Raw genomic sequence first — 287,507 nt, forward strand, 5'->3', positions numbered from 1 at the left:
ACTGCAGCTAAACTCAAATTATAATGTTGGTGCTTTAGTGGGAGTCTATATTTAGACAGAGTCTGTATTTACAGGCATTGGCTGGAAAGTGCTATAAACACAGTAACTAAGAAAATGTGCTGATTGGACATGTCCCTGTGGAAGTTTCCCCATCAGGATTTCTGCTTAGTCCAAACCACAGTCTAAAGCCCCCCACCCCTTCCCTCCTAGCAGTAATTCAGCTGTTTTATCAAAAGAAACACTTCAGTGTAAGGTTTCATCACAGCCTCCCCCGTGAAGTACATTCCTTCCTAGAATTCACAGAGCTGCAGATCGGTGAGGACAAGTATAATTTACAGTCACCTCATTATCTTGGGTGAAATTTAATTTTTAATATTATAAATCAAAGTAAATGACATCTAGATTTCATCAGAGTTCATTTTAAAATTGACAGTGAGAGAATTTTCCCAGATGTTACCACATAGTTTGATTTACTTGTGGAAAATTTTTCCTATTTATGTATTGTAAGAAGTTGATCTTTTTATTTAGCTGTCCTTTCCAAGCTATTAGTCTTAGCTGGTAGGGATTCCCCTGGAAGGCTGCTACACAGACACAATAAACTTTTTTGACATTGAAAGGCTCTTTTATCCTTAAATAGTATTTCCCATTTTCACTTAGTAACAATATGAACAAGGTCATCTCACTAGGTTTTCTGATTCAGGAAATGTTAAAGAAAATGTTATTCTATGTTATAATGCAGTCAGTGTTTCTACCTTTGTATTGAACTGCAAGAGCTGTTTCTCATTAAAAATGGCTTTTTATTAACACAATCAGCACCATCATTTGTGCTATAGAGATGAAAAATGTCTGCACTAGTTTTGTACACTGTATTTCTCATGTTAGCCCACAAAGGGATTCTACTTTCTCTTTTGTACGGAACATGGGCCAGCTCCGTAAATTAATAAGCAAACTGCAGTTGACTGCAAGTAACTAGTATCCTAGTTCAACTTAAAAGGTCATTGAATAAACCTGCATAGTATTTCAGTATTACTAATGCAAGAGAGGTTTGACTGTCTGTTAGGAAATCTCATTGTAAGGATGGTTATATAGTGGATTAGATTGCCCAAGAGGATTATGGCATCTCCATAATGGGAGGCTTCTGACAAAGAGCAGATGAGCAGCTCTCAGGATCAGGGCAGGTATCGCTGATCCTGTCTCAGATGGATAGCTGTGTCCTGCAGGGCTTCTGAGGAGCAGCTGCCTCAAGGCAGCCTGCTCAAAGCCTCAGGAAGTAGTGCGAGGGCTGCTTAACAAAACGAAAAAACAGCTGTTCAGCAGGGAACTGTGCAGCAATTTGCATGCCACATCTTTGCGTAAGCACTCATACAACCTTTCCCAACATGCTCCAGCCTTAAATTTCATTTTTCTTTTCTCATTACAGAGAAGTAACATACCAGAAGTGCGTACTGGTTGAATTTACACAAGCTTGCGCTCTGTACTTCATCTCAAGGTAATGGCACTAGCCCAGGTTTTCAAGAAGGGGAAGCACCTGAGAGAAGTGGCTGAGAAGCACTGGCCTGCAGCATTCGTCCATAGACAGTGAAGGGCTTGGCATGGTGTCCCTGGTAGGAGCCAGCATCTGGAAGGACATAAAGCCTTCCCTGCTCACTTGGAGGTATCCTAAAAGCATAAAATGTGGTCAAACTGCAAAGATATACATATATATACATATATACAAAGATACTTTCTAACTGAGAGAGGGCCATTTTGCACAAGAATTCCACATTTAAGCTATCTGAAAACTATTTTAAACTATTTTCTATTACACAGAGATATGAAAATCAATTGAGGAACTTTAAAATGGGGGTTTTTATTATTAAGAGAGGTTTGTATTTAGTATGAAATTTGGACTATAACACAAATTTCCTTTAATTAAATTAATCACTTAATTAACATTTAAATAAAGCACCCAGAAAACTTGATCTAAATAGTTCACTGAATTTCCACACTTGGATTCCTATGTAACACACTGGTTCAATGTAATATTTAAAGAACTATCAGACAGAGCTGATTGCTTTGCACACAAATGTAAAGTTATAAAGTTTGTGACCAGATGCATTTTGAAACAGTATTCCTACAAAAAGATTAATACAGATCTAAAAGTGGACCGTTTTGCCCAGCTACTACTGTCTCTTCTGTGTAAACCACTTTAATTTAATCTGGCATTAACACTGTACTAAACTGTAGATCTTAATTAATTTAGTTTTTACTTTACAAAATATGAAATAGCCTTTGTCTGGAAATGACAATGTTAAACTCTGTAACTTTAGCAAACTCAGTCGAATGCAATTCACACAATTCAAGTTTACTGTAGGCTCAGCTTTAATTAAATAAGACAAAAACAACCTGACAAACATAGATACAGGAAATTTTATTTAACATTGTGTACAAAGAAAGACTTCAAATGCCTTGGACTTCCCCCCCCCCCCCCAATACAGTTTTGGATCCCCTTTTCATACTATTTATCTCAGAAAATAATAATAATTGAAAAAACAGAATGACATTTCCCCCCTTTTTTCTTTTCCTTTTTTCCTTTCTTTATGCCTAAACCTGAGATGTTTAGCAGTACAGTTTCAACACCTTTCAATTTTGAACTATTAGAATTAAGTTTTCTTTTCCAAAAACAGAGCACTATGAGATGCTGAAGCATTAACAGCAGTATAAAATGTCAAAAAGACTCCCTAACATGATAGTGTTAAAAGATTGCCAACAATATTAAGTCCGATGAAACCCCAAATTATCCAAACAATAGCAGGTCATTTTTCTTCTATACTTGATACTTTAGCACTAATTATATAATTAATTGTATTTATATTTAAATAGTCTTATTCTTTCCTTGGAATTCTTCATGGATTATAAACAGTTCCAACACTGGAGATAAGAACAAACTACACGATTTACATGGCAAGAGAAGGCTTAGGGTTTTTGTTTTTTTTGGGGGGGGGGGGCGATGCTAGACAGATACAGAAAGGACAACATTTCACAGTGTGCTGCTGTGAGATCATATTGAAATTCACTGTGATGCTCTCAGTCACCCAGCACTACAATTCGTTACCCTCTTGCTGCCTTGGTAGTTCATGATCACTTTCAATACTGATAGACCATCTCTTGAAATACCTGTCCCTACACAGGTAAGTTTTACCTAGGATTCCAAATAGGCTGCTATTACTGAGCAAATTTCACAAGCTTTTATACATTACAAAGAAGTCCAGTACGAGATTTTTCTTAGGTTGTGAGATGTAAGCCATAAAGAAGGGATCAGAGTGCGAATGCACTAGAAGAGGCTGTTCTGAATTAATGTCCTTCTGCTATAGCAGTTTGTGCATTATGACCTACGCCTGAAATAATTTTCAGATATGGATCAGTTTTCAGTTCACAATTGTGTAATCTCTTGAGTTACTATAGCCCCAATTTCTCCCCAAATGGGACTAAAATGCAGGAAATCTGAGCTACTCTATGTAGGCTGGCATTTGATCATTCAGTTAGGCACAGTAAAGAAGGAGCTGGATGAGTCTCTTCCCAGCACTGCCTTCTGGTCTCTCCCAGTTGCCCTGGGGGAGACGTGAGCATCTAAGAACCAAAGCCATCTGCTCATTGGCAGCTCTATCCGTTTTGGGTATCTGTGGAAAGCACCTGTATTCTCTTTCCAGGCAGGAAGCTGTGTTGTACACCAACATGCTCTTCCATACATCCACTGGGATATAAAATGGCCTTGCAATATAAATCATTTTGCAGACGGGATGAATGGTTAATCTGTGGTTAATCTGTAGAATGTCTTGAATTCTCAGAACATCTTAACAATGGAGAAAGAGACTCCGCAACAGTTATACTAACAAAAGCTACAGTGGGAAGCCCAGAAAAGTCCTCCATTCTGATGAACCATTTTTGACAAGAGTATTTGAACATGACTGCAATTAAAACAAAGCAGTAGAGCGAACATTTCTGGTAGGCTTGGGCACTCTGTAGTCACATTAATTTCCAAATATGCTTGAATTGGTGTAAATAATAGAATCTTACGTAGCTCAACAAAAGTCGTACAAGCCCAGTTTAGATGTACCTGGTCTATTCTGCACCAGAAGGCTGAAAATATTTTTAGTTATCTCCAGGGGTAGCTCTGCTACAAACTGAATCTCCTAGTGGGGTAGTTTCTACAGTACAGAAGCACATGAAGCAGCTTCTATTGGAAAAGGAAGGGTCTTTCTTACTGAGGGGTCAAACATGACAGACAGTAGGAAGCAAATGACATGGAAAATATTCAGGCGGGTCACCTGTATATGTTTATACAATGGTCTCCTTCAATTCTGCTATAAGATGGTAACATAAAGGGAATCAACAGTTGAGGCAAACTAAATCATTTTTATGTTCACTAACTCTTGGCAATTACATTTACACATTTGCTTGAGCTAGAAGGCCTGAATCTAGTGACATGTCTGTGGAAGGAGATGAATTATGACAACACTTAAACTCAAGTTTGCTTTGGTCCTAATATTTTAACCACTTCATAATTATAGCATGTTGAGGCATTTTATCCTCATAGCCTAGAAGTTGGGTAGATTTTAGCTGATATGGAAAGAGCCTTCTGATTCGATTAGCTTTTTCCTTCTTTGGGGTGTTGGTACATCTACTGTAATATACAGACCCTCTACTGCTCCTTCCTATCTACTGGCAGAAAAAAAATAATTTAGAGAGCAAGTGATATACCTTGCTTTCTTATCACTAGGCTGTAGATTTTAAGTAGCAAAAAAAGAGGGATTGCAGCACATCAGAACTGTGAGGCTACAATAGCTAAATTCCTCAAGTTCCTATATTAATGTTTGTTTACTGGCAATACAGTCTAGCTCAGAGTTATCCAGGGCATAAGGCGCCTTCTGTAACCTGTAAGGAGAGCTGTTCTTCACAAGTCCAGACCACGTGATCTGAGCTATGATCTGAATTATGCTTCTCTTTTCCATTTGTGTTATTTTTCTTCCCTAAAAGCTTGCTAAGGTATAGTTATTAACCTGCATATAACTTGCATTGCTTCCTTTAGTGTTTCCATTGATTTTAAGGGCAATCAATATACTTCCTTCAATAAGAAATTTTATAAACTATATCTGAACATTTAATTAAGCCTAGCTTAGAATGGAGAATTCCTAATACTATCCCTAAGGCTCCAGTGTCTCAGTTCCACTTACCCTATGTTAAAGGAAGTGTACGGTATCAGACTTATTTTTCAGACAACAGTACTATAAGAATGTTAAATTTTACAACGAAAACATCTGGACTAGAAATCTAGGAGGGAAAAAAACAAGTGACTTACTAACTATACTCGGAGTTTCATAACAGAATTTGATGTTATCTACCAAGAAACTGCCCTTTCCAATATTTTTTTTCAAGGAACAGAAGCAAATGCCTAAAACCTAGAAAGAATGTCTTGTTCTTCTATTATTACAAATCCCTGACTTCTAGAATTAAAGTAAAAAGAGAAAGGGTAGAGGTTTTTGTTCAGGTTTTTCCAATTTCTTATTAAATTTTCCACAGTAAGAATGCCACATCTGGCAATGTTATCTTAGTAGATGAATAGGCAGTGAAATAAGAAAGGATTAACCAGTGAGGAATCAGAGAGAGCTGAGTTTTCTCCATCAAATTTTAAGCATCTTTAAAAGCCACGCTGGTAAATTTACATTTTATACATACTTCAAAGAATGGCACAGCAAGAGAAGTGATCACATTGTGATGCCTTCCAGTGTTACAAAGGTGATGAACAGATCTGGAGTTTCATGTATGCTTTACAGAACAGTACATTTGTTTAAATAAAGTCACAGCAAATTAACATAAACAACTGTAAAACAGATTTTTAAACAGGTAAAATTAATAAACTGTAAAAATACTGTATCTCCCATAAACATCATCTATGCTTCCACCACCTAGTGGCCATCAAAAACATCGCAATTTTGCTTCATACGGTGCATACTGATTGCCTGGAACTTAGCTTAGCAACTGAAGGTCAGAATTGAGGCAGGCGATGGGCATCAGCAAATACTATCGTCAATGCACTGCTGTATTCTGCCCTTAGCTGATACATTAAAAAATAGCAGCATATTAAATAGAGCCTGAATTAGCTTAGCTACTACCTCAACTTCTAACATTGTGCAAGAATGAAGAACACCAGCAGCATTTTAATGGATGTGTTTCAATTTGGTTTCAGACATTTCCTTCCCATACAAAGCACAAATAAACTCAATGCTGAAACTGATCCAGTAGCTGTTATTTCTTGTCCATCTTTGAAAAAAACGTCTCGTGGTTTGCTTTATTTAATATTTACTGATTTAAAAACCTAACAGTGTTTAAAAATCCACAAGAATGTTAAAATAGTCTCTAAATGCTAGGGAACTGATACTTCTCTCCTTAAACTGGAGATAATAGACTATCCTACAATCACCTGGAAAAGTCTGGTTAAATGTTTTTATATTTCAGATTTCTGCAGCTGAAAGCTATTTTTTAAGAAAGGTTTTTCCAATACAACTGGAAACTAGTGTCCCAGTGCACATCACAATTTATTTTAAATGGCAATTTTTGTTAGTTTGCTCTTATGTTGTTTATATTGTACCTTTTAATATAGAAAATGGAAGAGTGGAAGAGTTAGTTTTACCTCACACAACTGACAGGGGAATATTAAGAGTAGAAATCAGAAGGCCTTCTCTAAAGCCAAGTTTTGCAAGTCCCTTTTGTTTAATATGATAAGGCTTATTAAAGTTTTTTAAAAAACAGCAACAATCCTGGGGAAAGAAAATACAAGTCCTTTGGAAATTCTTAATTTTTGAAAACGTAAGTCCATTTGAAAAACTTAATTGCAAAACTAAAGGAAATCCAAGAAATCAATTCTCATATTTCAAATCATTCCACAATCTCATCAGCAGCAGTAAGATGTGCTATTTTTTCCAGCCCAAAATTACCAGCTTTGGGGAAAACATATTCATACTTAAAAGACATAATTAATGGGTTACGTTAAATTAACTTCTCTTTCCCTGATTCACATGCCTGCATGTTAGATAATGTTACATTAGAACTGAGCATCGTAATGAAAAACTAAAAGCAAAAACCTGTAACAGTAACCAAAGCAAAAGCAATTTTTTCATGGCTACATAATATAGATCAGTGATTTAATATTAAAATTAACCTCCTATATAAATAAAAATAAAAAAGTTGGGCAAAAGGAAATTGGCACAGTCATTATGGTATTGCTTTCCAGTTTCAACACTGCAAAGAGCAGCCACAGATTCTAAACACCAAAAAAAGGCTATCATCTTGGTGTACAAGCTACAAGGTGTAGCTTGTTTTTTCCTTTTAAACAAAGTCATCAGCAGTGCTACTGCCTCAAATATATCAAACAACGACTTAGAACCGGTAGGTGGGCAGAGTAAAAGGATTGTTATAGAACTGCTACTTAAAAATGAGAAAAAATGTATAAAAACAAAACCATAGAGTGTGGTTTACTGGTCTGCATGACTTTTGAGCCAAAAATTTTCAGGATTGTGACTAATTTTTACCTTCAAAAATGCAAAACAAATAAAATTCAAAATATCAAGCCTTCAAGTTTCTTTGCCTTCATTCCATCCCTCCCCACAACAAGGACCTCCTAATATAAACATTTTTTTTTTTCTGTTTTCTGGGGTTCAAAAGCTGGAATGTAGTGAAAATACATATAAGAGAGAAGGAATTTCTAGTTGTACATTATATTACAAAGAGGTTTTCTCCGAGACCTAAGGAGGGAAGGATACTAAGCAATATTAAATTCCTATAAGAATCCTTACAAAGCATGCAAAATGTTGATATACTCACAAAGTTGAAATTTATATTTGTTCCTTTTTGAATTTGCAACTTCACAGTACAATAATTTCTAATATAATGCAGCAGTCAGAATTACATTGACTACAAAATATTTTTTCTTCATGTTTTTGTTTGTTTGAAAGACACCTTTTTTTTTTTTAATTGAAAGGTTGCAGACCACTCAGCAGAACATTTAAAATTTAGCATATTAGGGTTTGTTTTCTTTGTGGTATCTCCCCTCAAATAATGTTGACAACTTATCTGCACCAATTACTGCTTTTAAAATCTGTCCCTCCCTCCTCTTCCCCACTGTTTCCCTCCCTTGTCTTCAAACTCCACTTTTCTCCTCACTAGGGTGACGATGGATGGTTGCTACTAAATGGACGCTGTATAATTGAGTAGGAAGTAAAAGGGGATGGAGTAGCTCATGAAATGGGAATCTTCCCCACGGCCCTGAAGATGTTTGGCACAACTGCTTCATGACCAGAGTAGTTTCCTCGGGTCTGGATACCAGCAATTAGTTTACATTTTCAATTCCACAGACAAATCCTGCTGCATAACCCCAGTGGCTTTAACTGATTATTAGGCAGGAAAATGCAAAGTTGGTATTTGGCTAGACCTTTTGTACTGCTGTATGTAGTTTCATAGAAATTTCTTCACTGCTCTTACTTAAAACAGGGTTGGAATTTCTGGAGAATACACATGCATGCTACTTCCTAGATTGTCCATAAAGTACATTCTGACATATCTTATCAAAGTATTTTTATCTATCAGAAAAAGACTCAGAGAAGCAATGTACAAAGCCTCCAAAAATTCAAGTATCAAAAAAGCTATTCTGATAAAAGTTTGGAGTAAGTAGCCAGCAAAACAGACAGCCATTGATTTTTTTTTTTTTTTTTGTCCTCAAATGCTTCAATTATTATGGAATGACATTTTTTCTTTGGAGCATTGGGAAAGAAAAGCCTTCTAAATTAATTTTCATTAAATTTGGCAGGATCTAAGGAATTTACCAATCCTTTCGGGATAATGTTGCCCTGCTTTTATATGCAAACAGCAACAGAATCATAAAGCACTGAGTCTAATCCTTCTTGCCTCTCTTTAATTTGCTGTATGCAAATGGTTTGTAGTATGGTTGGGCCTGGCTCCCTTAACACCAAAAACTGTCAGAGTGCAACAGAGGCAAGAGCAGGGCATTTCCCTCCCTAGAGTTTGTACTGAGATTTGAAAGGGAAGGGGTGGATAAGACAAAACCCCCCAAAGTTGTAGGTTGTAGTTGTACTCAAACTTACTTTCATTTCTTTAGAGCCCTGTTCAAATCAGACTTGAATTTCTGAGGAGGGGATCTTAGATCCCAGACTCTTCTCTTTCCCTCTCCTCTTGGCAAAGAAACACTATTTTTTTTTGTGGCCTAGAACAGTACTTTAAAAACAGCAGTTACTGAAGACACAGTTGTGATATATTCTTTAACTCCCCCTCACCCAAAAAAGGGTTATCTTATCAAGTGGTCCAGTAGAAATCTTGAAGATTTTTTTATGATAAATTAAATCCATACAATGAGGAATACCTTCTGTCACATTCCCAACAAGAATAACAGCCACACACTGTGGTGCATTTGTTCAAGTGTCTATTGCGCTTTCCAGTGGAGATCCTGCACAGCTCCATCTCCAGTTCAACTTTTTCTGATTCTACTGATCAAAGGTAGAGGGATTTTTCTCCCTTTTCTTCAGCTTGTCTCTGGTTAATGAACAGCAGAAGCACTGAGGGACATATTTTCCCAGGGTGGGAACAGGCCGGTAATGTCTGAAGAAACATCGGTCCTCTTTCTCCTCAAGAGTGGCAGATTCATGCCAATAGCAGTTTTTTAAGTCCTGTTAGTATCACAGGTACCTACACTTCTGTGGAAAAGAGGATGCTTTGCCTCTTGCTGTCTGGGGTAGGGATAGTCTCTAGCTGCAGGAAGTACAGAAGGACTTGAACCTGGAGAGAAAAAGAAGAACAAAGAGATAATAAATAATAAAGCTCCTGTTAACTCATTCTTATCCTAGTTATTTGAGAGTTGGCAGACATGTTTAACTCTCTCTCCACAGGAATAATACAGTGTATAATATAAGCACGAATATGAAAACTTGCAGCGTTTCACAGATGCTCTTTTCAGCTTCCATGATAGACAATGCTGATGGTGTTCCACCTCAGTGAAAAAGTCTCATTTATAATTTGCTATTATTAAAACAAGAAAGTATGAAACACAGCCTGAGCAGCTAACACAGTGTCCCCTTTCAAATTCTCTGTTCTACCTTCAAAAGGCAGCAGTGGCCAAAGAAGTCTGAATTTACAATGTATTTGGTTGTAAATTAGTGAAGCTGATATACATGATGAGGAACACCATGGAAAAACATTGACAGTCCCTATCTGTAAAGCTGGCAGTAGGCACTGCGAGACAGCTCTCAAAAATTCTAATTCTCCATAAGCATAAAGCATGCAGTATGCACTCACACTGACATTTTTGAATGAGCAACTGCGTTAGTACCAATGCAAACTGAACTGCCTGAGGAAACACTGTTCCACAGCCTAAGTCCCAAACATGTGCGTTGAGGGGAAAGCTGTTCATGTTTCTGACAAAACTGTCATGAAAACATAGAAGGATGGCTGAACCAGGCCTTGCTAGGGGACTCTCGTTTCCCACACATTGTCTTCAAAAGATTCAATAGCACATTTAGGATTTTACCTGGGACATGACTTCTAGTGACCAACTGTCAGTCATTGTTATAGGCTGGGTAGGGTTAGCAGGGATTTTACTGTCCTTCTCTGAAGGTCTCAGCAGCGTTGGTCCAAAGACAGTTGCAAGATTATGCAGGGACATCTTGTTAATGCTTTCCCTCTCAGCAACTCTGGGAAAAGAAACAACGGTGAAGGAGACTCTTTATAAATACCTGAGCTTTGAAATGTCTTTAAGGAAGAAGCTGTATTTGTTCCTTTTGTAAAAAGTTTTAAATACAGATATTCAATCAATCAACTATCCTATATGTGTTTCAATTTACTGCACATAAAAGCAATAGCTTGGTCTAACAGCCACAGTCTCTAAGCACTCTATAGACATAGCTTAAACTTGGGAAAGGCACTGCTGCCTTATTGTCTGAGCAGACAAATGTGGCCCAGGAATAGAGGAATGCTTTTTATCTTAGTTTTATAAATGAGAAACTGAGGCACACGTTAAGAAAATTGATGAAGGGTACAAACTTCTGCAGCAGAAACACAAGTTCAACCCAGATTTCCTGGATTTTAATACAGAACCTCAGTCACAAGATCATCTTTCATCTCTACGGTGACAGTCTCTGCACAAAATACATATGTAAATTAAAATACTGTGCATGTATTAAGTATGCTTATTGCATTAATATCAAATGCATGAAAAATATTTTTCCATGGGTACAACCATATTACAAAAACATAAACAACATCAGAAAGGCTGGTCTAAGCAAGGAACTAACAACTCCAGCTACCAGAAGTGTGAAGCTGGAATTTCTAAAGATACAGCACGTTAGATTGCAGACACTTTCTGAGACCGGGCTCACGAGTCCTTAAATGCTACTAAATCTTTAAGATTTATACTAAAACCTTTCCTAATCTTGTTTTCCAGATACATTTGTCCAGACGCAGATGCAGTTTTGCAGAACTATTGCAGCAGGAATTTGCATTTGCACTAGATAAGCTCTGAGTCTTTCGGTACCCCTTCCTTCAGTTCTAATCCTTCTGATTTTATGGGAATGGAATTCAGGATTTAGCATCTCACGAGGAGTATGAAACAACAGTTATCTGACCAGCATTCACAGTGAATCAGCAAATACTTCATCTGCTTCATTCAGCATATATTTAAGGAAAAGCTTCTCTTTCCAACTAAAGGATCCAGATATTACCTTTTTAAATGGTCCAGAAGGAAAAGGAATGTCACAAGGTTGGGTTCTGGAAGCGATAACAATAGATTCAACATACAGCTTTCCTTTGCAACAGGGTCTGAAAGTGCTACAAGACAGAAAATCAACAAAACATCAAAAAAACAAAATATCACCACAGGCAGTGAATAAGAATTTGACTAACTGCAGATTTTCCCAGACCAACAGATATGGATGTTCCTTAATGGACAGCAATTAGATCACAGGTTGCAAGGTCAGAGTTGCACCTTAATACCTCAGAGAGTATTTTCCTTTATTTTTTTAGATATGTAGGGAATTCTTTTCCCTCAAGCAGGGAAGTGCTTTCAGACTTTTAACTTGTACTTTTTTCTTCTCCCCCTCCTCTGCATCAAGATATGACAAGGTCTATCCAAAGATGACTTCTCTGGAAGATTAAATAGGGCAAATAATAGCACAGCCTTCACAAATAGGCTGTCATTCTATTTTTAACTTAATCTTCAGAAAAAGGGCATTTTCAACTTCTAAAATTGCCCAAATCAAGCAAGAGATAGGTCTCCATCTCATTTCTGAGCTGCATTTCACTTCCCTTACAGCTTCCATACAGCTTGTTCCCAGGCTTGTGTCCAACACTATAAATATGACTTTTATATTGCTTTAGGAATAGCCTCCTACAAAAGAGGTTTTTTTAATACAAGTCCACATTATCAAGGGTTATTTTTGCTAATACCTACCAATTCCCTCAGCAAAGTTGGGGTACAATTCATCTGTGAAGAGGGGTTCAGGCAGTTCTCGGAAGTAGAGTTTCAATGTGCCTGCAATGGCATTAACATCCATCTCACTCATCATCACTGACACATCTTTGTTATCTGAAAAAGAAAAAAGTAGCAGCAGGTAAAGAAGCTGCTGGCCTTTCATTCACTCGTTATTTTTTCTTGCTCTGGGTCTCTTTGTTTATCCTTCCTCTTTGGCCAAAGAGCTGAGAGTCTTCCTGTTTACATTTCTACAGATTAAATGAGCAGTTCTGACAACTGAGAAGCACCACAGAAACGTTTCCAAACGGTTTCCTGCTTTAAATCAACGAGAGGGAATTTAACGCTATCCAGGATTCATTATGCTGTGCCAGCAACCTGTGCCTGATCTGGAACAAGCCCTGCATGACTTTTTTTATATGCATTTTAACTTTCTGTTAATGACCACAGTTGTCATTCCAATTCCCTGCCTCTAACAGCTTAGAATAAGAGACTTTTAGGCTGTCTAACTTCCCACTGAGTGTAGTTGAAGTACACAGCTAGGCAATTCAGGGCTCACATTTCAGTTTTGTTACCATAAAGAACAACAAAACCAACCTCCTTTCCTGAAAACAAACAGACCAACCAGCAGAGCCAGCCATGGTTTTATGAAGACTAGCGTAAAATGTCATTTAAAGCAAATGAAAAACGTTGTTATTATAAAATACAGAAAGGAAGAGATTTTGCAAAAACGTAAATAAAAATGGAGGAAGGATGAATTCAAGCACCTGGCAGAGGCCTCATAACCACCTGCATCAAAAAAGAGCTCAAATGAGTCTTGACTGATGCCTCGTCCTTGGACCATGGTGTGGAGGCTGGAAGTAGGGCAGAATTTCACCTGTAGTACCTCTGTGATTTAGATGTGCTTCATCTGACTGATCTCATCAGAGTCTCTGACTCATCCCTCTTTTGGAACACACATGTCATTCTCTTAAATGCAGCACCACTAGGGAGCCCTTTTCCGCCCAAGATCAAAGAAGGTTTCACAAAGATTGGCCAAAATTATCTAATTTTATGATCTTCTCACACCAAATGAGCCACAGAATTTAGAAAAGAACAGAGGAGCCCTGACCACAATAACAGATGTATTGTTTAGTATAAGAATCCATCCCATTGTAAATCTCAGGTTATAGCTCTAGCTGAAGAACATTAATAAAACAGACAGTCAAAGGTAAAACAATTCTTCCATGAAAATCTCTACCTCCTAATACTTCTTGTGGTACTTATGATTAAAAGTAGCACAGCTGTCTGACAGGGAGCTCATGTAGGATCTCATAGTGTGAAGGGACATCAGACACAAATACTTACTGACATCAAACGCAGCTTTCAAAGCTTGGATATCAGTTGCAACCCCAGAGACACGATAGATGCCCACCTCCTCCATTCCACGCCGCTCTATTTCCTCCACACACTGGCGCACAATGTAAGGCACCTTTGATCTCTCTCTCCTTAAGAAGGACAGATACAAGAGTTCAGTACCGACCATGCCACCAACGCTTGTTACAGCAGCCAAATAAGCCATCATTTTGCTGCGTAGACCTCTTCTGAAGGACAAGGTGAAAGAAGGTCAGAGCAGGCAATCAAAGCAGAGCTGAGAAACTCCTTTTAAAACTGGAGAGGGTTTTCTGAGTATCTCAGCCTGGGGCTTGGCTGTTCTGCAGTTGCCCTGTGTGCTAGGGCTTCTGGCTGGGTCCTAGCATTCCCAGAGTTTGCAACTCTGGGCAGGTATTCAGAGGATTCCCAAACAGCCCTTGGATACCTAGCAACCCAGTTGCTATCAAATTAATGCAATTCCATAGGGAGGAAATACCACATTTCCCGAACTATTTACCAGAACAAACAGGTTTCTTCTGGCAAACAGTTCGTGACAAAAGATCAGGGGTTAAAATAATACAGCAAGATCCAAAGAACTTGAACATTTCTGATTATGGAAAGGAAATATCACTGCTCAGTGGTTCTGGAAATTTGTGACCTAGTCAGCTAAATACAGAGTAAAAGGGCAAGGGGCATTTCCAGAACTCAGAAGAGTTCGATATGCTGAAAGTAAACACCTTGTGTTTCCAGTCTGTGTGCGTGCTGTTTCTTTCCATGCAGAGAATGGAAAGCTGGGAAGAAGCTGGGAGAAAGTAGAGCCTCTCCCTTCTGCAGCAATGGCCATCTGCACTACTACCCAAGTGCAGGAGAATGTACTGACACATCCCTTGGTGGGGTAAAGAAAGGTGCAACCCACTGACCAACTAAGTTTTTAAAAAAGCAGTAGGGAGAAATGTGGCCCATCAGCTCACTTGGTGACGATAGCAATCTTGACCCCAAAGACCCCCGTCTGTTTTCGGGACGGCATCCTTTTCAGGCTGAATTCCCGGCTGGTAAACTTCACCGACAGTTTCACTTCAACCTGGGGGGAAAAAGAAAAAAGGAAGGGGAAAAAAAGTTGTTACATTTCAAACAACATTTTCTTCTCTTTTCTTATGCTGCAATGAAGAGCAAAGAAATAAACCATATACGAGGTGCAGAAGCAGTGCTATTTTCTGTTCTCTGTACTTACTCCATTCATTGAGATGACTGTGCGTTGCCAGTCTTTGTCCTGTAACGTTTGTGGGTCCAGCTGAAAAACAAGAAAGTTTCCCATGAGCTAGAAACAGACTTCAGAGAAAATCAACTAGCCTGGAAAAACTTTTGGAGGTGAGCAGAGCATTGCCATTTTCAACATGTTATTTCATTTCCATAGGAAAACACATTTCCCAAGGATTTGCAAGTTCCAAGTATCAGGACACTCAGATATTGTACCCTGCTCTGAGCTGGGCTGCTGATGACTCACACCCATCTACACAGAAAATCTAGCAACATATATGTAGTGCCCGCTCAACTACAAAGGAAACCTCAGTGAGCAAAACTGATGTTTGAAAGCTGGTATCACCTTTCACAGAAAGGGTGACTGCTCTCAACCGGCATGGCACAACATGCACATTAACAAACAGCAAACCCCATCCCTTTGGAAAAGGGGGGGAGAAATGTCTGAAATAGCTCTCATTTGAAATAGAGGAAAGGCACACTCTCGCTCCCTCTCGCAGAGCTCTTTTTGAGAAATAGCCACTATACGAAAGCTGTAGGTTCCAAACCCAAAAGTTAGGGAGGATCTTGTTTGTTCCCTAATTTGTTGCCTCACAAAAGCTTTGAATATTTATTTTCACAGTTCAGGAAAAACAAGATCAAGAATAGAGGAACTCCTGTGTATATATGTATGCACACATATACACCCTTGTCTGTGCTTTCATGTGTGCTTTATTTCAGTTTGGGAAGCCTTCTCATAGTTCATTTTCACAATCAAAAAAGTTAATTAAATGCAAGCACTGAAATACTCACAGCAGAAAAACAAAAGCTACAATCTGAGCTCCCATTTTCAGTTTTGCTTGATCTCTTTTGAGTGGACAGTTGGAAGGCTGGGGAGCAGCCTACTCAAGTGCCCAGGCCAACTTCACCCAGCATTTCTAACTACTATCTGGGAGAGTCCAAACACATCTGAGCCACTGAAGGCTGGTTCCAATCTCCAGCTGCACTGGTAAAAGAGAGAAAATACCTTCCTGCATGGGGACATCTATCAGTAATCAGCCAAAGGAAGCAGACTTTGGTGACTGGAAGCGGGCAATTGCACTAGACTCTGGGTTTGGAGATCGCCGTCAGCAAACAAAAAGGCATTCAGGAACTCGAGCCAGTCCTGTGGCACGGTTCCTCCCTTTCACAAAACCCCATGCAAGAGCAGCGGGTGTCCTCTGCCAGGCAGAAGTAAATGCTGAACTTACCGCCTGCTGCAGTACCTCCTGGGAGTTATTAGAGGTAATCACGCTCAGACTCCCTTTCGAATCAACAAACTGGCCCAGCGCTGCTGTCAGCTACAGAGATGACACTGTCCCTCCCCACTCCCCAGAAATACAGTCAGCAGAGAGGAAAGCTTCTCCCTGCTTGCTCACACTGCAAGGACCCAAAGAAGCATCAGACAAGATTAAGTCAAGCCAACCTTATCTCTGCGCACTTTGTTGCGGACGTGAGCCCACAGTGGGATGCTGCCAGCGCACACATACTTTCCTGTAGAATCAGACCGGTTCCTGTAGGTGCAGTTTTGGCAGAAATTCCTGAAGACTCCTTGTAAGGAATAGTCAGCAACCAAGAGTTCCCACATTTTGGGGCTGCACAAAGCTTAAGGTCTAGGAGGCCAACGGGCAGCAGCGCGTAGCTTTGGTGCTCCAGCAAACCCAAATAACAGCCTGTTTGCCAAGAGGGTTTGCTTATATCTCCGGCGGAACAGATCCGCCCCGCCTGTGAGGCTGGCCAAGGTCTCTACAAGTTGGCCAGAATTTAGGCTGTTCTCCCCTGAATTTCCGTGCTGGAAGTTTGGTTTCTTTCAACAACTGCATTCTTTTCCCAGAATACAGAGGAAACCATTTCTGAAGTGTCTGGTTTCCTACAAAGAGTAGCCGTGTTCAGTATTCCTGAAAACTCGACCTCCGTCTGCCTGCAAAGTTATCTTCTTGTTACGCTGCCAGAACGGCCCTACGGATGCACACAGTCACAGCTGCTCCTCCAGCTCGGAGGCAGTTTTCCATATGCCTTTAGAATGGAGTCACTAAGAGTATTATTTGTAGCAGAGAGACAGCACTTCAGATTGAAGGGAGAAAAGGGTTTTGAAATTTGCAGAAAAGTTAAAGGAAGACTCCAGCAGGGCCTAGTTACACGTTATTTAAGTTATCAGGTATTACCCGTTGAGTCCAGGTCCTAGGTTATGTCTAGTGAGCTCCTACCACCGTGAAAAACGAAAGCAAGTAAAGCGATGTTAAAAAATATCGAAGCAAGCGCAGTCCTACTCTGTCTCCAAAGCGAACGCCATACGGCTGCTAAGGACGAGCAGAACCTCAGGCCAGCGCGCCGGAGCCGAGGGCTCCCAGTGAGCGACTCTCCTGGGGAGGCAACGACAGGGGCTTGGCCAGGGCAGCTAGCGTACCTGCTGCTCCCTGCTGCTCCCCTGCCTCAAATCCCTGTTGCTGGGCTGGAAGGAGCCCCGTGCTCCCCACCGGCTGCTTGAGTCGGGGTGGGGAGTGGGTTGTACCGAACGGACAGATGGGGAGAAAAAGCCCAGGGGAGCGGGACAGGCTGACCTGAGCCAACCCTGGCAAATCCCCGGCAGTAACAAACAAAACAGAGCAAAACACATAAACCACGTTTCCCTCCACTCCCCCCCCCCCAAAAGCCTCCAGCTCAAAGCGCTTTTTAAATAGCAAAGTTAAATGAGGTAAACAAATAAAGAGCAGACGCTGAACACTTATGAATCTTAGCAATAGTTGGCGAGACAGGAAGATCAGGTCTAACAGCCTGGTAAGTCACAGCAGGAAACAAGAGTCAAGGGGAAACAGAGACCGTCGTTTAGAGTTCGAGCAAGCTTTCAGTCGTGGGCTCCACAGACGAGTGGCCAAGAGCCCGCGGCAGCGGCGGGGGAAAGGGCAGCCGGCGCAGGCGGGCTCCAAAGCCAACCGGAGACAAGGAGCGCGAGCGCGCGGCGCTTCGGCACGGAGAGGGCCCGGCACAAACGGGGTCCCGCTGTCTTTCGGCCTGATGTGGAGATCAGCGACCTGGAAGAGGGAACAGGCAGCAGAAGAACGCAGTCTGCAGAGAGGAGCGAGCTCGCGCAGCGCGCTCGCTGTGCCGGCCGAGGAGCGGGCAGGCGCTGCGAAATGGCTGCCGCCGCATCGATCTGACAGGGACATTTACTGCACCTCGAAACATCCCCTTCAAAGAGTCACCTGGTGTGAATGACAAAAAAAACCCCTATCCTACATCCACTGAAACTGTGAAAAACTGCGTTGTGTTTCCACGACCATACAAATAGGAAGAGACCTACCGAAACCCTCCGAGCCTGTCTTGCCTCCGCCGGCACCTCAAGTCCCCTTGGGGTCTGCTCTGTGGCGCTTACTGTGGCGAGCCGCAGCCCCAGATCCCCTACGAACCAAGCAGGCGTCTGGGCAGTCGAGCCCGGCAGCTCGGCGCCACGGGGGCGGCCGCGGGCGGCTCGCGCCCCCCAGGCCGCTCGCGGGCGGCGAGAAGGGGAAGCAACGCGCAGCAGCGACGGGGCCGCGCGTGCGGGACGTGTGGCGGCGGGGCCCCGCGGGAAGGGGACCGAGGAGAAGCCAGAGCCTAAGGAGGAGGGAGCCTGTGCTCTGCCTTAGGAAATCACCACAGCGTCTGCGAATGTTTTTCGGAAGGGGAAAGAAAGCACACAGTGAGTGAAAACGCAAAGCAGCATCAGCGGGAGCGAAAGGCCTGGGAGCGAGGAACGGGGCAGCCTTAAGGTTGCTGTGTTTTATGTTATTTATGCGCATTACTTCCTCCCTTTATTAAATCTCCATGGCAGCTTCACACTCCAGCAATTTTTAATTGTAACTGATGTGACATACATGTTGTAAGAGTCTCGCTGCTGCTGCAAACTCCCAGTCCAGCCACAACCCCGTTCTTCTTAAAGCTCCCCACTGACATGTTAATCTTCCCTGCCATCGCCCTTTAGACACGACCCATTGCCTTCTTCATTTCCACCCTGTTTTCATTGCTCAGATACTGTTCTGCATGAGCAAACTGCTTAAATGAACTTGAGTGTGTAAAAGGTTTTCTGAGTTGACACTTGGGAGGTACCGCACGTGACAATCTGTTTTACATGGAAAACAATCCAGATGTCTGAAACAGCCCCGTGCATTGCTATGAGACATCCCAGATAATTAAGCAGATGAGAGTGACTGCTCTGCACGGCAACAGAGGAACGGTGGGACACAGCTACCAGAGAACGAGGGATCCAAGGTCATATCCTCTCTGACTCTCCAGCACTGCTGTGACAGAAGGAACAGGTTTGTCTGAGCTGATCACGCAGAAAAAAATAACGAAGGAAGCGGAGTTTCTAGGCAGCATCAGCTGGAGGAGATGGATCAGAGGGTAAAGGAGTCATTTGCTCATGCGGTTTGTTCCCCCAGTGGAGGCCGCTTTTGCTGACACACGCGCCCACTTGGACGCAGACGCTCAAGACCAAACAAAAGGCTGCTGCACTCGAAACACGGGGATGTGCCTGTCCCACAACGCGCAGAAGGCGAAGGACAAAAGGGCCAACTTCCCAAGTGCCAAAGGTGGGTTGCAAAGTAACAAAGAAAAAACAATCAACAAAAACCTAAAAAGAGGGGGAAGAAGTTCAACGTGAGCGGAGCTGATACTTAGAACTTACAACTGAACTAAGCCTCACGTTCCCTTCTGTAATAAAACGTCCATTTCCTCCTCTCCCCAAAACACCAGATAACCCCAGCTTCATCTCAGGAACGGCACCTTCTCCCTGCATTTTTCAATGCCTGAGATGTAACAGATGCCACCACCCATGCGTACAAGTTAGCTAAACAGCTGCCCGGGCAGTGCTGCCATTCCCCAAGGCTCTGATGAGGATTTCCCTTCCACATACTCAAGACGTGCTCCCATATTAAACCTAACAGTTTTATTTTTCAGGAAGAAAACTCTCAGGCTGACAAGCAATGTAGCTACAAAAATAGGTAAATAAAATACTCCCTAGGAAGAGAAAAGATGAGCAATGGGAGTTATTAAAATTACTGCCCATTTCTGGAAGCGTCTGAACACAGCGACCAATTTTCAGTCTTCCTTCCTCCAGTGCCGTTAAGTAATGGAGAGATTTAATAAACATGTCACAGCAAAAACAGTCCTCGTCCCCTTGATGCATTGTCTTCATCTCTGCAGCCCAGAAAATTTGGTGAGTCAGAAATCCCAAGAGTGGGAAGTTGCAGATTTACAATAATAATACATGGCTTAACAATGTGCTGCGGTTTAGCCAACTCAGAAATTTTCCTGTGTTTATCAGCAGTAGGATGTAGGCATGACTCCTGACATTCCCACAGTTATCAAAGTAAGGGAATTTTGGAAAAAACTCACCCAACTGCATAGACTTTGCCTTTAACACAGAACAGACTCCAGCTGAATAATGATGACGACAACAACAACATACAAAGCCCTATTTACAGCCGAATCTAAAGTAAACAAAGCTTAATGTAAAAGCACCTGTGAAAATCATGAAAGAAAATTAATATAAAATGAGTGATAGGAAAAGATGCTGACAGTAAAGATAAAAATAACCTTCAGCTACAGTTTCTGATTTGATTTTGTTGCTGCATTATTATTATTTCTTAATAGAGAGAAAATCTTTGGTGGTTTGCTTTAAAAATAATAATAATAAAACAAAATAAAATTATTTAATAATTCTTAACAACCCAAGATCTTACCAGACTCTGTTATGACTTCTCTTTTCAGTTATTGAATAATGACAAAAAATTGTCTTATGGGATTGAAATCACAGAGAACTAAGAAAGCTCTCTGAAAGAGGATGCTCCGAGAGGTCAAGAAGTAAGCAAGAGAGCTTTAGGGGTTGTTTTTTGTGATACAACAGAACATGGCTTCTCTGCTTTAGCCAAAATATTTTTATTGGTATTTTTCCTTTCAAAATTGTTCAGGTTTCTCTAAAAGAATCAAGAAGTAACTAATATTCAAGTGTTACCTAAAATTATTTTTACTTATTAAATTTAAATAAAAATATTTTAACATAGGATACAACTGCCAAGTGTAAAAATGCCCATGCTCGTGAAAAAAGTTTTCTTAAAAATTGTGAAGATTTTATTCATTTTTAATCATCCTATGCAAAATATTTGAAGAATTTAGAGGTCAGTGATTCAAGGGTCCTCCAGCGAGCCCCCACAAGTATTCAGGGAATTTCAGGGCTGAAAATTTTTCTTTTGCAGTTGCTTACCTCCATGGAAAATATTTTTTTGTCAGAACAAGGGACATACAAATGTCTGGTTAGCCTGAGAGAGACCATAGGAGCCACCATGTACCAGCACATTTATTTATTTGCACATGCATTTTCTTTCAATATCTGCCAGTAGGTTTTGTGACAAAGCTTTCCCCAAAATAGCATGGCAGTCTCAGGACTGAAAGGTAGGAGAGAAAGCAACAGGCCTCACAAAACTCAATTAAGAGTTTCTACAGTAAAGCTGAGATATGATCCTGCAGGCCACCCTCAATCAGAGCCTTTTCCGAAACCCCGTAAGTGGCCCTGGCCTCTATGATTATCGCTCAAACGTTGGATGAAGCTGTCATTCAAGGAGTGAAGAGCCAAATGTAAATGAGGGAGAACTGACAGCATTTTTCAGAGAGCCAGAAAGGAAAACGTAGCTGGGCTGGATCTCTGCCTTGAACAATATCCAGTCCAGTTTGGAAAACGTGTCCTCAGAACAAGCATTCAAACACACACCTAACAGCGCAGGTGGAGAGTGGAGGAAGATGGGGAACACACGCTCTCCAAGTCATCCTGCACTGAGGGGCCTGATTCCTCCTGGAGGGAGCTTTAGCTCTTTATTGCATAGCAGTTCCCTAAAAGCAGCATCCGCTTTCAATCCTCTCATCACCTCCCCCACTGTATCACAAATTTGCCACCCAGCCAAGGTGCCCCATGCTGATTCTCAGTGGTGGAAAGTTCAGATATACCATTTATCTTTCTCAGATGCAGTCTGTTGTCATGGTCACTAAACTCTAGACACAGCCGTTACCGGGACAATAAGCCTGTTCTCCAAGGCTTCGCTATTACATCAATCAACTTCCAGCACGTACAGAAGGTAGCATTTCTTCTGCATGGTTTATGCTATATTCATTATTTCCTCTTTTCTTACAGCCACTTCACTGTGTCACAAATTGAGGGTACTCAGTACTGCCCAGAGCTCAATGACTGTGCTGTCACTATGTACTCTACTGAAAGTTTTGATGTTAAGAGACAAATTGGAGATCAAAACTCAGCTTCTTCTGAGAAAGCATCTATTCCACAAGAGTACTAAAGCATGCATGGAGAACAAAGGATGACGGAAAAGGCCACTGACTTCCCAAATGTGAATCACACATACTGTCTTCCTCCCTGTCTGGAGAAAAATTCCCAATGTTGAGACGATCAGAAGGCACAAAACAACTCCACAAGACACTCCAGGATTCAAAAGTCCTATCATGCTTTGCACTAAGAATGAATTAAGCACAGTCTTCTTACCTGGATCTGGCCTTTCCCCATTATGCGATCTGTGCTCTCTCCATCCTCTTTGGTGAGCTTGGTTTTGTTATAGCACTTTTCGTAGCACAGAATCCGCAGAGTTTGTGAGCCTTCCAGCTCAATCTCAAACTCCTGCAGTGCACCGGGGAAGGAAACAGCAATGAATACACCAGAGCTGGATACCTGCTCTCTTAATAATCTATGCAGTCTCCTTAAAATATATCAGGAGGGAGCACTCACAGACTGACCAAAACCTCCTGCCTAATGGAGTTGGTCTATAAATAAACTGAAATTGTATTTTGTATTTATACAATGTGGCTATATCAGAGACAAGAAAGACGGTTGACTCCTTAGCCAGGTTTCACTGAATTTCAGTGAAGAGTCATTTGAAGAAACAAACTTACTCACATTCCTTGTGTTTAATTTTGCTCCCCAGCAGATTTACAAATTGGCTGTTAACAGGCAGAATGTCTATAGCTAATGCTTCCCTTCAAAACAAATAAACAAAACCACCTTCAAAAAATACCTGCTTATTCAATGTATTTTCACTGACATCTTTTATAAATAATAAAAAAAAGAATCAAATATATCTGTTTAAATGATGAGATGCTGAACAGCACAAGGCTCATTTATGCTGACATTTTTCTTTAACTACAGATAATCCAAGAGAAAATCTGCAAAAGCACCAAGAGCTAGGTGAAATGACCATTCACCCATGTGAATGTCACAAATATGCTTTCTGAGAGGCAGCACATGCAGCGCAAGTCCAGAGCACACAATGCAAGCTGCAGAAAAACTGTTCTTTCATTTGCGGGTTGTCTGCTCATCATGTGCTGTTGTTTGGCACACAGAACGAGGCACACCACGAACAGTCCAACCTACCTCATTCCAGTTGGGCTCCGTGGTGTCCCTGTAGACCCTAGTTTTAGCCTTGTTCACGAAATATCCAAAAGAATCCACCTCTAATGTGCAGTACAAATCTGAGAAGAAACAGACACAGAGGCTTTGTTCAAATTTCTAAAATCTCCTATCCTATACTTAATACTTTTGAGGGGTTTCTTCATCTGTATCTTCTCCGTATTAATACCAGTAACACTGGCCAGTGCAAATCCTGCTTATCATACAGTGCATTTGGACGAACAGAGTTGCCTTTATGAAGTTGGTGTAAACGACCTTGGCATGGACAAGCCCTTCATCCGTAGCAGAAGTCTGGTGCATACTGGTATCCAGTGCTTCCTAAATCCATCCACCCTGAGCAGAAGGTGTCCATTCGTGAGAAACATACCTTCCCCAGGTAGAATTGGATCCCATGAACACATTAGAGCTGACTCACTGAAAACAGTATTGGTATCACAGTATCCCTCAGAGACAAGGTTAGGAGTCAGTCTTTACAAACCTATTATCTTCTCAAAGTGGTTAATTATAAGGTATTAAGCGTCATTGAAGCAATGGTAATGAGCTGCAGGCATTTCCCCTGTTTGTAGTGTTGTATATTACGTTGTCCAGTTACACATATCTGATATAAAATGGTTTCAAGAAGTGAAGCTCTCTATGCAGAATATGAATATTGCCCTGCCAGAGGGAAAGACACATCTGAATCACAGCAGATTAACGACTTGTTAAGAGTTAGGCCAGCACCTAGGAAGTTGGTGGTTCAGCAGTTGGAAGGATAACAGGAACCACGTATGTCCAAATCACACCTTTCCTCCTCAGACTGCACACAAGGGTTAGATGAGAACAGGATCTCCAGCCGCATGACTAGGTAAGCTTTGCAACAACTTGCCAGCTGGACAGGAGAGACTAGCAGGCTCCTGCCTCTTAACTAAGGACAGACAGATACTGCTGAAATTTTACCTTACTCCTGTTCACCTTTCTCTCTTATTTTTTAAATAGGTGCCTGTATATGGGCTTTCTGTGTACATCATTTTACATTTACTATAACCTGTGTTAAGGACAGTTTCAAGGTTAGCAGGCAAGTACCAATGCATCACATTCCTAGGAGCTGACGCTGCTTATAGTAAGTGTACTCTCCAGTTAAATGCTGTAGGATGCACCCAAACTGAGCCGCACAATCAGTTCGGGAACAGACGTTATCATTGAAAATGGTATCTTCTAGTGCACTAAACAAAGCATAAGAACATTTTTTTCCTGCATTATCCTCACTGATGACTGAGAAGCATGTGCATTTCTGCAGGGTTCTCTGCTTTTTACCTCATTTGATCCTTCTGTCAAATCTTTGCCCTACATCTTACATTTTTTCTTCTTACCACAGACACCACCAAATCTGATGTCAGAGACTGTTTCTCATCCTTCCACTGCATGAAAAATGGAGGATAAGGCCTAACTTGCACCTAAAACTTTGTGATGATTAGCAAACATGGCTTAAAAAACAAAATAATCAAAACAAAATTAAAAATCTCGGCCCAGAGAAAAAGGATGCATGCTTGATCCTGATCCTTCTGAGAGTTATTAGCAGAGTTCTGCGTTCCCCTAAATTCATACCAGTTCCCTCATTTTCACTCCCAGTTCCTCAGATCACCTCTCCTTTTTTGCCATCATCCTAGATGCTGCAATTCTAAATCAATCCACCCCCAACTGTCACCACAGCTGAACTGCCTCACTCTTGCTAGCCCATACCTATCAACTACCTCTGTGTATCATAGAACTGCAACTCACTTGAACTTTGCTTGAATCCTGTGGCAGAATGGACAATGACATTCAGGAATCCATAGAGACCTGGGGATTCATCATCTGCACAAAAGATGCAAGAAATTTTGTTGAAGTTCACAGAGGAGCCAAGAGAGAAAGACAGAGTGATGAGATTGATATTTCACAGGTTTGTGAGTTTAGGGTAAAGTTCCTTAAAATGGATGATAGGAGCACATAATCTAGCCAATTTCATAATAGGAGAGGAGAATTTGAGAGGAGAACGACATTCCAGGTTCACTGTCTGTTTTATCTGTAATACTTTCTGGAAATTTGAGGATTTTACAAAGTCACTTCTAGGATCAACAAGACAGCATGGGAGAAAACCAAATGAGAACAAGTAAAATAGAGAGACTAAGCCTATACTAACAGGTTAAATAGTAATTTAGGCACTGGAGTTATTCAGATTGTTAGGATGGTCTATGAGACGGTTTTAACTTTTGCCAACTAGCGCTCTCCCAAAGGGTTCCTGGGCATATTTTAGGACTTGCCCCAGGCCAGGGCTCTAACAGGCACTCAGCTCCCTGGCAGGAGATGCCAACATTCCTGGCAGGATTGCTGCACGTGAAGGTTGTTTAACAGTCATTGAGTATATACTGCAGGATGGTACAGGGATGCTTATTTTACTAATATAGATGCAGCCATATAGTTTGGAGCTTTTATTTTTATTGTTGTTGCAAATAACATTGGGATCACTGATTGCTATTGTCTCTGCTGCTTTCTGTTTGTATGCTATCATCTACTTCTGCTAAGCTACACAGATGAGTACATATGGTCTCAACTTTTGTTTTAAGGAACTACCAGTTTGCCACTTGTCATCAAGCTGAAGTCTGTAGCAAAAAGAACAGTGAGAGCAACTCTAGGGGAAATGCACAAAGAAAGGCAGAGGTAGGTTTTCACTACAGCTGTGCTATATGAAAGCACAAATCATAGGTCTCACCTTCCTTGTTGATTGTGAGGGGAATGTTGTGGACTGTCTGCAGCTTCACACAGGAGTTTGTCAGCATCTGGAGCTCCACTGATGTGAGTGAGAAGCTTTTAAAGCCTGCCAAGGAGGTTCAAAGGAGCAGTTAAAAGTCAAAGCAGAGACTCGATGCATGTTCCCTTGTTCTAGGCATACACTGGAGAGCAGCTCCCTGTGACAGTACCATGTTGCTTATGGCTGTACTGCTGCCGCAGCCCAGCTCTGTTCAGGACACGTTTAGTTACTCTCTGGTGTAAAAAGTCTCAGGGTGGTGCACAGGAAGCAAGAAGGACTCTTTATTTTCTTGCAAAGCTAAAAAATACCTGTTCCAAAAAGTACATGTTTCTTCAGGCTGGAGCCAAGTAAAAGGGTGCAGCTGTTCCCTCAACCCAGACCTCCAGAGAGCTCTGATCTCCAGCAGCAACAGATAATCCCTCTGCACACTCACTGAGCACTGTCCTCACGCATTCCCTGTGTGGTGCTGCAAGCAAAAGTCCTTCGGACAGGCTCAGATGAAGAAAGACAAAGGACACCCATGTTGTACTGCGGACGTTGCTGCACGTCCCTCTTTCCCTAGGGAGCCCTGCCCCACACTTCACCCTCTGGACTCCTGCTCTCTAATGAAGTAGTTCAACAGTATTTGTACCATTGCCCAGCTGAGGGACACTCACATTTTTTCTGCTGTTCCCGGATATTCTCCCTCCACTCTGCCCTTTCATAGTCCGACGAAATGAGGAACGTGTAACTCTATCCAGAAAAACAAAAGAGAAGAGGGTATGCACTACTCTGACCCATCATCGAGGGCAGGCCTACCTCCCACACCTTCTCCTAGAGGAGTTCTTCTATGCACTATCCTTCTAGTATTGCTGCCAGTTACCCTTCATCACTGCTTTCGTCAGCAACAGGCAGGGCTCCAGCAGTACACTCTTCGCAGTCACATGCCAGCAAGACCAGTACAAACGCCTGCAGTCAGAGCCTTACACTGCAAACAGCAGCTGGGTTCCTGGCAGCACAAGCTCCCATGACAGCTCCATGCTGCTCCTTCCTCGCAACAGTTGCACCAGGAGACCTAAAAGCTTTTACTACAGGCCAAGACACCGATGCAAGCTGAGGAAGCTGAGGCCAGTCTGTGCAAACGCCTGACTACTGACAGGATCTTGTGAGAATCCTCTGCCAAGTGCATGCAAAGGCAGCGGCGAGCAGTTACAGCACCCCCAGAGTAAGCGGTACTGCTGGCACACTGACTTGTCACGAAGCTAAAGGAGATTTCTCATGACCATTCAGCAGCCCTGGTGCCAGACGCAGTGTGCAGTCTGGAGGAGAGAGCCCTTAGTGCACAAAGCCTGGAACTTAAAGGTGAGACTAGAGCTGCTGCAGAGCTTTATCTTAGGTGAATAAAGCAGTTTCTATTGCTTTGCCATGGCAGCTCCAAGCACAAGACAGCTGTTGAAGCAGAGCAACAATTCCTAACTTTATTTTTTAAATGCCAATGTCACATGCAAATGAATCAAGATGTCACCATAGCCTTTGGTGTAAGCTAAGGTTTGGTGTCTACTGCCTTGGAAAGTACTTTTAGGCCAGACACTAGAGGACAATAAAGATACATGAAGATCTCACTGTGCAACAGCATATACAAACACATCCACCTACAGTTTGACTTCTGACTTGTATCCGTGGGAGATCAGAAGAACCACTCACCTTGCCATTGCGATTGTGCACCCGGAAAGCCATGTTGGGAGACATCAGCAGCAGGAGGGATTCCTGCTCTGAGAGCTTCTTTTTCAACCTCTCAATGACCTTGCTGCCCTTATTGGCCCTCTGTAGGGAAGGAGAGAAAGGAAGAGAGAGAACACACCAGTCATTCTCCAACACTTGACCCCATTTTCACTGACACAAATTTTCAGACCAGAAATCTCTTCCCTCTCTGAGTAGCCAAACGGCTGCAGGCAGGAGAAATGCTGTCAACAGGATCCACAGGGCTCTGAGCTGCTCAGAGAGATTGTACTTTGTAGCCCAGTCAATATCTGCGCAGTCAGACTTGACTCTATGCTCCAGTTCTAGCCCTCCCAGATGAAGATTGCTGCAGAGCATGCTTGCTGCCCTAGCTGTACCCCACTCTTTTGTTCCAGAGGCTGCAGCATCATGTCACCTGGCAGCCATAGCACTGTTCCCCCAGCATCCTTAGCTGAGGGAATTGCAAGCCCAGAACTCCGGAGACAGAGTGTTCTCCCATCCACCACCTGCCAGCACATTTTCAGCAGAAGTCACATAAATACAAGGTCTTTCCTTGGATAAAATCCAATCCCAAAACCAGTCACATACATTGTTTAGTACTGATGCACCACAGTCCGTATCTTAGACAACTGCACCCTGTAAGTAAGAGGCTTCTATGGTATTCCTCTTAAATCTCACTTTTCCAGGAAGCCCTCTCTGAAAGCCAGCCAGGGCAGAAAGCAAGAAACATGTTCTTTGGAACCTCGGGTGATATCTTCTCATGGAACACACGATGTTATTCATATCCTGCTCTACACACCAGCAGGTTTTCGGTTTTCAGACTCTTGTTTCTCTTTTGGGTGACATGACGGTTTGGAGTCTAACAGCCCTGAGAAAACATGTTTGCAAGCAAAGATAAACCCAGGCCAGGGACACTACATCTATGTTAGACCATCCAGTCAGAATACTTGGTGTTCTCCATATGTCTGCTGGTGTACTGACACCCATGAGGTCAGAAATGCTCAAATGGCATAACCGTTCCAGCAAAAATTCATAAGTACCTTGTTTCTGATGAAAATCACTTGCAGGATCATAGTTAGATAACAAGAAGCCAGACTCCCTAAAAGTTGGCAAGCCACACTGCTAGCGCTTTTCAAGTCCACGGCATAAGAGCCCCATCCTCCACAAGGATGTTCTGGGATAGCACTGCCACAGATGGTCTCACACAAGCAGAAGAGCTGCTGGGTACAACTACATGATTTTTTGTTGTTTCTGCCTGCCCACAGGAGAACATCATACAAGCAGTGCACCGGGACAAGTAACGATGGATTACACATTTGTCTATATGCCACTCATACCACAACTGCCTCACAGGTCTCTGCAGAACAGTCAGTCTTAGCAGGATTCTCCATATTATGCAGCTTGGGGAATGCTGTTTCTACCAGCTTCTCATCTTGGCAAAGACTGTTCAGAACTGAGTCTGTTCTGCACTTAGGATGGAGCGCTCAACTCATTTTACCTTTTCTCGTTGGATGTCATTCTTGATTTGTGATATCTTGATCTTCATGGCATCCAGCTCCTCATCAGGTACTAGTGGAATATTGGGCACTGCCTCAGACTCATCCACCATTTGGAAGCTAAGGTCAGTGAGCGGGATGTACCATTTGCAGTCGTACTGCTGGCTTTTCCTGAAAGACAAAAGGTCTGTACCATTAATATTACTGGTGCACAAAATGCTTGTTCCCCTTTCCCATTAGCTGTTCTCTGCTACAATTCATAAGGTGCAGAAATTGGGAACAGCCTCACTGTGACTCCTGGTCAAAGTCTGGTAAAGGGCTGCTTTCTAGCAAGAAAGTCTGGAAGGGACAATAGCCAGTACAGCAAACAAGAAAGCAAGTTGTTTTGTTTTCTGGCTCTTTTCATCCTAAGAAATCACAAATATCTTTTGCGATCCTTTTCAGTCCAGCCCTTTCTTTATTTGAAGCCACTGTGAAGGCCGAGTTCAGCAGTCATGCCATGCCTCTGACTGGGCTGCTACCTGTGGATCTAAATCCAGATGTCTCCTGAGCTAGGAGACTATATGGGATAGATCAGCCAATGCATAAACCTCAGTGTAATCTAACCAGAAAAGAGGGACAGTAACTAAAGCTCATGATTGCTGTTCTCCAGTGCTTTCATCAGGATAATCAGGTTCCACCTCTCCTATCAGGAACATCCACTCTTGGGAGTGTCCCAATCTTTTCAAGGTTCCTTCTCCACAAGCATGTGCTTCAAAAGGGACATGGACAACTGATTGCTTCAATAGGACAAGAGGAGTACAGGAATCTCCTAAAGCAGAATATTCACCAAAGGAAGAGAAGCTTTGTCTGTTTAGGGCAGATAGGTTGGTAAAGTTTCCTCCCTCCTCAGTTTGACAAATGTCAATGAAACTGTATAGCTGTACTTTGGGGCAGATGGGAAACACAGTCCCTTTATTGTGCTTCCTCCATTTTACTGCAGAATTTAGCTGGCTGCAGTTGCAACGCCAAAATGAATAACCTCAGTAACAAAAGGAAAGGAAAAGAAAAAGAAAATATGAATGACATTTTCCCAGAATACCAGAAGCTACAGGATATCCTTTTTTTTCCTAAGAAGATTCTTGGAAAAACAAAAAGGAAAATAAAAAACCTTTCCTGAGGGATCAGGACTTGGCCAAGGTCTCATATGATGGGCAACTCTACCTTGCTGAACATATCTTGTCTGACTACATCTGACTATGGTTACTCAGGTCTGGGGTATTCATATTCAACTATCATTGCTGTCTGAATCCAGGCCTCATCTGAAGCTGAGGTGCAAGGCATGTAGTCCAGAAGAGAAACCTCACCCTCCAATCTGCTTCTTAAGCTTGGCACAGAGGAACAGATCAGTGAAAAGAAAGACATGGCGTAGTTTGCGAGCTCCCTCAACCAGCTCCACCATGAAACTGTCCTTCAGGAGCTGCCGGTGCTGGTAAAAAACAAAAAAGATATTTTAATTAGTACAGGAACAGTCTCAGATAAGGCATTGAGCCTCCCTCAGCAACACATTCCTTAGCTGTGACTCCTGTGAGAGCCAATTCAGTAAAATAGTCCAGTTCAGAAGAACAGCTGTTAAAAGGTCATTGCTGCTAGCTCTGCTCCCTGTTGCTGTCTCCCCAGGAGTAGCTATGGTCAGGCAGTTCCTCCATCACTTGCTTCCAGGTCAGATAGACCTGAGGCCTCTCGATCACCTGTGCCTGAGCCAGTTACTAATGGGGCTTGCATCGGCTGTGACACCTCCCCGCAGTCCTACCAGATACCCCTACAAGGGAAGTGAGGGCACAGTTGTCCCAGGTGTGATGGTGGTGACCAGTAGTTGCCTCCGCCCTGTCAAAGTATCCTTTTGCTCTTCGGCAGTAAAGGACGGACCCAATTGGCTTGTAAAAGGGCATCCAAATCCCCCCCTCAAGCCATTTTCCCAATGGCAATTTTCAATGAATGGGCGTGGTGGTGACTCTGACGACCCATCACAGACATGCCTCTGGCCTGCCCAGGGAAACAGGCCACCTACATATTAACTGGACGTGACATGGCACGTCTCCTGCAAGAGTGGGGTTGGCTTTATTCATCTGCCCCGTTCGCAGTTCAAGCACTTGACAGCCAGGGGAGAACTATCCAGCGGTCCCTCCTGAGCCAACATCTGCACTCTTCTGGGCACTGTAGCAGGGTGCGGGACCTGTGAAGTCCTCTGGCCTCACGTGAGACAGCAGGGAACGAGAACTACAACAGCCTACTGCCTGACCTAGCTCAGTAAATCAGGCACGTCACAAACCTTTAGTTTAAAGCAGAGCAAAATTCTTCACATAGTGAGTCTGCTCAGTTTTCGGGAACCGCTGGTGCCCCGTCTATGCTTTGCCCTGGCTGCAAACTGGAGGTACGTGGGGTGGTTGGCGCATCTGCAGAGTGTAAGATGGGGCAGCCCAAATGCCATCGGCTGTACCAGGCCTCTAATTTTGATGCCTCCATCTTGATGCAGATGCTGCCTCCGTTCACCAAATGCAGTGCACTGGACAAGACGTGGGCTGACAGGTCGCCTCCCAAATCTAACTCGGAAAAGGTGCCCTATATGGTACAGGGTTCAGAAATAGCCATGGGCCAGCAACATCTCCCCGCAAACCAGCAGGGAGCAGCAAACACCACTTTTGGACCCAGGCTTTTCTCCACTCTGTAGTCACCCAGCTGCTGAATTGAGCGCAAGCTACCCCACCGCTGCGAAAGAGGAGCCCAGCAGCATCTCTACGCCCCCCTCCCCAACAGCAATTTGTCAACATTAACAGGTGAATTATCATTGCTGCCTCCTTATTACAAGTGCTGTTAAGGGATGATTCTTGAATAAAATGTGCATCTAGTAAACTTAGCAGCAGTCCCTCATCAGCCTGTGTTTAAACAGGACCATCTGGATATGTTCTCTCTTTCCAAATGCCTACTTAAAGCCCTTCTGTATTTCATATAAATTTTCCCCAAACCTAGAAGATGCAAAGAAGCTGCACAGCCCTGATGATTTTTTTCCTGTTTCTAGTTCCCGGTAGCTTTACAGCCTCCTAAATAAGAGGCACACACTGGAGGACAGAAGCACCTCTTTCCTAATTCCCTTAGGGTCACTCCATATTTAACAGAGGTAAAGGCTGGAGCGCTGGCACGGAGGGGAATGGCCACACGCCCTTACGAGCCAGACAGGAGTTTCAAGCCCCGGAGAGTGCTCAGGCCTCCTGCCCTGCTGTCAGGATCAATAGGAGCGGAGCGCACACCCAGATGAACAGAAACCTCCCAAACCTCCCACTGATTTTCAGAACAGATTAAGGGGTATTTATCTCCAGGCAAATTTATTTCCCCCAAGTATCTATAACTGTCAGCACTGCCTTGCTTCAGGGCTGATAAAAGCAGGTCTCCATCACCTCTCCACACAAATCTGCTACAGCCTTTCCCCTGGCCCGCACCATTTTCCTTGCTATTCCAGCTCTGAGGACGCCTCTCTCCTGACACCAGTGAGGGACACTTTACACATACGGTATGTGCCTAGATGGCACCGTGGCTGGTGACAGAGAGACCTGCTCACGCTGTCCAGCGCTTGCCAACATCTCCCCCTGCTGTTTTACCACCAGCTTGCTCCAGGCCCATGCACAGGACTTGCCAGTGACACCTACTCCTGATGCGCAGCACCTCTGCTATCCCCGCGCTGGGAAACACAGACACAAACCTCCCTTTGGGGGAGGCAGCTACGCTCAGCTCGGCAGCAGTACGCAACAGGAAAGCGGTCAACCTGGGCAAGGTCAGGATGTCCAGGCCGGAATTCGCGCCTCGCTCTCCCAAAGTTATGCCCCGTGGGTTTTACTTGCTGCATCACTGGACAAGCCCCGAACACATTTAATGCGGAGGGCGCGGGAGCGTGATCCTTCTGCCTCTCTTTCCCTCTGCCACCCCTCCCATCTCGGCTCTCCAAAATGAAAACAAACCACATCAGTCCTAAGCCCAGCAGGCATCATGGCAGGGAATATGAGGGAGAGGAACATCCTTAAGGCTAATTCCTGTTTCCACACTCCATCCTACAGCACCCTCAACTTCCTGACATGGGCCAAGAGCCAAGTTTACCTGTCTGCAGCTGCACTAGCACCAGAGCTGTCTGCACTGTAAAGCACTGACAGCAGTGTCGGCATCTTGTCTCGAGACTGCCTGCCATTACTTGGTCCTGCAAATCATGAGGAGCAGCAGCAAAAGCTGCACCTTCTCGGCAGGGCCAGGAAGTCGGGCTGCTCCCTGGCAGGCTGTCGCACAGTCTCTGTGGAGATCTGGTATCCAGCAGTGATTCAGGCCCGGGAAGGCCTGTACGTATGTTAATGTTTATTTTTAGGTGGGTGTGATCCTCTTGTGGTTTTGAGTGGTTTTGGAGAGAACGCCTGCCTGCATGAATGTCTTTGCTGCTGATGTGCACTTGTGCGTGCCTCCCCGCTTCTGCCTGGAGAGCAACTCCTGGGTAGGCAGGGAACTAGGAACATCCAGCTTGAAAATTAAATAAATAAAAAGGAGGAGGTGTCATGTCAGTAGTGAAACAATCTCCAGAGCTGCAAAAAATTTCATCTGAGAGAATAATGAAGCAGGGAAAGAGAGATTTTCTCAGCAAGCCAAAACCCTGATCTCAGGTTTCTAGATGTGATGCATATTAATTACGCTGCAAATCAGCTCAGCTCCTCCAGGGCAATGAGGATAGCTCCTTGTTGCCAGCCCAACCTCTGCTTATTGTTCTTGGGGGTGAAGATGTTCTCACAGCTTGCTCACCTCTGCTTCGCAGCTGCTATATGACATTGTCCCTTCCCCACCTGGCAGTGATGTGGCAGGTCCCGACCTGGCCCTGTGTCCCTCTGCCACAGACACCAGTAGCTGTGCGAGACTCAGCACAGAAATCAGCGCAGAGCCCAGCTCAGCACTCAGAGGAGAGTTCCTAGCTGAAAAATGTCAGAGACTAGTCCAGAACACGGACTGAGCACTCCCTCCCTCCTAGGAGGATGGCGCTGGTGGCAGGGACAAGCCTGCAACATGGCCAATCCTCGTGCTTCTTCACAGGTCAAGGAGGGCACAGGCCCATGAGCATTGCTGGAGGATTATGAGGGAGCATGGCTCAGCCCTAGATCTGCCTTGGTTCCGGCAGTAGTCCAGTATCATCATCTAAACCAGAGTACTTGGAGGACAAGTGTGTCCTTCAAGTGAAGGGAGGCCCAGGCAGAGCCCCCAGGGAAAACCCTTTCAGCCAGGCCTGTGCAGAGTGAGAAAAGGAGAGCCTGGTGGTATTCCCCTACAGCAGTAAGGCCACAAACCTCCACACACAGTCTGCCTGAGGCCACCCAGCTACCCTTTCTCCTGTCCACGAACGTCACATCTAACCTGCCACCTGCACAGTCCCTGACTGTCATCGTCCAGACAGACTTTCTCAAAGCAACCTCACTTGCTGTCCCACATCTCCCCTAAACGCAGGGAGGAAGCTCAGCCATAGGATGCCAAACAGGGCTGTGATTTAACAGCCTTCATACTCCCCATCTGGGACCGAGGTACCAGTCATTTGCACAGAGCTTATCTTGGCTGGCACTCCTGGGTACAAGTTACCCAGATCGATGAGACATAGTGCTACTGTGAGGCAGCAAAACCCCCCTTGAGGCAGAATCTCTTAGAAAGAGGTGGGAGGAAAACAAGGCTTGATTTCCTAAGCTTGCCTGGAACAGAAGTAAAGGGGTAGAAGGGCCACAGTCCAGTCAGCAGCTCAGAGGGAAATATTAAGCTTCCCAGAGCTTTCATTCTTCATTTCTTTTCACTAATGAGCTGGTCGGGATAGTCTCCCTGCAGTGAGGAGACAGGGAGACAGCCCACCAATGAACAACCAAACATCTGAGGAGGAGAGAACAGGAGAAAGGGTTTGTGGCTCAAGTAAGGAAACCTCTGCTGACATGGGTGTGGGGCTTGACAGTAGATCCAACTACCAGCTTCTCTAGGAAAACAGGACTTTCGTTAGGGCTGGGCACAACAGGCATGCTCCAGACTGCTCAGCATCAGCGGAACAGAGGAGGAGCACTTCCAGCAAAGGGTCACATCCTTTGTTGCAAATGATTCATCTTGTCGGAAGGGTTCAAGCAGGTCAGAGGGAAACAATAAAAGGATTTCCCAACTGGCTTACCAGATCCCTGCCAAGCCACACAGAGAGGGAGCGCAGGGCACCTTCCCTGACCTCCTAGCATGAGTCAGCCATCCTACCCCACCTTGGAGGGGAAGCCAGCAGCCCCCTAGACACTGCTGGTCCTTGCTAGGGCTCGCTCACGGTGCAAACAGTACCCTCAGCTCCAAAGGCCTCTTCTGGCAGTGTGGGAACCAAAGCCCACTTTGGTCTACTCCTCCCACCTACCTTAAAGGAATTCCTCTTGCTAAGAAGGGTCTTCTGAAATATGACGTCCTTTGGCTGGCTGACCTGGTGACATACAACATCCTGTGTGGGGGAGACCATCTATCCACTTTTTTCCCAAAGTTATTCTGTTAACTGAAGTTACCAAAGGTGCTAAGGGCTTCTCAAAATAGTCTGGAGTGACATATACGCTACAGAAACATCAAAGAAACACCCAGGAAAACATGGGTTTAATGTCAGAGTGTCAATAGCATGGCAAAGTGGCTCCCTCTCTTTCACAGACAGCCCCAAGACCGGCAGTTGTCCAATTCAGGAGCTTAGCTGAGCTATAAAGATGTTTAAGGAGGTCTAGGGCAAAACTTTAATTTTGTATCACAGAGGAGGGAATCAGGATCATCTGTAGCCTCTCAAACAAGGCCTGGGCAGATTGATACCTTCTAGGGGCTGTTGCTAAGCTCCTGTGTTGTTGCAGTGCAAGTCTCATGCCTCCTTTGCAGGTCCTGCTCTCCCTTTCACACTTACACCTGCCTCTTCTCCCATCCGCCTCAGTGCTCTGAACAAAAGAGCTCTTGCTCTACATTTTTCACAACTCAAGATATCCTTTTTGGATTGCCTGCTGCTCTCTTCCTCCTTTTACCTCTGCCACTGAACATCTCCCCCTCCTCTGCTACCAGCCTCATGACTACCTGCATGCTCGTCTAGTCATCCTACACTGTTTTTGTGCTGTTTGCATATGATAAATCCTGCTGCTGTCACGTTACCCTTTAACTACAGGAAGTGCGGCGCAAGACCAGTTTGTCTGAGAGATGTTGCAAGAAGTGGAATTTAAAAATCTGCTCATCCAGAATCACAGCTCTGCAAAGGACTGTCTCCTCACGTGAGTGCCAAGGAAAGAGCTCATCCGGTGTGGTGACAGCAGAGGCCTGTGGCACGCGTGGGTGAGAGCCCCAGGAAGCACTGGAACATGTGTGAGGCAGGAGGAGGAGGGTAAAAGCAAGAGATGGGTATCGGCATATGTCAGTGAGGAAGAGGTGGTTTGGCTTTCTGCAGAGTGTAGGAAGGAAATGATTCCTCATGTGTGCGGTGTGTGTGTGCACGCACATGTGTCGCAGGATTAGCGCTGCAGAATAAAGAGATGCTCTGCCTGGGGAGCTAAATGGGCTGCTATTTTAATAGTCTTTCCTTTTACTTTTTCTTTTTTTTTTTTCTAAAGCTCTTGTCACCAGGAGCTCTCTGACTCCAGCTGTGAGACAGAGTGTGAAGCATCCAAGATCATTTTTGAGCGCTCTACTGCCAACATCTGCCCAGGGCCTGTGGGAGCAGTAGGCACTAGACCTCAAGCTGTGCATGACTGCCTGTGTCTAACCTCAGCCTCCAGCTTTCCAAAGGATTTAGTTTGTACTTCTGCCCCCTTGCAAACCTCCTTTGTCCTCTCCCTTTCCTACCACAGTCTCTACAAAGTCAAACAGGACCCTAAAGCCTGGTTCCTTAGCTGCCATTACAAGCTACATTCAGCAACATGGTAGAGCAGCCTGCCAAGCAGCCTCTTCTCTGTGGGGCCAGGTGGGAGAAAGGTCCACAGTGGTATAAGCTGATGCAAAACATGATCTAAGGGCCTTGATCCCAGCAGAAATCCCCCGCCTGCCCACTTGTGTCAGTACTGGTGCTCATGAGACCAGACACTAAGCCACTCAGCCAGCTGAGTGACCCAAAATTCAAAAAACCCCAAACAAATAAAAAAACCAAACCAACCAAACAAACAAACCCTCCAACCAAACAAACCAAAAAATGCAAAGCTTGTTTTTCAGGCAGCTTCATTCCCCCCACCACTGTGCGGTCACACAAATACCAGTGCCAGCAGTTAAATGGGTGGGACTGCATGGCCAGGGACAAGGCAGAATGGCAGCCACCATCACTTGGCTTGGTTTGAGCCACCCTATAACACCACCCTGCAAAGAGCATTATTAGACAAGCAGCAAGCAAGGAAGGGATCATCTTCTCCCAGTGGAGCTCTGATTTTAGCAGTTTCATTAACTCCTGCTATACAAGAACAGGCTGAACTAGCTGGAAACATAAATGCTGATTTCTGTCAGGGAAAGACAATACAAGGTCCACAGCCATTTGCATCCAGGTTCAGTTGGGAAAAGCCATGCAGTCCACGCTGCTCACTTGTTAATAAGACTAGAAAGGGTTTTTACGCCTCCTTTCGGGAATATAACACTGGCACACACTTCACCTCATGCATTCAGCTTCCTGCTCTTCCCCACCCCACCTCAGTGGTGAAGTGAAGTGGTGAAGAAGGATCAGCAGTGAGCAAACAAGATGTCTGGTCCATGGTCCAGTGGGCAAACAATCCACCGACAACAGAGGAAGATTCTCCACCACTCATGTGTTGCAAGCCGGATGGTGCCATGCTGCTAAGACCCCCTTTGCTTCCCTCCATGCATTTGTTTGGTTATCTAGAGGGTTGATGAAGTGGATGTCTGGAGCTAATCCATCAAAAAAGTAAAATCAGAAAAGTAGGAAGATGGGAAAGAGAAAGTAGAGAATGGAGCAGATCAGAGCTGAATGGAGATCAGTCGAACAGTTTATCAAAAACCAAGATAAGCATTTCCACAAACTCTCCTAGCTACCTCTTGTTGCTGTCTACCAGAGGCTCCAACTCTCAGCACAGCATCCTTCTCCAAATGTACTAGGACTGTGTGGGGCCTGAAATTCTCAGAACAAGAGCATAAGAGCAGCAAAACAACCATCATGTTTTCACCTCTCCCCATACTGTTTCCTTTGGGCCATACTGTAAGGATAGATCCAAAGCTTTCTCCACATCGTGGAGGGAGCGGGATGCAAACATGCAGCCTCTGGGCCATGCTCGCCTTTGCATTCCCATTGTCAAGCAAACCTCTGACAAACTGAACAGGCTGGGCCCAGTTCTCTCCTCACTCCTCCAAAACATCAACAAACAACAAACCACAAAGCAGAAAGGACTACCTAGCTACAGAGAGCCTGGCAGGCAGCGAGGGCCAAACTGTTCTTACCATTCCCTCAAATCCTCAAATCACAAAAAGCCTTTAGTGAAGGGCTTTACTCCCTTCGGGCCCATCTCCTCGTCAGGTATGCCCTACCTGAAATGCTCATTCAAGCCAGCAAATCAAACCAGGTCCATATGGCACAGAAAACTTACAGTTTACATGCATAAACCTTGAATAAGAGAAGAGTTCACTGAACTAAACAGGGCTGGCAGGGCACCCGGCAGCAAGCAGGACAGACTGAGCCAGTGCCCCCTTAGCAGGGGATCACCTTCTGCAAAACAGAGGAAGACTGAGATGATGAGGCTGTGCTCTCTCCTGACCCACACTCCTCTCCTTAGCAGTCTGTCACTAGGGAGATTAACCGCTGGCTGCTTTCCCCAGTTCAAAGCGATCATGTAAAAGAGAGCTGGAGTGAGAGGCTGGCGAAGGAGATTTGACTCCTCCCTGTGCTGCACTCAAAGGAGAAAAATATTCTACATAAAAGACAAGGACTGGCAAAAAAAGATAACTGAGATCAGCACCTAAGCAATACATGAGGGGAAAGGGCTGTTTTCCCTCCTTCACTTCCACCAAGGAAATTTCAATGGGAGGAAGAAAAATAATGAAAAAAGCCATCAAAGCAAGCTGGTGATTCATTAAAATAAAAAATGCATTATGCATTGAGAACAGTCAATTACGAGATGTAAACTGCGCACTGTCCTGTCACCCCAGGGAAAGCACAGGCAAGGGGAGTGGGAGGAAAGGATAAATAGAAAAGGAAAGATTTACAGGCATAAATAAAACCCAGCTCTGACCCCAAGCTGAGTAGCTTGTAGGAAGCAGCAGCCGTTCCTAACCCAGATAGAGCAGCTGGGAGCCCACTCGTGTTCTGGATTATTACAAAGAAAATGAACATACTTCAGGCTCAACAGAGAGCTACCAACTGGGCACTGTCCCAATGAAAAAAAATGAGAGATCTTGGTGCCAAATGACCAAAGGAAGTAGCCATCACCAGATTCCCAGAGAGGAAGGCAAACAGGGGAAGCACCAGGAACAAGCCGCTTTCTCCCTGGGCTCAGCTCTAGCTGCATGTGGCACGAGTGAGGGCACAAAGTTCCCAGTTCCCTCCAGCACACTCACAGTCCTCAGCTTCAGTTTGTCCTCTTCTCACTCTCCCCACATTATAGAGTCACTGCAGCACCAGAGAAAGCATGAACAGGCTGTCTGAGCCCAATCCTGACAGGCCTCCCCTTCCTGCTCTGTAAGATCTGACAAATGCACTGCTCCAGAGAGAGATCATCAGAATTATCCTCCCGAGCCTGCCCCTCAGCCTGAGCAACGGTACTTCATTAGGATTCTGCGTGACACTTTTCAAAGCCCACATCCCTCATTGAGATGCTGACAGACAACCGGAGAACACAGTGCGTTCCCTCCCCTGCGAGGGCCATTCCAGCCTGCAGTGTCTGCTATGACTCAATCAGCAACCGCTTTAATGAGGGCTCCTACTACCTCCGAGGCTCTGGTGACTGATGTCTGAGCTGCTATCTCAGCCTCCAGTTGCTCAGCTCCTCCTCTCTTCTCCTCTCAGCTGCAGTCTTCCTCAGTTGACAAAATGAGACCATAAGCAACAGTTACAGAACAAATGGTGTGCCCAATTCCCAGCACTGTAGCTTCTAGGGAATGTTCTGCAGATGAAAATCAATTTAACAGCTAAAAGCAACTATGTTTACCTCACAGGATTTGGGAATACATCTTGAAGGTTCATTCTAAGCGAACAATCTCTTGGGCTTTGTAGGAGATGTTTCCATACAGGTCACTTTTGATCAGCCAGTGCCTCTGACACCTTACCGCAATCCCTCTTATACACACACTATCCGAGCCAACCTCCTACACACTTCTGTTTCTTAACACTTCTGTCAGTCTTGGCCCTTACTCAGAAAGGGCCGAGTTCTCTTCTAATGAATTAGGAGGCAGATGAATCAAGCACAGCAAAGCATGCAGACTTTGCTCTTGGGTAATTCTACGCTATTCTTCACAACACCATAGGCAGGTAAGGGAACTGCACATTTTAGCACTTTCTGGGCCTAGTCCAATTCCTAACAGAGCTGAGAGAAGTTGTATCACACCCTTAGCAGCCAAACTCCTCCCTTAACTTCCCCAGTCTAGTCCATTTGTTTTGCTTCCTACTTCCATTTACAACATTATTCTTTAGCACTGAGCATGCACAAAATGATTTCATGGTGAGAATGAAGATTTTGGAAAATTGCTGTGGTTGTTGTTCTTTCCTAATCTTTTGTGATTTCAGATGTATCCTTCCCCTTTTCCCCTCCTAGGCATCCTGTTTGGTTCCAGTTTGCAGGTAAAATACAAATTCTTCTACGTACATAGGAATATGAATATGCATCATAGTAATGATGTATGACAAATAATTGTAACAAAGCTAAGGACAAAATTCTAAACCTACTTTTCTTCTGGGTTTCCAAAGAGTCTTCCAAGCAGAAAACAGAGGAGACTGTACTACTTCCTTTAGAGAACAAGGACACTGCGTAAACTGTATCTTAGCAACAAACAAACGAATAGCGTATGTTCCCAGCCCGCTCCACAGAAAGGGACAACCAGTATTTAGGAACTGACAAAATAACTAATGCAGGAGGACTCACCTCCCCCTTCTTCACAGTCATGGATTGCCGACGAGGAGTGATCTCCTCATTGATGCTGGAGAGGAAGTTCTGCGAGATCCGCAGCGCATCCTGCAGGAGGGGATAGTCAGGGTGGGTCACTGGAGTGTGCTTCAGCAAATCCTGCCACCAGGAATAAAAACAAAGGACAGCATTGTAACCAACACTGGAAAGGAGAAGAGTTGGAGGTCCTCTAACCAGATCCTCAGGACAAGTTGCTCCAGCCTTTTCTTACAGATTAGAGTAAGGCTGCCTCTACAGAGGAAGAGGACCATACCCTGCACTTCTCAGTAACACCACTGCAGAGATACCCAAGGTCTTAGCCATGGGCTTCCTCTCCTCAGTGTAAAGAAAAGAGGCTCATATGCAACATGACAGCTTAATTTTTGCAGTCCTTCAGCTCCACAGAAAATTTGAAGGGAGAAGAAAATAGGGAAGGGGCTTAGATTTTGAAAATTACACTTCAGGTACTTACATGAAGGACAAGTGTGCTGCGCGTCACTCGATCCACTGGCTTGTACAACAGAGCTGGGAAAAAAGCAGCAGGAACATGAGAAAAGCAGCCACCTAAACACAGCCCCCTACAGAGTAACTTGTCCAATGCAACTGAATGTACAAGCACAGGTTTATTACTAATGAGCTACCAGGAAATTCCCTTCTCTAACATTAACATGCTACACATGCAATGAAACACACGTGAACACACAGAGGAAACAAATGTTCTCCATGGCAAACAGATGCCTCTTTGCAAGCACACCCGGTCAGACAGCGAATGAGGAGCACACAAGGTGGCAGGGAAGAACTGCACACAGCACAGCACACTTCCAACAGTTCCCTGGCACCCTGCCTGCTGCCACAGGTCAGAATTGGGCCTTGTGCTCCTGAAGTTGCCACGGAGGTTCCTGAAAGGTTGCCAGTGCATCCCTGCCTTCTGGAGTTCAGCATGACACTGTCGGGTGCCTCTAAAACCTGATAACAGGCCAAAAAAGGAACGGAGCTGGCTTTCATACTAGTCAGGGAGGAAGCTCCTTGGAACACAGGTTTTCTTTTACTATGTGCGTGTATAAAGACAAGCACAATGGAACCTGATCTCAGCCAGGCTCTCTAGATGCTACTATAAGGAAAAAAATACGTCGGAAGTACTTTTAGGCTGACATCGGCACTACCACTGGGTAGTGGATGTTCCTGTAAAATCACGTCAATCCTTTGATTAGCCTGTTAGTGCCCAAAGGGACTGATCAGGTTTTAAGCTAGGCAGCAGCTTCCCCATGCATGCATGCAGCTTACTATGCACAGCTCTGCTACTTAGCAAACGGGAGCTGCTCTCCCAGGTAGAGCCAGAAAAGATTCCATAATCTTCCAGCATTTAAAAAGACAAAGGGAACATGGAGGTTTTGGCAACAGCTCCCACACAGTCCTGACAAACCACAGACTCCTCTGCATGGATCACTCACTTTCCAAGGAATTTTTCGTCGTCTGATCTTTAGAATCCTTTGTGCTTCTAGCCTTTAGATTCTAAAAGAAAAAGAAAACCCATGTAGCAGACCGTCAATCACCTTAAAATATCATATATGAATGTAAGAGGCTCTCTGCTCCTTCAAGGGAGGGCCTAAGCCAGCAGAGAGGAAAAGTTCTATCACAGTCCAAGACAGTACAAGAAAAATGTGCTTTTCTTCTGATAAATGCACCATTGCCATGTCACAGGTACCCATGCATCTCAAATATTAAGGAAATTTCTTAGAAGTGCACATCAATAGAGATGCAGCAAAGCAGGGAACAATCTTCACGGGGATGGTGGAGTTGTTAATCACCTGCAGAGAAAGGCATGGCCATAAGGGCCCAGCCATTATCACGGTATGTGTACACTGCCAATAAATAAAGTACAGGATTGGGAGTCAGGACCCTCAGGTTATACTTCCTTATGCACCTGCCCAGAGCTGTGTGACCTTGGATAAATCAGTTCTCTGTTCACGGCAGAAAAGAAGCATTACCTGTGACTTTCTGCTTTGCTCAGGGACCATTAATGTGCTGAAAGTGCTCTGAAGTCCTCAGCAGGATACAGACACAAATGCAAGAGTGCGATCACCATCACTCCAAAAACAGTAGGTACGGTCACGATTTTAGAATTATCTTTCAGGAGAAAGCTAAAACCCAGGGATCACATTTGCATGGAGCAGCCTGGGGCCTTAATCTCCATTCTGTCTTCTAGGGGCTACTATAATACTATTGATATATTATTATTAATAAATGGAAAAGTCCATAGGATACATTTCAGTACTGAAAGAAAAGTAAGCACTGGGGAAGCTACTTTACTAATGAGCTGATACAACTGGAGGACAGAAGTTGCCAGGCAAAGGACCAGAACCTGGAGGAAACCCTCAGGACAGGAGATAATAGGAGACACTCGTGCTCTTGAGAAGCACAGCAGATGCCAACAGGCAGGCCTCATTTTGGAGCACAGAGGAAACACTTTATTTTGCCTCCCCCTCATGACAATCTGAAGGGATGTGCAATATTGTGTGTATTCAGTAGCTTTTTCAAAGCATTAAATGCCCCCAGTATTATTCAGCTCTGATAATTTATCTGCTTGTTTTTAAGGACACATATCTGAAGTTCGTGTTTTCTTGACAGCTGAATTCTTCAAGACATAATTATCGCAATGCAAAGAGACCATGCACAGCAGGCAGAGCTGGTGGTCTGGGAAGCCTGAAAAAGCCTTCAAAATGCTTTGACGCAAAGTGCTCCACTCACAGGTAGAAAATCAGAGCAGCCCAACACACAACATTAAAGATTATGCTTGATACATTTGCAGTTTTAAACAGAAGGCTTTCCAGTGCTACCCCCTCCTCCTCTCCAAGCCAATGAAGCTGGCAGTTCCACTGACAGACATAATGCCAGCCACTAAGTGTGGCCTTTTGTATCACTGTCAGCATTACCATTAGCCACAGAAATGTGCCAGAAGCTCAAATATGACTTTTCCTTCTAGGAAGGCATGAAGGTGGCATAGCACTGGGAAGTTCAAAGCAGTGCTGGTTGTTACAGTAAGATTCCCTCGGGGGGGGGGGAGGGGGAAGCATGGGGGCAGCCTACAGAATAACCTCTACAAGCCCAAAGTATAAATCATGGTATGAAGCCAGGCTGATGCAATGAGTCTACGGGAGCTCACAACTCCTCTGGAAGTCAGGGCTGCAGAGCTACTTGGAGGATGGATGGGAGCGTCATCGCCAGGTATTACTCAGATCCAGCCGGCTCGTGTGTCTGAATAGCGTGACATTACCTCCGAGATTTCAGCAAACTGAGCGTTGGCTTGGCAGCACTTCTCTGCTGTCTCCATAGCAACTTCATAGTTATCCACAAAGGCCCGGTACACCCCCAGCTGGCTGGCCTGCAGCAAGCAGAACAGAACAAAATAAACGCTACGGAAGACGACAGTTTGGGATGGCCACTCTGAATATGTACCGATCAGGCCATGTTCCTTCAACCCAAAGGACCTCAGGGAACACTGAACAGAGCCAGGAACATGTCTCGGGCCCCTCAGCTTTGCTTAACCAGAGCAGGTGCTGCTATGCATCCAGCTCCATCTATCCTGAACAAGTTCACTTATTGGCTTTGGAGGATGACACATCCTTATTACTGCCATCTATTTTTCCCTTCTGGGCTGCCAGATTAGTATCTATTAATATTTTAGCTCATGGATGTAATAGGAGCTGCTGGTTATTTGCCACAAAATATGAATCAGACAGGAATGATTCAGCCCTAACATCACAAATGTGACACTAGCAAGCTACTTGGTGGCTTCTGTGTGCATGGGGGACACGTCAAAACAAACCCAGATATTAACCTGTATCTGCATTAGCACTGAAAAAACAGAAGGGAGATTCGGAGCGCAGCCTGTCTGTTTGGAAGGCAGGGGCTGCAGCACCAGGTGACAGAAAACAGCACGGCTTTCCAAGCAGAAGCACTATGCGATTGGTCCAAATGAAGGTATAGCAGGCCTCAGAGTCCAGTAATAAGCCTTTTATATTAATCACTGGGTCTTAGCACTGATCCTGTTTGCTGACTTAGGAATTGCAGCCATATTCATGCTAGAGAACATAAGAACCAGCTTGGGAAAATCCTGGGGAGACTTCCAAGCTTCTCTGGACTGCAGAGCAGTTTTCGTGTTGCAGAGCTGCACAGGCTGTGCTGTAAACATCTCAGCACGTTAAGTGAGCTTGCAAGTGCATGCTCAATAGCGAGCCAACAGATGGAGCGCTGTAAAGGACTCCACTAAAACAAAGTTTTTTGCCAGAAGAGCTTGCACTTACCATATCATTTCTGCATCTCCCCTGCTGCTTCTGCCCAAGAGGTGCAACAGGCAGCGCTGCGAGCTTTCCTACAGACACTGCCCTTTCCCTCTCCCACTCTCTCATAACTGTGCTCTCCTTTCCTCTACGGAGCTTTGGCCACAAGACAACAGGAGAGAAAATGCCAGTCTCAGAAGAACATTTCCTGCATAATTTCTTTAGCTAACAAAGGCAAAAACGCATCGAGCTATTTCCTAGAATGTATTTTGCTGAAAGATTAGGAACAAACCTCAACCCTCACGCCAAATGGCATGGCTAGGACTGAAGTCAAAGGAAGCTGCGCTCACTTACGCCGGGGACAATCTGGCCCCAGCAGAGTGGAGAGAACGAAATCTGTAGCTGCCACGGGGCACCATTCCCTGAAGAAGCTGCTGTCAGAATTACTGCTCATTTGCAGGACTTACGACATCCGTGTTCGGATGATGCCAGCCAACATAGCAAAGCATTAGAGCTTCTCCATTCCTCTGTGGTTTTTTCATTTCCTAGTACTCCTAAACAGACAATTTAAGCTTTCTTTTTCTTCTTCTAACCATGCTGTTACAGAAACATTTTCCATTAAAAAAGAAGCTTCCAATCAAAGCAACAATGCTTCAGAAGAATTTTAGTGATGGTTTAAGTTTTTCCTTTCTCATTTAAAAAGAACACATTGAAAAGCAAAAAGACTTTGGTAAAAAAAACTGGCTTTCAGTTTAAAAATTATTTGTCGTTTCTAAAAATGGTGAGTGATAATTTTTTTGTTTTGTTAAGTATTTCTTTACTCCTAAAAGTTCTAAAGTTTTTCTTTCCTAATTATAAAAAATATGTATATTTTTTTCAAAATATTCCACAAAAATGAGAAGCATATTTCACTCCATTCCTGGTGTCTTCCATCTCCCCCACTTCCCTTAGTTTCAACTGCAAAAATGTGGACTAACTGTCACAGATATTATAAATGGATCGTACTTCATGGAAGATCACATGAAATTCTAAAACTCCTTGCATGTACTTTCTTTAACTTCAACCTACAGTGCTTTGTTTTACAAGACATTAAAGAAAATTAATGTTCCCAGGGATCTCAGGATAACAACAAAAATTCCAGTGTTTATCATCAGATTACATGACATGACCACAAGCAAACAAATCTGCTCCAAAAGATTGGATGTACATCCTGTCTAGATGTCTTCTAATGCCTAGTGTTCTCCATCTCTCACATCTAGCTGCTTCCAGCTGCCTGACAAGAATGATTAGCTCTATCTTACCTAGCAAAAGTTCACAATTCCTAGTGATACTGTACCAAACCACCAAAAATGCACCGCTAAGGCAGCTCAGAATTTTCTGCGCTAAGGCAATTTGCTTCTTTGCTTCCAATAGTAATTCAATAAATCTATCCTTTCTGTTAAGTGCAGAAGATTCAGGGAAACAGAAAAGGAGAGTGCCAGAAGAGCTTACCGCCTAGGCTGGTGATCCCCATCAGCAAGAAACAAGTCTTTTAAGTCTTAACAGGCCTAAGTAGTAGTACAGTGAGTCAAAGCTCACTTGGCAGTCAGAAGTAGTAAGGAATACATCCGCTTCTTCTTCAATTAGTAATACCTTCATTATTGCACTACCCTTTCAATATAGTTTGTCAAGCTTCCACTTCCAGCAGTCTTCTGCATCTTGGTTTCAACAATCAGCAGCAGATGGCTTTGTCTTTGTAAACCTTTTGCTCAAGTTGCATACCATGAGCTACTCACTAAGGCACCAGTTTGACTTCCTCTGGACTAAAATACGCTGGCAGTGAAAAGCAGACTCCCATAGTTTGGTCTTGAGCTGCTGGATCACATGGAAAACATCATCCTCTAGGTCCATCTCCCCCTCCATAAGGGATGAAGCTGGTGCTGGGCTACACAGCTGCTAACAATTGAGTGACCCTGATAAAATGCACTCCCCATCCAATAAACCACTCACTGGAATGTCACTCCTATCCTGAGAATCAGAGGCACCTCAGGAATGCAGAGATTCTTTTCTTTTCTAAAAGGAAAAAGCAGCTCCTTTAATCCTTTGCTTTCTGCACACACTAGGGGAGAGGCTAACTGGGCCAAAGGAATCTCCTAGAATGCAAACAATTTGTCATCTGGCTCAGAAACTCAGCAATCTGAATTCAACCTCAGGAAGATGCTTTATATGTCTTTGCCCTGTTCTGCACTCAGATGATTTTGCTGAAATGGCTTAGAGGGGTCTCAGCAGAAGGTTCACTGCATCAGCGTAGCAGCAGGAGGAACATCAAGGCCAAGATGGTGGTAGAAAAGCAAAGCCAAAGGTGATGACCATAGAATAGAGAAAAGCAGCACAAAGCAGAGCAGAGCACCACAGAGAAAAGGGAAGTGTGTGCAAGGGAGCTCAGCAACAAGGAGAAACATTTAGCTGTCAGTATTAAAAAAATACCCTTTTTAATGTGGCCATTCTCCCATCTTCCCCTCAAGCAAATGGTTTGATGACACTGTAGACACCCTGGAAGATTCAGTCTTTCTGTAAAACTGTATTTGTATTACTGGCCTAGTTTTGACAGAGTCTTTAATTAAAGGCAATGGAACAGCTGCTTTTGCCCTTCACTGCAGTGAGGTAAAGCTAGAAGCCTGCTGTCTCATCCAGCTATGGGCTTTCATCCCTTCAGTCTGCGTAAAGTTACGGAAGGGAATTGCAACAACACCTGTGAAATGAGTGAGGTAACAAAAGCTTTGGTGATGGCAGCTGACTCACCAGCTTTTGGAAGAGGTCTCCTACACGTTGCTGGTGGCTCCACTGCTGCACTCGCGGAAAGAGCCCATCATAGAACTCTTTGTGGATCTCATAGAGCTCAGGCACTTTGAAGAATATTGTCTCAATCTGCTGACTAGTCAGCACAGGCTGGGAGGTGGTGGCAGCTGCTTTCAAAGGCTTCATAGGCTAAAACAAAGATTCAAGGAAATTGTTACTATGCAAACAAAGTACATTCACCCTTGCCGCATTACAACATATCCCTCTGAAAAGTTGTTTTTCATCCTCTAATAAGCAAAATTTGGATTCATGCAACTCCTGAAAGCTAGACATTAACAAATTCTCTCATGGGGATCAGGCACTCCTGGTTCGTGGACTTTCCCAGGATATTAATGGTGTGATTAAAATCCTTTGGCACTCCATTTCCTTAATCTCTGTCCAACTGCAGAATAGTGCATCTAATAATTATCATAGGACACTGAAAGACTGGGATCCTGGATTCTGTCACACTAACAAAACCCCAGGTGCACCAGATCCAGTGCTTTCCTTAGGCCTCCCCTTCTAACAGAGAAGAGGAGTAACAAGTACCATTGCACAGGGCAGCTGAGAGATATCAGTGTATGGGAAGTTCTGGGAATCTTTGAACCAAAGCAGCAGTGGAAGTGCATGTACAGGTGTTCAGGATGGCGTCTCCCACCAGTGCTTACCAGCAGCAGAGCCTCCAGGTGGCTCAGGTAGGTTTCCTCACTGGCTAGAATTCCTGACAAGACCCATTTTCTCATCTCCAGGCCTTTCTCCAAGTCTGGCTCACTCTACAGAGAGATTGTTAAAAGTAAAACAAAACAATTCTGAATGTATGCCACAGCATACTCAGTTTACTTACAGACAAAAAAGTGCTCAGTGCCCAGTTTCTAGAAATATACTTAATGATAAAAACATTACAGCAGATTTTTATTTACCAGCAACAGATGACACTTAAAAGATTCACAGCTGTTAGCTTTAGTCATCCAATCTTGGTGCCTCAGTTAGATGCCCAGACTCCTTCACCTAACTGAAAATTCAAGACTTCAAAATTCAGAGCCTACTCCTAACCAACTCTTGGGGACCCTTGGTTAGGTGCTTCTCACTCCCTCCTTCCCCAATAATTCTCCATGATCTTACTCCAAACCTACACATTTCTCTGGGCAGAGAGCATTCCTTCCCCTGCATCTGTACAGATGTGCCTGATACAGAGCAGCTACACCCTGACGTTGCTGTATGATGGCCATTCTTTCTCCCATTCTCTACTATTCACTAAGGTATTTTTCAGTGCCAGTTTGCATGATGTCTGCTTTTAGTATGAGGATGGAAGAATCAGCACTGCCCGGAATGCACGTGCTGATTTTCTTATTGGGCTTCCAGGAAGCAATATGTCACCAAAGCAGCTGAAGAAAGAGATAGAAAAAATACATCCATGGGCAAGCGTGTACATTGGGGAAAACTAAAATTAAGTGTTAAGAGAAGCAGTAACTATTCCTTTAGAGTTTCAATTACTCTTCCTGTTTCCTGTAAAATTTATTTAACCTGACAAAGTAGAATTAATTATTTCTATAAGGTTTGAAAAAAAAGTGTCCAATCAGCCAAGGTTATAAATAATCAAAAACATCCCACTTTTACAGAGTCTTATTTCAAGTTTTATTTACTTCTTTAATTCACAGAAGGGGCTTTTTATGATACTTTTAACCTTATTAGATTGTTAAGCGTCATTGAGAGGAGAGTCAATAGTTAGATCTGAAAAAAGCAAACACATTTCAAGGGCTTTGGGTAGGCTCTCTGGGGCTCCCCTCTACTCCTGTTAATATTCAGAGGAATCTTTGGCCATTGATTTCAGCAGCAGGAGGATTAGGAAACATAACAGTATGCTCCACTCTATTGGCCGAACATAAAGCCCTTCTAGAGCTGATAAAAAAAAAAATCCCATTTAGTTTAGGTTCCTATGCTTTGAACCCTGTGGATGTATGTATGAGGCTCATTGCGGAGAGGAGATAGCTTTTCCAGAGGTAAGCTTTCAGCAACCACCGCATTCCGAGGGCGACTCTGAGCCCACGCGCCACACGAAGAAAGAAACGGAGCCTCACGCTTCCAGATATTTTTGGATTCAGTCTCATCAATAACTATTCTGATTTCTGAACGCTTTCATTAACTTGCACAAGCTATTTTCTGGGCTAAAAGACCTTGCAGCAGTTACTTTATAAAAATTGTGTAAGGTGTCAAATACCACCAATACCTCTTAAATGAAAGCAGCAGACAGAAAGTGTTCTAAGGAAACAAGTACAATTTACACCCTGGTCAGGCAGGACACGGAAAGAAGAACTTGTCTTTGCATCCCACCTTTCAGCGAGGCTCTGTAAGAACCACAGTGCCTTTTCAGTTTTTGAAAGGGCATCTCAAAGGAACTAGGGGTTTGTAATTCAGCAGTCACATTCAAAAGATAAAAATAGGAAAAAAAAAAAAAAAAAGAACAAGCAACCCACCAGCAATAAACTACCTGGTAAAACAAACGCCACAACAGATTGCGTGCCTGCAGTGCACCCACGTGACTGCCTGCTACAGCTCAGTCAGAACTGTGCAACAAGATTATGACTCTTTCTTATGATTTCTGTACCAGTTGTGACTGGATGTCCAACATATGGACCATTTGCTAGGCACAGTATAAACACGTAATCATGAAAGACAGCCCCAAGATGTTTAACAAAGATTTCTTTCAGCCGAAGAGGCACGGATGTAGCTGCCTGTGCGTGAAGCTCCCAGAAGTCCTGGTGCAAGAAAAACGTAATACTTCTTGGTTTCCAAAGACTTCTTACAACATTTACAAAAGAAAAATGCTGCTGTACAAAGAAGCACTGAAAAAAAAACTAACGATGCTCCAAAGTCCCTGCTGCTGCGTATGACGTTACCGGTCAGTAGTGACACAGCATGATAACTGTCTCTAGCAGGTTCTCTTGGAGGAGGTGAGGATTTAAAAGCCACCTGGGTACGTTTGTAACATCTGTAAAGAGCAGCACACAAAGGCAAGTCATTTAAATGATTCAAACTTCCTTATCACAACTGTGACAACAGTTTTCCCTTTTGCAAATCAAAGCTTTAATTTATAAGGCAGTTCTTGCTGGGCATCCTCAGCTGCTGGAGACAGCATTTGCTGCCTGAATGTTCATTTCCTTTCTTCAGGAGAGATTTGCTTTCAGGGAGAGACACGTCTTTTGGAAGACCCTAGGGACCTTCCTCCCTGGTCGTCATCAGCAAGGTCACTTTGGGGAGTCTACAGAATTGTTTTATCCCTTTTTATAGGAGCAGTTTCCAAGCACGATGCTTGGAGAACCTGTAGCCTCAGACCCAGCCAGCCAGAGCAGGGCCCAGTCTCTTTACACCACGCTGCAGCAGTTGCTGAAGAAACCCTCGGGGAGGTATCTAACAAGCACAGAGCACGGAGCAAGGTTTCCTGTGCAGCGCCTCAAATCTACATAGATTCCTCACATGTAAAAAGATGAGCTCGTGCTGCTCCGGCTGCGCCAGGGATCACTAAGGCACCACGATGTTGCTGTCTCCACTGTGCTGCTGCTCCGTGTTTCCTCCCGAGAGCCTGGGTCCTGACATGAGTTTCCTGCTGAGGATGGCCTTTTCTCACAGTTTCATCTGGGGCCGTGCTGAGCAGCTGCCAGATGAACTTCTGGAAACCAGCCCCTTTGCTTCTGTGGCCTCAGGATGCTTTCTAAGTCACACTTGTTAGGAAACTTACTCCAGGACTGAGAAAGTTGCTGGGAGCCAGTGCCAACAACAGGAAGCAGAGAAGTAGGTTTATTATTTAATGTTACAACACTTTTCACTTGCAGATTTGGGAACAGGTTCACCTGTGCACCAGAAAAAAGGCAGCGCAATTAGCAGGCAAAGATACCGTGCTACGGTCCTTGCACTGCCCCTTTCCAGCACCACAGCGCGCCAGAATGCGATACTGCCAATGCCAAGGGCGTCTTCTGCTTTGTCCGTAACACATCCGACAAAAAGAGGGAACGAGCAGCAATGCTGCGACGACGACAGCTTCGCCGGCTGCTCCGTTTCCACACCCTGGGCTGTGAGAGAGGGACCACCGCGGGCCCAGGTGGGGTGGGCCCCCCGCTGCCCGCTGGTTCAGGGAGAGCTGCCCAGGCCGGGCTCCGGGCCCTGCCCTGGCAGGCAGGAAGCGCCCAAAACCTCTGCAGCAAGAGGAGGAGCTGGTGCCACATCCACCAGGCCATGCTGGCTAAGGGAAAACACACCTCGTAGGCGAAGCGCAGATGGGATGTTCCCAGCAGGATGTGGGAGCAGCATCTATTGGCAAACTAACCACTTGCCAGGGAACGCAGTGAATCCCAGGCTTCCTACCTGGCTCGGTGAGCCAGTTTGCTACTTGTCCAAGTCTGGCTAGCTTTTCATGTTCTGACTCTATCCCCACCTCTTTGATACCAGTACCTATTTCTAGCCCTTCTCCACTGCCATTTCATTCTTTTGGCTACCTGTCTACCCAGACGTTTAGAAATAAATCTATCTTACAAGAGCATCTTGAGGCTGCAGACAGAGCATTCCTATTTCTCACAGGAGCCACGAGGTCCCACACAAGAAACCAGTGCTCTGCTGAAGAGAAAGGAGTGGGCGGGGGGGAAGAAAAAGATGGAGGGAAGGTGGCCCTGAGTATAAAGGAAAGGTGTCTCACACCTACAACATACGGCTGTTTTCTCCTCACCTGGGTGGTGCTTCTTGCTCTCCCCAAGGACTTAAAAACCAAAAGACTGAGTCACGGTCACAAGGGCAGTCTTGCAAGCTGAATCAAAGCCAGTCTGAGTGGTTAAAAGCACTGAAGATATTAGAAAGCGTGCATACGCTGGCCCTGAGCCAGGGCTGCTCTGAATGTGTTTACAGCTTGTCAGTCTAAGTATTTAGTTTACTAACCAGGCTGGCAGGGCCTGTTGTATTCAATTACTGTAAGCCTAGGATTCACCAGCTCCAAGGACTGGACAGATTCAGCTCTTCCTGACTCTGTTTGAAGAGCTCAGGGCTTTCTGGTTGTGGTTTAAATTAACAGCAATAATTGCTTTATTGTAAATATTAGAAGAACACAGATTAAGAATCCTGAAACTACAGCACGCAAGATTTTGCAGAGCGGCTGCTGCCGGTGCAGCTCTGTTTGTGGAATCATTGCCTCAAAGTGGGTGTATAAAAGGCACTTTAACTCTCAGATCTTCCTTTGGTACAGTGTGTTCATTTGCTGCGCACTGAGTGTTTCAAGGAGAGGCTTCCCATTAGGACAGCTCAGAATCTCATGGAGAAGCCATCAGCCTACAAAGGGGAAAAACTACTCATTTCAATTCTTAAAACGCAAATATCGTTGAAAGCTTCTGCTAAACAGGCTGGAGGTGTCTCATTGTCTAGGTGATATTAAACAGGGCATGTTCTGTAATCAAGCAAATCGTGCTCCATGCAGGGAGAGGAGGGAGTAGGGAGAGGAGCCAACTTTATTTATAACGCCAGTACTGGTGTGCCAACTCTGCTCTCAGGAAGGGCTGTACATCCAGGCAGAGCCTTTAAGCAGCAAAGAGTCGGAGAAGAAAAATTTGCATCTGTTTGGGGTGGCAAAAGGATGCCTAAGGAAAGCAACAGTAAAAACAAAAACAAAAACAAAACCCAACCCCCATACACAGAAAGGAGAAGGATTCGGAAATGCTGCAGAGGGAGGGGAGAAGAAAAGCTACGAATAGGGCTGTGACAGAGAGGTAATCCCAGCTACTAACCTGGTTTGGGATGTTAACTCCCCTGTTCCCTGCTGCCCCCCAACAAATCTGCCAGGACTCCACCTCCATAGGATAAGCCATGCACACCCCTCCTTTTCTGCAAGGGACAAAATACAGAGGGAGCAAAATTTGCCTGTTCTGCTCCAGACACATCCCAGCAGGAATGGTGTCAGCACCTGCAAGCCCAGAAGGGTGTGCTACCCCTCTAGCCTCAACCACAACGTGCTGTGACTGTCACAAGGAGCCAGCAAAGCTAGCACAGAACATCTTTGCAGTCATCTCTGCCACGTAGTTCAATTTCCAAGACAGGTTTCCAATATATGCACAAGAAGAGAAGCTCTTCACGCCCGCAAGCAGCCGGCTTACTACAAGGGAGTTCCAGTTCCTGACACTTCTGCCTTTCAGAGCTCCAGCTCTGGTTACATTGGCAGGAACAGTCAATGGAGCCCTTGTTGGTTTACGTGCAGACGCAGAGCCTTACCCAGCAACTCTGGCCGTCAGGCCAGCTTCCCTCCTGCCAAGCTCTAGGGAACCGAGGTCCTCCGACACCCCACCAGACTCAAGTGGTGAACATCAGAGCAGGAGGGCAATAAAGCCACATCCTAAGGATTTTTCTTGTTTGTTTTTAAATTAAAGGACAATTTAACATCTCAAAGCATTCACAGAGGAGAGGCATTTTAACTGCTTTGGAGCGTTTAAAATCCTGATAAGAAATCAAGGGCCAGAGTACAAATGCTTCGAGCCAAAAGTCACACAGAGCCCTAGACATGCCCAAGACAGGCGCTCAAAGCTGAGATGCTAAAAAGGCACCTTCCATGAGCAAAAGGATGGGACAAATGACATGAACAGGAGGCAACAAGATAGAGATGGTAGAGATTCCTGAGCACATAGTTAAGAAAGCCAGCAGGGCAGCATTGCCTACAAGTCTAAATGATGCTTTGAGCTCCCCCAAGGTCACAGCTTGGAAGGAGAGCTGGAAACAGCTATCTACCAGAGACCGTGATACCACTAGAAAGGCAGGCAATCAGAAGGCAAGGGGCTGAGCCAAAGACTGTAAGCAGGTTGAATTTACAACTCAGAGTGCCCTTATCCTGAAGCTAAAACAGCTTCCCCGCTTTGGGGCCAAACAAGGAGAAATGTTCTCAACCTGCTCTGCCACAGCCCTGCTCTCAGACAGTGAAGAACCAGACAGCAGAACCTGGACTGAGGACCAGCAGTGGCTGCCAAGGCTGTTAAAATGGGTTACGTTTAGCTCAGTTGGTTAGAGCTGGTGCTAATAATACCAAGGTTGTGGGTTCAATCCCTGTATGGGCCACTTGTTTGAGTGTTGGACTAGATGATCTCCAGAGCTCCCTTCCAACCTTACCAATTCTATGATTTGCCCAGGTTATGAACCAGTGGGCTGTACAGCAGCAAAAGGAAGAAGAAAAGTTCCACCTAGAAATCTTTAGGTTTTAGCAAACTTCCCCGAAGATGAAAATGTTAGGAGCTAGTAGCTCAAATTCAACACTCCCCATCTCCCAGAGGGAGATGTAACTGAGGAGATTCGTCTTGTCAAAAATCTCATCTTCTGAGCATCAGAAAAGTGACTCCTCCCATCTTCTCCCATTTCATGTGTGTGTACGTGTGCGTAAGTGTAACTTACCTTACCTTTTCATGGGCTGTCCTACTCCCATCTCCACCGACCACCATGTTCCCATGCCACACGTGTTTTAGCCCAACTTTGTTGATGAGCAGGCTGTGGAAGATCATCCCACTCCTAGTCTTCCCATTGCTGTAATCTCTCCCTACATGGTGAGTAGTACCAATAGGACCATCACAACTCAGAAGCTTCCCAAATGCTCTCAATCTCTTTAGCATCCAAGCAACAAGCTACCCACTCCAAACTCCTGGCAATAACAATTTTCCTTTTGTGGTGTGTGTCACTAACTTTGACAACTGCCTCAAAAGCTTCCTATGCCCCAGAAAACAGAAGCAAGCTCTCCTGCTATTTTCCTCTATCTCTCCAGCTATCTTCCACTTCCACTTTTCACCCTAAACACAAGAGGCGTACAAGCACGTTCTCTCTCTTCCTCCTTTAAGGGACTGAATTAATATTACTGATTACAAACATTGTCTGACTCTTTCTGAAACTATCAATTCTATTTGATACCATTTGGGTTGACATTTCCAAGCCAAGTTTCCAGAATTTTTGGAGCGTTCAAGCACAGCAATTTGCTTATTACCAAAAGCAAGGCTGAAGGAAAATTAAATCACTTCCCCAGTTAAATAAACAAACAATTTATGCACTAGTGGCCTGCAGGCTTTCTTCAGAGTAACAGTCAAAGTTTGGCAAAAACACTAGCTTTACGAAATGACATGCTTCAGCAGCTCAGCATGAGGTTCTGGAAGAGCCAGACGAGGGGGTACAACCTAGCTTGCTCAATGCAAACATTCGTTAAGGTGTCCTTATCACAGAAATGACAAGTCAGAGGATCCTGAGATACTACAAACACCCCCATACTGCTTATTTCCCTTCTGGGTCACAGACAAAGTTAAGGCTGGTGTACCTCTTGCCACCCTTCTTCGATAGTAACAGATGTTTGGGCAATGGGCACACAGCAGATGGAATATGAATACATAAAAAGCAGCTGAAGCGGTGCAGTTTGGAGGGAGACCCACCAGTGACCTTCAGTTTGCTTAGGTGGTGCAAGTGGCAGAATTGCAAAACAGCTCCCAAATGACAAAGATGTGGAAGAACAGTACAAACTTTATGGAAGTCAGTTGTGGCCCTCTTTTCCTGGGACATAGGACATGAGGGGTTGGGAGTCAGTCACCTCATACACCGAGCAAACAATATGATGCCCCTCCATGAGCAGCTTGGGAGGTATCCCTTCACCATCCTTTAGAGGAAGGCATTGCTTTCCCCACACCTTCTCAACGCTGGCTGGGTGGACCGGATGGAACCCTGACATGCTGTCCAACCAAGGGTTACAAGTGCTATCAGAAGACAGAACTTAGTCAAATACTTAGCAGAAAAACATAAAGCCCTGAGCATGCCCACAAGACAAGTCAAAGCAAAATGCCCCCGATGTCCAGATAGTGACAACCCAATCTCCAAGAGGAAGGCTGGTCTCATGGATAAGGCAGATGAACATCACCTTAGAAAACTACTGTCTCTGTCACACAGAGTCTGTTTGACGGTAAGTGAATCAATTACAATCACATTTTTAAAAAAATTCATGGTTTGCATATTTTTCATTTTCTGTATGCCTGACTGGAACACTGATAACTTTGAGTGGCAACTGAATTTAAAGGCATTGTGTTTTGAACATGAAGAGAACTACATCAGGAGTCAGAATCTAGTTTTGCAGACCATCAGGTACCTCATATTAAGCACCCAAAATTAGCAGATGCTCTAATCCTGTAATCTGTCTGCCTCGACTACATGAGGTTAGAGAACATACCATCTCCATATCTCACAGAACATCATAGGGATAATAAAGGCCTCTGTAGCATTCCAACACTATTTGGAGTTATGATCACGCCAACAGGAAATGAGTACTTTCGTACTTAGAGCAGAGTTTGAACAGCATCTTGTAAATAAGGCACATACATAGCACTGGAAAGAAAATATCTAGTGAGTACCATTCACCATATACACTGACTGACACAGCAAGCCCACGGGAAAAATAGGGCACGGTTGAGTAACTGAGAATTATCATAACGATTCAAGACAAGGTTATAGGCACAAGGCAGGGTGAGATACTGCAGTGATTTCTTAACTTCTGAATGACTTTGCACGCTTAACATTCTGTGAAAGTGATACATACAGTGCATGTGTTGTGTTAATACACACAGTAACTGTTGATTTCTAATCTACGGTCATAAAGATAATCTAAAATTTTCAGAAGTAATTGCAGCCACTCAGAAAGATGCAAGAGGGCAAGGAGGTTAACTATAAAAGCAAGCACATGTAAACAAAAATCATTTTCTTATAATTAAGTAGAGCAAAAAAGAAAATAGAAGAGATGTATGTTCTGCTGTTCCAGGCTTCTGGTCAAATATATTTTATGTGCTTGGCTCAGGACAGTGTATTTGGCACATAAATTTGTTAGTGATGTCTTTTCCACTACAGCTGAAAACATAACTACAGTAACAAGTCATTTAACAACTTGTGATGACAGGAAAGCTAACTTGTTTGGTAAACACTGTAACTATATTGAAGTCAGTCTCTTCCTCCTTGCAACGGACCCTCCTTCGCGAATGGCACTTGTCATTTGGGGACCGGTTCTGGAGAGCATCAGACAAAGCAGCTGAGGCTCAGGATCAGAAGTCTCATCTGTATTAGGACTCCTCCCTCTTATGGGAGCAATAAAATACCTCTTTTTGAAGAAAGTAGCTCCACCGACATCGCAGATGCACAAGTACCCAGACCCCAAAATACTTCCCATATCTCTGAACAGTGGGAAAGTATGAATATTTTGATAGCTTTCTAAAAATATCACTACATGGCTCTTCTATCAGACAGAAGACTTTCCTACACTCCAAGCTGACCAGAAACGGTAGTCTTGCAATGCTAAGCATGGATCACTATTCATTTTCTCTCTGCAGGACATATTAGTTCAGAGACAGTGCTGCTCTAACACAGGCTATATTACATATGGGCTTGTAGCACAGGCAAAGCATGCCTAAAGCTGCTCAAATAGGAGGCCTGGTGAGCTCCCCTCGGGTAATCATGCTGTCTCGTAAGCAAAGCAAAGCAAGAGATCTTGGATCAATTGTCTGATCCAGCACATGGCTGAGCATTTGGGTTTTAAGGAATCTACTTTATCACCTACTGGAAAAGAAGAGTTATAGAGACGAGTTCTCCCTGCCATGGAGATGAAACTCATCTGGATTTCTAGAGGATGAAATGGCTAGACTCTGCCAGAAATGCCACACACCCAGGGAAAGAAAAGAAAAGAAGAAAAAAAGAAAAAAGAAAAAAAGAGAGAGAAAATCCAGTAAGTATGAAAACTTCAGCACAAAAACTAAATAGCAAGAATGAAAATAAGTATACGGCCAAGACACAAATGAAAACAGTTTTCAACTGCCAATACTAAAAGTTTGGGTAATAAACAACAGATAGGGGAATTATTTAAAGTCATCAAGTTTTCTTGACACTACTGCATCCTTGTGGAAGATGGACATTATAAGATTATTTCAAATCAATGCTCTCCTGGAAGGATTAGATATCCAAAGAGAAGGGAGCAGCCATTTTTCAGTTAAAAAAAGAGGGGGGGGGGGCTTATGAAGCAATATTCAAACAAATCAAGAACAAGATGGGACATTAGGCAGCATCTCTTCCAGGCCATTAGTCACACAGACACTTCTTTGAAGATGATTCTCAGTCATATACAACATTTTTCTGTCATACTGAGACACACATCCTAGAAATCTCAAGCCAATATTACAATGCTCTTGAAGCTTAAAAGTTATATGACCACTTCTTCATTCAAAAAATTCTTGCATATTACAAGAATTCTCATCTTGAGAGATACAGAAGTATCTCAGAATTAAAAGGTTAAAGCACAAATAACTGACCAGATCCTGTGGATTATATTCAGTTAAAATAAGCAAACAGCAACAATCCATGTACTTGATAATGCTTTAAGAGATCCTAACAACGCATTTTTGTAAATGAGAAAGGAAGACCAAGAACACTCTCTCATGTGGGCCTTTTAATCCAACATTCATCCTGAAAAGGGTAAGGAGACATAATTTGGCACTTAACTGATAAAAAGTGGTAAGAGGATGTACAAAATGAATGCTAAATAGCATGGTTTGTGGAACTTGTCAAACTCTTGAAATCATTTTGATGCAAGATGAATAAAACTGTTTGATAAACGTAACGGTGTTGATTTATATGTACTCTGCTATCTGTAAAATATTCATCTTCTTCTCCCATGACATCTTGATTAATAAGATGGAACAATATGAAGTCCACATATACATTAAATCACTTATATGACAGATTTCCAACTGTTATTTATAATATCAAGGTTGGGTGGCTACTCTTTCTTAGAAACACAGTATGAAGGAAATGACAGTTGTCCTTGTGCTATTAAGCATTTTTATGAATGACTGAAAAAAGAGAAGTTTGCAGATGACAAAGAAAGATATGCAGGAAACAGCATTTAGGAATTAAAAGAGCTCTACAATGTAAAAAGCAAAGTGCTAAAAGTGAAACAAAGGTTGAAAGGCAAACATATACTCAAGTTAGAAACAAAGTATTTTTGACTGGGAAGGCAGCAGAATCAGTAGAGTTATTTAGCAACCGAAGTGACAGATTCTCTACCAAGACTGTAAAAATCAAAAATATAAGTTTTTCTTAAGTTCCATGCTATACCAAACTTGAAACTGATAATCCAGGGTAGCATGAAAATCCACATCAATCCACAGGTCAGGCTAGGTGGTTTCTGCTGAGCTTTTCATGTGCCACAGTTGATTATACAGATGTGGTGAACAGTTAAATTCCTTATGAGAAGTAGCCATTTCCTACACAAAGTCACCATATTTCAGAGTTGGTAGTTTTAATTCCTCTTACTCTCTCTCCAGAGGGCAGAAAACTGATCTTATATTCTATATGCTTTATCGAAGTCTCTAACTTACCTGAAAAAAACTCATTCTCCTTGTGAAAGGCAATGACGAAACACATATACAGATACACTCCCTAAGCATATTTATAATGCCGGGCTTTTTGCCTCATAGTCTGTTTTTCAAAATATTTGTATTTAGAGGCCGTTTCAACAGCAATTATTCACCAATTCTCTTCAATTAAATTCACATCAAAGAGCATGAAAACTTAGTCTTGAAAATATATACACAACACTCATCCCTGAAGCTTGGGCTTAACATCAGAGAGAAGCCTCAGCTTCCCTTTAAACATACCACATCTATTAGGCACCACTATATTTCACCAGTTAGTCCATCTACCATGCTAGTAGTGCCAGCCTTCACTTCTTGCTACAACAGCCTACCCCTCACAATACTCCAAGGACCTTCGACTCCAAAAAAGGCAGGGAAAGGACTCACTGATTTTGTGGATTCCAGAGACCCTGAAGATAGGGTGTCTCGGCTGCCCCGGCTCTTGGAACTGAGATGGGGTGAGGATGATGGTGAGTCATCAATATAGGGCATCATGTCATGATGTCGCCTCTGTTCTTCAGCTCGGTCTGCATCATATGCATAGCTAGGTGGTGTGCCGCTGAACGAAGCATCTGTAAAACACAGGAGAAATGTTTGTCTGGTTACAGTCAAGCTGGACAGCAGACAGGCTGGTCAACCAAGACCACTGCCTGCCTCCCAGCTATTATGCTTACTTCTCAGTAAATCCAGAGTCAGTGATAATTAAATATAGATCAAGTGGAGGCTTAAATTTAAACTTACATTGTCACTAAGCACGCTCACTTCACTCATTTTAAGTTCTAAAAAATAAAGTCCGTTCTAACATCTAACATCAGTGTTCATTTAATCACAGCTCTTTTGCCTAGATTTTGCCTCAAAAGTACGAGAAAAATCCTTTTGCGGGCTCCATTTAGGATTTAGGAATGCTGCCATTTAGGGTAATTGACCCTGGTTTTTGTGTGCAACCAGCTCAGGTGACGCCTCTGCCAGTTCAGCAATCGTAGATAATACATAGTTCAGGAGAAAAATACAAATCCTTTCAGATCTCTCAGGAACAAGAGGACTAGGAAAGAAAGGTCTTATATGTCAAGGAAACAGGCCTGCTGCCAAAAATAAAATCCTAAGAGGCCCTACATTGGCTGGTCTTAATCAAACACCTCCCCCCAGCCAAACAGAAAAGGGATGGTGGTGTGAAAAGTCAAATTAACCATTATTGCACTAGATGTTAAAGAATTTCTGCAGAAAAGATAAACAGTAAAATTGGTATCTCTGCTAGCTGGAAGCTGGATATAGAAGCTGTTCCTGCAAAAGCTGTGTTAAGGACACTCTGAACAGCTCCCTCCACCATGGGTTAGAGGTCTTGGACCTTTAATCCACACAACAACATATACAAACATACACATAGGACCAAACTTTGCCTTCTGCACAGTGGCACCACAACACATACATCTCGCCTGCGGGAAGCTGGAAGCAACCTTGCGCAGGCGTCACACGGGCCTGCGGCTGCTCCTTTGCTTGTGAAGCCCTTCCACCGACCTGTCAGCGCCCAGAAGCCGTCCTGCGCATTCAGTAATATCCACGCACGGTCAGCTGAGCACAAAATGGAAAGTTTTCCTCCCCTTTCAGTTACAAGCCACAAAATGTCCCTCTTCTCCCTTCAAAGATACTTCAGAAGACAATCCAAAACCAAAAAATAACCACGGGGAGGTCAGCTAGATCAGTTTGTACAGTGGCAAAGGAGCATTATGGAAAGCAAAGCCACAAAAAGGAATCAATTTTTCTTCTTAAGAGCATAGAGTTTTGCATTAAATTCACACTGGAACACAAATAGAACCAAATTTTACTTGTTTTTCACAAATACCCAGGTTCTGTGAAAGTAATAGGTAGCAGCTGCCAAGCACACTAATAATCCTGTTATACATCACTGAGGCAGGGTGGAGGAGTAACATTTTAAAGCCCACTTTCCTCCCTCACAGCAAACTCAGTTAAAGCATGACTCATTCCAGCAAAGGATGTGAACTTTGTGTGAAACAGAATAAAATTTGATCCATGTGGCTTATTCAGGAGGCAGAGCTGGTCTAGGGAATTTATGCAAACAATATACTGAAAGCCCAACAATAAAGTCACTGTAGAGCTCAGCCTCTGTCCTGCTTTGTACCAAATACCACCCAGCTAAATAACAGCTGTATACGAGGCCTTTAGGCTGCTGAAGGGCCCACGGCAATATTTTTTTAACAAGCTCAACAAGTTTTATGCCATCCACCCCCTTGTGGTGTTACCTTGGGCTCAAGCTCTCGGAGTTCCTCAAAAGACTTATTTTATTTATTAGATCGTGCAAGACGACAGGAATGGAAAATAAAAGTTGGCACGTGTTCTTTGGAAGGGACCTTCTGTCTAGATGCTGGAGGCTTTCCAGAGCTCCCCAACTGTTCAGAATACACCCCATCAAACTGATTTGGTTAACGGAGGCTTGAAAGTGAGTTGCTGAAATAAGATGCTCAGTCACAAACAAATTTCTAGATACCCTGAAGCTAGATTGTACCTACATACCTGCAAGCCAACCAAATCTCACACCGGGATTTAAGGACTCTCTGGCTAAAAGAACACTACAAAAAAGACACCATAACCCCCAACCTTCCACTATCCAAACAGGCAAAAAAATTGTGAAAATAAAAATAATCTCCTCCACACAAAAGATGTTTGGGCTTTCATTTGGTCACAGAGGAACCGTTTTGATTCCAGAAAACAGGATTAAAAAAGAACGAAGGAAGGGTGTCTCCTTCCATTTCTACAGTACTGATGCCACATGTAAAACAGACACACACAAACCATACCACACTAGCACCTTCACCGGAGGAACGTGGGTATCTGCTTTTCCATAGAACTCTCTCTTATGCAGCTTTCTAAGCCAAGAAGCTACCTGTATTATCCAGGGAAGAATACCAATACGAGGTTCTTACATCAGCTTCACGCCTTTGAGCAGGAAAAGTTCTCTTCCCTTCAGAAGTTTCTTTAAACTACTTCTCTTCAAAACAGTTTTTCCCAGTACATGTGTGGAAACAGGACCCTACTGCTGTGCAGGAATGAAGGCAGGAAATTTTCTTTCACTCCTAACATTTACCCTTGCTAATTTTATAGTTTGCTCCATTTCTGTAAACGGAAGGGTGAAATCAGCCTAAATTATATTAGCAGAAAGACTTTTAGTGAATTGCAGTATGTTTTTTCTTTCTTTACTTTCTTGTGCTAAGCAGCAGGCTTCATACTTCTAACTTCCACAACACATACCGTCCCCTACTACACAGGGAGACCTTACACTTAAACTGAAGGAGAAGAAAGATGCAGAACTTGGGCTCAGGAGAGGAGGTTTATTCCTAGCTTGCAGCAAGATCCACCCTGCCCTTGAATCCCTCACTCTGCCTCCCCATCCATAAAAACAAAGATAATGCACCTCAACAAGGAAGGAAGAGTGCCAATCTATCAGTGTCACCGTCTGCCATGAGATCTGCACATGGAACGCTCCACACAGAATTTAAAACCTTATTTCTGTATCTTCCAGGGATCCTTCACACATTAAAAAGCTTAGAAGGAGTTATAATACCTCTTCTTTCTATTATTGCTGGAAACAGCACAGAAATCTACCCATAGAGATCATCATCATCTCCAAGGCAAAAGGATCTTCTGGCTTTTATCCCATCATTTATTCCAATGGAAGCAAGATATTACTATAGCCAGACACCCTATGCAAGTCCTAACACTGATAAGAAAAGTAGATTTGCATCTCTGTAATTACAAAGACCACTGTTGCTAGGGAAACTAGGTTATTTAGATCTCCTAAAACCAGTCTAGCATAATGTTGCACAGGCAGTTCAGATCTAGAGTTCAGATCCACTTGGGAGCAAAAAAGACCAGAGCAGAGAAACTAGAGCTCAGCAGACATATACAGCTGCTCTGGGTGCTGCTATTGCAGATAGCAAATGGAGACAGCGGCTAAGCCCAAGTGACAGACCTTGGTTTCTCAGCTGTTGTCTTCTGTCGGGTGCACATTAAGAGGGCTATCATTCTCCTTTTAGAGCCAGCCAGTAACTCAACACTAACCAGAAGATGTCCATAGAGCTGGTGGAAGCCACTCTGTGGGGTCTGCTCAGAGACATGAATGGACAAGGGAACAGAAAAAAGAAAAAGGTAACAAGATCTCAGACAAGGAGCAAAGCACTCTGGCTTCAAGCACTGGGACCTGACTTAGCAATGTATCTATGGATCCTAGAGGACAAACTCTGTGAGCCAAGCCTCGATGATTTCCGGGCGCCAGTGTCCATCTTGCTCGGCTCACTACATCTATGTCACAGAAGCCAGGGAGAAGACAGGTGAGTGGAGGGGTCTGCCAGCACCCCTCCCCCTGACAAGTCCTCACCAGTTTGTAGAAGGCCAACAGATCTTGGGACTTCTCTTACCTCACCTGCAGGGCCCCCCTTGTCCTCCTCTTTGGTCAGCTTGTAGAAGATCCCATCTCGCAGAGAAGTACAGCAGCCATGACACACAGAAACAAGTCCTCTCAACATCGCACAGTAGCCTTTTCCACCACAGGCCCTTCTGACATTCCTTTACAGTGCCCCACTCCTGCACCAGCACTGTTTCCTTCTTTGCACCCATCTCCACATGGGCTAGGAGCTAGAAACTCCTAGGGTCTACAAAGGCCCTTCACATCAATTTACCGATACTGCTAAAAGCATCAAGCCTTTACTTCCACCATTTGGTTTTGATGGCTCTGGCCTCTCTTTGCACCTGGTTTTATGATTCAGTCCCACCATCCCCCTTCTTAGTTGCTGCTTCCATCCTCTTACTCCCTTTCTCATCTCTGCCCCTTTTCCCTCCAGTAAACTCACCATTCCCCCCCCTTTTTTTTCCTATCTCCCTGTATTCGCTTCTTCCAGTCTCTTCTCTCCCCACCTCAGTGCCTCAAATTCTACCTGGGCAGAGGAGAAGGAGGAATATAACAAATCTATAGGGAGCTACACTCTTGCACTCAGTAACTGCACAGCAACACTCTTCCCTTGTCCAATTTCCTATATCCCTCCTGCTATGTGCCACGTTCGTCTTTGGGAGTATGAGACCAAATCAGAGATCTACCTTGCAAGCAGGAAAGAAAAAAGAAATTAACTTCTAACAAAAAGAAAGATTAATTTTATCTAATCCAAGGTCATACAGTGGTTCAAAAGCACATGTCATACTTCCACGCCATCACAACATCCGTAGCTGTTTGAGAGACTTAACAGGAGCATGCAAAGAAGCTTCCAACCTAACTGTGCTCTGGCTAATCCAGCTAAAAGAGTTGTGAAGCCACACTAGTATAGACCTGCCTGCCTAAGTAAATACCCAGAAACCTGGAGGGAGGATTTTACACCTCATGCCAAAGCCTCACATCAATGTGGCTTCATATTAACTGGTACCAAGGCTAGCACAAGTTTGTAACGCTTATGTATGTTGCAAAATCATCTGCCAGCTGCAGAGTAGAAGACAGCTAAGGCTATGACTGCATTTCTATGTCAGGGAATCTCTGCGGCCATAGTTAGACAATACATTGTCTTGGCAGCAGCAGTGGTTTCCACCACAAAGCCATAAACTACTGCATGGCCATCTCCCCCTTATCCCTCAGTTATGCAGCCCCACAAATGGCTATGGTCCAGAAAAGGAACTCAGCCAGCTCAACAGAAAGTATTTTTGAGGTTTCCATTCTAAGCTAGATCAGCTCTGTGATCTAGTTCACAGCACAGAAATCCACACTGAAAGGATACACACACGGCAGTACGGTAGGGGTGGCTATACTCAAAGCTCGTATTGCAGCTGAGGACAATGTACCAGCAAAACACAGCTGAAGTTTCCTTTGGGTTGAACTTTAGTCAAATTCTGGGATTTAGAAATGGTTGGTTTGGGGATAAGTTACAAAAATGCTGCACTTTTCTCCCTCCCCCCACCTATTTTGGTAACTTCTATCTTCCTAGTGTGCTTTCCCAACCTTAATACAAGCTTTTACACACAATTTTCTGGTTGGTGGTAAACGATACAGAATCACATCATCTTATTTCTTAGTGCAAGACAGGCAGCTTGGAAGGGGATCTGGGATTTGGGCCCAATGCTGTGCACATGTAGAAGTACTTTAGTGTGGATGGGCTGTGAATGCAGCTGCCCAGGGAACTGAGCAGCACTTTCTAAAGAATAATAATAAAAAAAAGAAACTATGGAAACTAAGCATCCTGCTTATTTTCCTTGACACTTTCCAAGTCTTCCTCTTCAAAGCCAGGAAACAGTACACTCCGTATTTGGAAACTTTGGCCAAAACTGGGATCCATGAATGATAGTTATACTGTCTACCTATATCAGGAGCGTGTCCTAGAGCCACAATCACTCACCAAAAGGAAAAAAAAATAGATGTTTGTCATGTCAAATCTCAATGTTACTCTGCTCCGATCGATGAAGAAAAGGCTTCACTGAAATGCTAAACAGATTCAAAACAAACTTTCTTTTTCAAACACTGTATCTCTTCGCTACATAAGGCAGTATAACCTCATGTAAAGGAAACATTTTGTGAAATCTAAAGCCCCTTGCTCAAATACAGGATCATAAAAAAATAAAAATAAATAAAAAACTATTATTCTGCAAATTCATTCCTTGGATGAGTATCAAAACAGAGAGGCTGAAAGTTAAGAAAGCTAGCTGTAAGTCTGCTTGTGGCCTCAAACACTCTTTCTCTATTTTGCACAAGAGAATCCAACTTCCAGTGCTGACAGACTTCCTACAAGGCATCCTATGCATCATGTGCTATAGAAGGAAAGTGTCCAGTTAGGATGGTCTTGTTTACTATGGCTGAACAACCTGTTTGAGCGCATGGGTAGTACTGCAGTCAAATATATATCAGCACACCAACAGGAAACACCCGTCAACACGAAAATGAGGCTGAGTTAAACACGCATTTTCATAGAAAAGAGCTAGGTTGTAGTTCTCCATCTGCAGGCAGACATGAAATGGGCTCTAAAAGTGTCATATACGGAAAACATGCAGCAAAATACTCTCTAGGGAATAGGATGAAAAGGGAATAGTACCCCAGGAAGAGTTTTTTCTAGGTACATAACTGGACACCGGAATGACAACTTCAGCTGATACCACAATCAAGAGAAGAGTTCTGCATATCCAAAACTTCAGCAGATTTTCGTGAAATCACCATGTTGGTTTCAGGCTTGTGCCCCCCTCCGTTGTAACAACCCGCCTTTCTGCAGCTTGCTAAGTGGCTTGTTAAGTGCCTGCAGAAAAAAAGTATTTGTCACGTACAAAATTTTACCCTGTGTCTCAGGAGAGAGAGAGAATTTTACTTTTGAAATGGAGGAAGGAAAAAGCAAGGCATTTTACATATGGAATCAGCAAAGACAGCTGGTGGTTCTCTCCTCACTCTCCTTGTACCAAGGGATCTCAGGCCACAGACTTTAACCAGCCCCCAAGAATCTGTCTCTACCACAGATGAGCTTTATCCTTGTAGCAGACAGTGACTTTAAGTCTTTAGGAGATGAACTGTTAATTGCAGTCCATGTTTAATCTTTTAGGTGTGTCAAACCCAGATCATCAAACACCAAAAAAATGATGACCAGAGATCTTTAAACTGCCTATGTATTCTACAGAGAGTTCACGCAGAGACTAGAGGACAGGTCTGATCTGTTTGTAGCAGTCTGCTACTCAGACTTGCTGTTGCATTTTGCACTGATTAGCATTTCCTGGGAATAGAAGATTTAACATCCACACAATTTAATACTCACACAGATTGAGGAACCATAATCCAGCCAAGAGGTAAAAGCTTGGACTACTGAGACCACTCTCCACCTCAGGGTAGCCTAAAGGCATCCTCACACAGGACAGAAAGAACTGCTCACTAAGGCTACAGAGAGAGAATTTAGCATGACAGAAAAACCCAGAAAGGTAACCTGATCATCCAGGAGAGCCCCTCTTTTACTAGATGAAACCATGCCACAGCATGTAAATCCCAACAACTTCCCTTCTGCCAGGCAGCACTATTTCCATGTTGCTCATCTTCAACAACTCTTGCTCAGCAACCATAGAGTGCTATATGTTAAAGAGCGTAGATGAAGCTGTCGTCCACACATTACGTTCAGCCAGGCTTGACACCAGTGAATGCCATAGAAGTCAGCAAGGGAAGAGCAGAAGAGGTGTAAATCCTCATCTAAGACACTTGACACTTGGATCAGTCTTAGGCAAACTGAAGTGGCAGGAGAGCAGCGCACTCGTTTCATGCCACAAACGAGTCAGAGGAACCTATCTGATGATAACAGCTGTGATCAGGAGGAAACTAGGTTACATGTTTTGAAGATGTGGCCTTTCAAATACAGGGTACCTCCACAGCAATTTGTAAATTCCAGGATACACTACAAACATGCTGTAAGCAACTAACCTTGGGAAAGAAAGAGTTACCCAAAGTTACTGCAGAACACAAGACCTGAACCTCTCCGCATGAGAGCTGACAATGCCCACCCACATCCTACTGGCTGCTCCCTGCCCTCCAAAGCACTTAACAAGGTTTAATCATCACTTAAGAGTCCTTCAGGAGTAAGCACATACATGTATGAATGAGCAACATTCCCAGCACAACCAGCTGCACATATGCTGCCAAGAGGTAAAGACAGAGAAACTCTGGTCAGATCTGTATTAGGTAGGTGCCATCCATTCAATGAAAAGTGTGAGAATATTCGACTCAAAGGATGGGGCAAGGCCCAAAACAGTGAAACTCCTGTCATCTTTTTTTCTTTCCTTACCATTTCTCCTACCTATGATTGAAGACTGTCTTTCTAACATACAGGCAAAAGTTTACCATCACACGTGGCATGATGTGCCACATCTTAACATGGATGAGTATCTCTTAACATGGAGAGGGGAGAAAGCAAATCTGTCTCCCTCCAAGATCTATGCCTTTGGACTCCTCCCCTGTTCTGTTTTCGACATCCTTCCCAGGCAGGCTGGAAACATTTCCATGTTTGGTTCATGTTGGCAGTCAAGCCACTGGATGTTCTTGGCAAAGCAAGTCTCAGAGCAAACTGGAACTTCTCTCCAATTTTCTTTTCCATTCCTTGCTCAGGATTGCATACCAAGGTTTGCTGCTTTAATTCATTGCAAGTCTAATAGGCAGAAAGCAAATCTGAGGCCTAGCCATTCAGAATTAAAGTCTTTTTTTCTGTTAGAAAAATACATGGTCAGGTGGACACAGGATGTGTCCACCTGTCCCGTCCAAAGCACATTCGGCTTTGCACTAAAGGCACCAGGAGCTTCAGCACTAACTGTATCAGAGGTGCAAGCTGACTACAATGAAGAAACAAAAAGTTTCCATTAAAAACACTCCTCCCCCAACATACACAGCCACGAGGAGATCAAACAAAAAAGGCTACTTTGCTTCGGAAGTAGGGGCAGCATCAGGAGAGAAGGAGCTTTAGGGTTCCAGCAACCTCTAGTTCCTCTGTAGGCTCCTGTCTGTCTCTCCCCTGCTGTCCCATAGCAGAACTGCTTGAGGAAGTGCAGTGGACCACAAGAGAAGCTGGCCAGGCTAAAAATAACTGGGGAGGAGCACTATTTTATAAGCCATAGCAGCTCCCTCATCCAACTTGCTGATCATCACCACACAATGCACCAGCATAAGTGAGCCCAGAGATGGGATGGAGCAACTGCGCCCATTCAAGTCAGCACTACTGCTGTGCTCAGGCTATGGCTTTGGTTTCCCTTCCAAAAATAAATCTACTAGCAAAGCCTAAAGGAAACTGCACTTACTAACTGTATGGGGTGGGCTGCTTGTCTCCTACGTAGTGGGGCTTTACCATTTGTCAGGTGAACGGACAACAGACCCAACAGTAACCAGCATGCTATTTATTACTCTGTTCTTTGCAATTTTTTGAAGAGTTTTGCAGCCACTTCAAACAACATTTCGCAACAGGAAACTATAGAGAAGTAGAAGGGATTAGAAGACTTACAGAAACAAAACGGACCAATTGCCAGAGCATGAGAGGCTAACAAAAGGAGACAATGTATATATTCCACTTCCTGTGTTTAACTAGAGCAGACCAGAAACCCTGCCATGCAGGGAGGAAAGGGCTTGTTGAAAGAAAGGTTTAACTGAACTGGCAGGTTTGCGAGAAGGGAAGGGAGGACCACACCTTGGCAGCAGGGGGTATTTAAAGTCCATTCAAAAAAACAGCCAACGTCTGATAATACCGCTGTTCTGTTTCCAGATTTTCCATCTCTATCCTCTTTCAGGACAAGCTCCACAATGCTGCTTTGCCTTTTTTCATATTTTGCTTTTTCACTAGAGCAGCTAGGACACTCAGAGGCCAATAAAACTAGCCACTATTTTCCTGTATGCACTGTAACTCTACCATTGACATCTTACACTGTAAAAACACAAAACAAGACACTGATTTACCATTCTGGCCTAGAACAAGCATCCCAAGCCAAATGAGATGCCTTGCTAGGCAGATGGCTCTGCCTACACCACTAACAACCTTCTCTGAAGAGCTGCTGCCCAAGCTCAGCGTCTTCCTGTCATCTGGTTGGAGAGGAGAAAACAACAGTTTTGAGAGCTCTGTAACCATTGCAGGGTAGTTATAGAAGTTATTTTTATAACTTCTGAAGGTGGAATACAGTTTTCCACCAGGTTTAAACAATCATCATCTTCCCAGCTTCCCCTCTTTCCCTGAATGTACCATAGAAGGTGAAGCTGCTTGGGGTCACATATCAGGGTTTGTCCTGGGCCAGGGAGTTCTCCTCTGATGTAACACTTTTCTTCCCAAACCGCCTGCTTCTTTTGCGGAATCTGATTTTAGAAGTGGAGTTTTCCTCTAATTATTACGATTGTGAAAAATAGATTTGGAAGAACATGACTCAAGCACAGCCAGCACAGCTGAGCCAGCCAGGGTTTTCAGACTTGCAGAGAGGTTGAAGAGCAGACGAGAGGAAAAACACCTCAGTCTGAGTTCACGGTGTCTTCCATCAGGCACCAAGGATGCTGTTTTACACTTCAGCATCTCTGACTGATTCACTGCTGTTTAGAATGTATTAAAATATGGTAGGGTAGGAGGGAGCTTATTTTGGTAACACAGATGTGTTACACCACCATTTCATTAAGCCTTGCCATCCTCCAGCATGAATGAGCCAACAAGTACTGTGATTCTGAAGCCAAGCCAAGGAGAAGCTCTGAAATGCCAGCGACTTTCACCCAAAGAGAAACAGGATCACATGAGTCCCAACTACGATGCAACAACCCACGCAGACCACCATCTACCCCAGCAGCTCTCTTCTGCTTCCAACCTAGCATATACAAAGCAGAGCTCCCACACAGATAGCAGCTCACAAAGCAAGGGATCAAAGGTCTCCCTGCCCAGTACGCCACAAAGGAGTTTCATACCATAACCCTGCACCAAGGCCAAGTACTGAGCTGTTGCAACTCCCTCTTTACTCTGAGGATGGCTGAGGGTGTGCAGAGGGACACAGGCGCAGAAAGGATCAGAGCCGAACGACCTGTGCAGAGCCACAACTGCCATATACCCACCTCCCAAGGGTGCATGAGACGGCCATCAGCGGGGGCAGAAGGGCGCAGAGCAGGAGAGGGACCTGCCTGCAAGAACAGCTCTCCTTGCCAGAGAAACCTTTGTGCTGAGGATGAGGTAGCTGAGAATTGCTAACAGTGGGGACTCATTCCCAGGTGAGTCACAGAAGCAGCGGCTTTTCAGAGGCTTTTTTCCCCCTTCTTGCTAGCTTTCTTGCACAAGGCCCATGGTGATGGCAACGTATTAGAGAAACACTCTTAACACTTTTCCACTGGCTACTTCGAGTGTCAAGACCCACTATACATAGTAGGCCTGTATATGCAAGATTGATGAGTTATTCAGCTATTTGGGAACAGGATTTGTCTGTTCCAAAACACAGGCTGAATCTAAGGAATTCACACCAGACTTGTACTGAGCAGCCTGCACAGCAGGGTGTGATTTTGAAAGATTAACCGGTGCAGCATGGATACTCGCACGCAGAGCGGACAAAGTCAAAGACAGTTTGCTGCTGTTAATATTTTCATTTCCATAATAACCTATTTAATAAAAACAGCTAAAGAGAGAGCCTGAGCAGCTAGTCCAGAGCACAATACAAATCAGAAACAGCACTAAGGACAGAAGTTAGCGATGCCTGCACCAGAGGAATTAGTTCAAAGCAAGAAGACTTTAAAAACAATACAGCAGCAAAAGAAATACTTTCTCCATATGGTTTTAAAATTATTTTCTCCTGGTATTGCCAATGGCATCCCCCTCCCACTGGAGCCAGACAACCATTCCCCAAGATGAACAGCTGGAATTCCAGGATTGATAATCTCAGTGGTCTGACACCGGCACTTAAGGCCTGCTTCTGATTTCAAGCCTGAGCAAAATCAATTATTTACCAGAATTATGACCTACTTAGCAGACAGCAGCCTGGGATCTCCTCCCTCCCTCCCTCCTTTACCAGCAACATTTTGCTAGAGAACAAAGCATTAAAAACGCAAATAGGTGGGAGTAGGCATCAACCTCCAACAGTAGCTGCAACACAAAATGCCACCCGAAGAACCAGGGCAGCTTCGTGGGAGGCAGATCGTGAGCAGGTACCATCTCCTGTTGTGTCAGGAACCACCGAGCAGCTCATCTCTGCTAACTGCAGCATTCCAATAAGGGGCTTAAAAGCACCTTGTGCTCAGGCAAAGCAACGAGCAGGCCTGAACGCCTGTCACTGGCAGCTGAAGAACAACTGCAGACACATCAATTATTGGATACTCTGCATGAACCAACATTCAAATCTGTATTTTGACATGAAGAAGCACCTACAAATCCAAGAGCTGCTAAGCCCAAAGAAGGCTGCCAAAAGCTACAAAGAGAAAAACCTCAAAAGGGGGAGGAGAGAGAGAGAAAAAAAAATCTTCAAGCCACAGACATGGTGGCTCCAACAGCCCTTTGCCTGGCGGACCCTGCTCACATGCATAAACCTAGTCTTCTAGTATGAGGCAGGAGATGACCAAACTTTGTGCAGCTTGCAAACAGAGCATTACCAGTATACTCATATAATCTCAACATCTTGACCACACACCTGTGGAAGAACCGAGGCCTCAGCGACTCGGGCCTCAGTCCACTGAAGTTAACAGAGGTGGTAAAACATAGCTTGACATCAGTTTCTGTTGCACTGGAAGTTGGTTTCACCCTTCCTACTTCCAGACAACTGATTTAGGGATGGTGTCAGCCTAACCTCCTTATATAGTCCAAAGGAATGTCCAAAAGGGAGCAAAAATCTCAGATGGGATAAACCGCCTATACTGGAGAAACCGCTCAAATGGCAACGAAAGAAAACTCCACGGTTATGATTCCCTCTTAGAGGCAATGGATCCTGGCCATAGTTTCTAACTAGACTAGACCATTTCGGAAGGGAAAAGAAACGATGAGATACAGATACTCACCCTGAACACTCTGGGTAAATTGTACATACAGCTAATCTTTTTGCCAGTAACAGAGCACACACCCTGGAGCGTGGCTGCACTCCCCGCTCAGCACAGCTGTGGCCTGCTGGCTGCTCTAAAGGTTAGCTGCCTCACAGCTTCATTCTTTTTAGAGGAGATGTATTTATTTATTTGAATCACTTGTCTTTAATATTGTGTTTGTAGGCACTCAAATATTTTGAGTGAAAACTTCACAGAAAAACCTCTACCCTCTTTAAATGGAGCAAATGTACAATCAGAAGAAAAAAAATACACACCCACAACAGGGGAAAATAAAGGAGCGCTTGTACATCAGCACTATATTTAGATACGGCTTTACCAGGACTTTTACAGAAACTTGGAAGACACGTTGTGTTGATGCTTGGTCCAGCCTTAAAAAGCTTCAAGCAATTTGCCACAGCCCTGAAATAGAAGTTGTGACGTTTCGGGCTGCAAGCTGCACAGAGCAGATACTGTTCACCAGCCCAGTAACTGTTCTCCACACAACCTCTGCGCACAGCTACGTTTCCTGGCTTCATGCTTCATTTTTATTTGCAGAGGCATTTTTCAACAGCAACTATGCTGTCTGACAGAGTCAGGCACTTTGATAGGTTTCAGATAACCGAAGAGTTGGTGGGACGAGAAGATTCATGTAGATATTACTACAGCAGAGAGACAGAAATACGACTTGTAAGTCCCTGTGTGGGACTAGTTATCTGCTGTGCCAAGCACAGTACCCATTCACATAAAATGGAAAGCTGAGTTGGGTTCGGCCAGAATAGAAGACAGATGAAAATTTTAATCTAAAACTTATTTTACCTCCTCAGAGTGGTGCACACCACAACGCAGATTTAACACAGTTAATAACATGCACCCACTCAGCCCTGTGGGCACACAGACACCCCCCAAAGCTGCACGTGGCAAAGGAAATTCTGGTGTGACCACCACTGTCCCAAGACAGCAACAAAATCCCTGCCAGAGTCTCTCTTTCTATCCCAAATTCATATTTCTCTTCCCCCCCAAAAGTAAAAATAACTAGAAAAGGAAGGTAGGTATTATGGGAAGGTGAATTAAAATCCAACCACTGCTACCAGACACGAGGTTGAATTTCTGGCACTATACTGGTATCTTTTAAATCCAAGTAATTCCCGAAAATAAAACTTATACCTAAGCTACTTCATCAAATTTTAGCCAAGAATCCCAGTCAGGGAGCTTTTGATCAAAAGAGTGTAACTATAAAAACAGCAGGTGTCAGAGATGCTACAGTGAAGGACATCAAGTAGGAAAGGAGTAAAACCAGGCAAACATCCTCAGGCATTTATTTTCCTCTTAATAACTGCAGCCTTCTAAATTGTTTGTTTCATGCCAGTGACCACCAGTGGCTAGACACGGAGAGCGCGACAGAAAGCGGAACATTGCTCTTCTATCCTGAAGTAGAAGTGAGCTGGAGCTCAGTACCAACAGATCATTTTGTAAAGGGCAAGCTCAAGCTGTCTTTTAACAGCAGCCTGGTGGAGATGAACAAGTATGGAATAGCCTAGTTTTTGTTTATGAGTTTGTTTTTAACAGATGGGGTAGGAAGAGAAGAGAAACAAAGCAGCCATAGTGCTTTCCTTTTACATGTTACTCCAGAATGTAACAGCCAAGAAAAATCTGAAAGGCTTTATGAAAACTTGCACTGATGATCCACAAATCTTAACGTAAGGCTTTCAAGGAAAGCAGAATTTGCTGAGCAAGGTGAGAACTTCCGAGGTGAATCCAGAGGACCTCATTTCCACCAACGACCTCTCAAAGACAAAAGCACTCAGTCCTCAGTTTTGGTCAAGCAGACAGGATTCCTTGCCTTTCATTAGGTGCCTCTTTGCAACAGCAGCACGAGGAACCACACTCTGCCCAATCCTACTGCGAGGTAGTACCTGATGTTGGCAAACAGGAGAAGGAATAAAGAGGAAAAAAAAGAGTAGCTGACCCTTGTCACAGAGCAGCAGCATGACAACCACAAGCTGAATGTGACCCAAAGGACTTGGCTGCTCAGCCTCCCTGATGGAGAGTCACAACAGGACCTCACAGCCAAGTCCCTCTTCCAAAGCCGGTAGGTTTAATCTTAAGAGGGTAGTGAGCCTTAAGGCATGTGCACGGGAGCTAAGGAAGTCACAGAAGCAAAGGCTGTAGGAGTCTCCAGAGCTGAAGTGCACACATAAGGGACTCTTAAAAGACAGCCATGAAGTACTCCTGCTGTTGTTGTTTCTTAGTTATAAGGATCTAAGCACAACAGGCGAGACTCCATCGACAGCTGCCTCTCTCCCACAGGGAGGATGAGCACCGATAGGTCTGTAGAGAACCGCAGCCACTACTCCTTTTCTGTAACTGCTTCTTGGAAACCAAGTTCCCCACGGGACCTGGCAAAAGGCCAGGGGTGAAAATTTAGTAACAGGAGAATCTGCAGCACGGCAGTCTCCCCATGCACAGACTTTTCTAAAGGGATTCCTGGCTATCAGCCACTCTCAGAAGGGGCTGTTTACATGAGGTTGGCACCTCTCCTAGCAGAAGGTATCGGGGGACAACACAGACACTCCGTAACAGAGGCACAACAACCCAGCATGTGCTCTCTATGAATTAACCCCCTCTGAGGAACAGAGGAAAGCAGTTACTGCAGCAGGAGGGCTCGTCAAATGACAGTATCAACTTCACAACTACTAGCTGTGCAGTGAACAGTGCTTAAACCCAAAGCACCCCTTAAGCAACAGAGATCAGGCCTCCTCCTCCCCTCCAGGGCAGAGAGATGGCACAAATGGAACCAGTATTTGCTGGAGCCTAGCAGATATCTTGGCATCCTCACGAGCTAGTTTCACAACAGATCTCATATTGAGATGCCATTTCTCACCTGGTGCACGTAAACCACCAGCAGACACTACTGGCATGGCAGAGCACGGGGAATTGTGCGGGGCGTTACCCTGGGGAATGTGGAGAGAGACGTGCACTACAAGGCATTAAGAAAGTCTGTGCATTCAGAGGACAGGTGCTTAAATCCCACCTCTCCAGCCAAAATTTGCAATGATCAATCTATAAAATATTCATCTTCCATCAAGGCATACAATTGCTTATCCAAACCTAGACTCACCTTTCAAGAATATAAGCAGTCTAGAATCAAAATATCCCTCTCTCACAGTAAAAACATTTTCTCTCTAATCTGCCTCTGGATCAGGACAGGCTTGCCTCCGCTCATTGCTTCTCAGAGACCAGAACGTAAAGCTTCTTCTTGTCTGTTATCCTCCAAGAACCTTAGACTTTTCCTTGCCTAGCCCACAAAGCCTACCAAAGAGCCAAGATTAGAAACATTTTTGGTATCTGAACATTCCTGACTCACTGTCTGAAGTATTGTCTGAAGACAGGAAGAACGCTGCACCCTATGGCTGAACAGATGTCAAGATGCATGGCCTGCAATGCAGCAGGTTGCCCAACGCAGCTCTATAACAAACTTGGAAGAGGACACATCCAGTAAAGCTTCTCACCTTCTTGGAATCTTCTTAATGATCCTCTTTTCCTACTGAATGCTGACCATATGTCACTGGGACCCTGAGGAGGCAAGTGTGTGGGTCGTGTATACAGCTTGTCGCATCTGGAGGCCTGCAAACAACAGGAGGCCAAAGCTTCACCACGCACCAGGAGGCTTTAGGCACCATGCAATCAGCTTAGCTAGTTTTGTGGTTTACTGCTTTGCCTCAAAACACCACATTCCTATTTCAAACCTACCAAAAACAGCTCAATTAATGGGCCCAAATGCTGTGTATAAAATAGATATTTAAGGGAAGAGAACAGGGGAAAAGAAAATTTAAAAAAGCTGTGAATAGAAGTCTTTATGTCAGGAGCTGTGAATAGAAGTCTTTATGTCAGGAGCTGGTCCCCATCTGGTTGCCGGGCATCTCCCTCTGCACTGCCCATGGTCACTGAGCTCAGTAAAAAGGAAGGAGAGAATCACCTTGGACAAGCCCCTTCCGATCAGCTGCTTCTTTAAATGGTAACAGTTTCTTATATATTTTCACCATGTGTAACAGAAAACTATCATAATCCATTACCACAGCTACTTATTTTATATACTGAATTACTTAAAACAAACAACAGGCCTCAAAGCTATTTTCCTGTTCCCAGTGCTAATGTCTCCCTATTCTCATGCTGGATATGAAAAGTATTTTATATATATATATACATATATATATATATATATATATATATACACACACACACATATATATGTATGTATGTATATGTATATATGTATACATATATAAAATGGCATCCAATGACAAAATCTCTTTTTGTCTCTTAAATCTCTTAACAGGCAAGTAGCCGAGCCGATGAGAGCGATTCTGCAGAAAAAGGCTCTCAACCAGTGAGAAGAAAAACATGAAAGAAGAGGTATTTCATGGGATGCCATCACTTTTAAGAACTGGAGCACAGATACCCTGCACTCCTGTGCAGAAGAAATGGAAGAAAAGATAGGTTTGCGACAGTAGTTACCAACAGCAGTTGCTATAAACAGATACCCATGAAACAATCTTTTTCTGCACAAGACAAACAAGCCAAAGGCATTCTGAGTGCTCCTTCAGTATTCCATCCAAAGTGTCACGAATTCCTAGCTACAGAGTTTTTTACTGCATTAGAAGAATTGAAACCTTTTCGCCTACTTACATGAGGAACACTTCTAACGTCAGCTGTGTAACAGATTATACGAGTCTGTGAATTAATGCCTCTCATGGCAGTAGTTGATGCCTGGATCATCAACTGGATGATCCTGGTAACAAGAAATAACATCAAAATTCCTCCACAAAGGCTAAACTAGCATGGAAGTAACGTAGCATGGAGTAAGCTAGGACTGCAAATTAGCAAGACTGATGCTTAGCTTAAGTGAGCTTCACTCTGCAAGGGAAGGGACAAAAATTCAAACTGAGGAGAAGAAGAGTGGAGCAGCTGGCTAGAGACAGAGAATGCAATCCAAAGAGGCAGGATGGCAAAGAGGAGGCGGCTTCTTGGAAAGGGACAGCTGGCCAAGGGAAGTCCTGGCATGCGGGAAATCCAGGGCAGGAAGCATTTTCCAGGCCCCCAGGACTGCTGGAAATGAGGAGTATTCCAGTCACCTAAAGTCAACTGCCTATAACACTATAGCGCTCTGAACAGAGCCAGACTGCTTTGGAAATGGGCAAAACCTACCACTACTTCCCAGTACCACTAGGGCAGTTTGTTACCAGCCAGAATGTGGCAGAAACTTGCACTTCTCTGTATCTCGCATATGTACAAAGTCTAACACAAAAAAAGCTACCAGTCAGTGATTCACAGCAAACACTGGAATAGTCCCTAGGAAACCCCATGGTGCCACACTGGCAAAACCTGCAAAAGGGATATTTAGATAATAAATTGCAAAATCTCTGTGTGCATCTAATGCCTTGTTGTTTAACCATCTGGGACAGCAACTCCTCCCATGGAATTGAGACAGGGCCAGTATTTTGGAGAAGTGATTGTCCAAAAATCCAAGTCTTTCATTTCTTTTGATCTAACATGGATAGATAAATTTATTTTCATATTCTTTACTATCAGGACATGTGACAGAAAGAAAACAGCTAGAAAGATTAGAGTTTTTTGTTCAGCAAAGAAATAGTTCAGAGTCTACCAAGAAGCAGAATAATAGGCAGCAATGTCTTGATTTCCTCCTTTTTAAAATCGAAATAATATCTTCTTATACTCAGAACTTTAGAGTATCTGAAGTAAAGATTCCCAAGATAATTTGAGATCTTTGGGCCAAGTCACTTATTATAGCAACATTAACTCAGCATCTCTCAGGTTAGCCACTTACAGAAGGCATGCACATAATAAATCAACTTCCACAGAGGAGAGGGTTTGGTAAGTGAATTAGGGTAATTTACCTAGCTCAGAACTGCACTATTTAACTACAAAGAGGGAAAAGTCCAAAGCATCATTCATGAATAGATTTTTGAGAAAAGGAAAATCAGAAACCTTCAGATTATTAAGGAACAAGCATACACACACAACAGCAGAATTTCGGAATTACATAAATCCGAGACCCCTTCAAAATCTTACACACACTCCCATCATCACCAAGCCATAATGCAATATTTTGCACTGAAGCCCTTACCGATGCCATACTTTACCCCCTCTTACCTGTCGTACTACCATCCTTCACCCTATGTTTGTGCAAAGTGAAAACACACACACAGACAAAACCCACACATCAAAGCTCGTGCAAGGGTTTGGAGAGAAAACTGCATCAGGCAAATCCATAATGCTTATGGTTTCCCCCCTGCACACTCCACTCAGCTGTGATGTTGTAGATACCCATCACAGCAGCTAGGAAAGGCTGGGAAAGGCACAGATACTTGGCATCTCCTTGAACTCTTGCGCATCATTATTTTGAGAGATTGTAGGCAGGAAGGTCTCTGTATGAGGGTGCCCCTCTTTTTCACACATCCTCCATTTCTCTTAAAATCCTGCTGTGTCATACAACATCACCTAGCACATCCGTTGTCACGGGTACTGCAACATGAGGGAGCTTAACAGGCAGAATCAGAGCCAGCTCTGCTCCGCCGGCTGGATAAATACAATCTTCCGGAGTCTCACTGCCTCCACTGAGCTGCAACCTGCTAGGCATGCTGCTAGAGAATGACACGTAAATAAATTAAATGGGGAAGAAATAATAAAAAAAAAGCTGTAGGGTGATGCTCTTTGACCCCAGGCCATAGTGCTGGACTGCTGATTCAGCCCCAGCCGCTGCTGCCGCTCTGGGAGCCCTGCGTCCGCGGGGGGACCGTGCCTGGGTCACTGCCATTCCTCAGCAGACCACAAATATATCTTTAGCCACTTGACACCGATCCCAATTACTTGGTGTCTTTTTTATTTTCTCCAATCAATCACTCCCTTTAAGTCAAATTCTGGGTTTTCCTGTTGTTAAGAGCTGGGATTTGCTGCTGCAGCCTGGTTTCCTCTAGGACACATGGGGAGGAGAGATAAGCCCTCCCTTTCAGGCAGTGCTGACTGCAGATAAGCGCAGAGGCTTTATTATTTTCCACCTGGTCCCTACCAGCAACACAAGCATGGATAATCTGAAAACTTGATAGAAGCTGGGAGTGGAAGAAACAAAAGCTTCTTCAGCCAGTCTCAGCTCACTAGCAAGGTTTAAGCAGCAAGACTTATTTTAGGCTCAGGAAGTAACCAAATCTTGTAATTCTGCAGGAAAGAAAATCCGTTCTCCTCCCTAGGAGAGCTGAGGGCAAACAGCTGAAGTGCACGGCCATTCTTTGCAGAGGAAGAAGTACTGGCGAAGCATTTTAAGCCAGCCTGTAGCCACATTAATTCCCTTTAAGACGAAGGGCTCTGAAGATCCCAGTCAAACAGACGAGCAGGCTTTGCCATCTCATTCTTTGCTGGGAAGCACAGGTAGCAGCCCTTAAAAGTGTCAAAGAAGTGGAGAGGGGAAAGAGAGGGAAAATAGAGAGAAGTCATCAGATTTTAAAATATGCTGTAGCTCTAGCTCTTCAACGAATGCCAGGAAATTCCAGAGTCCTGCCTCTTATTTTGTCCCAAAACACAATAGTATGATTTAAGAAGGGTGTGTGAGAAGTTAGCTATTCGGTGCACCTTACTGCAGCTGCTGTTGCCTACAAGCAGATAAATTGCACTCCAAAAAGCACGGTAGCCTAAATTTTTGAATTTTTATCACCTCCAAACAGATGAAACTTCTAAATTTGATTTTGTTTTATTTTTCAGCCATGTCACCCTCTAGATCCTGCTAGAGAAAAGCTTCTTTCCTGGAATAAAAGAGTGAGCATTTTGAGAAACACACAAGCAGATTAACCAAATGCACAAACCCATGTCAGCAACTGCATGTCTCGTTTATGCTCATGTGTTACATTCTCCAATGCTTTTAAGTTTATTGTCGCATTCCTAGAGACAGCTATCAGCACGGCAATTGCCGTAACAAAACCAGAGATCCATCTTTAGACCTAAGATGAAAAAAGTCTCAGAAATGAGATACAAGAAGCCAAGCCCGCACTATCAAACATTTGGAAATTCTTAGTCAAACAGCTGAGACAACGTTTCCGCACTAGGAGAATGTGCTCTGTTCATCAAAACCCTGCCTAACATTTTAGGTGGATCCCGCGTTCCTCTGTGCTGCTGCTTCCGAGCTGGTTGCTGCTGCTAAACCAAATCCCAGGTGGATGCTCCTCAGCACTGATCTACAGCAAACAGTTTGGATTTCAGAGGCATTTCTAAACTGAACCCCTGAGCTGAACCATATGCATAACACACTGAAATACTTACAGCAGGCTTAAAAATTTACAGGTTTGGTCTCTCCCCCAGAAATAGCGTTTTTTCTTCATAAACAGGGCCAGGACAAAGAAATACCGAAAATTGCTACCAAAAAAAAAAAAAAGAAAGAAAAAAAGAAAAAGGAATTTAAAAAGGGAGAGATCAATTCTTGCAATTCATTTGAGAAAGTTCTTTTACTGAAGCCACTGAGACTCTATGTCCAAACATATGGCTAGAAGAAACCCTGAAAAGTCAGCTGCTCCAGTGATCCTTAAGAGATAAGAAGGTCATTTGCAAAAAAATCCTATTTAAAACATAACCAAAACAGTCCTGCAGAAATATGCAGGCACAAACCAAGATGCTCTCAGTATATACAAGCAGGCACAGTTAGGATCTGCAAATCATTTTACTTAATTTGATTCTTTAGAACGTTTCTATAAAATAAGGTATTTAGATAAGCAAATCTAAATATTTTGTTTAATGAATGCCCTCCAACAGTGTCATAAAAAACTGCCTGTCAATTTAGGGGGGAAAAAAAAAGAATAAAGGCTATTTTATTTAAAATAGAGTGAAGAAACAGCCATAATTAAAATAAGCAGGGAAATACCCTTCAGTGCAGAAAAGGAGTAACCCTGGGGCAAGCCATTGAAAGCTGGCTTGGATTTGACAAGCTACACAGTATGCGCAGGGGCCATACAAGCCGTATGTTGTGTGAGGCAAACACAGATAAGGAAGACCACACTGCACAAACATCAGTGGGTAACCTACACCATGCAATTAAATATTTAATGAAATTAGGCCCTGCATGAAGCTCTGCAGGAGCCCTTGCCTCTTTACACTGTGACTCTGGAAGAGAGAGTACACATTAGCCTTTGCACAGACTCTGCACTGAGTAAGGGCAGCTTTCACCTTCATGCCAGTTTCTTCATGGTTGGCAGTCACAGAGGAAGATTTTATGCTCCAGGTGACCAAAACACTCCCTAGAAGTCTTTCATACTTGGCATGCAAAAATAAATAAGTTATGCAGTCCCAAAGACTGAAAGTGTCATAGCTCTTAGGCTGACTAAACAAACAAATTCATATTAAATGCATTTGGACAACACTGGATGCCAAAACATCAGCATGCCAATGCATCAGAATGTGCATCTTTCTCTAAATGCAGGAGTTTTGAAGGAATGCACACTTCATACACTTCACAAAAGTGAGGAGGAAAGGCCTTACTGCTTAACTGTAACAAAGATTTTGCACATTGCGATGAAAAAAAAAAACCCTCCAAAAAACCTCAAACACTTTACATACCTTCCAGGGTGTGTTAATGTAAGCATAGCAAACTGCAACATTGGAACTGTATGCTTTATAGCATATGTGAAGGAGAGTGTCTGTGTTGCTTTTAGACCATTATATAAAAAAAAGATTCCCTAGAGAAGTAGCCTCTCAACATTGCTACAGTAAAGCAGCCAAGACCAGATCCCAACAGCTAACCAAAAGAATACAGATAAGGATGTTATGGACATGCACAAAAATGGTGCAAGCCATCAAAATGCATATGCATTTGTCTGCCATTATAGCTTATTACAGCTGCAGCCATACCAGTTATTCACCAAATTCGGAAGATGTTAGCCTCCTGGAGAGTACAAAGTAGCTTCTTGCCACCAGAAGAACCAGCTGCCTGAGGGCTACTGCTGTGTTAAAAACCCGTCTCCCTCCTCACTCCCTGACAGAGAGAGCATGGGCATCAAGCTGCAGGACAAGACACGGGTCTGCTCAAACAGACATTAATGGAGCAGGAGGGAGGCACACTGCCGGTTCTGAAAAACAATCCCCCCACAGGCGACGCAGAGTAGGAAGGATGGATGCCAGCTGAAATGACGGAGAATCCTGCCTGATGATAGGTCCACACGTTCACATAACATTAAGAATAAAAAGGGCAAATGCTCCATGCTCTACATGCTGCTTCTCTGACATGTGGGATTAAGAAAATATGCAAAGATTTCTGCAGCCTTAGTTCTGACCAGAGCAGAACTACGTTGCCAGAGAGAAGTGCAGACCGCACAGGGCAGGCAGGAGCAGCTCCTGGCAGAAGAGGTCACAGCTGGCCAGGCCAGGTGGCCAGCCTGGTGGGAACCACGCTCTGCAGCACCAGCACGAGGAGTCAGGCTGCTTGCTCACAGCTAAGTCATGTTGCTGAGGCCTCCCCAAAGCCAAGGCATTTAATAAATCACCCTTGTCTCATACCAGTTTTCAGCTTCAGTATGAAGATTGACCTTGATTAAGGTGTATGATCAGATTGGCGGAGAAACACTATAGCAAAGTAAAACAAAAGATGCAGTTTTCCATCAAGCTATTCCATTAATTCTCATTTATAAATCCAGCTTTGCAACTACAAGTAGACACACGCCCATGCAAAGGGGTATCCCCCCTCAACCAATATCTTACGGAAAATGTACTGATTCAATTGCAATGATTTGGCTTTAAAACTTTCTGCAATCAAACTTAGGTAAATTGTGTCAAACTGCAGATCAGCTTCTTTTGAGCAGAGAGGAGTTTATTTCTCCTTGCACTATTTGTTTGTGTTCATATGTGCAAAGCAATGCACAATACATGAACAAGATTTCAGAGCGGGTATTGCAAGGCTTCTCTAGAGCACTTAGTTTCCTCCAGGTAATGCTTCAAATAGCTTTGAAGAACCCTCTTTCTCAGGATTTGCAGTTGTACATGACAGATTTAGATTTTTTAGGTGGTATTACACTTCTAGATACCACAACTCACACAGAAAATCCAGACTCCTCAACACAAACATATTCTAGGCAATTTCTGGCCAGGATTTCAGTAGTTAAAGCATTGAGAATGGAGAATGTAAAGTGTTTTGGGGCCTGAACTCTAGGTGTGGTTATCATCAAACTGAAGGAAAGAAACAAGCCAATGCGGGAACCACCAAATGTTTTGCCAGGTAAAGAAAAACAAAACTAAATTCAAATCAGAAAGATAGTATCAGATCTTAAAAGTTGTCTTGAGTGGCACCTACTTTGGACGTGCAATGGTTTTAGAAAACACTGTGCACCAGAGGAAAGTCAGTCATCATTCTGTTCCTGTTGACTAGTAATTTCTTGGCAGATGATGCATGGAGATTATCAGCCAATAAAATAAAATAAAATAAAATAAACAAAAGAAAATTGTTTTCTTTTTTCCATCTTCAGAGCTTTCAATGAATGTCTGTCCAAGTAGTAGTTTTCAAGCTTTATAAAACCAAACCATGTTCGGATAAGCTGACTCTCCAGCCCCTTAAAACACACACTGAAAATTCCCCGTGTTGAACTTCACACCATACTGAACTCACCCCTTCATAGCCCAACATAGCATGTTCTCTGCCATGCCTATACACAAGGGCCAGAGGCAGAAGGTAGTTTTATCACCCGAGATGATTGTTTCTTTACCCCAGCCCCGACACAAAGGGCTTCTTCACAGCCCTGTCAAAGATACCACTCTGCCTTCTGTACCTCTCCTTCCTACTTACGGCCACGAGCCTCCCCTGTAAATATGGAAGAGCAAACTTTGCCCTTACACTCTGACTTACAGGAGAGTCCAAACGGATCCGAGTGGCTGTTGATCACAGAACTGAACTCACAGCCTCCAAGACATTTTCTGTCTAGGAGAAAATAGACTTTGTTGTGTAGAATAATTCACATACAGTGATGTTGTTCAGAAAATATAACTTTAAAATGTATTTCAAATGTATTTCTAGCGTTCCCTTGAGAGCTCAGCCCTAGCTTCACTCTGTCATCTTTGAAGCTGATGAAAGTTTACAAGTCAAAGTACCACCAAGACAACACACAGAAAAGCAGATCATCAGACCCCAAATCCTACCCTTCGCCAAACACCTTCCCCTTGTTCCAGGCATGCACAGAGCTACTGCTCCAAAAATCAATCTACAGTTCCTTCCCCAACAAATCTGTGTAGCTGGCAGAAGAAATGCCATCTTATCTTGGGGCTTGGGAAAGACTGAAGATACACAGGCTTCCTAGGCTGTATGGGAGGAGTTGCCCCTCCTGCTGCCCCTCACTGCAGCAGACAAAAATTTGGATATTCCCCCCAATCCCCCAGAACACAGCACCAGAGCGGTTGTTTTCCATCCCTCCCTTCCCCCCCCCCCTTTCTGCACACAGCACCTGGAGCAGCAGCTAAGTCTCCCGGCCGCTGCCGAGCACTCAGCTGTGCCGGGCGCGAGCGGCCGGGCGTCCTTTGTGCGCTCCCCGTCGCAGCTGCAGCGGGGAGGCGAGGGGCGGCAGGCGGGTGCCCTCCCGCGCGCACCCGGGGCAGAGCACCAGCGAGCCCGCAGAACGGCTCTCCAGCGAGCAGCGGAGGCGACGGGACAAGCGCCCTGGCTGATGCCCGGGTACTGACGTCCTCTCCTTCCTTTCAGCTTGCAGTTATTTATTCAAAGGGTTATTTTATTAAAATGTTGGGGGAATTCCAAGTCCACCTAAGGCTGGGGAGTTGGGGGGGGGGAGGAGGAGAAGGGGAAAAATAAAAAAAGTCAAGCATAATACACACTTGCCTGTCTGCAGCCCTTCCGGGATACGGGAAGGAGAAAAGCCCGTCTGGGAAAGCATCTTAGTTGGCTGCCGTAACCCTCACCTTCCACCCGCCAGCCTGTGGCGAGCGCAGGGGACTGAAAGGCTGGAGAAGGCCCCGGCGCGCCTCGCCGGCCCAGCTACGCTGCCAGGGGATGCCGGCCCTGCCCCGCCGACCCGCAGCCACCAGCGGATGCCGCAACGGGGCGGGCGACAGGCTCCCATACCGCAGGCGACAGGCGGACCGGCGCAAGTGGCAAGTTAAAAGGCCACAGAGAGGGAGCGGCGGCTGAACAGGTGAAGAGCGTCTCGGGCGACCCTGGCTGGGAGCGAACGCCGCAGCTTACCGGCGCGGTGGCAGCAGCAAGGCGGTCTGAGCAGCCGGGACAGTTTCCCTTTTCCCAGGGCCGAGTCCTCCGAGTTCAGGCCGCAGAACGCAAAAGGAAACGGCACCCAAGACCGGCACAAAACACGCTCAGGTAACAGTTACCAGTTTGTGCAAAGGAAACGTGTTTCGTTGAGGTTTTTCTGCACCTTCCCCCATTTTTCTGTGTTCCCCTAGCTAAACAATCCCAAGCGAGCACTGAACTCGCAACCAGAGGCGTCCCACATGCCTCTCTGGCACCAGCCCATCCTGCCGCTTTCCAGCTAAGTACAGAGTTATATCCTATAGCATAACTCAGTTAATTAACACCAGCTCGGCTTTGACAGCACCTTCTGTTTTCCAGTGCTGTCAGCTGCTCTGCCAGCTGTTTGCAGCAAGCTAAAGGAGTGGGCCAGGCAGCAGCAGCTCTGGCACGACGCTCTTGGATTAACAGGGGTTATGGGGGGCAAACACGTGAGCAGCGCTGCTCTCAAGAAGCCAGGAATGGCAGCGGCGCTGCAGATGAGAAGGTCTGCAAGAGCCACCAGGCCCCAACTTCTCAGACTCCCGTAACATTTACAAACAGGCAACTAGGGGCTGAAATACATCTCTCCCTAAAAATGTACTCAGATGAATTTCTCTACTGCTGACCTTGCTAAAGTTAAGTAAATAGTGCTATAGATCCATGCCCCACCAGCCTAAGTCATAAGAGAATAAAAAATAAGCAGGCAAGTGCCCCAGCTTCCCACCCATCCTTCTTGCATGAAAACTCAGCAGCATCCGCGTCACCGTCCGCACTCAGCACTACCAGCAGGCTTCATTGAATAGTTGATGCACACAGGCACGATACCACTTCCTCCATTAACACTGGCTCCAGTTTGGAACAAAAAGCTTGAAGTACTGATCCATGTGGCAGGTTTTCTCCCTCTAGCTGCTACAGCAGAGGAGCTATTCCACAGCTGCTGGAGCTCCCTTATTAAGAAAAGGCATGTCCCACATGATTCAGGAAAGGCATCCAAACCAAAATTAATTGGAACAAGGGAGGCAACCAGAGCTTGGTGGTGGTTTTAGCCATTCCTCATGAGAAGAGCTGCCGACAGGTGGAGTTTAGATGCTCCCATGGGCAGTGCGGGGCTTCATTTGTTCTCCCTTTACATATGTAAAACTCAAAGCCATTTACAAAGAGAAATCTTCATCTTCAACTCACACTGGAAGAAGATGAAAGCGGGATGAGAAAGTACATCCCCCTCAAGAGTCCCAGTTTCTTCCACTACACTAGGCCATACCGAAGGGATTCAGTTCAGGCTCTCATGTATCTCAGTGCAATAGGACTCCGCGGTCAGGACAGACTCCATGTTACCCACCCCTAGGAAGGTGACCAGCAGAAGCACGTTGTGAAAGGGTAGCTTGTAAAGAGCTGTGAACTTAGTTTACAACAAGTTCTTGGCAAGGAGGCTTCACCACATCAACAGCTACTTGTCTCAGCACCTGCTATTCAGAGCTGGTACGAGGGGGGGTCTAGAGTTTACTCTTTCTGGCTCTTCATTTTCATTGACCCTCAAGAATTTCCCACTGAAGACACTCCATCCAACATCCACAGAAAGCTATGGCATGAAGAGAAGTACAGCGCAAGCCACCTGTATTGGCAAAACATCTCCACCTATCTGATTTCCCTTACCCAGCTTCTGGTCACTTGGAGTCTTCAACCTTGCCAACAGGCAACTTGATGCCTCCTGAAACTCCCCCACAGGCAGAGAGGCCTTTGCTGTGCTCCTCAGAAATCTTCCTGCCCCTCCTCTCCAAACAGTAACTCCAAACAGCTGGTGGGCAGCAAAAGCAAGCCTCTTCTCCCTTTTTACACAGTTCCACTCTATGAACAAGGCCCACAGGTGGCACAAAATGAAAAAGTAGTCTGAGGCAAACCAGCTTCCGCTGACCGGCCTGCTACTGCTCTTTTTGGCTCTTTCTGTACCCAGCTGCAGCTAATGCATATATATCTCTTCTATCTCCTTCTGCTCTCTCAAGAGACTGCCTGATAACAGAGAAGCAATGCTCAGTTCTCCCAGCCAGAGAAAGAAATTGAGGGCCTCTGCAGCCTACAAACAACACGTGAATATAAATATGTACCATTCAAAACTCACACCTGTAGTTAAGGCAAGACACGTGGCCCCAAACTGCTTTCCATGCTGGGCAGAATGGCTCCCTAACTGCTAGGCCCTTCTTTCCCCACCGGATGCTCAAGATGATCCCTTGGTAGTCCCAGGGAATAACAGCTCCTTCTCCTTACCAAGCCACCAGCTCCTCTGTGGGACTGCCCCATGAAAGCAGGAGGTCCTTTATTTACAGTTTTTCCTCTCCCTTTCCCACCAGTTATTTTTGAGGGATTATGTTTCCTGTTTTCACTGCTCTGCCTCCATTTGTCATTCATCACGGTCATTAAAGCAGGAGGGAGGCACAGGGGAGCAGACTGACACAAAAGAAAACCTTTATGGTTCAGCAAGCAAGGTATTAAATGCTGCCTCTTCTCCTCCTCATCTTCAGCCTCCCTCACACACACACTCCAAGATGTTAGGGAAACATGGCTCATCCTCCAGTATATACCCAGATTCTGGCATTTTCTGCAGGTCAGAGATACAAGGATGGATCAGACAGCCAACCTACTCATCCTGGTCCGTGACAGCTACCTACCCTTCCTTCGGCTGGTCCACTTAGGATCAAGAACAACTTGTTCCTGAAAACTCCTGCCTATTTCTTGCAGGTACAAATGGTCGCCCTGGGATTTTTAGGGCTGAAAGTAGAGCAACGCAATTTAGATGCATCTTCTTGTTATGCTGCTGACAAAGAGATTTCCTCCCCAGTAACTCAGTAGTGGGTACTCAACTTTCTGACTAGTTCAGTCAGGAAATAAACAGGTTATGTACTCCAGAAAATCAAGCTGGCAACAATTTAGAAGGATGCAATACACAGAACTCTTGCCCTTTCCTTAAATCTTGCTTACACCTTCCTCAGCAGCAGTCTCACAAGCCTTCTTGATGAAAATTGTACTTATTCTGTAGTTTGATCAGCTCTTCTGCAACTACAGAAGCACAAGTAACCCATGAGGATAAACAAACACATAGGGCATCCAAGGTAAGGGCAGCAGCATAAGCAGCTTAGAGTAGATAAAGGGTAATTTTACTGTTTTAACACCCTTTCAGGTATTTCAAGCTATTTATGTCCTCCCTCCATGCCTTCTTCCTTACTATGGCCCTACTCCTGTCAGTTACCTTATACTCTGACACACATGCTATTAAGAACAAACAATGAACATTTTAGCAGAAGTCAAGCTAGAAGTGTCCCCTCCCAAGTCTGCTAGTCCTCTCCACCAGTTCACAAGCTCCTGTTCACCTGATAGCCCCTCCAGGGCTGATACTGCACGAGCAATCTTCCCACTTCCTCCCTCCCAGTCACATTTCAGGGCTGCCCCAAAGGTGGTAACACATTGTACCAGCAGCAGATGATGGCCAGGGTAAGGAGGGAAAGGAATTAAAATAGTAAAAAGAAAGATATTTAGAAAGGCTGTGCTCAGGGACACAGAGTCAGAAGGAATAAAATGTATTTGGTTTTTGAAGACAGCTGAAGGTATGGTTCAGTGATGCGGCCAGAATAGTGTCACGGGCGAGGGTGCAGTCATGATGGCTTTTTAGCAGCAAAACACACACAGAAACGGTCCTTACTCAGGCATCAGAAAACAATTTGGTGGTTTAACTACCCTTAAGATGGAGGGGACAACACTGAAGAGGAAACTATCACTTGTGAAACTGAACAGTGGATGGCATGTAAGGACAGGAGAAGGGGAGAGGCTGGAATGGTAAAGAGCGTGGAGAAAGGAGAAAAACTTCACAAACCAAAAACCTCAAGCACAAAGAGGGAAGTCCAAGCCTGAGATGACCGCAACAGGAAGACACATTTCTCTCTAACGAAGCAGCAGTCCTTCTCTGCAGTCCTCTCTAACAAATTGTGCCACTATGGAAGTCTTATCACATTGATGTCCATAACCCATGGCACTCTGACAACTGAAAGTCTATAATGAATATCAGCTGGGGCATATGCAGGAGGGCTTACCACTGCAAGGTCAGTCACAAGAAAAGCAGGAGAGCTGTATACGCAACCGTTCTACTCAGAGGGTACATTCCCCAAGGGATGGATATTTCTCTCCCCTTTACACAGTACCAGCTTGTTTCTTGCACTACTGGAATATTGACTCACCACACAGGAGGTTTGGGGAGCTGTTGATTCAGAGCATTAAGAAGCTTAAATGTTTGAAGTTTTCCTTAAGAGGTAAAGCAAGCAGAGGGAAAAAGTAACAATAGAAAAAGGCAGGTAACAGGGAGTATAAATAGACCCACCAGTCAGTGAAAACCTGAGCACAACTGTAGCCAAGAAGCTGAAAGTCTCTGGGCTTCCCTAGTATACTGCAATCACAGAACTGCTGCATTCCTTTGCCGAGTAAGCACACCGACTTCTCTCTCCATGACTTTACAAGAGAATATTACCGAGACCTACCCGGAAGGCTTTAAAGTTTAGGGGGAGTAGTGTTCTGGCAGGAGCATACTGGTTAGTAAGTCAATCTGAAACACAAGTGACCTTTGCTGTAAATGCACCTTTCCAAGCAGTGAAAAAACAACATGCAGATCTGCCTTTGGAGAAATGTAAATAAGAAAAGCCGGTTAGTCTGGAAGTCATTCCTGCAGCACAGGAAAACTAGAATTTGTTTAATTTCTATCTCTTTAATTGTTGCCAGCTAGAGGCTGTTTTGATTCCTTAAGCAAACTCGGTGGGAGAAACACATTAGACTTCCCTGAACTATCCACCTGCCAGGCAATTTTTTTGCTGGAAAGTATCATTCAATTAACAACAGTTAAGGTCAAAAAGAAGTGTTGTATGCATTGCAGGAAGCAAGCAAAAGCCCAAAACCTGGATTCTGCTGTGCTAGGTGCTGCACAGAAATACAGAGAGAAATACAAAGACCCAAGAGCGACGCAGTAAGGAATCTGGTAACGAGGCAGACTGCTTTAGAGCTTCAGTCAATTTACATTCATTAGGAATTAGAAAAAGTAGCTGTTTGGTGGGTTACATGAAGGAAGCTGTGGTCACCGGTATAGCTCTTTATCACTCAAGTAGCTGTGGAATAGGCCATCAAAAAGGCAGCAATAATGAGAGACAACACGGTTACGTGGGTTTAACTAGCTTTTCCCTTTAAGCCTTACCCACTGCAGGGCTCTAGCAAAACTCATGAAAACAACAAGAGTTTAACAATACTTGTCTAACCACCACAGACAGAGACGAGACAGGATAAAGCTTATTTGTCATCTGTGTTGCCACCTCCCTTCCCAGATGAGATGCATGTAGTACAGATTGTCTTGACGGTTAAGTCCTTGAACTGAGGAGAGAAACTCAGGATCCATATCCCAGATTTATCATCCGTAGATGATCTTGGACACTTTAATTGGAAGTATCCTTGTCTTAGTTTCCCTGTATGAACAGGACTTGTGATAGTTTTAACTCATTCATATTTCTAAAAGACCTGCAGATCCAAAGACAAAATATAACCCGTATCATTATAGTAGCACAGAAGATTTGGAAAGAAAAATCCAGTTTTAATAGTGCATATCCTTCCTTGTTTGTGCAGAAAAATCCTGAACTGAGTTTTTTCCTCCTCACACTCTAGATTGACAGAGCATGCTTATACGCATTTTTTAAGTTAATCTCTAAAATAGTACTTTGTACTGTCTGAATTACAACTTATCCTTTTAAAAGCTGGGCAAATAAATGAACCTGCTCAGATGTTTCCCATGGACTTTAACATATTTAAAGCTCTATTTCAATATATTTAAAACAAAAAACCAAAATCAAAATAAAAAGACTCCCAATGTCTTAAACACTGCTGCTTTCTACAGGCCTGCTTCTCTGAAAAACATTCACCCACCCAATTTTTGCCTTATCAGGAACCTGCTACATTCCAAAGGGCTGTGCTCAAGGTTGTAATGTTCCTTTCCAGGCATCTTGCTGACTATTTCACTGCCAAATACAGCCCTTTGCAGGATGCACTTGTTTGCAAGAACTCAAAACCCGAGACATTACAACAGGTCTGCACTGAACAGTGACGGGAAGAAGCAGACTGCTGTTTACTTCCATCAAAGGGAAAAGTGTGTCACTTTGTGTATTTTTAAAACCAAGAATTAATAATTGACATTTGCCTCTGTGAAGTCCTTTGATCCCAAAGCAAAACAAGCTAAAGGGATAGCTCCAGTAACACAGCTGCCCCGGGGTGAGCCACCACACAACCGCACGCTGCACGAGGTGGAGAAGGGAAGAACAAGCCGAAGAGCGCGGGTTTGCCCTTGTAACCAGGAAAGAGCCTCTTCCGAGTCCTTCCAGAGCAGCTAGACTTTCCGAGCATTACCTAAGCGACCCGTGTTGTAGCCAGCGCTACGGTAGGCAGCCTAAGTGGTTTGCTGCTCCTAATATCTGCCTATAAATAGCAACCCGCCCTGCTGCCTAGGGCACTGCGTGACATCTCGCAGGCACCCTTGGTATGCACGCAGAGATGTGACAGAATTTGACAGCAGCAGGTTTCATTTGGAACCATCTTCAAGGACATATTAAACAGTACAATTAAATCCACCTCACAGACTATTAGGGAAAAAATGGTGAAAAGGATCATTCTAGGTACTTGTTTCCTTCTACAACAGTTGTATTTGTTGCAAAAGCCTGTTAAATAGATGCTAGATAGGGAAATCAGCTTGCGGCAGAGGCCCTGGTAGAGCACATGGACAGGATTCACAGGCCGAAGAGAAGAAACAGCTATTTTAAAAACAGGTTTGGCAGAAGGGAACCAGACCCCTCTCTGTTGAGTTGTTCAAGCTGCCTCAGCTATTAATCCTATTTCAGGAACACAGGAGAGCTGCGGGCACACTGAGTCAGCAGGGTGCGGCGATCTTTTTCCATGTTTGTGGACTGAACAGGAATAGAAAGAGCAAAAGAATCTGGAAGCCAGAAATCTAGCACCTGGCTGCTGCACGAGGCAGGAATTCGGCAGGGCAAGCCAGAAGACCTTACAAACCTGCGCAAAGCCAGCACTCACAGGTTAAAATAGGGGTCGTACCTCTTAGTCACATAAACATCCTAAACGGAATGCAAAAGAGAAAACAAAGATATTTTCAAAGCTCGTATTTTTCCTGATGCTCCTTGATCCTTCCTCCTTCCAGACAAAGCTTTTCAAGTGAATCCTGCTGTTTATTGCAAGTCTTATTAGGCCAGTTACAATTAAATTTTGTATTTCACAATAAAGTGCGAGAAGGCCTGGCAATAAGCTCCAAACTCCCCTGTCCAAGAACACTCAATGGGGAAAAACATGCACATACTAGGTAGCTGCAAGAGACGATACTGTAGCTGACTTTTTCCAGTAATTACATCATTAAAAAAAAAGTCTTATCCCATGGCCACTGACACAGACTCCTGGAAACCGAGTGCATGTTGCCCAAGGTGATCCAGGCTCCTGTAAAGACTGTACGGATTCAACATTCACCGAGTTCTCCTTCCAGGTGATTTATAACCTGGACAGTCTTCTAGCAGAAGCTGGAGATTTTCCCATTCTCAGAGAAACTCAATAATTGTATCTTTTCCGTTTTCTCCTGAACATAAACAGTCAATACATTTTGTGATGTAATAATTAAAAATATAAAGTACTTACAAGGGCACCTGAAAAGGGAGATAGCTGAGATAGTCAAATGGACGAAGATCTCTTCTGGTCTGTCTTGCAAACAATACTGACTAAAAATACGCCTTTGCCTTTTCCCCCTCCTTTTTCAGTCCTGTCATTCTACCTAGCGTGCAGTCGGGAGAAGAAATTTATTTTAAACATGAACAACTCCTCAGGCCACTTCTCCCACCCTCTGGTTACCTGCAGAAACAAAGCATTTGACTGGGGAGCAAGGTAATCTGCTCAAAGGATCCCCCAGATCTCTGCCCGAAATCCCAAAGCAGCTGGATAACCAGAAGCAAAATTGCTCAGGCCGAACATGGCTGCTCAGCATTAACGTTCCCAGGGTTATTTGTATTACCAGCCCTGGAGTCCCAGCAGCCGGGGATCAGTTAGACCTACACTGTATTTCACGGCATGGCACTCGCTGCCCTTCATCACCAACCAGGCAGCTGCTGCTTCAGCACCATCAGTTGTGGGGAGGATGGAAAAGATTCACCTTTAGAGGGTTTGTGTGGTTTGGTTTGGTTAGGGTTTTTTTGGCTTTTCTTTTTTTTTTTTTTTTTTAAAGCCCACAAATGAATTCCCTGATTCGGTTCACAGCATGAACCTACAAATGAACAGTTGCTGGCACAACTGACAAGGCAGCATGCCACAGCATGAAGCATTATCACCAAAGTCAATTTATATCAAGACATGGCCTCAAGGGACATAATATAAAAATACTGTAAGACATATACAAAAATATGTTGTAAGACAACAGTCCTTGCTTCAAAAAAAAGAGAGAGAGAAAGAAAAAAGAAAAATAGAAAGAAAAAAGAAATGAAGAGTAGGGGAAAAAAACTAACACATAAGCAGAACCAATCACAGCCACAGGCAGGCGAATACAAAACAGATTTTGAACTTAATTATTTAGCTGGGAAACAGAATGATTTCATAGGAGCACAGAATTAAGAAGTGGAAAGAAATAAGAAAGAAGTAGTGAAAGAAAGTGTATGAATAGTAGGGATCAGAGGAATCAAAGAATGATCAAACCTCTAGCAATACAACTGAGCATTTGGGGGGGTTGCTTTGGGGGAATAGGCATTTGCATTCAAACATTCATATATAGATATAAATTCATTTCTAAACATGTATATATAGTGGAAGTTAATCCATCTTCCAGCACAAAGAAGTATGGCCCAGGAGAAGTGCACCAAATGCATCCCAGGGCACCAGGATTTACCAAAATTCAGCTAGAAGCCTGAGCTTCAGCATCTCCATAAAAACCAGTTGAGTTGCAAGCTTTCTTGTTAAAATATTTGGAAATTTATGGAGAGCAGTATGTAAGATTAGTTTGCGGGTGGTGTTTTTTTAAAAAATTACAAGTTCACTTCTCTTTTCCTTTACATGTTTTTGCAAAACATACGCAAATCTTTTTCCTTACCAGTGACAATAAAAAAAACCCCAACTATTCTTAAACATGTGTATCTGCACCATGCATCAGCCCTACATGATAAGTGTCCATTAACGCGAAAAACAGTTTTAGCATCAGAATGTTTCCTTAACAAACTATAAAAGAGCGAGCTTGCTACAAAGTTTAGGTGGAAATTTGTAAGGGTGTTTCTATTTTTGCATCAGTGAGTATTTGCACATACACTGAAACCAGTCTGAAACACCTGCATACAGAATATAAAAGATTAAAGTTCAAAAATTCTTCAGATCTTTCTTTTCCACACATATATGCAGAACTCATTTACACAACAGATAATCGAGTATACTTCCTTGCCTTAAATGGATATATTGAAGTATCAGACAGTGCCGGTCCTCAGTTTCAGCACTTAACTGTGGAAAGGTTCAGAACCCTGAATCTGCAGCCTAAATTTTATTATATTTAAATACTAAGCACAACACAAAGCAGAGCTTAGACCACATGAGTACATATTTTAGTTTCACTGAACGGTGAGACCACAACAAATTATGTATAGGTCAGTGCTCAAGCCTGAATAAATTTAGGGTATTCAAGGTCAGGGCTAGGGCATGTTTGCTGACCACAAACATGACAGGTTAGTCACGTGCACGCAGCGGAGATCTCACCGTGGTGCCACATATCTGTGATAACTCAGGTTTGCTGCAGACACTGAATGGAAGGCACCTTGTTCTGGTGCCTCAGATACTCTAAAGATAAGCAATATATGTATTTTTCTCTTCACGCAGATTAAAAAAGCATACCTAATCAAAATGTATTTTGACACTGAGCCCTATCTCAGAGGTTTTTTAGGTAAACAACATTTTATTATACTTTCTCTTCCCCTTTTGCCTCCTAAGACAGCAGAGGCAGACTGGTGCGAAAAATGTATTTAATAAAGTAAAAATGCTTTCCGAACTACACTAGGGTTTCCCTAGCAGCCATCTAGGAAGCCTGGCAGATGGGCACGTACAGCTAGCCGTTCTCCGCAGGGCCAGAGAAGCCTCTCACGGGAGCCGTGGTGTTAGACTGCCTGCCCAGCACAGCTCGCACAGAGCTCTCAAACACAGCTGCAGCTTCGCTACTGAAACGAGGCACCGTGGATCGGGTGCACGGAACAAGTTTTAAAGCATTTACAACCCAGGCCTGTGAACACCTTGTCAGCTCTTTTGAGGTCAAAGATCAAGCCCACATTAAAAAAAAAAAAAAAAAAAAAAAAAAAGGATACATTGGGAAGTTTCGGGTTATTGGTTCAAGTAGCCATGCAGAAATACATACCTAGTGTCTGGAGCTTGAACCACCGCAAAATAAAGTCACTCTAAACCTCAACTTCAACAAGTTCTAGTTCAAGCCCTTCCTGAGATATTGTTACAGCTCTTAAGAGCAGCCATCAGTGTGCCCAACTATTAAACACATCAAAAATCAACAATCCAAGAAAAAATAAAAATCCATGAAGTTCCTCCACTCCTTCCTTGCTAGCTGTTCTGAACTCTGCCTCTCTTCCATTACAATAATGCTTTTTCCTGATGCGAACCCTGACCGTTTAGCAATACAGAAAAGCTCTGATAACAGCAGACTGGTTTCAGCGCAGTGACTCCAGGACAGGAATTCACGTCCGCAGCCGGACTCTCCTGGAGGCGTCCTTCAGTCTCCCACCCCTCGGATGCATTCGGGGACCTGCTTTGAAGCAGAGTGCTTGATGCACTAATTCCTGCCTGCCCTCCACTGCACAGGTACAGGCACCTGCTTCTTCTGGGCACAGCTACATCCGTACTTACTTCAGAGAGCACGAGAGTTTCTCCTCAGCATTATCTCTCCAGCTCGCCTCCCTCATGGAGCTTTTCAGTATAGTGCAGAATATCTGAGTGCTCGAGACATTGCCCACGAATACAGTATAAAGTCATCAACGGGAGTATAAAAATAACATCAATGTTAAGTCACAAGAGTGTCAGGGAGCTCTCAAGCCAATAATGGGGGATACCAAAGGAAACATTGCAAGACGATCAACCATCGCAATATTAAGACACTTCAGTAAGAGAGCAGTAGGATTTTTCAGCGAGGGGAACTGTCCCTAAGCTCCCAGCTCCACTGAGGGGAGACCGGCCGAGACTCATCCCTCGCTCTGGAGTGGAGGCTGTAACATGTAACAGGACCTTCCCTCTCCTACATCTTCCTGGGGCACATGTTCTCTCACCTTAATACTACCTTTTTTTTTTTTTTTTTTTTTTTTTTTGCTGGTAAGGAGGACAAGTGCTGCTACTGGAGTTACATCTCCAGATCTCTTATAACATGCAATGCTACAGACTGTTGCAAGAATATAAAGGAATGTGCTAGGAGGTATTCAAGACTCTAAAAAGTAACCAAATTTGCACAACATTGCTTTTGGTTACCATGTTACAGTTTTGCTAAAGGCACTGAATAAAATAAAAACAAACAAACAAACAAAAAAACCCCAAACCCACAAGTGGGTTTTCAGCATCACAGCATCAACTTGGAGTTTCTGATAAGTTTTGATAGTAACCAGTATTCAAGCCTCACTCCCATAATTCTGAATATTTAGTCTGCTTTGGCCATCGATTTACTACTGTAAACTAAAAATAATTCATTTAGCAAACACAGAAACTGCGAGATCAATTTGAATTAGAAACAAAGTGATGTATATATCCTACGTATATATTCTCATATATACAGTGCAGTTTGCCAGTACTGCAAAGGGAAAGGCTGATGGGTATGTATAATGCTCAAGTTGGGCTTCAGAGGAGCTGCCAGGAATTAAGCAAAAAATCAAAACCTAGAGAACGAAGCAGTCCCTGTACAAAGACCACAGTGCAGGCTGCAGTGACAGTTCTGCATTCTCAAGGCTCTGTGTTCAAACATCGCGTGGGAATACAGAAAAGCAGAAAACAGCTCTCTTCAATATGCCCTGCTCCAAGTTCACCAAGCATGAGAGTTCCTGCATTTCCACGAAGCAGCACCCAGCTGTCACCCGAATCGCAAGAGTGTCAGGCCATGTAAACAAGCTCAAAATTGCACTCTCCTTCTCACTACTGTGTGATTGATTCAGGAAGGCCGCCAGGCCTGTAGCTCAGTGCTCCGCCTGGAACAGCACGGGGAGTTTCTTGGTCCCTGTCGTTAGAGAAGAGCACAGGGCATAGCATTCAGGTCTGCCGAAGACACTTGTGCTGGAAAAAGCAGAACTGTTGCATGTGGGCAAGACAGCACGTGGTCCCCAGGCTCCCTGCCGCGGTGGGCCCACACTGCCTCTTTTGAAGATACCAAGGACTAAACGTTGTCACCCACTTTCCCCCCACATCCAGACCTCTCCATCTGATCAAATACATGTGCACCATGCACTTTTGTTACGAACATTTGCATTTTGGTCTCATGACAACCAAAGGAGCACAGGTCTCCCAGGAAAGAAGAAACAGCAGACTATGGAGCACCCAAACAAGTTACATGAATTGCAGCCTACTGCACTCCTATGAAAAGGTCCCTTAGGACAGAAGAAAAGGCTGAATAAAAGGTTCACCTTTAAAATTATGCAAGTGCCTGCTATCCCCAACTAACTGCTTATGCTGAAAGTACTAGCTTTCTGACACAGTCAGAAACAGCTTTTCAAGGCTCCCTGAGCAGCGTGCTGCTGTGAGCTTAGACAGACTTGCCCCAGCAAGTCTGGAAGTCAAGGGCTCTTTTCAAGTAATATTCTGGATTTACCTAAAGCATTCTCTTCTTTGTAGCCATCCACCCTGTACCAGAGGACATGAATGATTAATATTAAACTAGAGAAGCTGTGTATATCCCAAGGCTGAAGAATGTTCTCATCAGAACTACAATGTCAGTCAGATTTTTTTTTTCTCTTTGCAATTCAAATTTCATTCATCAGTCTTTTAGTCAGACCTTAAAATAAATAAATAAATAAAGCAAGAAACACACAGTAAGATGTGTTGCTCTTCACTGCAGTCATTGTAAAGTCCTGCAGGCTGCACATCTCCTGTGCCTTTAATGACAGCCAAGCACGGGGCTCGCTAGCAGCCACAATTAGGCTCAGACGGGAGTGCTGTAATAGGGGTTAACAGTAGGATGTTCTCTGCTGACTCTAATCCACAAATTCAAGCAAGTGATTAGCATAAATGGCAAAAACACACACATTCATATACGATTATCTCAAAGACAGTGATAGGAAATTGCCAGATTGAGGCATTATTCTGTTGCCTTACAAAAGTGAAAAAGATTTCATCCCTATCAGACTCAGAGGTCCAGTGACAGACGGACTCAGGAGAAGGTGAAGCGAGAAGTATCCAAGTCACCAAGGAGGAAAGGGGAACTCTCACATTCAAGCATTTGACCTAGGAGGATTCAAGCATACAGGGCAGCCTGCAAGAGAGAGAGAGAGAGCAAGGCAGCGTGGAGCGGAAAGCAGAAGTCTTCCAACAACATTCGATTCACTTTCTCAGCATGTCACTTCTGAAACTTCACGTGGTAATGTCAGTGCTGATCATTATAAATAATCTCCAGGAACACAGCTAGGTTAGCGGGAAACAAAAGTGAAGATGGCTTAGAACTGAGACAGCTGGATGGTAACGGTCACAGAAGTGAGCTTTTCTGTGTCTTGGCTCATATTAAGCACCATAATCTAATCTCTTTTGGGAAGCTCTGAGCCCTGCCAGGCTGACAGGCCATTACTGCCTTCCTGGGCAAGATCACAGAGCGATGTGTAATTGCAGACTGCAGCAGATAGGGCTCTCTGTGTTTGCATGTTGCACCACCTTAGCGACAACAGACCAATCACATTTACTTTTTAGCAGCCTAGACACGTTGGAAGCTCAACGCTCCAGGGGATAAGTTATTTTTCTTCAGAACAGATTATTCTAGGAAGCTCTTGGCCCACTTTAAAAGAACATACAGATGCTATAGGTAATTGAGATGTATTTTTTTACAATTATTCTGACAATCAGAGGCTGGGCCAGCCCCACCTGTGCTGCGGGCTCCAAGTGGGCATTCCTTACCAGCTTTGCGGCCAAAGCAGAGTAGCATTGCTGATAACATAATAGCTGGCACATATCCCATCAGAAAAGTAACTGCATTTCAGCGTTGAGAGTAGAATATTCTCAAGTCCTTAAGAAGACGTAAACAGACACAGCGAGCCAGGGCCGTGCAAAGTGTTTCTCCACACCTCAGGGAGAGATCACGAACAGAGGAGCTGGGGAGTCCAAACATGTGAATTATTCACTGTTAAATAGTGACTGCAAAGTTGGTTTCTTAGGTTTCAGATAATGCTGTTTGAGCACAGCACTGTCCACTGCCGTTGGTACTTCCCTGCAGCCACAGGCCAATCTGCAAGTAATTTGGGGCTTTTGGATACTTCACTTTGGAGTGAGCAGTAACTTGTACAGAAGCACTGACTTCAGTATAGCTTCAAAAGAGGTTGTTTTATTTTTAAAAATAGGAAGGTTGTGGTGGATTTATTCTCCCTGGGAAAGAAGCCCTTTCTCCCCCAAAACGCACAAAGAACAACACAGGTTGGTGAAACAACCTGCAGATAAACTGCCCCTCTCTCCCCCAAAGGCAACGACTAGGCAAAGGCCCCGCAGTACCAACTGGTGCAATTCAGGAACATAAACCAACAGACTGCACGTTCCCAAGTCGCTCCTGCTCCAGGGCACACGCTCCTCGCGTTCACGCAGCCACACGCAGCTCGGCTCCAGCTGCCACATTTGGGCAGCGCTTTCTCCGAAACAGAAAGAGATTCCAATTACATTTGCAATAATCTGATTACTGCATCAGCCATAATACGGTTAAGAAAGGGTCTGAGAGATACCATTTAGGCAGCTGGGAAGACGACAAAAGGAAGATAGGCTTTCGTTATTTTAGTAAGCAGGAAAGATTTGCAAACCACATCCAGATTTTGTGACAGCAGCACAGCACGCTGGTCCTGCACAGGACAGTTTTACTGTTTAAAATGCATGCAGTACAACTCAAAACACGTTTAGGGAAGTGAGGAGTTGTAAAGCTCTGCCTCGCAGCAGGAAGACAGACAGACATTCAATACTTACAAATACTTACAATTTATGCTTACTTTCACATCATATGTAACTTAAAAATACAGTCAGAAAACCAATTCGCCTTATTCCTAGTGGGCTGGCTAAAACCTACTTTGTAACTTAAGATGCTGAAAATCGTTGTTTTGGAAGTACTTCGTTGGCAGCTCAGGAAGAGCAGGATCAGGCCCTTATTGTTCTCTCCAGCTTAGCCGACCGGGCAGGACGAGGCAAAGGGGAGAGTGGAAGGACCTGCTAGGCCAGGTTCCTCTGGGGGGAAAGCAAGCGCCAGATAAGCTGCGCCTCCAATCCACGGTCTGATTTTCGTGAACGGCAATATGCTTCCCTAATTGAAATAGAGCAATTCTCCTCAAACAGCTTGCCAAGCCTCACCTCATTAACCTTTATGGACTGACCTCCAAAATTCCTTGAAGCTGAAATACTGGTCTCGCCTACCTCCCCGCTGTAACTGTTTATTGCTAACAGGTCAGGGAGCAAGGGAGGGCGTTATGGAGACAACTGCTAAACGTCCAAGAACCTGCAGGCAGGGACTGTTTCCAGGCTATTACTGGGCCCAAAGCCCTCACTGGCTTCTTTTCTGCCTCTTTGCTAACCCATCTTTCCGAGAGCCCACAAAGCCAAACCCGGACTATGAATGATCCTCCCTTCCCCCAACACTTCTTCTGACGGCCTATATAGTGCTGCTCAGGATTCAGATAAGCACTTCCACACACACATTTGAAGGTCTACCAAATTCTAAGGTTAAACCCTATTCTTCCCCCTCCCAAGTCTGTCACTCAAGATGTCTACTTCCCGTCCCACCCAACTGATTTTATTACCTTCACTCACACCTAAGCGAAGTTTTCTAGTGGCAGTGAGACAGCAACGGCAGAAGGCAGCAGCATTTCTGTGAGCAGTGAAACGCAATGCAAGCTGTCCAAAGGAGTGACCAAATAGGATACTTAACACTTTATTCAAATACCCAAACCAGAAGCACTTGGGGAAGGTGCTAGAGCAATTGATTCCACAGATTAGCAGCCACATTGACTCCCTGAAAGCCCCCAGATTTCTTGTCTCAGCATTAGCTTCAGGGAGCGCTGCTGCAAGACTCAGAAGGAAAAGCGTTGCAGGGTTGCACCTCAGGCGGTCTGCCCATGGGGGCCATGGCAGCTGCAACAGTTACCTGCAGTCATACTAAACAGCCAAAGGCTTCAAGGTGAAAACCATACACCTGTGCAACTTCTTTGCTAGAGGCAAAAAGAACAGAGGAGACCAAAGCAGCTCCTCCCCTGAAGTAGTTCACTGTTTTAAGGTCTATCACCTGCTTGCATATATAAGTAAACCACTTTATAAGACACGATCAGTGCATACACCGATCTAAAGACAAACTATCTTCTCCCCAGGTTTGCCTATTTCTCTGCACAGCAATTAAGTTTTCTCTCACAAACCCAATCCCTACATCATTTATAAAACCTTAATATGTTCACCCCATCCTCAGCTCTTCACTCCTTTGCTCACTATTGGTGCAGCAAAGGAAAAACAGCGAGGAGCCTATAATCCAGAGAAGGAGGGCAGCACAAAAAAGTCCAGAGACAACAGGTTTTTCTACTCCCTCTTTCTCTTTTCCTTCAGCCACCTAGAAAGACGCCTCCGTCACAGAAGCAGCAGTGTGCTGGAACGGGCAGTCAGCCCACACGCGCTCACATCTCTCCCTGCCACTTTTTAAGGCAAGATCAAACCTGGTGCAGACAGCAACCTCTCTATGATTTTTATTTTTATTTTTTCTCTGAAACCCTTTGGACTGGCAACGAGGAAGCAGAATGGGTGCACAGGTGCATGCACATCTGTCAATTCAACTCCTTTGGCCGCAAACCCGTTCTTTTGTGAGACAGCTACTGCACAGTTGCTTTTTCAGTACTTTGAACAGTCAGCAAGTATCACAGGAGCAGAGCCACAGCCTCAACCTACCTACAGGTTTCCCACTCAAATTAAAGGCATTACAATCTTGCGTGGCATCCACTGCAATGTTTTCGGGCTCTGGCACCTGGCATAAAGAACAGCATTCTAGCCTGCGGTCGCCACGGTGTGGATGCTGCATGGACATCCATGTGGCTCTGTTGCAACTTGGTACCAACCTTAAGTTCATATAACACTTCCAGACTCTAAGCACACACTGACATTACGGTTCATCTGCCCAACCGCAGGTCCCGCGCGAGACACCTTGTGCAAAGTAGGCTCACCTCTGCTGCCAGACAGACCAACTGAAAGAAGTTTCAAGTGTTGGGATGACAAGCAGCTTCTGCTTAACTGACTTCTCCCAAACCTTCTGTTGCCAGAATTCATAATTCTAATAATAATAACTCATAATTCATAAGTCTAGTAAAGCTGCAGGAAAGCCAGCCCCATTTTGCCACTTCTTTGTTTTGGACCATGAAAACCAGCTTCATACAAACAGATCAGGTAGCATCAGCAACCTCCTGGGCTTTCCAGTATCAGACAACTGCTCTCTGGGTTGATTTACTGTCTCCTTTCAAAAGCAGGTGCTTTATGATTGCAGAACCCAGAGGGGTGGAATGGGAGGAATTCCATAATCTAAGGTGACCCTAAGAAAAACCTAAGCAAAAATAAAATCTATCTGCATATCATCTATCTATGTAGGGCCAGTGGTAAGGGTCAGTATCTGTTTGTGGAAGAAGAAAGGGAGGGGAAAAAAATTAAAGGACTACAAAGTCTGCAGTCATTGGAGCCATAAAGCTGAAGCTTCATAGATGTCCTTAGACCTCAGCTGGGGAGAGAAAAGTCTTCTTCACACCCCCAGTCAAAGAAGAGGGGAGTGGTAGAACAAACAGCTAGATAATCTCAAAAGCCATTCAATAATCTCTGGAAAGCATGGAGAGGTGGGAGGGGGCATTTATACTGCATCTTGCCATCAGTATTCCCAGGAAATCTACTGACCTTTATAGAAAAGAAACATTAAAAAAAAAAGTAAAATGAAGTAGACAAGTTTTAGAAACTCTAAATCTCACTCCTGATGCAGTGCAGTGTAAATCACAAAATAATGGCAGGACCCACAACCAACAGCTCCAGCAAGAGCAGCAGCTGAGCTGCACATGATGCAAGTTCTTACACTTCTGATTCTCAGAAGGAAGAATCAAAGTGGCCTGAAGTCTGCCTCAGCTGCTCAGAGCAAAATGTTTGTATCTAAAGAGCAGTGACAGCACTGGCATTGCCCCCCATGAGTCTCTTTTATACTGCTAGAGGACTGCAAGGCACCTTTCAAATTATGTCTTGTCAAATCCACATAAGACAGCGGGTAGAAGAAGTGCAGAACTAAGAAACTTGTCCAAGATCCCACAATATGCAGCTAACTCGGGACCAGAACCCCTTGAACTGCTACAGAACAGTGTCCTTCCATTGCCACACAGTCCACGCTTTCCAGGGGTTTGAAAATGAAATAGTGTCAGAGCTGACCTTAAAAGTAGGGAAATTCAGGTGTCTGACTACCAGTTAGGCATTTAAGTATACAAAACTGAAGAATCCAGAGCTTTGAGCAAGAAGGCACTTTAAAACAGTATTCTGCTCAGCTGAGATAACAGGCAATTTGAGTTCCGCAGTCCGCACGCATGGATAAATTCCAGTGTCTTTCCCTCTGTCCACATCCAATTCACTAAAAGCATAGAGAACATACTGCTCCAGAAAGCAGCACTCAGCACTCCCACACCTAGCAGAGACTAAAATAAGCACAGTTATTCCCCATGGAATTAAATAACACATATCTTTTAACTGATTGCTTTATATTCAGCAATATGGCTGGTGGTAGCTTTCTAGAGATACAGTAGAACTCTTTGAAGAACACTGTCAAGTCCTCTCAGGAGGATAGAGGTCACTATTCAGGCACAAAGATGCCCAAAAGGAAGCAGCTTTACAGGTAAATACCTATGCACATTGCAGATGGAGTTTCTATGTTCTTATGCAGATAGATACAATCATTTCATACACAGAGCTATGAGAGATCATGCCTTAGTTTTATGCAGCAAGCTGTAATGCCAAGCAACAACTTCAGTGCGCTCAATTAACAGCCTGTTACTTGCTTAAGAAAAAAAGAAAAAAGGACAGCTGAGGTCACTGGGAGGCCTCTCCACTGTGTAAAGGCACTACGCGACTCTCCCCTTGATTATGAGCAGAAAACACAATTGTCAGCTTCTCAAGTTCATATATCTGCAACAAATGATTACACAGAATTAAAAAAAATATATATATATATTTATTCTTACTCTCCCCAAACAACTGTAGTAAAAGCATTCACATTTATCATAGGCTTGATTTTCCCTAGTCCCATTACAACAAATAGGTGTTATATAATTCATCCTAACAAAAACAAACAAACAAACAAAATCTTTGCCCAGATGCCATTAAAAATATCTAACAGAAAATATGGTTGTTACCAAATCTCACCACTCAAGTTTTCATATTGTGCCTTCCTTTTGGAAAAAGCTGAGATCCTACTACCTTGGTCTGATAACTCATCTGCAGAAATGCAGATTCAAATATTGGCTCAGATCCCATTCACTTGAGAGTTAGGTGACATCCTTCTATTCCTTTTTTTATAATGCAAAGTTAACAAATGATCTCTCAACTGTGAGCTCAGGAAAGAATTTAGACAAAATACCAAGTGTTCCCTAGCCAAACTCAAGATGCGCTGGCATGGTGGATCCAGACAGGAAGTTCACATAGTGTCTGTCTACACCACGTTCAGCATTATTATAAACAAAAGTCATGGAAAGCAAAGCCAACAAGGAGACAGAAATCTGACTGTACAAAGAAGCCAAACACTGTTGAACAAATCCCACTTGATGCTAATTAACATTAAGGCTGGACAGAACCTGCTGTGATTCCGACTTGCATTCTCTATTCAAGCACAACTTCAGGGAAGACTGGCAGAACTAGTGACTGAACCACAGGTGCAGGAAAGGCTGTCTGGAGCTGTGAGCTGCTTGCATATCATGTGGTGCTGGAGAACAGTCCTCATTAGAGCATGATAGTTGGGAACGGTAGCCAGCCAGCTAATCACAAAGTGAGCTCTCACCCCCTCTGTGTTTGTTTTATGAAAGAGAAGCTCTATCAACTGGTTTCAGATCAAACTTCTTCCTAAGCAGGCAAAAAAGATTCTTATCAAATGATGCTCATTAGGAATAAACCAGAAACATACTCTTCCTGAAGACATACGCCTTTTTGGTTAAGTAAAAAGTTGCCACCAGCTAATGTGCAAGACAGAAGTGATTAGCCATCTGGCGAAGGTTCCTGCTAGGCTTGCTATGTTACCCCCTATGCTGAGGAAAGCAGAAGGGAGATCAGTCACGTTCTGTCCTTGTCTACAGTCGCGTGGTCATCCTCAGACACTAAGCTTTCGACCGGAATCAGGAATTTTAACTGTTCTGAGCTTTCAGCAGTCTATTTTATTATCACTATATCCCACAAAGCACCAACTAAATGAAATTACTTAAAATAAAATTGAACTACTGCTTGTCTGAAAGCTGAATTTATCCTAAAGCTACACCAACCTTTGTTATTTTTGCCCCTTTGTTTTCCTCTGCAAAACTGCAACTGCCAGGAGGCTTCTCAGTCATCTAAAGAGCATCAGTAAACAAGAGCAGAGACAGATGGCTGCAGCTCAGACTAAACCAGCACTAGACCCAGCCTCTCCCCTGCATTACTTCTGCTCCCCCTAAGATACACACATATGCACGAAACCAAACAAGAATGCAGCAGTCCTGGATAGAAAACAGATATGTATACAATTGGATAAGGAAGAAGTACCATGAGGAGAGGGTAATGAGGTTTCACGTATGGTGACAATTCATTACAAATGTACAGCCTTCCACTAACGCAACAATGAGAAATAAGGGGACAGGGGGGAGCAAACATTTCTTCCTCAGTTGCTGCTCACTCAAAATACTGCAGGTGGAAAAACAGCAGGGAAATGACAATAGGGAATCTCCTTCCAGCCAGGTTACTCTTCTGCAAGCTTGTGCATCAATCTGACACGACTGGGAAAGCAACACAATCTGACAGGCTTCTCTCTATGAGCCTCTCCAGGGCTCCGATTCACCTGCTACTTCAGGAACTAAATCATGTTGTCAAATATCAAGTTAATCCCTTATTAAAGCTACAGATTCAAAGAGAATAAAAAAAAAACCCCACAGATAACTCACAAACTTAGAACAACAGAAGCCTATCAAAACAATAAGTTTCTTCATTCCTGGAATTCACTGCTTCTCCTTTACTGCAAAAAAGACTACTGGTGTTAGCAGGAAAAACTGTTCACGTTTTGCATGTTGCTAAATACATTCAGATGTCCACACACATTCAGTGACTCTATTTGAATCAACGCAGGTCATGGTTCCCCTCTTCCACCAACTCCAAATCTACTAGGATCACACACAAACATCTGCATGCCTGAATAGCTTATATAAGAATTGGTTCAAACGTGCCTAGCTCTTCCTAAAACAACAATTTTGACTCTGCTAAAACTAAATTAACAGCTCTCCCTCAGGGCTGCCTAATATTCTCAGTTCTTCCCTCCCTTAGTGACAGCAGAAAGCTGCAGGAACAGGACTGCACAATCATCACCTCTAATCATCTCTAATTGAAGGATGACACGAGACAGAAATTGAAGGATGACACGAGACAGAATGAGAAACTAGCACCCCAATTAATACAGGCAGGAAAAAACAAGATTATGGGAGGAGCATCATGATAAAGCTCCAGCCAAACCCTCAGGTTTTGACATGCTGCCACCTCTGGGGTAGAGCTTAGCTACTTCTCAGTAGGAGAATAAGAAGGAAAGATCTGGCATGCACAGTAGACAGCTCTGGCCCCCTTTTACCTCATACTCATGGAAACTTTTGAGAACTGATTTATGGGGGGTTCAGTTGATCCCTTCAAAAAAAAAATATCCTGTGTCAACCACCCTGGGAATCAAATGCATGTTTCTAAGATGCAGTCTGAGATATATTTCTGCGGAAACTTCCTTGAACTGGACAACTACGAGATAAGCACAAGTTTCTCACACTAAACAGTTGCCCCCTTTGGGCAATTCACCCAGGATCACCTAGAAAGCCTCTCCTGTTAATTTCCATGATGCTATTTCCCACTCTATACATGAAAAATAAACAAAAAAAACCTGCTTAAATAAGAGGTACGCACCTGTATCCCCATGGAAACAGCTGTCCTGGTGACATCTCCCAGAAGGCAAATCACCATCGTTTGGCCAGATCTGTCCTGTTTTTCGTACGCCCACAATAGTAGCCTCAGACACAATGACTTGCTGCTGCTGCCGGTGCCGTTTTTGAGACTGGGGGGTTGGTGGACTGCTACTGTCAAAGGATTGCTGGGAGTTCTGGGAGGGAGAACGGCTTTTATCCCGATACATGCGGTAAGTGGTGGGGCTAGGGGAGACATGGCTGGACTGCCCTGAAGAGAAGTCTTCCTCACTAGAGGTAAGGTTCTCATTGGAGCTACAATCAGGAGTATATCCTCCTCCAATATCTTCAAAACTCCTAGGGGAATAAGATCTCCTAGGCCAAGTGAGATGCTTTTCCTGATCAGATGTGCTCTGATTTCGCAGGATAGGTCCTTTCCCTTCTTCCCCCATCATTCCACCAACATAGATACTTTGATAGGGTTGAAAGTCCATGGGCTGCCAAGGCGGGCGGTTGCTGCCATTGGCATTAATCAGATTATCTTTAAGAAACCTGGGGTTCAGTTCAGCATCCTCATATTCTCCATCATAGCCAAAGCTGCTCTCCGAGGATCTTCCCCTGTAAGCGGGCCTCTGGAACTCACTAAAGCTGGGTACCATGTTAGAAGGGAGGGAGTGCAAGGACTTCTTGCGTTCCATTTGCATGGCTTGGCTACCAAGGGAGCTTATTTTATCAGAAACATCTTTATCATTGACCTTCACTAGACCCTTCTCATGATGATACTCCATGTTCACATAAAAGGGCTTTTCAACAACATCCTTGTTATCTCCAGAAGAATGTGAATTAACCTTTTTAATCCTCTCAAAATTGGACCTTAGGGCTGCCACACTCGTGGTGTTTCCTCTGTCCTTAGAAAGCAGTTCAAATGATCCCTCCTTCTCAGCAGATCCCACCAGCCTGCGGGAGGAAGCTGACCTGTGTTTTGAAGGAGATCCATCTGTGTCACAGCGACTCTCCCTATCTTCTGCAACTCTTTTCAGTTTCTCCTCAGCATAGTACTTACACCTGTCCTGCTCTCCCTCTCCGTGATGGGGGCTGTCCAGGGGCGACAGGTCTGACCCATCACTCTGGGTAGAGAGCTTCCGTAAGGAGGGTATCCTGGGTTTGAACTTTTCCTCCCCATGATGTGACTTGCTTTTTTCATATTCATCTTGGTCAGCAGACTGATGATGATGCAGGTCTTGGATCTGCTGCTCTGCACCCCCTTCAGGCAATTGAGAAACACGTTTAAAACCCCATCTCTGTCTATCATAGCTTTTCTTCTCCTTTGCCAGAAGAGTCTGCAGGTAAATCATGCGGAACCTCTCCTTGTTAACCTCCATCTCCAGTCTCCGGATAGATGCTTTGCACATCTCTAGCTCCTGTTCAATGTCTCCTACAGATTTCAGCTCCATTTTGGGAGGCTCAGAGTCTGTAAATTGTGCTTTCCAAGCCTCCACAAACCCCACAGGGTCCACCATTTTGCATACGGGAGTAAGTAAGTAGGGAATAAGGGAAGCTGGAGAGAGAGAGGTGGAGAGAATAAACCAACCGGATCTCACATGTAGAAACACAAACAGCTCCGGCAGGATCAACTCAACGCGTCTCTTTCACGGTCCATGCAGGGAAACCGGGAGGTAAACGCCAGTCCTCGGCGCGCTCGCTCCTCCCCGGCTCCTCCAGCTCTTGCCGGCCCCCGATACTCGCTACTCGCCCCCCGGCATGACCGGTCCGTTGCTCGCGAACGCCCCGCTCCCTCCGCGGCGCTCGCAGGGCGCTTCGGCGGGGGCGCACAAAGGAGCGGGCAGGGCGCGGGGGAGGGAAGGTGAATGCCGCCCACCCACCTCCTGCGCCGCCGTCCTGGGCGCGCTGCTCAGCGCCCGCCGCTCCGCGCTCCCCTCGGCAGCCCCCGCGCCGTGCTTGCTTTCTCTCTCTCCTCCTTCCCCCCTGCCCCTTTCCCTGTCTCCTCCTCCCGGCTATTGTGCTGCCCTCCGGGCGCACACGCTCCCCGCAGCCGCCGCGCCCGCTACCCGTCGGTGCCCGAGCGCCGCGCGGCCCCGCGGGAGCCCCCCGGGCGCGGCGGCGGCGGCGGCGGCTGCCCGCGGCTGCCCATGGCGCGGCCCGGCTCTGGCGGCGGCGCCCCGAATCGCAGCGCTGCGGAAGGGGAGGAGAGGGAAGGAGCCCGGCGCAGCGACTGACACGGCGCGGGGGCCTCTTAAAGGGGCAGCCGGGCCGGCGGCGGCGCCCGCGCCCTCCCCGGGGCGCGCAGCGGGCCGGCTGCTGGCGGGACAGGGGCACCGAGCTGCAAGTGCCGCTGTCCCCAGCGCTGCTGCCAGGGTGCCCGCCCGCCCCGCCGCCCCCGCCCCGGTACCGGTACCTGCCGCGCTCCCCGCACCAGGCCGCCCCTGCGCTCGCCCGCGTGCGCGCAGCAGCGCTCCGAGCCGGGCGCTGCTCGCCCCGTCAGAGGCCCCCCCCGCCCCAAGCGCAGGTCGCCACGGGGGCCCGGCCTCCGCGCCACCCTTCCTGCGCTGGCAGCTATGCCCAGAAGTGACGGGCACCGCAGCGGTCACCCGGCTGTTGACACCAGTCTGCTCTGTGCAGCGGCTGGGCCCGCTTTCGGCCACAGCGCGGGGCCCCCGGCCCCAGCCCGCTGTGACCGCTTTGAAGCGAAGCCTGGGCACGGCGGCTCTGAGGTACGTGACTTCGCCTGGGCCCTCCATCCTCTCCCGGCGCTAATTCAGCCTCCGGAAAAGTGGTACTAAATACCCTGGAATCCCAGCTTGCCCATTAGGACAAGGGAAAAAGCATCAATATGTGGACCTCAAATCCCTCATAAGCCTGCTTGTTTCAGGTCGGAGGTGGGGCACACCATCAAAGCGAGGTATATGATTTCTGGTACCTGTTACTGGAAAAGATAGTAAGATATCGTCCCAGCAATAACTAATATAATCCTCTGAGTCTAAAAACAGTGAAGCTTTGAGATACTATAAATTCTAATGCTCTTCTAAATGAAAAACACAAGCCCGCAGGAGCAGTAGTTTTACCTTCCGGATACATAATGCTTCATGATCCAGTAAAGCATTCTTCTCTTCAAGCTTTTTCATATGCCAGATGAAAAATATTTTTCAAATGTTTTCGGACATATTACAAATGGCTAATCTTGCATTCAATTTTGCATAGTAGATTCTGCTTGCTGTTCATTTCCTGGTCTTAACCTCTTTTCCTGCACTTGTTTCCTCAGCTTTTAACACATACGGGACACTGACTGATCTATCTGGAAAACATATTATAATTCAAATAAAAATAAAAGCTATGTATTCATTAAATACCTCTATAACTCTTTAAAAAAAATCTCCATCTTTCACAGAGAAAAAAAATGTCTTTTCATTACTGTTTTTTTTTTTTTGCCTCTGTGCCTGTTTGAACAATGAAATTGTGACACACTTCTAGTAGTGTGGTTTTAGACTGTACAAGTGTGATTGTTAAACAGTGACAGCTGTATCACTGGGATATGTTTTGAATACATACATCACTTTTAATCAAATCTCACACAGTTTCGATTCCTTTTTATTTCTAGCAAAGGCTTTTTTTTAGGCTCACTTTTCTCACATCTCGTGCCCTTTTTGGAGGCAGCAAGAATTCTGATGAGCCAGAGGATGAATTTGTGCATGCATATTTAACTTGGATGAATAATACTATTACACAATTGTACCCTGTATCTATTGAGGTATATTACAGCATCAGAAATCCCAGTGGGCATTGGATTAATCTCTGAACTTCTGCTGATACTTTATGCATTCAGCAGAGTATTTTAACAGCATATAAAATGTCATTAAGGCTGTGGTGGTAGAAACATATCTGTGAGTTGACACTGAGAATGTCATGATGAAGGGCTAAACTACAGCCAGACCACCCACACACCCCCTCTGCCGGCCTACCAGGGACTGCAAAGCCTTTGCAGCTGCAGGACAAGTAGTATTTCAGTGTCCATGGAGCTCCCTCTTGTGGGAGAAAAGAGCCAGTCTTCCCAGCCTTAAAAGCCCTGGTTGGAGCAAACAGTTATGAACTCTTTCTTCAGCATCTCACACGAGAGAATCAGTAGGAGTTTTGTGGAAATAATTTGGAAGTACAAAAAGCAGAGTCTTTTTAAAGAGAAATAAAAGAGACTTCTGATTCATCTGCAGCTGAAACTGAGAAACCATATTTTTGCAGAACAAGGCAGCATTCTGTAGTAGAGTTGACAAAGCCAGATAACCTTCAGAGGTCCCTCCCAACCTAAACTATTTTCTGATTCTAGGAAAGTGAGAACTCCCTCTTTGAATTCAGAGAATGGACATTGCTCATTGGGAGAACAACTCTGTGGCCAAAGTACAAGAAACTAATCTGGCATCTCCAAAACCAAATGTGAAGTCTGCTACAACTTCAACTAGCCAAACACTTCATTGTAACTCACATTTTCCAAGGAGATAGAGGAGTTTACAGCATTCACTCACCAGTGGGTTATACTGTACTCCCTGGAATAAGCTTTCACTATTGGTGAAAGCCTGAAAAGATACAGAACTGGGATGGGTTTACTCAGGAAGAATGAACTCTGGTGGTGCCTCAGTGAGAAGAGTCAGTGAGAAGAGAACTTGGAACCAACAGGAAAGAGCTGATCAAGACCTATAAGTAATAAAAAAGTAATATTCCAAGTGCCAAGTGTCAACTGATCAGTCAAAAGACAGAGGCATCACTAAAAAAAAAAAAAAAAAAAAAGGCTTTTATAGTAAAAATTAATTTTACCTGCCAGTTGACTGTTTCTTAAAAGGCTTTTGATCTATTACCAGGCGTTTTGTTCCATGAGATATACATACTTATTTGAACAGGAACACATTAGCTTCTACTTAAGAAAGGAAACAGCATAACATTACTACTTCTTTTGGGAGATTATTACATTTGCCCCTTAACTTTGCTTCAGAGTATCTCTGAAGCAGCAGAACTTCTCAGTAGCAAATTCCCCAAGGAAGCTGGCAATGAAACTGTTGCCATTAGTACTGTGATGAATTCACCAACTGCCATGAAAATTGTTTTAGACTATCTATGTCTAGATTTAGTACAGTTATTCTGACATTGTTTTCCACAACATTAAGGCTTTTTCACAGCAAATGAAGTGGCTGATAGAATGGAAAAACACGCACAAATAAAACATATAGCAGATAAACATTTAAGAACTTGCAAATTAATAGCATGTTTACCTTTCTACCAAAGTTAGAGACTTTCCTTTGTGCTTTCCTAAGTAATTCATCAATTGTAACATGATCTAAGATTCGGTCTAGATGATCAATTATTAATACTGAGCTTTTTGCTGGGGAAGTCTCAGTGGAGCTTTAAAAAAAAAAAAAAAAACATAGCCTCATAGCATCCATCATGGATTAGATGGAGACAGACTATTTCCAAGTAATAGTTACTGACCAACAGGCTTTATGCCATTACTTTCATGCATGAAACTTTTGAAATTTCAAAAGATACAAACCAGTAATGACATCAAGCAATGCACTGAACTGTATTTGTTAAGAGAAAATAAAGTAACCATTTCCTTTGAAGTTAAGGATTCCCAATATACAGAAAGGGAACTGCCTTTCCTGCAACATCTGGCATCCTAGCCATTGTAAGCTTCTCTTTACTAGGAAAAAAAATCGTATTTTGTCACATTTGATTCTTTAAGCAACAGAATTGCATTGCTGAAGAGACTGCATCTCTGATTTTGTGCAGGAAAGGAGCTCAGTAACAAAAGCAATACCTTGGAAATTTTGTTTTTGAAAAAAGCATATCCTTGAATCCTGATGTCTTTTCTTAGATTTGTTGCTAACTCATTTTGCAGTTGTAGGCATTGCCACTATTTTGCATCTAGCCTAGGCAGCAATATTAGGCGTGCTTATCTTGTAAAATACACCTTTGGCAACCAGGACCCTTACCAACCCTTTCAGGAAAGAGAAAGCCTAGCTTGTCTGCTCAACAACAGCCATGAGAAATTGCAGGATGCCTTATGGGCATAGGTGGTAAAGGTTCAGCTGAGCAAGCACTGCCACAGCTGCACTGAGCCTGTCCACCCTTTAAGTAGAATATTGTGCTTGGGATGACACCAACTAGTAACATGTATATCCAAGTTTTCTCCTCTGATGTGTTCGATGTATGCCCAAAGCACATGACAAGGCATCAGCTTATGTCCAAAAAATATGCATGCAAGGAAAATTTGGGCTGAAATCCAGACTCAGGCCTATTCATCACAGGTGGTACAGGTATTGCTTTGAAGCCTGATTTAAGAATAATTTCTTATTGTAAAAAGTTGTCTTCACCCGGGAAAAGAATTGGGGAGAAGAGGTGAAAACAAGATACAAAACTTAGTTTCAAACTGCTTAAGAAAGTTTTTCTTGGGAGAAATGAAGCCCTTATTCAAAAAACAAAAACAAATAAACAAAAAAAAAGAATCAGAAATACTACCTTTATGGGCTTCCACTTAGCTAGCTATAAAGTGAGACTGGCAGTACTCATCTTCAGCACAGTAGTCAGCAGTGCTTTATGGTTCCACCATGCTTGCAAATTTACTTCTGAAAAGCATTATACAAACACAAAATGTTTTACACATGTGCATGATATGCTGCAGTAAAGTGAACCGTCTTTTTTACTCGCTCATTCAAACTCAGTAAACACAAAGACCATGGCTATGCTGCCCACTCAGTGGAAAGCATGGTACAAGGGGAATGTATGTTCGTCATTCTTGTGAAACAGATTTGAGATGAACAAACACATAGAACATCACAAGGTCAAAATGTTACACATAACTCCTTACATACCCACACACATTCATCTTCTCCACCAAATGCTACATTTGCGTCTTTGCCAACAGAATTAGCACAATTGCCAAGGACTGTCCAATAAAGACAGAGTTCCTAGATCTATTTGTTACAGTCTGAAGCTGTTCAAATTTATATCCTAAGTCATGAAAGAAAAAGTAATAAAAAGAAAGTTTAAAGCATATTTTCTCCGCTTTTTTCTGTTTCCGATTAAATAATTTGAGGGAGAACATGGCTGAGAACCTAGAATATTTTCAATTTGATATCTAGATCTATTAACAAATGTCTTTATTGGACCTTTTTATTTTCTCAGCAGCTCAAATTTGACAGGTCTTGTTATAATCAGTTCTCCAGACACTGAGGTTTCCTTAATGCTTGAATGAACATCTGAAGAAACTAGTAACTTATAACTGTACAGAGGTTTTCCTCTTTCTCTCCATTTAAAAGAGTTGCAATATGCAATTTAGGGCATTATAAAAGATGTTCCACTCTTGTTTATGCCAGCATAACAAATAATGCTAGATTTGAGTTTTAGAACTATAGAGTTATAAACTGCTGATGTAAAGATTTCTAAAGAGCTGGTCTTTATGTTGTCCCACTTTGACTCTTTTGATAATTCTTTCATTTAATTAGTGTTTATAGTAATTTTGAATAGCCATAAATTTGTATGGTTTAGTGAAGTAGAAGATTTACAGTCCCATTTACTTTTAGAGGAATGCCACCAACTAGGCACTCAGAACTGAACACTAAAAGTCAGTTAGAAACATTCATTTTATTTCCCTCCATCTGATTTTTTCCAGTATTTTCTTCCTATTTCTTCTGTAGTTTTGCAGTAGAAATTTAATTATCAAAATCAATTATACTACCATGGTCTCACAAATACTGATCATATAGTTGTTATAGTAATTTCTGGCAATCTCGCTTGCCATTCAGTCAGCAGATACAACTTTTAAAACAGCAGTGTCTTCTGTCATCGCTCACTGTTGCCTTAATAGCAGAAGAGTGATATAAAATTGAATGCCACTCAGAGCTAAACTCTCTCCACTAAACAAAGACTAATTTCTAAAGAACTATACAAGGTTATGTCAAAAGATATTTGCGTAGGTAAAACTGAAGCAGTGGTTATTTTGACCCAGCCAGCATACTAAGTTGCAGCAGTACATCCAGACAGCAGGTTCTACAACAAACATTCAGTAACACCACCTTTATATGGCAAATCCATTAGGATTTATCAAGCATTTGTGTCTGCTTTGGAGAACTTCATCTTTTCCTGTCCCTCTAAACCCACACACATTTTGAACACTTTTCACAATACTACTTCTTTAATACTCTTGTTTCCATTAAAGTGTGGAGCAAATTGCTGCCAGTATCAACTTATCAAATGCAGTATCAAGTTACCAAATCCAGTAAGAGCAGATAAAGTGACTACTACTTTAGCAACAATATTGAACCTAACCTTACCAGCTCAGAGTTCCTACCACAGGTAGGCATGACTGAGACTGTAGCATGCTTCTAGAATCATACTACAAACAAAAAAATGTAGTTAGAATAAGACATCAATAATTATTCTCTGCCACAGGCTAAAACAGCAGTGAAGACAGGCTTCATGAACATCAAATATAGAGAAGGATTCTGTATCCTCCCTGGAAGATGTAATACATGAAGTTTAATTCTTATCTACCATACACTTACATGACTATTATTTCTTATTCAAGTGACCATAAAACAACAGCATTTCTATCCAGTAGCATTTTACATACTTCTACCTAACTACATAAAAGACTAACCTTCAGAATATTAGACAAAGTTCCTGTCTGGACTTACTGCAAGCCTGAAATTATTTGAATACTGGGCTTTGATTTTGAAGGGGAAAAGGTGAAATTCCCCAGATTCTTCCTGGATGGAGGAATCACTATGAAAACTCTGCCATCCACATTTCTGTGGCTCCCATAGCTGTTCCTTATTTTAAAAAAAAAAAAAAAAGTTTCAGAACAATCCTAATAGTTGAAGAGCCTAAAAGCAATTCAGAGTAAAAGCAATTCAGAGTAACTTTACGCAATGATCTGACCCTGTTTTTAAAAAGGCAAAAACCTATGGATGGCACCATTTACTCTGACCTGCCATTTTTTTCTGCTCCCACATGAATGGGACTTCCCTATCCAAGATTTCTAGAGAATCATCCAAAACCAGCATACTACAATCACAGAACTTTTACTGCAAGTGTATCTAACAGACAGGCGAGCACAAGGCACTAGCAATGTCTTCTTGCATTAAGACAAGGATGTTGTGTTTCCACTACAAAAAGAAAGGTATATGCAACGATTGCGCTATCCAGCACAAGTGAGGCTGCAAGAGTCTCAGAAAGAAAGTTTGAATGAGTTTTTCCTCTCTCATTTCCCAAAACACAACTTTCTACTTTGGTTAAAGAGCCTTCATTGTTGCAGGTGTGCTCTGCTGCATACACAGAAGCGTGGCACTTGCCAAAGTCAGTTAGCAGCAACTCAGGCTGGCTTGAGGATTGCCTTCTGGGATTTCCATCAAGTTCTTTTCCAGTTCTGTAGAAACCAAGAAGTTATAAAATTAACTCACAAGAAAGGACACCATAAGGTATCAAAAGCAATATGCAGCCCCCATCATTCCTACATGCTAGAACTGAGGCAGACACTGAAGTAAGGTTGCAGGTGGGCAAGACAGGCTTTGGTGCTCTAGAAGCCTCCCCAGTCCTTCAAACTGTAAACAAGGAAAACAAGGAAAATGTACACAAGAAGCAAAATTTAACATACTGATGAGGTTTCCTGCCCCAATTTGGGCCATGTGCTCATTGGTCTTCTCCATCTCCTTAATCATGGACTGTTCAAATGCCAGAGCAGCAACTCGGGAAAATAATTCTTTGACATTTTCCCCTAGGAAACAGGACAGAAACTGTGTTTTTACAACTGCACACCAACATATGATCAAACAAGCACAGCTGTGGACAGACTGCTGCTCAATACTGAGAAATCTCCAACAGTCTCTCTTCCTTTCTGATCACCGCTGGGAGAATGTCTCATTTCCTTACCCTAGGATATTGTACACTGTATTTAATCTGTTATTCCTAATCAGCAACAGAAAATTCAGTTTGTGGCATAAGCTATTTTTATTCCTAATGTGAGAAGCCATGCACACACATGTATTTGTACAACTATCCATAAAATAAACATGCTTAGACATTGCTCAGCAGCTGAAGTACTTTCTGTAAACATGACATGAAAGCATATATACATATAGATGCTCAAATAAAAAAAAGAACAATCAATAAACCTAAAGCTTCAAAAGGCAACCAAAATAAACATATTTTTGGAACTGGGGAAGACGGAACTTTAGCCTTTCTCCTGCCTTAACACGAGCATCTAGGTTTACACTATTCTTGCATCCTTTGCAGTAACTTACCTGTTTTGGCTGAAACGGACCAGTATTCTGCCTGCATCTCATTGGCAAAGCGGATGGCATCTAGCTCTGTCCTTTCACATACAGCATCTGACTGAGTAAACATGGAATAACTTTAACATAAGAACTGTATCTGACCCAGAAATAATACAGAAGTGTTGTTAGCACCTATATTATGATGCTTCCAGTTTTCACAGCAGGCTTTCTGGCCTTGCCTTGCAGTTTGTGTAATAAGACATGCAGTAAGACACGACCAGTGGAAGAAAAACAACATATATTTGGGAGAGAAAGTACTTAGTATGGCTTTCAAACTGAAAGCTTCCATTTATCTTCCACTGCATTGAAACAAACAAAAACAAGGGTAATCATTGTATCTACTTATACAGTGTGGTAGAGAGCTATAAAGACATAGCCTCTTTACCCATCTTTAAGCTGTATCATTCTCAGCAGAAGAGTTACAGGATCAAGCAATCACAGTGCTTCTTTGGGCTCAGTCTTTCTTGTCTCTGTCTCAGTTCTTTTTCTAATTCATCTATTTTTGTCATGTAACAAAATAGTCTGGGTTTTGGCTTTTTGTGCGTTTTTCCTTTCTTTCTTATATCTACTTAAAGACTAAGATTTCCCCCTCCCTTAATAGATTTTGCTTTTTTACACCTTTATCTTTAGGTCTTTTCCCTCCTGTTTGTTTTCTGTGATCAGTCATCTCAGTATCTTGGTATTTGGTTTCAGATTCCAGCCCTTTTATAGTTGGTGACATCTGTCCTGTTTGTTTGCAGATTTCTGTGTACTGCTATATATTGTTTTTATTCAAATGGCAACAGCTGGGTAGCAGAGAAAGTAAAGCTGTCCATTTTATTTCTCCTGGATGCTGTAGCTTAGGTCAGAGGAACCTGCTAAAGAGAAGGGATGTTCCTCCCCAAAAGCAACTGAATACACTCAAGTATAGCCTCTGGAGTGCCATCTGGTTTAGAAGGCAGAACTGGAGACTGGCTGACTCCAGTAAAAAGCAGGGAACACAAAAGTTCCAAAGGTGACAAAGACAATTTTCCCAGAGGGGGCAGACAGAAGAGAATTAAAGTAGATGCAGCAAAAGAAGCCATCAAAAGTTACCACACTGACAGCAAATCTGAGGAAGAAGACTGATTGTTCAAGAAAAGCAGGAAGCTTTGTTTACAATTCATTTTAATCCATCTCATTCAGCTTTCTTTTTATATACAGAGTTTATTTATATATTTGTTCTAACAACAAATTCTTTGATATTTTCTAATAGCCATGAAGCATGGCTTTGAAAGCCCTCCTGATGTTCACAGTGCATTTGCTTTAAGGAAGGAATGTAAGTAATGCCTCAAAGTTCTGATGAGACCAAGGTCCTGTCATATTTTGATCAATAAAGTCCTAAGTACTTTCATTTCAGCAAATTATTTTTCAGATGCTGTAATGTCATGAAGTCATCCGCTGCAGAAAAACATATGTTGAAATTTTAAAATGCTTGGATGTCTTTCTGGATCTGGTGAATTCAATGGAAATATTTAATTCTAAATGTATAACTATTTACTCAAGTATGTGAAGAATCAAGATCTCTGTCAGATTCCCACAGCTGCAGAAACCCAATGTCGAGAGATTCTTGATACTACAAGACTGTTGGCTGGCACACTGACTCTCACACCTTCAGAGATCTCACATATTTTGCTTTTTCTCCAACTCAAAAAAAGCAATATAAGCAATAGTCAAAGTACTCAGGACAACTGGCAGACATGTAGCTTTCCGGGATGTTTTTTCCACTGAAAAATAGAAAGGCTAAGGGCCAAAGAATTTAAGTGATACCACAGGCAACAGCTGAAAAAAATATAACTAAACAATATAGGAAGCATGCTTGTTTTAGACTCCTTAAGTAGTGATAGCTAGAGAAAGAAACACAAGAAAATGTGGGGAGATTGTATTATCTATTCCTCTTCTAGTTAAAATCATGTCACATTCAATAAATAAGATCTTTTTTTAATTTATTTTAGAAAATGCTTTCTTAAATAAGTTAAGTTTACTGTATTTTTTTAAAAAAAAAATCTGTGATCATCTTTCTTTTGATTTAGATTTTTCCTCTCAAGGTCTTTGTCCTGACAACATGGTGTATAACTAAGAGAAAGAATTAGGGGAAATTTGATTTTTCTCAGTTACATTTGATCTACTTACCACCAAATCTTTCTTTGTTCCAACCAGAAAGATGAAGCAGGAATTCGGTTCATTCTCTCTCAATGCATCTTCCAGCCACTGTCTGAAATGCAGAAGAAAGATGAGAATCTGTCAAGGAGACCGAGGGGTATAGGAAAAAGAGACCGATAATAGGGTCACAAGAAAAGTGAGAGGATGAACTTAGTATATCAAAGACCTTTTCTTCTGAACAGAAAGAGACCAGAAACTATTCCAACCTCTTTGAATACCTGCCTTCCACTAATAAAAAGTTCAAACATGTCCACTGTACAGTACAAGTTCAACAACAATTTTAGACCCAAAGACGGTATTTATCAGTACAAGGGAAGGGCCAATTCAGTTTTCATAGAGATAAGGAAAAAGAAAACAAGAAGCAGAGGGAAAAATATGAATGGCACAGCAGATTAAATAAGAGAATAAAGAGTGAAATAATCTATTCAGCAAGATTATAAAACAGCTCCCTGTAAAGGCTGCCTATTTGTCTCATAAGCTTTCATATTTTTGTTGCTCTGGCAGTTAAGTTGCTCTTGAGTCATTTAGTACAAGTCAAAGATGGAAGGAAGGGTGGTAGGGGAATCAGGCTCACAGCCTTTAATTATTTTCAGCCAAGTAGAGACACTAATATATATTATTGTACAAAGACCTATGCTAATGAGCTAAGCATCACAGTGGTATTCTAAGAAAATACTCTAATACAATTCTAGATCAAAATACAAGTTGTAGAGAAACAGGCACGTACATTAGTCGTAACAATATTTTAGAAATATATCAGCTCTAAGCAACAGTCTGGAGACAACTGTGTGGAACACAGATTGGTTTTATAGCCCACACTGGAAGCCGAGCAAGCTTATTTGTACCAGTTAATGTACTACTGTAACAAAACCATTATATATATCTGGACTAGTAGGTCTAATTATGTCTATGTTAAACATATCAAGTTTTCCATCCTTGCTCCTCTTTTTTACAGCCTATGTCCCAGCAGTATCTGCAGAAGCTTGAGAAAGCCTCACCTGCACTTAGAAAATGAGAAACTCTTGAAACATTATGCATGAGATTTCTCATCAACTTATGCTGGCATCTAATGCAGATGCTATGAGTGGAGTAACGAGCAAACAGGAAAATACAAAGTGCACTCTGAAAGTATCCATTTTTCCCTACCTGTCTAGTTTTGGAATGATCCAACTCTTACGAAAGTGCCTTTTTCTCTCCACTGACTATAAATAAAGTCAAGGGTGAGTAGTTCAAATTTATGCTCTGCATTTGTTCAGAAAAATCCTGTTCTAAATAATCCAAATAATCACTTATGTCAGCCTTCATTTCTTAGCTCAAAAAACTTGCCATCTACCTAGTTCTCTACCATACAGACTCCTAAAGCAACTAAAGGGTATCTAAGGCAACTAGACCTCCCACAAAAGCCATAGTGGCTAAGCCAAAATCCAGAAACTTACTTAGTATGATCCAAAGTCTGAATATCAGCCAGATCAAACACTGTTATTATAACTGCAATAAAAGACAATACAGCAAAAGCAGTAATCAAGTTAGAAAATGCATCAGAAGTCTCTCCAATTCAACACACCCTGCTCAACAGGGAGAATGATTAAGTATGAAGTGTAACTACATATGTAAACCAGAGGAGACAGGAGAAAAACTTATCTGCTCTCTTTCCTTTCTTTTCTAGCAGACAGTCCATAGTCTTAACTTCATTTGCTCTTTACCTGTATTCCAGTCTAGAGCATTCATGCTCCTTTTATTCTGGACCACTTTAATTGCTGCAAAAAGTCTCTCTTCTCAAAGGGAATGTCAAAGGTATCCACTTCTCGTAACCACAGCAAGAAACTTACCCAAATCCAAGTTCTCCTCCCCCTAAATTCAAATACCAAATTTTCTCTGCCTTGTCAGAACATTCAAAGCTTGTAAGTGTAACTATCTACAGATAGATAGATACATCTGAGTTTTTAGTTTTCCCCTGTGATAATAGAGGATCTTTTGCACCAGACTATACCTACAGGCACCTTGCCAGAACCAAATATAGGCGTACGTATTGCATGTTTCTTTACAAAGTCACAGCCAGGATCAAATTAATATTGTTCTCACCCTCTGCTCCTCGGTAGTAAGCAGATGCAATGCACTTGAACTTTTCCTGACCTGCTGTGTCCCATCTGTGCAATGGCAAAAAGAGAAATTTCAGGTTAATGAAACCCAGTGTAACCTGAGTAAACATGCTAATGAAGCAACAGACTGGTACAAGTTGGAGAAGAATGTGATACCAGAGAAGTGTTACCATCTGGAACATGTTATTCATTAACTACTGTTGGAAATACAATAAAGCTCTACTACTTAATGAAGACTTTTTAACCCTGTTTTTAATCCTTTTTTCACACCAGTCATTTTAGAGACTGTTCTTGAAGAGTCAGTTCAAATGTATGAACTCTGCATACTAATATCCGTTTCTTAAAACATTTCAGAGCTCATCTATGTTATTTATATTTATTTCTAGGGCGATCTAATGTTGAAAATGTATTTTCTGTGCCAATACTAGCTAAATTATCTATTAGCCCCTACCAGAGTCTTGCAACTGCTGGATACAATATATGTCCATTCACTACATATTACAGACTTACAGCTTAGTCCACCAGGTACTAACGGTACCACTTGAGTTTCGAGAAATTGCTTCTTATTAATGAACATGACATACAGTTCTCTCAGCTACTGGCATTACTGTAGGGGTTTGGGATTTTTTAAACAGCATAGTATCACCAATCACTGATACCTCAAATTTATCTTGTATGAAAACCTCTCAGCAAGAGGGGGCACTAGCATTTACCATTTAGTAACATTCTACACAGCCACTGCGGATTCTGCAGATAATCCAAATCAAAGTAAGCCCCTGAACTTTACTGCATCAATCGCCAATGCTCTAGCACATCAGTCCAGATTTTTAAAGGCATTCAAGGTCCAAAAGGATGAAGATAGTGCCTAGAAGAGTTTTCAAAAACATAACAGCACTGAAATCAGTAGGAAGTGGATATCTAGGTATTTTTCAACGTCTTTAGGCAATGACATCTCAGAGAAAGTGTTCCTAAATGTAAAGGTTTTAATATTCTTGCACTAAATTACTTCACCCGATGCATCTTATCTGTGCTCTAGATCACGTGCCATAGCATAGAAGATTCAATAATGCCTTCAGCAGAATACAGCTAACCATTGGAAATAACAAACATTTTTCAGAACCACATCATGCTAGAGAAAGTTAGAACTCCCAGTAGTCTGATTTTAAAAACCCTGAAAATTGGAAGATTCTAAGTTCAAATTCTTACAAAAGCACTTGAGTCTTTCTATGACTTGGGGAAAATTTAGTCCTGATTAGGTGATGCTGATATCATTGGATATCTTGACATTGATTTCAATGATTGCTAGAGGTTGTCATCCTCTAGTAAAACCAAGTTCCATGCTCACCTATGCCTGCTAAATCCAAACAACAGAATGGTATAAGGGTAGTACTAGATAAAATTTGTTGCAAATGCTTCCACTTCTTTTTCAAGAAACTTCAGTTAAAAAAAAAAAAAAAAAAACTCCACTGAAATGGGGCAAGACATTTAAGTCAAACTTTTATTGATAAAATTATAGCATTTTCTAAGGGTGAAAGATTCAAGAGTGTGTATGTATGTGTGTACACACACATACACACACAGTTTCCCCCAAATTAGAAGCCTGGGTGACAAACTGTTTTTCAGATTGCATTATGCTTGCAGATTTTAAAATCCTCATCTCAGAGTATGCAGTGATCCACCTCTGCTCTTAGTATATTCTGCCTGATACTTAGCCACCACAGTACAACTTACATCTGGAGATTGTATGGTACTCCAACTATTTCAAAACGTTCAATTTCAAAATCCACTCCAATAGTTGCCTTGTAGTCTCGGTCAAAATTATCTTTACAAAATCTGCAATAAAAAAATGGGGTAGAATACTAGCAACACCCAGCTATAAATAACTGCAGCACTAGTACTATGTAGGGTAAATTGTAAAGAAAAGAATTAACTGTGGATTGGCTACATACTGCAGATGCACATATATGTGTGTGTGTGTGTGTGTGTGTGTGTATATATATATATATATATATATATATATATAAAATGTGTGTGTATATATAAAAACACTGAGAAAGGAAATAAGAATGATATGAGTAAGACAAACTGGAAGGCATACGTCCAGCGAGCTCTCAGGGTGAGATAAGAATCAAAATAAAATACTTTTGGACTGCCAAGGAAAGTACAGTATCTTACAGTTTTAGTCTAAGAGACTTACTAATGAGATTAAAAATTTTCCCAAAACTGCTTAATAACTTGGAAGAAATAATTGAAAATGCAAACAGACAGAAAGTTAGAGTGATCACAAGCTACAGAAATTCAATGGAGTTAGATACTAAAAACTTAAGAGCTGTTTCTAGCATCTGGGGAAGAATAAAATAACTGTTCTTTAAGGCATTCTGCCATTTAACCACCTCATTTTATAAGTTATGGAAAAATATCAGCTTTTTGTAGTCTTGTAGCTACAGAAGTGATTCCAGGTACCTGCACTGGAATGACCTAGAAAATATTTCAGTAAACAATTCTCCTAATGAGGCTAAAAACATGAAACCCCAGATCAGACATTGGAGAGATTTTTTTGCACCTTCTGATTAATTGTGTTGGCTTTAAAATGGATTTTCTTAAGGAAACACTGAATCATCTAAAATTTGACCAAATAAAATTACTTCAGATTATAACATATGCTGCCCAGAAGACCTGACCAAAGTCACTGAGCGTGACTTTCTGTGATGGTATGCAGAGTATGTTTACTGTTGACTTTGTTTTGTCTTGTATTTAATAACAAAACCATGGTTCAAAACAGAAACTATGAATTCTCATCATGAATGGAGAGGAATGAAAACATTCTAAACATTTAGCTTCACTTTAGAATACTGAAAGTTTTACTACACTACAACAACTGATACACTTTCAAACTGAGAAAGAGCAGAATCAAACCATCTGCTGACATACACTGTACCTGTTGATGAGGCTGGTTTTCCCAACATACAAGTCTCCTACCACAACCACCTTGGACAGCTTCAGCCTGTAATAAAGGTTTCAAAACATCAAATATTTTTTAGTAGCAATTTCAATATTCTAACCACAAAGATGCTGATTTAGATCCTTAAACTTAAGTGATTGTGAGCATATGTATCTGCAGCTCAAGGCTACCTAAATGCCACCGTGCTACTGGATCAGAATCTTAAATCGAAAGAAAAAAAAAGTCAAAAAAAAAAGTCTCTGGGGCAGAAACAGTCCGCTTCTTACTACGTTTTTTTCTCAAATACAAACTAGTGAGGCAGAAGCTCCCTTCTATTAAAAAGGCTTCGACTGTGAGTATACACATTTGGGAGTTTGCACATACGTCCATTCAGTATCTGCAATATTATCAGCCCTTTGAAGAGTACAAGTTTAGATCTTTCTGCCATTAATTTTAATCAAGTTTCTCATTGACATCAATGGTACAGAATCAAGTTCTATATGAATGAATCAGAAACAGCTGACAATAAAATAATCTTCAGTGAAATTTGTCTTGGAGGTGGGGGAGGACAAAAAACAAAAATGGTGTTTAGATCCGATACATTTCCCAACTATCTGGAATAGTATTAATCTGAAGCTAGCTTCATGCAAATAATCCTCTTTGCTCTGGGTCCTCCCATAGAAAGCAGCAGATGGGCTTTAGGTGACTCAGTCTGCATTCTTAAAACTGAAATACATGCATCTCTTCGGAGATATAGAAGGATAAGAGAATGTAACTGTATTTGTTGACCTAAACTTGGATTGACATCTCCTGTGCACATGTTACAATAATGGCTTAAGAGGTTTAACATTCTTTTGTATTAAGGAATAGCTTTTTAAACAATGGCATTAATCTTCTCTTGCATGTTACATCTGGTTATATCAGGCTTCTATGGCGTGCTGTTTGCAAATTATCTATTCTACATAGTCCCAGTCTTGATTGGAAAGCTTCAGAACTAATATTTCAGGAAAAAGAAAGCATGTACTGTGCTAAATAATGCAAACATGGTGGAAACAGGTCCCCATGCTGCTGACATGTCTGTGCCTGAATAACTGGTACTGATACAACACTAAACAAAATTGGCTGCCTTAAGGATAAGGCAAAAAAAGAAAGTGATGGTTTAGGGGTGTATGCTCTACTAATTCTCATTGAGTGAAAAAGCCTCCCTAGATTAGACAATTTAACACATTGATCAAGATCTCAGACTACCTTTCTAAACAAGAAAGAAATGCTCTGTTATTTGAGAGAATGGAAAAGGAAGATGATGGTTATTCCCTCTAAGTTTTACACTTATTGTACCAAACAGTTCTGTCTGTCCATCCATTCTTCCCCCTAAAATAATAATCATATCTTACTATTTATCTAGAAATTGTGTTTAGATATCTAGAGAGCAGTGACAGGAAAGGAAGTTAATTTTAATATGTGAAGCTTTTTAGCTATGGTCATTGTGATATGACCATATTAAATGAACTGGGGAGATGGTTTATTCTGTAAAGAACAAATACACTTCAGTTATGGTGGGGAAAAAAATTTTGGTTCAGTAAAAAATATTTTGCCAGTAGAATTGTCCTGACACTTGTAACAAATTTACATGAAAGACAGTGACTGTACTGCTAAATAGTAATAAATGTTGATGCTTCTCGGGGAGTCATGTTTTGGCTCAAACTTTTTAGCAAGACTCCCTATGAAATGAATAGAATTCTGTCTAAAAATTGGTATCATGACAAGTCTCAAGGTAATTAACAACTCTAGATTTAAAAGAATAGTGAGCCAACTGTCAATATTCATAGTAGCCTTATTTTATGAAGGATCTTTCACACTGGAACACAAAAGTATTTATACTAAAACATACAGCTATTTATTTTATCTGAATATGGACAATTTCTAACATAGTTTAGCTTTCTTGCCTTGCTTCAGCAATTAAATCAGTACAAGTAACAATTCCAGGAGAGGGATGACACGAAAAAACAATTTAAGAATATTAGAAAGGCAAAAACCAAAAGAATTGATTTGTATTTTTCAATGCTATATTTACTCCAGAATTTTGCTCTAGCTTTAAGGAGACACTTAAGACATTTTCTCAGCATGTATACTTCTAAAAGATAAAGCTAGATTCCCATGCACTTCAAATGACTTAGAAGTAGAACTACTATACATTTGCACCAGTGAAATCTTTTTCCTCCCTCCCCTCAGTCTGTATTAACTACTAACTTGGCATACTCAGCAGGTACCAATACCAATGGAGATTACAGCAAGGCTACCTCTACCCTAGTCCTTTTATCTGCTCATCATACTGACTTGGATTGGCAAAATTCAACACTAATTTTAAGCAGTCAGTTCATCTTTCAAACTAAGAATTTAGCTATTTGTTGCTAAACTCCTGTATTTTTTCAACACTGCTTATGCTACCAGGAAAAGTATCTTTGAAACTTGTAAGGAGGAGGAACACCTTAGCCATCTATCATCAAACAGGACAGAGAACTGTCATATGCATGGGCTTAGTTCCCTTGAAACACATGGTACTTAGGAAGATGAGTAATGAGGATAAGCCTAGGAAGGAAGTAGGCTATAAAGGAGAGTTTAGAAAATTTACTTTAATGGATACTTAAAAACCCCCAAAACAAAGAACTACTCTTACCCAGCTGTTCCATTACTCAGCTGACAGGCAGTTTTGACCTGTGCATGGAAGTGTTCTTTGAACTGCAAGCAGGCCTCAGGTGTGTACCACTGAAGATAGGAGAGAACAGCTAGATAAGGAGATTAAGAGCTTCTCAAGCACAGGGATACCTTGGCTTAAGAAAATGGATAGCCTAAATCAGAAGGCAGCCAAGTTGCCTCACAGGTACATTCAACAAATATTGCTTCAGACAGTAAATACATTCTCTATTGTTTGACTGCTTTTCAGAGTACCTCTAGCTAAAGTTCCACAGCCAAACATATTTGATTGTCATTCTTACAATAACAAATACCTTAAATTCTCTCAGTAATATAACACAAAACAAAAAACACATCTGGGAACACGCAACAAACAAGTCATTCTTACTTAGTCTTTTAGATCTTACTTGCATAAAGTACTGTTTCTATTGTTTTTTAATTAAGTGTTGGTTAAAAAAGGGAGAAATACATTTTAGCTTATATTTGCCTAAAACAACTGGGGTAATTTTCTTAAAATTAAAAAAAAATATGGAGCCGAGATCAAGCATGAAAAAAAATACTAAATTCCCTTAAAGGATACTTCTGAACAGCTGAAAAATAAAGTGATAGATCTTTGTCCTTCCCTGTCCTTTAACTCTTCTATTATACTTCCAAGTACAAAACTCTTTGGGGACAGGAATGATCGTTTCTGCCTGTATTTTTACAGTGCCTACTGCATTTGACCTAGTGTATGACTAAGGTTCCTACACACACACACACACGGAAGAAAGCTGCCTCATACTCTTTAACCAAAACACTCCACATAGATCTAATTAGTTCTTCTGCATATTTAGTATCTGCAATGGTTATCATTTCCCCTCAGTATAGTAACTGCCTAAGCATGGCACTTATCAATGTTTGGCTGAAAGAACAAGATAGGGATTAGAAGATAATGCTCATGTGGCAAAAATCTTCCTGTGGATGTTGAAGGAAGAAGTCAGGCTTATTATTAAAGCCATCAGCACTGAATGGGAAAAGGAAGTTCCATTCATCTCTGAAAGAAGTCAAACAATTCTTAATTTTAGCAACAAACAACAATTACACATTAAATTAAAATACTATTGCACATGGGAAAAAGCCCCCAGTGCAGGTACTCTGACCACAGGGATAAAGAATGCTTACCTTGGGAAACTGGGAGATTATTCTGTCCCTACTCACCAAGGGAACCAAATGCATTAGGCTGGACTTCATTCTTCAAATTCAATTCAATACTACCAAACAGGAAATGTGTAAAGAGATACATAACAAACAGGAAATGTGTAAAGAGATACATAACAATCAGGAATCATCTGAACACAGAGGAAATACTATATATATTAAAAAAATAATAATCAGCAGTCCTTATGGACTTATATTTGTTTCCCTTCCAACAGAGCTAATAGTTCTTTTATTTGACTTTGTGATAGAAAAATCTGTTTCTTATGTTAAAGGGGCCACTTCAGTATGTACAGCTGTAGTAGCGTACAGAGGCTTTCTGAAAATACAAAGCATGACATCTCATTTCATGCAAGGGCAGAGACTTCTTCACTTAATTCCATAGAATTTCTTCTAGTTTATCCCACAAAGGATTTTGCAACATTTAATTTTAAAATCTTGATCACTGCTTAAAATGCACCTGTACAAAGCATAGTAATAAATATGAGGGGATCCCACATTTGATCATAAGAGAAAAGGAGGAATGATGAAGTTGCCACATTTCTTGGCACAACATCAAATTTTCATCCCAGATCAGCTCAAACAGAATGAAGTAAATAGTCTGACTTGAAAGGAGGAGACTGTTCATATTAAAAAAATACATGAAGATATCTCACTTGAGACGCATCAGTTTGGTTACGCAATGAAACCCCATGGATTGTTGGGGGAAGGGACCCTTAATGAGGGACCAGTTTTACTGGCATTCAAAAGAATGTCTCTAATAAGAACATTCATCATGTAGCAAAGTGTAAGGAAGGACTCACCGTACAGTAGCTGATGCAGCAGGTTCCTAGCTACGCAAACAGCTCTGCCTGCTGGTGCGTGGCCATAGAAACGAGTTTGCAACACTTCCCTTCCTCCCCTTGTCTCACAGATTAGGAAGGCGGAGTTGGAATGGAGTAACTTAACTACACATAGAGCCCTAGTTTTAAAAGGACAGACTGGTTTTAGTGTTTATTCAGATTCCTTTGATCAGAAATTGCGCTCCTTAGTAAGCTCTGTGCTCCCCTAATCCTGCCCCCTAAAAATAGTTCCATTTACTTCAAGTGTAGTTGTATAAATTAATGCAGAGAGCAGGATCAGCCCAGCAGACAAGGAACTAATGGAGAAGGGAACTGTTATCATGATAGTATTAAATATCAATTTATCAATATCAAAAAAGCAATTATAAAGAAACTCGAGGGATTTTTTTTTCAGAATTTCAACTTGACTTCATCTCAACTACAGAGTCAGGAAGCACATGCCACAAATGAGCTGTTTTGAATTATAGAAGTGTCTTTCTAGTCATTAATAATCTTGCTTTCTAAAATCTCAAACACTAAAGGCAAGAAATAGCAAATCACAGAGCTCTGCTGCATTGGCAAAGTGTTGATAATCAACTCATTAATTTAGACTCCACGCTCTCATCCCTACTTCTCCTGTGTTTTAGATTAATTGTAAACACTATGAATTAAACTTCCAAATTTCAAAAGCAGGGGGGGGGGGGAAATAATAATAATTCTGAAAAGAAAAACCCTGCCAACTGGTAACAGTTTCACACTGTAACTTGCTTGGGATATGTTGATCCAGAACTAAGGAAGGATGGAGAAAGCATGTAAAAAGTCAAATTGTGTACATAGGCTGACTCACTACTTGTCTCCTAGAGCTCTTTTATAAATTAAACTGCAAAAAAATCAATTCACTAATCTCAATGAATGCAAAGTATAGTAGGGACCAAGGTAACCAAACAGAAACACTTTTAAACAGAAGGGTCATTTACAAACACCTAATGTTTCTAACCTAAAATCTGTCTTTCTCTGCCTCTCTCTCTCTCTCTCACACAAACTTATATTCCAAGTTACCGAATCAACAGATTGGCTGCATAATTAGTGGAAAGGGTCACTCATTTAAGAAATACATAGCTGCTAAAAATAGTGGGAATTATCTGTGCTGAGATCCAGATTTTCTTTTCTTATAGAGCTGAAGGGGACTCGGTCACCACAGAGGACTGGGAATACACTGTCTCCATGGCATCATGCCCCTGCTTACATCAGTGTTGCAGGAACAGTATCATCAACAGCTTCTGTGGATCGATAAAAGATTTAAGAAATACATTCAGAAGCTGCACATTAAGTAAGTTAATGTCATGGCTACTAGCCAAGAACAGTATTCAAAGCTATGGTGAAGGACAAGACAGAACAACTCCTGCCAAAAGGATGCGAGCAGAGTTACCACTGAAGGACAAGAGAAGTACCTGGTTTTCTCCTGCCACTTCTACACAGAGAAGTTCACACTCCTATTGAAAAATAGGAGGAAGCTTTACAACTACATATTTAGTGAAAGTCTATTTCATTACAATAACCTCTACTTTAAATAATGTTTAAAATGCTACAGAAAATAAGTGCTTTCCTGAAAATACTTTTTAAAGCAGCAATCTCTCCTTTATGCATTTTGATGCTCAACAAACCAGAATCCTTTCCTGTGTTTTATTTTAATCCAACTAATCTGATTGACTTTGGCTTTGTAAAATCCTGTTTAAGAACTCTGATTATTATAATTGTTACTCAAACATAATGAAAAATATCTCAGCAATTTCTACATTTGCACAGAGGAGCAAAACAACCTCTTTCACAGCAGGAGCTGCTCGAAGACGCCTTCTCCTGATGCCGGATCACACCCGAGAACCCAGAGCACCCTGAGGCCAGGCCGTCAGCACTGCAATACCACATGCTCCAGTGCACAATACTATACTTTTTAATGAGGTCACAGAGAAAAAGCCTGGCCAGATCTTTAATATAGTTCAGAGAGGCTACCCTGATGTAAATGGAAGCCATTCCTAGGCATTCTAGCTGCTTACAGCGAGATTCTGGAGAAACTAGGAAGGCAAACCAGGCCCAGAGGCGCTCAGCCCCCACCAGCCCGGCTACCTTGGGGCTAGCAGCTCGCCATCTGTGCGCAGACCGCCTCCTTGCGCGCCCGGCTGTCCCTTAGCAACCTCCTCCACGCAATTTCTTTAAAAAGGAGGACAGGAAGAGAACCTCGCTCCTTGCTTTAGCGGAGAAAAGGTCTCAGGCTGCCTGCACCCCGCAGCCCTAAGCCGGCGTTTCGCCCACCCGCTCCCCTCGCCTCGCAGGGGCTTTGCCTCAGTCCAACGCTCCGAGCCCGCCACCACAGCGCCCCGGCCGCGCGCCACCTCCCACGCCAGGAGCGGCCTCGGCTCCCATTCACCAACTACGCCGTTGACGCTACTGCTGCTCAACCGCCGCCGGCGACGGCGTTGGTTACGCTGCTGACGCAAGACGGGAGCCAGTGGAGGGAAAGGAGCACGTGGCCGCGCGGCTTTTATTCACGGAGCGGGGCGTACGCAAGGAGCTGGTTGCTGTGGCGACCAGAGCACGCGGGCGCGCCAGGCGGCGGCCGAGGTGCGGGGCGCCGTGGGGCGGGAAGCGGGGCGCGCTGAGGCGGCGGCAGCGGCGTGGGACCGGGCGCCTCTCTTTAGCCAGTTCGGGGCGTTTTCGAGAGAGAAGCGCTGCTGTTTCGTGGTTAAGTTTTAACGTTGTAGTTGTAATGTCTGTTCAGTAGTTTTGAAAGCTGCAAGGTGCGTAATTCTGTCAGCTGAGCCGTGAGGGAAGAGGGGGTCAAGCACCACCGTGTCTGTCAAACGTTAACGACCCCCGAGGGCGCGTTTGAACCAGACTGCTTTTAAACGAATGCCTTTTGAAGGCTGAATTTTGTTTGCTTTTGCTTTAAAATTGTTATTTTGAGCTCCTTCTCTGGTGTAGGACATTAACTTTTTGGTAAAGAACCTCCTTCCCTTCACCTAAGTCTCAAATTACTGCAATTTTAAGGGTTTTTTTTGTTTGTTTGTTTGGTTGGTTGGTTGGTTGTTTTTTTTTACTTTAAGTTTTCAGTAGACAATTAAACCAGACAAGACAATTCAGCTGATGGACAGGCATTAATGCCAAGGTTCATGCATCATTCCAGCCTCTTCTTTTATGGCTGTCCAGCAAGTACTGTGTCCTAAAATAGCTCTTCTGGGGCATAGAGCACTGGTCAGTTTAGGGTTGTCTCTTTGGTATGTTAACTGTCCTGTCACCAGGTACAATCTTTCCGGGGTATCCCGCTCAGGGAAGCTCGGGATGGCACACGCTCGTATCTCAGCCAGCCTGCCCCCGGATATAGATCCCACGAAAGCTCCAGTTGCGTTTGGGGAGAGGGCCCTTCCCAAGCTGAACGAGCAGCTACAGTCCCCTGAGCTGCTGACGCGGCAGCGGGCGCTGATGGCCCTCTGCGATCTGGTCCACGACCCAGAAAACGTCTACCAGGCGATAGACCTAGGTAAGTGACCTCTGATGTCAAACTCTGACACAGCAGGGGGGAAAAGCTGTACTTTTTTGCCATGTTTTCTTGTCTCCTGCATTGTATTTGATGACAAAATAGCCATATTTTTTGTTTTCATTCTCCACATGTTTTACCTTAAAAAGATGAGGAAAGTTATGTCATATACATGATTGTTATTTTAAGAGTATGCTCACTCTAGGATTATAAAACCCTAAATATAAAAGTAATGCTGAATATTTTTTCCTTGCATGTATTCTGAATTTTAGATAAATCTTAAGAGGTACTAATAAAAAAAGAGCCAATTAGTCCAAATTTATAAACCTCCAATCTTGTTTACCTGGGATGTTCTCCAATCCTATTATTAATGCATTTTTCCATAAACATGAAACTACAATGTGTATTATTGTTAGAAAGGGGAAAAAATCTTTTGGTTATTCTAGAGCAGGAAAAATGGCAAAAATGCCAGTATTTTTTTTTCTTCATTAGACATTCTTCTAATACATAAGTGACAGAAGAATCTTCCTTCGAAGCCCTGGATTTTTTGTGTGTAGGGTACTCAAAGGTGCGATAGGCCTCTGTGGAGCTTTTCATTGAAGGAAAGGTCTAAGCCAATATCTCAGACATCCAGGCACATCTCAGATTACATTACAATATTAGGTAATATACACTGATAAACCTTTTAATTAATAATGAATACAATAATATATCAATCAAGTTTACAAATTCTTCAGCAAAATCTGTGGAGGTATCTTTTGCCTTTCTTTCCTTTGGCAGTGGATAGCATGGCACATACAACTTCATTGTAGGATTCATCCCTGATTATTCATCAAGGCTGTTTATTTAAAATTGTTTCTTAAAAGTATCTTAGTGAGTGTAGAATGAGAATATCAAAGAAGTCAGTAGAACTTCAGGAGAAAAAGATAAAAGACAATATAACTGAATTTATCTTACTTGTCAGGATTATATCCAAACACTACCAATTTTCAGTGCTTCGGAAAAAATTCACACAAGCTTATCCTAACACTTTTTAGCATTCAGTTTGTTGCACATCTACATAGCTCATTATGTAACATTAAATAACTCCCCTGGTCTGCCACCACTTATGTCTCCTTTTACCCCCCCCCTCCCTTTTTTTGAGAAGAGGTAGCAATAAACCATTAAAAAGTAGAGTTATTGTTTGGTTAGCAGTAAATGCTGAAGTAATGAGAGAATAATTTTTTTTGTCAGTGCAGTCAAGGGTGCTTCCTGTTTACGTGTATAGCCCTTAATGGTTTATCAATTTTACCAAATATATTGCTGCATATGGAAATCAAGGTTATATGCTTCTACACAGCCTTTGTTACACCTAAGAAAGTTTACAGAAATGTAGGCATCAATCCTGCAAACACACACTTCTGTACTTTAAAAACAGGAATAGGTTTAGATGCCAGTGTACCTTTATTTTTTGAGTTAGGTTATTACATAATTATTTGCAACAGGATTAAGAGTTCACTTCATACAGAAATCAGCAGCTTGTTTGTGGTATGCTCCAACACAAAATTAATTCAGTGGAGTCTTTCCACTATCTTCTCTGATTGTCAGATCAGACAATTAGGGATGCTAGTTCTGTAGAAAGCTTTTATCGATAAACTTTTATTCTAATGTTAAGATATTTGAGGAATTATGGCATGTGATTTTTGGCAGTAGGTCAAGTTTCTTCCCTACTTGAGGTATGGCATTGAGGGTTTGACAATCAGGACAAGATAAAAATTCTCTCTGATTATTTGTCCTTTGTATTGTGAAATAAAAAATGATCACTGCTATTTTGAACTAATGCTGAAGGTAAGAAATGTTAAAATAAACTATTGTATTTTGTAGGATTCTTGGATAACCTGAAGGCTTTGCTGCTTGATCATGACAGTACTGTCCGACAAAAATCAACAGAAGTCCTCTACATAATGGCTATGCATAATGTTGGCAGGTAGGTATAATTCTAGCATTTACTGAATGGTATGGAAACAAATCAATTTCAGTGAGAAGAAACAACAGAGTAAGTTTTGGCAAGATAGGTACAATGTAAATAGTATTTAAGATTACGCGTCTGGCAAATATTTAGTTGTTATGCTTAGTTAAATCCCTCTTCCAATGCTGTTTGTAGGCATGGGTTTATACAAAATGGAGTAATTTCTGCCCTGGCTCAGCTGTTGGATGATCCAGTAGATATCTGTCGGAAGAACATACATCAGACTTTTGAAATGATGGCAAAATTACCTGAAGGTAGGGATTTTTTAATTACTTAAATATTCAAATAGACAAAATAGATAAATGAATTTACCTGTTTCCCTAAATATTTTTCCCCAGATTTATTTTTTCCACTTTCCTTCAAAATCTCATTTTAAAACAATGTCTTTGTATTTTTGTTCATCTTAGTTCTCTTTAGTTAGTTTTCCTTTGAGAGGCTATTCTTTGGATTTTACTGGGAGACTCTGAGAGATAAAAATCTCTTTTGTTCTTCATGGTTGGAGACAACTATGTTGTCTAGCACTGTTGCTGCACTTCTAAAACAAATTGCAAATTGTGTAATAACAGTAAGAACACTTGGCCAAAATATTTAGAGTGCCTGCGCATAGATAACAAGTGAAAGGCCCTGTATTAACATAATACATATGTGAATAGTGCTGCCTGTGTATTTCTTTTAGAGCTTGATCCTGCAAAATCTCATTCTTAAGGCTAGATCCATTAATTTTTTTTAGGTCTTACACAAGTAAGGGCTGCCCCCTGAAGATACAGATTATATGGCCTGCGCCCTTGAGTTTGTATTTCAGAATCTTACATCAAAAATTCACTTTGTCCCCTTCAATTCAAAATGATGTTTAGGTATTAATCATGGTGCACCAATTTCACAGCATGTAGAGCTTTGCAGAGGACTGAACAGGTTTGTAGAAAGCTTTTTTGATGTCAGGAAGAACAAGTCTCACGAAATACATTAGATGCTTTCCCTGCTCCTTGCAAGCACTAGAACAGGCTACAAATGATCACTTAAAGGCGCTGTCCATTGCAGTCAGTATTCCATGGATTCAGGATTAATGCTTTTTCAACATCAGATTCAGAAGCGACATTTCGGACCTTCACTGTTGCTTTCACCTGGTAAATTAAAACATTGAAAGTAATGCAAGGAACAATGAAGGAGTTTGCTTTTACATTTTTTAAATTCTTTTTTAATTTAAATATTGTTTAGGAATCAAATGCTGGATAATATTGTTAAATATACTTAAGTGGTAGTATATGAAGCTAAAAGTGGATTCATTTTGCCTGATTTCAGATGTCAAATTAAGGTAGTCATCCTACACTCACTGTGTAGAGGGAGACAAACCAGCAGAGACAAATCAGTATCTCCTGGGGCAATAAATCTGACATATCTTAGGTGCTTAGTTTAAGATGTGGTGAGCTGTGCTCTGGTGATGTCCCTTTATATCCAGTGAGATGATGCTAAGCTAGGTTGACTACATCAGAATTAGTTATCTAAATTTTAAATGCTTCAGTTTAGGTTGAGGAAAACAGGCTGAGAGTTTGTCTTTGACTTGCTAGAAGAATAGAATAAGTCATTATACCTTTTACATGCTTTCTGTAGTTTTATTACATATATTCATACTTTTTCTAAATCTTTTACTTGCTAAAAGAATTTACTATGATCTGTTGCTTTTATACTCAGACTCTAAAACTATAATTTTAATAATTTTCTAATCTGACTATTATATTACAATTCCACTGATTAACATCATAATTTTAAAATTATAGCTTCAGGAAATTGTCAATTAAAAAGCCATGTTACTAAAATTCAAGGGAAATGCCTCATTTGAGGAGTTCTGTTACATTACTGGTGCTTAAAAAGAGTTGAGTGAATGTTTAGAACCTTCCTGAGTAAGAATACATAAATTCTTAAAAATACATGTACTTTTACGTGCTTTTAACCATTTAAAGTCCTAAATAATTGAATCTATATAAAGGATATTGATATATTGGGCTAAATAACTTCACAAACATCACTAAGGAAAATTAGATTTTCTTTTAAATTATTTTCACTAGTCATCTTATAGATTTTCAGCTCTAATGAGACAGTGACTTGACTTGTTTTAGTATATTTTGACCTATCTGATTGTCTTCAGAGAACTCTGTCAGTTACCTATGCAAATATATAGATAGCCTCCTGTGAATATGTGGATCATGAAAGAAACTTACAGGAGGAAAATAAAACTTAGTAGAAATAAATGTTGCTAGATTTTTCCCAGGTCACTATTAATCATTAGCCACCCATCCATACCAGCTGTGGTAGTCTTAGTCATTTGGGAACTGCATAGTTCAGCAATAAGCCTTGCTGTTCAGTCACTGCTGTAGTGAACTTTAATTTTAATACTAACCTTCAGATGCATCTGGATGCAGAAGCTTGCCACTTGTCTCCTTTTGCTGGTAGTTTCCAGATATGTCTGTGCTGCAGACCTTAAGTTGACTAGAAAGGTTTCAGATTAAAGAGGGAAACCTCAGGGTTAAGTGGTTGCTGTACACTATATTTTTAGGTAAGAATTTGAAACATAGGAATGCAAAGTTCAACTACCATTGTTTAAACGCTTGCCTCTTTTTAGGTTCCATCTCCCCTAACTCTGAGTGTATACTAAGTAGGTTGAAAGTTTAGCTATGTAAGCGGAAAACTTGCGTAGCAGAGGACAAAACGTTTCTCCTACAAAAAGGTTGTGGGGGGGGGGGAAGGTAATTAAAGAAGCTATTCATCTGGCCCTGAGAGGAAATTAAAGTTTTTTCAGAGTGTTCAAATTTGGACACCCAGGAAACTGAGGCACAAGGAACCCCTTGCCAGTTCTGAAATTGCATGTATTAGATTTCATTTGTGCGTATGTTGCAAACTAGCATTTTTCTATGACATGCAACCTCTTGCAATTATTTTTGTATGAAACTGTTGTGCACAGGCTGCATACCAAATACATGCACATATTTAATAAACAGCCATTATTGCACATGTGATCTAGAATCTTGAATAATTAGTGATGTACTAAATTCTGTGCCTAAAAAGCTAGTGTACAACAACCACTTAACCCTGAGGTTTCCCTCTTTAATTCCCCCTTCCTTTACTGGAAGGGTTAATGGAAAAAAATACTTTAAGTAACTTTATTAAAGCTTAATAATTTTATATTGGCTTTTTAAATGGGCTGCACAGATTTGAACTGAAATTCCATGACTGTGCAGTTAGAGCTGTGGGGTGCGAGCTGGAATTTCAAAAGCTAGCAAGAAATACTTACTTTGGCAACAGCAAGGAGTGGAAGGTCATAGCAGATTATAGGAAAAATATTTAATTTATATTTCTTCTAAATCCACTATTGCTAGTGTATATTAACAACATTTATATGCTTATTATTAGATTTGTGAATTAATGTTTTCTTGAGGTGAATGTTCCAGTTTGCAATTCATACGGAATTTAATAAAATTAAGGCCAGTCAATGTGCATTCAGTCAAACATACTTTCAACGTAATTCTATTGCAGCCACTTCAGACTTCATGCTAGATCTGTAGCCAGATTTTTGTTTGTTTTCTTGTTTAAAGTCCAGTTCCTTCAGGATTTTTTGTTTGTCTACAGTTAAAATTTCAATGGAGGTTGAAGATATTTCATAGATCACTTGCCTTTTTTTAAATCTACTGCATTCATAATTGATTATATGGAACTATGTGCTAATGCTACCTTGGGGTCTGTTTTTAGAGACTAATTTGAAGTTTACTTAGGACTTGGCTGGAAGTTTTGGCAGCAACAGTAATGACTAGTTGCAGTGCAGTGTTTGAATTTTTATAAGGTAAGTCTGGTAAAGTGACACCGTACCTCAGACTGTAATACTCAGTTAAAATGAGCAGAGCCCAATTTGAAAATAATGGATTGTCTGCAGGGATTAACAGTTCAAACAATTTTTTGGCAATTTCTAAAAAGCAAGGACTAAAAAGAAAGGTAACATAGAAAGCATTTAATTAGACCTGTCATTTCTGCTCAGTGACTAACAGTAGCACTCAGCAAAAGTGGCTCTTGATGGTGCGAAAACATAAAATATTACTTCTTAAAAATTCCACCTAAACCAAAATGCATTGCCCAAACTGCAGAATATGTGATGGTACATACTGCCACTTAGGGAACAGGGACAGATACACTACCACTGTTCCTTCTAAGTCCCTGCAGGTATCTGAATATACCAGTTTGGTCAGGAGCCCCTAAGGGGAACTGCTGCCACCTTTCACAGCTGTAAGATACCAATTTAGTTAAACAAGGAAATGTGAGATTATACTATGCAAGGAGAAATCAAGTTGCCTCCTTGAGTGGAAGGATTAGCCTACACCTGCTGAACTCAGAGCTCAGCAAAAGCTGAAAGCCAGATGTATTTGTGTCCCTTCTCAAGATGTGGCCTTTGGAAGGCAAGTGATTCACAACTCTTAAGTGAGCAGGAGTCTCCGCCATACAGAGAGCTGCTTCTAACTCCTTTTACAGTCCCAGCTCGGTGAGAGCTGTGCATCTTTGCAAAAAGACAGCAGTTCTCTGAGAGTCAGCTGCTTTTGAGTGAAGCTTCTCTTGAGCTAAAATTTATTTTCCCATTTCACCTTCCCCATTTCAGGGACTATGTATCATCACATGCGATGATGAGGTGATAGATAAGAATCAGGTTCTCCAAGTAGTAACATTGTAACTTGTTTCAGGGAACAGTTCTGGAGCATTGTCTCCAGAAAGCAGGAAAGGGAACTGGTAGTAGGAAAAAAGGAGACTTACATAATTATAAAATTAGTTATGTGGAAAGATTCAGTGCATCAAGTGCCTTCATTACAATTTCTGTTTAAATGTATTCTGAGTAGAGAGAGGTATTTTACTAGGAACCTGATATTTCAGATCTTTTAAAAATACATTTATTTGCATTATATTTGTTAATTCTCAACATGTGGCTCAATCCTAAAACATTTGCAGCAATTGCACTCTGTAGTCATTCAGAGTGGTGAATGACTGTTGAAAAAGTTGAAAAAGTTCAACTTTTTCTCAGCTTCTGAGAAATAAAAGTGAAGGTAGAGGGACTATTACATGAGTGAAGCAAGCAGAATTTAACCTTCTATCATCTGATCCTACATTCACATCTGAGCGTGATGCTTCTAGTATTTTCGTTTTATAGTTTGCTCAAATTCTAGATGAAATTCTTTTCCAAAGCTTAATTTCTTCCACTGTGAAATCACTACACATTTTGACTATCACCTCTGTCTGGTCTGTTAGTTTCTGTGCTATTAAAAGCCTTCAAGACTTGTTCAGAATAAAAATCACTGACCAGATTAAGCTAGTCTTGTACAGCTTTCTATAGACCAGATTTTCATACATGCCCTTTGACAGTTTAGGGGGAAAGATAGATAGAAAAATGTCTGCAGCCTTCAGCCTGCCAGATATGTACAGTCTGGAAGATCAGTGGGGTAGACACTGAGCTAGCATGTTGCATGCAAAAGCATCTCTTCAGGCGTTTACCCTTGGATAAATGCATTGTTCTGAGCCTCTTTGCTTCTATGTTTCAGATTCTAGCATTCAGTCTGACCTGCAAAAGGCTGATGGACAAATGAATCCTTAGGCCATTTGCTTGTTATGGTTAAATCAGATGTTCCAATTTCACTTGCCAAAAATTATTTTTACTTTTAACTGGATTTTGTCTCCTACAACATCTTTGTCTATGAAGAAATTCATCCATCACTTCCATAACAACATTCAAGTGTATCATTATCTTGCCCTGACCTAGCAAAGCTCCTGTTTATGCTTTTCTTCCCTCTCTAGGTAGCTGTTTTCATTTCCATTTTGTATACCCTTTCTGAACTATTAACTTCAGCCCTGGGAGTGTCTTTCTTACCTTTAAAGAAAAAGACCACATCAACCCTTTTCTTTGTCACTTTCACAATCTGGACACTTAATGTCTTGCACCTTTCTTACCTAATAAGCATTAACACTACTGCCTGATTACTTTGTTTTCCAGTCATATTCTTACCTTTTTTTTTCTTTTTTCCCTGTTGCCTCTCTGCATTTTACATTGGTATGATTATTTTTGTTGATATGACAGCCTCCAATCTTTTTCTGAGCCATAGAAACGGTCCATTTTAGTACATTTTGGAGTGCTGTTGAGAGATCTTAACTTCTTACCAGTGAGTCACAATTCATTTTTCTGGGTATAATGTATATATTACCTCATTTTTCTGAACCTTTTCCCCTGTGGTTTACAGAGGCTAATAGTATTAGACATTTACAGTCTCTATATACTACAGATACATGATCATATAAGAAAGAATTACATTTTGTATGTTTTGCTCTTAAAGTTCATTCACTGATGCTATCTATGTATTGCTTTTATTTGGATAAAAACTCTTTCAACATATATGAAGATGTATATGCCTGTATTTAAGGAGTAGAATATAATTCCTTGAGCAGAATTGTGTTGTTATAGAGCAGAATCACATGCAGATGACCACTCAGAAGAAAAACAGAAAGGTGCTTAATTTATTTTGTTCACTATGAACAGAGACAATTTGGGGGATTAACAGAGAGAATGGCAAATGTTTTCCAGTAGCTAACAAGAGTCACGAAATATGAGGTAGTACATTTGACATATTACAGACACAGCTAGAGAAATTGTCTCTGCCTGGTAATTCAGCCTTCTTCAATCAGCAAAGAGAAAGAAAATTTCTTGGCATATTTTGCTACGCCTTGCTTCCAGATAACCAGATAGAATGCACCTTGTAGCAGTTGGAGGAAATCAACTATTACAGTATTCCTCAGTTAAACTTCTCATGTTTTCTACAGCACAGGAAAGTTTCAGGGCCTGAAAAGCGGCATGCACCACACTAGACAAAAAGGAACATAACCTGTAGATGCATTTGACATGAAGCGTGACTGGTTTTGTTAATTGAGATGTGGCTGGTGACTCCAGTTAATATTGCACTAGGCCACTTGGTCTTTCTCCAAACAGGAGTAATTTAGGAAAATGTGATTATTTTAAGTGAATTCACTTCTTGCAAACCATTTCAAATTCCTATATTTAATGCTGTACACACACTTCAGAAGATTCAGTATTATGCAATCATAAAATTATACTGTTTATGCCAGTGCAAATCATGAATGTTGATCACATTAAGTGATATCATAACTGATTTTTCTGTTTTTTTCTAAAGCATACCAGAACTTCTAAATGTATGGGCTGTAGACCTGGATCTATTGTGTAGTCTCAGAAATAGGTGCCTGGTCACATGGTTAGTTTTTTGTCTTTTAGTTGCTTTTGCAAGTCCTTTTGCAAATCCTGTATCCTTTGAAAAACAAAGCACAAACTACCTTAAAGATCTGCCACTTAAATAACATGAAACTGGAATTGTTAAACGAAGGGTAGGAACATCCACTGATACTGGGAGGACACTGAGGGATAGCTTCTCCAGAGAAAAGAAGAAGTTAGTGACCGGAAAAAATGAGCAGAAGACAGACAGAAATAAAATAGTTGTATGTATTTAATAGAAGAGGGGAGAGGGAAAAAAAAGGGGGGGGGTGGAGAAGTGAAGGGTGAAGAATATCCACCAGGAGAAATTAATGGAAAAGCTTTCATTCCTTCTGAAAATAATTAAGATGCAAGAAAATATGCAACAGTATTATTCAAGGGGTGCTATGTAATGATAAATCACATAGCCAATAACAAACAAAAAATACGTTTAGGAAAATCTTTCACTAAGATACAGTTAACATTGGCAAAGATTAACAATTCTTACCCATTTTCTTTCCTTTCTTTTAAGGTTACTTGATCCTTTTAGGCAATGATTGAGATGGATTGGGTGGGGCAGTAGGTTTTTCAGCTTGCCAGAAGCTCTGTTTGGGAAGAGTCCAAGAGATAAAATTTCTTTAACTTCACTGTGTGTAAGTGTCTCTTGCTATTCTATCTTCAGGAAATCATAACCTGTGAAATCTATGGATAAGGACTGTTTAAGGATACATTTTTTTCCCTTTGAAATATGTTTTGCTGTATGAAGTGCAAATGATGACAGGACAGATGGCATTCTTACTGCAGCAGATGAACATTTCTCCTGTGAATGTCATTGTTGCCCAGGTGAAGTGAAATCCCAGCTGCAATAGTGCAGTTCTTTCAGGTGGTAGTGCACTGCATCACTGATAAACCTGAGAACTAAGAAAATAGATGCAAATTTAATTGCATGATTTATCCAGGTGGAAGACTAAAATCAAAGGATGTAATTTTAACGCCTGTCTTTGGCAAAGACTTCCTATTTTAACCTTTCCATGGCTCAGTTTTGTTTTTTTTTTTTTTTTTAATACACTGCAAAGTGAAATTGTTTTCCCTTCTCCGTAAAACTGAATTCATTTTAACATCTTCAGTTCTTCAGATAGAAGACAGTAACTAAGTAACCCTGAGTTACTCAGAATACTAAAATGAAAAACATCCTGGGGGATTAAATGAATAGAGAGTTATTAGTAAGGAATTGCCATTAAGAGAACATGTATGTGTGAATTAATTAATTAACCTTAAAATTTACTGCTTTATTCCTCCCCATTCCTACTATTTTGTTAATTGGGAACATTTAGTGACATGCAGTACTTCAGTTTTTCTTCTCCCTATTATCTCCACTGAGTGAGAAACATGAATTTTCCTTAGAAATAGCTTTAGTTCTTTGGTAAAGTATCCAAGCTTTTCCATTTCTACTGTACGATGCTTATAATACTTCTGTTGAAAGGACCTTCAAAGTTGATTATAGCATTTTTATATAGAATGTCTATGATATGTCTCTTATCTCCTCACAAAGTTGACTGCACTTTTATTTTTACTTTTCCTGCTCAGCTTCATTACTTTGAAGCTATGGTCTAGTGAAGATCAGTGTTTTCTTGTCACTTCTCTCACCAGTCTGAAATGGCTACAATACCAAGAAATCTAGAGGTGAAGGAAGACATACCATCAAGTAGTAGCACTTCATTCAATATCAAAGGAATTATTTTTTGAACAGTTCAAGTGGGTAGCAATGTGATATTACACCATAGAAGGAAATTTAGACTGGAAATGCTCTGTAAGTCACTAAGTAAACAATAGCACTCTAAGAGTAGAGTGAGATTAGAGTATCCTGTACTAGCAATCATCAGCACATAGAGCTTTCAGCAAACTCACCAAGTTAAGCAGCCTGACTACACGTCTCACAAGCAGAAGGTGGTAGTTTCTAATTGCCAATGAGAGCACCAAATAGACCCTATGAGGCATGCCAAACCTTCTGTACTCCCGAGATGCTGCCTCATTGGCTCTTCTGCCTCTGTCCTTCAGGTGTAACAGTCAGAAGGGCATGCTTAAAGGGGCCCCACAGCTCCAGGGCAGGGATAAAGTATCACATTACAAAATAGATAGGATTTCCCCATCATTGATTAGGTCAGGAATGAAGATTATTGAAAGTCTTAACCTATGTCTTGTCCCTCTGAAAATATTTTTGGCTATGGTTGCACCCTAATAAAGTTGAAAATGATTGTCCCTCAAGTGTATTATAGTCTTCTTGGCAGTCCAAGATTTCTATTAGCTTGAGCTTCCATGTTGCTTAAAAGGGGATTGACTTGACTGACTGTAGATATCCTCAAACAGATCAAAAGAAGGTTCCTTACATATAAGGGGAAAAATATTAGGTCTTTCTGATGCATTTGGTAAAAATGTGCAGAAGCAAACAAAAGAATGAAACTTGCTCTAGGCATTGTCAGATCTCAGAAATGATAAACAGGATTCAAATGTTGTTAAGTCAAAGTCTACTTAAACTCCAAGGATTTAAATATCTAACATCCTCTAACAAATGGGGTTTTTTATGAGTGGAGAAAACGTGAAGCAAAAGCCTCCTATCAGACTGATATACTATTTCTACAAGAATTACAGTTCCTCTTCAGTTTATGATTGTGGTTTGTACATCTTGTTTGGCTGGGGATACAGAAACTGATTATATTGCTGGCTTTGCTCTAGGCTTCAGATTAAGTATTGATTGCTTTAGATCTAAATTCCTTTTTATTTTAGGAAAGACTATCCTGGATTGGACTAAGAAGTCAGAAAATGTACTCATTCCCTCTGGAATTTTCATATCCATAATTTTGAAATGGATTACCAAGGAATGCAAAGAGCTGCCCAGTAGGCTTTTTTCCTTGCAGTGTTTTGTAGAAGAAACTAGCATGCTGGAAGACAATAAATCCAGTTTGCGATTATCTACCAGTTCTTAAACAAAGAGTGACAGCAAAATCTTAATCTTGGATTTTAGAATATTAAGGGAGAAATTCTTATATGTACGTTGTAAGATGGTCAGCTATATTAGTTTCTTAACAAAATAGTGGCTGGCATTGGAGAAAAAGTTCTGCAAACATTCTGGAAACTGGTGCATACTCAGTGGAAATGGAAGTGAACATTTTATGGATTGCTAGAGTGTGGTGAAGAATCTAATAGTTGTAAAGAATCTAGGCTTTTAAAGATTTAGGTTCTGAAAAACCTTGCTATATTCTGAGTGGATAGAATTTTCAAGTGAACTTCAGTGACAAACTGTCAATAAGACTTATGCTGACAGATCACTTCTTTATATGAGCACTTTTAAACAATATTTAGATTTTTTTTTAAGCCTGATGTTTCAAAAACACTTGCTAAACAGATGTTCATAGTGAGAGTTTAGTAGTACAAAAATGTGGAGTGATTTTTCAGTTTTTTCAATTTTTAAATAGAAGTTTATGAGACCAACTTCAGGCACAATTAAGAATTTATGTATGTGCTTACATCTAGTCATGTATTTTTGAGCATAGATGTTATAAAAATCATCGTTGCAAAGTACCTTTTCTGTACGGCAATGTGCAGGTGGGCATCCTAAGTATCTTGCAGATACCATGGAAGTTTCTTTCCTGTAGATTCACCATAACATTAATTCATAATTTATAAAGGTATTGAAAAGGAAGACCTCCCTTGTAATTTACTGAGTTGCTGAAATTCAGTTGCTTAAAACTGAAATGTTGCTGCTTGGTGATTGAACTGAAGAAAAAGATCTGGAGCAAATAAACCACATTCATCAATCTGTCATAAATGAATGAAAACTTCACAAACATTTTCCAGTTAAGTAACTATTATATCATACTACTAATTAATGAACACGCTATAGACAAGTTCAGTATCATTTGAATTATTTATTTTTTCTTAAGTGGACAATTTTAATGTTGATGTTATTAACCAGTTTGTTTTAAATTTCTTAGAGCCCTTGGCTGAGATTTCTTGCACTAATCATAGTACATAGGGGGAACAAGAGTAGAAGGATATTTTCCAGTGTGCGTGTGTGTCCGTGTATCTGTGTACGTATGTGCTTTACAATTATCAAACATATATTTACACACCAACTTTACACTGAAGTCTTTAAGAAGTCTTTTCTATGGCAGGGGAAAGAATCAACTGACCAAAGACTTAGGTCTCTATGATCCATTTGAGTTTTTCCAGTACAGTCCCACAGAGCTTCTTATGCATTCAAACTTGCTTTAATTTTGCTGGAATGTTACTCCATCCAGTAGTGTTTCTTTATGAGATGAAACCTGGAGCTGAGGAATGCATCTCTTCAGTTTCCTTAACTTCACTAAACTGTAAATAATTTATTAAATTGAAATATCAAGACATTTAGTTATTGTTCAGATCGCTCACCTTTAACCTTCTAATAATACATCACATTTTTTAAATAATAAAAAACCCAACCAAAAGAAAAAGACTTTGGAGGCTATATACTACACAATCTCAATGACTCCTGCTTCTTGGGAAGTCTGTTACAATATTACAGTATTTCCCAGAACTTATTGGGAGCAGTGGAACAGAATTGTCCATTGGCAACTTTCACACTCAGCAGTGCAGACACTACAACAATAATTAAAAAACTGTCTTGTGATTTTTTTTTGTATCTATTAAAAAAGGAACACTAACCTACTTCTTAAATATAGAGTTTGTTTTTTGTGAAACACCACAAGATTTGGCAAAAAAAAAAGATGTAAAAGAAGACTGTTTTGATGTATAAAACTCCTTACCAGTAGAAGAAACACTGACCTTGATTTGGCCTATCATAGATTCATTTTGTATAGTTTTGCTGCATATTTTGAAGCCTTAAAAAGCAGAAGGGGCTGCTAGTCAGGTTGGAAATCACAGAACAGTTATGCACCAACAATTCCTTAGACAGGCAAGCTGTCCATGATAAACAGCAAAGTAAAGCAGAAGTGTGTACAAGGTATATGCTGTGAATCATGTGCATGTGTATACATTATGTGTGTGTTTATACTGTTTGGCTGTGTGTACCAGTATTGTGGATTCATGCCCATTCTTTACAACTGTAAGTAATGTTTTGCTTAAACTCTTCTGTTCTGTAGCTTCAGATTTAAACTAGCTTTTCTCCCTAACATAACCGTTCTGCTCCACCTCCTGTAAACAAGTTCATCTCTCACTGACCAGCTTTGTATCTTCATGACAGTAATGATTTTTAGGACAACTGGATGAAGAATTATTTATTACATAGACTATGATAACACTCCCACTGTAGGAAATGGAATGAAACAAATGGAATAAAAGTGCAGTGACTGTGGGGAAAACATCTCCACAGAGTTAGGCCTCAATCTCTTTTTTATTTCTGTTTGGGATTTATGTTTTTAGGGGAGGGGGCAGGAAGGAGTTGTATTTTTTGGAGAGGAGGATTTTAATCTCCAAAACATATATTTGTGAAAAATAATCTGGCAGCTTAAGGGGGCATAAGAGGATCTGTGTACATACATCAGATTTCCCCTTTTCTCTCCTTGGGCTTCTAAGCTTTGCCCCATTTATTCCACTAGAAGTGGAGGTGGTTAGCCCATTTTTTTATCACTTCAGGAAAACAGATTAAGCCCAAGGATTCCTAGCAGAGGCCAATGTATTTGAGATTGTTCTGAATAATGACATCTGTCACTGCATCAAACACAAATTGGATGTTACTGGTATCAGTGGCGCAGGTGAAGTGTGAGTAGATCTCCTTGGTCTCCTTGTTGCGATTCAAGTCCTCAAATTGGCGTTGGATGTAGACTGCTGCCTCCTCATAAGTGTTTTGGCCTTTGTATTCAGGAAAGCAGACTGTTAAGGGGATGCGCCGTATTTTTTCTGCCAGCAGATCTTTCTTATTCAAAAAGAGGATGAGGGAAGTGTTGATAAACCAATTGTTGTTGCAAATGGAATCAAAGAGACGCAAACTTTCTGCCATTCGACTCTATAGGGAAGGAAACAACAATATCAGTAATAGTATTTCAATGTAAGTGTGGAAAGTGCATAGAAGATGTTATTTTCATTAATAAGCACAATCTGGTTTTAGAAAGAATTTTTGTTTTGCTTGGTGACAGTCCCTCTTACCTGAGCATGCAATGTCAGGAACCTAGTTCACTTGTTTTTGATATACTGCATTTCACCAAAGAAGAATTCTTCCTTTAGTTTATATGTTTTTAATAATTGGCAACCATGAAGGAAAGTCTAAAGGTGAGGATTTGGAAACAATAGGTGTAACTTTGGAGAACTTAGTTGTGTTCAAAATCATATTAGCACTATAAACAAATTTTTTAAATAAAAAGGATGATTCATTACTAAAGATTTCATACTATAGAAACATTCTTCTGTTAACATTTTTTAAAAAGCCTGAAGTACTACAGCATAATCATAACATTAAAATATTCCCTTTCTGTGTTCTCTTGTTTAGCACACCATACATACTCAGACTTTTTTTTTACCTTACTTTTCCTCATAGTATAATAATAAGCTTGTAGTAATACATAGGAAAAAGGGCCACGTTTTACCTTGGTGTGTGGGAAAACTTACATGTTGTATACTTACGGGTGAAAGCTGAATTTGGCCAAAACAGTTAACATCTGCCTGTTCAGATCAGCAGGCAATTCCACTGATGACCATTTTAGGATGACAAAAAAAAAAAAAAAAAGGCAATCTAGTGGTGAAGTCAAAAAGGTCTGTTAAAAGTCAACGGCCAGCCTATGCTTTCTTCAGTGTTATTGCCCGTATCGTGCAGCTCTGAAGTATTTGATGCCACTGGAGCTGTCCGTGGTACCAATGCATTTGGCTGCAAGGCTGAGTATCAAGGGGGGTTCATAATGTTTTGAATAGAAAGGGAAAATATTCTAGTTGATTAAAATAAATATCACTTAGTTATTGCCAAAAGTAGATAAAGGAAGTGTGTTAATCATAGGCATTTATGCTAAAGGCCATTTTTTCCACCATATTCCAACTTAGATCTTTATTTCTATTAAGTTTCCTAGGCATTTCAACATCATAATGTTAGTCAGATACCTCTCTGACAGGAAAAATTTCTACTGTATACTCATATCCTCTCTTTAAAGGAGAAGATCCTTTTTAACAAGTCATTCTGTTGATATTTAGGAGAACTTTAATAAACATCACGTTACACTTAAACGCCAAGGATTCATTCCAGGTTTTTCCAATACTCAGCAATAGTTTTTCCTGATAAATCCAGGAAATTATTAAAAATATGATACAAATGAAGAAGGCATTTTTCTGTCTGTACAATGTTGTGAAAATAATAGCCACAAGAGATAAGTAATAATCATATCTTCAAAAAGCAATAGAAATATTCTCTCCTGCAATATTTTTGTTAATTATTTCATTAACTTCACCCTATCACTACAGTGTTTCTATCTTGCAGTCCTCCCAAAATATCCATTCTGAGATATCCCCTCGAATTTTTCAGTTTACTTCAAGTGAAAACAAAAATGCTTATGTTGTTAAAGAGAACTATAAGCAACATAAGAGGAGCACTCCATTTGAAACGTCAAAAACACTGAAGCATTCTCAACTATTTCGTACCTGGGAAGTGTAACTGTTGTGAAAATTTCCTGAAGATTATCAAACTATACAGCAATATTTTACTTCATTGTGAACAGTGGGAAAGGTGTTAAACATATCCATTGGAATAATTCATTGTATATTTCCACATTACCTTATAAAGTTCACTTAAATCAGTAATTTCCAATGGAAGTTACTGAATGTGGAAGTTTGTCTCAATACAAGTCTTGCACTGTTTGTGACCAAATTCTTATGACAAATTTTGGCTAAAGGGTAGAAAAAAATGATTACCTAAAGAATATAGGAACCTTGGGAACTCTATGAATAACTGCAAAGTCAAAGTAGATAAATGTATCTGTACAAAATAATACATTTTAGAATTTTAAGTTTGAAAAATGCAATACTAAAAATTTTCATTCCAGTTTGAGAGGCATTTAGGGTTTTTTTTGTTGTTTTCTCTCAGTAATGTCGATCATTTGATATCTATTAATATTGTTGGTAAGATAGCCCAGTAACAGCATATCAATATATGTTCACTTTTTCATTCAAGTTTTCATTTTTTGGCCTCAAAAAGATTTTTTCCTCTGGACTCTTTTCAGCTGATTCAATTATGTTTTGAAATGCGAGGCCTGAAAGTGCATGTAGTGCTCCATCTGTGGAAATAGATTTTGCATACTTTTATGCTGTATCCCTGCTTATAATATACTAGTACTATGTTTGTGTTTCCTGCAACAGCATTTCATTCTTAAGTTCAACTTCATGATTTTTTACTGCTCCTAGATTATTTTCTACAATGTTCTTAGGTGTGACTGTTTCATAAATGGATCCAGTTATTAAGAAACATCCATGCTAAAAGTACCACATTTATCCCAAAATAAGGCTTGAAAAATCTGAGTAATTCTGTATTTACAGATCAAACCAACAACAATGTATTCAAGAGCTTTGTCAGCTTCTGGTTATTTTAAAAGCCCCCAAAGCCCCTTGGGCACCCTTTGATGGCTGGCACTGCAAGAGTAGCAGAGTATAAGCCATATTGAAGTCCTGCTCACTAGCCTCTTAAAAGATGCTGAAGTATGAGCAAAATTATATGGTCTCTGCATTTGTTTTTTCTGCCTTTACAAAGATGAGGTCACCTGACACATGAACCTGCTTTATATATGGACAAAGATAGATTTTCTTAAACTGTGAAAATTCTGTAAATACGTGGCTTAAAAATTTGCTTGAGGATTTATTTATTACTTTTCAGAAGGCAAATCCTGACACAACAAATAATCCAGAAAACATCATAGGTGTATTACCTAATAATTATCCTTTTTCTTTCCTTCCCTGAATTTGGAACTGATCATAAAACCATGCAAGAAATCATTAGCTCAGTTGAAATGCTTTTGCTGTAAATTGTCTGGAAAAAGAACATTTTAGAGCTAATGTAGGGTTTTGGCCATCTCTCAGAACACTCATGCCAACAGGATATTGCGTTTTAAGAGGTTTGCATTTATTACTCTATTTTGTAGTGAATAATAATACCGTATATCTCTGCTGCCAAAGTCCTCAATTGGAATCTGTGGTCCAAGAACAAAAACAGAGAGTTAAACCTTTCCATAAATTATAAAATGTAATGAACACTTACTAGATGACTGATGGTTATAAATTACTGTAAACCAGATGATCTTACAGATGATGTAATAGCAACATCATTAGAGAATGGAGAAGTATTTGTAAAAATGTGTATGTGTAAGAATATGTATATGCAAAAGAAGGAAGAAGGTGAGTTTACAGAGCTTAGTTGGCTTTATCGCCTTCCAAGAGAAATTTCTTGCACAGACAGGTATAAAATTCTGTAAATAAGTGGAAAAATATATCAAGATTATCCAGAACATACCAGGAAGAGACAAGTTAAAAAGGAAGGAAAATTCTTGTTGCTGAAAAAAGCAGCAGAACCCAGAAGTGGTATATTAATTTTTAAACTGATGGATTTAACCTTAATATATGCAAGGATTTTGCAGGGCTGGACATTGTAAAGGATTAAAGGTAATAATTTTTTTCCCAACTCACATACTAGAACATGTAAATTATGAAGTGTACTTTCAGAATTTTTTTATCCTTCAGTTTTCCCCCCTCTATATAAAATATTCATCCGCTTCTCCCCAGTAGAAAAACAGTATCTCACCAGTGAGATGAACTCTTATTCTGTTCTCTCTTCTTGGATATTATTCCAAAGCATATCATCTACTCTTCTCTCTTTTTCTTTTTAAGAAAAATGCGCTTAGTAGCATCAGTGTGCACAACATTTTCCAGAAAATTAATACTAGAGTGTCTGTCCAAAGAGAATGCAATATAAATTAAACAGACCACAAAGGCAGACATAGAAGCAGATACGGAATGAGCTCAGGATACCAGATGTTTCAGGAAGAGGGAACAATGTGAGGAAATACATTAAAAAAGATTGAAAGGATAAGAAGAGAGCTATAAGGAACTGGACAAAAGATAAAGATTGATTTGAAGACTCTAAATTCATTTGCAAGAACCGCAAACTGGATTTGCAAATTTGAATACTATAAGGAAAGTAAGTGTAAGTAAAGGGATTCTAGCGACAAAGAAGGGGTCACTCATTCAGAGTGGTGGGAAAATAGGTTTTTTGCTAAAGTTTGACTTAAGCTTTTAAAAATATTAGGAAACTCCTGCGTACAGAAGAGAAACCAAAAGGAAGGAAGACATTTGAAATGCAACTGAGAAAACAATGTAGAGGATTATTCAGATTCAGAAAAATGCAGCCTACAGTGAGGAGTGGCATATAAGCTAAGGCAGGACTACAGATACATTTGTTAGCAGCAGCAGCATTTTAAATAACCCTATCCCAACAGTCTACTTTTCTGCCTATGCTGCATCCTCTGTTTTGCTGGTACAGTTCTTGGTAGGGCCACTGAGGGAGTCAGTTCATAAAACTGACTGATGTAAACCGTAGTCTGGCAGGGAAAAAAAAAAAGTAACAGCCTTGTTGTTTTGGAATAAGCACACTCCCTCCTTATTCCACAGCTTTTGCAAGAAAAGAGCTGCTAGCAGGCTACCTTGTTCCTGACAGAGTTTAGGGAAATAGTCTTGCAAAAATGTTTGTTACGCTAAGCTGGTGTCCTGTCTACATGACTAAAATGTCTCATCAAAATGGAAACTGCCCTGTGTGACAATTCGATGCCTGTAGTCAAGATCAGCTCTGACAGGGTGCAGCCGTATAACTAGGGAAAAGCTGTGAGGAGACTTGTTGGGAGACTCCCGGCACTTTGACTCGGTACCCGCTCAGACACTCGCCCTTGATCTTTGCCCACCTTACACTGCAGCTACGTTTCTGCCATCCCCTGTGTTTCTGCCGTGTTGCTCACTGATTCGACTTCCTGGCTTAATGCCAGAATTGCCTCCTTCCTCTGGACTTGTCTGGCAGTCTGGACTGTTAGTCGAAGCTGGTTTCTGCAGCGGAGCTGTTCTGCTCCTCTTGTGGTACTGCGGGACTGTGCTGCTTGTCACTGAGGTCGCTGCCACTGCCTGCCTTGCAGTTACCCTCGGCTTCCCGTTTTAAAGGAGCCCATTCTTGCTGTTCCCTCACGCTCTATAAGGTCTCGAAGTTTGATTAACAACTTAAGACAGAAGAATGCTTATTAGAGCTGGAAAATGAAGAATAAAATGTTTTTTTTTTTCTTTAAACTTACCAGCCTTTAAGGCTTATTAAACTGAAGAGCTGAGTGATCCCAAGGGAGACCAGCTGATTCACAGAACAATGGGCTTCTACAGTGTTAGCGTGGCAATTCAAGCAGTCCTTCTATTCCCCTAGAAGAAGTATATATCCCTATTTTCTCCTATTTATGGGATTGGCCTGCTAAAAACACACCCTTGGCCATTTATTAAATGTAATTATATTTCTCAAGTACAGCCATAGTAGCTGGAACAAAGCTGAGCAGTAAATAGGCAGAGGATCTTGGTAATGCCCTGCCTGAAAGTGCTTCTAGGCTAAACTGATGATAAACTGGTTTGTAAATGCTCGTATAGATTTGGGATTGCTGTTCCAGAGCCATTTTAAGACACTCTGAAGCTGTATAATTTTTCATAATCATGAGCCTTAACAGCAAAACACCAGAGAAGAAGGCAGCTATTATCAAGAAAGGCAAAAACCTGCCAGAAAGAACCTTAGTTGAAATTCTTTTTCTAATAGCCCAGGCAGGAGAAAAGTGAAAGCTAATTTGCTTAACAATTTTTTTGACAATTAGAAAAAGCAATACATTTATAAGAAATGGAATCAGCAGTAATGCAAAAAATAAGGGAAGCAGTTCAAATATACAATGCTACAAAAAAGAAAACTAGCAATAAAGAGGACAGGAGTCAGGGTTAGGATTCAGTCAGGGTAGAGCATCACAAAATCCTAGAAGATATTTCTCATTTATTTTAGGAAGAAGATAAGCACCATTCTGTGGGAGCAAAACTGAAGAGATAAATCTCAGCTACATGGTTCTGGGCAATTAAGCAATAAATTGCTGAAAGTGCAGTAGAACACTATGCATGACACTGTGAAAAGTCACTCAAACATTACAGTAATTAGGCCAGATAGAGTAAAAGTCTAGAGTATAGGGAAACCAAAAGTTAATCACCTGCCATTTGTCAGGTAAGATCTGTCGTTAGTGAATATCTATCCATTGCAAATTTGAAAACTGAATTTCTATAAATTTAAAAGTAAAACAGATTAATCAAGGCAACAGGTGAGATAATAGGATTTGGGTTTTTTAAAGATAATAACTTTAATCAATGCTAACAAACTCAGTCAAGGGAAATTGTGTTTAAAGATGTGACACTGGTAAAACACAGTTTGCAAATAATTAGCTTTCAGTAAACTAGTTGTCTTGCTTTCCTGGGCAAAACAATTAAAAAAGCTACAACTTGTCCAACAAGGAAAAGCAGAGGAGGTTGGTCTGCGGTGGCAAATACAGAATCTGTTTTGAAACTCAGGTTACTGGCAGAATCTTAGCTGTTAAAGTTATTGTGAAATCCAATATAATTCTGTAATGGATTGGAGAAGTAGATGTCTATTCACCTGCTAAATATTTCTAATAAGAGGCAGATATTTAGAAAAGGAATGGCTGTTTTGTAATAATGGATATACTAAATGGGTATACTAAATGCTGAGCTAGAGGAAAAACTTTAATCAGAAGCAGATGGAGTTGAATTACTGCTTATCATCTAAATTTTTGGTTAGAAGCAAGGTGGTGAAAGAATTAGTAACCAGTAGTATCTGACAGCTAAGAACGTTCTTCTTCAATAAAATATCATTGTTTTAATATTGGTAGATATTTCAGAATCACAAAAACTTTAATTAAACTGAATAATTTCTTTTGATTAAATTGCAAATAAGATAATTGATGAATCATTTTCAGTAAAGATGCAGGTTATACTACCTTTATAATTTTAAAACTTGTAGTGGCTTCTGGCTTGTGTAGTGCAATCAATCACATTTGAAAGGACAGCACATGACATGGCTCTCAGTTTGTTATAGCCAGATGGGATCTTGATTTATTGGAAAATCTTAAATAAGAGGTGGTATGCTTTGACAGTTCTGAGATAAGATGAAGGCTCACACTCTGAAACTGAGCCTAAAGATACATGGGACATCCACTCATATACTCTTATCCTATTACAGCAGGCTTATTTTTGGTTTTGTCAGTACTGCAGGACTACTGTATGTATTACAGGGGAAGGGAGCTTGGAAAGGTTACGGCTTATTATAACAAAAAATAAAACAGATTACTGTACAACTGCCAAAGGAGTTGTGAAGATTTTCTATTAATATGGAGGAAAAATAATGGTAGAAAAAAGCATGCTTCTTCTCTGTAGTGTCTTTTCCAGTTCAGTAATCCTGGGGGAGGGCAGCTAGCCAGGTGGTTAGAAAAAATGTGCTACTGTAATTTCATAATTACACACAAGCTGGTGTATAAGCAAGATAATGCTGAGGCATTTTCCAGACAGCCTTGTTGGGGGCTAATTGCAAACTCTTCCCTAAGCATGAGAATAAGGAATTGGTTGCTTAAGGGGAAGAACTTGCTTAGGAACAGATGGCTGCTTCCTTTTGTCCAGTAACTTGCAAACATGCAAATGTCCCTGATCATCCTCTGGAACAGGGAAGGTGCATTTTGCAGCAAAGAGTTCCAGAAAAACAAAGAGTTTCCTAAGAGAAGACCTTGTTATCAAGATAGCATGTAATTAGGAAAATCAGCTGGTAAATGGAGCCAGGTAGGAATGTAGTGTCACGCTTTTACATTAAAGTTTCTGCTCACAGTTGAGAGAGCTTTGAGCTTAAATATGAAAACAAATACGGAGAGAGAAGCTATCAGATACGAGGGAATTAACTACCATTTGTGCTAAATATGTAAGAATTTTCTCTTTCAGTAACATTATTATTATTTTAAAACTGGTAGACATGCAGGGATTTTAACAACCTTAGCTAAACTGAATAAAATTTCTCTTCAGTAAAGTGCAAGCATGATAAAGAAAATTGGTATAGGAATGGTAATGCTTGCTTTCCAGAACAGTACTTGTAGAACAAGTAGTGTGTGTGGTGGTCAATATTTGATGCATCTCTTTTAGAGAAGAAAAGGAAATAAACCTGACAAAATGGTACTGCAGCATACTGTTTCCCTTGATGATTTCCTGTGGAGTATTACTCCTGTCATTAGAGAAAACTCTGCAGATGATAACTGAATCTGGCAGTATGAAGCAGAAGTACAGGGGACCTTTAGTCTTGGCTATTGTATAGAAGAGAATTGTAATGTTACTAAGGTTTACTGAGGACTGGACTAGACAAAGCAGATTTGATTAGGAGAGGCATTTTAACAGAGTCCTGAACATTTCTCATGGAAAATCTATCTGTGCAGCTTTTTAGATTCATGTCCATAAGAGTAAATGATCAAGTTAAGCGTTGTTAATGCAGTAGTTACATTTTGGTGCCAATGACAGGCTGGGATAAACCAGTCTCGTGAGAAAATGGGGCAAGTTGCTGGAGGTCTAGCTGCCAAGCTCCAGCCTGCCATGTCTCAGAAATTCTACCAGTTCCAATTAGCGGATATCGTCCTCCAGATGCAGAGTGATCAACAGCTGGACGATTATTTCAGATGCAAAAGACCACTCCCCTAACCCTGTACTGGGAAGCAGGCCTCCATTTAGGTCCAGCAACTGGGGACTATCATCATCTCAAAGCTGGTAATATCATCTTTCTCTGGCTCTGTGGCACTGTAGTTTGACTTGGACACAACTACTGCCATCCTCATGGAGGTCTGCAAGGAGATCAGTCTGATTTAGCCCCTATGATGCCAATTTGAGAAATTCTTTATGACACTGTGGTATTCAGAAAGCAGGTCATGCTTAACTGCCAAAGTCATAAGGAAGAGACATTCCCATCCACTGCCCATGAAAGAGAGGTCAGGACTATTATAAAGGACACTATTCTATCATACTGCAGGACCTTACTAAGGAGGAGGGACATTTCATGCAACCACTATTGGCCACAGTGGCTGTGTTTATGGTGCTAATGTATATACTTCTGGGAACAAGGGCCATTGATTGCATTAGTATAGTAACCTGTGTTATTAAAGGCATCACCTTCTGTCTGTCTGTCTGTCTCTAGGAGAGTGGGCTGCTGTTATAGCACAGCACTGTGATGTGCTGGGGAAGTTCAGTGCGTGATGGTAATCACAGTCATGAGCTGGTGGTGCTAGGCCATTTAGCATTTGCCTTTGAGACCAGTTTGGTGGTAGAAAGCTGTTGGGATCACAGCAGCTTTTCACACAGTCTGTATGAAAACAGTCATCAGTACTAAAGTGTTTTATTTCAACACCACACAAGATGGGGAGTCACTAGCTAGAGTGACAGTCTCTCTCAAACTTTAGAATTGAAGAGATAACTTTGAAATAGATCAGTACACAGAAAGAAAGGGCTTTGTATATAGATAGAACAGGATCAGACTAAGGTAACTAGTGAAAATATAGAGTCAAAGTACCAAATAAATCTTAACTTTACTCTAGATTAGGTGAGATTACTACAAATGCTCAAGCAAGAAGTCTTAAACTGACATTTATATTTAATTACAGTTATTCAAATTTGATAAAATAAGCCAATTATAGAAAAGGAATAAGTTGAACAATATACAGAGTTTATCTCCTCTTTTCAAGATAGGTAGTGAACCCCACTGGATCCATTATGTGTAGGTTTATAATATAAAAATAATTAATAATGATTGAAAACATAAGACTGTAAAGATTAATAATGCCATATGCAACCAATTGTAAACATATTACCAAATGATGGAGATCATACATAGAAAATGTATCTTAGAAGAAAGTTTAAAGAACAAAGCCAAAACCAGGAAAACAAGAACTACAAGCTGAACAGGGCAGCTTGAGATTATTTCAAAGAACCAAGTAGACAGCATTTTATTGAACAGAACCCTTATGCTTTTGTTCAACACAAATGTCAAAAACATAAAGAAATAAGAGAAAAAATGATAGCCTGGACATCAACAGCAGAAGTGTTTTAAAGAAGTGGTTCTTTGATGCTATTTCCTTAAGGTAAAGTTGATCTATGTCTCCTTCACTAAGCCTGCTTGAAAAGATAGATGAAATTGTAAATGCAAACAGAAGCTATAGTGATAGACTTGGGTGTTTTCTCAGCAGATGGAAACAACTGCTTTCATTTTTCTGCTTCTGACCCTTCCTATGCAAATCTATCTCAAATTTTCCTTACTTCTTAAGCCCGAATACTTTTTATTTCTTTTTCCTTTCTATACAGCCCCTTCCATAGAATTCCTATGGAAACAGTAAAAGCATCTATCCTTAATATAGCTTTAATCTGGAAAATAAACAGAGACACTGGAAATGTGACTTAGCAGCATGTCAGTGCGGATAATAGCAAAGAACACTGTGTGACAACAGCAAGCAGGGATACACACAACAAGTACTGTAGAGAGGACCATATGCTTGCCTTCTCATGAACACAAGGATCAATTACAATGATATAAGGAATATGTTGCTATAAAAATAGTTCTAGAATAAAGCATAGTATACATTTAATAGCATCCTATCTGCATGTTCCTGTGTAGCATTATTCCTTCCCCCAAGTCAGGGAGTTGAGAAAGGAAGAAATAGCAGGGGAGAGCCAGCCTTGAAAGCCACAGAGACTATCCTGCAGGACAGATTCAAGAGCTACCCTTGATACTGTAGCTCATTGTCAAATGTTACTACGTTACTATTATTTTCTGTACTTTTCACTCAGGATGTTACATATCCTTTGTTACCTAGCTATTTCAGCATCACTGCTGCTTATTTTCTCATTGGTTTCTTCTTCTTAACTGCGCCCTATCTCCCTCCCTGCCATTCTCCACCTTTACTCTTGACCTCTCCACCTTTGTCTTTCCATTAACTAATACCTTAACAAAATGCTCCCTTCCCCAGTTCTTAAGAATACTGCAGAGGAAGATGACATAGCAAAATGTCACCTACTTTCATTGCTTTGCCCTAGATGACTTAGCAAAATGTCACATACTTGCATTGCTTTACCCTATCCATTCAGAAAGGAAGGAACTATTCTATTAGTATACGTTTGTACATTTACAGACCTACACAATATATGTTTACACATAGGTAGTCCATAATATACAGTAAAAATAAAATCAGATCTCAAGACTAATGGAGCTAAAAAGGGGCTTTTGACTATCTTGTCATCTCCAACTCAAATGTCTAAATTTTCTTTATTTGGTGATACGATCCAATCAAAAATGTGCACTTTTAACATTTTTTCCTTTTTCCTTAACAAAAAGTTATTGTTGCTTAGAGCAACTTCTGGTACTACTTCAGGTTTCCTAACATTTCTAGAAGGTTGTGAGGATTTGGGAAATCTTTGTACTACTGGCAAATTCTGGTTGATGGTACAAATTTCATATATTATTAAGTGTTTATGAGGTCAGTCACACACTATCAACATGTTCTATATTCCCAAATCAGGAACAATGTTAACCCTGGTGAGTGCAGTCTGACACTAAGCTGTGAATATGCTAAAGAAGATTTCTGAACTGAGCAACTTATAGTTGCTTATTGTACTTATGTTTGCATTGGTGGGTAAGCTTTTTAGCATTGTACAGTATTCCTGAAGAACTGCATATTTTTGGAGTTCAGAAAAAAAATCTAGTTTAGAAATATTTCTTGTTAAAATCATACTCATTTAAAATCTCACTGTTCTTGAAAATATATGCATAGTAGCATAAATACTCATACTTTAATTTGTAAATAGCTGGAATGTTCTACCCTTAGATTGGTTTATATATAGGGTATTAAAGTCCTCCTTTTTTGTTCATGATAGTGAACTTCAATTGATTTTAATGTTGATTCATTATTTTCTAATGTATTTTTTAAATTTCTCTTTCAGAGCTTTAAATTTCTTGCTTAGCTCAAGGGCAAGAGGGCATTTAAATTATACCTTCAATATACCTGAAATGTTACATAGTTTTACATGTAAGCTGGTTCAGGACTTTAGCTGTCCGCATTTGAGATCTTTAAGCTTAATATCTTAGCCTTCTGTGTTTAGACAATAAGTAACTTAAAGCTGCATTGACCTACAAGGAGAGGCTATAGGAACTGGGTTTGTTTAGGCTGGCAAAGACAAGGCTAAGAGTGATCTAATGAAAACCTACAATCACTTGAAGGGTAGATACAAAGATGATGAAGCTAAACTCTTCCCAGGAGTATCAGATGAAATAGTAAGAGGCAATGACAATAAATTGCAGTTTCTAATGTTCAAATTAGACATTAGGGGGGAAAAAAATCACCAGAAGGACACCTCAGTACTAGAACAATTTGCCTAGAGAGCTTGTGGAATCTTCATCTGCGGAGGTTTTCCTCCCTCATCTGGGCAAAGCCATAGCTGTCCTGCTTCATTGCTGTCATAGTCCATATTCAAAAGAAGTAGCTGACAGAGAATATGATGAGAGTTCATCAAATCATGAAAGGCATGGAGATGGCAAATAGTGACTGATATTGCACCATTCCTAACCATTCTAGATCTAAGGAATATCAAATTTAATTATCTGACAGTAGGTAAGTGTTTTTCCATGCAGTGCATAACTAAATATAAAACTGTCATGAGATGCTAGAGAGGAATAATAATAGTAAAAGTTATAAAAGTGTAATTGGGTTCAAAAGGCGATTAGACAAATTAAAGGGAAGTTAAACAAAAAGATGTTGATGCAATTCTTGTTTCAGATTTCTGGTGGGGTATGTGTCAGTGTGTGCTCGATCTGTTCTATTTTTTCCTAAATATCCATTATTGGCCAAAGCTGGACATGCTATTGGGCTACAGAGATATTTGCTGTGACCAGTAAATCTGTTCTGTATATTATGGCTGTTAGAGAACCTCATCTGTTTTGAGAAATAAGCCATTTCATTCCATATTAGTGCCAGCTTCTCAATTTCATATACTAATGCTCTAGTTCCTAGGCTCCATTGCCTTTCCCATTAGCCTTGTCCAGTTTAAAGAAAAACTCTGTTTTAAAAACTTCACCATCATTTGAAGCAGTGAGTATTGCTCACCAACTAGATAAGCAAAGAGGCTCAGAATGTAATGTATTGACCTTGAATTATTGGCATTGTCCAACACCACACTTTTATGAATAACAGGATAATAGGAGAAATTTTTTCTTAGATGCAGAAGAAAAGTTAAAACTGGCTCACACTATCAGTTTTCATCAGAACAAAGTTGACCAGTAGTTGCATTCTTCAGTAGTATTTGAACAATAACAAACAGTAAGAAGAGCCACTTACAACAAAAAGATCAGGGTTACTTTACACAGACACATTCACTGCAGGAAAAAAACAAAAACCCACAAAACCTGAGGCTATTTTTGAGATGGTGTCATCTTGAGAAGAACACTTTTTGCCCTCACAGCTTAAGAAGATGAAATTCTTGCTGGAGTTTTGGCTTGTCTTTGCCTTTTATTTCATCTTTGAAGATATTTTAGGCAAGCTGCTTACAGAGTTTGGTGCAGCTGGAGCTCTTGTGGGAACAATGGCTGTCTTATCTTTTTATCCCATATGTGTTGCTAAATTAATGTAGCATACTTAAGGAGCAAGCGGCAATTTCAGATCTTCTAGCAGCCTTACCTATAATTCTACCATCTGTAGTTTACCTATAGTTCTTGCCATCATGCTGATCTTGAGCTTTCCTCCTACTAACCTAGAAAAAATGTGGAGGCTGTTGGGCACATAGGTCAGTGTTCAAAGGCAGAATGAAACATGAACAAAGCAAGAAAACTAAACGGAGAGAATGCAAAGTGACATCTTAGAAGCATTTTTCTCCATCAGATAGAGGGTCCACATTCGGGTCTGATCTTTGCTCTTTTCCCGTAAGCTGAGAGGGATACCTAGGAGTGCAAAAGCAGCACATTTAGCAGGATGGAGAAAGAGAGAATTGTGTTTTCACTCTCAATAAATTCTTTAGGTCTTAAGCAGCATTATTGGAATTTATATCAAAATCACCTTCAAGAGATGATTTCCATTAAGCCATTTTTAGAGTAATTGGAGAAGAATGAAAGAGAGAAATGGTGATGGATTCTGAAAAAATGCTTCTCTCCCATATTTGTAATAGAAGTTGTAGTCTGCAGGCTACAGACAAAGAAGTAAAAGTGGCTTTGGGTTGTCCAAGACTGAATTAAAAAAAAAATGCTGTGGTCACACAATACAAATCTCTTTGTTGGCATAATTTACTATTGCTAGATTTGTTCAGAAAAAAATGGGGATTAACTTTGATGTGGAATTTATTCAGCCATTTTCAGGATCATCTCTTCTACTTTGCTTAGACATGAACTAATCCACAAGCTCTTTCATAAGACAACTTCTATCTTTTTTCTGAGTTCTGATACTTCAGTGCTATAGTCTCCAGATGTCTTTCCTCTCAAGTTAGGCAAAGGTAGAGGTCAGCAAGTCCATTATGGTTTATAATTACACTGTTGTAAACCTGGAATAATTGTAGTGATATAACTAGAGTGTCGTACAGTCGAAACCACCAGAACACGGCTCTGTATTACAGCAGCAAAATGCATTCTGACTCAAGAATCACACTATTTTCTTGAGGCCAGTGAGGCAAATTTTTTCATTCACAGTCACCATAGTGTATGCAGTAAGCATATTGGAAAGCAAATGCTCTCTCATTCACCATACAAGATGGAAATGTTATGTGACATTCAATGCTTGCCTTTATTGTCATTACTCAGTTTACAGACTTTTGCTTTACTATGAGCTTGCTGTTCATCGGCTGCCCAAAAGACAGAATTACTAGTTTTTTTCTCAAGTTCATAATTATTGTATCTGAATATTTCATTGGCTACATTTATTTTCACAGTATGTTGTAAGATCAAAGGATATTATTAACAGCAACTTATAAATAGGGAACTATACAATCAGAAATTAGAGTTTCAAGGAAGCCAGTAATTCTAGACACCTAATTTAGGCACTTAGAACCTAATTTTCAGCAGATATATTTATTTAACAAAATTTAATAGTTTTTTGCAGCTTTCATTGATACCCTGTATGGCTACGAGTAATCAGACGTATTACAAATCAAATTCCAAGGTCTCAAATCAGAGAAAAGTGAGGAACAGTATGGGACTACTTATCAAAGTTTTTATTTGAGAGACTAATTTGGAACCAAAATGGAACATGGACAAATGCAAGGATCTAGTACAGTTATGCAGAGTAGAATTCAGCTACTTTAAAGATACGAACTCCCTCTGTTTTCCTACAATCCTGCTTCATTCATTTCACATTTTCCTCCCTCTGCAACAGATGAGGGCAGTGTTCCTACAGTTGACGGTATTATTTGTCACTTAACCCTCATTAATGATAGAAAAATCACTACATTCACTAACTGAAGCAAAAATTCTATGGAAAAAAATAATGTGACTATAAAGTCTGAATCAAAATATACAGACACAAAAAGTTCAAGATAAGGTTACACCAACAATATTCTATCATTTGTTAACTCCTGATTATTTGATTTCAGAAGATTGCTTAAATCCCACTCCACCTCATCCTCTGCCTGCACTGCTTCACAATCTAAACCCATTCCCAACTTTCTCAGTCTTCCAGCTCCCAACTTCTTCCTCAGACTTGTTCATTCTAGATGAGAAACATTGTTTAGAAAATCTTGTACCATCAAAGGCTGGTCAGATTTCCTTAATGATACTCTGTAGCATTCATATTAGTATAGGAATATACACAGTTCAAGTAAGTTCAAGTTTGCTTTACACTAACCCTGGAGTTTGCTGTGCTAGAAGATAAAGCAGTTCTTTCATACATCCATCATCAAATTTTATGCTCTTAGTCAAATAATTTCTTTGGCTCCTCATTGTGATTTTTTGGGGGTTTTGGTGTGAATTTTGATGTAGTCTGATTTTTTTTCTTAACTATGGGATTCAGTGTATGTTTGAGGAAACTACATCACTTTTTTTTTTTTTTTTTTTTTTTTTTGCCATAGAAAAATTCCAACTGAAATTGATACCAGAGACTAAAGACCAAAGTCAGATGCCACCAGACTAGTTGAGTTTTACACAACCAATGCCTGCTCACAGGGCGTGGTATTTTTTTCTGCTCTCTGGAGACAATAAAACCAGCACTATTAGCTTATTTTTTAAAAATTATCCTGTTGCTTGGGTTAAGAAAGAAGCACTATAAAAACTCAAACTGGGATCGTGAGAGGAGTTATGGTCACAGAATAGGAAAGAAACTATTGAAGTACTAGGAGAGTAATGAGAGTTTGGGAAAAGAACAGAACAGAGAAATACAGGAGGAAAAAAAAAGAAGCTATTGAAACATCTGATCTTTTCTGTGATTACAGAAGTACAAATCGTACTTTTTTTGGGGGGGGGGGGGGGGTTAGGTTACCTGCTGTGCCCTTTCCAGCAAATCGGCTTTTAGTGTTGTCGCTGTGAAATAAATATTCTCTGGTAGGCAAGCTCTTAATTAATGAATCTTGGACTGAATCAGAAAAGAAACCTTCTGAGATTGAGTTATACCAGATGAAAGAAGGGAAAATACTAACCAAATTATTAGCTTTTACAGTCATGAAAGGACTCCATCTATTTGCGTAGCTGCTTATCACTTGTCCCTTTCACTGACTTCCAAGAGAACTGCAGAATGATTTTATATTCAGTCCATTTAAAATGAAGAAGTTTATATTTTTATTGCAGTTTGTGTACTACTTTTCCATTTTTAACTTTGTGTTTAAACTTCAAGCCCTAAATAGTAAACCCAATTTTGTCTCTGGTTATAAGACATTAATTTTGGTCCAGTGAGGCCTGAACTTAGCCTAAGCACTGAGTGAGAACTCAGGATGCTTTCTCCTCCAACCTCTGTATTCCAGTGCAGTCATTCTAAGTTTCTCCTCAGGTTTCCATGGAAATAGCAGAGAATTGTGCTGATATCTTAGCATTAAAATATTCAGAAAAAGAGATAAAGAGATGATTTACATGGCAGATGCTGTATTGCTGAGGCAGACAGTCAAAAACATAAGCCTCTTGTTGTATGTAAATGATCACATGCCTAAATGCACATACTCTGGGAAAAATAGGCAAAAGATATTCACAGGGAGAGAAGGAGGAGTAGGTAGAAGTTCCTGGTTTCTCTGCAAATCAGATTTTTGCTCTTTGGTATGCAAGACCTCCCAGAACAATAAGAAATAAAATTCTACTAAGATTTTCCCATTAAAAGTAAAAATCTTTCTCAAGGGAATAGATGATTTAAACTTGCAACAGAGGCACATGGTGTTCTAATGATCACATATTTCAGCCAAAATGTCTTCTGTAATAATAGAGGCTGTGTTTCTTGAAACAAATTCTTGGGATGCTATCAACAGTAGTATGTCGACATTTTAAACCTAAAGTAAAATCTACCCTCTTTAGAGTGAAAACCACCTTATAAACTTGAAGCCTGAGCAGATCCAGGAAATCACATTAACAGCATTTTAGATCTTCCAATTTAAAATGGGCAAGTAAAAATTAAATGTATTTATTTAAAAACAAACAGAAGTAGGTTTTGATTAAAAATGTGCATCTAATTGTCTTAGTAGTTATACTATATATGCTAGAAGCACAATGAATTATATATTGAATACAGGACTATGCCTCTCTAAAATCTAAACACATCAACTTCTCATATCATGGATGCAAACCCACATTTGACCAGTGACAAACTTTGGGCCCTGACAGAAGGATGTCTTTACTGTCTCTGCATGCTGAATCACATGCTCACCTTCCTTCATTACGGACGTAGTAGACCGGATGATTCATCTTATGTGCCCATACAAAGGCATCACACAAGTAACCTGGATGAAGCAGTAGCATCTGCCTTGGGCTTTCCTGGGTGGCTCCCAGCTTTGTCTGCTGGAAGGTCAGATGAGATTTAGGGCAGCAGCCTGAGCACATTCAGCTGTGCTCTGACTAAAGAGATTTCAGTCTGCTCACTTGCCAGGGGTCTTACAGACAGTACAGACTGTCATTATCATCACCTCTCAGCAGTGCTGCCTCTGTAGCCCTAACAGAAGCTCCAGAAATATTCTAAGACATCATCTGTGCTCTTAGAAGAAGAAGAAAATATACTACTGTTCTCAGCTACAACTCTTGCTGTGACGCTGTGGTGTGTGTAAATAATTGTTGAAGTCTGTAGGTATTGCAAATAGAACCATTGACACTCAGAATTATCTGAAATTTTTTAGAAACAGAATAACATACAGCACTAAATGCAGTAAAAATCTTTGATGAGTACAATATTAACAATAATGAAAGTGTAGTACATAGATCCATGGGGTATCAATCATATCAGCATATTTATTTTAGAATTTCCTGCATTCAGAATTTAAAATTAAACTGCTTCAGTATCTAGTAGGGTTTTATATATGTGCATGTGTGTATATAGTTATATATTGATATGTCTGTGTGTTCTGTTACATATTGAAATGGAACTCCAGCAGGAACTTGACAGTGAATAGAAGAAATATGGAGGGAAAAAACTTAGATAAAAAGAAAGGAATCCTTCTTTTCCATTCTCTTTGGCTTTAATATTTAGAAAACAGTACATGAAGTTTCATTCAGACATAAAAATTCTTTGAAAGATGATGATAGAGCTGATTAGAAGATGATGATACAAAAGATCAGATTTGCAGTGTAGCTAAGGGTAGTCTAGATTACTTTAAAAACCTATCTCTTTTCTGTGAGTTGTGTATTTCAGTAATTTATTTTTGACTGATTTTTTTTCAGTGATACAGTTAATTATCAAATTAAACTGAGGAGTAATAAGAGGATAGAGGTCTGCCTTTCTTTCTTATTTCCCCATTAGCTGTAAGGTTCTAATAAAATTTACGTAGATGTTTGGCTTATTTTGCAGAATGTTGAGAAATCAAATATAAAGTGAAAACTGTTTGTTTCCTAATCAACACCAATTTTTGTCATTTTTCTGCAATTTTATTTATGCCTATTTCTTAGTTTATTAGTATTAGCTAATACAGCATTCTACAGTGGGACAGATGCAACCCTGTGACTAGGGAAGGAATTGAGCAACCACAGCACTTAACTCTGTATCTAATTTCATTTACCAGTTCCTGAAGAGGTAATAAGCAAAGAATGTGTGTGTAGGTGTATATGCATATGTATGTATATACACATACATATCTATTCATCTACCCACTTTATGACAAATTTTCTTACATCACCTCACATTCAAACACAAGTCATCTGCTTAATTTCTGTCTATAGATTTCATAAATATTTATATTCTTTTCAGCTGCCACTGTCATAAATCCAGGCCTTGCAATGATTACTAAAGAAATAATTCACACACACTGGACTAGAGCTTTGGTTTTCCCAAGGCCAATATAAGTCTATTCCATTTAAAATAACAATGAGCACATTAGTGCTTTGGTAAGATTTTCCTTTTCTAAGCTGCACTACTTTAACTTCACCACCAGCCCATTTCTGCACATCTCTAAAAACTTCAAATAAAAATAATTTTTAGAACTCCCAACAAATTAGAAAGTATCAACAAGCCAGCAGCTGAGGAGAGAATGCCTCAGATATATTTTTATGGATACAGACCGATTTGGATAACAAAAATGGATAAATCTATTGAAATGAGCCCACTTTAGAATAACACAAGCAGAACATGCAAATAATCAGGTCTCTTTCTCCGTCCAAAAAAAAAGATTTTAAAAGGTCCACCCTGATAATTTGAAAAGACATTCTTTATTACATTGCCATTAGTAGACATTTGCTACTAGGAATCAATATGACAGTCGCCTGATGCAATGTATGAATGACCAAGTTTTACATGTTCCTCATGTAGTTTTTTGAAACCAGTTTGAATTTACATGCTACTTTTTCTGCCAACCCTAAGGAGGAAACAGTTAGCAGTACTAACTGCCCAATTCGGGCCCTTGTAGATTAGATTTCTGCAAACCTAAACCAGCATTTATACTGTTGCATTAAGGCAATACTGTACAGCACAAACAAAATATATTAGGAAAGCAATGATGTGTATCATTGCCTCTGGGAAATGCAGTGCTGATACAATAATAATGATCTGTTCTGTGCAACAGTGAAAAACTATTGACAAGAAAATTGTATTAAATCCTGAGTCTGTCATCATGCCTTTCTTTTAGAGTTGATTGTTCTATGACAGTTTGAAATGTAGTGTTTTTTGATATTTTTGTGTAATATGTTGTAACAATATTAGGCAACCTCAAATTGTAGCTATGGTTGACAACTCTACCTTTTATCTCTTTCTACTTATGCTTTGCAGTTGTTGTGACTGTATGCAGATATACATATATATATATATATATATATATATATATCAGTCTGAAGCAGTGTGACTTTTCTTTAGCACAGTAGCAATAATAATATAAAGCAGTATTACTTCTTTTTACCCAGGATACTTCCACCTAACTTTGACTTAATCATCATCTCAAAGAGAATTTAGTAAAGGATTACTTCAGAACAATCATGAATCAGCCTGCAGCTGAAATCTAGTCTTAGGCTGGATCACTGTTTTGTTGAATCCACGTCACTCTGGACACTGAACACCATCAAATAGCCAATGTAGTAGATAAAGTCAGGAGAGAATTACAGTAGTGTCTATGTTCTACTCTGATAATTTTATGGTGTTTGTTCTTTTAAAAATAAATACCCAACTCCTGCATTAATTGTGATGGGGGAAGGAGGCTGGTACATAGTAGCTGAGGTTTACAGCTTGTTTTGTAACTATGCAGTTTGGAAATAAGAACATTCAGTCACCTACAGTTTTTCTCCTCTGCTAGTAGACAGAAGGTATAATTACACTCAGGGTAGTAATAGCTCAAGTCTTGACTGCAGCTTGAAACAGCAAGAGCTGTTTAAACATGATAACAGGCTGAAGGTGAAAATATAATTTAAACCTCTAATATTTTTATGAAATGGAAATTTTCAACTTGATTGAGAAAAGACTGAATAATTATTTTCCACTGTGTAACACTTTTTTTTTTTTTTTTTTTTTTTTTTTTTTTTTTTGCTATTAACTTTCTGTACCATTTTTTCCTGGAATTGTGTAGAGGTATATTAACCTAATAACCTACATCTAAACATCCCTAGAAACAAACCTACCTCATGTATTTCCTTATCTCATTCAAAACCCAATATTTAAATTTGCTATTTAACCAGTTTTCGTTAGCTGTGTTCTGCATTTTCCTCTAACTTTTTTCTTTCTACTCTGTAATACTGTACAACAGTTCATATCTTCAGAGATGAAATCCATCCCCATTGGATGGATTGGATGTGGAAATATAGATACATGACAAATTCAACATCTGAATTTAGGAGACTTCTAGTGAGAATCCCATTTGCTCCTTATCATGGGCACGTGGCTTTGATTCAGCACTAACTTTGATTCGCACTAACTAGATGAACACATTCTTGAAAGATTTCTTAAGGCTATGCCCAATTTTCCAGCAAAAAGGTTTTGCAGAAGTCTCTAATGGAACTTTCACAGCAAGTTATTATTGTCCTTTCATAATCAGTTTGTCTTAGAGAAGCAAATTAATTCCTTCTTTTATTATGAGCATTATTTTAGCTAGAAGTCAAGCAAAACAGTAGAAGGTCTTAAGGGCCTACAGTAGGAAAATCTCCCAAGGCATTAGTTTACAACATTATTCTATATTATTCTTTATGAATAGGTAGGCAGCAGGACAGACTGACAGTTCACATGGTTTGAACTGATGGCATCATCCATTTTACTTAATCAGTGAACAAGCAAACCAGTATCCTGTATTAGGCTTGTTCTAAATTTCTTCAGATTACTGTATTTTCTTCTACACTTTAAAAGCACTTAAACATTTGAAAACAGCTCAATTACTATGAGACACTGCCTGTTGTCCAAAAGAAAAGCAAATTTCAATAAGAAAAGAAAAATGCAGGAAAAATAGTAATTGAAATAGGCCAAATACTTACAAAATTCAGTTTTATTTTAAGTCAAACTTTTCCAGGGTTTTCTTTTGTACCATTCAAGTACATTTGTGTACAATGAAATGTGTTTTTATTTTTATATAAGGCGTGACTTAGGATGATGACATTGTAGAAGAAATTTGTGAAATCTGGTATGATTTCCATAATTATAAAAGTGGAATATCTATTATAGATTTGTATAAGCTTTGCAAAATAACTGTGCAGAAATGGAAGTCTATAATTTTTTTTATGTACAACAGAACTATTCAGAAAGCCAGTAAGTGATGATGCATAACGAAAAAGTGCAATTGGAAAAGCATTTTGCGTGAATATTGGAAGTTAGAAAATGGGGACAGAGGAAGTAATATGCAGATCACCAAAAGTAAAGACTTTTCTACATAGATAAAATACATTTGCAGATTGTGACTGTATAGCCTCCTTACAATGTACTTTTCTGTGAAGCTATTTTCTCTGCTTTCATAGTGGAGCAATCCTGCATCTACGTTACCTGTCCTCTTTGTAGATACGTGTATAGCTGAAGTGTCCAGTGTTTCCTTCAGAATTATGCAACAGTTTAATTTCTCCTCCAATTTATTTTATACCCTAGGCTTAGATTAAACCCCTATTCTACAAGCCTTTACTCTGTTATACTGTACGAGGGCTTCCTTATCATTCCCTACATAGTCATCAGTACAACAAAATGCATATAAAACTAGTTCCTAAGTAGGAAAGTCAACTTTATGAATCAGAAAGCAAAGACTCCAAAGAAGATGTCATCCAGGATCTATCCATCAATAAAGGAAACAATTGAGAACGTGCAGGATTAATAAGGAAAATGAATACTAATAACAATTAGCAATTTCCTCACAGTAAATAATGGATACAAAGAGCACAAAAGTACAGAAGTATTAATTTCAGGAAAGCAAAGTACACAGAATTAAAATCTTGAGTCTGGTTTTGCTCATATTAAAATCAATGGAAATATTCTTACTGACTTTGTTACTTGAGCAATGACTTTTATTGGAACGAAATCAGCATCTGCAACTCAATCTGCTGAACCTCTATATAATTTTTCTTATTCACTAGTAAAACAAAGACTTCAAATATTAAACTATGTATATGATGGTATAAAATAAATATTTTCATCATCTTGTATATTTTGCATGACTTACCATACAATTCTTGCTTATACTTTTTCTAATGTGTTTGTAAAATAAAATTTAAAAATGCAGCTGATTGTTCCAGGAATTCTTGGGAACGATTTTTGTTTTGGGAAACTTGTGAAATTGAAATTTTTCCTACAACGTCTCTTACTCTTCTGTTTCTAGTACAAACTTTCATTCCCTAGCTTTGAACCCTTGTTCTGGCATCTTCTAAGACCATGAATAATTCGCTGTGATAAACGTTATAACATAAAAAAGAGCGTCAAAAAGCAGATGCTAATAAATACTGGAATGAGGCAAGACGGAGGAAGTAAGGAGTAAGAATTAAATTTAGCTAAGCCGTACCACATATCCCACCTCTGTTTCATTCCTGAGGAAATACATCATAAATTGATTAAGGACCTAATTTCTGCTTTGGCTGAAGAGTTGAAGAGAGAGGGAGAATGAGACCTTCCCTTCTTCTGAAGTCGTGAGCTGATAGGTAACTCAGCAGGCTTGAATAATTTCACCTAAAGCCAGATTACCAAATTTGTGCAATTCTGCTTTCCGCATTTTGTGCTGTTTCCAAAAAAAAGACTCTACGGAATCACTTCATCAGGATGGGAGATCTTAAAAGGGAAGGGTTTAGCAGGAATGTGTAATTTAATTTAGAAAAGAACAAAGTTATTCTTTTGATTTTTTTCTTTTCTTTCTGTACAAATAAAAAATACTAATCTGACAGTAAGAAAGTACAGTGTTAGATTTGCATAGCATAAAGCCTGAAATGATCATCAGATCTTTTGGTCTATCTTCCAGTAAGTCTCAACTATCATCATTTCATTCTGTTGGGTTATCCTATCTTAAAACCTGGTAGTTGGCTATGACTATTTTTCATTAACTCTGTCTTCCAGAAAAGTTGGTTCAGCTGGTTTAGCCTCTTTTATTGAAAAAAAGATGTGCAATTTCTAATTCAAATTTATCTGACTTAGGCAAAATAAGAAGAAATGTCTATAAACTTTCTCCAGTATATAAAGCATTTCTTTAAACAATGGGTGTTTTTTTGCTCCTTCATGTACTTAAATACTAAGCAAGTACTTAGCAATGTTTTTTTGCTAAATAAAATAAATTAACTTTTTGAGACATTTGAAGTCTCAGTCTGGATTTCAGGATAGCAAAGATATCCATTGCAGCGCACAGCCTCGAGGACATTTTAAGCAGAGCTGCACAGCATTTAGTTTTGTCAGACTGATTCTTTTCCATATCTTTAACCTCCTTCATTAACCTCTCACATTTTTAATTTCAAATTCCTTATGATTGTTTTCCCTTTTCCATTCATGTATTTTTTTTTTAATTTCTAATTACTACTTTCATTTGACCTATGAAGAACAGCAAAGGCACAGCGCAAACTGCCATGAGAACCACCCACTTCTGTATCACTGCCAGGAGAATTTGTACTATCAGACTATATGTAATAGTGAAAGGCGTTATAAAATCAGTCAGCTTCAGCAAGTCTGCTATCATCCCTGGCCACTATTATCAGGGCACTATTGCAAAAAAAAAAAATTGCTGCACTGGAATTCCAACTGATTTTGGTATAATGTTAATGGAAAGCAGCTCTCATTGCAATCTCACAGTTTCTGTGAGAAAGCACAGATCGCTAGAAACACTGCTAGCTTTGGCAGGACTCTGCGGCAGCAAAGCTCATCGTCAACTGACACGACACTCTGCCATGCCACGTTGCCAGGGAAACAGCCAGAGAAGAGAACATAAGGCTGTAAGACTGGAGGTGTTCTAAAAAAGCGCTCAGGGCCAGGCTGTCCTGAAGTAAGCAACAGCCTACTTAGGACATACCATCGTGTTATACTATAAAATGAGTTTGGTCACGTTTTCTCTGCAGAACTGAATGGACGACAGGAGGGATTCTTGCTTCTAAAGATGTTATTTCTATTACACAGACTTTGTGCTAATTTAGACTAAACTGTTATCAATCATTTCTTTCTACCAATGGTAAACTTTAGGGGCCAGTTCCTATTAGAAAATTAAAATATGACCAATCAGTAAATAGTGAGGTGAAGTACATAGATTGACTGGACTGTGTATTTTAAAAGCAAGCTGTTTCAAGCACTTTAATTATGGAAAGGAGGGACAACATTCAGATCAAATAGAATTAGTGACAGGAGTTAGAGAACTGACTTAATTGGAGTAGAGGAGTTATTCATTGTCTGCTAGTTTTGAAGTATAATCAAGGGACACTGTCATTGGTTGACAGTTCAAAATTTAACTGAGCTTATTAATAGTTTTAAAAAATGTATTTTGATCCTGAAGAATCTATCCCAAATAGTAGGCTTAAATATTTAGTCTTGGCAGCACACCATCAAAAATTCCATAGCGCATGCATGTATTGCCTTATGCATCACATAAGGAAAGAACAGCCGTCCCTTGACAAAGGTCCATCTAACTGAGAATCCCATCTCTTATACAGGCTAAGAGATAATCCAGAGGAAAAAATTTAAGATTAGAGATACACAAATATGTCCCTAGTATTTTTTCCCCAGCTTTTCAAGAGCTGAACTCGGTGACTTCTGAGTCAAAAGCGTTACCTGTTATCTTGATACATTTTTCTATTGCCTTTTACAGTAGTGCAGAGTTTTGGCACTGACAACATCCTCTGGCATAAGTGAATTCCATAATTTCATTCTATATCGTATGAAACTGCACACCTTTACTTTTCCTTGTTCTAACATCTTACCAAATAATACCGTTCAATATCCTTAGTTCTTGAAAGAGACAGTGCATAATGATAAAATACCAATTTTCCTCTATGCTAGTCATGACTTTAAGTCTATCATACTACTTTCCTTTGTACATCTTTTCTAGACACAAGAGTCCTGCTCTATTATTTGTTCCTTGTATAGAAAATGCACTGTACTTCAGGTCATGCTTGTCAGCCACTCAAATTCTAATATATTTTCTTGGCAACAGGAGAACAAGAATTTAGAAAGCATTCAGAAAACAGACACACTTTGGATTTTATACAATTTTCTATTTTATTCTCTAGTCATTTCCTCGCATTGTTTTCTTGACTACTGTAGAACATTGACTTGATATCTTCATAGATCAGGCTTTTACAACTCCAAAATCTCTTTTCAGTATGTCCACTCTTACAATTGCGAGCCAACAAGGTAGCACTGCGTCCAACTTCACTTTTACCGTCTTTCAAGAAATTAAACTTCCCATAAGACTTGTTCTACTGCCAGAGAGATGACAGTTACTTTAAGTGTTCTCAGTATTATATGCCGTTATTTTTAGTTGGTGGAATGGCTATGCTGTAATTACTTATGTATTCAAATAGAAAACACAAGGCATTAAAACAAGAACTGAAAAGTTAGAGATACCTTTAATCTCTTACTGCTTAAATAATAAAACATGAGTCTTATTACATACAAAGAACTGTGTAATTCAGCTTGAAACAAGAACCTGATACACAGCTCATTTATGTAGTGTTAACTTATTATCTTGGTTTGTGTTTAACTGCTGCTAAATGGAATTATTAGTTAATACTGATCAAGCACATTCAATTCTTGTGCATGTTATTGAGAACAAATGTAGTTTAACAGAAGAAAAATCCTTCTTGGTATTCTCAATTATTTGAAATCTCCATGACAGCTGATCTAAGAGTCTCTAAATATATTTCCATATAGGAATGCAAACATAAAATTATTTTTACTTACATATGACCTCTTCCTAGCTTCCTCTGGGTTAACTTAGTGCTGCCTGTAATGGGAGCAAGTATGCATGTGCCTTCCATATTTGTATCAACAACTGTAAGGTGATGCAGGTCTTGGTAAAACCACCTTCTGAAAATTTTTGTTGTGAAATTGTGGGTTCCTTGACTTGCAGTACTCCTTGCTTTTATTTGCCTTCAGCTGTGAAAATGTTGCACTCCTTGCCATGCATTTTTCAGGATATGTTGTATCAAAGCTTAAGAGTCTTTGAATTTCAAATTTCATTAAAGAAAAGCTTGTTTTAGTAATTTTTGTGTTATATGAAACTAAGTTTCTTAAAATGGAGATACGAGCTCATAATATCTCATTGATTTTTGATAGCTTGTATTCTTGATCATGTTCTTTTGTTATAACATCTCAGTATTCACAGATGTGATATTGCAATATTTGATAAACCAGCCATCACTTCAAAGAGTAAAAACTTTATATTTTATGTAAGAAAGATCAAATGATAAGAGGACTTGAAATCAGTTAAGAGGAAGTAATTTATTATTTCTAATATTAAACAAGATTCAGTAACTTGTTCTAAATGTTGGTGGATCTGCTTTCCAGTTTTATAAATAGCAATTTGTTTTTTGCCTTAACTCTAGTTTGCATTGAACGTAGTCTTACCGTTCCTAACAAAGGCAGTAGTAGATTATTTCTGTGGATATGATAATAAAACTGCAACAGCAAAACACTACCAATGCGCAGGATCCCCAAAACATTTCCCTATGTAACGGATGAGCTACTAAGCTGCAGAGAACTAATCAGTAGTAGAACATGATAGATAATGTAGCAGAATTTTTTTCTTATGTTCCAACTTACTGAGATTCACTCCCTAGCAGCAGCAGAACAGATGGTGCCTGAACTCTGACAGTTTGCAACAGCACCCATCATACACTGAACTGCTATTAGTCATGACTTTCTCGGAAGGGTCTACATTGTGACTCTACCCATATCACTTCTAGTCAGGTAAACTGAGGTTTTTTCCTGTCTGCACCCAGTGTTACATGATTTGGGGCAAGTCATCTGAAGTTTCAGGTATTGAATTCACCCATATGTTTCTGCCAAATTCTTCAGTATTTATGCTGTTTTTCTGCCCTTGTTATGTGAAGGCCCATTGTTTATTCTACATAAAGCAAAAATTCCTGTTCATGAACATTATTCCATCTAGTGAAAATGCCTGAAAGAGCAGTAAAACAACAGCAACAAAAGCAAATTATCAAATTTACAGAAGTGCATAGCCAGATTCTGTGGGGATCTGTTTAATGTCCAAGCTTATTCAATATCTTGGTTAGTGACAGAAAAAGGATTAAACAACATGCTAACCATATTCACAGATAACACTACATTGGAACATGCCATGAACGCCAGCCAGGACAAAGAAAACAATGTTATAGAATTAGAATTAATTACAGCTTTACGCCAAATCACAGGGATTTTTTTTAATTCATATTTGTAACTCAAGTTAGAAATTCTTCCTATAAAATTTCCATCACCTGTATTTGCCTTGTTATGAGGGTGCTCTAATTTCACTTTTATCTTTTTTGTCACAGTATATTTGGGAAAAGGATCTTGACGTTCCAATGCAATTGAGTAACGCTAAAGATCAGCTCCTTTCCTTTACAAATAGATTCCGTATCCATTAGATGCTATCCAGTTTACACAATCAACTCTGCCCATCTGTCTAACACAGATGTGGAAGAGCAGTACTTTCTGCTCCCATTAAGTAAACTGGATAATGGCAGTGGTTTTGCTGCTAAGGCAGTACCAGACGACAACACTTTGTCACCTAGGAGTAGTCAATCTTTATAAGATATTGAAGTATTTAATATTGTCTCCAAAATGTCAATTTTATCTCCATAAATCTTTATCCCTGTCTCTTCTTGCAACTGCAACACCGTGAATGGGGACACCTATAGATATCATGGGCATATACTGAAAGTTCCTTCCATTATTCACATTACTTTGAGCAAACTGATTATGCTAGCAAGCTTCATTTTATTAGATGGAAGGTGATTGTATTCCTAGGGAACTGTTTTTAGTTTGTTTAGTTCAATTATCACTGAATTTGTTCAAACTTAAATTTAACAAGTGCAGTTGATAGTTGCAAAAGCCATGGATTAAGTTTTCCATGTTTTTTCCTCAGTATGTAGTGTGATGGGCAGCACACTGGTAGAAATTTATACTGCAATTTTAAATGTACAAATTACCAAACATTTAAGTTGCTAAGTTGCATTACAAATGCTGATTTACAGTTACACAGAATCAGCAGTGTGTGCAGACTACATGGACTAATCCCTGTCCTGTCTATGCCCCCTTTTCTAATTTTTCGTATCCCATCCAGCATTGGTTTGGTCCGGTTTGCATATCTCTCTAACCCAGCTGAACTACCTTATTCTGTCCTGTTTTTAATTGCTGGCATTTTAGCTCCCAGGTTTGAATTCATTTTTGGCAAAGCAGCTTAACCAACAGTGCAGACTGCATTTGCTGTTTAGTAATCGTTCCCTATCTTTCAGTCTGATCTTTTATTCTGATCTTAAGTGAAATCATGATTATATACTTATCATACCAGATTTAAATTATACTAATTATACTAAAGTGAAAAGAATACAGACAAACCTTAAATGAATGAAAATATAATTTCCATTTCAAGTACTTTTACAATGCATTTGTGGTCGAATTGAGTTGGGTAAGTACTATTTGGCCCTTTCAGCTTCTAGACTTTATTAAAACAAAAAAATCCTTATTTAATCATACAAGTGGATCTAAAAATTAACATAATTCTATTTCCAGAGTAAGTAAAATGGTTGACTCCATGAACATGTGTCTGTGCATATACTCTGCATCTCAGTTTTCTTCAGTGAAGTTTAGCACTTTTTTTTTTCCAAAAAAAAAAAAGCTGTATCACTTTTCTGTGCCAATATGATTCGCCAATACCTTTTTGTATGTTGAGAACAGCACATACACTAGAGGACTTTTGATATATAACACAACCTACTCATTCATAAAGTTAATTCTTCCAATATTGACTGTATTGATTACATTAAGATATCAGCAATTATCCCAGCTATGCAAAAACAAATACTTTTTCCTCACTTCAGTTTTTCTTTGCTAGATCTTTTTAGTATATTGAGTCAGAGGAAGCTTTAACAGGACTAAGTCAGAAAAGTAAAAGACAAATCCCAGGAAATAGAGTAATTGTGTGGAGGGAAAAATAAAAAAAGAAAATCATTTATGCACATTCTTATCATGGCGTAACAACTTTATGATTTCCAGTAGAAAGAAACAACAGCAAAATCAAATTATTGATTATGCATCTTTCCCAAGTTTCTAACTTTGAGATAACAAAGTTTCTGGAAGCAATGCTCTACTTAAAAATTTTATTCATGCTACATTTTTCTGTTACGCTTCAGCATTTTATAACAGATCATATACTCAGTTAGGAAAGTGGTTGCTATACCCATTTATCTTCTCAGTGAACAGAATTAGTGTATAAACTGATGTATACATGTAGGCATGTTTCTTTATCAGATGATCAAAATAGCATCTTGAAATAGATATACACAGGTAAAAGGGATTAGAGTTGGTATATCTCTTTGAATTTCTTTGAATTAAGCCCACTGCTCTATAACAAAAAAAAAAGTTATTCATTTTCAGGTTTAAATACAGCTTTGCTTTTAGAATTAATCTGCCTAGATTAAACAGAAACCTCATGGCAAAACTTTAGACTTTGACAGTCACATAGGGTCTGCTTCATCTAACCAAAGCATGTCATTTTGATATATCATTATAGAAATTTAAACTTTTATAAACAAATGTATATTGCTTTCTAAAGTGAAAAAAAAGGCAAGGCTAGAATTCCATTTGCAGTGCTGAGAAATTACACACATGAATGCTGAAGTCATCTAGGCTTTGTTCCCATGCAAAGATCACAGTGAAATATCCTGAAATGGAAATGCTTTGCAAAAGTGAGAACACCTAAACAGTTTAGGTCAAGTTTTTCCTCTTATTCCCAAGAGACCAAGTTTGTAAGAAAAATGTTTCACCTGAAATAGTGTTTGCCGATATGGATTTTTACCACTGACAGTAGCAAGTACTAAAAAGGCTATGAATACTGTGTAATCACAATTTCCCCTCAGTCCTGATAGCTGTTATTAGTATTGCAGAAAGAGAACTGCATGCCTGAAAGGAGTTTTGATATACTGTACTCTCCAAAAAACTGAAGCTTCAAGAAAAGCAACAAGGTCCTGGAGTATTTAGTCTCATGGGATTACAAAGGAAAGGTTAAAATAATTCTATACTTAATTAAAAAAAAATCCTGAAAGTAATGGGCTTTCATACAACTGCCAACTTGCCTTCCAAGCAAGCTATAACTAAAAAAATACAAAGGATGCATCATGAACCAGAAAATTCACTTTCCACAAGGTCTACTACCATCTGAACTGTTTGCTGCAGTATTTTGTTGTCTTTCACATGCATCTTCCTTTCAAGAAGATGCTATACTAAAAAATGTAGCCTTGGAAAAGCCTAATATTTTGATTATCCACTCAACTGCAATGGCTTTAAAAAAATAGAACAGAAATTAATCAAACATTAAGTCACCTGCAAGGCATTTTATTTAACATTTATGTATACAAAAATCATAGAACTGTTGCCATTTATAAAAAATGGCAACCAAGTTATGCACATGCATCTCCTGCATTATATGGATCTCTTGGGACTTCTGAACTCATGAACTCTTAATCATATGCTCGTGTTCAATTCATTATTTTATTAGTGTATCTTTGAAGAATCCTTCTAACAGTCTAGAACCTGCATGGTACAAGAAAATTAGAAACTACCCATCAGAATATATAGCATGAGTGAAACAAATAGGTGCAGACAGACAGGTGGGAAGCTTGCAAAGAAACAGCAATAACATACTTTTAACAGGGAGTAATAACATGATAAAGTACGCGCTATGGAGTATGCTCTAGCTCCACTCTTATTTAACAAGAAATCTGACTAAAGACCAGACAAATAATAACAGGAGACTCCTCCTAAGTACAAGGTAAAACATGTGAGGAAGCAAAAAGATGATCACTTAAAAATTTAACAAGCAGGTGATAGAGACTAGGATCATCAAACTCCAGAAATTACTTCTGAATATAGAATGAAAGATAGAGTGGTCAACCAGCTGCAGAGGACCTTGGCAATTAAGGCAAGTAATTTGTTTGATATAACAGAGAATTAATCAGCATAAGTTATAAAAACTAAGGCAACATTCTGAGAAGGTTGGTCAGGAATAATAATCTTTTCAATAGCATTCCAAAGGTATTGTGCAAATCCAGTTTGCATCTGTATCAAAAAAGAGGCAGCTGTTACCTAGTTGAGTCATGCTAGCTGTGTGGATGGAAAGATAAAGCTATATTTATTGCATATTAGGCAAGAAGAATACGTAAAACATTATGGAATTGGAAACTCAGAAACAGGTCAGATTTGAAGATCACCCTAGATAAGTAGGACAATATTGTTATACTGAGTGATAGAAGAAAATGTACATGGTGGAAAATAAATGAAGAGTTCCATTTTCACTATCTTGCTCTTTAATAAACAGCTATATAACAGATATCTTGAACTGACAAGTCAAAATATTGGTTTGACCAGATATAAAAAGCTGGATCTACAAGCTATTAGCTCAGGTGGTTTTATATTTGCAAGTGACATTATGCAGAATAAAGGGTAGCAGGAGAAACGGGAAGACATGCAAAAGCCCCAGAAAAATTCTGTCTTCGCCTGATTTCATTTGTCTACAGAGAGTGTAAACTTAAACTCATTTTGACTTTCATATCCAATATAAAGGAAATACTGATAGCTTGGGCACTATTTTTGTTCTCCCTTCTGGACATTGGTGTCATTAAAATGCACTTATTTTTAAACAGTCTTCACAAGTTATTTTATACTCATTATCTATTAACATGCAGAAATCTTGCTTGTTTTCTCCTCAATTTTTACCATATTTTTCAATCATTATAGTAACTTATCTTCAACAAAGACAAAGCTCATGCGTGGGGTTTATCCACTTCTGTTCTATGATGAAAATATAATGATATATACTATTTATTTTGTAACCTCTAGTCTCTGGACTTTTCCTTATATCTTGCTGAGATGCAAATACCAACACCTCCATACACTTTATACAAGTTTCATGCCTTCTGATGAGGCACTTAATAGTTAGTTGTTTTCACATATCAGAATGCCTTCACTAGTTTAGCTGCAAATCTGCCCCGTTATGCTCACTAGGAAATCTTCCTTCTTACATTCCTTCTGCAGTAATAATCAAAAGAGTTTGCTGGTCACAGTCTACTAGTTATCATTACCCTGCACAAAAGATGTCTGTATTTAAATTCAGCATACTTTTTTCCAAACCTATTAGCAAAGATTAACAGTACTATTTAATAAATGTGAACTTTTAAGTCTTCAACCTGAGATTTTTCAGACAAATTGAGTCTGGCACATTTCTGCAATATGAGTGCATTTTAAGCCTACCATTCATGGATACAAAAGAATTACAGTACTGGTTAATAGAGTATGAACTTGGAGTGCTTGCAGCTGTATTTCTGCAAGGCAAAAATTACTAAGGCTTAGAAACCTGAGCAGATGCTAGCCATGCAACATCATGGGCGGTCTCCCCAAGGCAGACAGTTAGCCGTAATCTATTATATGAACTAAGATCAAGACTGTTAAAGATGGGATGATACTATCAGGCCACCACACAACTGAAACTACATTACCTACTTATTTTTAAAGTATCTTGATGTCTCTTGGCTTTTCAGACATTTCGAATAGCAGGTCTCAAAACAGAAACATTTCAAATTATTTCACGAGAGACACGTCATGTTTCTCCCTTAGAAAAGGTATTACATTACACTACACTACAAACAGGTTCTGTTCTTTCCTTGCATACTGGAGGAAAAAAGTGTTATGTAATCCTATACAATGTCTGATTTAACAGTGTTAGTACTCTTTTACTTAATATATATCCTGGAAATGCCAAGTTGTTTGAATATTCAGATGTTGATATCGAACAGACATTGAACAGTCAAAGCAGTACATATAAAACAGATTTTACCTGTAGCAACGCCAAATTGGACATACAAATGCAAGATTCGGGTTCTCAATAGGTGTAAAGTTTGAAGGCAGAAAATTGCTTATCATCATTTGTCTGGCAAGGAAGCATTGCATGAGATTTAGACCCACGTTTGCTATTACTAACTACTCTGTGCCAGATAGCTGCAGATACTAGTTCTTTTAATATCACTTGCTGAAGAGCTGAAAATTAGTCCAGAATACATTTAATTCTAAATAAAGGATTTTCACATTAGTGCCAAAATAACCCACAACTGTTCCCCCTCTCAACCCCAGTACTTTAATCTGAATAGAGATAAGTCACTTGGATTCCTTGCTTAGTGTGTTCTGGGTATGAAGTAAGATGACTTAATGCCTTTGCTAACTGCTGAATTTTGCCTGCAATTCTAAATCATGAGTTCGGGAAGCTGAGAAGATATATAGTATCTTTAGGCTTTTCTACATAGCGAAACTACTCTAGTCAATAAGAAAATAAGCTATTTTCTTACTCTTAACAATGGTCTTTCTCTGAGACCTTCTCAGAAAGGTAGGAAAGGGTTATAAACTTTTTGCTGGGTATGCAAATTTAATCCACTTCTCTTTTCCAAGGTTCTTACTATTTCTATCAAATCACTTATTCATATAAGAATGCAGAGTAAACACGCTGGAATTAAAGCGACTTCAGTTAACTATAGTTTGAACTTTGAAGGCAGTATTGTACACTTTGTTTATTATTAAAAAAAAAAATCAAGTTTTGCCCAACTTATTTTTAACGTGAAATTGCATATTTACTAAAATGTTTCTATTTTCTACTCAAACTCTATTCACAGGTAAATTTCTAAAATGTATCTTTACAAAAATTCTCTGATATCTCAGTCTATATAGTATTAATTACTAGTTTATACTGAGTATAGTATTTTCAGCAAAAAGTAAATGTTTCTGAAGTATTTGATCAAAATTCAGCTTTGGTGAATGTTCTTGACAATAAAATTCTTTTCCTTGAAGAATCAGAGAAAGTGCACTCTGAAGTGATTCAACCATATAAGGCAAACTTATAAAAGACAGTGAATATTTGTGGAAACTATTCTGCAGTCTTGGTTCAAATCTAAGTATAATTGCTCCTGAAACTTTTCACTTTGCTTCCTCTTCTTACCAAAAGAAAAACCACTGTGAGCATTTTTAAGTGCTGCAAGTATGAATAAATTGAAATAATTTAACTTTACAAATAATTAGAATAGATTTTATACAATCAAACTTAAGCAACTCCTTTTCTACCTCCACGGTATGTGAAGGAAATAGTTATCTTTATCTTCAGTGATCTTCTATTTTTACACTGGTTTTGAGGGAAGGAGTTAAAGTTTCAGTTTTGTTTTTTACTGCCATACTTTTCAGTAAGGTCTTGTCTGTTCAAGTTCTGGGTTCTGCAACCCAAGAGTAAGATTTCTGGTCAGTGCTGCTCCACAGATTGTATTTGCCTTTTTTTTTTTTTTTTTTTTTTGGTGCATTTTTCATATAGCTTGAAAAAAATATTAGCATCTTCTTCCAAATCTACCTCTATGACATCTATCAGCTTCTACTAAAAAATCTGGAAAACATGTTAAAAGTACCACCTATGAATTTTTTTTCTTTAAGCACTTCTTTCTCATCCTACAGTTCCCCCATCTTAATTACTATTAACTCGGAACCAGAATTACCTGTGTCACTTGACAGTATTGTCATGTGTACCTTGATTCTATAAGTGACTTTATATAAATAATAGACTAGATAGAAAGCACTAAAGTTGTTTCAGGTGCTGCTATTGCTCACCTTGCCTCAGGGAACTGGTGAGGAGCATGTGCTTTATATAATACACGCTATTTAGAAAGCTTTCATATTTTGTTAAACCTGTTGCAATTGTTCTAGTAATTGTCAAAACCAGGATCATATACTCTGCATCTTTAAACAGCACAGAAGCCCCTGATAAACACTTTTTAAATGAAAACGTGCAGCTCTATTGACACTATACTAGTCCAGTGTAAAATAAACAATAGTAAGGAAGGTCAAAGCTGGTCCCTTCTTTGGGACAGTAGAACAGAACTCTTCAGGGCGGAAGGAAGTTCATGAGTATGAGCTCTACACTGTGGTAGACACCTCATGTAGAGCTTCAGCTCTCCCTTCCACTGCAGGTGTTTGTGGAGGCAATTCCATTTTCACCCAACCCGTTTCCCCACTTCATGGTCAACTCAAGCAAGCAGAGTGTGAGCGCAAATACACAGTCATACATGTGAAAGTGTGCACATATATTTCCGTAGTTACTGTATCTGTGTGCTAAGCAAACCGGAGGCTATTAACAGCATTAAAGAGAATTAGAACAGGAGCAGTTATTTATTGGACAAGGCAAAGTAGCTTTGTAAGTCTTTAAACTTTCATTGGTATGGAAACTTTAATTTAAAAAACATATTTTAATTTTTTTTTAAATCATTTTCAAAATATCCCAAATTCTGCTTAAAAATAATGGGGAAAAAAATGATTTCAATCAGTATTTTCTCATTTCTCAAATGTTACTTTTTTAAATGTTTTAGATTTAAGATTTCCCACAACTTCCAAAACACAATGTCCGCATTAATCATCCCCTTACACCAGGATGTCTACTCTCAGCCACCCATCTCCCTGCCCCCTCAAGTGATGTTTGGAGCTGCACTTAACCAGATAAGCCTGAACATTCAACAAAAAACAAAAAAGCCATTTCTATTGTCATGTCATTTAAGAAACTCCTCCATTTCCCAACAATAACATGGAGGGGGAGGGAGGAAAGGAAGGAATCTATCCAGTGAGGAAAACTACACAAAGAAAGGAACCATAGCTTCTGGCTTTTTACTACGAACAAGGGCAGGAGGAGGAGGAGGAGATCACATTTGGGGCAGACATCTTTTCACATTTCCCAAGTGCCCAGAAGTGGGGATGGGTCCTCAGGCATTCCTGCCTTCGAAACAAAAGCCAAACGCTGGGGGAGGGAGGAAGGGTGAGGGGGAAAAGAAAGGAAGATGCACTCACTGTTTGGTTATCTTCGTATAGCTTCAAGTCATATCCACTCAGCTCCACGCAGAAAATTATTGCTGTAACTCCCTCGAAACAGTGGATCCATTTTTTGCGTTCAGATCTCTGCCCACCCACATCCACCATTTTGAAAGTCAGCTCTTTGAAGGTAAACTTATTTTCTACAATCCCTGTGGTCATGTCCCGAGAACGCAGAATATCTTCCACTGTAGGGATGTAGTCCAGTGCTGCAATCCTTTCTAGGTCATTTAAGTAGTATGCAGCATTATCCTCTAGGTGGTACTCATTGGAGCGACAGAAACACTCCTGCACGCCAGGGTCTGCCCAGAGCCGTTTCATGACTCCCAGAAGCTCAGGGGTAATCTCACCTTTGCTTTCTGCTGGGCCCGTCAGGGCAAAAAGCTGCACAGCATCATATGCTCTGTCAGGATTGTGAAATTCTATCTTAAGGGTGGCTAGAGCCCGAATGATACGTGTGAGGGAGTCAATTGCATTATAGATGATCAGAGGTTTGTATTCCTTGCAAGCCTCCAGGTTAAAGCCACCACTATGAATGATTTTCATCTGCTTTACAATAGTACTCTTCCCAGAATTGCTGGTACCTAGGAGAAGGAGCTTAATCTCTCTTCGCTGCCGCTGACTTTCAGAGCGCAGGTGGCGGTCAATCCTACGGGACCGCCGCGCTGCCTCTTTCTCCTCAGAGCTTTGCCTACATCCCATGGTATAGCAGGCTGTTACAGAAGGGAAAGACTGGAGATTCTCTCAGTTTCTTCGTACCTTGAAAAAGATCTGGAGCGTCTTTCAGTTCTCGTACCAGGTACACCTTGTACAGGAAAAAAAAAATCTTTATCCAATACCTGATGGTCCAAGAGGCCTGTACCACCTAATTCAGTCCCAACAGGGGAGCAAAAACATGCAGATACGCAACCACAGAAATAGTCTCTTCAGTAGATCTCATGGCACTCCCCTTTACTGTGCGTAAACAGTGGCACATGCCTGTTAATGAAAGGACACTTCCCTTTCCCACAGTTTGGCTAGATCGGTCAAATATTGTTTTCTGATCTGCATAATTATTTTGCTGCCTTCTGTCCAAAGGTAAGGAGCCGCACTTTCACCTTCTCGGCTTTAGCTCGTCTTTTAATTGTATTTTCTGGTTGCTGTGGTGATGCTGCTAGACAAAGCTGAAGATCTTTTCAATGGTGCTGTACTTGTTTTGTTTCTCTTCCCCCACTTCTTCAGCTGATCCAGTTCAGCTCTGTAGATCTGCACTTTCCTCCTGCCAAACATCAAGAAAAGAAATGAATGAAATGAGACTGTTTTTCTGCTGCACACAGCTCACTTTCTCCTCTTACAGACTTCTGAACCTTTTATTATCCCAAACAGAAAATACAGATGGAAAAATGTAAAGAAAAGCAAAAATCTAATAACCCAGCAAAAGCATAGGGACAGCTGAAGCTTGCAGACCTAAGAAAATGTGGTTTCTGAACAATAGTAAATCAAATCCCCTTTTCTTTCCAGCCTTCTGTGTTTTATTATCCAAACCTACATGAAAACAAACAGTGCTGAGCTGTGTCCCAATTACTCCCTCGGCAAGAGCTTATGGCAGTGCTTTTCCTGCACAGTCCTGTTCTGACTGGTTTTCCTGAAGTAGAAAATGAGACAGACTCAGAACTACTTTTCCCAGTCTATTTATATCAATATCTGGTACTCAGATACATGTCTTCCTGCATTTTCTTTCATCTTTTCCCAAACATTTTCTTTGCACTGAACATTTAAGCAACTAAATTATGAAGGAAAAGGAGGGGATTAAGTTTGCTTCATGTTTTCTGTGAAAGGGTTCACGTAAAGGGATATTTGCTGGTCTTGGCAGAAAAGAGCACCATACCTTTCTTCCTCTTGGAGAATATACTACTTGCTTAACAAATAAAGTGGTATTCTAGTATAACAAGCTTTAAGCTTCTTTGCATAGCAAAGCTATTGCTATTAAGCCTCCTTTCTTCCACTTTTAATACAGAAATTCTGAGGTGCAGTGATGATGAATGGTGACTACAAGGCACGCATTTTAAACAAAACACACAAGAAACGCCATTCGAAGAAAGGGTCTACAACTTTTCAGTTAGAATAATAATTCTTTCTTAGGGGTTAAACACACTAGTTGGAGCTCTACAGAAGGCAACAAGAGGAAGCATTTATCCACAGAGGGGAAAACACATTGCTATTAACTGACTGGTGATAGCTTGCCTCTCCTACCCAGGGCTTGCTACTCCCACTAAGCTCTGAGCACAGTGGGAACTAGAAGTCACTGCTTATCACAGATTTCACAGCTTCCAGTTCCTCATCATGTGATGGCCACAGTGCATGTCACTGGTTGTCTGCAGGCCTACTTCGGCACCTATTCTGCCATCTGCTTCATTGCATCTAAAGGGCCTTCAGTGAGAATTTTAGTCAGCTAAGCTATATGCCATTGACATAACCTCAGAGGCAGACTTAAGAGAAAAGAAAAGTAGTCAAAACTTACTCAAGGAATATAATTTTCATTACATTTATGTAAGACTAAGCCTCCTAATTTTCATTTTCAAACATGCCCTAGATGTATTTGGAAGATGTATTTGCATGAACTTACTAGCATTTTGTTGTAGATAGGATAAAGCGCTGAAATACACAGTGAATGGAACAATTCTGCACTAGCAGAAGGAGGACAGAATGATCCAAGCTAGACTTTGAATCTCTAGGTTTAGTAAGAAAAGAAATTGTACTACAACTGCTTGTAATCCCATGTACTTCGCTTTCTCTCTTTCTTCAGCATAGCTACAGAATAGTGGGCAAGAGTTATTTCAGCACTAAAAATTAGTCATCTCTACTTAACTTTTGGGGAAAGGAATACTAGATTTAGCAATACTTCTTTTTCCTTCTCCCCGTGTCACCTACATCATGGGGCAAGATTCACTTATATTGATATACAGCAGGACAGGGATCTCATTCCTACTCTGACCACACTAGTCTGGTTGAAAAATACAAGCTTGCATTTACATGATTTCGATATTAATATATAACATTTATATTATTAGTACGTATACATTTATTAGTACATCTTTTCTAGGATACTGTTTCATTGCTGAGAATGTCAACTCTTGTTTATCTTGCTAAAAGTCATCATCAGTGATATCCTGCTTTACCCTCCCAATAGGTGTCACTGTAGCAGAGATTAATTACAGCAAATAATAGTTTTAGCTAATATTTAAACGATTTAAACAGCAGAAAGTCTCGGGGGATTCACATATATAGGTGAGAAAAATACATCAGCTGCAGTACTGACAAAGGATTGTATGATTAAAATAAAGTTCAGCTTTTTAATTTCTTAGCATCTTAGATTTATATGAAGAACTATCTTTCTTAGAACATTTACTCCAGGGTTGTGGAAATAACTGCTATAGCTACATTTTTGTTCCTCGGTCAGGTGGTAGAACCATATGTAATGATCTCAGTGCCTGATTAGCAACAGATATTGCTATTCTTGTGCTATTTATACATTAAATCTTTGTCATAGCAGGCTATCCTCATCTTAGCTTCTGTCTTCTGCCTAGCTTTCTCTCTTAACCCATCTGAAGTAACTTACAGATTTCTAATTCATGATGGACTGACAGCTGGAAACAGAGTCTGCGTGGCTGCTTTGGTATCTGGGGTCCCTATTGGTACACATCTCTGGAGTCTACAGTTAAGTAACAGCATCTTGGCACTGGACAGGTTCTTGCAGAGTAATATAGCCCTTTTCAGCACAGTTTCCAATACATATACGTGAAGGTATCTAGGAATGTGAAGTATGGGTATACAAAAGGAGAAACAGTTATGACAATCAAGGCTGATCTTTTAACATCAGGGGAAAGATGTATTCAAGACTGGACAGAGTCAACAGATGACAGTTTTGCATTTTATTTCCTGAAGTTTCCCCTGATGTTAACCCCCGAATAGTTGAGTTTGCTATCATTCACTCTTAAACACCTTTACTGATTCTATATTTATCTGTATTTAGGAAATCCCTTCCTAAATCTAACCATACTTAAGGGAGCTATATAGTTGAACCAGTGTAGACACAGATAAAACTCATGACTACCAGCATGAGTCAATATAGATCAGGAGTGGTACTGCTATACAGAGGAGAGCATCATATTGTAATTGTTTGCAGCAATAATCTATTCATCTTCTCTGCTTACAGACTTCCGCACTTAGAACGCCAACTACAAAAAAGCTGAACATTCAGAAAAACAGTAGATGCAATGCACTGAATAAAAGGTGCTGCAGTGTCCCACTCATTCCTGTCAATCCTTTAGATTCCAAAACACTATGAACATATGCATTCCCAGAACAGCAGCTTGTACTCTGCTCTGAAAATGTCCAGTACAGTATTTCAACTTCACCTCTCTTTCTTGTTGCTATTTAAATCTGCCTTCTCGCTGCCTTTCTTTTCATCTCTGAACTCTAACACCTGCCCATAAATCCATCCAAAATCCACCTGCATGAAATTAATTCTACTAAAACAGGCCTTTTACAGTAACCCATTTCAAAAGTGAACCATGTCAATCTTACACCCAGTTGTTTTAAACTAATTTTGCAGTCAGTACATGAAAGTGGCTTCTTCATAATGGTTTACAGTGCTTACCTGTCTTCTCAGCCTGTGCAGGCTGAAATACATGGGCAGGCTTGCAATTTAAGCATTTCAGGTAGCTTAAACTTTGAGGTCTCAATCTTTTCTTCTAAATTCTCTATGTATTGCTACTACCTGGCTTAAAATTCAAAGAGTTTTAGTAATTTATCTCACCTTCCCTTTGTACTTCAGAAGGGCATTAACATATTATGAATGCATGAAAAACAGATCAATCAGCAGAAAATTAAAACAATAGCATACATATTAATAGAATGGTAAGTAATATAACCTTACTTCTTCTACTCAAAGATATAAACAGGAAAATCCTCCAACAAAGTGAGGAGCTATACTTTCTTAACATAATTAGTTTTGTCCAATGGTCATAGGAGATGAGAACTAATTGTGGAGGAAGCTATGTTTCTTAATGAGTGACTTTCTAGCCTTACAGAGAAAGTGAAATGACTGTATTAAATATTGGGCCAAATTCTTATTTTATAATACCAAGATTAGAGTTAGCTCCATTAGTCATGCTTATTCCAACATGTTCAGCATATTTTAAACCAGTTTTGCTTTCAGTTCTCATCCTCAGAGGTTTCATTTTCACATTATTGACCGGACCACTGGTCCAAGCTTCTGTGGCATTTTCTACACATCTCAGTGACCAAAAATGAAAAATTTTGCTAGAAGCACATATAGAACCATCTCTCTTCTCCCCTCCACATTTGCAAGAAGCAAGATTGGCAATTATTGAGGCCAATAACATATGACAAAGTTTGGTAGACAGTCATTTTCAAGGAGGATGATTATTTTTAGACAGTTTGTATATTCTACAGAGTATTTCTTGTTGCACATTTCTACAACATAGACATTCAAAAGAGATTCAGATGCATCACTCATACTCCACATTGTGTTACATATCAGCTATCCGGCTTGCCGTTCATTAATATGTTTACTACAGAAAAGGATGAAATAGCACCTCTGTGTTGCAGAAAGTACCACAATTACATAAACACCATGTTTTTGCAAATGAGTTTTACAGTACTAAATTTCCATTTTCTTGGCATCTAGTCATTCCTATTGCATAAATTCCTAAGATACTTAGATACCACTGTTTTGAGTAGAAATACAATGAGGTTGTTATATTATTGCTTTGTAGAGTAGTAATGATACCATGTATGAATAGTTTACTACAATAAGAAAGTTTGATTTAAATAAGTTTTCCCACATAACTGTGAAAAGTGTTTCCACATCCTTTGTTACATATGACAAAAAAGCCAAAAACCAAAATAAAATAAAAAAGCTGCAAGAGAAGTTCATTTAGAGTGTGTGAATGTGACTGATGAGCTCATCACATTAATGGATATGATTTGCTGTTCGTGGGAGATGATGTGTTTCAATTTAAGACCCAAATTGTTTATATCCAGAATGGAGTGTAGAGCAGCTTGAATAACTGCATAAACATATATACGTTCTCATTCTATATATATATTGTCTGATTTCCTTATGACATTTACACACTTCTGTGCAGAAGTCTTTCAGAGCCCTGCAAGTTCTGCTGCTGACCCTTCTTCCTCTGCATTCAGATTTTATTTGAGGATGGAGAGCTTTCCCCTAGAATTTACAAATTCAAGTTTACTGGCACCAAAGTAGCTAGGATAACATGTGTATATGCTAATCAAGCCCATTCTGAAATTCAGCTTGTCATCATCTTTTTACCATCCAATTCCTACTTCTTAGAAAAAAATAACTGTAAAGGCTTTATACTATTGTGTCACTACATTTTACTGTCTTGGCTACATAAAGATGAAATTTCTCTCACCAGTTTTATTTTTTCTCGAAACACACTCAAAATATAGGAAAATAAAACAGTCTTGATTTTCTATTTTTTAAGATCAGATTTCATATTAAAAATCAAGCATTGAATGGCCGTAAGTTTCTACTTGAAAAAAAAAAATCAGTTACTTTAATAGAAGGCCCTATCACTTCTTTCAGTATGTACTTTTCTCTCTAAACTTTGTTTAGAAATCTTAATCTGAGTGACCACATTACATCGTATGTGCACATCTAAACTAATGTATCTGCCTTCCACTGATAACTGAAGCTACTCAGAATGTTAAGATTTTTTTTTCTTTTTAAATTAAGTCTGATGATAGATGTGAGCTACCTTGTAATGACTAAAACGGCTAGTTCTTCCCAGAAAATTAACATGCCCCAAATCTTACATTAACAGGGGTCTACTTCTGTTATCAAAGAAGTAATGCCAAAAAGTTCATTTCTGGAAAGGGAAGGATACTTGAGCCAAATGCTGCACTGATGTATTTTATAAGTCTGTTGAAGCCCATTTAACTGAGCAGGCAGTTTGGTACTAGCAAACACTTCAACCCATACTTTTATAGCCAATAAAACCAGTCATTCTTGTTGCTTTCCTATCTAGCACTACTTGTTGCCCCAATCCAATCACTTCAGTCTTTTTCCAGCTGATCTGTGTCTTTGCAATAATAAACCCTTAAACCCTTGTCTAAGCACGTCCCCAGATAACTGAGGAGGAGACAAGGGAACCAACCCCACCCTGTCTGCTTCCCAAAGGGAATTCTCATGTTGCAGTTACTGCTGGCACTTTACCAGGGAAAGCAGACTTACACGATCTGCCTCGAAAGATGGTCCCTCTCCAAAGATTTTATTGAGAGGAGCTGGCTGCTAGGCTGAGGATAAGACCAGTGAGGGTTACTTTCACAGCGAATGTAGAGACGGCACCCAGAGTGCTGTGAGCAGCGGGAAGTCCAGCTGGCACTGTAGACACACCACTATATTCTGTCCCAAATGCAAGTGCTACTATTAGTCACATATTTAGCTTAACCCTCCTCAAACACTGAGCTTTAGGAGCAAAACCTTACTCGATTCTCTGTATAGAGAACCATTCCAATAAGCCAAGTCCTGCATATAATTTTTCCCAGTAGAATATAATTTAAGAAAGTGACGTGAATTTCAAAGAGTTGAGGCAAAAATATTCCCACAGAAATTTTAGATACAGTTGCCAGCAATCTCAGATACTTGGTGCAGTATCCAGTATTACAGAATACATACTGCTGGAGAAGGGGGGGGGGGGAATAATAACTTAACTAAGCTGCACTTTTCTAACTTACTGGTTCTGACTGCTTCTTTTTCCTTGCTTATCTACACTCACAGGTTGAATTGGTTTAAACAGGATGCTGCACCTTAAATTTGAAAGTAACAGAACTGCCTATTTGAGCACTTACCCATGTAGCAGCGAAGCAAATACAAGCAAATCTAGCAAAAAGTAACAGCACACACCTAACACTAGGAAGTGGTAACCTAGATCAATGTAATCAGCGTTTCCAGTGACTGTACATGTCCACAGAGGATTCCAGCAATTTAAATATGACACTTTAGCAAAATCTCATTTTCACGAGTTTTATGTTCAATCACATCTTGCACTATTAATGGAAAGAGAAAAGACATGAGGGAATATGATATGTATCAGGAAATTCCCAAGACAGTTTACTGAGGAAGTCAAGAGCTCTACTATGCAGACATGGCTTTGAGAGAAAACAAGGCTAATAAGGAATGGGGAAGTCAGTTCAGAAGAGCAACCAGAAAGAGAGGCCCAAATATTCATGCATATAAATACAAAGATGAAATAATTTTATTCTGTAGTAAGTGGACTCTAATCTACTATACAATAACTAGTATAATGACTTATGTGAAACTGTTATTAAAACACAGGCCACAGGCATCCTGCTAACATTCTCCTTAGACAATCACTTAAATCTGAAAGAAGGGGAAGAATTAAAAGCTTACAAAGGAAAAAAAAATATAAAACAAGACTATGATTTTCTCTTAATGAAACCTTTCATATGCAAAGTTGATAGTCAGCCAACTGCAACAAAAAGTAGTACTATCTTATTTATGTTGCTGTTTTCACTTGCTTAAAACCCTGGGAAACTATTTTCACCGAAAAAAGCTGCATCGCATATCTACCTCTAAAAAATGTTTGGAGAAAGTTGTCAGTCAAAAAGACAAGGGCATATCTGAACACAGCACTTGAGAAAAATGAATTGTTCTGTCCACACTGAAAGAAATCAGAAAAATCTTTCTTTACAATTATGCTAAGCATCCACACTTTGAGCCAGGACATGAAATTCAACAGATGATGAGCTTTACGGTATGGATGTGCCCCTTGCCATTTACACAAAACAGGAAGTTAAAGTCTAAGTTAGACTTTAAAATTTTAGTTATAGCTAAAGTAGAGAATGATTCAATTTCAATAAAGGACTTGATAGGTAAGGGTAGTTGGACTAGCATTTCTAGCTAAGGCGAGAAGAGAAGATATAGGAAAGAAAAGATTTTATACTAAGGAAAAACCTACAATCTACATCCACTAGAGCATCTTTTTCTCCAAAGCCAGGAGCATAATGCAAAGTTACTGAATCTGATCATTCATTTTTTGCCTGCAAGTATTTATGAACTTCAGTGGCATTTCCTCTATCTTTCCACATATAGGATAAAAACCTACTGGTTATTGGTGTTGTTCGCTCTTATCCTTGAATGTAATAGTTTCAACTTTGCAGATGAGTTGTACAGATATCAATATAATATGATAGAATTAAGTTTATTTTGTTTAAAAAATATTTTGGGAAATTTAAGAAATCTTAGAAGGACATTAGGGATGAACGTTCAAGTACGCAAAAGCCATATGTACAAGTTAGAGCAAAGATTTTAATTACATATTTATACTCTATAATCCCATCCAAAAACACTGGATGGATCTGATCTAATATTCAAACAAGAGGGCATAGCAAAGGAAGCTGTTGTCTTTTGTGGCCTGTTTGTTACAGCAGTTAAAAAAATGTGTATGTTATTAGTCAGATGACTGAAGAAAGAAGTGATGGCGTCATCATTAGAACAGCTGAATGCTGGGCCGGACTACTAACTCTTCTGTCATGGTGGTGGTTTGTGATGTTAATTAACTGGCTTAAAGCCCATCTTTCCAAAGATGATCACTGCTCCTGGTTTTCATTTCTTAGATGCCCAACTTGAGATCCTATCTGTGACCAGAAAAAATACAAAATCATATATATAAATTGGCATCAATGGTAGCTAAGTTTTACATATTCAAATACTATGTGATGCTCTGTAACCTCACAAAGAAAGAATTCTACATGATCTTGCTTGATATCTATCTAAAAGTGGGACCTCATCTCCCTTTTACCTCCGAGATGAATTAATGTTTGTGTAATATATATCATAATAAGAATAATAGCAAGGCCCATGAAAAAGTTAACATTCATAGCATAGTCTAGCTAAAATATAATACGTGTTAAGACCACACAAAGCAACAGAAGCTGTTGAATAAAGAAAGGGATTTTTAAAGGAAAAGTCAAATAAGGTAATTAAAAACAGACCTAAATGTACACACAAGCAGGTATGTGCACACACTCAATGTAATCAAGCTCACCAAGGAAGGTATTAGGACAATGATAAAATTTAATTCAGAAACCATACACCCAGAGCAGGGGATGAGGGGAAGGGCATTGACCAACACTAGTGCTGTGATGTGAGCTCCCCATTATCACCAGTATACTTTCCAGAAAGACAACTAGCAAATCTATTAAGTTCTCCTCTGCTGATTCTCACAGTGATTTTTATATAAATACTCAGATCTGTAGATTAAACCTCGGCTCAGCTATCAGAATTGCCTCTCAGGGATACATAGTAGAAGAAGGTTTTACACGGAAATACTAGAAAACACAGATAAAATAATTTGTGACTATTAGTTGTAGTCATAGACCTATCTGTAAATAATCTAGACATAACTGATAGGTTTTCTGCAGTAAGATATTGTAATCAATTATATATCCATAAGGTTAAACAGCACACCTTCCCCTATTGTATGGGAAACATCCAACAAACTTCAGGCAGTATCAAAATGCAAATTATGCTAGTCAGTAGTAACCAATAGCTAAATATATCACCCCGTCAAAATTTAGCATGCAGATTTGGTCCTAGATTTAGGGAAACATAACTCATTAAAACAAATATTGCCTATAACTCAAGTATTAAACCTCTGCTTTTATAAAGCTAAGTTGTTCTTTTTAGTTAACAGGGCTGAAGTTTGCACCAGCTCATCTAAGATCAAGACCGCATTAGAATACAAGAACCTCTTAGTTACTATTCTTTTAACTACACGCACCCCGCTTAATTCAGCGGAACAAACCTCTACAGCATTAATACCTAAACGCTATCACCACTTCGCAGGCATTTAAATCATGACCTGTTTTAGCAACTCTAGACAACCACAAGCTATTGTGAAACATTGGGGGGGCAGGAGGAGCAACCAGTACCTAATACCAACAGGTTCCTGAACAGAGAAGGGAGGGGAAAAAAACCCCACACAGTTCTATTCCGAGTTGCATTGAGGAAAATCTGGAGTAGCGTCAGTGGCTGTGTGTGGAGCTGCTTTTGCTTCATCTCATTTTAACTAAGAGTGGAATCACCTTCAGCTGTCGTTTTAGAATTGACCTTCAGACTTCCGTAAAGAATGAAATATTACAAGAATATTACCACGGATCTCCAGCAGCTGTGCAGAAAAGCCTGACTGCTAGACAAGGGAGAGAAGCGACACATAGCAGCTGCTTTAGGGATGTACACACATCAGATTAAAAATATCGGAACAAAGCAACAAATGAAAGTAGTAGCCATGCGGTGCCAGTGTCAGGTCTTTGTAAGCACCTCAGGTGATGACAGTAGTGCAGGTTATGGCTTCATAAGGGTTGCTTTCTAGTATTTACCCTGTGTTACTGTAGTTCGTAGGTGGGCCATTCATGAACTAAGACTCACATATCAAGTTTCCAATATAGCCACAGAAAAAAAAAGGACTGCTGGTCCAGGGATCTTTCAGAACTTAAAGAGGTGGCTAGTACACATTGAGTCTGGTCATGAATAGAGTGGCAAATTTGCTATTGCTCACCCAACCTATTACACACAATACCTTATGAAAACATAAGGAATTTTTTGCAGTTATCACAGCAAAATCAAGTTTAAAAGAGATTTGAAACAAGGTAACAATATAGCCTTGTAGAAGGACATTTCTGTCATAGTGCATGAAAGGCCATATACAAAAGTAAAAACATGCTTGTTTTAGACTGTTCCAGTGACAAATATGAACCAATCATAAGTCAAAATCAGAATTTCAGCAGTAGGAATGTGAGAGACTGGGTACAGACAATAGTGCCCTGAAGACAGTAAGTTTGTCTGATGTGATAGGGGAAAGGCAGCCAGTGACGATTCAAAGATAGCAGCTATAGTCCAATCAACAAGGCAAGGAAGAGGTGTCTCAGTAAGTGGGACCATAGAAACACTGCAAGTTTTATATGTGGTGGTGAATAGGACAGTATCTTTGAGATATTATACAGAAACAAGTCAGCACAGTTCTGCTTGACTATTAAGAGGGAAAAAAACAGGAGAGGCAAAGATTAAGACAAAGAATGAAAGACAATAAAGACACAAAAGCTAGGATAAGACTTCTGGGGTAAATTGAAAGGGTATATCAAGACAGAAGCTAATAAACTTCTCTATCCATGAAGAGAGCAGGGAAGGGAAGGGATGGAGATAGACAAAGGAAAGACAAGCTGAGATGAGAATATGGGCACATCATATTCTGTCACATTGAAAAAAATCAGCAAAAGCTGTGCAGAGGGGGAAGGTGGCTGGTAGGAAATGGTTGAGGAGTCATTCAGAAGCGGTAAAGTTAGGCTTGCACGTATGGAATTCAATCACTCTAGGGCAGTTGGGGAGAAAAGAGAATAAATCCATGGCGGAAGAAGTCAGCTGGCTCATCAGATTTCTGCCAAAATGGTTTTCTTGGAGAAAAGCCATTCCTGAGACTAAATCAATATTGGCAGTTGGCAAGATGGATCTTATAATGAAAGAAAGAGCAAAAAGTTTTGGGAAGAGGAAAACAAAACACAAAAATCAATTTCAGTAGTGAATACTGAAGTCAGAAAGGTTGAGTGAGTGCATGCAAGAGCATGATTGGGATGGATTTGCAATGTGATAGTTAAAGCTGGGAACTAAGCAACAGGAAACAAGTAATGTTTCACAGAGAGCAAATCCAGGAAACCATGGTGAATCGAAGAACAGAAAAACAGACATAGGCTGGATGAATTGAGTATGCTAGAGCTGCAGGTTATCAACATAAGCCAGAATCACAGAAAAGTAGCATAGGAAATTTATGCAATGACATAAAAGGAGTTCAGAGACAGTATCTCATAGGAAGGATGATAGGAGAGAGCATCATGATACAGGTAGAATATCACAGAGCCAGTCAAAATGAAAAGGAGCAGGAGAGGAAAGCAAGACTGTGAAAGAATAAAGTCAATAGTCTTTATGATGGTCTAATCATAGAAAATTTGACAAACCTCATGGGGCCTCACAGCAAGACAGAAGTGGATAAAAAATGACGTTTTTAACACAACAAGAGAAAGAAGGGAAGAAAAGATCTAGAATATCACCCTAAGAGAGCCAGGGCTATTATCAACAATGAATGTGGTAGGTAAGGTAAAGAGAGATTTCCACCCTTGGACCACATATAAAAACAATACAAATCGTATCAGAGGGAACCTTTGGATTTCCTAGGTTCCATCTTAGCAACTCAAGTTAAACATGATTTTATCTGCAGAAGGGGAGATGAGGAATGAAAGATGTATTAGACCACAGCCCAGAGCAAAAAAATCCCAAGAGGCTAAATGAGATCCACAGTGCTCTCTGAAGTGTGACTCATGGGAGAGGACGTACATGCTACCAAGCATAGACTACAGCGGCAGCCTACGCCTGGTCTCATTCTGCTTCTCTTTTGATATGCAGAAGCTTTGACAGCTTTACAATCCTGCTGCATGCAAAAGCTTCAGCAGGTGCATTTCAGACAGCTGAGCCATTACCACAATTGCTCTTTCTCTAATCTGAAGAAAATTTTTCCCCCTCCTCTAAACTGAATTTGAAGGAAGTTGTCCATGCTCCAATTTTTATATTAAATTACTCTGAATCCAGTCCAAAAAGACAGATATATACTACAAAACCCAGCACTGTAACCAGAAACATTTAACATACAAGTGTGGTTTTCTACAACGGCTAAGTAGTTCCTAGTTTCAAGGTCTAAACTGGCTCTTTTCTGTATGACATTTTGCTTTGCCCTCAAAATGCATTAGCCTAGTTGTAGCTAGCTTAGGTAACTGTATACAGCACTACTTTGCACAGGGTAGATGCATTGCTTAGTGCCTCTAACAGAGCTTAAGCAAACTTCTGTTATCGGAGTGAAGAACTGTGATTCTACCTTCTCATCCTCCCTGAGTACTTAGTAGCTCCTTAACCCTGGAAAGCCTCTTTAGATGCTTTTATCTTGCTGGTCTGAAAATTCTTAAGTAAAGGAGCATTCCACAACATGCTTTCCCCAAAACTGTCCTTGTTTAAGCTGCTAGATGCCTAACTCCTTTCTGAACAGCACAGGGAACCAAAGTGGGACTTTCAGTTCCCTGGGCAGACTCATTTCTCCCCACAGGCACAAAGCACACCCAATCACACTAATGATACAGTGGTGTGTTTAGGCTAGGGAGAGCAACCTTCATTCTTTCTGCTGAAACTAGGTCACTCTGCAAGAAGGAATGCAAGAGAAGTGGGGCCAGTGAGCACGAGTCTCCAGCTTGACAGATTAATCAATAGCTAGACAGGCATAACAAAAAAATATATTAACTTCAGCTCATTTTGCGCATGAATTAGTACTACAAATGAGTTTAGTCTTGGATGATAAAGGATTCTGTTCAGGCTTAAATTCAGTTCCAAATTTTCAACTATCATTAGATCCATTCTCTCTTGCAAATTAGGTATGCCTTGCTGGGATATTTTATTGGAGGAGATTTCTACATATTTTTTCCTGCACAAGACTTCACCAGAACTAAAGCTTGTTGCATCCTTTGGATTATGTGAATCAAGGAACAAGATACTCCTAAGCTATCTAGAAATAAATCTTCTTTCTCTCCTCCACCATTTTCCAAGCTTTGTTTTTGTACTTAAGATCAGAAATTGATGATTTACTAATACCATTATCTTTCATTCAATTTAAAAGTGAATTTACGGACTCTCAACATAGGAATTGTCCATTGGTCTTGCTAATAAATTAAGTCTTTAATAAGTAATTGTAATCAGGAAAAACTTGGAAGGTCCCATATTTTTCATAAAAAGTCTGAAAGTTCTAATACTGTACCAATAATTTGTTTTCTAGAATTCCGGTCTTGTGCTACAAAACTTTTTTTTCATAAGCAAAATTAAGCTGAATGTTTGCAGTTAATTTCACCAGATTTTTAACCTTTTGCTATGTAACTCCATATCACACACTGCACTCAAAAAATGGTTTAGTCATTCAAAAGGTAAAAATGCTACTTGGGTTTCCCTTTAGTCTGTCCTGGGTCTCTGCTTTCTAATTCCCTCTCCCTGAATGATCATCCCTTCCTTACCAGCTGCAGTCACTGAACCACACACCCACCACAAGGAGCCAGTCTCCTCTGGCTCTGTGCCGACTCTGGCAGCTCCTAACCAGTGGGATTAGGAGGACTCCTGCTAGCTTCTTACATTAAGCATGCTTTGAACATTGAAGGACACTGGAGTGGTTAAGTTCATTTCATTCAACTTTAAGAATTCCTTTTATAAGCAAATTGGATGCAGATAAAGTGAGAGAAGGTGCCGGTTTAACTATCTGAAGAGTCTGAATGCCAAATTTATCCACAGAAAGCAGTTAAAACAGCAGTGTAAGCATCTCTAGTGATACTCCCAGTGTGTTTTTGCAGCTCACTGCTTGGAGAGCACTGAGTTTCTTAAATAAAGTCAGCTTTTATTCTTGTTCAACCTTGTTTCTCTTCTGAGAGCAAGAAAATTTCTAGTTGGCACTAAATAAGATTGCAATATGAGCTTAGGAAATCCATTTAAGTAGTTTTAAAGAAAAGGCAGCTTACAATAATATAGCATGAAGCAACACTTTTGGGTGAGAAGATTCATAGTTTCTCCTCAGCAGAGTAAGTACCACTGCTGACAGTACGTCATTGTGGTTGTAATCATTCTGTTAAAGGCTTTCAGTTGACTTCAGTGGGGATAGAAGTGAGCCTGTATCCTGTTTTGAACAGGATGAAAGTAAACGTAATGATTTGTAGTCAAAAATACTGCAGCTAGAATACTTAAGTGCTAGCACTGCAAACAGTTTTTCTGATGAAAATTTAGTATGTAATACATGATTCACACTCTTCTTGTGGATGGAGATCCACACTAAAATAACACACACACTTAGAAGTCTTTAATAATGGTAGACATGAAATTGGATAGCCAAACTTTCAGCTCCCTGTTTCTCTATGATCTCATCTATGTTAGCATATTATTAGTAAATACGGAAGCATGATTGGTGTCATAGTGTGTTTTAAAGCTAACTTCTATCTATATGCAAACATTCTAAGGCTGGCCTCTGTTGGCATTCTACCGTGCAGAAGTGTTTGTTTATAGGTTTAATATATATGTCAAGTACTGAAGACAAACTTGACCATACAGATTTTGAGCTATACTATTTTAAGTCTGTATATAGTTATCTTTTCCCCAAACCTGAAACATACATGCAATAGTTGGATTCTTTTGTTGTGAGAGAGAAGGTAAAATTCAATCCAATTTTGTCTTGTTGCATCTTTTGTTATTTTTCAGCTCTGCTTTAGTAATTGAACAGCTATTACTAGTATTGGAATAGGGCAGGCAATTGTAGCTATGGATTTTGTAACATGTACTGATGATTCACTCTGTGTTCTGTAAACACTGCAACTACTCGTGAATATTTTTGAGGTAATTACTACTCCTATTCAAATTTGAGTTGCATACAAGCACATCTTAAGAATGCAAATGTTATTTCTCCCACCATTACAAGTTTTTTTTTAAAAAAAAAAATCCCTCTAGTCATCATGCGACCACTGTTTCTGCATTTTCTCTAAAACTCATGACAGTATCTTCAGTAGTTACTTATACCTAAAGTTTGTCTGCAAATAATCTGCCCTCCTTCTGTCATACAAGCTCTCCTAGATTAGAGAAAGAAAAGATTCCCTTTCCTATCACTCCTTAACTAGCATTTTCCTCTCCTCTTTGAGGTACCTAACTAATCTTTTCACCATTCTGTGATCCACCACTTTTCACTCATTTCCTTTAAAGTAGACCCTTGAGTCAAATACTGAGAACTTACAGGTTATGATGCTGCATACATGATTTGCTGCTACTGTTAACAGTAATAAAGATTGTGGTCTTGCGTTGTTGTTCTGCATGAAACACTCCTAGCAGCTTAAGTGAGAGTTTCACAAACCAAGTAAATGCACAACTACAGCCATGCAGTACAAGTCTTAACAGCAGCATTTCAAGTGGCTGTTTGTAGTATTTGTAGAAATTTGTACATTTGTAGTATTACTAGAAAAATATTTGTGGTACTACTGTATCATACTACTAACATGGCAGGCATCTGAAATTCTACCGCTGAGAAGAAGTCATAGCTTCCTAACTGCAGCTAGTGTTGTATAGTTAGTGTATGCACTTCATGCATATGAAATAAGTTAAAAGAAGCCATTAACTTAGCATTTTATTTCTTTTTGCTCATTAAACACCTGCTGCTGATGCAGTCACAAAAACAACTGTGAAAAACAGTCATATATCTGAGGTAAGAAATAATACACATGCTAGAGGTTAAACAGATGCTCACAATATATCCATACCTCAGCATAGAGGTCATGCACAAATTTCTAACAGTACAAAAGATACTGCAACTAGATGGATTCCAGCTTCCATATTAGCACCAAAAATCACCAAATAGGTTTACCATCTAGGGGTCAATAGCCATGACACATAGCAGAGCAACAGCTCATCTTGAAAACTATTTTAAGAAATTACAAAGACACCTCACAATCTGATCAGACAACACACACAGGATTCATGTCTTCAATAATCTGTTTTCAGATAGCCCTAGTTAAGTATTACACAAATTCTTTTCTGATGACTACTTGTAGCCTTCCAGGATAATAATGAACAAAAGTATGTATTTTGGTATAGTCAATTCACAGCATACCTCAAGATTTTTTTAAACTGAGGTGCCAGAGTTAATGTAACTAGGAAGAGATAACAAAAAGATCATGCCTCCTAACACCTTCTGTGACTTCTAAACCGCTTTGATCCCTTCCCTGCTGTAAGGGTGAAATTTCCTCACAAGATGCATCTTAGAAGTAACATGAGAATAACTCATTATCTAACATCAACTCAGAATTCTAGGAATACTGTAAAGTGAGGCACATAACATTCCTCCTTACCTACTGAGCTTAGGAAGACACCTCACAAGGTATCTTCTTACCTCCAGCAAAAACAGGTAAATGAAGGAAAGGCTAAATAGTTCACAGTTGCCTGTTTGGTGGGTGGTTTGTTTTTTTTTTTTTTTTTTTTTTTGGGGGGGGGGGGGCAAGCCAGGTTAAAACAATTTGAATTTTGTTTCAATTTCTGTCAGCTGGTAGCAATCCCATTAAGCCTCCATGCCACTGAAATATACACCCCAATCTCTTCCTACTAAAGTATCTTTGGCATCAGGTACTTCAGGATGAACACTAAGAGCAACTTGTGTCATTTCTTGGACTACTGAAAACTTCTCACATTTGGAAAGATAAAAGTTTTAAGTAATTTTGGTCTCTTAGGGGTACAGGAAGAGCATAGAAGTAGCAAACCAAGACAGTAAATTGTCGTCAAGAATACTGATTTTGTTCCCTTGACTTTTTTGAGATTTCTTTCGTCAATCCCTATGAAGGAGATATAATTTCAGGTTGTGTTTAAGTTTCTCAGGTCTGCCCTTAATTAGTGTAAATGAGTGCTCTGTATAAATTAAACTTTGACAGTCCCTCCCTGTCTTTTATGTTGGTTACAGGAGATAACTTGTTCACAATGGTAAAATTCCTAAAGGTTTCTGCAAAAGTTAAAAGGAAGGATGAAATCCTAGATGTGTTGCCCATCTGCATCATTTTCTGAAATCCTTTAATCTCTGCCCTCTACCATTTGTATTCTGTTGACCTCTGTTGCCATAAGGCCTATAACCAGTCCTAATAAAAGCTGGAGAAATGATTTGTAGTGAAAATAGTATTTCATATGAATTTTTAACTAGATAACTCTGAAAAAAATGCAGCCTTTTAAAGTGCATTTTAGAGAATAAGGAATCCATAATGAGTGATCATGACAAAGCAGATGCAGGTACCAAGAAAACAATGAGATTGATATGCTCTTAATGTCACTCAATCAAATATAAATCTTCTTAACAACTTAGGTAAAGATAGATAATAAAAAACACATCTAAGATTAATTCAATTTGCATATCATATCTCATTGCTGTATAAGAACCATGCTGCTATAGATTGACAGGATTCCCTCTGGCCTCATTTAAAATAATTTTTACAAGCACTTTATTTTCTCAAATTGGTTTGTTTGTGTAAGCTTTAGATGAGTTCTGTGACCAAGTCTTGACTGATAAATCATAAGAATATTAAATACTCAGAATCCACAACTGAAGTCATATAGATGAGCTCAATTAATTGCAGATTACCTATTCCAGTCCATATCTGGAAACATACAACAGCAAGAATAAGACACTCTACAAAGATATCAAAATACTGTATTTTGTCAATGCAATAACGATTTCATAATTCTCTGTTAATAGTCTCACACATTTTTCAGGTTAGTTTTGGGAACTGTATGCATTCTGTATATTGTTTAACAGATAGAAAGCAAATACAAATACAGACAAAGCAAGTTCAAATTATATTTTATTTTTTAAAATACTTTTGGAAACAATGCCCGCATAAGGTGGGAGAGTTTACTTTTTTTTTTACTTGTCTTCAGAAGACAATGTTATTCAATAATACTTTAAAGCAAGGGAAAGACAATATTTCAATTCTTTTAGTCACAATTTATTTTCGATGAGACTGACAAGTCATACTATCAGCTGCAGTTCTTGCATTCTTTCAGAATTTTAGTCTAATTTGGCCTCTCTTGATTCTGACAACCAAACATTTGTCTCTAGTCAGCTCATGCAGGTGAGGTTATTCAGAATGGTGTGGGGAGGCATATTTAGCCTAATAAAATTTTCAATTCAGATTTTCAGCCTGTGTATGGGATGGGGACTATGCTGGTTTTCATGGACAATCACCCATATGCTCACACAGATAGAAAAGAACAACTCTTTTACCTTTTTCAGTTGGCCACTGTCCTTGATAATACCAACTAAAATGACTTAAAAAAATTAAATACAGCTATTTACTTAAGCAGGTTTATTTTCCTTCCCCTTCTTTCAAAGTTAGTCCTATAGGTGATATTGAGTAATTGTTAATTGCTTGTCCATTTTATAGGTCCATTTTTGCAGAATACCATAAACTTTATTCAGATAGACTTCTCCATTTGAATCCTATGGAAAACTGCTGGGGGAATACAGAAGCAATTTAGATTATAGGATTATGAGACAGTTGCTTTTTGTCTTTGTACTCCCGTGAATGTCACTTAGTTGAAATTCTCCCAAAATAAGATAATATTGTTAGTAAAATTATTCAGAGGGTTGTGTAAGAAGGAACATGATTGTTAACTGAGAAATTCTCCCATCCTTTGTTAATTAAGTTCACAGTATAAAGGTACTTCTAGATTTCCATGTGACTCTACTAGCCAACTTTCCTTTTAAAGTCTATTTTTACTACAATAGGCATTACCTATTTCTTTCAGATCAACTCTTGCAAAAATTATCCTGCCTAAATGATTTCCAAATTTGGATGTTGCAGTATTTTCTACTTGGGGGTCATTATTTTCCAGTGTATCAGAAGACACAACTAGTAGAGCAGTATGAATTAGTCAAAAAAAAAAAAATACAGAGAATCTCAGATAGTTCTAGTCTCCTATTCTTATTTTAAGATCTGAGCAGCAGAAAATACTTTTTCATGATCCAGCCTTCATTCTAGAACCAGCTGGGAGTTGTCTGAGCTTCAGCATGAATTAGAACAGTTCCCCAGTATGATCCCAAGAGGCTTTACGGTAGCAGTGGCTATTCCTGGCTTCCCTGACTGCAGAAATGGGAAGTGTAGAGTTGCAAAGCCAACACCACAACACGGGAAGAGGCTTCTCTCATCACAGACCAGAGGAATATTCTCTGTAAGCATTTAATTTTTGTTTATAACCCACTTGCCCTAGCAGAGAATGGGACTATAACAGAATCAATAATGGAGTTCTTTCTGTATGTGGTAAGCTACTACTTCATCAGTGTTTTAACTTCTATTACACTGATTGTACTGTTCAGGGTTGCAGTGGGAAAATGGGGAATTGTAATTTGCAGTATTAAAAGACACAGATTCTTACCTCTTGTTGAGGTTGACGCCTGATATTTTCATTTGGTTATACCACTGTTTATTGAGTAAACCTGTGACATCAAAGAATACTGTACAGATGCAATTGGAACTGTGCACTTCAACCTAAAGTCTCAACACATCTGAAACAAGACAATTGTTAATCCATCAAATTTATACATTATTGAAATCAGTATCCAATAATGTGTTCCTAAAATTTTAAAATTATGCAAAGTCTTCCATGTTCTATTTCTTTTTGCAAGCACGCTTGCAGAAAGCAAATTTTGCACATCTATATAATCACAGTCATGAAGCAACATTCAGATTTGCTTTTGGGAATATTCCCAGCAAGAAACATAATCGGAAGACTTATGCTCATCTACTCAGGGAGTGGAAACAATATGATAATCAAACAATAGTTCTAATTTAAAGTAGACTAGCCTCAGAATTTTAAATATCACCATAAATGTCACTGAATTACAAATTAAGGTAAGTTTATCTGCTCATGGACATACATGGATTGAAAAAGAGGTAAAAAAAATATCTCTGAAATTACTATTTAAGGTGATATTCTGCCACTTAATGAGCAATAAAAAATGAGAGCACGATAGGTTCTTACTGGTTGTAAAAATAGATATATATACCTGCCAGTTACAAAGTGGCTTTTATTATAGGACCCTGACTGCCAAATTTAAAAGGCCAGACACATAACAGCTTCTTGAAAGAAAATCTTCCTACAGTTGCAAAAAGGCCTTTTGTGGGACACTATCAGCTTAATGGCAGTACGGAGAGATGCTCTAGAGCAGCATTGTTTATTCTGGTACATTTGAGTTTAGGATGACTTTAGTTAACATTATATGCATTATGTTACTGGTGGATTTTAGTGTTTTCAGTAATATAGTACTATTTTATATATAGTATTGGTTTGAATCTTTAGCCATAGCATAAGCACTAGGGAAGATCAACAATTACTTTACTTTACTTTCTTTCCACTTAAAATATCAAGGCAGAAAAAAAAATCACTTTAATCCAATTATACATAAAAATGGATATTATATGTTGCTATCCAAATAAAACAATATTTTGTTAATACAAGCAAAATATTTTGACTTTATGACTTGGCCTGGTAGATATCCAGAGAAGAAACTTTTTATTAAAAAAAGCCAATGTAATGACTCAAATTGCGTCATTTTCATATAGAACGGAGTATTAGATAAATACTTATATATCCTTGGGTATCATGTATATTTTTCTCTTTTAAATGAAGAAGTACAATAACCAGGTACATACCCAAAATACAAACAGCAACTTTTCTCAGAGCTGAACATACAGCCGTGGTTTTGTTACCATGCCATGACATTTTCATCTAAATTGATTACAATTCAGCTGAATTGTCTTTTTTTCACAAAACAACTGTGTGTCAACTGTATTTGTGCAGCAACACTTGTGGCGCTATCTGATTGTGCTTGTGACAACGCATTTGGGGAGGATGAAGGTAGTTATTCCACATTATCTCGATAAGGTTCCAAAACACAGAAAGGAGGCACCCAGAGAAAGGGTAGAAACACGTTAGGTATTGTAGCATACTGCCTGGAGTCCTAGGAAGCACAGGATAAGGGACCTGGACTTCCTGGACTGTTTTAATTCAAGCTGAGTCTCACCTCCACAGTAAAATAGAATTATTAAGGTACAGTTACAAGTAGAAAACAGTGTGCCAGCTGAATTACTATCAAAGGAAACAGAGTCGGCAGGTAGAAATTGCAATTATATTACTGCTTACAAATATTTATGGTGTAACATAAGAGTAGCTTCATAATTAACTGGTTAAAATTGGTTAATCATTACAATGTAGACAGAATGGGATTTGTCTGTCCAGATTTAGCATTTGCATGTAGGTAGCTTCCTCTTAGCTAGTCACTCTACGCTTCCTTTATAGTCAGAGAAATAGTCATTTCCAGAGGTCAGTTCATCTCAGTCTAAGGTGTAAGTCAAAAACCAGTCTGACTGATTGCATTGTAGGAATCTCTTTTTCTCTCCACTAATTATAAGGGAAGCCTGAACTCTGTATGGCGATGTATACATTATAGATATCAAAAAGTGCTGATAATAATCCCTCCCAAGTCCAGGGAATTAATGGTTCAAATAATTAGATTTTGAGTTCAGTTTTTCAAATTTGCCCCTCTCTTTTTTTCTATCGGCCAATGTGATAGCTAGTAATTTCACTGGCTACATCTGTAGCATGGAATTGTCTGGAATTGTTATCACTTTTGTCTTTTTGCTGTAATAACTTCAGAGCAGAAACATGCCCATGATATAAGGGGCTTAGAGAGAAAACAAAAGCAGAGGAAAACAGCATTTGTTGGGTAAAACTATATTTTCTAAATATATGTTGGATGTGCAATACTACAAAATAAAACGGGATTCTGGGGAGAGCTGAGTTTCTGCTGAAACGTGTAGTGCTCTGAGCTACACAGCTAAAGAACACATGAAAAGCTGTTGCTTCTGAAATTTTGCCAGAGGTTTTGTTAGCGATGATTTTAAAATTATTTAACAATTACAAATGTTTGAAGTCTAGGGAAAATGGAAATGGGGCCCACATGAACAATCTGTTCTTTTCATCCTACTTCACCAATGCTCTTCAGCCTTAATCAAAAGCAACAGTTGAAAGACAAGAGTACTTTCTCAACCTCTTTCATTTTAAGGGTTAAACTGTGTTCTTGATTAGACTGGCATAAAGCTAAAATAACTTAAAATAATAACTTGTGGCAATTCCAGATTTAAAACAGAATAAACAATGGCTAAATTTGATCCTTCCCTATCATGCTCTGTGTATTCCACATACCTTGAATTGCAAGAGCACTCCGAGAAGAGAATCAATTGTTTTGTTTCAGTCTACTTTTTCCTTTCATAAGTATTCTTTCATCATTATGGTAGCTGAAATTTGGACTTCTTAAGCATTATTCTTGGATTCTGGAAAGTTTAATAAAAATGTCAACTCTGAATATAGCGTGTAAAGTATATGTCAAATTCTCCTCTCAAATAGCCTAAAGTGAGTCTACCATAACTATTAATGGAAGTGGATTTATTGCAGATACTTTTGGTGTCACAAAACCATATGTATTTTAATCAAAATAGAACAATTTATTCAACAAAATATAAATAGTATTATTATACCTAAATATGCCAGCATTTTGATTTTAAAGGGCTTTAGTTTAAAAGTTCTTTGGTTTAAAATACTATTAATTTTTTGTGTAGCAAGCTGTTACTACTAGAGCTGGGCAGTGCCCACTTAACAGCATTTATGGAAGGCCAACATTTTTGCAATAACATTACATTTTTCCCAGTAAGAACAACACGATTAAAAATCACTGATAATTTAGAAATTAGAGTTTGTGATGTCAGCAGAGAGTTACTGAATTTGTCATTGAGACTGTGACCTCACTGAAATCTGCTATAAAACTGTTCAGCATTGCTGTTCCTACAGGGCACGGCAGAATCTGAGCTGTGAATCTGTGTGTGCTCCTCCTGAGCCTGGGCTCACTCCTGCTGAAATCAGTGACAAAACTTCCAGTGACATCAGTGAAAGCAGAACCAAACCTATACACAAACCGTCAGATTCAACTCTTATTTTCAGTTACAGAAATCTGGACAATCTCTTCTAAAATTAGTGGAATTAGTGTGATTTACTCCAGAGGAGTTGGGAGTATTTTTCTTTAATTAACGAGGGGGGAAAGGCATCGTTCCTCTGTATTGCCTCGTGACTACATATCAGCCAAGACTCTATCTGCTGTCAAAATCATTATCTGCTTAAGTTGGAGAGGAAGAGCTGACTTCACCATTTGAGGATTTAAGCTTTCACTGTCTACTGAATTTTCTGTTATCCCTCTGCTTATACCCTTCCCTGTATCTCAGAAGAAGGGACGAATTTCCGTTTTCTGGTTCTGTCTAGATTTCTCAAAATTTAATGCAGCTTCTTTTTCCATTAATGTGTGATCTGAACTGAGACAACCAGAGCACTTTCACTTCAGTACTTCACAACTACCTGCCTGGTAATTTTTAGATTATCATAGCTGATTTCAAACCCAAGGCCCATAGCCAAAACACTGAGCTGTACTGGAAGCTTAATAAATCTGACTTCAAGATAATACATCCAGAGGAGTCATTCAACTCTTCACCCACTGTCACTGAAGTAAGAACGTAATCCACAGCCTGAGGTGTAACGTAGCATTCTTTATGTAACACGTAGAGTTTCTTCATCTTTGTGAGGCCCACTGTCATGAAAAAATCTCCGTGGCCTTTGACAGAATTCATCTGTGAAATGTCAGTGCTTTGGTAGTGAGAGATGTCATAGGATTTTTTTTCCCTAACTATGCCATATAGCTACGATCTTTTCTTCTTGACTGCACCCGCCACTGGCTTCTTGAGGACTGGAACCTCATTCTTGCATGCACCTAGGCATAGCCTAGAATAATGTGCTTTATCCAAGGGCAGGCATTGGTGCTTTTTGGGTGAAAGCTTCCAACTAAATGGTGAGATAGAGACGGCCAAGCTAATGGCAAGAAGCTCTGTGTTCTGCCATGCTGTATCTCTGTATCTCTTCGGTTAGCAGATACGTGCACTAGTGAAGAAAAGTCGCCTATAACAGCACTTAAGCCATCAGCTCAGGCTTCCTGCAACCCCAGAGTCAGAAACAGATTCCCCTAAAGAACTATAAAACACACACCATTTTTTTCTCCTTCATGATATATATGTAGATGTTCACAATGACTGTTTTCTTTCCTACCTGACTGCTGTTATAACCTCTGTAGAAGAAATTTTGTCGGCCACCCGAAGGGTGTGACCCACAATGGCGCGAAACACGGAGCCAATATAAAAAACAATTGTGGGTGTAAGGGTGTCAACAAATGGAAGTGAAGAAATGCTGAATGGAAAACCACTGAGTTTTTCTCAGATTGTGTAGAGGAAAATGTTGTTGAGACAGGTTAGTAGCCTCCAGAACAAATACTGCAAGAACACACATGAAACAGCCAAAACCAGATCAGTACTGTTACCAGAAATTAAACTCACATATGTCTGCAGAGCTAACAGGCTAGCATTGAAGGCTTGGGTTTTTGTGTGCAAATCGCTCAAGCAAAATGCAAATGCAAACATATGAAAAAACTTATGGTTCAGACCTGCATGTGGGAACCATCCACAAGTGCAGATTAATGTAATGAAACCTCCCCATTCCTTCACATGCATGGACACACGGTAAGAGGTAGAGCATCCTGGCTTCACGGACACAAGCAGCCTTAGGATTTGCAGTTGAGACTGTTTCAGGGAGGATTTGTTATAGAAATTCAGCAGCCAGGGGTCTTTTCTAATGCAACATTAGACAGTCTGCATTTCCCTATAGGGAGGTGCTAAAGACCGTGGAGGGTCTTCTCCCAACAGGCATAATCTAATGGATTATCTTCCCGAATCATTAATAGAACATGATGGATCTTAGTCAGGCTCAGGTCTTGGATGTTAATGGATCAGAATCCAGGCTAGTGCCGGAGATGACTTATTTTTGTGAAAAAGAGAGCAAGCTGAAGCAGCAGCCGATAGAAGGCCAGTATCCCTTGAGAAGGTCATTTTCACTCGATCAGCAGCCTTTCCCCCCTCCCTTACAATTTTTTCTCTACACACTGCAAATTATTCCTAGCTCACACTGGCATTCATCTTCTCTTTCATTCAGCAAAACGGTGGCTTATTGTTTCAAAACGACATCGGTTCCTTCCTCCCTTTAGAAATGCCTTTTTATTTGGAAAATACAAGGAGAGGGTAATGTTAACGGCTAATCTGATTTAAGAGGAAAAAAAAAAAAAGAAAAAAGACATGCACAGACTCTCACTCACCTCTTGAGCAGCGAGCAGGCAGCAGGCAGCCTCCGCGCTGCGCGCACGGCCGCGGCCCCGGCTCCCTCGGCCCTGCTTCACGGCAGCATCACGCGTTGCAGCGAGCAGCCCCGCCGCGACTGCGGGCACCCGAGCGCCAGCTCACGCGGGCGGCACCAACCTGCCCCCTCTCATTTCTCCCTCCAGCCCTGCGAAATAAAACAACTCCCTCCCCCCCCCCCAAAAAAAAAGGGGGGGAAAAAAGAAAGAAAAAGAAAAACCCGCCGCAGGAATAGGAACACTTGTCCGCGGCCCCCCGGCGTGAGGCGGGGAGGTGCTCAGCGAGCGCGCAGCGGCGCCGGGGCTGCGCAGGGAGCGCGGCGCCGGCGCCCGCAGGAGGAGGCGGAGGCAGCGAGCCCGTTTCCACGCCAACGGCGGGGGGCAGCGCTGCCGCCGCGGGCGCGCAGCGGGGCCGCGGCGCTGCGCGGGGAGCGCGCCGGGCCCGCGGCCCCGCCTGCCCCTCACCCGGGCTCCGCGGCGGCCCGGGCGCTGGCTGCTGACGTTTTCGGGGGTCCCCCCCCTACCCCGTCCCTCCCTCGGCTCCTAAGCTACCTTGCGCCCGCGCCTTGTGCCAGGTGCGCGCACATCCCTGCGCGGCCGTGCGCGCTTCGCCTGGCCGCCTCCGCCGCCCGCGGGGTGCAGCAGCTGCGTGCGGCGGCGCTTCTGCCAGCGCCGAGATTGGCAGTGGGAATTTTGCAGGGTTTATCGAAGCTGCCAGGGAAGCGGGGCGACCAAGTCGCATGCAGTTTGGAATGATGCAATCAAAAACGGAGGAAAAAAAAAAAAGATTTATCTGCTTACATGGAATTTATCTACTGTTCCCATCTACTTTCTTCCATCTTTCCCTTTCTATTGGTACTGTGCCTGTATTTTCTCCATCTTTTCCCGTTCACTCTTTCCTATCTTTTGCATTTGTCTGATTTACTACAGCTTTTTTTTTTAAAAAAAAGTAGTGCAGAGAAACATTTTTTCTTGCCTCATTAAAGGATTGACTTTTTTTCTCATGTTTTTCCTAGTGTTTTCTTCCTTTTAGTCATACTACAATACTAGTTGCACTGTAGGGGCTGCAGCCTTGATCAAATAGCTATGGTTTCTGTCTGCACAGCTAATCTCATAGTCCTAATTTGTTACTGATGCATTTCTGCTGGAGGTAGCAATAGAGAAACTCAGGCACAGACAGAAAGCAGACATTTTTTCCACAATAATTCTAATACAATATGGTGCAGAAAGCATCTGATTCCTGTAAATCCTACCACTTCCAGTACCGATATTATCAGCAGAGCTGCAGCACTGACAAACTATAATGAAATATTTTAATGTATAACAGAGTGTAGCTGCAGTATTCTTCCTGCACACAAACAAGAACCAAGCATCGGTGTACCATGTGAGGGAAATTTTCATCTAAGTAAAGAACCATAAGTCTTGTTCACATTAGAAGAGTTTGCTGGTACATCTAGAGTAGTAAAGTTATTCTGGTAAACTCCTGGTGTAGATAGTCTGTGCTAGGGTAAATGTACGTTGGCTAATGCAGTTTACAACTGAAATTCCCAATTTTCTAAATAAAATTGTATTCTAGCCTATATATTTGCATCTGTACAAGGGACTTCATTGATATAATAATGTTTTTTAAAAATGTCCTTTAAATAGCTGGCATTACTCTCACAACAAAAACATAATAATCGAATCTTAAATTTGCCCTAGCCTAATAAAAAAGATAATCATCTTAAAAGTACTACAAGTTTATTCTGAAAATTTAGCTTTAGTATCTAGCAATGTAGTTGTGTCTTTTGATGGATTTATATTTTCAGACAGTGATCAATGTTTTAATTCTAATAGTTTTTTTTTGTTTGTTTTTCAAACATACTTCTTACTTGTAATTGCATAAAACCCCAGTATGCTTATGCTCATAAAGGAATAAAATAAAAAGTGTATCTGTGGTAACTGACTGACTCTAGATAGAAGGATAAGAGAACAATAACAAGGTGTACAGGTTTAATCTGCTATTCCATAAAGAACAAGAAGTTACTATAGAAACTGTCACCTTACATGTGTCTTCAGCATAGTACTTTACATGCAGGGGGAAAAAAGAAAAAGCATCTTCCACACATTGACCAACTTTGGTAGAAATAACGGCATCAGCTACCATCATCCTGTGTAGGATGATCATCATTGACATGCTCTCTCCAGATTTCATTGCTTTTTGGTACTTTTGATTGACATAACAAAATGCTTGCTTTCTTGCAGTTTTGAGGGAGGCACCTAACTGTAGATCAAATCTTGTAAGCGAAAGAATTATGAGTATGCAGCGCGTGAATAATGGAACAGGTCCTGCTCTGAGTTTAGCTGTTATTGCTTCAACACCACGGTTTGGGACCTTGCCATGGATTTATGGTGCAGCTAAAACCTGACTCATATGAAAAGTAAATCAGCACAACTGTCTATATTTTCCTCAATCTCACCTTGTCCTGTTCCCGGAAGTTTTCAATCCAGGCCTTTCGGCTGGCATTGATTGCACTACATGTAGTCAAGCTTCCATAGGAATCTAAAGAGAAATATTTGTCTCAGAATAACTTGTGCAGATAATTAATGCCAAAGTCAAATTGGGTATATTTGATAACCACGAAAATTGTAATTCTTAAGCTCAGTGCTCTGAAACTTGTTCTTTATATATGGTTAGATTGAAAATGCATAAATGCATATTAAAAGTGAATAATTTGCATTACTTTTAATACCTGAAATGCCTGGGAAAATCATCACATGCCATGTTCCATAAAAAGCACTTCATGGGATGAATGGGTTAACAAATAGTAGCTTGAGGGAATTGTGATGATCTCATTGGATTCCTGCTCTCTGCTGAATGTAAGGCAAGTCACAGGTTTTTTTCCCAAATCAGAAGAGGTTTTTATCTGAAGGGAGCTGTGTTTGACTGTTGATATGTAACATCTAATATGCAGCTTACAAGAATACACGACTGCACGTTTCACTCAACTTTCCAGTACTGTTCATTGACCAAAAGCCAAATCTCTTCAGTGTTGCTTTTTCTCTTTGGGATCAATCAAAATGCATTCATACATGTTTAGTGTGAAGATAATAGTGCTGAAACAGAAATGTGTTCTTAAGTGCAAAATCCCACGGGGATTTTTGCAAACATCCCACAGGGATTTTTCTAATCAATTAACGCTTATTATACCATGACAACATCAAAATGTTTATACACGCACATACAGGGCTCTTGGTGAACGTACATCTCCAAATGATACAGGGGAAAATTGAGAGGCCACATCTGGAATGTAATAAAAATATAATAAAAGACATTTTGTATATTTCATTCAATTTTCTACTAAACACTCTCTTTTTAACAAGCAATTGTAGATCTAGGCTAGATATTTATAGAGGGGTCTGTGATTCTCTTTGAGCATGAAGAACCGAACAGAACATTTAGAGATGAAAAAAGAGGCTATATTTTTATTTTTAATCATTTTTCTCACGTGGAAGAGTTTAAAATAGCATCAAGTGCAGATGACTGGAATCTGATGTTTATAACTATCTGGCATATTGTTGCTTTGCACCAGTGGCTGTGAAATGGTGGGAAAAAAGTCATGAATGTATCTTTCAGCAGGTGGTATCAGCCAGAATACCTCCTTTGGCTTTATGATTTAGGACAAAAAATGCATTTTCTACCAGGATTTCACTGTTGTATCTTGGTCCTGCATCATTCGTGACTGAGGGCTTGGCTTAAAATCAACTGTTCACTCTTTCTATCGGATCTAATCATGGGAGTTAATTGGGAATTTGAATCCAGACAGTGATTTACAACTAATAACACAATCAGCTAAAGAGAAGGACTTCTCTACTTTTTCAGAAGGAAAAAAAGAAGAAAAAGAAAAAGAAAAAGAAAAAGAAAAAGAAAAAGAAAAAGAAAAAGAAAAAGAAAAAGAAAAAGAAAAAGAAAAAGAAAAAACAACCTAAGTCTAAAAGTGTAAGTGCCTCCTGTACATTTCTTCGTATTTTTTATTATGTACCTACTATATCTGCAGCTCTCAGTCATTGGCTTGACTGCTGAATCAGCAGTTGCCGCTGAAGCCAAGTTTAGAAAAGCAAGCACTAGATCCAGCTGTTGGCGGGCAGCTGCTTGGAGGCTCGCGCCGAGCCCTGGGGATGCGCTGGCCCTCCCGCGCGGTTCGCTGTACGCAGCCCTCTGCGCTTACCGGGAGCTGTGTGATCGATACGTGGGCCCAAACTGCTTCAGAGCCTCCGCGGGAAGAAACCTAGAAACAGAGATTTCGTGAAGTAAGATAAAGGAGTTAGTTCCTTGTAAAGGATCCGGCCTTCAAGGCTGCATTATTGTGGAAAAAGAACAGGAGAATGAGAATAGCGTTTTCTGATTTCCCAATATTAAGGGCAAAGGAAAGGAGAAAAAAATATCAAACTTTAACTCAAAAATAAAGTGGGAATTATTTAGTACAGGAAAAATATCCTGAGTGAAAGCCATTTACAGTTCATTTGTTGTGATAAAATGCATTTTTAAACAAAAATATGTACCAAATTGTAGGTAATTAAGAAGCACACACAACATGATATTAATTCTGTAGCTGTTATAAACGCATCCACAAACAGCAATTTCTTATCTAAACCTACTAAATATTATTGAAAATAAAAAAGTATACCGCTAAAGACCAATGTGTCAACACCTGGCAAACTCACTTGAGATTTCAAAATCTGTAGATAGGCCAGGAATTATTTTAGCAAACTTTTTTTTCAACAGAAAGTGATCATTGTTTGAAACCAGAGCTTTTAAACAAAAAATATCAGTTTCAGATCACCTGTTTTCTGAGCAACAGACTATTGGTTATTCTTGGGATCCCCCCCCTCTTCCCCACTACAGTCTCCCTGTTTGAAAGTTTTTGTCTTTGCATGAATGATTAAATATTCATTGAAGCAGTGACTTGAAAGTAGGTTTCTCCCACTTGAGGACACAAGTAAGCATTTAGGTTTTGTTGTTTAACTTTTGCCTGAATAAACAACAAAAAAAGAGGGGTTGTCTTGATTTAGAATCTTTTTTTGCCATTGATGTTCTTGCCAGCTTATGGCAAACTTAGCCCTTAAAAGAATTATATATTTTTTAATAGGTGCTTGTAAAAAAAGCCAGTACAATTGGATTTCATATCTTTGCATCTTTTACACATGATAATTCTACTTCATGTTGGAACCTCGAGATACAGCTATAATTTTAGCAGGTGCTATTGTTTGTCCTTTGTGCTACTTTCCAATGCCTGATAAACAGGAATAAGAAATAAGTACTTAAAAAAAAAGAAAAAAGAAAAATTAATTTGAGGACATAAAGGTAATTCTGGAAAGCTGTGGAAAGAGAACTAGAGACATTCAGGTAGTTTTACTACTAGAACGTTAGATGCCAGAGCAGTCCTAGAAGAGTTTGGAAGACTGTGTTCAGATTTAATAACTGAGTTTAGGTAACTCTGCCTTTTGCATATTTGGCCTATGGTTCATTTTGTATCTACGTGAACAAGCAGGTTCCTGCATACGTACCTCACGGCAGACAGTTGGGCTGGGTGACTCCTGAGGTCCTTCCAACCAAAATTCCCTGTGAACCAGTGATCCTGTACGGCAGCATCCGGGCCTCGTTTCCCACAGTCCTAAACCCACTGGTGACCATTTGTGCAGTACAAAGGAGATACACAGAGTTGTAGTTTAGCCTATAATTGATCAGTACCTGTTTTGTGAAGCACTTTTAGGCAGAGGAGTGAAAAACTGTAAAGGAGCCAGTTCGATGACTATATTGGTGATAAATGGATAATTTAGTAAATGAGACTTCTGATTTTTGTGATTTACTATTCTTCTTTAAAAGAGTTTTTGCTCTGTCCCTGACATGCACAAGATCCATTCAAATGACAAATGGAAGAGGCTCAGGAAGCTATGCAGCCCCCACGTACAGGTCTCTAGGGCCATTTGCAGCGTCCGAGGGCGTCCCCTCTTGCCTCCGGCTGCAGTCTAGAAATGACCAAGTGTCCTGCAAGTCTTATGTCAAAACTGACAGTCCCAGGCAGACATCTCAGAAACCCTAGGTGGCCAGAATGGCTAAATTTTAACCCTAAGCTGAATAAACCTACATGTAGCTGTCTGAATCACTTGCTTACTAACTGACTGGCTGGTAGAATCGATAAAATGGGCAAAGTGCATTATGCTAAGCTTACTTAACAAACAAACCGATTAAATTGATAAACACTCTGTCAAATCTTTCAACTAATGTAGTTTTCAGAGTTAATTATCACAGTGGTATTTTAAAAAGCATTAGAAATTACTGCCATTTTAATCTATGTCTAACGGCATATGCGATAGATTCTGGTATCTACTATAATGGTGGCAAATATGATTCTCCATTTCTGCTTAAGGCCTCAGCGGTTTGACTATGCTGTATATAATATTCTTAAAACTAAGCACATTAACACCCCTACTGAAGTGCCTATGCTAAATCTGGTGTGCTTGTAGAAGCTAGACCTAGTATTTTAGTCCAGGTGAAGTAACAGGTTCATTTCACTGCACTTGTGGCTCAGGTCCTACTGCGCTTTTACAAAAAATAATAAGAAAAAGTCTTTTTACAAGAACATCCTCATTCATTCTCTTAAAGACCCTCGTTCAGGAATGCACCTCTGGTCAGTGAATGTGTATACTGTTAAGGTTTCTGCCCATTTGCAATAGACTCCTTCCAGCACACGTCTGTGATTTATGGCTCACTGGGGGAAGAAGGTTCTCAAGCCAAGAGCATCATTTACCAGGACACACTGCAAGTAACAAATCAAAGCGTCCACGAAACAGCCCACACCCTCACCAGCCACGTGATCAATTAAGATCTAAGAATTTTTCGCTGCTGGAAGTAAAGTATAGGCTACAAATACTGGCCGCTATCGTAGAACCACATTCAGAGCAGAACAGTGTTTTCATTGAGCAGTATAAATTTGCTTTAGAAACTTGACTCTCCATATAAACGGTTGGATCTGGAAGATGGCAGGCACGAGTGGACTGTGGGGAATTGCTCGTCCTTTCCATACAGCTCCGTTGGGCAAGCGTCCAGGGGCACGTGCGCCTTCTAGTCTCATGGTGAACAAAATTGCCAAGAATTTTGAAGCACTTGAGCAGAAGAGGATCTCACTCACCTATGCTACTATATGCTTCTTTTTCTAAATATTTTATCGGTTGCAACCATGCTACTATGCACAGCTTGGCACCCGTGTAAGCAGTGCAAACTGTAGCATAAACAAACTCAGCTAACTTAGTGCAGCTTTGCCAGGGTGCTAGGTCAGCAGATACAGCCAGTGGAGCTTTGCCAACACTTCAGTTTCTCCAGTTTCTTCTTCTTTGAATTTTTCTCCAGTCATTTTAAAAAGTAGTTAGAGGAAAATAAACCTCATGCCTCTCTAACAGTGATACAAATCTAAAAAAGAAGCATATCTACAGTGGAACCAATTTTTTTTTAACCTCCTCCTGTTCTCTTTTACCACTATTCACAGTTGTTCAGTGAGTTTTCAGTCTGTGCAATGGTTCATATAGCCAAGGTGATTCAAGTTAGTTTTCAAGCTAAAATTCACTTCAGCCTCTGTATCAGACACATGATTAAATACAGATACTATGTTCCTCTAATCCTCTCATTTTGATTTAATTTTTGACAGTAGTATAATCAAATCTATGCAGGAAACTTTCTTCTTCATATACACTTGTTTCTGATTACTTGCAATTCAGTTACACTATAGATGTTAGAGAATATTTTCTCTATATTAATTACATGTTGTTCCTAAGGAACAACATTGACAAAATGACTACTCTTTTATATCTGAGCATGCATATGTGAGGTTAATTCACTAGCTGCAAACAATTTTTTTAAATAACTAAGGTATTATTTTAGAATTGTAAATTAAGTTCCTGTAGCCATAAAATTCTGTCATTTTTGCAAGGCAATGCTGTTTTGCAACACAGAAGTCTAGTTGCACAAATATAGTCTTATGGTAAAACCCAGAAATTTAAGATAATTAACAACAAGATTTCTTAAATTTCATCCTGCACTTCTCACCATCCAGCCATAATCTATTTAGGGAAAGAGCCATGTTTCACACATCTTGACAACGAGCCTCTGCGACGGAGCAGACCTTGCTCAGAGGGAATCTCTGGAAGTTACTGCCATATAAGTGATAATCATATGCACATGATTAACTGGTAACACTCTAGTTGCCTTTCTGTATCCATGATTGAGGCTTGCTATCATAGTTGTTAACACTTTCAGCACTCTTGATCTACGTGCTTGGCATTTAAGGAAATATAAAATCCAGCATTTATGTTAGCATTTTCAGATTTGCCAGTCCACATTCTCTTTTGAACGTATTTATTTTGTTTACACTCACTAAAGTCATTATTTTCTGAGAATGCTGTAATTCGTGGCAGGTACTTGTAGCAGCAGTGATGTCATTAGCTTCTTTTATGGTAAAATGATGCACTTTTACTCTCATCTTATGGTTGCATGTCTCGATTACTCACCAGCAGGAAAAAAAGGGAATTTTTGACCTGACATATCTGAAGTTGAGTAGCAGCTCATGGCTGACGCACAGCTCTTCAGGAGTAGTTGTGTCCAGGCTTTAATTTTCTCTCCAGTAATTGATCTGAGGACTTTGGAGCAAGTACTACATATGTCAGATTATCTTCCTTCCTTAATGCATTTTGGCAAAGTCTTTTCTACAGAGGAAATTAACAAACTTCAGGATGACATTCCCTTCTTTAGCCTTCCTCCGAGTTTCTTTCAATCTTTTTTTTTTTTACAGTATTTTATAATCTTTCTCTGAATAAGGGAAAGGTTCTATGTCAGAGAAAAAAAAAAGCTGAGAAATGTCCTAATTTGTGTGTGATCAATATACATGTACGATCAACCTAATGCATATTATAGTTATGCACATGCATTCTCACACAGAGAGATATATTGGGTGATCATGAATATATCTACGTATTAAGTTTGAAATTTAGAAAGCTTAGGGGAGATTATTTATACAGGAGATGCAAGCAGCTGGAGTTCTCGTAGGCAAAATAAAAACACTGCAAAGGATATCGGTGCTTATACTCAAGATGCAAAAAAACCATCATGTTTATTCTTGTTAAAATATTAATTAAAAACAGACACAGAAATGTTGCTGCAAAGAAGAAGAAAATATTCTGACTTTCAAAGATGTCAACAGAATTTTTCTATTCAGTTAGCAGCTTGGTAAAGCAGAAGGGGTTTAGGCAGGTGAGTTCCTTTTCATCTGTTGTGGCCTAGCTCCTGCTCCAAACCTGCTGGAAAGACATTTTAGCCCAGATTTACAATATTGTTACATTTAATCTGCTCCATGACACAGCCTTAATGCTGGAAACACTTGAGTCTCTACGTGCTGAGTCTTAACACTAAATTAGCTACTACAGGATTCTCAAACTATGCTCTTGTGACTGATGACTCAGAAGTCTTCTCAGGGAGTCAAAAGATTAAAATACTTTTTTCAATCTAAACAGCGGTGAGCAAGGAGCGATGAGGGAAGGTGAGCTGGGGAAGGAGCTGCTGCTGCATCTCAGCTCTCAGGAAGAAATCACGCCGGCCGCACAGCGTTGCGAATGTGCGTAACATACGCTAGCACTCGCTCGTTTGGTGGACACCGATACCTCGCAAATGGTGGTGCTAAACCAGCGCAGTGCTAACGAGAGAGCTGCTGGGCCGAGGGAGCTCGTCAGCATCGCTTGGCTCCTGCTCACGGCTCGGGAGCTCCCACGCTGGACTCGCAGCTGCCGCGCGCTGGATGTGTCACCGCGCAGCACGATGCCACGCTCGGATATGTGCTCCCGCTGCGGCTGGCGCTGCTGCTTTTCATCTGCTCCCTCCCAGGCTGAAATGCCGTTACTGTGCGTTTCTGATAGTTGTCTGAACATCCCAAAGGGACGTCTGCAGTAGCAACGAAACATTCGTGTGATACAGAATCTGTGTTTACGTATTATATTCTATATTATACTATGCTGTGCACCACTTTGCAGCAACACATGAAGCACATGCTTCTTATTAAAACAAACGTTCAAATGGCTTTGAGTTGAAAATTGACATTTGTAAGGAAAGGGGCTTGTAATGCTATTTAATTGCTTTATGTAATTAGGAAAAAAAAAAACCAAAAACAACAGACAAAACACTACTGTTATGTGCCATAAATGACTCCTTTGTCTCCTACAAAATTTAATTTGTTTACATGCCCTGGGGCTATACTGAGAGAACAGAATAAATGCGACTTCTCTTTGGGTCTATTTGAAGAAAGAGGCAGGAGGGGGAGAATACGAGTAGCCAGAGGGCTATGAGGAGGAAGGGATGAGTGCTGAGATAAAAAGCAGCCCAAGGGAGATTACAAGTTCTCAGAAAAACAGATCAATAATAATTTTAACTATGCAACTGCAAATACAACTACTTGCATTTTGAAAACATGTTTTTTTCCCCAGTACTTCACTTTTCCCAGTAGATCTGGAATATGCTCAACAATACATAAATCACCCTCAGTTTTCAGTGTTTCAATATATTGAATACTGACAGGCAGTATTTCAATGAAAAGTCAAGATCCTCAGTATGCCGCTGCATTTTTTGGTATAGGACTACTAGAACCACCAGCTTACCTTCCCCTCCTGTTGCTTGGACAGTAAGATGCAAGGATCTAAGAATGCTCAAATTTACATGCAACTCTCAAGCAGATGATGTCTCCACTCTTTTCACCTCCCTAGACATTTTCCCTTTTAGTTCCCTTGGGAAAACCGTGATGAATTTCCACCTGGAAATTTCAGTCTCCCTATTAGGTATTGTCTCTGTCTGTCTGTCTGTCTGTCTCTCCTTTGTTTTTCCTTTTTTTTTTTTTTTTTCTTTTTTTGGCTGATGGTCTTTCCACCCTCGTTTCTTTTCACCACATCGAGACTCTTGACAAGGTCAAACAATCCATCTTTATTTCTATGTTTGTACCTGGGAAGCTCCCTCTAGTAGCATCACGGCATTTCAGACAGTGCAGCTTAAAAAAAAAACAAAAAAACAAAAAAACAAAAAAAAACACAGTAGATGAGAAAGTTCTTGGTACAGAGACCTGGCCTGATAAAATAAAACATATTAACAAAATGAAAACAGCCAGAGTGCTCATACAAGAGAAGCATCAGCTAGCTACATGAGGATCTCTGACCACAAAATAAATGCTATTTGTTGTCATTCCAGAACAAAAGCTGTCCTAGACAATGCTCTGTGCATAGTCTTGCCAGCTTATTGAAACGGAAAGACATAGAGGCTTTGATGTATATTTTGTACTCAGAATCACAGTGCCATAGCAAAGGGTAGCACCAAAGACAAGACATAAAGGGCAAATACAATGAATGAGAGATGACTGAGTCGAGGAAGGTCAGTAAACATTAACTGGAAGAAACAAACTCAAGGGCCAGTGAAAGTGGCCCTGTCTAGCTGAATACTTCAGTAAAACGTGTAGAGAAGAGAAGCAAAAGGTAGAGATATAGAAATATGAACAATGGATGCTGATACTAGATATAGGGAATATGGTGATCAGGAGTTATCAAAAGAAAGTCAACAAGGAAGGCCTGAAAAAGAAGGAAGTACAGGAAAGGAAAAATGAAAGTGAAGATGATGCGTTAAAAAATGCCTATTAAATATTTGAAGGCAAGTGCAAAAAATAGTAATGGCAACCTGTCTGGAAAAAAAGTATGTGCAGCAGTGTGAGAAAGGGAGCCAGAATGGTATAGCAACAGTAGTGACAGAAAGATGAAAAATTAAAGCAAGCAACGGCTTTCCAGACGCAAGCCAGAACGCTGACCACTCTGCGCCAGAACCAGTGTTTGCTTAGGAAACGATAACGCTTACGGTGTGACCCTAATCCAAGGAAGATTGGCACTGGTGTGAATTAGAGCTACGCAAAGGCTCTAGAGGAGTGTGGAGCTTTAAACTTCAGTCCTTTTTACTCTCAGTTACATTTGCATTCAGCATGTTATTTTATCTGGAAAGAAAGAAATTACTTTAAGGTCAAATATCCGGTTATGGTTTTGGTTTGAAAATATCACAGATCGTCTGGGAAAGCAACCACACAAGAACTAGGCACTGGTTACAGGAACGTTAGCTTATGAGTCCATCACCTCTAATCCACTACTCTTTCTCTGGAACTATATCCTCTTCACCCACAAATTTTGAGTTTGTACTTATTTCTAAGGCATCCCAGAGTTTGTAAGTGTGAGTGGTGACGGTGTGAGCAGTCTGAGAATCCCAGTCTCATGCAGAAAGGTCATATAGTTTCTTTTCATGACAAACTCCGGTAGGAGTTTTACAAGCTGGTTTTGAAAAATCTTGTCTTTCCTGGGTTATTTCAGAAGACCGTTGGGATACATGGCTAAATCAGTTCTGGATGGAACTTGTAGTCATCTGGGGCTGCTTTAAGCTGTGTCCATGACAGCAGTTCTCTTGTGGCTTCCTTGCCACCTTGGACTCCATAAGGCAGGGAGTCTTCCCAGCCGTATCTTTACTGTTGTCTAACCCACCTCTAATCTGTCTGTATCTGTAATCTATAACCTATAATCTTAAAACCTATAACCCATCTGTCAAGGGATTTAATGCTGAATGACGGAGACAGCTGTGCAAGCTTTGCTTCTTTTTCAGAGACCTTTCTGAGACCTTCCTTTTTTTTTCCTGCTATTGCAATGCCACCCTCATCTAGTGATACACAGCACCATAGGATCAAAGATAACATTTAGTCACTTTATTTCCCCATGGTGCCTTTCTGGCACAAGGAAAAGGGTTTTATTTTAAAACATTATGTTTTAAAATGAATCTGTTTTTCGTAATTACTTATCTGAATTTTCACAGCAACTGACCTCCAGATGTAGCACGGGTAGGAAAAATCTGTAATAATATCACCCTGGGGCATTTCATTGCATCTGCATTAGTAAAATGGATCCTAATAAATTAACAAAATAATAAATTATTCAATGTCAGTAAAACCTCAGGAATATATGTACAACAAAATAACCTCTAGATTAGATTAAGAGTCATGTTTCTCAGCCTGGCTGGCAAGTTGAGGACTTCTCCCATGTGCTATCAAAGACCATTAAAATCCCTTTCCTATTTGCCTTTTCCTTGACTGGGGAGATTTTTTTTGGAAATACCTTAATGACTCTTAGCCACAAAATGTCCTTTTCTAACCATATATGAATCACTTCAGATGAAGCCACATTTCTCTTAGCAACTGAAGAACTGGTCTTAGCAACAAGACAGCTGGAGAATTTTGTTTTCATACAGTTATTTGTGGACAGTACGTTCTGCTTTTTGCTTTCCCATGGCACTGCTGTTTCCACGTTGACTTAGTATTGTGTAAGAAATAGAATAAGTCAGTCCCTTGCTCATAGCAAAGCCATCACTTGCCAGGCAGATCACAATCACTCTACCTTTGATACTACTACCTTTACAAAATAGTGCAAGAGGACTGACTGCTGGAAAGGTCAAAATTCAGATTGCTTCCAGGATAGAATTACTGCAAAGAAACATGTGAGGAAGCTGTTGGCTTACAAAACCTTGGCTTCCCCAGGATAAACCATAAGAGAGAATGATCTCAAAGCACTGACTCTAAAGGATTACATCTCAGCCCCTCTTAGCACCTGTTCCTGTAGAGAAAAGTTTGGAAGGTTGGACAGAAGATACCTTGCAGCTATTTCTGTTATAAATTTGCGTAGCAAGAGGAACTGTAGGGAGAAATATTATAGTGGAGGAAACTGGAAACATTAGAGCAATTGTCATTGTGAGCATTACCTGGGCTGATGTCTTTCCAAGACTGCTAGAAAAATGCTCAGTCTGGAAGACGTCACTCATCCTTGCATATGATCATGTACAAAATAATGAAGAAAATGTTGAGAAAATTCCAGCAGATGGAGAACACTAAAAGATTTGAAATTTTCTAAGTAAAGCCTGAGGAAGCAATGCCAGCATGGCACCTGTGAGCAGCCTAGTGTTAAACTAGTTTCTGTGTCTCAATTCCACATTTGTGTAAGGAAGACTTACCATGTGTATTTTTATCCTACTCAAAAATTTAAAGTGCAGGTAGAAGTAGTAAATGCACTCACACTTTAACCCATGGTCCTTCTCTGTCTGCTTCTGCAGGGGCTGTAGGCATACTGCAAGCCGGCTTGATTCCCTCACTTGTATTTAAATTGAAGACTGAATTGGATGAAATCCAGGAGCTAATCCTAGACACACTCGCCAACTGTCTGTGCGTGGAGGCTTTTGAAGCTCTAGCAAGTGGTGCCATTACCATCCTGAAGCAAAAGCTCACACATTCATCAGCAGCCATCAGAAGCAAAGCAGCTTGGGTCCTGTTAGGCATCAGGTAAAGAAATCTGTGTATAATACATATCCTCAAGAAAATACCCATCTCATAACTTATCAAGTTCATTAGTTCATGGTTGTATTCCACTATGACATTGAACCTGTCACCTTTTGTATGTAAAGCAATGTCAGCCTAGCTGCACACATAGAGAGAAACTTCTAAAATCCTAACTGCTTTAAATCATTCAGGGAAGCAGATGCTGATGAGGAGTAGTATTCCTTCTCCTCCAATATGTCTTCTATATTCTAGTGAAATCAGGATTTTCCTGGCATACTACTGCTGGAAAAAAAAAGTTCTGGTGTAAAACCAGGATTCTGATCACTTAAAGGTAGAGAGAAGCTTTCCCCCCCCCCCATTTTTTTTCACAACAGTTCTCTCTCAAAAAATTATTAAGGGTCAGGGTAAATTATCAATGTAATTGAAAAAAGAAATAGTTTTCTGACACCAGCTGCTACATGTATCAGTGATGGATTAGAAAGAGCAGTCTCTGTATTTAGTCTGTGTATCAAGCACTGGATGAAAGGTACCACTTGAGTCCACTGCATCCCACAATCACAGATCAAATTGCTCAACAGTTGTCCTGCATAAAAAGATCTGCAGATCATCCATCTGGCTTATATACCAGCTGTCACAAAACACTTCTTACTGTCCTATAACAATACAAGGTCTTATAGCAGAAGAAACTATTGATATAATAAGTCATAGAAAGAAAGTAGGAATGGACCAGGAATATGAGGAATAGGTCTCTGCAGTACTTGGACCATGTTAAATATTCCTCACATTACAGAGGGCAGAAAGAAAGTGTTAAAACTTACCCAGGGAAAGAATTCCCTGCAGACCCCAAATTTAGCAGTTGGTTTAAATCTGTACAGGGTTCAACAGTCAGACGTCTAGCATCATGGCCATTAGGACTATCAGCACACTTCCAGCTGCATCCTGGCCCTTGTCCATCTTCAGTGCATGAAAGAAAGTAAAAAAGATGCAAAAACTACCTAAAAATAATTTCCTAAAAAAAAAAAATGTTAAACACACACACAGATTAGTAGAGCAGCATCAATGCTGTATCTGCAAGCAGATTTAACACATACTAGTGAAAAACAAACATCCTTTCTCTTGTGTTTGTGACTGGGCAATGGTACTTACCATCTCTCTAACATTCAGGGCATTTTGACTCAAAAGAGAACAGAGAGGAGGCCCGTGTCAGCACTCTTATCATGAAATGAAGGATGGCTGCAGGAGGTGGGCAAGGGGAGAGGCTGTAGGTAATAGCAAGTCTGGAAGCAAAGTTCAAGAAAGCAACTTAACCATCTCTTCTGCACAGTATCCATCCAGAGGGAAAAAACATGGTATGTGAAGAAGACGTTATTCCTGTGCTGGTGAGCCTGTTAGAAGATGCAGAGCCTGAAGTCCAAGCCAGTGCAACAGGAGCACTGATGTTTGCTACCGTTACACCTCAGGGTGAGAGAAAGAGGCAGTTCTGCTAAGGATGCTTTCTGGAATCCCATTCTAAGGCAACCTAATAACAAAATAGCCTTCAGTTTCCAGTAGTGTTAAAGTTGTTGAAGAAGTTGTAAGAGTAGGACATATCTTTAAATCTGTCTTCAGCAACTTCGTTCACCTGATAGTATCTAGGGACTACAATGCATCTGGCATTTCATTCACTTCAAGTAGGTCAAGAGGAGAAACCTCTACGACATGTATGCCATTTGCCTTCATAGTGCTGCTCCAGAGGGGAAAAAAGTAGAAGGCAAATTAAGTTAATTAAGAATTTTTTTTTTTCCTAGAAAATATAGAGCTGGCAGTTAGCTCTGGTCTTCAGTGGAAAAGCACACCCAACCACTTTGCACTCCACACTCTGGGGTGTTCAGAGGTGTAGCTGGCAGGGAGTCAAAAGTGACAATTCAAAAGTTTGTTTGATTACAGGCAATAATGCACATTGTATTGTATGTACCATAACACATTGTAAAGCCAGTTTATTTTTCCACAGGGAAATACTTAGCTCTAGGTGCTGAAGCCATTCCACTTTTACTGAAGTTGGTTGCTGGGGAAACCAGCAAAGCCCGCCTGAGCGCGATCAAAACCCTCACCATGCTGGCTGAGTTACCCGAGGGCCGCAAGACACTCCTAGATCACGTAGACACGTTTCAGCAGTGTCTGAATGACCCCTCTGAGGCGGTGAAAAACGCAGCCAACATTGCCATCCGAGTCATCAAGTGGAAACCTTTCTGAAGACATGATATTTCATAGAGATCTATTGCCCTCTGTTGTTATCTTGTTGTAAGAGTTGCACTAGTATATGAGACCTTCAAAAACAAAACTCTCTTCCTCAGTTACTCTGGACCAGTTCCTCCTGAAATGCCACTTGTCAACAGTTTCATATCTATGACAGGCCATAAATAGAACAATGAGGGGAAAAAAAGCGAGGAAGTCTAGAATTCTTCCCTAGAAGTTATTTCTGGAGATATCAAGATCTTCCTGTGATACAAGATAGGGGTCCTTTTTGTTTTCTTCATAATATTCTCTTCCCCCTTTTTTTTTTTTTCATTATTTCATCCTATCAAACATTAATCAGTGACTAATTATTTGAAACAAGACAGGGTCATAATTAACTTCTCCAGCAGTCTTGTCTATGCTAGGAAATTGTCCTAACTACCGATAGCAATTTATAGGAGTTTCGCTGAAAAAGGGTGTTGAACATGGGATTAAAACCATTTTCAGCATCCTCGTAGGAAGAGCAATGTCAGTGTTATAGAAGGGCTTTCTCTAGGGAAGCATAAGACCTTCCCAGGCAAAACTATAACTAAATACTTTTCAGGACGGGTCTACCAAAATCTGTTGCTGACAACACTTCCAGCAGCAACTCGTTTTCCTAGCAGGAAGTCCCTTTAGAGATGAAATATTATGGTTTGCCCTGAGGAAAATTCTGAGGAAAATAGCTGTTGTCTAGTCTTTGGCCATCAGTGGTAAGCACTTGCTTTAAAGGTGAGAGTTTATTTTCCCCCTGCACCTTGAATTTAGTTTGTGTGCAGTTTGTCTAAAAATGGCTACTTGAATGTTAATAAATGCTTTTCTTTAATGTCTTCTGGAGGCAAATGCTACAGGTTAGTTTTGCTGCCCTTTTTTTTTTTTTTTTTGGTATCTTTTTAGTAGCTAAAATCAGCGGTAGATGTAATGGTTTTACCTGCGGGGAACGCCCCTGCTGAAGACGATGGCAGAGGTGCAGTGCGCTTCCTATTGCGGGGTGCGATTCCCGCGCTCACATCCAGGCCTGCTGCGCTGTGGTGCCAGGCTTGCGGCTGACACCTGCACCCTCCGCGTTTAACGCTGGACGGAAAGATGACTCAGAAAGATCATAAAATTAGTGTGCAGATGGACCCATCTGCCCCAGGGTAAGACTGCGCCAGCGTGCCTCCATCCCTGTGCAGGACAGCAGGGAGCAGGGAAGGCCGACCCCAGTTCTCGCGCCCAGCACAGACTGGAGTACACGATCTCCAGAGGTCTCGTCCAGCCTCAGCTGTTCTGTGATCAATGGTTGTCTAAACAGCGAGATGAGGAGGTAACCACAGCACAGAACTGGAAATGTCAGTTCTCTACTTTGGAAAAATGTGTTTCATTATTTTTTAATCATTTTTTCTACCCCAACAGTATTACTTTTTTTTAATCTTTCACTTAACAGAATCAAGAATAACATAAACCGTTCAGGCTGTTTGAGGAGGCCAGCCTACCCAACGAGACGTAAACTGTCTGAAGGCAATCAGGGAGCTGCTGCTGCCGGAGCCAAGGGCGGCTGAGCTGGCCAGGGGCACTCTATCATTCCACTGTAGCCCGGGGAAGTCACCCCGGCAGGCTGCAGAGCTCCCTGTCTGTAGCTGCTGGTGCGTAATTTAGGAGGCGGGAGACAGGAGAAGGCTGGGGAGAAGAAACGAAGCAGCAGGACGAGTCCCGAGCATTGCGCGTGCCCGAGCAGGGGTCGTACCGCAGCGGGCGCCGCTTGACGGGCATCCCCGTTTGTTTGCACTCGGGTGAACTTCAGGGGGTGTCGCTATTAGTTACGCAGTTGTAGCTAAACGAAGCTTTGTCACATGTGCGAAAGGGCCGTTTGTCCAGGCTGCTTTTGCACCGCGGAAAGCCAGCGCTGCTCCGCAAATTGCAGTACCTTGCCGCAGAGGATGACTCTATCCTAGGCAAGGTGGGTGTGATGAAGGTTGGAAGGTTTCGCTTCCATAACTGAACAAAAGGGAGAATTTCCTCTTCTATAAAGTTGTGATTTAAAAATATTGAGTCAGCTGGATTCATTCCCTGTGGGCAGGATCCTGGAAGGATCTCTGCCTTTTATATACACTCTACATCCTTAAGGCACTCATATGTAATAAATATTGATACCTGAGTGCATCCAGTTCGATAAGAGAGAGCCAGGCAGCTTAATAACATGGTAAATGTGCAGTAAAGGAGAACAGAGAATGGTGGTTTAATCTACTCTTATAAAAGTGCTGCAAGAAGATGCAGTAACAACAATCATTTTAGCTCAGTTCCAGACATATGTCTCAGCCTTCCCCCCGATAATTCAGGAAGCACACATCAAGAGTTAGCAAAAGAATTAGCTTGTTTGGGTACAGGCTAAAACCCTCTAGACTGAACTGCTCTGATGAGGAGCTTTAGCTGACTCAGACCTTAAATATTGCATTCTGGGCATCTAATCACCGGTTTAAAGACAATATAATCTTCCTCCAAACAAGACTCCATCACGTTATCAATATTCTTGTTGTATGTACATGCACAATACAAACCTGGAACCATGCCTTAACTGAACGCTACCCTTCCACATCCCAGCCTTCATCTCTGCAATTATTTTGGCACTATTGCATCTAACAGTATAAAACATAGTACAACAGTAATTTTGTATTAAGTATACTTACTGCCTATATAAACACTCATTGAAACTCAAAGTTTGCAGATAAAACAGCCCTAAATCATCATTAGATTTTTCTTTTTTTTTACTTGTAAGGTAATGTTTGCTGGAAAAAAAGGCTACAAATAATATAATTTCATTTCATTTCTTCAGGCATAGTGCAGCTTGCTGCAATCTGTAGGAAGGACTGCAAGTAGCAGCCTACATGGTGCAAAAGATACTATAGGAAAACATAGGCTATGGCAGAAGTAATCGCATTTATTGCAGAGCACTACACACCTGTTTTCTAGCTGGTAGGGTTAGGAGAGCTCTGTTATCTTGGTGCCCAAGGCTTGGGTGTCTCATGCTGCGTTATGCTGCAGGAGCCGGTGCAGGACAGCGGCCAGCACTGGCACAACGCAGCAAGCTCAGGAACGCGACAGAAGACGAAGGACAGCACACGAGTTTACCTGATACTGCAGAGAAACGTCACACTGCCCACTTCATATTCCTGACTGTGTGGAACCTGCATTAAGAGGTAAGTTTTTATTTTGCCGGTTCAGTCCAGAATAAAACATGACGCGCAATTGCTTCAAAAAGACCATGGTGGTTCCTATATCTCCTTCCTAAAAATCAATTCATCAGCCACAATTTGGTATCTTAAGTGTCCCTTCAGAGTTTTGATGAAGACCTCCAAGATCTCAGATTTCTGAAATAGTAATTGAGGAATCAAAGCAAATCCGGAATAAATCCTTGGAAAAGTTTTCACAAATAGGGAAACTAATGGTGAAAAGGGGATGACGACACAGGTGTGACATGATTCTTAATGGGCAGCCTGAAATAGTTTTCTGTGAGCATAGCTTTCACTCCTTCTTTCTCAAATTGGGCCGTGTTTTCTGACACAAGTCACACAGTTAGTCCTAGACATGTACTTGCTGTTTTGGCAGTTGTCTCGATGTTGAATGTTCACCGAGCGCACGGCCAAGGGCTGCGGGGTTTGGGACGTGCTGCAGGACGACGGCGCGGCTGCCTAGAGCTAACTGCCCACTTTGGAGGCAGAGTCCGCAAAACCGTAGCTGGACCAAAGAACCACGGCTGAGTCAAGCCTGGTGAATGCTTCCCCTGGGACTGACCGTGTTTTCGGTTGCATATACTCAATAATAAAGCTGCAACAGACTTAGTCACTTAAGAAAAGCTAATGATCCCTTTGAATTGCTCCATACACGTTATAAATGCGTCAGTTAGCACGTCAGGACCTAGCACTCCCGCACACTGTAATTAAACTTGTTTCAGAAGAAACGTGTTGCACGCAGCGAACCCTTGTTTCCAGCACGCCAAGTTCTGCAAACAGCCCGCTGCGGTGCGCGGCCGTCGGCACTAGGCACAGCCCAGCATCCGCCACAAGCAGTTTTTCTTTTCAACTTGAAGTCAACAGTGATGAAGGCCCAGGTATAATTAATAAAGTCGTGGGTCAGTAATGGAATTAACCCGCTTGGCACACCACGAAGCAAGCGCTCAGTTCGGCCGCCTCGCGCGGCCCAACGGAGGGAGGACGGCCGCGTTCGTGGGACGTGGGACCTGGCACAAGCCTCGGGTGCCACGTCCCTGCCAGGCAGAGCTCACTTTGAAAGCGCAAAGGTTTACCTTATCTCTAATATTAACATTGTGTTTTGGGGCTTTGTGCTTTCAGCTGCAGCACTCACTTCCCTGTCCCATTTGCTTTCAAAATTCCAAGATTTGGAAACTGTTCTCCTATAAATCTTGCACCGAGAAATGGCGATTTTTACTTCTATTTCTTCATGTTCCAAAGAAACTTTTTGTTTGCTCTCCTCCCCTATCTGCTCTATGAAAAAAATGTTGAATCAAAATCACATTAGAAATGCACAGAAGTGAGAGTTTTGTCTAAAGACAGAGTAGAAGGGGCTGGTAAGCCAGATTTGGCTGGTCGTTTGTTATACTAACTCTGAAAGGGGAGTGCGGTATTTATGGCTACATGCAAAACCAGCACATTGAAAAATTCAAGTCCAGCATGTCATTTTAAGACGACTACGCTCTTTGACAAAATCTGCCAACTTGGAAGAGTGAAAACCATTGTCATGACTTGTTTAAGGAGTATTTTGAATATAAGCTAAGCGTTTAAAGTCATAGGCTCCAATACTGTAAATGAAAACATTGCAGAGAACGAGGCCGAGCTCTCACTTACCTGAGCTTGACGTTCCTCTGGTCGCCTTAGGAAACGCAGGGGAGCTGCTCTCGCCTCGGCCCCGCGCAGGGCTGCACCGGCTGCGGACAAGACCTTCAGGTAACCGCTCCTTTTTCCCGGGTAGATGACAAGAGGTGGCAGTGTTCTTCGGGAAGGAAAAAAAAATACCAACCTACTTTATTGATAACAAGAGTAATGACCTCGAGGCAGGTATGTTCACCTATCGCTCAGCAGAGCCGCGGGTCGGCGCCGCAGCGAGCGCTCTGGCCACGCTGCTGAAAGACGCCCCGAATCACTGAGTCCTGCTTTCCGTGTGTCGTCCTTCTTGGCCACGTGCCGCTCCCCCTTGTTAAATCTCTGCTAGTGATGCCGCATTTTAAGTCAAGTAGAAAAGCTACATAACTGCGTCTCTCTCTCTCTCTTCCCTTACGGTTTTGTTGCCACACAGCGACGTTAGATGGGCCATGAGCACAACGCGGGGAACTACAGCTAGGAAGCAAGAACATCGCTAAATTGAGAAAAGCAGCCCTCCTCCGGAAGAGCTTGCTGCCACCCCCGAGCCTCCATCCGGCCTGCTCCCCGCAGCGCGACTCCTGCCCCAGGAGGAGCCGTCTCAACTCTCCTCCCGTCCAGCGCTTCTCTCTAACTAATTCAAGCTCTCGCCGAAGACGACGAGCGTTCCCCCCCCGCGCCAGTCACCCCGGCGCTGCCTGTGCTCGCAGTCCCCCTTGCACCTCGTCCTTCCGTCAGCTCTTACTCTGCGCAAGGGCCCCCAACTTCGCCGCTCAGCCGCGATCCCGGCAAGAGCCGAGCCGGCCCCGGCCCCGGCCCCGGCCCCGGCCCCGGCGGCACCCCCTCCACGGCACTCGCGCGTGCCTAAAAACTCAGCCTTCGTTTTACGCCCTTAGTTCATTGTACACGTTTTGGTTAGCTTGAACCAACCTAAGACGCAGACCTTCCCTCACCCTGCTGCTTTTCAGTGCACGAGTAGAAATTCAACACGGGGTAAAAATTCTGTAAAAAAAATCGGTAAAGTTGGAGTAAAACCAAATTCTAAGAACAAGCATTCACATGCCTGAAGTAACCAACCATTGTAAGGTACTTGGATGCTTTTGTTATGAGGAATACAGAAAAACAAAAGCCTCAGCGAACTGTGGTTACCCTTTCTCAGGATTTGGCCTGAAAAACATGTAGTAATTCTCATATGAAAGATCCGATTTGCTTGGCCACCTGTGTTCTTCATAGATCAGTGTTGCAACTGGCTTACAGTGCTACTAGGTGAACTGTGAGTTTATAGTTTTTATTTGGTGCTCAGTTCAATCTAAATATTTCTATAAATCTAAACTAAAATCCAGTAAAATAAGCTGTAACCGTACCTCTAAAGTCACAGTCTAAACCAAGATGACTGAAAACCTCCTAAAACAGAATTGTATTGTGCCATGAGTCGCTCACTTGTACAAGCTGCTCTTCGGGTTTTGTCTGCGACCGTCCCACAGCAACAACCACAACACGGACAGCATCCCCTAGGAGCTGAAGAAGAATCATTAATCTTTCTTCCTTAAAATCATGAAATTGGCTTTGAATGCAATGACCTACCTACTGGAGGTGGCATTCAACTACTAATCCAAAGGAAAAAGCCTTTACGTCCTTTCCTCTATCCTCAATCACAGGCAATTTTCATCTGAAATTCTACAAAATTAGAGGAGTCTAAGGAGCAGCCAAACTTTATGCAAACGTTTGAATCTGGGCCTCAGCTAGGTCCAGTTTTCAGATCTGAACGTCTCCGTGAAACTGCCAGTTAGTGCTTTAAAATTCCCTTACCTTGGAAAGGAAAATACGACAGTACCCAACTAACCAGCAGGGCATTTAAAGGCTTTTCAATCTGCCAAGAATTCGTTTATATTATTTGCATTCATCCAAATGGTTGTATCATTTCACCATATTTTTCTCTGTGTAATGAAGCACAACCAGCTCCCTTGAGCTGGGCAATCCCTGAGAAAGGTTTTCTTACCTATTTATCATCCAGCATTGTTACCTACAGCCAAAATTTAGACACCAAATAAAAGGGTAACCTTATCCCAGTGTTGGCAGGTGACAATGTCTCAAGAGGTTTGACTTTGATCTAGTATTAACTAAAGCCCAAACTAAGTTTCTGTGTATTCCATTATATTATATTAAAAAAACTATCATTTTGTGACACAAAATACTTTAAAATATACAAATAGTTTAATACATACAAGTCTTCATAGTCCATTAAATATAATTAATTCCATGGTCTTTAAAATACTCTATCACTTTATTAATTGTAAGAAAATAGTTTGCACTGGTATTTATAACATATTGATTTGATCGATCTGTCCTACGCAAACCATTTCAGTATACTGCAGGGGTTTTACTGAAGATCTGAGATTTTGTTTGGTATTCAAGAGAAGAAAATATACTGTGAGAAGACTGCAAAGCGACAGCGATCAAAGCTGCAGGGCTTAGCAGCTTCGTGGTGGAGCACGCACAGAGACACTGTATTAGCTTCCCGGTGAGACTTGGTGCAACCCAGCGCATCCTGCGGGGCAACACGCCGCACTGAAATGGTTTGAGGCCTGCGGCGTGCACTGAGACGCGTACAAGAGTAACGTGGAATTATGTAGCTCGACTGCAGCAGCTGATGCCTTCTTTTTATAGCTGATTCCCCAAAACGTTGAGTTAGATGGTAAAGTCTATTGTTTTTTTGTGTGTTTTGAAGTATCACATCTGTCTTTTCCTGTGTCTTCAGTTGGTTTCAAGCATCCTAATCAAGTGAAGACAATCAGACTAGTTTAGCTGCTATCCCACAGCTGGGCCTATTCTCCTTCAGGAACTGTTAATTCATGCTGTCATTCTCAACTCTCAAACAGCATGAATTGGATTTCTCAATGCAGCCTTCAGACGAAAGATCTGTAGTTTTGCAGAAAATCAGTATATAAAGCCCTAAAATGTACTTGAAAGAAAAATGCAAATCCAGCATCCCGACGATTTGAACTTTTAACTATGTGCATGGATCGTTATACAGTATAGTCCATAGAAAGAGGCAATTAAATAATAATCTACACTATCCCCACAAAAAGCAGGTCCTAGTAACTGTGGGTGGAGATTCGTTTAGGCACTCTAAGTTGGAAATGACTCCACAATTTTTTATATATATAAATATATATATATATGTGTTTATATATATATTTACACATGTGTATATATATTTGTATATATATATATACAAAATGTATGTATGTATATAATGTGCATGTTTTATATAAATATACATTCAAGTATAGATACTCATTAAAATATAGAGGGGGGCACCTTCTGAAGTTAACCTTAAACAGAGAGTCTATCATAATCAGAATTCTTTTTAGGATTATTGAGACTTGCTTTGCCTAATTTCAAAATCCAATCAATTCATATGTTTAGTGTTTCACTAAATACTGAGAAACACAACACAATGAAATATGTCAGAGAAAGCGAGAGTACAGGGAAAAGTGATAAGAGAAAAATAGACATAGTGTCAAATACACAAATAAGGTATCCTGCGCTTGGAGGGAACAAAAGTGATTTTTTTTTTTTTAATCTTGACTCCGTAGAACAGCCCCTCAGTTGATTTTTTTTGTTGTTGTTGTTATCAAATTATTTTAAGGAAAAAGAAATCTGAATGTTTAGAAAAGGAGTGAAAAATCAAACTAGTATCATCAACCTTTTAAGATTCATATGGCTCACGCAGCCTTTCTCTGCACCTCACATATGAAATGTATCATGAGAAGAGAGAACATTGGATGGAAATTCTGAACCAGGACTGATCCTGGACTGATTCAATGTCTAAACAGAATTTTTCTCTCAAAATCCCGGTAGCCTTGCTCTTTAGGCTGTTGAAATTATGATCACAAACCACAGAATGAATCATTCTAATTTTTACAAACTTAAACAAGGAAAATATTAAGTGTATCTCACACTGTAAATTTACAAGTTGTTATTTTTGCTGAACAATACAGGACATTTTTAGAATTGTAATCAGAGGTCTATGCAAAAAAGGCATGGCAAAATACAGCCACGGTCAATAGGATGATGCCATTGATATTCACGACATTTCTCCAAAGTGGCACTTCTGAAGTGTCAGTCAGTTTCCTCTTCATTGCTTCCTCCTCCTCTTTGCTCAGCTTGGATCCTTTTTGCTGATCTAAGCCACAGAACCAGTTGTAGGCTTTCTTTAAGCATCCTGGCTCTTCTTCATTTCCCTCTGTAACTGGAAGGAATAATACAGTGGTCATGAAATGTAAATATGGATCACCACACGTGTTAGAAGATTTCAGTGACTGAGGACAATCCTATATTTCGTATAGCAGCTCTGACTTATGGTCTTAGCTATATGGAAACAGTTTGAATATGAATAATCAGATGAATAATGTGATTTCACAGCTCACTTGGGAAAAAAAAGAGTGATTTATTATATGTTGCAGGAGGCCTTTTGCAGCCTGGAGACTTGATCTAGTGTTTGAGAAGCAGGCCACACTGCAAAGCTTAACCTGTTATCTCCATTTTTCAATACTTTAATACTTTTAATCAAAATCCAAATAGATGAGTTTGAGGATACTTACAAAAAAGAACCTGGCAGCGGAGCCAGAAGCCTGGCAAGGCGAGCAGGGGTTCCCGCCTGGACAGAGGCCTGGCAGTTCACTTTCATGCTGCCCAGCACTACGTCTTTGCTCTTTCAATCCTGCCTTCTACACACTGTTTCCAAGTGAATTCTCATTGTACCGTTCTGAGTGCAAGAGTCACGCATAGCTCTGGCAACACACATCACCTCGACCTGCAACTTCTCCACTGTTTTAGGCCTAGAATTGCCCCATCACTAGATAGAGAATGAAATGTTTCCCTTTGAATCAGCTTAATTTCTGATCTATGCTAAGCTTGGTAGATTGGCAGAAGGTACCCTACCAGCCCCTCAAACTTGTGAGGCTTGAAGTTCGGTTATTTTGGTGGAGTTTGGTTGTTTGGGGGGATTTTTTCTTTGAATATCAAGCATGTTATTGTTCCTTCAGGAATGAAATAAGGATTCTCAAATATATTTGATGGCATCTGTAGATATTAGAACAGAAGTTATTCAGCAGTCACCTGATTCCACATCTTTTTCATCAGGTTTCTCCTGCTCATCTGCGTCAAGATCAATACGTTCCTCTTTGCTGTTCCGCAAAGTCCAGCACAAACGGTAAAGCTGCCATGAAACAAAACGAGTTGGTAACAGTATAGTCTTAATACACAGAAGCAGGCAAGCCTGGGCAGCACACGAACAAGCTATAAGACCATAGCATCCCAAATGCCTGTTAAGCCGACATCTAAGATTGCTATTAGGAACTGGGAATGGTTAGGGTTATTAGGAATCACTGAAGACTTGTGACAGATAAACGAGGACTATTATTTCCTTTGTTTTCTTAGAGGGACTATATGATATTTATAGCTGAAATGCCAGGAATAATAGTGTTGAACACCAATGATTTCACCGAGTTCCTTTCCCTGTGGAGCAGGAGTGCAAATGATACTCACGTGTACATCAGGAATTGGCTTGGTCATTAGGGAGACTGCCAGGATGATGACGAAGCTAATCCCAAAGAGAATTATTGCAAAGTAAAGGTAATGAATCCCACAGATGATGAATGGGCATTTGGAAGGGTTCACACAGCTGCCAGATCCATAGGCAAACTCTGCACACATTCTAGCAAGTCCAATTAGCAGCCCAATGATGAGGCCCCAGAAGGCACCCTATAGAAAAGTGGCAGAAGTTACCAAAATGAGAGATTTCAGGCATAGAAATAATTATTCCTGAGCTCTGAACAGTTGCTAGAGGAAATAAGGAGGTACTTATATGCTACACTGGCATTTGCACATTATTTATGGTTTTTAACCCAGATAATTTCAGTGATTGTACTTACAGCTTAGCATATTAGCACAAGTGAAGGGGGAGGTGACTAGCAGCTCAGAGAAAAAATAAGGAGAGCACCTTATCCAGCTTTTATTAGCAGTTTGCATAGTGCATCTGAATAGCAGTGGTAATGCTGATTTTTGGTAAACCTCAATTATCTGCTAACACATTCATAAATTGATTTAGACATGCAAGTAAATGATACTCTGGCTATTTAAGACAGGACTGAACCATCAGGCTACTATGTGATACCTATGCAATACAGTTATATAATTACCAAACAACATCCACAACACCAAAATCATTGCTGGGGAAAAAAAAAAAAGAAGAAGAAGAAAAGTAACTGAAATTACATTCACTTGGCTGTGAATTTAGCCCAAAGTACAGAGGACACATACAAATGTGCCTCAGCACAAACAGAAATACAGGAAATTCTGTTTAAATGTAAGAACAAACTTTTTTACTTTAGGGGTGATTGAACACTGGAACAGGTTGCCCAGAGAGGTTGTAGAGTCTCCATCCTTGGAGATATTCAAAACCCAAGTGGAAAAGGCTCTGAGCAACCTGCTCCAGGTGCCCCTGCTTTGAGCAGGGGAATTGGACAAACTCCAGGGATGCCTTCCAGTCTCAATCATTCTATGATTCTCTGAAGTCAAACAACTGATGATAGTAGCACAAAATTATAAATCCTGATAAAAATGTTGTAGTTTTAATGCTGAGTTTGAGAATAATACAATTTTAATTATTCTGTTGTCAAAGTTACAGAAAGGTTTCAAAGTAAGACAAGATGGTTAATTCCATTTCTAGCTGAAAATAAGAATGATTCTGAGCAAGAAATACTGAGAAATTTCATAAGAAGTTACAGTATGGGAATTTATCTTATGCAAGGTCTTATTTCTCTAAAGCTCTGATGCTTGTCTCCCTTACATACTCAAATTCAAAGTGTGCAGTGTACACACAGCTCCGAGGATTTTACTAAATTCTTCCAAAATTCCAGGTAAAGCCAATGACAGATTGCCATGGCATAAAGATTTACTTCTGTTTGTGAAATTTAGCTATACTGGGACAGGAAATGGAAAGTCCTCTGTGTGTAAAATGTGCTTTTGGTGGGGAGGGGGGATATATACACAAATAGTCGCGCGACTGGTCCCTAGGGAAAACAGTGAGAAAAATGTTCCAGCCACATTCAAAAGCAGAGAAGTTATTTCTCTCTCCAGGCTTTCCAAATATTCCATATGAGCACCTCTGACGAACTTATCCTCTTGGGAACATATCTGAGAGATAGGAAGCATTATTCATCCCAGTATTAGAATAGAAACTGAATTTTCGAGTATTGAGTTTTCAGCATCTCTGAGACCCCAGTTATGACGACTGGCTATTGGTTCCATCCAAGCACACGACAGAGTTGAGAGCAGACCTCTTGCTTTCCGATTTCCTTATAAAGGCTTAATACAGCATTTCTCCTTGTTTGCTGTACTAAGAATCAATGATCTCAAATTGAGTCTTACAAGCAATTGGAAACAATGCATAAAATTTTGTTTAAAAGTTTGTTGACAAAGGTATGTAGTGATCTAGTTTAACACGACAGGCGATGTGTTTGTTAAAGCAGTTCGGTGACCACTATCCTGAAAGATTACTTCCAAATATTAGATCCCTGTAACTTATCCAGTAGTGAAGCTATAGATAACCTAAGTTTCAGAGCCATCGAGAAGTCTAGCAACACAGATTTACCCACAGAGGGTAGGAAGGGTGAATCATTATTTATCAAACTGTCACAGAACTTTTTCAAACAGTTCATCTCTAAAACTTCAGACCCCGGGCCATGGAAACACAAGGTAACCTGTGTTGGCTAGTAAAAGCCATCAGAGCATAAGAACAGTCACCCAACAGGTCACCTAAAGGAACACACAGCATACCTGCTCCCTAATTTGTACTTACCTGCTCATTGACTCGCTTGCAGTAGACAGCGAGCAGGAAGACCGCAGCAATTGGTGGTCCCAGGTAGCTAGTGACTGACTGAATATAATCAAAGAGCTGCCCACTTTGCGCTGACTGTACCATAGGAACCCAGGCAATGCTGATAGCAATTAAAAGTACCATAAATGCCCTGTAAACATAGCCAGATATTCAATTAGCCACCCGCTTGTAAGCATCTCTCAGAAATGAAAGAATCAGCAATTAATCAATAATTTAAATGTTCATTTTGTATTTCAACCAACAAAGTCAATGATAATGGCCAGTTGCCGTTGAATGAAGAAACGAACAAAATCCATCTTGGATATTGTGTCCATTAAATATCAGTCAGTTTATAGCTAAATATGCAATCAAAACATGGAGGAATAATCTTTTCCTTTGTTCATTATGTCTAGAGACAAATTACTAGCAGATCAACTAGAAGAATAGCTACTATACTGATGCTGCAGTATGGTGTTCTGCAAAACCTGCAAAGATATTTAAAACAGTTCTCTCTGAGTAGCAGTAGGAAATAAATACTGAGAATCAGTTTGGCTATTTCATGCATCACTTGCAAATTGGAAACAGGGCTTACAATTTAGATCATACAATATTTATAAAGAAGGTGTACATGGGACAACGTGTCTGGCCACAGGAGGCCACTGCTGCACTGCATGCGGACTGCAAACACGGGTTTTCACCCAGGCACTTTGCAAGGCGCTGCATCGCCGTCTGTAACCCACTGGTGTTTGCTACGGTTCTTCAGCGGGGGAAGACTTGGTAACACTCACCTTCCTGCTAACATGAGCTCTCTCTCGGATGCTCGTGGTCGAATCTTGGTGTAAATGTCCATAGTGAACAGAGTGCTAGCGCTGTTAAAAATGGATGTCAAAGAGCTCATAAGGGAGGCCAACATGACTGCCAACATCAGACCCCGCAGACCTGAAATACAAAGAGACTCCGTGCATGAGCTGGGACGGGCATTCAGGCCCAGAAGAGGCTCAGTAAGTGGCACCAGCCACGGTGCTTTCGCTGACCCCTTCAACCCCGTCTGGCGTACTTATGTGCTGATGCCTGCCTGACATTTTCCTGCAAAGCCAGCAGAGCGATGTCTGCAGAGCTTTGGGAAAACAGTGCCCACAGCAGTGGTGGGCACCTCTCGAGCTTTTAGAACTTAGCTACTTCTTTTGTGAATGCTGCCTGATTAGACAGTGATTAGAAAATAGACCAAGCAGACTTCCCCCAACAATTAAAAAATTCATTTATCTTGGTTGCAGTCCAGTGCTCACTTGCTTGTGGCATATTTGTAAACCAGTTGCTTGACATAAGTTTCTTTTACTGTTTGAAAATCCGAGTAAACCATTTTTCTAAGTGGTATGAGGTAGTCAACAACATAGTAAGGCAAGTATATGTTGTATTATTATAGAACTATGGGGAAGTGTTATGTATCAGGGAAGTACTAAATATTAATCATAATCTGTTCACAGGTTTTCTGCAGAAGTTTCTCTTCCTTACACGTATACCTAGTTCTCTGTAGAGCAGGTAATACTTGTTTGTTATTGAACAGGCTTTAAATGGAACAATGTGCGTCTGGGCCAGTATTTTTTCCTCTCACCTCGGGGCGTTTAACAGAACTGCAGCTGTGGGCCTCCAGCTCAGAAATCCTGACAGAGACGGTCTTTTATAAATCACTGGCAAAGCAGGTTACTTTTGACCTTCTCAGAGAGGGAGCACAGCTACCATTTCATCAGCTCCTATCTGCCAGCTGAGAGCTGGCACTGCCAGCATACAGCTACCCACCACCTCCAGCCACAACAGCCGACGCAGCCTGCCTCCTTGATTAACAGTGCGTAGTGAGGACTATCCTCTGCGTACCAGAACGGGCCCAGGTTTTTCAATACACAAGTCAGCACAGAGCTTCTGTGATAATTTACAGATTAAATTAATCATATTAAATGACAGTTTAGGACCCTAGTTCTAGCAAGAATTTGTGAATCTAAATCTGTGACTTGGGCTCCCTCTATCATCTGTTTTTACAGTCTGGCAGCCTCATCTTTCCTGAAACAAAAAACTAATACAGACAGTGTCTTACCATTTGGCATAAGCTCTACTACCATCTTGGGATAAGCAATATTTGTACAGCCAACTGAGGTGCCACAGTACTGCTGACAGATTTCAGGCACGACACAAGCCACCACATCTGAGGAGAGGATAACAAGGCAGAGTTAGACAAGGTTGTGCTATCAACACATTGCTTCCAAATTAGTCAGGCTTCTGAAGTTTATCTCTGTGATGACCCACTGGACTGACATGCTCGATATCACCCTCAGGCTGCTAACAGGGAAGGGGGTTAGTCTTGGCCTCTTTCCTCTCTGAAAGAATACTATAAAATGCTGCAGGTCAAAAAAAAAAAAAAAAAAGAAAGAAAAAGAAAAAAAGAAAAAGAAAAGAATTAATTTGTCAGACCAGGACTGAACAATATACGGAAAGTAAGTCAAAAAACAAGTGAGGATCACAGCACAAATGCCCCTCCAGTCTGAACAGCCCTCCTCTGCCTGCCTTTAACCACAGTGATGGTTCAGGGAGAGGGGAGATCAGCACTGCCCCAGGTCGCCCAGCAGCCTCCATGCACAGTATGCCTCTCTCTGTGGCTGAGGACTCTCTTTTCCCCACTGCCAGCAGGAGCTGGGCAGCATTTCTCATTCCTTTAGCTAGACTGAGGCTGTAGCAAACAGGCTGCTGGGGAGGGAGACTGAATTCCTACCTCCTGAGACGGACAGTGACAGCGTTAGCAGAAACCGGGCATCTGGGAAATGGGAAAGCCCTCTGGCTTCTTACCACGCAGGAACTACTCGTGCATGCATGTGCCTGTACTGCCTAGGTGACAAGGCGACGACCTAACGGGTATTTAGTGAATGACAGAGAGGGGGAAACGGAGAGGCTGGCAGAGATTTGCATGGCAGGATATACCTGGGTACAAAATTCGGCTGATCATTCCCGGCATCACGATGAGAAACATAGGCAAGAGCTTCAGGTATCCGCACAGGATGCAGCCAGCCTTCACGTGGGACATGTTCTTGCCAGAGAGACATCTTTGGACGATAACCTGTCAGCGAGAGACAGTAAGCACGCGTGACTCCAGCTGAGGACAGCATTGCATATACACCCTGCCAGCTTCCAGGTACAAGGTGGTATTTAGCCTGTGTCACTGTGATAGAGCTTATTTACTTTCCTACCACTAGAAAAAATAAAAACTACACGAAAAATCAAAGGATATACTTAAAACAAGGAAGATATCCTTTATCCAGTCTATGTTGAAAAGGCAGCACTCTTTTTCAGAAGGTGTACACAAAGCAGATAGGCTAAAAAGCCAAAAAGGAGTAAAATATTTACACAAACAACAGATTTTCCAAATTTTCAAGGCTTTCAAGACGTATCGCTTTCACATTACCTGATCTGTGCACCAGTACCACAGAGCAAGGATGCTCAAACCGAAGACAAGCCCTGGCCACGGCAGGTCTCCATTGATGGGATCTCGGAAGATGTGAAAGGAATCTTTCCGAGGAGAATAGCATTGTGCATCAATTGTGGTATTTCCATAGGAGATATTGGATGGAATTGCAGCCATGTACTTGTTCACAAAAGCTTCATACCCTCCGACTTTGGAAAACGCTGCAAAATTGAAAGTAAAGAGAGCAATGAAGTATTTAATGCTGGGAAAGTGTCTAACAGACCTAGTGCACTCAAGGAGAAAATTCCAGAATATGGATGTAAAATAGCCTAGCCAGTATATATCAACATTTCCAGAAGACAGTATAGAGTGTTTTACAAGCATTCACACTAGTGACCTATTTTTTAGGTCTCTATGCAGCTCTAAAAGATCGGTTCAGGCTCCTCTGTTTCGGTATCTTTTACACTTGCTGTGCTGAGAAGCGAAATGAAGATAAAGGATTTCCAGACTATGTCAGCCTAGGGCGAACCAAAAGCAGAGTCTTACCAGATTAGGTCAGTCTGAAGCTATTTCTGTGGTAACAATGGTGGGATAATTAATTTCAGTGAAAGACTTAGCTAGAGGAAAACCAAGCACTGAGTAGCTAGAAGGAAAAGGAAAGGACACTACAAAAAAATCACAGAATTTCTTATTACTACTTCTTCTTACTTTCCTATGACCCATTCCCATTACTTCTGTTTCACAGCATGATTTCTCTTTTAAAATGTATACGGTCTTCTGGACACGTATCATCCTATTCATAAACACGCAATTCATATCTCTCTGACTGGCAAAATAATGGCATCCATACAAGCAATAGGGCCTAAAATGTTAATATGTTTGGGGTGTTTTGGCACAAGATAACAGCTAGAAACAGGGAAAAGCCATGCCATGTGACCAACAGTTCTTCTCATGAATCAGAAATTTCATGCACTAGCATCTAGATATCATTCAAACGATAAATCCTCTTGTAACAAGCTACTCTTCTGAATTTCCTAAGAGTATCACCATCGCCTGCAAACAAGTCTGCTTTTATCTCATAAGCCGTTATAAATCCTGTTCTCACACAGGATACTACACATTACCTTACACAATCCCTTCTACTTGGGAGACGGAATGATCTCAGTGACTAAACGGCTTGGCAACATGACAGCTTTCTTCCATGGCAAACGGGTGTACGAACTGAAATCTGTGGGTTGTTGACTTAAGAGGTCTCCACACTGAAGGATCCTCTTCTGTGGGCACTACAGGATTTGTGATTGGACATTCTAGCTTAATTCACCTCCTTTACTTACCAAATCCCATGAGAATAAAGGATCCCACTACCATGATAAATGTTTGTAGGGTATCTGTGTAAATCACAGCTGCCAGGCCACCTAATGGCAAAGAAAAGTTAAGACAAATAGGTTAGCCCCTGCACAAATGCCTCTTTTTGCTTTTCTCACCTTATCTCTCTTTCAAATAAAGACCATAATAAATCACTCCCCTTTCAGGTTACCTCCCTGCCATCTTTTCATTTTCTGGCTCCCCTAATTTCTTCAAGTTATCAGACTGTTCTGCAAACCCACCTGTGATGGTGTAAAGAGCAGTAATAGCAAGCAGGATAATTATGGCCAAATAAAGATTCAGTCCCATAGCCAGCTGTATAAATACAGCTCCAGAGAATATGTCTGCCTATAAAAGGAAAAATGTCACATTAGGAGATGGTCAAGTCTATGTTGACTGTATATCACACATTCCTGATGAGGGTACTGTACCGACATAAACAACTCCCACTGTAGAGCTTTGCAAAGAAGAATAAAAATAAATGTGCAAAATGCAAATAGAGGCTGTCTTACCACAATGACCAGTCTCCTCTCAGTGCCATGGAGAAACTCTTTGCTTTTACTGCAAGAGCTACAACACTTCTCGGAGTATTTCCAGGTATTTTTCAATGGTTCTTTTAAGCCAGACCCAGAGGGTCATTTCCTTACCACTATGTGCTTACACACTGAGGAAAAGTTTAATAGCAAAATACGCAAAGCCCAAATCACACTTACAGCCATATCCATGGATGGACTTTGTGATATCTCCAAAACATGTTATGGTTCTCTTCATTTAATGCTACTCTAAGTCTCATTTTTCCTTTACTACTTACTCACATGTGGTATAGCCGGTCTTCCTTGTTCGGGACAAATGGGGATTAAATGCAAACATCTTATTTTACCACTATTTTTAAATTCCCATCAGAAACATTGCCATGCATTTGACTAACAACATATCTACCAAGATACATGACATTACTTGCACCCGGGGGCAAAGCCTGCACACGGGCAATTACTGCAGGGCGACTGCCAGACAGCAACTGCATGGAGGAGCGAGAAGTCCCACGGGCCAAGCAGTGAGAGCCCAGAGCCTCGGACCACAGCAAAGCCTCTAGGGCTGTTTGTGTCCGTGGCTGGGCAGAAGGCACAGCAGAAATATTAGAAAGCAGTCGTGCAGTTCAGCTGGCAGGGAGGGCCTGGAGGAGGAAGCTCTTTTTGCAGCACCATTCATCTTATGCCCTAGGTGTTTCCTTCATTGCTCTTGACTTTAGTTTAGCCTACATAGCAATAAATATTAATGGTTCTAAAATTACACCCACAAAGAATTATACAGTTAATTATTTAGCATCCTAAGCAATACATCAGCTCCTTGGAACTGCTGAGTTACCTCCCAGCTTCACTGCTCCTCTCTCTCAATTAGATTATTCATTTCCAGCATTTCCTTGTTTCTCCATTAATATTCTTTTATGGATACAATTAAAAGCTTATCTTATCTTTAAATGGAGTAAATCCTTCCTTTACATCACAGGCTGCCTCTCCAAAGCCACGCACAGATCACTCAGGATCAACTGGCAGATAAATATAAGTAACTTGGAGTGAACATAATGTGAACATCATGGTGGATCCTGCTGCAATGTTAACGGGGGAGTCAGGATACTGGCACATTCTCTTTCTCTTTACATGATGTGGCAAACCTTCGACACTACATAGTTTTAAAAGAAAATTATCCTTCTTCCCCTCCTCCTCTCCTGGTAAACCTGTGCCAACACATTTACTACTAAAATCATGCACAGTGGTTCTAAAGAAAAGGCTGTAATACAAATTTGAAATTCTGGTTTTAAATTTCTGTTTTTCCTAAAGCATTCAGATTCCTTGACATAATTGTCAAGTTTTTTTTTCACTAGATCATTTTCTTTGGCATAATTATCAGGTGCAGCAATGCTGGTTGTTAGCAAGCCCCTGAAATCTCACCATCATGGGCATTGCTCACAAGGCACTGTATGCTCAGGAAGCATGTCCATGTCCAGGCAGCCGGGCAACAGAAATCACCTGGGCTAAAAGATCATGTGAGTACTGATCCCAAAAAGACCCTTGTGGGGCGGCTCTTTCTGGAAGGTGATTGGTTAGCCCCAAAACAAGGTAAGAAAGCAACAAAAATACACAGAAAACATGCAGGAAAAGAGAAAAATAGTAACAACCATGTATATATGTGTGCAAATTGGATCTGCTTGTCTCAAGGTCCTAGGCACCGTCAGACTGTGCCAAAAAAGGGCACAGTCAGGAGTTACATACCCTCGCATATTATATTGTTCATTGGAAAGCACCCTAGTAATTATACTATTAAGAGTATTACTTTGTATTATAATAGATCAAGGAAGCACCATACAAAATAACTACCCTGGAAACAAGACACTACTCCTCTACAAAAATAAATAGCAGTATCTATCACTGCCAGTCACACTGAAAGGTGTGACTGCCTGCCCAGGGCAGGGCAGGGAGCCTTCCTTCTAGAGCAATTCTTCATTAAGTCCACAAGATGACAATGACATTTATGCAAACGCAGCAGTCAAGGAAGTAAAATGCAAATCTCCAAGCTACGTCACAAATTGTTGATACGTGGGTATGTCTGGAGATACAAAGTGCCTCTGGGAAGACAGATAGATACTAGCTCCACTTAGCATGCCAACGTCTACACAGCACAGGAAAGTGAGCTATGGTCTGGGACAGGACTGTCCTTCCCTTTCCACTTCTGGAGCTGGTTCGTCTGGAGACAATTTAGGCATCTCTGCATGGTGCTGTGTGGCAGGGTACAGAAAAACCTGCTGTGATTTCCTCTGACAGTACCTGAAGTCTCCAAGAAATCTGACTGTTCTGTACAATCTGAATAAAATATGGCAAGTAAATCAGATACGGACAAATTCTGCCGCACTGAATACAGTGGCATAAGGCAACAGCGCAGGAGACGTGCTTGTCTACTACAGAAATCAGAGCCGTGTTTGTATACGTAGCAGGTACTATCGGAGCTGTTCTGGGCAGGTGGAAAACAAGCAAAACGGCTGGAGGAACTTTACGTCTGCATGGCAGAGAGACCCAGTTCTGTGGCCACCCCAAACACTCATCTGGAATAATGGGGTTCGGGGAAGCCAGGATGAATCAACGGTAGAGTGGGGAATCTGCTGCTGTACAGATCTCTTGGCTGCTTCTTTGCTCCGTGGACTACAAGAGCAGAAGGCTTCAGTCTCATGACCACGCTGGAAGCTTAAATGGAGATCCTGTCTTGCCTGGAAGACATCCCCACTGAAAAATGCTATCCCATGACTAGATCCTGATATCTGCGTGATACAGACTGGAAAGAAAATACAATAAATTCAGAACCTATATGACGCCTTGATGGGCTCGTTAAAAATACACATTGCAGAACAGGACTCAATCATTATTTGAATGGATGTGTTTCTCAGCTGCTAGAGCTGTCAGAACACTGTCACCTGCGGCAGACACGGGATTTCTGATTATAGTGATTAAGCAAAACAACAGCTAAAGTCACTGATCCTCTCAAAACATATGCAAATCCAATTCTGGGGCCAGACCCGCAGTCTCAGCCTGTTTAATTTATAACCTTTGTAAGGATTGGTTATCGTGAAGATGTGAGAATGAGAGCAAAAGGCCAATCTTTTAGCTTAAATTGCACTATTATCGCTCAGCTCCCACTCAGAGGGCAAAGAGTAATCTGCCATGGCAACTTCTGAAAAACAACAGATCGAGGTATGCCTGAACTGTGGACTTCTTTAGAATCTCGTTAATTTTAAAATGTATGGAAAGTACCAGGTCCCTTCACTACCTCACAGCAACACTTCCCCTTACTTAATAAACATTAACTTCATAGCTTTATAGGAACCACTTCTTCATTGAAGCAATCTCTCCTCTTCCCTCGTTTCACCAAAACTGCTATCATTTCCTTTCCCTGTATTTTCCCACTCCCTTATTTTCTAACCTCTCTTCTATTACTCTCTTTTCTCCGTAGTCCTTTTTATTCTTTTCCTCCATCAATATTACTGTTGGCATGTTCAGAGGATGATACTAAAAAGGGGAAAAGATTAAGTTTAGGGAGAAAAAATCCTGCTCCTTGAAAACCAAAGAGCCATCTCTTCCTTCCCAAACCACGGAGCTTTGCTCGCTCCTCTTAGCAGGAGACAGGGCCAGAGAGCTGGAGCAGGATGTTGTGTGCCCAGAACAACGCCAGAAGGTCTCTGAGACTCTACGGTTAAATACGTAGTAACCGTTGTTTCTCAGGGGATTAAAGCAGAGAAAAGGGGCAAACTGACAAGCTGTGACCTTTTCTTTTGCCTGCATCACAGACCCTGAAGACAACAGGATGTAATAAGGTTCCCTCCATTCTAACCTGTTTTAGAGGAAAGCAGAAGCTAAACCTTAAAAAAAGAAAAAGAAAGCACAACAAGCGCCTAGAGAAAGGTTTCCTTGAGACAATGTAGAGAGGAAAAAAGCTCCTAGGGCTGTGGGACAGATCTGTATACACAACGTCTCTCACTGGAAGAAAGAAAATCCCAAATCATGTTTTTACCACCCTTAGTTCAGCCAAGGGCTCTGAATTAGAAACAATCGAGCCATATATGTACAACATAATGTAATGGGAGCTTCTTTTCTTTAGATCAGTGCAGAACGGAAGAAATGCTTGAAAAACCTTAACTTACTGAGATCTTTGTGAAAATATACAGTAACAGAGAAAGGATTGACAGGTAAATCTGAATTCGTTTGCCACCAAAACGCTTCTTCAGATACTCTGGCATTGTCACCACCTGCAGAGGGAGAGGAAATAAGGATTCAGACAATGGGAAACGGACACAGAGCAAGTTAGAGAAGTTCTTTGCTGCTCAGCAAGCTGTAAGACTGGAGGGCACGGGGAGGGCAGCTGGAAATGCAGTTGCAAGGAGCAACAGCTCCAGGAGTCAAAGGAGAACAAGGAGAGAGCACCAAACACTCGTCAGAACCGAGAGCCCTCACTGTTCAAACACATACAGATACGGTACAGTACAGATCTCTCTTCTTTGCAGTATTCAAGACCTGACCCACAAACAAGAGGCAAGAGAAAGATTAAAACAGGCAGAATAGAAAATCATAACATAGTGTTTCTACTTACCTCAGCCTTGATATAGACGGGTACGAACAGCCATCCTAGGACAACCACAAATATCAGAGCCTGCAGCCAAGAAAATCACAGCTGAATTAGCCTCCTCTCTCCAGACAGCACTCCCTAAGACCATTTTTCAGACTTGATAGCAGCTAGAGACCACTGAAACCATGCAAATCTGGCTACTGCAGGGGTGCCCTCCCTGCTCTGCCCTTCATTTTACAGATTAAAATCTGGGACTGAAATCCTGGCCAAAATGTTTTTTAGGTATTACAGAGCCTGGATTTCATGCTAAGTGTCCCAGAGTAGCACATGTGATAATACACTTTATTAAAAAACTGCTGTTTCCTCCTTGCAGGACTTCCCTCTGTCATCAAGGTAGAACTAGCAGCATCAGACTGCCCTAGTCCTCCTCGGAGGCTCAGGGAGCATGATGGTTAAAATGAGACAAGCCCAGAAGACTGCTGCTTCCAGGAAATATTAAGGAAAGTGAAGGCAGCTACCTGAAACCTATTTGTTAGCTCCTTGATCCCAGAGCCACCAGTGCAGGATATGTTCCCTCTCCCAAATCAGGTACGCTGCGATTATATGTTATGATCTCTGCTAACTTAGGTATTGGGGAGAGTAGGAATTTTTATACCTCCTTAAATGCCTTCTACAGTGGTTTTTTTGTGATGTCCTGATATTTTACAAGACAAAATATGTTACAAAACCATATACTGTATAGGATGTATGACATATGTTTTGTAAAGTATTTTATATTTACCACATTATAATTTTGTAATATATTTTGTATTGCATGTATTCTGTGCACTATAGATTCTACTGTATTACACCTTTTTCTGACTTAAAAGGCTAGCAAATGTGGTCTCATACAGAGCTGTACTTATTTAAACAGATAATATAATTCTGTGTTTTATCTGTTTTAAACAGACACTAATTCTGTGTTTTAATTAAATCTTTTAAATTCTGTCCCTAGACCAAAAATACAAAAGGGACAAAAAATACTGGATCAGCTTCTACTGACATACTAATATAAATCAGAAATAATTCCAGTGGAATAAAACTGATACATAACCATCACAACAGTCATACAATATTTCTTTCAAGAGGAGAACCAGGTTATAGAGTCAAAAGCAGTATTTCTGCCACATCTATTAACCTGGATATCAATTCCCTTCTGCCGTAAGTATTTAATGAACTGTTTGTGTAGTGTACCTGCTCAAATACACGCATGCATCATTGCTTCTTCCTAAACAACCATTATTATACACTGTGCATTGATATAAATCCATGGAGAATCTCCCAGGAGATGCAGTGTTAGAGATGAGTGTGTTTGGAGAAGGATCTGGGTCCTAGAGCTTTGAATGCCATGAAGCTTCAAGCAATGTTTGTTGTGTTTTGTTTTGGTGCAAAGAGAAGGGGAATCAAGTTTGTTTCAGCATTAGTGTAAGCAAATAGTGACAGATGACAGGTTAATTTTGCAGGTCTCACAGAGTTTGCTTTTTACTCTTATCCTTCTCCTTAAGTAGTAATAACATGAGTAGTTGAATAGTTGACTATTGAATAGTTGACTATTAACATCTACTGGTTTAAGGAAAAAAGGCAGTCCCTCAGGAAGGTACACTTCTTTCTCTGCACGGAATTAAATCCAAGGGAAGTATCAACCTATCTACACTGTTAGAATCCTTGGTCTCCTGGCACAATCCCTTCCATGAAGGCAGAGTAAGCAGCACGAAGGCATCACTATCCACACGCGTAGAGGGTGAGAATACAAGGAAATGGGCTGAATCAGCTCACAGGAATCACTGCACTGCTGCAGTTAAAACGGCTCCTGGTGCCACAGGTAGTTCATTTAAAGCCAGCTTGGATATCTCTGTCCCATACTGCAACCATAAGCAGAACACAAACCCCCTAAGAATAAGGGGAAGGAGAAAGCGTTTTTGGAACGCAGGTCGGTGTGAAGGAAGTGCCAGATTTCTTATAGCTTGTCAAGAAATCAAAGCCTCTTCGGCAATTCCTGTGCAGCAAACTCCTGTCTAAAAGGCTATGGATTACAAAACTGATGCATTCCTTCAGACATCCTGCAGTCTGAAAGTGCTCTTTGTAAGTACCTGCAAAGTAATCAAAAGGCACATACAGAGAACAGAATCCACCAATTTCTTTGGTTTAAATGTTCTCTAAAAACCTTATTCAATAGAAATGGGTCATCTTCTCCCAGTGACAAAGAACAAGGAAGAAAACAAGCAAAATAACAGAGGCCATTGGCAATTACAGGTCTGTACAGAAGCAAGCATTGCCAAGACTCTGAGAGGCCTGAATTTTTAGACAACGTTATCTTGATTAACCTCTGCAGAAATCCTGATGTCACAACATGTTCGCTCAAAAGCACACCACTTACATTCCACTCATATCCTCCCGTGGCGATTCCTCCAGCTGCTCCTGTTCCTGCTAGGCCCACAAAATGTCCACTTCCAATGTTACTAGCAAACAGAGAAGCACCAATCTGGAAACAAAAAGGACAAGAAATGTAGGTTTTAGGTGTTTTTCTGGTGTTGGGGACTCATGCCTGTCTATCAGAAGAAAGTCATCAGAATAACTGACAACCATAATCGTCTGGACCACTTTCAAGATTCCCTCTTACTTTCCCCTCTCAAATCTGAGACTCCAGCCATCATCTTGACAACAGTGAGGAATGAACAGGACATTGCGTAGAAGATCGCCTTCCACTTCAGGCAAACGGCTTGTGGCACCAATGAAGACGTTCAGACCTGACCAGCCGACATTTGGGTGGCATCTAATTGATTAGGGGAGATGACTGACTCGCCTTGCTCACAGCAGAAACATCCATGCATACCCGTCTGTCCTGCTGGCACTCCTCAGTTTCTGTTATCGTTCCACAGACTGTAGGACTAAGCGTAAGCCTATCATCAGTAGGAGATGTACAAACTTTGTCCTTGGTTCACTTCTAGTCAAAAGATATTGAAATAACTGAATTAAATTCTGGAAGCTGAGAAGTGTTTTACCAGAAGATACAAAAACACCTAACCAAGGACCTGCATTTAAGGAATGCTGATATTTCTAAAATCCTCAAATCTTGCACTGATCCTGCACACAGAACGGTGGGGAGAACATAGGAATTGTTGATCAGAGAAAGTCCAAAAAAAAAAAAAGAAAAAAAAAAAAAGAAAGAAAGGTTAGTGCTGTATTACAGACAGGCAGGCAAGAGAGGTTCACAAAAGGGGAACTGTCCCCAAAAGATCTAATTCTTCATCAAAAAACTCAGAGAATGGGAAAAGATGAAGAGAAACAAAAACATTTAAGGCAGTAGAAATGCTAAACCACAATCTATAAGGTCAGAAAATGAAGTACGCAGGGTGAGAACTTGAGGGAGGAAAAGCGATTGGCTTGGATATTACAGGCAGAAGACGTGAGCTAAAGTAGTTCCGAGAAGTGAGTGAACTGCCTTCTCCTAAAAAAGAGAGAGAGAGAGAGAGAGAGAGAGAAGAAAAAAAGGAAACTGAGTTAAATAGAAAAGAAAACCACACAGAATGTAGATGAAAGAAGCTCTGCTGACCAGTTTATAATGCTTTTGTTTAATGTAGACTTCTCATGTTGAAAGAACCCAAAATGCCTTTAAAAGCTCATTTAGAAGCATAAATCCAGGAACCTGCATTTGGCACACACTCCTTACACAGTCGCTGCAGGCAGGCAGCTAGGAAATGTTTACAGCTGCCTTATGAAAGGTAGGGTAGTCCTTGTCTGCAGTCACTAGGAGAAGTTTCGGGTCCTAAAATGTGTGCAAAGGGAATAGCTACTAATTTCCAGGTCTGCAATCACTGCGCTGAGTTCCTTGGTGTAGCAGTAAAACTAAAGGCAATCTTTCCAGGAGCGCAGGGATGCTTGTCTGAGATTCAGAGGAAGAGGCATTTCACGACAGAAATGCACCTCTGAAGACCAGACTTACTCTACAGAGCTATCCCACAGCCGGGAACAGCACCTGCACTCCCCTGCTCACAAACCCCGTCTCCGGGGTGCAAGCTATGCTGCACGATAAAAGCTCAGCAGAGGATTCTATGATTTCTTTTCCAAGCTTATTTTCTCCTCCTTTCCATAGTCTAATCTCCTGATTTCTTCCAGTCTTTGTGCAGACAAACAGCTCTCTTGCTGCGACAGAGAATTTCTCTCTCCGAGTTCACCCAGGTCTGGATTTCTTTGCACATTTCAAGTCAGTTGTGCCCTACAGAAATGTAACCTGTTTGTCATATCACAGATGTTTCTACAGGAGTGATAAGCATTGCAACATTAGTGAATAAACCAGAAAGACCACTGGTATTAACAAAAACTTCTGTTTCTGCCTTCTTTGGGACATCAGCTGTGTTTTCCCTGTAACGACCGTGAAGCAGCAAAGACTGGGCATCAGTCATGTCATCCAGTGTTTTCCTTGGAAATGAATAATTAAACTTAAATCTAAGTTATTAGAAATGCAGTCACCAGAAAAGATTAACCACTTTAATCTCTGATTTTATCTAATGTGTCCCCACTCCTGTTTCAAAAGCTTAAAACGTACTGTAAGCAGATTCAAGTAATAAAAGCAGCTAATGACGAACTCTGAGAACTGACAGCTACAGCAAGCATTGGCTCACTGCCGGAAAACACAACCCCGGACGCATCATCGCGTTCTCCGGCACTACTGGGTTCCCAGCTTCACCCAAAGTACATTTGTATTTTGAGAAAAATACAAAACCAGACCAAATCGATGCAAGAGATCACCAAGATGTCTGGGGCTGGCACAAGGACAAAGCAATGCAAATGTACATACCTATCCCCTTCAGTTTCTAAATTTTCTTTTCCAAATTAGGGTATATCCAGTGCAGTAAAAGTGTTAGCAAAACACATAGTGATAACAGATGCAATTAAAAATGTTTTCTGTCATTATGTGTACATGGAAGAGTAGAACTCAGCTTCAGAACTGGAAAAATGTATATAACTCTGAAAACCGGAGCGTAGTTAAAGCAAGGGGAGTATTTACCAACTGCACTTGTGCCCTGCCGGCTGCTGCTGCCAGCCTGCCACGGCAGCTCGAAGGAGGAGGGAAGAAGGCAGATGTGCTGATGTATCTTGCTGAAGAACTGACTGCTGCAGTATTTTTATAAAGAAAAAGCCAATTACTGAAATTGCCTAATTTGCTATGGGTAGGTGCTGCAGTGCACCAAGGCATGACCTGAAGAATGTGGTTTCTCCAAAGATTGCAGATAAACATTAACGCTGCTCCCTCATCCCCGGGCCGGCACTAAGGGCCTCAGCGTTCCCAGAAGCAGCATCGCTCCTCCGCGACGCGGGTGGCGGGCGGCGAGCCGTAAGATGGGCTCTCGCTCTGCCGGGGCGAAGGCAGCGCGTGCGAGGGGGAGCGCGGCAGCCCGGGTGCCTGTGCTCGGGCTGCTGCTCCCCAGCCCGGGCCGCCGGCGAGAGGGCAGCTCTCTCTGCACGGGGTCTCTTGCAGGCGTGTGGCCGTATGTCAGAGGAAACAGGCAGACGGGGCTGGCTGAAAGGAACAAAAGCTGGCAAGAGGGCAAAAAGCTGAACCAGCCGGAGGCAAACGTGGAACATTAACTCCCTTAAAACCCTTTAAGGGGTCAGGTTTTAACAGGAGCTCTCTGTTCAGGGAAGTACCATCACACCATGGGCAGATAATGATCACTGTTTTCTCCGTGTTATTCATTAATCGATTCACCTTGCTCTTTTCATGAACTTGGGATGCACAGACATCCTGGCACTCGCTGTTCCGAATCGGATACGATGCACTTTGTAAAGCAGTGGTCACTGCAGCAGCAGTCTGCGGGCTCTGCGGCTTACGCCTTTCCGGAGCTTTACACCCTCCTGTGTCAGAGAGGCGCCTGCATTTAGCCCCTCTACAGAGAGCAGTGTAACGGCTCCCTCGCAGCGGGGTGCCATCCCTAGCCTTGCTCTGCCGTGTCCCTTCTCCTATGGACCACCTGCAGGAGCTGCTGCTCATACCACTCTTCCCTGGACAGATTTCACAATCCCCTGTACGACGATTAATCCTTTACAGTGTTCATGCTTTTCTTTAACTCACATCTGTTCCCTGTAACATGTGGTTTCTCCTAGATTGAAGGACATCGTTTTTCCTGAGTCTTTTGGGACCACCCTTGGCCACTACAGAAAAAACAGCGCACTGCTCAGTACCTCTCCAAAATCTTACCGCCACTCCTCTGAGGCTCTGAGACCCCAAGAAACAAGTGTAGGTTTTTATTCTGCTCTCCTAATTACTCTACAAGTTCCATATGATGCATCATTGCTCGATTAAACAACGTTCCTACACTTCCAAGTTCACTAAGCAACGGCGGTGGATACACGGTACAGACAGAGGAAGGGGTGCTCTGCCCTCCGACACGCCTGACCACTGCCGGACCAGCACAGCTGCCGCCAGGCTAGGCCGACACCTCGGCCATCGTCATCTTCCAAGACACAGGCGACATTTCCAGGCACCCTGGGAGGTTTTGAAGCATTCTGTAGATATCTGTTTCACTGAATTCTTCCTTTCCTGCCACAGCTTCACTTTGACTATTTTATCAGTCTTTTTGCTCTGAAAACTACTGATTTCACACTATTTTGGGGGTGGGACATGACAAAATAGGTTAATTTCTTAGCCTACTTCACCTAAGGAAAGGAAGTACAACTCTTATTTGTACCTGAGTTGCTTTTACTGGCTACTCACAGTAGTGTCAAATTCAGCAAGTGGAGACAGTTCTGCGAACGTTTAGAATTGAACTGGACACAGACAGCAGATGAATTGTGCCAGTAGCCAGTTCCAATGGTCATGAGAACATGGCCATGCAGAATTGAAGGAAAAAAAAAAACAAAAAAAACCAACTTTTTTTCCTTAATTCTTGCCCCTCTCACAAAGATGAATGCATCAGTGATAACAAATGGCTGAGCTACACTCCCATTTAAAGTGAAACATGCACTTGACTCTGCATACTATTCGGCAAATCACTTACTATTCAGGAAATCCTTCTAGCTACAGCTGAACTTCAGATGCCCAACAGATACTTTTGTGCTCCACTAGCAATTATGCCTCAGGAGCAGTAAAACGTAACTATCATAACCTTGTGCAGACAGTTATTGTGAAGAGCTACAGAACCTGTAGAACAAAATTCAAAAGCAATAAAGCTTCACAACTGAAGTTTTTAATACTGTGCACAAAGTCTTGTTAATCCTGAAAGATTGGCTATTATTGAAGGTGACTGTTAAATATAAAAGATATTTAATTTCATAGAATAGTAGAAAGTATCTGGCTGAACTCAACTCCTCCATCTAATAAAAGAAGTTAAAATTGAGTTTGCAAGGCCCATGTTATAAAGCTGGCATTGCTCCTGAACTTCTCCATTTTTTTTTTTTTTTGCAAAAAGCACTGTTGATTATGAGTATTTAGAGAGCCATACACGTCTTTCCTAAAGGGAAAAGGTTCCCTCAAACCCCAGGAGACTGTAAGTAGTTTCTTGAAGATTCTTTCCTCATTTTTTGTAAAAAGCCTGTGGAAAGGACAGAATTTCTCACTAGTAGGATTAATTCGTGGTAGAATTAAAGTTCTGGTAATACTGAGAATGTAATTATATACATCCATAGAATCATAAGGTTGGAAAGGACCTCTGGAGATCATCTGGTCCAAGCCTCAGCATAGCCCATACAGAGATTGAACCCGCGACCTTGGCATTAGCAGCACCACGTGCTAACCAGCTGAGCTAAACCTGACCCCGATATCTTGATCTTTAATTAACTACTAGAGCTACTGAGTCAATTCATCCATTGCACAACAGCAGTGATTCCAGTGAAATATCACAGAAGTGGCCTGCTCCCTCAGCAGAACAGCCAGAGACCTGCAGTGCACTGGATTCTGCGAAATACTGAGCAACCTTCATGGCCACTGCTGGAACCAACCAAAGTTGGACAGATTCAGACCAGCGTAACCAAGTTGCTCCTACTTTATACAATGAGAAGTTCAAGCACAGTCAGGCAAAGTGACTTACTCATCATCAAAAGCAGGACTAACGTTCAGTCCTTGACCGCCAGTCTCCTTCAGCCTACTAAACCACAGCTATTATATCATTTAAGTGATCAGATTTGTCAGTAAGAGATCCTAAATACACCGCTAACAAGCCTCTTTCCATTTGGAATCAGCAAAGCTGCCTGTGGCTGCTTTGCAGAGCAGAGCATGGCACAACCGTTGAAGAATATAGTCAGTATAAGCCAATTCAGTTTGTAGCATGTTTGTGGAAGTGTTTTTTTCCTTTCCCTCTGTTCCGGAAAGCAGCCAATTCAGTGGCAAGAGTCGTTACCCTGAAAGCACAGGGAAGAAATCTGATGCACGAGTCCACTTACAAAACAACTTCCCCCACCCTGTTTCTCATCTAAAGACTGTGGAAATACATCTGCATTTTCCAGAACTACTTCAGGTTACAGCCTCACCTGGCTAAGTCAAAGCACATAAGTAGTAAAAACATACACATAACATCAGGTGTGGCAGAACTGAGATGACATCTTTGACTGAACTTTCTATACTTTCATTGTCTTCCTAGGGACATTCCAGCCCAGTTTGCACTGGGATGGATGGATGTCCTATCTACCTGCTAAACAGTGGGAACAGGTGTTTTGAAATCTCATTTTATCCCAGGCAAACTCTGACTTGGTATTTACCTTGTGGTTTGAGTGTTTGCCATTTGTTTATCTTAGGCGATACCAGGAATAACAACAAAAAGGTTTTATTTTTACGGTCCAGAAAGACGTTCCTGTCATTCCAAAGGGGAGGACTGACGCGGTGCCGTTAGGGCGGCACGAACGCCCAAGGCTTCATCCCTGCTGAGCTCCCCACAGCTGGGGCAGGAGGCAGAGATGGTCCCAGAGGCACCTGCTGCACTGTAGCTCATCCTTTCTCGCCTATTATAGGAGGGGGAGAGCTTGTTGTAGTGGTTGTTTTTGTGCTGCCAGAAAACTGAGTGTTAGGTTACAATCCCTGGGTCTTCAGGGAACCGTTGGGGACACAAGGATTTTCCTGGTGAGCCTTCCCGGCCTTGCCTCTTTCACCTTCATGTACGTCTGCACAGAAGGGCAGCAATTCATTTTCACCCTTGACCGCGGTATAGAATAGCACAAGGGTAAAAGCAGCCCATTTGTTACACTGAGAGCTAAGCAAAGTAATGTGTTTTTTATTCTAAAATTATGGAAGTTACTTTAAAATATTTTGGAAACTTTTCTTTCCTCAAGCTTCTTACAGAACCTGAATTTTCTTAGATCTAACTCTACCAAACAAGGACATCTTCCACTGTCTTTAGCCCTTTGATCTTTTTATGCCATTAAAACAGCAGCCCTGATCCCTTCTAAAGGCAGACAGTGGCTTTCTGAAGTACAAGAAAACTGAAAGAGGCGTTAGGCATTTCTGCAACCTACTTTGAGAAAATCCCTAAATTTTTAGGGAACAAATATTTACTCAATTCTTTTTCTCTCTCCCCTGATCCTGTAACTGAATCCACGTGGGTGGAATTTTCAATCAAAAATCTTGCTGAAGTGCAGAAATTGGGAACCGACTGCAAGGTCAGGAATATTCAGGATTGCCATCCAAGCATATGGAAAAAATGGCTTTAAAAGTGCCATACTGGTGACAGAAAATGCAGGTTTGTCTGTTTTCTGCTTTTCCAGGAAGTCACACTGAACAGACTCTCTGTGGTCTAGAAGAAGCAGATGAAGGTTTCTAATAGCAGTTCTGCCAGAGGCCTGCTGGGTGACTATGAACACATTGTTGCTCGGTTTCTCCATCTCTGAAGAGACTACAGCTCGACAGAAGACAAATTCAACTTAAAACACAGAATCTTTAAATTTACATTTAAATAATTTACATTTAATTTTATATTTCATCAGTAAGTTATCATAATCTTTCCAGGATTTCATCCTTGTACAGACCAGAACTTTCTGCCAAAAGTAAAAATAAAAAAGCAACACCAGGAATAATTTCAGTAAATTAATTTTTCCCTGTGATAATCTCGCAATGAGACAGCTACTTTGAGTGCCGTGAATGTAATAAATTCAAGACATTAAAAACGTTTTAAGTGGGCTAATTTGCAAAGCACTGGATTTGCCTACACCAGCATCACCAATTCATCTAGGCTCAAACAAGTTAGCCATGCAAGCAAAGCAACTCAGGGCTCAGCACGGGCAACTTCCCCAACACTTTTTCCTACTTATCAGGTGGCTTTTGTAGTGCAGTTAGCACTACATCATCATGCCTAGAGAGCGAGTATAAAGTTGGGTTAGGTGCATCTACACTACATAGTCATCACAGTCTTGACAGTATTGTAGACATATTTAATATTTACGGACTAGGCATATTTATATGCAAGTGGCTGCATATCACATGCATAAATCTATTTTATATATATACAGAGCAGATGCTAACACTCACCGGCCACCACACCATGTTCCGTCCAGCCAGGAAGAACCCACCTACTGTCCCTCGGTTGGTTGAGTACATAGCCTGGAAAGGAAAAGAAAGAACCATTGAATCATGTTCTCAAGTCTAATAGGCAAGTCATACAAAGACTAATGATAAACAGGTAGGATAGAGGAGTAAAACACGAGCATGTGTTGTGGGGTAAACTGGAAGACATCAACACAACTGATATGAAAAAGCAGCTTCTGATGAAAAAAAAAGAGAGGGAGAGAATACCACTGAACAATTCTTTTCTCTTTCTCTATGTTAACCATTCGAGCCTCTTTGCTTCAGCTTTCACTATCATAAAACCAAAACATTAAAATGAAATTAAAAGAAACAAAATGATTGGTCATCCAACCAAGAACTCAGTGGATAACTTCAAACTCAGGTAAACGCTTCACCAGGTGAGCAATCCCTTTGGTATCAGGCCCACAAAAAAAATGATTTATAAGTTGTAAGTTCATGCAAGAGAAAAAAGAGTGCACACAGCTTTTTTATTCAGTATTATCCAACCCAGCAGATCTCTACAAAAATCTGTTTTCTTCCTGTGGTAACAGCAATACACCTGATCCTCTCTGAAGTTCAAAAAAGCAGCCAACAAAAATTTCCTTTTCACACACTCATGTTGCATTTGTTGGGGATGAGCTTTAGAGAGAAGCTTCCTCCAATTTTTGTTAATGACCCTGAACCAAATACTGGATTCTCATTGTCTCCTCCAATAGGCTTTGGATAGGCAAATAAAGGGGAAAGACTTGAGAAAGGTAGCTGGATTTTTTATTCAGCTATAGAAGAAGCGAAGTAAATGCAACAGACATATTTCACTACAGACAACAACTGAATAAGTAATTCTCTCATAAAAGAGAATATTGTTGCTGGACAGAAGCAGTTCCAGGAACCGCTAGGACACCCTCGCCTGACATGCCACCCATCAGCCCTGTTCTGACACAGAACTTTAACACAACGCTCAAATACAAGCAATACAAGTCAGATTTCTATGGGAAAGACCCGGTTCCCTCCCATATGCTACCAAGGTGTTCTGGCATCCTGAAGCTTCAGGTTTTTTGCAATGCTTTTAGCACAAATTACCATAGCTGTGGTCATTTTGCATCCCCAAAGCACTGAAATATCATATGCATGAAAAAATGTGGTGCTTCCCAAAACATTGCCAGGCTGCTAGAAAGGGAAGCTTGTTTTGCAGCTGACTTCTCCGTCCTGTGAGGAGGACTCAGGGGTTGCTTCTGGCAAGCATAGGATGTCTCCTCTCAAGTCTCTCTCTGCTTGCCAGTGGTGAGTGCTTCATGAGATGGCCAGCAGAGCTTGCCCCAAGGGGAAAGGGTGCTCCTCAGAAAGAGCAGCTGCTTCTAAATGTAGTGACATTTCACTGTTTGCACCCTTGTAAATCACAGTATTGGTCTATTATCTTCAAACACTTCAGCACTGCAGTTAGGGCAACGGGAGAGTATCTGCACCGTGCTTTGTTTTAAGATCAGGCACTGAGCTTTCCCTTGCGTATTCTGCATCGCCTGCATGGGGGCAGGTGGCAGGCCTGCTTAGCTTACAAACAGAAAATCACTGCCATCACTTGCCACCCGTGAAACTACTGCTCCCTGAAATAAGGGCCGTGCTGGCAAAAAAGCTGTAATAATCCTGCACTCAAATGCCACCTATAATCTTGACCCATTAGACTCCTCCGCTGAGAGGGGTCTGCAGTCCCCGGTTCACCATGCAGTCACCATCCCAGCCTTACACTTACACCAGGGCCCTCTTTGCTCCTCAACTCCACGTTCATTCTTCTCCCCATGGCTCCCACTGCTCACTATTTCCTTCTGCATCACCCCACACCATTAATTCCCACTGCAGTCCCCTGTTCTCCACTGCCAAGCTCCATCTATTTGCTTCTAGCCTGCTTTCCAGTAAGGGCTCTGGGGGGCTTGGTCTTCATTCCTCAGCTCTCCTTTCCCACAAAGACTCCAATCACTCTTCCACCTTCCCCACTAGCTCCATTCACCCACCTGAATGATCATCTCCCCAAGCCACCCTCCCTTCTCCAGTAAATACTCACATTTTCCCCATCAGCTACCTGTTAACTATCTCAGTTAACCACCAAGCTCTTGATATAACTACACATTTTAATTTACTGAACTATTTTCCTAGAACCCTATAAACTACATGCTCATAAACCAGAAATAAAAAAATAAAACAAAATAGAAAAGAACAAAATAAAATAAAATCCAAACCTACCCATAGTCCCACTGCCAGGACTACCAAAAAATAGATGACAATAACAGAGATGTCAGCAGGATTGTTGATCTTTTGGGTGGAGTCCATCTTGGCTGCTTTTCTGGCTTTCTTCTTCTTTCTCTCCTTATATGCCTCTTGCAGAGTCCAGGTTAATGATAAACTGTTGTCATCCCCCTACGTCTTATATAATATATAACTTCAGATTCACTTGTCTCCCATGGGACACAAGTTGAAACCGCTGCTTTTCCTTGGACAACAATTCCGTGCCAAATATTGCTCCCGTTACAGGTGCTGCAGATTTCAGAGGTCACTCTTCCTGCCAAAGGTGCTCAGGGTTTTAACATCTAAGAGCAGATGTCTGAGAAGGAATGAGCACGGAAAGGAGTGGCTTGGCTGCAATAAACCCGCATATCTACCCTACGGTGCGCGAATGCTTTTTTGAAGCGGTTGTACCTGTAAATCTAGTCCTGGAAGATATAATTCTTTCAGATGATGATGTTAAGCAATTACCAGTGAGGAGTGACCTGACACTTGGGGAAAACCCAGGGGTCCAGGAGCTGGGACACACTGTCATCTCTTGATGCAGCAGGATTGCACAATGGAAAAACAGCCCCATATTTCTGGGAAGAAGACCACTCAAAGCTGCTTTCATCTCTCTCGCGGATACAGATAAGGATGCATGTGAATCACAAAATTCAGATCCAGGAATTTACCGTGCTGAATTTCAGGATGTTTACAGACTGTGGTGTTGGTTCCCTCTCCTGTGGCTAATCAGCTTCACATTCAAATAAGTTCAAAGTTCAGCAGCGCTTGGGTCTGTTCTTGTCTCCCTTTATTTGTTTCTCGGACTTCAAAATCAAGCTAAGCGAAATGAATGGCCACAAGGATGTGGAACACACTGATTATACACAGATCTTCCCAGCCCATAACAGTGAAGCTTCCCTAAAAGATGCCTGTTATTTTCTCCATTTGACTGAGCTCGAAGAAGTCAGAAAAATGCAGGATATTTAGAAGGAGAAGCGCAGGTGCCCAGAACATTTCTGGGCTCTGATGGTACTTGAAAGTCCTATTTTCTGTTTGATACCAGGAACTTGTCATTCATTTACAGGCGATTAGACCGCCTTCTGTGTGTAATGTGTTACCCTGAATTTACACTGAGTGGGACAAGCAGTACAGTACACAGAAAGCACAATAGGTTTGATTGATCCTGCGGCTGGCGTACATGACTGACTGTATTTTCTCAAAAGCTGAAATTGAGGTGTGGCATTCTATTCATGGCTAATAATATTTCCGAGGTAAAAATACTCTTACGTAATTGTGGTTAATAAAGAGTGTGAATATCTAAGAAACCATAGTAAAGCGTCCTTGCCTATAAGAATAAAATAATTTATTATAGTTCTAGAACCTATACTTCTGTAAAACAATCCTTTCTTCTGATTTTTTAGGCCTCCTTCCTAAAACACAGTCTTCAGTTCATCCTGTAGGCTTGTGAAATGTCAACTATAAACCTAACAGTGAAAAACATAACCCTGAAAGGTGCTGAGCATCCACAATTCCCATTAGCTGCAACCTTCCCTGCTGTGTACTTCAGGGAAAAGAAAAGACTTATTTACTAACCTTAATTATCAGGAAAGAGTTTGCCCAAGATAGGCTGGAGCTGGCCTTTCTTACAAAGATTGACATAGCTTCCTATGTGTCCTTGCAAATAACAGAATGTTTAGTTTTCATGAATTTCATTTTGGTTTCAGTCTGCAGAGGTAAACCAAAGAAAACACTAGACAAGAGCATATCTACTGTACACATCTGCGTTCTCATGCAAACCTCTGCAAAAAGAGTTTACAGAGGCAAATAAACACCATAGCCTTCTGTCCACAGCCCCTAATGCAGCCACACCTAAAAGACTTCAAAGCATGAACCACTAACTGAGAATTCAAGCCCCAAAGAAATAAAAAATCATTCAATTCCCATCTTTATGTACAATGCAAGCATTGACTTAATTCTGCTCTATTTCTGAAAGCCACAAATCTAAATCAAATATTCTTCACGGGGCACCAAAAAAGGGGGTGGCAGCTTTGTTGAGGCTGTTTATACCTCTCCACATCCTCATATCTACAGCCCAGGGAGAACCCTCGATGTGTTATACTCAGCAGATTGTTCATGTACTAAACGAATCCCTTCATGGACAGACTGAATGCATACAAATGGTCTTCAAAAGGTCACCCAAGTTTCCAGTTTCAAAGAAGGCCCAACCTACTTTTGTATTATATTGAAACAAAGATAAGCAGGAAGAAGTCACCTGACTTGAAGCATGAACTTCACACCAGGACACAGTGATAATCTCTTTCTCATACTCAACTAGCAACATGCTTCAGTCAGTATTTTCATTCTCCTGAAGCAAGTGGTCAAGTACAGGGCTCCAATATGCAGAATACTAGACAAAATGACAAATAATTTGCTATATAATGGAAATTTCTATATTCTTCCCTGTGAGTCAGACCACTCCATTGAAGTAAGAGAGATTAATGAGAATGAGACCACTGGGTCTAAGTAGCATGACATGGCGACTGTGTGACCCAAGTCTACATTAACTGCTCCCCCCGAGATCAAGTTTGAAGTTTAGCATATAACAAAAATTAAGGAAATGCACATCTCTGCACAAATTAGTCCTCCTGTACCATGTACAAGGACTTGCAGAAAATAGCGTTATCAGCTGTGCAACTTTCAAGAAAATGGCAACTATTACAAACTAACCTGCAGAACTAGGTGATGCTGACAGCAGCGTGCTCTTTTGAACATCACAATAGGAGCACCCCCAGCGCTCCCAGGAGCATGACAAATAACTCATTCCTACTAAGATTACTGACGATTTAGTTCACAAAAGTGTGAGCACACATCTATCAAGATCAGAACTCTCATTAACTGCTATACACAACGTATGAAACAAAAGAGACCCTGGCTCCAAAAAGTTCACAGCCTGAATAGACAAAAGCAGACAACGGATGTGAGAGCAAACGGGTACAGAACAGGGCAGTAACTTGCTCAAAATCACCGAGCAGATCGCTGGCAGAGCCTGAACAGAATCAAGCGATGGATTTGCAAATATAAGTTTATAATCACAAGGGCTGCCAGAGGCACCACTGGCTGATGGGGCAGAGGGCAGGTACACGAACTATGAAGGAGCAGCAACTGCCCTGCTGCTGTCGTTATGAGGTTGTAAATTTGAGAATTATAGCAAAACCTTGCTGCCACCTAGCCTCACCTCTTATAAGCTTCTGTGGAATGCTTCATTCTTCTCTACCTACTTAATGTTTATGAGCTGTAGTATTCCTGAAAAAAATCACAGAAGTCTGAGGTCGCCTACATCCAAACAATCTTATCATCTGCCCTGAAAACAACCCACTTTCATAACTAATATTTTTCTGATCAGTGCTGTATTAGCAACAAATGTTATGCTTACGCGTTGCTGAGGGAAAATGGAAAATGCAAAGGCTTGTAACAGCTGACCACCCTCTGATCACGACATCAGACTCCCTCCTCGCACCCAAGTCTTTCTCCTGAAGATGGAAAATGATAAAGCAAATAGTAGATAGATAGACAGACAGATAAAAGGATGTATTAGCATGCAAACTATATCCTCTCTTTCCCTGACATTCCTGCAAGCAGACTAATTTGGGGGACACTCATCAAAGGTATTGCCTTATATACAGTAACTCTTATACAATTGGAAAAGGGATTTAAAAAGATAAACATTTGCAGTTATTTCACTTGTAGAAGGTCATATACTGGATTATGGAAGTCTCTCCTCTTTTGCTGGTTTCTTAGCCAGATACTGTTGAACGCAGTGTGTTATGGTGACAATATTTGCAAGCCGACAAGTTAGGAATTCAAAGACTTGCAGCAAAGTTTTCCTGAGGTGATCCTAGTAACATTGCAGTTAGAGTAGGTGCAAGAAGGATTTTTTTTTTTTAACACATTCTTTGATGGCACAAGACCTTTTCTTCTTTCTGAAATCTTGCTTAAGGTGAGCAGAACTTGGACCTGACTAATTAAAATTAGGTGCAGAAGGATGACAAAAATGATAGAAGATAAAAAGTGGAATCCATAAAGAAGGGATTACAAAAAGGAAAAAAGGCCCCAATTCCAGTAGGTATAATGGAAGGAGAAGGAAAAAAATCAGTAAGAAAGCAGCTCCCTTCCTAAAAGGATATCAGAATGAAGGCAAGGTCATTCTATTCTTGTTCACTTCGAGGATCATATCAAGAAATACGAAAAACTATTTATCAACAGACGAAGAAAAAATAAAATGAAAACTGCATTTCTAGACTAATTTTCTAATGAGGATCTCTACTGAGAAAAAATATCAGAGGACGTGAAAATAAAGCAGTTTTTATGCAGATAGTCCAATAGAATTGAAGAGGGTAGATATTTTCAATTCTTCAGCAAAAGACTTAATTATCTCTGTATGAAGGCTAAATATGCCCAGCCCTGTTGTATCTGAGCATTGCCAAGGCTATAAAAACAACAGTCCAAGGACTGTGTTACTTCTATAACATAGGCTAAGAGAGCAAATAAAGTAATTTGATTGCACTTTTGTTTTATTAATGCTTCATTCATTTTTATAATTCAAGAGATTAATGAGGGAAGATTAATGGCAAGGGATGGTATCAAATTTTCACCAGGACTAACTAAATTGAATAAAACCCTTAACAGACTAAAAAAGCTGCTCAAACCAATCCAGATTGTCACGAGATTTAGCCATCTGACAGCTGGGCAGTTTATTTCCCGTAAGCAACTTCTCAATTCAGTAACACTCTCATTAAAACAGAAGCGTGAGTATTATTTCATAGGCCATATCACGATGTATTTATTATCCTCATGATCCAATCTAGCATATTTGGTATGTTAAAAGATTGTTCAACCCTTTGGAGAGTTCCTTACCTTTCCCCCAAAACAATGTTTCCAGAAAAATATTTTTCAGAGATAGATACATGCTGATTTGTCATGTCTGCTGTTGCTAAAATTAAATAATGGAACAAATTGTCCAGAGCAGCTGCATAACCATCACCACAACATTCACAAATATATTCACCACACTCATTTTAGAGATGCTTTACGGATGAAAATATTTCTGCTTCATAAAATACAGAAAATAAATGAACAGGAGATGTGCTGCTAAGACCTTTTGCATTGAAATCATTCTCCAGTTATCCAGGTGACCTACTGAAAACCCTAGTTGTTCAAACTTCATTTTGTTTAAAATACATGTAAACATTCTACAACAAGGGGATAGCTTCAGGACTTGTGGAGCTGTTTTAATTGTTCTATAGAGTTAAGACACAGCAAATGTATTATTATTATTTGCTGTATTTGATGGGCTAATTTGATTAAAGTAATCTGAATGGAAGAGGGCTCCTACTCATGTAGGAGTCTAACACATACATCCTATCCTGGTGCTCTTCAGGTAAGCCTCTGTTTGCACAGTATTTAGTCTGTAAATTAAATGAAGAAAAAGTCTGAACAACACTGCCATTTTCCCACTGTACAAAATACAACATGAAGCTCCTGGAAAAACTGTAAGAACAGAAAATATTGTTGGAGAGAATTCAGATTTTTTTTTTTTTTTAAGTAACATGGGCTGAAAGAAACATGTTCTTCTATAGTTTCAATCTCCTTTATCAACTTAATGCTAAATACTGAAATTATTACAAAATTACTAGTTTTGATGTTAAGGCAGTAGCCTACATCTATTTCCAGGAGAAACACTAACCTAGTTTGGTATCTAAAAAACTTCTGAACTTTCCTAATCAATAAGAAAAACAGTCTAATCTTGAATCTAATCTACGTATCTGAATTAAAAGAACAGGTTATACAAACTAAAGAAGCATTTTCTAAGTTTGCTAATCACAGAGGGCAAGACATGGATAGAACTTGAAAAGTCCACAAAATATTGTGAACGCAGGAATCATCTCAAATGTTCATCATATCCTGAGATTCTTGGGCTTCTAAATGAACTTCTAGGAGAATATGAATGGAAGAAACACTGCATTGACTTCTGAAGTGAAGCAACAAATCAATGAATCCAAGGCAATCATGCCCTGCCTTTTTAAAAGACTGTTCTCTCGATTTCTAAGTTCTCTGGAAAGTGGATCTTAAAACAGTAAGTGAACTATAATCCAGAATTCCATATGCAAGGCTTGTGGCTAGGCATAACAAAATTTATCACGCACTCAATACTCAAAGCCCTTATTTAGATTACTGCTTCATAATATATATTTTTCTGCTAGCAGCTTCTTTTTATTTCAGTCATGATTTTAATGACTCCACATATCTGATTAAAGATACATTTAGTCATGTATTTTACAGTTACTGTTGTCTCCTGAACAAGTGAATTACAAGTAGATACACTCAATCTGTTCAAAATACTTCATGAAGACTTCTAAGACTATGCTGTGTCAGAGCAGAACTTTGTGAGCACTAAAACTGAAACCTCAATACATGTAGGTTTTTTATTTGCAATGCCAAAACAGATTTGAAGGTTTATAGAATGAATTTAATACCCATTCATCATTTAAATCTCCTGCAAAATATGAGAGACCAGTCTGATGCAGTCTTTGGATAGATTTCAGTCACTACTTTTGTAGAAAGGTGGACATTTCTAGGGGGGAAGTTTCGCTCATGAACCTCAAAGGATAATAGTTATCTACATTTGATCAATACAGGTATTATTTCAGTGTGAGTTACATATGTTTACCAGTATATGTAATACTTCTATGGACGTGAGGATTTTTCTGTGTATATCCGAGCGGCAGTGCATGATGAAATGATGACATGTTGATGGGCGTGGATATTTCCCGGATTTTGACTGAGGCATGAGGCGGTTGCTTATGTTTTCAAATGAGTGTTTGATAGTATCAGCACATTAAAAAGTGCTTGATCTTTATAGCTTCTGTGAAATTTGTTTCCTCACATTACATGATGTAAGGTGCTAAACTAGAAAGACAAACAAACTGAAAGCTAAAGTTAATCTCTCTACAGTATGGAAATTCTTCTGAATGTCTAACTCCGGCTGACACAAATCATCTCTCCCAGTTTTGACAGTGCTAAATCCCAAAGGCAGACAGGTTGCTGATGTTTAGACATCATGCTGAAAACTGTGCTTGGAAAGCTTTTAATTTGAAACAGTGCTTCACGTAGGGGCAACAGTCAACCAGGCATTAGCATTCTCAGGGTTACTGACACTTTTCTTCTTTGTTAAAGGATGGGAAGGGAACAGAAGGCTGATTACCACCTAAAGAATGCACTAGTCAGATACAAGAAGGAAAATGTTAGGAATACCTAGGTTTCAAAAGCCCTATCTTTCCTGTTATCTGACAACTCAAAACACCCAGAGCACCTAGCTAGCTGGATGAGCAGGTACTCCCAAACCGCTACAGAAGGCAGAGGATACAGAGAATGGAAGTAATACTCAGTTAGGATATTCTCCACCAGAAGAAATGTTCTTCAAGGGAAAAAAAAATCCTGAAGCTGTTCTGTGCATCCCTGAACTGGCCACCCCAGAACTAGCAAATATAAACAGAACATAAAATCAACATTACTCTTTCTTTTTCTTCAGTTGTGCCAGGTTCTTGGTGCAAGATGCCCGTATTGGATAAACAACTAATATTTCTCCCCAAAACAGTCTTTAGAGTAGTATTTTTCATTTATCCAATCCACTGCCCTCTCTGTAGTTCAAATTTAAAGGTACCTATTGTATCATATATCAAATTATTCAGCTCTACAACATTAAATGAAAACAAATCCATGTATAGGAGAATTACGTCAATATTAGAAGGAGGGGAGGGAAACCCTTGAGTACGCATCACTTCCCCTGCCCAGCATAAAAACTGACATATTATTTTCCTAGGGATTCAACGTTTCCAGTTTTCCTCTCTAAAGTCACAGAAGCAAACTATTAGGAACTAGAAACAGGAAATCAACAAAAAGAGTAATAAAGAGTAAAGGGTACTAATAAAGAGTGCTTCTAGTAGCAAGACATATCAGCCTCCACTATTTTCCAGGTAATATTGATGAAATAAAAAGCTCTGATGAGCTCTAATAGTTTTTGACAGCTCCTTTAGCTGCCGGAAAGCTCAGGGCCCCACATCATCTGTAATGGATGCACAGAATAGGTCACAATCAAATCTAACTTACTCAGCAGCTACAACTGCTCTGTTTACTCTATAACCTACAGTTGTAGTAATAAATTACTTTGTTGTTGGAACATTATCATTATCATCACATGCGCCAGTAAGCTTGTACACCCACCTTGTAGCTTGCTACACCTAATGCAGTATCTGAAATCTGTATGTGGAAATCCATTAGAAAGAAGAACCAGGGAATAAAGCTCTTCACAACCTGGGATACATCAAACAAAGATTGCCAGTGTGAATTGGGTGTTAACTGGATGAGGAAGTCAATATTTTGCTGGCAAGTTCTCTATACATGCTTATAGCAAGAGAAATTGGTTATCTTTAAATTACCTTTTACTTTCACAATATTTCAGGTGTGGAACATGAATCAGGTGTGATTCACATGCAGCTACAAAGCAGAGTACACTATTTTTAAGAAGGGTGTGTGAAAACTGGAACATATTTTTCAGTTTCAGTTAAGCAAGTCCATGTCTTCAGAACATTGCTGACCTCTGCTAAGGACTGTAAAACTGGTGGTCTACTTATGTACATCAGGTTAAGTGCCAAAACCACTCCAGATTAGAAAATTAGTTTCCATTACTATCCAAATTGATTACATCCAGGGGGAATACATAACACTCAGAGTACAAGCTCACAATCTAGTTGCAAAGGCTAATTCCGGAAGAGTAAATGCCTTTTCTAACTTCTCAGATGTTGGTGCTCATTTAAGCTCACGCAAAAGAGGCATAAATGTTTTGCAAAGACCACTGATAGACTGAGACTTCCACATTCCAGGACACTCTGGGTGCGGTCCTGAGGGACAATTAAGAGTTTCAGGTTCCTTTTGTGCTCACATATAGAATTTGAATACTTTAGAGAGTAAGCAAAGGACAATGCTTATATAGGATTCTGAAGACTATGCAAATCAGGTCCTTCAGATGTCAGGAAAAAACACACATGTATATGTGTTTATATGTGGGAAAACCATAGATTTGTACTTTTGTTGGAACTCTTTCTTCATCTAGCAACATTCATTTTTATACTCTGCTGTCACTTAGAAAAATTCTAAGAGGCTTTATGCATATCAGTTTTCAGGAGTGTCTCTAAAAAAGCAGAATCTAAATGCGGAAATACATAAAGGGCAAATTTTACAAGTTCATTCATTAGACATGACCTTGCTTGACTGAAATATTTCCTTTGTGTACTCTTCTTTTTAGAGATCATGTGGGGTAGAGAACACTATTCATTCTTGTATAACCACAGGACACCAAACTGATTAAGAGAGGCTATTATTTTACTACCTGTTAATGACTCATTAAAGTCCACAGCAAATGTCAATGGTAGAAAGAACATCTTTTTTATGTAAGATCCATTTTTATCATGATCGGATGTTTTAGTGAATCTGAACATATATTCCTCAGATTGTGTTTTTGAGGTGATCATACAAACAAAATGACTTTTAAATAAAATACATCAGGACACATTTGTTCAACATTTTGGGGACAGAAGGATATAGAGGTAACAACACTAAAGCAATGATCCGTAACAACCTGTAGTCTGACAGAAAATATCACCTCCTGTCAGTAGGAATCAATAAAAGCTCGGACAGCAGTCAAGATAGCTGTCCCAGCTGTTGCAAGCTGCATGAAGAAAGCCTGCTACTAATACCTGTGCATCCAGAACCACAGGCCAAGAAACATCCAAATGGCTGGGATCATCTCCCAAATTGTGATGGCAGCTTTTAAGTCCCAAACCGTCTGAAAATCGAGCAGTGGTAGTCACAGGTCCAAGGCTTCTTTTCTCAATAACCAGCAGCTGCTCAATGCAGGTTGCTTTGTTTGCCAAATAAGCACTGGGCACCCCACCTGATAATATAAATGTCTCTCCAATTCCAAAGTCCCGCTTCCACTGGCAATTTCTACACACTTGCGGAACAGCCCTGTACTACAGAGAATCTGTCATATCAAGACATTACGAATACTGACAAACTGAAGTCTTCAGGCTTGACTTGTATGTCTTGTTGCCATCTGAAAAAAGGTCTAGTACTGCAGCCTTTTCCATCTGTTGCATGTCCCCTTCTGCCTTTTCTCCCTCTAAATGTATTCTGTGATGAGCAGGAAATTGTGTTCTCAGCAAAGGGAGCCTACATACATCTCTGTTGGTAGCTTCCAAAAGAAAGAGCACTTTGCAGGACAGCTGCTAGGCAGTTTCACGTTGCTCTTTGCCACAGCCTGGCAAATGGTGTTCGGGAATGGTAGATCAAAGACACAGAATCCAGGTGATGAAGCAGCACAAAGCACCTCCTGGAGGAGGCTAATCTCAAAGAAAAAACTTCCCTACAGACTTCATGATACATATGATATAATGTATCCTTAATTTTTACTTCATAGAGGAAAGCACATGGATGGCAAGTCAGAGCACATTTGGGGATGTAATTTTGCATACCTTAATACCAACTAGCATGCCCATTCTGCATCAGATATGCACAGCTGTGACATCATGTTCACATGCCTGATCCACATTAGATTTATCCCGCTGAGGATCCAGCCTTACCACAGATCTAATTTATAAGTGAAAGACAATTCTTTCTTAGAAAAAAGGCAGAACTTCCTAAACTATTTAGCCAGCTTATTGCTACAGCTGTAATTTCTGCTACCAGAACTGGCTAGGAGCACACTATAAAGCGGAGGAATTCTTCTTAGGAGAAAAACAAGTCATTTGTTGCGTGGAAGCCATTTCTAGGCAGCAAGGGAGAAAACGTTGATTGGAAAGAGCCATTAAAAATCTACAAAATTGTGCCTGACCAATCTGACTGTCCTTATGACAAAACAGGTGGCTCTGTGGCAATGCATAACAATGAATGTCATTTATTTTGACTTTAGCAAGGCTTTTGGCATGGACTCCCTCAGCATCATTATAGCCAAACCAAGGAGGTATGGATCAGTTGGGTGGCCAGTGGGTGAAAACTGGCCGTATCATCAGGTTAAAAGGTCAGTAGTTCAAAATCTAACCGGAAGCTTTCTTCAGAAAGACTGAAGAATCTCTGTTCTAGGAGATTTTCAAAACCTGACTGGCAAGGCCCTGAGCCCTACGCTTCATAATCTCCTTTCAACCTATATTATTTTGAGATCTCTGATGCAACAGACATGTTGTTAGTTTGTAAGCTTATCCCTGCATTCATATACATAGTCATAGGCTCACAAACCAGAGTTTTGATGCACCTTCTCACAACTGCACCAAAAGCCACTAAACAAGTCAATATATCATATACTCATTTCCTAACACTCACTCACTGCCAAATCCTTCAGGTTGCTATCAGACAAAGCCCCATAAAACCCTAGAGAAAGCAGCATACACTTCAGCACAAGTATTTCACTGTGACTTTTATCTGAACAGAAACCACACGTGAGCTGAGTGAAACCATACTAGGGCTGTGGGGGCAAAGTTTGGAAGCTCCTAATCACTATTTGTTCAGTTCTTACCTAGACTATTCTTGGGAATTGCAGGTATTGTGCCTCAATAAAGTCTAAGTAAAGCTGACAATGGACTTAACCAATTGACGACAACTGATTTATTACACTGAACTGTTTATGGATGACTTGGAGCCTGAGGTTATATATCCCAGTTCTCCTTTAGCCTTCCTCCACTGCAGTAAAAGCAGCACTTATTTTACAGACAAGGAGAATCTTAATTCTCCTCTCAATAACAGAAGGGATAGTTCAAAAGCAGTGGAATAGCCGAGAGTAAAGGACAGTTCTAACTTTGACTTCTCTTTGATTTCTTGACCTCAAAGCTGAACAAGGGTGACCACAACACACCAACAAGAACATAGATCTGCTTTGGGGTCCTGACTGTTCATGGCTCTGAATGGCACTTCAGGACTGAGAACTGCTTAGACCAGTCAAAAATTGAGCCAAATTCACTCCCCTCTGCGTTTTTTGCCATTAAATACTTCTAGAATAAAAGCAGAGTGGCAGTTTGGCACAGTATTCCTATGTAGCTACAAGGGATTCCCCACAAGAAGCTCCCAAATGCTTTGCAGAACTAATATGAAAGAATAATGAATCCAATGTAATTACGAGGAAGAGAAGGATGAAGAGGAAGAAAACAGATTCTAGATTTTAAAATCAAACTGAGATTCACACAACTCAAAAAATATAATCAAAAGCTATCTACAACCACAGTTCATGTTGGTCTAATTTTGAGTTAGTTACTGTAGCAGAACATTAAATCTTACAAGAAAAGACAATTTTAAAATGATTAAAGTTTTAAAAATTAAATGAACAGAAAATATTTCCCCAGTCTCTTTTTTCCACTCATAATTTCTATTTTCATACTCTTGAGGGCCTCTTGAAAAACGTAAGTCTGATCTTTCTTTGCTTGGCAAAGGCTTACGTTCAATGTGATACATAAAATACAGTAACATGAGTAACCAGGTGCACAAGAGATTATCAACATGAGAGAAGAAAACATACCCAGTCCTGCGTTCTCATTGCTCTATCCATACCAAGAGCTCAATTATAATTTCTCATTTCACTCTTTAATTCTCCAGTTATGTCATTTCCATTAGCTAGGAGACTGCAAGACTATTTCATATAGGTTTCATGGCACTAATGGAGAAAATAGGTATTAACAGCTAGTATTTTTTTTTTAATGAATTATGCTTCTAGGGCTTAATGGCTTGTGTTTCCTTGGCTACAAACACATCATGTGCTTTTTAATAAGGTTTGCGTATGTGCTGTGTAAAAGAACCACAGCAGAGATCCCAGCCGATGCCGCTTCTGAAACATTATGAACCCAGAAACATGGTTTTGCCCTCTGACAAAGTGAAGATCACACTGGTAATTTAGAACAAGATTGAGAGCATTCCCTAGCCTTTATAATGTTTTCCAAACTGCAGCCTCCTGCCTTTAGTATCTATAAGGTTTAAACAGCATAGTAGTCAGTGATCAGTCCTCGTCTAAGGAAAAGACAATATTGTAGAATTGATCTCATTTATTTTACATCAGTGTAATTCAGTTAACTTCCAGGTTATCCACCTTAACATACAACACTGAAAAAAGCAGGATAATATTCCAGAAATTATATTCACCTCATAAGGCTGCACTTTGGTTTATCTTGGAGAAAAAATAGTCTGCTAATTTTGTTTCATACTTCTCCATGGAGCTGCTTGTTACAGGGAGTAGACTGGAGCCTTTTTCAAAGCTATGAGATGTTTTGTCAAATCTTTGTAAAATCAAAATAAGATTGCAAGATGGCATCCCACACCTACTGAAAAGAAATTTAAAATTCCATAAACAATACTGCTGAAAAAAACTGACTTCAGATGAATATGCACAGGCACAACTCTAATGTCCGAAGCCAACAGAGACCTTTAAGAAGCCATTATTAAGTGCCTCTAACATTCTATTCCAAAATAATATAAAAGCTCAAAATACAGATTTGAGAAGAAATATGCGACTGGGAGTTTGTAGTGTCAGAAAATTCCAGTTATTGTGAATCATCCCATAATGTTATTTTGAGGCTGTATTTCTACACATTTTCAGTTTTCTTCCTCCTAAAAAACATCATACATGTGTTTCTTATTAAAATTTTCCATATCCTTCTAGTGCATTAAATGCTTGAAAAGTTAGTCACCTCTGTTCTAAAAAGCAGAGTCCTCTATTCCTATATATAAGCAACTACTAATCTCTCCTACTCCATGCACTGGTTTCAAACTTGGTATCTGAAAGATACCAAGGCAGAGAGGAGAAAACCTTATTTACAGGTCCCTACTACCACAGAGAGACTGTAACTGGGATATTGTTTACAAAATACTGATAAAAAAAACCACTTAATTGATAAGGCAATGACTTCATATCTTTCTAGCATGGCCTGACCTCAAATCTGATGAAAGGTAGAGAATTCTACTTCATTGCCATATACCATGCAATACCCCCTGGTTTTGCTACACATTCCAAAAAAAACCTCTCACTTGCAGATGTTCACAAGTCACTCTTGCACAATCACTGCTTGTTCACCACCAAAAAAAAAAAAAAAAAAAAAAAAAAAAATCTCAGCAATCTGGAACTCAGTACACATTTGTAAAGAAACGTGCATGAAATATTGCCTTTCTCCCCTTCCCCCTGCCAATAAATTTGCAATTATAAAGATGGAAAAAAAGCAAACAAACCTTATGCCAGTACAAATCTTAAGTGGGGTCTAGAGGTAAGAATGATGTTGAAAATGTCACATAGATTTTTATCACATCCCTGGAAATAAGTAAACTCATTAACACTATATAAACCTTGGCTGACTCCAATCTTCATAAGACAGTAAAAACAGCAACAAACAAAAGGTGCTGGAATACCAAACCTCTAACACAAGAAGTGCCATATAACAACTTGTTTACATTCTCAGATTGTCATTCACATAGTATCTGACATAACTAGCAAAGAGTACAATCACATGTTCCATAAGCACCTGAAAAACATTTATAGACAAGTAATCTACACGGCGCTCAAAGTTAAGGGGGGCTACTGAGACCCATACTCCCTTCTGACGTTCTCTGACACTCTTTGGCGTTCTTCTGTCACTTTACAGCCTCTACAGAGCTCTGTAAAATTAGAGCTAGCTCCTACACTCTACAGCTTCACTAATAGCTTCAGTCATGCAGCAACTGGACCTTATTAACCAAGTCAAAGTTTCATATCATTTAACAGTCAGCTCAAACTCCTGTGGCTGCTGACACTGCTTGAAGAGCAGGGGATAGAAGAGGGGAACAGGTGGGTGCTCACAATCTACCCAGGGGTGACAGGAGAGTTAGGTTTTGTCTAAAAGTATTGGCCCTAGAGCTGCTACTGAAAGAAACCAGCTGAAGTTTCCAGTGTTAAAAGGCACTCCAAAATCTACCATTTAATGAGGGAAACATTGGCATCAGTTCTAGAGACATCCACTGACAAAACCTGGACAGACTCAGAAAAAGAGTAAAAGAAGGTAAAAAAGAAAGGGACTTCCTTTCCTGGATTGGGAGTTAATTCTGCTGCTGTAAAACCATGGAGAGTAACAAGGCTTCTCTGGATGATGCTGACCACATCTGACAGTCTCATGAAGTTCTTCAAATAGGATAACACAGATCCTTTCTTTCCCTTCACATCTTCTCTCCCTTTTGGTTTACATTCCAGAAGGAGCAACTCCTCTTCCCACTGTTATAGCTTGTGTTTGTGTGTTAGATTTATTTTTCTAAAGGAACTGGAAACTCTAAAAAGAAAAAATTCTAAATATAGAAAAAGAGTGCTCTGCGGTGCCATCTGTACCTGAGAAACATAGTGAAAGGATTAAGAATCACATAGAAACAAAACTGAATAAATAGGAAGGAAAAAAAAGGACGTGGGAAGTGGCACCAAAATATACAATGGAACAATTAGTGTAGGAGACATCTCCTCTCCAAATCTTACTGAACAGAATGAAAATGAGTAATCAAGATGTGTACTGAGCCACTACAGGTGGCAAAGGGACAAAAAGGTGGAAGACAAAGAAAAGAAGATAGCAAAAGTGTTACAATGGGCAAGCTTGTGTAAACAGAATCCTTTTTAGTTTCGCTCATTGTGTTTTATCACATCACATCAGGCTAGATCAGCATACCAGGACTCCCTTCCGCTCCTGTGCCAAGCTTAGCGTAACTGAATATCAGGAATGTTAAAATGAATTTACTTCTGCTTGCTACTTCACAGGATTCAATCAAATTATATTCAAAATTAATTTTGACATTGTACAATAGAGCATCACAAAAGCAGAGAATGCAACTTCTATAAAGCTTGCAAACTGGTATAGTTTCAGCAGTGAATGTTGTCATCATTGCATTATTCAACTTTTAAAAGAAATCGGTATTGCTAGTTCAAGGGAGCTGCCAACTTTCCACTTCAGAGGAGAAATGCGCTGTTCTGATACTAACACAGATGGAAATCATGGGAGTGTCACAAACAACCAGCTGCAATGCTCAGTCTCTGGGAACTGAATAGTAAATTGATTGCCATATGACCCAGCTACTCAAATCAATACCTATCCTCCCTTGCACACAAGACATTTTTTTTCTTTAAATAACCAACATTATCTCCAAATTTATGGAGCATCATAATGTGCCTAACACTGTAGAAAAATTCTTCTCAAGGGAGAACTGCCCTGAAACATTTTCTGCCTGTTATTTTGTCCAATGAAAAAAATTCTTGTCAGTTTTTGTGAATTTGGACACAGCTAACTATGCTGCAACAAGTCTGTATTTACGTTATTCATCTACTAGGAAGCTGGTCCTAAACTCTGATGCAGATTTACAATTTGACCACATCTATCGACACATTATCATAACGTCCCTATGTTTGCCATCCTAGGAGATAAAGGACATAAAAAACCCCTCATTTATCTGGGATATGTCACTGTCCACAGCTATAGCCACATCACATCAAGGCCACTCCAAGTAGCTTCCTAACAAAAAATAAAACTTGTCTATTGACTAAATACTAAATTGTTAACAAATTTCTGAAGAGGAAAGAAAAACACATCGAAGGAGCAAGTGCCATCATTAATACAGACAGTTAGTAGCTCCATCACTACTCAAGAAAATCCATCTTTTGAATGGCTATTAATGGCAGTTTTACATACTGCTGCTTCCATAAAGGATGTTTACAATGCAGGGAATACTATAAATGCCTAAATTTTTCTGTCTTGGTTGCATGTGATTTAACTTTGCTTAATTCGGCTCAGTTCTACTCAAAGGTGGGTTCTGTTGGCTGCTAAGCTGAATAATAGTAGCTACTTGTCCGCACACGTATGAATTCTAGGCGTAAGTTAAAGTGTTCCCCTACCATTCACAGACTCATTTCCTCACATTTTGAACACTCAGGGCCAAACATACACCCCACCTTGAAGCACTGAGCCATTTACTTTCATAAAAGTCGTCAAGCTCTGTTGCTTTGTCAAGGAGCACCTGGGCACAGGATTAATTTACTTACAAAACTAGTGTTATGAATAGAAGATACCTTGAGTCATTTTTTCTTAACAGTGGAAGAACAATCAACATAAATCTAAAATCTAAACTTTCTACCATAGCGGGAATTTTAAAAACATTAAACCTCTAAAATCTATTCTTATATTTTGGCTTTTGAACATCTTTCCTCCCTGATGTCTTAAACAAAAGAGCACCTGGCATGGCCACTGCATAATTAAATTAAACACCTGAACAACATAGTGCCTTATCAAGCACAGGTATTTCAAGAAGCTTAACAATAATATTAAATTCAAAAGCTGATGCATTCTACAGAGTTAATTATTAAAGGCCAACATGAGAAGCATGTTAAGCTTTCACGTGAACAACTGAAGATACTTATCTCAGTGTAATAATGATCCCAAAGGGCACAGAATTGCATGGATTATGGGTAATTAGGGCAAGGTGACATTATGTTTGTTTTATAAAAGCACTGTGCTAAGTATCATGTATTTGTATGATATCTTTTTATATGATTATGATGTATATTCACATTTATACAGTTAATATAAATCCTTGTGATATTATTCCTTTAGCTAGTATATCTAGTCCTATAGGTATATATAGTATATATATCTAGTCCTATGTTTTATATATAATTTTAAAGAAACATTTCTATATTTATTTTGAACAGCATTGTATCAAGCCCAAAGGAGATCTGATATTAGCATTTATACCACCATCATCATAAATAACAGCAATAGAACAAAATCTATTTATTCTTTGTATTTTTTGAAGAGTTGTTTGTATCTGCATACTTTTCCTGAAAAAAAACAACACAAATAATAAAGAAAAGGATAGAGCAGTCATTCTATGCTGGCCTTTCAACAGAGCAGTGGATTTTCAGGAACGAGTGAGAAGAATCACTCAATAAAGAGAGAAATGGAGGCTGGGAAATAGTGGGGCCACAGTTCTGTTTCTCTGGAGCTAAGGTTATCCCAACATTTTCTAATGAGACAACCCACGCTGCTCAAAGAATCCAGGAGATGCTAGAGGAGACGCTATTTGCACCATCTCTTCTCAGCCACCAGCAGAACAGGGAATATTTCATTCCACCCAGTGATGATAACACTGTGTTTACTGCCTCCTACAGTGACTCTTAGGGAGCATAAGCAAAGCCCCAATGCTACGTGCTGTAGCAGCGTAAGTAATACGGAGTGTAGTTTCCTAGCCCCGACACTGCAACACATCCTTTCTCAAAGGGCATCTGCCCCTCTCGCGTTCGTTCATGAAGGGGCTATCCTACAGCCTCGGAAGTCTCTTCTGGAAAACACGTCCATCTCGCAGGTTAACGTGTCACCCACCAGGAAGCAGATGTTTTGTAATTTCTATATTTAAATGTACACTACCACTGCCTTAACTGCTACATTTCAGAATAAAACATGAAATACTGATTCAAGATGGGCAATTAGACAGGTTTCAAATTTAAAGCCATAGAACGTGTAAAAGCCTTTTGTGTCAGCCACTTCATATCACAGCAGAACTACTTTTATCATTATAATAATTCATAATTAATACATCTTTTATTTTTTAATTAGCAAGACTCTGGATCCCACCTTAGAAAACGATACAGAGTGAACAGCAGAGAACAAAGTGCTCCAGCAGATGGAAGCACCGGGCAGCAAAAGCAGAGGCACGCATTCACCGCCCCGATCCTACAGCCTGCAACGCTGCACGCTGCTTCCCCTCCTGCACAGGGTTTTCCCATACAGACATCCTAAGGGCCTGGTAGTGGTAGAAAACAAATCTATAATCCTTTATAATGTCTCTACTATTGGTACATCCCAGCCTATAATTAACATTTATACATTTGCAAAAACCTCAAGTCGGTAAAAGCCAGAAGCAAGTAGCTCCAAGATGAACATGAACATGACTCTTGATTCCTAGTAAAATTTGTTTAAAAAGATGAGTCAGCCAACCACCTTGATAGTTAAAGCAAGCTCCAGTCTCCTACTTTTTTCTCATATTTTACCAATAAATGTGATTCAAATGTAAATGTTTGAAATGCATTTAAATATAATAAACTCAAGTTGTCTGGTATAGCGCTGAATTTCAAACAACCCCAGGTTCAGGGGTCATTCTGAAACTCAGTTAACAGGAAACATAACACAAGCTGTCATTAATGGTAGGAATCACATAGCCCTTCAAAAGTAGATTTAGCAGAATATGATACTGAAGATCCTAGAAACTGCAAGATTGTCCCAGGACATTAGAGTCTGGGGAAGCTGCATGATTCCTGCAGCTGCACCATGTTTCCTGGTGATGCGGGTCCTTTTTCTCTGAATAAAGGAAAAGACCTAATTGATTAGCTGAATCCCATTATCGAGACAGAATTTAAGAATTCAGATAGAGGCCAGTGACTATGCATCTCTCTCACCCAGCTACTAGGAGCCCCTTGACGGTGACTGGCTGCTGCTTTCCAACTCCGTTAGCTATTTTGTTTCCTGGCTAGCCCATCTCTTATAATTGTTATTTCTTGCAGCAGATGTGTAATACAGTTTCCTTTTACAGTTACTTTGGCACAGAGGACTGTAAATATACGTGCGGTACACTAAACATCTATACAAACAGTA

At 40.8% G+C, this 287,507-nt stretch overlaps 5 protein-coding genes across 8 annotated transcripts; 1 reads left to right on the forward strand and 4 right to left on the reverse strand.

Moving 5' to 3' along the window:
- Positions 1 to 5,647: 5,647 nt before the first annotated feature.
- Positions 5,648 to 112,481, reverse strand: BCR (BCR activator of RhoGEF and GTPase). Of its 3 annotated transcripts, XM_062590451.1 has the most exons (23): positions 110,396 to 112,481; positions 61,587 to 61,771; positions 49,437 to 49,541; positions 48,733 to 48,918; positions 44,946 to 45,053; positions 43,123 to 43,183; positions 42,144 to 42,196; positions 41,651 to 41,791; positions 30,908 to 31,029; positions 29,564 to 29,732; positions 28,030 to 28,149; positions 27,003 to 27,078; positions 26,308 to 26,412; positions 25,338 to 25,412; positions 23,544 to 23,641; positions 22,662 to 22,793; positions 15,093 to 15,152; positions 14,833 to 14,942; positions 13,856 to 13,995; positions 12,491 to 12,625; positions 11,763 to 11,868; positions 10,574 to 10,736; positions 5,648 to 9,825 (listed from the first exon to the last, which is right to left on the reverse strand). In XM_062590451.1, exons 1-23 carry the CDS (start codon positions 111,909 to 111,911, stop codon positions 9,736 to 9,738), a joined length of 4,056 nt encoding a protein of 1,351 aa, XP_062446435.1. In that variant the 5' UTR covers positions 111,912 to 112,481; the 3' UTR covers positions 5,648 to 9,735. The 3 variants fall into 3 exon arrangements, with proteins under 3 accessions (XP_062446435.1, XP_062446436.1, XP_062446438.1); XM_062590452.1 differs by lacking the exon at positions 25,338 to 25,412; XM_062590454.1 differs by lacking the exons at positions 5,648 to 9,825; positions 10,574 to 10,736; positions 11,763 to 11,868; ... (2 more) ...; positions 14,833 to 14,942; positions 15,093 to 15,152 and adding an exon at positions 20,270 to 20,311.
- A 7,272-nt stretch (positions 112,482 to 119,753) lies between these two features.
- On the reverse strand, positions 119,754 to 131,870 carry RAB36 (RAB36, member RAS oncogene family). Its single transcript, XM_062590455.1, has 10 exons — positions 131,802 to 131,870; positions 130,624 to 130,712; positions 127,944 to 128,009; positions 126,737 to 126,838; positions 124,989 to 125,053; positions 124,343 to 124,394; positions 122,877 to 122,958; positions 120,693 to 120,783; positions 120,047 to 120,166; positions 119,754 to 119,818 (listed from the first exon to the last, which is right to left on the reverse strand). Exons 1-10 carry the CDS (start codon positions 131,868 to 131,870, stop codon positions 119,754 to 119,756), a joined length of 801 nt encoding a protein of 266 aa, XP_062446439.1.
- A 4,121-nt stretch (positions 131,871 to 135,991) lies between these two features.
- On the forward strand, positions 135,992 to 232,303 carry RSPH14 (radial spoke head 14 homolog). The gene is made up of 6 exons (XM_062589941.1): positions 135,992 to 136,190; positions 138,051 to 138,153; positions 138,331 to 138,449; positions 229,849 to 230,074; positions 231,396 to 231,532; positions 232,062 to 232,303. The coding sequence occupies exons 1-6, from the start codon at positions 135,992 to 135,994 to the stop codon at positions 232,301 to 232,303; spliced, it is 1,026 nt and encodes a 341-aa protein (XP_062445925.1).
- Positions 151,131 to 189,381, reverse strand: GNAZ (G protein subunit alpha z). The gene is made up of 2 exons (XM_062589940.1): positions 188,659 to 189,381; positions 151,131 to 151,475 (listed from the first exon to the last, which is right to left on the reverse strand). The coding sequence occupies exons 1-2, from the start codon at positions 189,379 to 189,381 to the stop codon at positions 151,131 to 151,133; spliced, it is 1,068 nt and encodes a 355-aa protein (XP_062445924.1).
- An 8,905-nt stretch (positions 232,304 to 241,208) lies between the features above and the next one.
- On the reverse strand, positions 241,209 to 254,667 carry SLC5A1 (solute carrier family 5 member 1). 2 transcript variants are annotated; one of them, XM_062589749.1, is made up of 11 exons: positions 254,563 to 254,667; positions 250,118 to 250,223; positions 249,845 to 249,925; positions 248,511 to 248,731; positions 248,030 to 248,165; positions 247,152 to 247,259; positions 245,851 to 246,001; positions 245,045 to 245,213; positions 242,731 to 242,946; positions 242,302 to 242,401; positions 241,209 to 241,426 (listed from the first exon to the last, which is right to left on the reverse strand). In XM_062589749.1, the coding sequence occupies exons 1-11, from the start codon at positions 254,656 to 254,658 to the stop codon at positions 241,209 to 241,211; spliced, it is 1,602 nt and encodes a 533-aa protein (XP_062445733.1). In that variant the 5' UTR covers positions 254,659 to 254,667. The 2 variants fall into 2 exon arrangements, with proteins under 2 accessions (XP_062445733.1, XP_062445732.1); XM_062589748.1 differs by having other exon boundaries at positions 241,209 to 241,432.
- Positions 254,668 to 287,507: the final 32,840 nt, after the last annotated feature.

The sequence above is a fragment of the Rhea pennata genome, chromosome 17, assembly GCF_028389875.1.
Source record: "Rhea pennata isolate bPtePen1 chromosome 17, bPtePen1.pri, whole genome shotgun sequence".
Lineage (NCBI taxonomy): Eukaryota > Metazoa > Chordata > Aves > Rheiformes > Rheidae > Rhea > Rhea pennata.

What these genes read in the sequence shown, in the direction of transcription:
- RSPH14 (XM_062589941.1), top strand. Translation starts at nt 135,992, where the DNA reads ATGGCACACGCTCGTATCTCAGCCAGCCTGCCCCCGGATATAGATCCC. An exon ending in GCTATGCATAATGTTGGCAG is followed by an intron (nt 138,154 to 138,330) that starts GTAGGTATAATT and finishes TGCTGTTTGTAG; the next exon opens with GCATGGGTTTATACAAAATG. An exon ending in GATGGCAAAATTACCTGAAG is followed by an intron (nt 138,450 to 229,848) that starts GTAGGGATTTTT and finishes CTGCTTCTGCAG; the next exon opens with GGGCTGTAGGCATACTGCAA.
- RAB36 (XM_062590455.1), bottom strand. Translation starts at nt 131,870, where the DNA reads ATGAAGTCCAGCCTAATGCATTTGGTTCCCTTGGTGAGTAGGGACAGA. An exon ending in AAAACCAGCCTCATCAACAG is followed by an intron (nt 126,839 to 127,943) that starts GTACAGTGTATG and finishes TTTTTATTGCAG; the next exon opens with ATTTTGTAAAGATAATTTTG. An exon ending in GTACCATACAATCTCCAGAT is followed by an intron (nt 125,054 to 126,736) that starts GTAAGTTGTACT and finishes GCCATTGCACAG; the next exon opens with ATGGGACACAGCAGGTCAGG.
- BCR (XM_062590451.1), bottom strand. Translation starts at nt 111,911, where the DNA reads ATGGTGGACCCTGTGGGGTTTGTGGAGGCTTGGAAAGCACAATTTACA. An exon ending in TGACTGTGAAGAAGGGGGAG is followed by an intron (nt 31,030 to 41,650) that starts GTGAGTCCTCCT and finishes GTTTTTTACCAG; the next exon opens with CACCGGCAGCTCCTGAAGGA. An exon ending in CTTCTGGACCATTTAAAAAG is followed by an intron (nt 10,737 to 11,762) that starts GTAATATCTGGA and finishes TTCTTTTCCCAG; the next exon opens with AGTTGCTGAGAGGGAAAGCA.
- SLC5A1 (XM_062589748.1), bottom strand. Translation starts at nt 254,658, where the DNA reads ATGCCAGAGTATCTGAAGAAGCGTTTTGGTGGCAAACGAATTCAGATT. An exon ending in TGCTCTTTACACCATCACAG is followed by an intron (nt 249,926 to 250,117) that starts GTGGGTTTGCAG and finishes CTTTGCCATTAG; the next exon opens with GTGGCCTGGCAGCTGTGATT. An exon ending in AGTAGAGCTTATGCCAAATG is followed by an intron (nt 246,002 to 247,151) that starts GTAAGACACTGT and finishes TTTGTATTTCAG; the next exon opens with GTCTGCGGGGTCTGATGTTG.
- GNAZ (XM_062589940.1), bottom strand. Translation starts at nt 189,381, where the DNA reads ATGGGATGTAGGCAAAGCTCTGAGGAGAAAGAGGCAGCGCGGCGGTCC. An exon ending in TATACGAAGATAACCAAACA is followed by an intron (nt 151,476 to 188,658) that starts GTGAGTGCATCT and finishes CCTTCCCTATAG; the next exon opens with AGTCGAATGGCAGAAAGTTT.